This window comes from Homo sapiens, chromosome 4, assembly GCF_000001405.40.
Source record: "Homo sapiens chromosome 4, GRCh38.p14 Primary Assembly".
Classification (NCBI taxonomy): Eukaryota; Metazoa; Chordata; class Mammalia; order Primates; family Hominidae; genus Homo; species Homo sapiens.
In genome coordinates this window covers 83,514,911-83,803,268 of record NC_000004.12, presented here as the reverse complement: position 1 = coordinate 83,803,268, position 288,358 = coordinate 83,514,911, and the positions used below count along the sequence as shown (strand labels likewise).

The window sequence follows — 288,358 nt, the reverse complement described above, 5'->3', positions numbered from 1 at the left end:
TGTGCAAGATGCTTGTACTTGCTGTCCACAGGTTGCTCTCGTGGAGTCCACTTTGAGAAGGGCAATGGTGAGGTGTGCAGAGTGTTTGTGATGCTCACAGACCAGTTGGGAGGGGTCTTCAGGCCAGGTATCCCAAGCAGCTCATGGGCAGGCTTCCTAATGGAGTCCACAAAGCAGTTAGTAGAGTCTGTAACCTCTCTTTTCTATTCCTGGCCTCTCTCAACCACTCAGCTGTGCCAACTACCTCAGAATTCTAGGTGTGATGGAAAGAAATAGGCCTCCTGTGCCAGATTCCACACAACTGAGGGAACCAGGCACTCACTTACTACACTCTCACTTTCCCCCATGGGAGAAAACATGGTTCGAGGGGTTATCTCTTGGCACTGAGCAGTGCTGCCTGGGGGAGGACCAACATGGGTAAAATGAAATTTTCTTACCCTCTTTGATGTGCCTATTCTTAAATTTTTTGCTCTAACAAAGTGCTGGAACTCATCCACTAGGTTCCTGGAGTCCCATCAAGGTACTGTTGTCTATGAGTAGTTCTCAAAATCAATGCTTCTGTAACGGGTTGGGAGGGATGATAATAGAAAGCTGCTATTCTGCCATCTTACTGTTCCTATGATTTCTTTATGGTCCATTTAATGTAGATCCTGGCCCTACTTGCTAAATTTATTCCCCCAATATTTTCTTGTTTGTGTTACTATTGTGAAGAAAATATTTTTCTCATTTCTCCTTTTTGGTTTTAATTTTTGGCATAGAGAAAAGCTATTGATTTTTGTAATTCTATTTTATATCAAATCAACTTATGAAACTATCTTATTAATTCAAGAAGGCAATTTTCCTAGAGTTTCTTAGATTTTCTGGGTTACAATTATATTAACAAAAAGATTAATTCAATCTATTTTTATTGTTTACATAAACTATTTCATTATTTTTCTCTTACCACATTACCTTTACCCTCCAGGATTATATTGTGTAAGAGTAATAGCCAATTTCTCTGTATAGCTGCTAATTTTAATTGAAGTGGTTTTAGTGTTTAGAATAACAGTTTCTTTTTAAAAGTAAATAGTCTTTGTTATATTTAGGTAGTTTCCTAGTATTCTTATTTTAATCAGTGTCTTTATTAAGAATCAGTACTTAATTGCATCAAATTTTTGTCACTATAAGATTTTCTCTTATTTTATGGATTAATGTAATATATATTGGATTTTTCTCATACTGAACCATTCTTGCACTCTAGAAATTAACACAAAATTCTTATTTACATTTTATTTAGAAGTTTATCTTCTAGATTTTTACAGAAGATTAGTCTACAATCATCTTTCATATTCTTTATATCAGATTTTGGTATTTTAAAAAATGGCTTTATAAAGAATACATTTCATTGGGCTTATCAATATTTTCTATAGCTTCGAGTAAGTTAAATAACACAGGTCTTATCTATTCATTAGAGTCAGATATAACTCAGCCAGAACCCATCTTGTTCTGGCACTTTTTTCAATGATAGATCTTTACCCTTCTACATTGATCAGACAATTAGAGTGTTCCACTTCTTGTTGAATCAGTTTTTGTGATTTGCATTTTGTTAGGAAGTATCTACACTTTTTGGACCTATTGTCATAGAATTGAGTGTAGTACTCTCTTATAACATTTTCAAATGCTTCTGTATATCTATTCATGCCACCTCTGTTGTTCATGACATTGTAAATGCCCACTTACCCTCTTTTATCCCTAAACATTCTGAAAAATGTTTATCAGTTTCATTGGCCTTTTCAGAACAATCAGGTTTTTGAATTTGTTTCTTTTTTCTTGGTTTTTGTGCATTTGTTTTGTTTTTTGGTTCATCTTTTATCTTCTCCCCACTTACTTTGGTTTTTACTTTATGTTGCAAGTACAAAGTTACTTTGTTTTTCATTCTCTATTAATAAAATTAATTAAGTCTATGAATTTCTTCTGAGAACAGCTTTTCAGTGTTGCTAAGTTTTTATCAAAAACAAGTCCCTGTTTTCTAGACAACTGTGAGTCACATATGTCAAATTATAGACAAACTTAAGATTGAAAATTAAGATGTAATTGTGAATGTGCATAGCAAAGACATAGAATCAACCTCGATGCCCATTGACAATGGGTTAAAGAAATTGTGATACATATATATGATGGAATACTATAAAGCCATAAAAAAAGAATAAAATTATGTCCTTTGCAGCCACATAGATGCAGCTGAAGGCCATTATCCTAAGCAAATTAACACAAAAACAGAAAAACAAATACCACATATTCTCACTTATACGTAGGAGCTAAACATTGGGTACACACAAACAGAGATGGGAACAGTAGACACTACAGACTCCAAAAATGGGGAAAAAAGGGATGGGGCAGAGGTTGAAAAAATATCTATTGTGTGCTATGTTCACTATTTGGGTGATGGGTTCAATAGAAGCCCAAACCTTAGCACCACAAACTATATCCATGTAACAAACCTGCACATGTACCTCCTGAATCTAAAATCAAATCAAAATAAAATTAAAAGAAGAAAAAAATATAAGTTGAGATATTTAAAGTAATGTGCAGGTGAAGGATAAGTACACTTTATGAGTGGAGGTTATATATGCAATGAGAGCCAAGGTCATAAACAATTGTCATAATGACTGTCTATCTAAAACCCTTCCATACTGGGTCACAAATATATAGTCCTATTGATACTACCAATACAGGGCAGGTTCTCCAATTGGTCTATTGGAACACAAAATAAAACCTTTTTAGCATAAACAAGAAGATATTGGTTAAAACTGTATTCAGTAGACAGAAATATGGCTAAATGATCAAGACACCATCTTAGCTCAAACTGCCATAAAAAATTGTCATGGGCCAGGCACTGTGGTTCCTGCCTGTAATCCCAGCACTTTGGGAGGCCAAGGTGGGAGAAGCACTTGAATCCAGGAGTTCAAGACCAGCTTGACCAATATAATGAGGCCCTGACTCTACCAAAAAAATAATTAGCCGGGCGAGGTGGCACATGCCTGTAGTCCCAGCAACTTGGAAGACTGAGGCAGGAGGATTACTTAAGCCTGCCCTGGGAGGTCAAGACTTCAATAAGCCATAATCGTTCCACTGCACTCCAGCCTGGGTGACAGATTGAGACCCTGTCTCAAAAAAACAAACAAACAAACAAACAAAGTCACTGATTGTGTGGCTTAAACAACAAGAATTTATTTCTCACAGTTCTGGAGTCTGGAAGTCCAAGATCAAGGGGCTAGCAGGCTCAGGTTATGGGTTATGCTCACAGATCCTTGGGTCGCAGACAGCCACCCTCTGTGTCCTTATATGGCCTTCCCTCAGTGTGTGCAGACGGAAACAGAGAAAAGAGCAATATCTCTGGCGTCTCTTCTTGTAAAGGCACTAATCTCATCATGTGGGCCCCACACCCATGACTTCATCTACACCTACGTACCTTCCAAAGGCCCCATCTTCAAACACTATCACATCAGGCATTAGAACTTCAACATATATAGTTCAGAGAATGAGGGGCACAGTCAATCCATAGGAGGCACCAAATTATTCTGTAATTTGCACCAAATTACAGGAGGCACCTGTATATATGGAGGCACCAAATGCTACAGAATGGGATGGCTTAAACAACAAGAAGCCTTGTTGGCTTTCTCATTCTTTGCTTTCACTAAATTTTATCAATTATATTCATCAAAAGATGAAATTCAGAGATACCCATGTTGGTTGAAGTGCAAAATAAACCCTAGTGTGATATTCCTGAATGTTGAGGACCATCACATGGTTAATCAGAGATAAACTGTCTTTCAGCTCCTTTTTCAATTCAGTTCATATTACCACCTACAGGTTTTTATTAAGTCTTCCTGGCAGCTTAGAACAGAAGTGTGGAGAAAAATTGTGTTTTGTGTAGTCTGCCCCCACAAGCTTTAGACTTACAAAAATTCTCTTCACAGCAGGGAAGTATAAAAGCCTTTTCAGAGGTATGTTTGTGCTGCCCTTCCCAAAAAGAAAAAGATGGTGGTGCCTCTCCTGACTCCATGAGAGGAAAGGCGCCTCCTTTGTCTCTGATCAGAGCATTTAAGCCTGAAGGGCTGGCCACAGAATTCTATGCATCTTTTAGAACTTTGATGTTAAACTGAATTCATACAAAAAAAAAAAGTCTCCATCAGTCTAGGGTTGCTGGTAACATAGAAGAATACTGATTAAGGGTGATATATCCAGAGTTCTCCTGGTTCAACTCCTCCTACTTACTGGAAGGCTCTATTCCAATCTTTCTAAATCTTAATTACCTTCTGTGCTGCTAAAGACTCTGGTCAAATTAAAAAAAAAAAATGACAGATTTTCCTAAAACCAAGTCTGAAGCATTAGTAGGTGATAGTGTTTACCGTATATAAACATTGTCTTTTGACATTTTGAATTTCTAATTGAAGCTTTCGCTCTGCTTGTCTAGTGGTGGCTGAAGCAGGAGGGTTTGCAGTGATGCTCCAATCTGGTCTTGGTGCCATCACAGGTGCTAGATGACCTGTCACATTGAGTTTTACTTTAAATATTCTGGATTTTGCAATCATGTAGTGAATCATCCAGGTAAACTTAAACTTACACTTAAACCAGGCTGCTCAGATTCAAATCCTGACTCTCCTTATTTATTCAGCAAGTTAACCTCACTGTGTGTCAGTTTGCTCAGCTGTAAAATGGGGATAAAATAGAACCCACTTCATAGGGTTGCTCTGACCTAGCTGGTCTGACATAGCACCTAGAACAGAGCCTACCTAGCTCATACTAAACACTGAGTAGGCATTAGCTATCATTATTTCATCATGCTAAGCAAACCAAATGTCTCCTTTAATAGTACAACACATCTAAATTCTAGTGATGCCTAGATTTCTTAAAAAAGAAATTGTAGAATTCAGTACATTTATTAAATCCTGTATCCATCCTCCTAACATATTTTGACAACTTATGTACATTTAAAATTTTTTCAATTAAAACCCAATTTACACAGTTAATTTATGTATTTGATATCTGATTTTCTGCTGGCAAGTATTGTTAAAAAATAATTACAGTTGTTTTTATGCACCACTTGGCTTAGGCATTATGTATATGTATGTATTTCTAAAGCGTAATAAAATAAAATTGCCTGTAATCTGCCCTCCAACTCTAAGGTCTGATTAACCCCTTTTAAAAGTTTTCATGTCAAATCTTACAGAAATTTTCTGTGTTTGTACAGATATAGTTATACACACTATATATATAGATAGATACATATATGTATATATTTATAATAGAGGAACATGCTGTACATATTAGTTTGCAACTTGCTCTTTTCTTTTAATGATATATAGTGGATCTCATTTTGTGTCAAGGTACATAAATCCATCTCATTTTTAAAAACTCTCTTTTCTAATATATCATAGACACTTCTCCATGTCAATATCAATAAGTTTACTTTATCCTTTTAACAGATATATTCAATTTCACTGGATGAGCTATGATTATATACTAATGGACATTTTGGTTATTTAAAATTTTTTTCATTTGAAAGTAATAGTGCAATAAATGCACTTACAGTTGTGTCTTTGCACACTTCCATTATTTCCTTAGGAATTGCTAGGTTTTGAGCATACATGATTTTTAGTATCAGATTTTTACTATAATTTTTGTGTATATTTCATATAACACAAACAAAATATTTACCTAGGCATGTAGTTAGCCATCTCTTCTCTAAAAAGAAATGAATTCCTTCTTCCTTTGCACACTGACATGCATTTTCCTGGAAAGAAAAAAAAATGCTGCCTTTCCTTGTCTCATTTTCAGTTAAGACTGAAAGATTTGAGCAAGGCAACAGAAACTCTTTCTTTTGAAGATTAAAAACTACATGATATGGCCAGGCACGGTGGCTCATGCCTGTAATCCCAGGACTTTGGGAGGCCGAGGCAGGCGGATCACCTGGGGTTGGGAGTTCAAGACCAGCCTGGCCAACATGGTGAAACCCCATCTCCACTAAAAATACAAAAATTAGCCAGGAGCAGTGGCGGGCACCGGTAATCCCAGCTACTCGGGAGGCTGAGGCAGGAGAATCACTTGAACCCAGGAACCGGAGGTTGCAGTGAGCCAAGATCACACCACTGCACTCCAGCCTGGGCAACAGAGTGAGACCCATCTCAAAAAAATAAAATAAATAAAATTATATGTGTGTGTGTGTGTGTGTGTGTATCCCAACAGCCAGTACCTGCTGACTTCAAACCACCAGAAATGTGTGTGTATATATCTATATACACACACACACACATACACACACATATATATAACTACATGATAAAGTACATCAACTCGTGTATGCAAGGGTGGCAATGAAAATAGTAGTTTTGGCTGAGAAGGAATAGTTATTGATGAGCTACAGGGAGAGGGGCAATTTTGTCTTATTGCTCACCTTGTCGTGAAGACAGCCAAGTTGTGAGGTTAAATTGAAGTTGGTAAATACACAATTATTCAGCTTGTGTCTTGGTAATAAATGTGTCTCTAGGCAGTGAACCTGCCAGTCCTCAGAGTACCACTTTGCTGATTAAGGAGATAAAAAGAGGATGTTGTGGAAAGGGTCATTTCAAGAGTAATGAATCCTTATTCTGTCACTGTACTTTGCCGACAGGGAGAAGAAGTTTAACAGAGATGAGGCATCCTGGAATATCCAGGTGGCAACATGGAGTAGAGATGATGACTACTTCTAGGCCATGAAAAACCAGCAGGATCCATGATGGCTGAGAAATGACAATATTGGTGAATTAAGTACATCTCAGGGAGAAGCCCTATTAAATTAGCCTAATACCTTATTGCATGATCAATAACAATGTATTTATTTTGTACTGTGGCCTTGAGTGACTTTTCATTAGGAATTTAAATGACCTTAGAAAGCCACTGAGTATAAATTTAGAATACTTTTAGGAGATATTAGCCTGGTCTCAGAGCAAAAGATGAGTGAAAATGCAGCTCATTATTTAAGTCAGAAAGAGAATGTCAAAAAACATTTCGCTGTGGCATTGAGGGAGGTAGTGCAAGTGATGTATGCAACCAAATGAGATTGCTTTGTTTTTTGGTTTTCTGGGCACAGAATAAAATAGATCAAGAAAGTGTTTGCAGTTCCGATAGATATTAACCCAGATAACTGTTGAGATTGAGAAGGTTGTGAGATTGGCAATGACAGATGTTGCTTCAAAGTAAATGCGTCAGTGAATTGCAGGATTCTGTCAATGCTCCCCCATGCACTCTCAGGTTTCTTTACCATTTCCATGCTCACAGATATTAGGCGGATTTTCACTCCCAAAAGCCAGTACCTGCTGCCCTCAAACCACCAGAAATATTTTAGGGGACCCTGAGTGTACATTCTGACAGTACCCCTGAACCAATGGCAGATGTGTAAACCAGGATTTCTCAACCTCGGCACTATTGACACTTGGGGACAGATAGTTATTTATTGGGGAAGGAGGAGACTATCCAGTGTGTTGTAGGATTTGTAGAATTTTCAGCAGCGTCCTTGACTTCTCCCGCTGGGGTATCACACTTCCCCTAGTGTGACAACCAAAAACGTTTCCACATATCATCAAATGTTCCCTGGAGGGTGAATCCTGCCAGGTTGAGAACCATGGCTGTAGACATATGAATACTGCAGCCCCGTTGTCCCTAACTGGACCATTCTGAGTTATGACCAACGTTGGCTTCACAGGGCTCCTGAGGGATTCCTTCTGTAGAACTTGGCTTGCTACTCTCGCTTAACCTCCTTCCTTTCTGCTCAGTTCCCAGTCCCCTGAATAGTTCTCCCTGGGACCATTTCCCAGTAGTCACACAAATCCTCATCTCAGTATCTGCTCCTGAGGATGCCAACCTCAATAGTAAGGCAGACTCTGTAACAACTGAGATGCTAGCTAAATGGTCACAGAGTTAGATGACACTATTCTGAATACCTTTGCTGACCCTTTTACTGTTCTCCACCTTCTACCTTTACTTGAAGTAAAGGGGAAAAAAAGTGTCAGTTCCTACTTGGTGTACTTAATAAAAGGGGGATGGTGGTAAATACTTGTAATTCTGAAATTCTGACACATTTTTTCTGGGCATTGACATCCTGATGCGCTTGCTTTCCCTCTTTCTCTCTGTCTCTGTCTCTGTGTCTCTCTCTCTCTCTCTCTCTCTCTCTCTCTCTCTCTCTCTCTCTCTCTCTCTCTAATTTACAAGCATGGGAGCAAGCTCCCTTTTGTTTTCATCATTTCATTCCTTCAAAGCAACAAGGGGAGCTTTCTCTGGCCTCTGTTGTCTCCCAGCTACCATCTTGAACTTTACTCTCCAGTCATTCACCAGCCTGATCTTCACCCCACCTTCCTTGGAGTGCTACGGGCATTCTCTGGTCTTTTCCTCTTAGCTTACCTACTTTTACTCTCAATGCCTTATCTAATATTCATTAACTCTCTATGTAACATGTCTTAAAACCTTTACTTGTTATCATTTCTATTACTTGTTCCAATAAGGATAAGAGAAAGAAAATATAGGAAGCCTGAGAAAGTCTGAATCATCTTAGGTAGTTTGAGGTATCAAATTTATTCACACATCTTTTAGGAGGAGAAAATGAATCAGAAGCTAAACCAGGCCAATGTCAATCTGAGACTGTCCTAAAGGAGGAAGCAGCAGTGCGAGCATACCTTTCCTCCAGCTGCAGCTTTTCCCTAAATCCCTGTTTACTACTCAAGACTTTACAGTGATATCTTGAACACCACTAATCTGGTGCCTTTGATTTTACAAGTGGCCTTGGGACACATCTCAAAATGAAGACAAAAATGATCCCTTTCTGATGACCCTGCTAAGCCAATGAATAAAATCAATAAAAACGCAATTAATTTGGATTCATTTGGACTGAAGAATCAGAAGACAAAATAAGGAAGCATATTTGCCAGGGTATGTGATGTAGCTTTTGGCCAGAAATCCTGCTTCCGAAAGCATCCACCTCAGATCTAGCGGCAGTGATAAACTCCCTGTGTCTTATACATCCATAAATCCTTGTACCAACCAAGATTTCAATGGTCTCTTCTCTTCAACCCACATATAAAGCACTCCAGACACTAATTTAGAATATTAGTTAATCTCAGAAAATTTTATTGAGACTCAGCAGATATTATTTCACAACCTGTATAACTTAAAAAACAAAAACAAAAACCCGGACTATCCACTTCAAAGAGATTCCTCTTAGTGTGACCTTTTCCAAAGAAAATGTAATAAATTGCCCACTTTCCAAAATAATGATGCATTAGGAGGAGCTAACTTAGACTAGAAAAAACATCACAACTACATATGGCCAAATATAAATGGGAATTTGTAAAGTATTTTTTGAAGATAGATAAAATATATGAACATTGATTTTTAAAGGCAAGTGTATATTATATTGTAAAACTATCAATGGTGTTTTAAAAGGACTACAACGCAACTTAATATTCTACAGTGGAAGTACTAGCAACTAGATGTTGACATTAAAGGGGATTGCATGACTGTAAGAAGAGAGCATTGAGGGAGCTGATGGATGCAGTGACAGGTGGAGCTGATGAAACAGAAGGAAAGATATGGAGCCCAAGAAAGAAGAAATTAAGAAGGGAGAGGGCAATACAAGCATGGAGATGCTTCATCGGAGGTACATGGGAGAGGAATAAAGCCCACAAGAATATCCTAAGTCCAATAAAATGGGCAAGAGAAGAACATACCCCCTCTGCTTTCACAGAGAAAGCAGAAGCCATGTCAAAGGCATGAGAAAGGAACAAAGGTCGAACGAAAGGTGAGTGTGGAGAAGGACCTAAGTGACCAAAGAAGGGCTGTACTTGGAAGCATGATTTAGCTTTTGAGCCATCCAGGAAACCTTATGAAATTTGCTCTCTCAATTCCCAAAGGGATTGGATCTCTCTAAGCATGTTGAACCCAGTGATCACAGAGATAGACATAGTACCCCCAAGAGAAGCCAGAGAATGAGGAAGATCCTGGGACATAACTCCTGTTATGGATGGAATGTTTGTGTCCCCCTATAGTTCATATATTAAAACCCCACCCCCTAATATGATGATACTAGAAGTAGGGTCTTTGGGAAGTAGTTAGGATTAAATGAGATCATGAGGAAAGAGCCTTCATGAAGGGGATTAGTGTCCTCATAAGAGTCCTGAGAGAGCTTGCTCCTTCTCTCCACCATGTGAGGACACGGTGAAAAGACTGCTGTCTATGAGCCAGGAAGCAGGCCCTCACCACACACTGAATCTTCCAGAGCCTTGATCTTGGACTTCCCAACCTCCTGAACTATGAAGAAGTCCATGTTTGTTGCTTAAGTCACCAGTTTATGGTATTTTGGTCTAGCAACCTGAGAGACTAAGACTGTACTGTACTGTACTGTAAAAAAGGCTATTAGAAACATAACCTGTGTTTTATTGTTAGGGTGGAAGTCAAATGGGACCCTAGATATGAGAGACCACGATAACCCCAGCAAGAATTCGTTGTGATGCACAAATACTGAACAGACTTCATTGACTTAGGAAATAAGCATTTACTGAGCTCATCTCTGTTCCAGTCCCTGAGCTGGATCTGGGTCACAGAGGTGGGGGAACAGGGCCCCAGTCCTAGAAACTGAGCTCATAATTCCCAACATTGTAGATGGCAGTGAGCATTCCTGGATAGAGCAGCTTGTTTCATGGTAAGTGGCCTAGATGAAGAGATTACTTTGTATTTATTATTAGAAATTAAATGGATCAAGCTTAAGATAAATCTCAAAAATACTTAGGTCCTCAGATTTGTAGTAACCTAAATGGGGTATAAATTCATATTTTGTGAATAACAGTTCTCAAGATTTCATGTTTTTATATAAGTTCTAATATTAAATATGCATAATTAGAAAAGTACTGTGCATTTTTATTCCAAACTATATCTGAATCCAGTTTATTTCTGGTGGCAGAATCAAGCACTGTTCCCTTATGAAAGGTAACTACACCACATGAGTTCCTCAATACGCCAGAAGGAAAACTCAGATAAACTAAACAAAAAATTCAGAAAACTGCAGTGAACGGATTTCACAGTTTAATGTATAGAATGGATCCAGAACCATTATCACATGATCCTGAATTATTATGTGAGGAAAATAATTAATCATTTTAGCCCCTTATGTATCACCATCCTTTTCTACAGTACAGTCATCTCCCCAAAAGTGACTATAAAACCATACTGTGTCACTCCATATTTATTCTTCCTCATTTACTTCCATATCACATTCCTTCAGTTTACAAATAGAAAAATTATTTTCTGAAAGTCTTTGCACTGCCAGCTCCAGCTGAAAACCGGAAAACACACACACACACACACACACACACACACACACACACACAAAATATACTTCCTGTCTTTCATATTATCTGCAGCTAGAGGACTGAAAACATCAGTTTGCATTTTTGCTACAGATGCTTAAAGAAAGCTTTTTCTTCCACAGATTTCCTGGCTCAAACTCGCTGATAAAACCAAAACTGTATTTTATCAGGAGGATCAAGATGCAGGGAGAAGTGCCCTGTTTTCTTCTGTCATTCATTCAACATGTATTTATTAGGTACAGTATAAAGAGCTGTGCTGGGTACATTAAAGTACAGCAATGAATGACACACAAGCCTTAATGTTCCAATGAGAGGAAAAGGCAAGAAAACAGATTATGAATGAAAGGGACAGGAAAGGATCTACTGCCATAGGAACACAAGGGAGCAACGTCTGCTTTGGTATAAGGGCGGTCTTCACATAGGAAATGATGTCTAGGTTGCTGTTTGAAGGACAAGAAAGAATTATTCAGACACCTAGTGAAAGTATGTGAAGAGCACGGGTGGAGAGAGAATGAAATAGGAAATGAATGAAAGGTATAGGAACAAGGGCCACAACTCAAAAGTTCTTGGAATACAGGTTAACGACTTCTGACCTTGATTGAAGGCAATGAGGGGATGTGTTTGATAGATGAAAAAAAAAAAAAAAAAACCACATACTCTATTCTACTATGTTTGTGTGGTTGCCAATAACAGTGACTTTAAAGCAAATTACCTTTTCCTAAGCTGCACATGGCCAATGTATCTGGGATCCATTCTCTTTTTCTTGTTTTTCTTTCTCCTATTCTTCCTGAAGAGGGCATGAAGCATGACGCCACAATGATAGATGAATGAGCAAACAAGGAGTTCTTAAGAAACGCTTTCTGGTAGTGTTAATTAGGAACATAAACTATTATAATGCTTCTTTCATGATACCAATATAAAATTTCACGTCAAAAATCATTACATCCGTGTATGTATATAATATTGAAGGAAAGATGGACACGTGGGAATATGTGAGAAGAGTGAATAATAATTCAAGAAGCAAAATCCCAGAATGTACTGAGAATTTTCAAGTATGTCATAGAAGACAAAGAGGCTGTTTTAGTTTTGGAAGGCATAGATATGATTTTTAGCATCAATGTAATAATATTGACTGATGACAAACAGAAAGCAGAGTTACTCAATTTTTATTTTGCTTTTATCTTCTATGTCAAGGAGAATAATTGATTGGGAAAAGTAGAGCAAATATTGGAATGAGAGAATTGAAGGCCATGACAAATGGCGAGAACAACAGACAGCCTTGTTCTAAATGTGCTCAAGTTTCTGTCAGCCATTATTAGAGGCCTCTGAGAAACTGTGTGGAAAATAGGCACAGTGCTGGATGGTGAGGAAAGTATGATATCTCAACTTTCAAAAAGGGAAGGGCAGCAGGTGCCCCAAACCATACATCAGGAGTTAACAACTCTGCCTGTGTGTCTCTGGCCCCACCCCGCTCTATGGAATCATGAGCTCCAAGGCTGAAATGCAAGCATCTAGATTTCTTAAAACTTTTCACGGGTAATTCTGATGCAAAGCCAGAGCTGAAACTCTGCTGTAAATCTATAAGCTTGAAGTCAACTTCAGCCAAATTTTAGAACTTATTATTGTTTGTTGGAGACATCAGTTTGTGAGCACATAAAGAGGAAACATGATTGTTAAGAGTCAACATGAGTTTATGAATAGCAACCCATTCCAGACAAATTTCATTTTAATTTTAATTGTGAGGAGTTTGTATATTAGCATCTTCCAAACCTCTTACACAGAACACTAGTTCTATCAGACATTAATAGCTATTGTGAGAACAAAGTATACCATGTTAAATAACTTTGGGAGTTTCTGACTTTAACAAAATTAAACTGATTTATTTGTTAGGTATTCTTGGATTCTTTAATAAGATAATACGTATTGGCCTCTTGGATGGATTTAATATGGAGTTTTTCCCAGATGCTTTTTTTTTTTTTTTTTGAGACAGAGTCTGGCTCTTTACCCAGGCTGCAGTGCAGTGGCATGATCTTGACTCACTGCAACCTCTGCCTCCCAGATTCAAGCAATTCTCATGCCTCAGCCACCCAGATAGCTGGTATTACAGGCATGTGCCACCAGGCCTGGCTAATTTTTGTATTTTTAGTGGAGACGGGGTTTCACCATGTCGGCCAGGCTGGTCTCAAACTCCTGACCTCAAGTTATCTGCCCTGCTCAGCCTCCCAAATTGCTGGGATTACACAGCACCTGGCCTACCCAGCCTCTTTCCTAGGACCAGTGTCTTTTGGAACATCTACTACAAAAAAGATTATTTTGGTTAAACCAATGCATTTGACAAAGCATTTCATGCAATTTTTGCAAGAAATATAGATAAATATTGGCTATTAGTTGTATATATAGTTTATATTTTGTAGAATGACAGTACTATTTATGTAGGGTTGTATATATCATGCATATCAAGTTTTCAAAGTTTCAGAGTTGGAATATAGAGAGAAAAAGTAGGATGTTGAATGACAGGGTTATGATTTGAAATCACTGCATCTAAACAGAATGAGCAACATATAATTAGATGAAATCCAATAGTGAAAAACTATTGTACAAATCTCAGCCCATGAGAAAAAGAATCAGTTGTATTGACTATAAACTCAATATAAGTTAACAAAAAATGTAAACAAAGCATTAGTATACATTAAGAAAAACTGTTCATTAAAATAAGTTTATATTTTAAACTTATTTTAATGCTGATTATTACCAAAATCAGACCAGAAGTAATGTGTTTAACATTGCCACCCTTGAAAGTAGACATCATTTACCAAGAATTCACCTAGAGAGGAGCACACCAGAATGACTGGAATCTCAAATGCAGTAAACATGAAGAAGAGTTGCAAGAATGAAGATAAAAAAGAAAAGAGTGGGTATTGCGAGTTCATGATAACTATGTTTAAATAAAAAGAGAAATTGATCCATTTGCCATTGGACATTTTTAATACTGATGAGTAGTTAATAAGTAGTATTTGCACTCAGCACAAGAAGAAATGGATAACGGTTAACCTGTCCAAAAATTTAGTAAGTTTCTTCTCCACTAAAAGTGTTTAAGCAGGGGCTGGTATACCACTTACCAAAAATGTTAGAAAATGTTGCACTATATTTTCTCAGTTTTCTCATCTGCAACAAGAAGAATTTGAACTATAAAATTATTTCCTTTCAGTAATATAATTTTGGTCCTATCAATGTTAATGAGGAATTTCTTTATCTGTGATCTGAACATCACAGTTTGCTATTTCCTTCATTCACAAGCCCTTATAAAATGCTTACTATACACCAGGTACTGTGATAATCACTGGGCATCATGAAAGAATAAGACATGCCTCCTGATCATGTAATTATAATCGAATCATTTTAAAAGAGTGATGAGAACTCAAAAGAAAGAGGGGTTTTTAATCGATCATTTCATTGAAGACTCGATTATTGTAAATAGGTTAGAACGGCTTTTTAAAGAAGGCATTTGCACCAGACCTTTTATTAATCAATGTATGTTACTTGCTTTCTAAAACTTGACATAAAGTTGTTTTCTTACATCAATTAAGACTTAATACTTCATAAGCCTTGACACTTTAATTTCTACTATTTTTTGGCTAATATCTTTCATCTCTCTCTCCCTTTCTCTTCATGTTTACCTATTTGCCTTTGACAAACCTATTAAATTTGCCTTTTTTCCACTCCCCTTTCCTATCACTAGCTTCACTAGATATTTGCCTGGATTCTTTTAACAGGCTCCTCACCACTTTTTCCCATTCCCAAGACAATACTTCCTTCCACTCCCCAGCTCCCACCCCCATGTCTCATCATAAATGGCCATCATGAATATCATGCCAGACTCATCCTTTTAAAGTTCTTCTATTCCCCTTTCAAGTCAATTGTGATTAATCTCTCTTTTCTAACAGATCAAATAAATCCCCCTTCTTGGGTTTCACGTTTGATTATATTAGGTTACTCTTTATTTTTCACTCTCCCTCAATACCTATCTTCCAAGTCAGCTCTTTGCTGTCTCTTTCATGAACAATATTCACTCCAATTCACAAAATTTTGTTCCTATTCTCCTTACCTGGAATAGTTTATTCTCCATCCTTCCCCAGTTCTTCCTCACAAGATTCTAGCCGCATTTTAAAATATAGCTTAAATACTACCTCCTTCTCTAGACTCTCATGATGTGAAGTAGTTCACTAGTGAAATCTCACTTGATAGTTTCATATATATTAGTTATATCTTCCCTGAGTTATAAACTTCTTGAGAACAAGAGTACTTTCTGTAACCCCAGGAGAGTCTTATGCCCATAACAAGCATGAATAAATACTTCTTGGCTAATCGTTTTTATTTTGAGAACAACCACCACCAAATGAAAAAAAAAATCTATCACATCTCATGCTTGACTAAAGAATGGACTAGTGGAGTAATTGTACAGGGTAACATCCTATAAGATGTATTGAATTATCACTGGGGTATCAGAGACATTTGTGGAGATATGACAAAGAGGAAATAATGAACTTAGTACAACTCTTCTCGGGAAGAATATTTTATGTCCTTGGAAGAAATGCTGATTAAACCCTCCACAGGGCATCCTTGTCCTTGGGACATGAGACGGGCCTACACTTCCTTCCAAGGTCTCAAAGTCAAGTGACCAGCCAGGCTACAGCAGTTAGAGAAGCCACCAGCAGTCCCCTCTGTCTTTCCACATATGCTCAGGGCTCAGCTTCTCTCTAAAGAAATGTTAAAAATTATTTTACAACTATCAGTTCCCAGGCACATGAACGTTTTAGCCTTCTCTGGGCATTCAAATGTCACCATCTTTTATTAATCAACTCCACAGAGAACTTGAAGTGAGGTTACCTCTTGCCTACCCTCAAACCTATCCCCATGTACAACTTATACAATGTGCTTTTGCATACAATTCATTGAAAAGAGTCCCCAAATATTTCTAGAAACTATGGTAGAGAGAAGAGAGGAGTTGTTGGCAGAGGATCCAGGCTGATGATGTGAACTCAAATCTAGTCTACTTGCACTGCCCTGGAGCATCTTAATTTTCTCGTCTGCCAAATGGGGTGTTTGTTAGCTCCAGAATGTGTATGGAAGGCCTTTGCAAACCTAAAGCACTTATTAATCTGTTTACAGGCAAAGTCAACAAGCATGGGCACTCTGTGGGTGGCCCTTTAGCTCTCGCTAAAAATTCCTTGTCAAAGGGACTGCTTTTGCTCTCTAGAAACTGAGTTATGATTGGATAATTTCTCTCCAATAAAGTACATTTTATGTGTTAATCACATTAGGTTGTTATAACCATTGTCTATTTTCAACTGTAATACCTCTAACTAAGAAATAATGGTGGTAGATTGACCAGTAGATAACCCTTCTTCATTATGAGTAACATCAGAGAGTATATCTTTCACACATTTTTGCTTTATTCAACAATTTTTTGGTATGAGTGACCTTATTCTTTTAATGTTAGGCAGAATTAATTAAAGACACCGTTATTTAATGCTGCAACACGTTTTGCTTAAAAAAATGTATCACTCACCAGTTCATGTTTCATGAATACAATTATCTCTTTTTTGCAGTTGTCATTGTTCCATATTCTTTCTTTATGAGCCACTATTTTTTAAATATAAATTTTAACCTACTGTATAAATGTGAACAGCTGTTGGGCTTGTAGTCCAGAAAGGACTATTCACATCTTCCAGCCAAATTGCAAGTGTCGTGACTGGAAAAGCTATTACTTTTGAGCTCATTATAGTGAAAAGAAAGAAGGTTTTACTCTTAGCAGATGTAAGTTTTGTAGATAAGCCAGGGTTTCATGGCTGGTTGAAATTGTGCAACAACAAACAATTTCAGTTCTATGACCCTCAGAATATTCCATCAACACATGCTGTTGTGGGCTTTTCTACTTCCATTTAGAGGTTTTTTAGTAGAAAAGTTAAGATTATAAATTTTGAAGTCAGGCAGAAGTGAATTCAAATCCTGCCTTCACTTAATTACCTGCTGCGTGACTTTGGACATGTCTGTTAAAGGTCCCACGTTTCGGTTTTCCCACCTGTAAAATGGGAATAATAATTAGCCCATAGACCCTGTTTTGATAAAAAGATTACCAGAATGCCTGGCACATAGTAACTACTCAATAAATGTCCAATTATAGTGTTACTATTTTTAGCTTTTTGTAGGTACCTTCCCTAACTTCCAGTTTTCTTTCTGTAAATGATATGTTTCCATATGGCTCTATATGGGCTATGTTTAAAGCCCATGACAAACATTCCTTTTGGCACCATGTCCATCCTTGGACATCTCTTCTGGAAATCTAGTGTTGGGCCACAGTCAGCTGGAGCAAATGCCATGGTATTTGGGGGGTTTAAAAAAGGACAATACTCAAAAGAAATTAGGAAAAGCTCTGCTAGGTATTCAGTCAAAAAGACAGCAGACCCAACCTATGTAGACCTTTCTCCTTATCTCTCAAAGAGTGATTTTATAATCTCTTAACAGTCTTCATTCATTTGTCCATATTGTAGGATGTGTCCAGTTTAGACATTTTGTTATTTATCTTGTCCAGTAATGTGAAGTGAAGATGAACACAGGCAAAGATTTAAACAATAAAAATAAGAATGCTTGGGTCTACCTGAATATTTTTCCAGAATGTCTGAAACAAATCAAGATATAATATGAGCACCACAGAAAACCTAAAATCACTCTCCAAATGGATGCTGAGGTTGGGTTTGCAAGCTTCCCTCACATGTGTTTCCTACTAACATTGCTAGTTACAAGGTGTGGGTTGTTAGGATAATGGAGGCAAAGACTGAAAGTGCGATATGGAGAAAAGCATGGTCTATGTAAACCCTATCAGAATTTCCTCCTCAGAGCTGGGTTTGAGATGTGAATTGCCTGCTTCATGGTACCAATGGCATCAAGAGGCCTATAAAGTGTCCTAATATATCAGTCAGCCTTGTCTCAGTCATTTCTAGATTATTTTCTTACCCTAAGGAGAGTACAGTCAACAAAATGGACCTCAGAAACAGTAACAATTTCCACTGACAACTGGAGAGAGGGCTGAGGGAGGAAAATGGAACACGGGTGTTTATCGTTCACCCTGTGAACAGAGCCACAGACTGTATTTTTTAAGAAGACACATCAAAAGAAGCTCCGTTGGCTGGACTTTGACTCATTCCTTGATTTGGTTTGTTCCTATACCACACTTTGGCACTCAACTTCTTTCCTGGCTCTCCTTCTTCTTGGACTTCTCTACATCTCCTTTTGTGATTCTGCTCCTCAGCATCGTCACTGTCCTCCAAAGCCCAACATCTTCTTGTCACTGACTTTCAAAGATCTCATCTACCCTCACTACTTCAGACCTCACTCTCTCTAAAGCTTCTTTATATGTCCACATCTGCCCAGTGAGCAAGTCCACTTGGATATATTCCCTAAGCATGTAACTTTGGGTAGTAAAATTAAACATATTAAACATATCCATGTCTTTTCAAACCTGACTCCTCCTACTTCTCTATTCCTGTTCTTCTAAAAATCCTTTTCAAAATCTGGGCATCTCTTGTTTCCTATCCTTTCTTCCTCAATCTCTCAAAATTCCTGGAAGCACCATGAATTACCAGTTATTATTTTGTAATAATTATTTAACTTCTCTCTCCCTTATTTTTATCACCATTATTCTTGTCCAGACCTATGTCCATTCATGGTATGTGAAGCAGTTAGTTGTTTTTCACATACTTTCTGTGGCTCTGTTTTATTTGCCTCCAATCCCTCACAAACTATCCAATCTTTCCAGCTATCGATGTGTAATTTCACTGCTAAAAGTGCCATACAAATAAACCTTTGAAATATTCCATACACCTGACTCCATTCTTTAAGATTCAGTAGAGACTAGGTGGCCTTGGACTATGGCTTTCAACATTTTTTTACCAGCAGAATTTCATTTTGCTCTTTCATGGATGGCTCCTGCCCAAAGCACTGAAATAGAAAGGTCTAAGTGTATCAAAAAGAAAATTGCATGAAAACTTTAAATTGGAGGAGTCAAGTGACAGCTGTAGTCTTATCAAATTCAGCATCTGAATTTATTTGTTGCACTTCACTGAGAACAAAAATGCTGATTCACACTGATCAGAAGCTGCAAAAGGCATACATTTTATATTAGCTCTCTGTTGTAGTTTGTATATTTGTCCCTTCCAAATCTCATGTTGAAATGTGACCCCAATGTTGGAGGTGGGAACAAATGGGAGGTGTTTGGGTCATGGGGGCAGATCCCTTATGAATGCATGGTGCCCTCCTTGCAGTAATGAAGGAGTTCTCACTCCATTAGCTGCCACAAGATCTGATTGTTAAAAAGAGCGTGGCACCTCCCCTGTCTCTCTCTTTCTCCTTGTCTCACCATGTGACATGCCTACTCCCCTTTGGCCCTCTGCCATGAGTAAAAGCTTCTTAAGGCCTCATCAGGAGCCAAGCAGATACTGGTGCCATGCTAGTATGGCCTGCAGAGCCATGAGTCAAATAAACCTCTTTTCCTTATAGATTACCCAGCCTCAGCTATTCCTTTATAGCAATGCAAAGTAGACTACCACACTATCTTAGCAAGTTCATATCACTTTCAGAATACAGACAAAATAACAGCAGAAGTTATATCCTAGGCCTGAACTAAATTAGTAAATTGGTGTCACAAGAGAGAATATAGAAGTGATATTTATTGTGTTATAAGGTGGCAAATACCAAATTTGGGTGTGTACTTTATGTTACAGGTTTTTGTAATGATTCAAATAGATTTTAAAATAAAATTCCATTCAGAATGTCTGAAGTGCTTGTACCCAAGAGTTTTATTAAACAGTGTTTGAAAACCATTCCTTTAGAGAACACTATTTTCTAACCTATTGTTCTTTTTTATCTCTAGCTAAGCAGGACCTTTCCCAACCATCTCCAATGTACCTTTTCAATCTTATCTCCACGAGTCCTCTGTCCACGCCCACATGCCTAAACAAAGGGCCATGCCCTGCTTCTCCTCCCTCCATGCCTCAGAAAACATCAATTCCCACTAACTCCAAAACGTCTTCCCTAACCACTCCAGTCCGCGGTAATCTCTACCTCATCTAAATTCCTGCAGCGTTAGTCAATCACAACCCTCAGACAAATAACTCTATGTGCCTATCACTGGGCTACACAAATGTTAGGTAGCCAAGAAAGGAGGAAGGGAGGAAAAGAGTAAGGGAAACTTCTCTGTGAATCATTGAGAAGAAGAGGGTAGAGGATGAAGTCACAGTAAATGTGTTGACATGAGGGATGTTTTAGTGTAAGAATAATTGGGATTGGAAGAAGAGGGATGAACATGTGGCTGAGCTGCTAGGTTAGATTCCCCCATTCTAGCCCCCCATTTGGGACCTAACGACTCTATAAATGTGTCATTTATTATTAAAATTCTGATATACTAAAAAGTTACTGATCTATTAAAAAGTGAAAGAATGATTGTTTCATATTAATCCATAAATTGCTTTACTCCACCAAAGGATACTGAAATATTTTACTGAAAACACTACTGATTTATCTTAGTTTTTGTATAATAATTTCACATTTAATTTAAATGCAGATGTTAAGCTTTTTCATTGTCATATAGTATTATTTTGTCTGGACACAGAGCAGTAAGGATACTGCTTAGAAATGCCTTCTTTTTTTTTTTTTTTTGAGACGGAGTCTCACCCTGTCACCCAGGCTGGAGTGCAATGGTGCAATCTCGGCTCACTGCAACCTCCGCCTCCCAGGTTCAAGTGATTCAAGTGATTCTTCTGCCTCAGCTGAGTAGCTGGGATTACAGGCATGCACACCATCATGCCCGGCTAATTTTTGTATTTTTAGTAGAGACAGGGTTTCACCATGTTGTTCAGGCTGCTCTCAACTCCTGACATCGTGATCCGCCTGCCTCGGCCTTCCAAAGTGCTGGGATTACAGGCTAATAATGCCTTCTATGTGCTTTTCATATAATAATTCAAACAAATTGACATAGCAATCCTATAAGACAGATATTCTTAGGCCCATTGTACAGACTTAATTGAGGCTTAAGGACATCTAGTCACTTGTTCTAGATCATATAATAAATTATGGCAAAGTCAGCATTCAAAACCATGGGAACCTTGCAACTTCTGCATTGGAATCAGCTTGAGTATTTACTAAACTGCAGATTACTGAGCCCCGCTATGGATTTACAAAAGAACCTCTGGGGAGTGAGTGTAGGAGTCTGTGTTTCTTAGCACTCCAGATCCTGTGGAGACACTTTAATGTTTAATAACCCCTCATTTAACTGACAATGAGTTCTAAAACATTGCCATGTTTAGAGGATGGTGGAAATGGATATAACCATTACTGGTTCCTTAACTTGAGGAAGTCAAGGAATTTTGAGGCAAGGTGTTTAGGCAACTACAACACAGAGGCTGAGTAGTAAAGTATGCTGAGTTGCTTGAGTTTTGTAATTAGATTATAGGTACAACCATCCAACTCTAAGTTTCCAGTAGAAAGTTGCTGCTTTCTCAACTGTAAAATAAGGAAATTGCCTTGGATAATCTCTAAGTTTCCTCCCACACATTACTTGATTTCATGATTCCTAGTTTCTTATGCTGATTTCCAGCTTCTACTTTGCTAAATATCCAGGACAATGGAAGGAAAAGGACTACATATTGATGATCTTTTCTTATGTTATTCAACTTATTTAACAGCCTCCCTTAAATGCTTCACTAGGAACAAAACAGCCTCTCTTGCCTCCTTCAGTATTTACCAAATAGAGAAGAAATGGAAAATGAGAAAAAAAGAAGATTAAAGAAGAAAAAATGACTAGCAAACAGAGGTTTTACCATCTGCTATATTTCATTTTGGTGCATTTATATTTCTGCTGCTAAGCTCAGAAGTCTTTGGGGAATGTGTATATTTTGGACAAATTTTATAATAAAGACTGTAAATAAATCCTAAATGCTGCTAGACCTGGAAGTAGATCATTAAACTTTTATAGAATCGACATAAGCTTGGGATCTGACAAATCTCATTTTAAATGCTGAATATAGCAGCTTCCCAGCAAAGCACAAAGCTGATAGTATACATTTAATCTCTATTAAGGTCTTGCAAACAATACATTTTTAAATAATATTTAAATTCATTGTCACCTTTTTTTGCAAACAAATTACCAGAATTTAAGGTATAGGATTTCAAATTTTGACATGATGCATAAATACAAAGAATATACAAATAACAGGATTCTCTGAATACAGCCAACGTAATAACAAAACTGAATTCCCAAGAGACACCTAGTGTTTTATTTGTGCAAACACCAGCAATCTAACTGGATGGCCAGATTGACACCTGCCACACCCCTTCTCTTTCTCCCTTGGGCAAGGAATGTTCATTCTTTTCCTAAAAGATCATCTCTTCCAATAAGTGTGCTCTTCTTTCTTTGTGTCCTGCCCTCAGTGACACCTCATCCTGTGAAAAATGACTTACAGGTTTTTCATCTTTTGAAACCATTATCACTGACCAGCAGTCCCTGTAGACAGAAGATGGATTGGATTATGAATCCCAACCCTGCTGCAAAACCTATTACTAAAGGAGCCCACCTCACACTCTGCTTCCTTTTCCCACCCCAACTGCTAAGCTCTCGGGCTGGTTAGACAAAAGCTTTGGAACTTGCGTAGCGTACCACAGTCTACTTAGTGTGCAAGACTAAGCCACACTTCCAAGTTCTGCCCCAACCATTCTGCTTGGGAAATTGCCAGAGATGCTTCTTGCACTAACCAGGCCTCTTTGCTATGGAGCTGGGTGTACCAAAATCAAGCATCTGTTGGGTTGATTTGGGTGGTCTTGTCCAGAAACACAAAGGTCTGGAGTCAGAAGTGAAGCAGTTAAAGCAGCCGAGGCATGTTTACTAAGCCATTTGAAGTTGATAGCCCACACGGCCTGGCTTTTTTCTCTATCTTCGTAAACCGCAGTGAATTGATGGAATGACCCGGACTTGATCTTCAGGGCAATATGTCTGATGGCACCGCTGGATTGATAAATTGATTCAAAACTATTACCATGGTGAAAAAGCAATAAGGTCATAAAAATTGCATCAGCTGGCTAAGTAAATCCTGGCATTTCATGACAAGTAATGCAGAAGAATCGCAAGAGGATCTGGGCATGAGGCTGAATGAGTGAGGGAGAAATGACTTTGAAGAGCTCATCATCTCCGATCTATTCTTCCTGCCAGCGATTCATGCCTTCGCATAGTGCCACTTCATTATGGGGAAATAACTGTACACTTCTAGCATATTCCTGGCCTCCCTGGCGGCCCCTGGAGGACCCTTAGCTGGTTAATACCTCATCACGGGCTTCATTGAACACTTTAATCTGCACTTGTGTGATCAATAGAATCCTGGTGTAAATTAAAAGGACAATTTCATGTAATCAAGCCTGTTAATGCTCATTTTGAAAACCATTATTTGTGGAAGGCATTTAGAAGAAAATTACAAAGTGACAGGCTGATGCACTCTGAGATGATTTGAAAGCAGGCCTTTTTTGTGTGACTGTATACCTGCCTTGGGAGCAGGACAGGAGTGAGCATTAGTGAATGCATGGGGGGAAGGGAGGGGAAATGGAGCCAGGAAAGAAGAGAGGAGCATTCCAGCAGGAATATGTGTATGCCCTGCCTGCTTGCTTGCCTTCATGCAGGGAAGAAGAAAATGAAATTTTCCAGTGTTCTATTTCTGTGGCAAATTCAATTACTGTGGGGACTTGTTCAAAGCGGTGTAACTTCCAAGAGGCAGAAATTGAAAACCTTGCAGCTAATGAAATGGCAAATGACTAGGAAGTTCAGACGGGGGCCGTCAGTCAGATCAAACACCTGAAGAAAAATAGCAGCTATCCCCAATGCCTTCTTCAAGCCACTCTCTCATCTTCAGGAGAGAAGAGACCTCTTTCCCCCAACATTTTATCAAGCTGGAATAATATGTTAACAGTCACAAGCTTCCAAAGGCCCCTGTACTACAACACAGCGATGGTGCATGAAGCATGAAATGCAAAATAAAACCCACATGTTGTTTCTCTCCAATTCTGGGATGCATTTTGCATATGACTATGTAATATTTAATTAGATGATTTGCCCTCAAATGTATTTTTTAAGTCTTTGGTAGCTTTTAAAGACTTTCAAAGTCTTTTAATAGCTATATGCACTCACAGACATAATATATGGCAGTATATGACTTGGAAAGATTTTTAAGAATGCTAAAATGGAGCCTCCACTCCTAAAGATTCTTTCCTATTGGTCTCAAGTGGAATCTAGACTTTATACTTTTGAGAAACTCTCCAGGTGATTCTAATTCCCAAGTACTTTATGAGAAGTACTGGACTGTCCCGTGAGCATAAATGCACTAAGTTTTGCCATGGGTACCAGTAACCATACATTCAATAGTTTTTTTTTACATTATTGAAACTTGCATGCCAGTGATATGACCCAGGTAGCATTACATCCCAGCAATACCAGAGATATGAAATTACAAGACCCAAGAAAAAGTGGCTTGTAGGCATGACAAACTGAAATCTAATTGAAATCACTTACCCAGAGCCGGCCATTGCTGGGGCATCACTCATCCAGGCTCAAGAGTATGAAAATTCAATGTCTGTTCTATTCCTTCCTCCATGCTCATCAGAACATTCCAAAAAGGAAAACCATTTCCATTTGTCATGTGACAAGCATTTCCAGTCAACTCTTATTAAGCTGATATTGGCTTATTCAAAATAAGATGCACTTCAGACGACCATTCTCTGGGCAACTAAATTTCCTATAGCTCTTTATTAAAATTGTCAGATAATCTGAGCATAGTTTATTCAAAATATGCTTGCTTTTATTTGATTTTATCAATACTTGCATGTCAAATAAGCATTTTAATGCATTGAGCTATAAATAATGTTTCCCCTTCTCTCTCCAAAAATGACAAAATGCCATCCTCCCTTCCCTTGTTCTGATACACTGGGGCTGACTTGGTTCTTTCTGATTCCTTTTCAGGATGCTCCTCCACCCCTATCTTCACCCAGTCACTTTAAATCATGCTTAATTTGATCTCTTAGAGCTGGGTCAGGCTTAACATTTTCTTGCAAGAGCTAACTACATCCATGTGAATTTGATTTCTCTATGATTTATATTCAACCATTATTTGGGGCCTTAATATTATTTCAGATATATCCAGTATTTTTAATGACTTCTAAAAACATGAATAATTGAATGTGAGGTTTTTCTTCTTTGAACTTTTTGTAAGTTAGATTCTGAAACTCTGACTTCATGAAATGTTCAATAAGACCTCAATATTCAGAGGAAGAGTATCTTCAAGTGCTTTGTTTATCTCCTAAACCTCAGGTGACACTCACTATGGCAGAGTGACTGGGTCTACTCCCTTTTAGATCTAATGACTTACGTAGGTAAGATGGCAGTAACTAAGCAGGAAAGTTGAATTTCTATCCTGAGGTCTACCTCACTTTCAAAATATCAGAATTTGCAAAAAGTTTCAAAGTGGATAATAAAGAGAATGAAGAAAACTAAATCCATCAATGAAATACATAAGGCGGCTACTACATAAACCCCTTATTAAAGTGTCTGTCCAGGCTCAAGAGGCTCAACTAAGGTTTAAGATGTTTGGCGTTCAGGGGAAAAGAAAGTTGGGTCTTTTAGAAACCAGTAGTCGTGAATAAAGTTAAAACTTCACTTCTACGGCCGGGCACGGTGGCTCACGCCTATAATCCCAGCACTTTGGGAGGCCGAGGCGGGAGGATCACAAGGTCAGGAGATCGAGAACATCTTGGCCAACATGGTGAAACCCCGTCTCTACTAAAAATACAAAAATTAGCTGGGCATGGTGGCAGGTGCCTTTACTCCCAGCTACTTGGGAGGATGAGGCAGGAGAATCGCTTGAACCCAGGAGGTGGAGGTTGCAGTGAGCCGAGATCGCGCCACTCATTGCATTCCATCCTGGCGACAGAGAGAGACTCCATCTCAAAAACAAACAAACAAAACTTCACTGCTAGAAAGTGACAGGCTGACTAACACTTCTTTCAAAAACTAACTTAGTTTTTAAACTAAAAACTAAGTTATTGATTTAAAACTAGTTTTAAAATTTAGTTTTTTGGCAGATTTAGCACACACACAAAAGAAAAACCTTAAGCTAAATAAGTGTTAGCTAGGAAAGAGGAATTGAGATGACTGAGGATCTAAAACCATGTTTCTCAACAGGTTTTTTAGAGCTGAAAAGAGAAGCTCTGAGGACCCAGGCACATGAATACCTCACAGGTTTTCTCTTTTAAAGTTAGCCACAAGGAAAAGGATGTGCTGGGAATTTTTGGTGCTGAAAACAATTGGATGGGTCTTAAGTATGTAAAACGAAAAGAAATTGTAGGAGTCCGGAACTCCTCCTCCGGATCTAAAGAGAGAGGAGAACTATAGATAATGTTGTTTCAAAGAAAATTAGTTGTGCGAGAAAGAGATATTAAATGTTTCATTCCAAAAGCCTACATTAAAGAGTAGTGTCTCTAACACCGCCACCAGACAGTCTCATATGCTGTTTCCTCTTCCTGTAACAATCTTTGGCCACTACTCCCACTGCCACTCATCTCCAGCGTCTCCTTCACGGCTCTTCTCAAACATAAAACTTCCTCCAGGAAACTGTCCTTTACAATCCCCTTCACGGGTTCAGGAAGCTCACACGGCACCCCGTGCCTGGCTAGCATTACACTCATTCCACTGACTCCAATCCCAGTTGATTTGCCTCCTCATAGATGATAAATAGTGAGCGCTTGGACTGGCTCTGATTTACACCCCGTGGAGCCCAACACAGTGCCTGACACAAGGCAGGGCCTCTCCAAATTTTTGTTGAATGAATGAAGTCTTCCAGAAGTCAGAATATGTACACAGGTCCAAGGTCTATACACCTACTTCCTAAGAGTTCTATGAGAGCATATTAAAGATTTAATGACAGCCAGAGGCAGTGGTGTGCACCTGTGGTCTCAGCTATTCAGAAGGTCAAGGCAGGAGGATTGCTTGAAGCGGGGAGTTTGAGGCTGTAATGCACTAAGACTGTATGTCTGTGAGTAGTCACTGCCCTCTAGCCTGGGCAAAATAATCAGACGATCCCATCTGTAATTTTTTTTAAAAAAGAGGATTTATTGACAGAAGACATTACTCCACTTAGATGTTTATATTCAATTTACTCTGTCTCAATTATTAATTATATATTATTTGTATATATTACTTGTATATGATACTTGTATATATTATTTGTATATGATAGGTCAAAAAAGGCTATTATGTAATTAAAGCATCTGTTTTTCATTTTAAAAACATCCATAAGCCAGGCACAGTGGTTCACACCTATAATCCTAGCACTTTGGGAGGCCGAGGCAAGTGGATCCCTTGAGCCCAGGTGTTTGAGACCAGCCTGGACAACATAAAGAAACCCATCTCTACCAAAAAAAAAAAAAAAAAAACAAAAAAACAAAAAAACTTAGCCAGACATGCTGGCGTGCACCTATAGTCCCAGCCGCTCAGGAGGCTGAGGTGGGAGGATTGCTTGAGCCCAGGCAGTTGAGGCTGCATTAAGCCATGATCACCCCTACACTCCAGCCCTGCACAACACAGTGAGACCCCATTTCAAAAAAAAAAACAAAAAACTATGAGAAATTGAAATATGTGCCAGTGTTTACTCAATTTTTACACTGGAAAGCCTAAAAATTAGAACTCTCCTCTCAAGCACAAGGTCTCACCATTCATGGTCACAGTTACCCAAATTACCCAGAAGAAAATAATATCTTCCAGAGAATAAGCCTGGATGGGTCAACCCAAAACCACAAACTGATTCGAACTGATAGTTTTTTCCCCATCTTCTTACAAGAGTCTTATTTAGGCATCAGATGCTTTAATATAGAAAATAATCAAGGTCCCATTTAGGTTTTTAAAATGTTTTGCTACAGTGAGATTAAAATAATGCCTCACACATATGGTTATGTCTTAATGCCAGGAGAGTTATTCTATACATTCCTGTTTACTCACAGAAGATTCATCAACATACATACTTTAAATACTTTGACAGCATAAAACTTAGAGAAAAGGGCTTTAGGAAATGATTTTTTTTAATTTTAAAATTAAAAATTAATACACTGTGAAAAGCCCCAACTTACAAGCACATTTTTTCCAAAGATACATTTTTATGTCAACAGTTAGAAATTCAGAATATATTTACCATAGGATATAGGAGTTAGGCCAAATTTATTAACTAATCTTATGCCTAAGATGCTATAGAAATTTTCCTGCCATACAAAACATGTTTCTATTATAATATGTGTTCAGAACTTCATGACATTCTTGATTGGTTGATTCAACAGTTACTCACAACCCCTTTGTGTCTTTCCACCATCTACCACAGACAGTGAAAAAACTAAATACTTGCTTTCCCTGCCTTCCTTTCAGCTAGAATATAGAATTTGTTAGGCTCTCCAGTGTAAAAATTGAGTGAACGTTACATGCCACCATGTGACATGGTTCCAGTCAATAACAGGTAAGCACAAGTCTAGTGGATCTTCTGAGAACTTTACTTCCTTATAACAGGAAGATGCACAGGAGGAAAGCTTCCTCACTGCCACTTCTCCCTTCTTGTTTTGGATTCAGACACGATACCTGAAGCTATGATAACCTTCTTGTGACCAGGAGACAACAAGCAGAAGGCCAAAAATACCCAAGAATGGCAGAGCAGAAGGATGGAAGGAGCTGGGCTTCATTATAACATTGGAGAGTAGCCAGACCAACAACTCCAGCAACCAAATAACTCTGTCTTCTTTTTAAGTGTGTTATTAAATGACTGCATCACAAAAATCAGTGTCAGGTTTTCTGTTATCTGTTACATGCAGCCAAAAGCATTCCTAAGTGAGACAAATGCCAACGTGAAACTCTAGAAATACATGGCTCCTACTGTAGTTGAATTGTGAGTTGCTCATTTCCTTCTGTCTGCTGGACAGTGGCTGTCAGGATTTCTGTTTTCAGAGCCTCCTCTCCATTTGTACCTTCAAATACAGTGGAGTGACAAGGGGAAAGGCAGGCCAAAAGCAGGAAATATTCACATGGGTCCCAAAGGAACTGAAATTAAAAATTTCAAGTACTGGAGATTTCTGCCAGTATAAAATACGTGGGGACCCACACCACCCCAGAGACTCACACATGAGACCCAGAGTAAGTTTTAAGACTACTTCATTTTTTTTCTCACTTTGCAAAAAGTGATTCTCTCAACTCTCTATCCTAATTGTGTTTCTCACCTTTCTTAACCTAATACAAAACTAAATCCAGCCTGTTTTCTTGCCTTCTGGCCCTGAAGCAAGTGCACAGGTATTTTGAAGTTTACTGAGAAATATATCCTGCAGATACTGCAAGGAAGCAGATGGGGGAAAATGTTTCTCATTTAGTATAAAATAGTACAACCTCTCTGGAAAGCAATTAAGCAATATGTATCAAATTTCTTACAAATATAAATATTATATGGCTAGAAACCTTATCAAGGTTGTCACTCAGAATGCTGTGCACCCTTTTAAAATGTTCAATAAACTTTGTAAAAATGTTAGTAATGTAAAACATTCAATAACATAAAAAAAACTTCTTTGCAGCAATCATATTAACAAAAAGTTGGAAACAAAGTTCTAATAATACATGTCCAGTAGTAATCATATTCAAGGCAGCACAGGATGTTCACTCTCTTACTATGAGGCCAACTCTAAGATGGCTCCCAACGATGCCTGGCATTCACCTGCTTGGGTAATTGCCTCCCTTTGAGTGTGGGCTGGATTTAGTAAATAGATTATGACAGAGGTGATGGGCTGTCACTTCCCAGATTAGGTTACAAAAAGTCTTTGCCTTCTGTCTCGGGTGCTCTTTCTCACTGTCTCTCACTGGTTCATTTACTCTGAGAGAAGCCAGCTGCCATGCTGTGAGCTGTCCTGTGGAGAGGCTCAAATGGCAAAGAAGCGAAGTCTCCAACCAATGACAAGTGAGGGCCAGAGGCCTGCCAACAGCCATGAGGATGAGCTCATATGGATCTTCCTGAAGTAGAGCCTTGATAAGACTGCAGCCCTGGTGGATACCTCAAGATTCTAGGGCCAAGATCCTGAGCCAGAGGCACCCAGCTAAGCCCATCCAGGTTCCTGAACCACAGAAACTATGAGATAACAAGTGCTTGTCCTTGTAAGTCACTACATTTTATAATGATTAGTTACACAGCAATAGATAACAATTACACTTGTCATGTATAATAGGGGGACATTTGAAGCAACTTAAATGTCCAGCAGTGGACAAATACTTAAATTACAGTGCATCAGTTCAATGAATATAAGGCAGCCATTAAAAATCATGTTTTGAAGATTTTTTGATGACAAAGAAATGATAATCACACAAATGAGGAAAAAGTTGAAGTACCTGATATCAATATTACCTTAATACCAGGAAATGTTTTCTTCTTTCCTTTTTTAATATTTTTGAAATCTTCTAAAACTAGATGTGTTATAATAAGAGAAAGTATCTTCCTTCATTTTCGTTACTTACACTTTTCCAAAAAAAGATGAAGATCTTTATAGAGAGAAATGGTGAACTTCTGTAAGCATCAGAAAAAAATAGGAGCTGGGACTGATGGTGTGGGTGAGGAACATGAGAGCCCTTTGGGGAAATAAGATGGAATTGTGGCTGACGACCCTACTACCAAGTCCACCTCTCAATCTGTGGGAATCTGTTGTGAGGAAGGAAATGGAAGAAGAAATCACTACCTAATTTCTTCTTCTTCTCTGTTTCTTAATCTCACTACCCCCAGGCTGTACCTTGCACACTGGAGTTGGATCACAGAGGGATAGAGAGCAAGGGTCTAAATGTAAATGGGATCAGCCACAAATTCTCAGATAAAATAGGTAGAGAGGAAAGCCAAGGGATATCAAAGGGCTCCCCAAGTGATTCTAATGCACAGCCAAGGTTGAGAACCACTACCTTAGCCACCCATCGCTTGCTCTTATGTGGCTATAATGAAAGGCTGAGACAAGAACATAGGTCTTTCGGGATAATCCGCCCATGTATACTGCTGATCCTGCAAGTAAACAGAGGGGGGAAAAATTCTTCCCTCTTATTGTAAAATGGTATGACCTTTCTAGAAACCAATTAGGCCACATGGATCAAAATCCTTAAAAATATTAATATCATGCTGTTAAAAATCTGGCTGGGCTTTGGTCTAATGGTGCTCTCACCTCAGTGAACTGAGTGATATGGCATATCCTCTAAATTTAAAAAAAAAAAAAGAAAAAGGCTGAATTTGTAAAATTTCCTAGCTTCATCCCAAAACACAATGCCACCTGATGTCACTTTTTAGCATTGTGCTTTTCTTCTGCCTCATTCAAAATCCTGATACATGTTGAGAGACTTAGGCCCTTTTTTTGTTTCTCTCATTATTTTCCTTTGGTTTGTTTTGCTGTGTTCCCTTAGCAGTATTTTAACCTTGACTAGACGGCTGCTAAGGGGCTGCCTGGAGTGACACCCAGTGGTGATAATGAGGCCTGACGGCAGCTCCTGGCTTCCCAAGGGCAGCTAACTCAAACAGCCTTTCCCATGAATGTCTCCCTCAAAATTCTCTTTCAGAACTTTTTTCCACATTTCCTATAAGTGATGTTTTTATTCCCCAAAGGTACCCATTTTTAGGAATCTAAGCCATTTTTTCTGTTAAAGGATGTTTATTAAGTAGCTGTTGATCAATCATCTATTCTATAGAAGCTTCTAGAAAAAAACTATTGTTAGCAAATGGTCAAGAGTGTTCTTTAAATAAAATAACAGGGTGGGAAGCTTCTTTGACATGAAACAGCCTTATCAAATGCCTTCTATGCTGATACCCTGTCAACGGAAACCAGTCATTGCAGAAGCTCCTTTACTTAGAAACTTTTACAGAGAGGAGCGTAACTACACGCCAAGGTGAACAATGTGCCAGCTGTTCCCACCACCAACAGCAGTGGCGACAGTCACTTGGTACTTCTGAACATCTTTAGGAACCTAACCTATTAATAAACAAATGAATTAACAGGATCCTAGAGAAAGAGTTCAAGCAAACCATGACAAAAAGCAAGTAGTCAAAGTTTCTATCTCTCAAAGTCCCCGGTAGTATTTTACAAAGGTCTTTCCCTCATTTCCAAACGTCCTTCCAGTGATCTTCACTGGCCCCCTCCTTACATGTGAAATCCACATTCAGCTTTCCAAATACTATCTCCATAGTGCCTCAACACATTCTGTTTTTTCTGGCCGGTGAGATAAATAAGTAATTTCAAATTGACCAAAAGAATTTAAGTCATTGAGTATTGTCAGAAATCAGGAGGTAGAGTTGTCATAAATGAGAAAGCCCATGATCTTGAGGGGTAAATATGTGTAGCTTTCTGTAAGGCAAAATCATTTTAAAAAACAGAAATGATATTATTTGAAACTCCTGTATTAAGACCATTCCAACATGGAGTTGTGAGATCAAGTTTTGCCAGTCACTTGGTTATATACTTTAGCCATTTTTGTAATGCCACAAGGTCAGATCAAGGCTTAATGTTGTCTTTTCTAATTAGAGTTCTTAATATAAATGGAGTAGGAACACCCCTCCAGCCCCACGAAAAGAATCAGTAGAGAAATCAGCTTGCTATTGCCAGAACACAACATTAATTAAGACTAAACACCCACCTGAGAACAGAACACCCCCGGAAGTCAGCACACTCAAAGGGTGAGTGGCAGAAGCACTGGAGTCACCGTTGGATTTGAATCCCCATCCACCACCTACTAGGCAGCTGATCTTGAACTAGATATTTAATCCTCCCAATCCTCAACTCACATCCACAAAATGTGGATAATATTAGTTCCCACCTGATCCCATCTGGTTGTTGGGAGGACTAAGTGAGGTAATGTATGTAAACTGCCTAGTAATGCACTTCACGTGTAGTAACTGCTACTAATGTTAGCCACTAGAATTAAAAGAAAATCTAAGCTACTTAAATCTTTAAAGAAATGGATATGGAGCAAATGTCAACATTTTCCACTTAAGAATAACATTTTTTTCTAGGTTTGGGGAAATCTCCCTCTAATTTTATAGCAGAATGAGAATGAGGGAAAAAACTGCATATGATCACAAAACAAAATAAATTATTTTCTCTCCAACTTAAAGAAAGAGCTACAGCCAGAAATGTGGTAGTTTTGACCTCCTCCTGAAAATATGTTCTATGGAGCAAGCTGTAAGATGTGTATCCGAACAGAGAATGTCCCACTCATCAATGTCTACATCAGGACCTCTTATCAATGAGAACCGAAAGTCACAAGATTCCATTAGCCCGGAGCTATCAAGGTATTGATGAGGCTGTGGGAAGACTTGTCCTTTATTGTAAGCTGCCTAGACACGCTTTCCTGATGGGGAAAGGGGCCTGTGGTGTCCTCTGCATGCTTAAGTATCTTTAGAAATACACAGAAGGGGGAAGGATACCATTAAAGCAGTTTTATCTTAGCCAAGGACTGCATCACATGTCTGAGATCAATATGACTCACAAGACATATAGGTGGTTGATAGAGAGTAAGTTATCTTTAGTAAATTAAGGTAAGAGGTGATGTGATTGGGGGTGGGGAGGAGGCACACTCTCTTTTGAAAGATTAAGCTAGAAACTTCCGCACGTAATTTGACACATCTCGGGAAAAAAAAAAAAATGTTTCCTGCAACCGAATCTAAAATAGGTTCCATTCCCTAGAGTTTCATTTGTGGTGTAGCCCAGCTGAATAGATGAGGGCTGCCACCTCTAAGTCTAATCTTAAAGACATTTTTTAAAAAACAAACTATCTCCTAATAGATACTTATAAGCTGTACATCACTGGCTTCAAATGCCAACACGTTGGTTATTACTCTAGCATCATTTTCCAAAGTATATAATGAAGTTACTTTATTTTACTATAAACCTGATCAAAAGTAGGTAGGAAAATCATATATATTAATATACAGTATCGCACAGTAATATATAGTATATAGTTATAAGATAAAATTATTGAATATATAATTATAAGTAACAATTTTAAATATAAATGTAAACCATATGTAATTTAAAAGACTATTTAAGGGAACTGTGATTTGAATATGTTGGAAAGCAAGAAATATATCTATAACTCAATCATCCTTTCAATTATCTTGTCTTATGAATTTGCATTTGTGTTTTCTTAAAGAATACTTTTATTTTAATAGCTATAAATGCACATGCCTACATATAGATATGCAAAGTAATTACATTATGGATGCTTGAAATATAAGTAACTGGAAGAAAATTCTGAATTCTTGTAAGGTATGGGATGAAAAGCTCTGTGGAGAGAAACAAAAAGTGAATGATGAAAAAAGTGTCTTTTCCGAAGCAAGAAGTGCCTGATGGCGCAAATCCAGGTATTGCTATGGGATCCTACGCCTCCAGATTAACCTTAAACCTGTCCTTTAGCATTCCATAAACATGAACTACCCAAACTACCCAGACATCGCTAGTCCTGTATGTCCATTTCACTGCTTTCTGTTTACACACAAGGAGGAAAGCAGAGAAGCAAGTCAGACAAAGGTGATGGTCTTCAGGATGCCAAATAATTCTGTGATATTTACTATATTCAAAGAGCTGGGATAATGACTCGTAATGCATCTACTACAGCTGTTACTATGATACAGCAAACAAATGTTTTAAAGAGTTACTGTGATAGAGTTATCTTCAAGATTTGTTCCCAAAAAGTGGATAAAAGAAGAGTTGGGAATTTGGATGAAGAACAGAGCAGGAAAAATTCCCATAGGATTTTGTTTGAACCTCTGTGATTCCAGCTTAGCACATCTGTCTGAATGAAGAATTGATTTACATGGATATTTTATCTTTAGTACTGAACTGGAAGTACCTTGAGGACAAGGGACCATGTTTCACTTATTTTTGAACCTTCACACTGTCCACCTATGTGGGTTCTATCTTACATACATATTCAATACTAAGATTTTTTCAAATGTCTCCTCTTCTGAGAGACCTTTCCAGACACCCCAAACTAAAATCGCCCACCTCCAAGTAAGAAGGGGTATTGTCATTTTCACTGCTCAATCCTCTTAGCCTAAAACAGTAAACAGTCAACAGTAAGTGCTTATTGGATGAATAAATGAAATATCTTGTAAAATAATGCTAAAATGAAATCTGAAAATAATCCAAAAAAGAGGGCTATTGGGAGAAAGAGTGAGCAAATCCAACCCAGAAATTTTCATACAGGGCTATCAAAATCACACCTAAAAAGAGGTTCATAATCTTCCAGTGGAGATGACTTTGACTACTTTAATTTAGAGGTATGTGGCCAGGGTCTAAGCCCTCTTTGTCATTGATATACTTGACTGGCAGGCATGGATCTTCCCTGTCACAATATCTGAGAGGCTAAGTAATGACTGGCGCCACTTGAGTGGAAAATTCTGCACACTGTCAATACAATGGGAGTCAGAAGCACATTGTTACTCATCCTAATCAGAATAATTGTACACAGGGATGGCCCAGAAAAGAAAAGGAAATGAATGCCTGTCTGTAGGCAACAATGCAACTTCATTTAACCTTAGCAGACCAGGCAGCTGATATCATTTCTCCCTGGCACTCGCTGAGATTCTAGTGTCAAAACAGCTTCTCATTTGCAATGTATGACAGTTTCCTTACATCTAAAAAGACACTGCCACAAGTCAATAGACTATAAATTGCACTTGGAAATAGGATCATCTTAACTAAAGCCTGCCTGCTTTCCCCAGGAGGCCAATGGCTGCTCCCCCTCCTTTTAATAATTTGTATGTTTAGGTGTTCGGTCAATTTACTCTACACTTGTAATGTCTTATAGCCAAGAGCATCAATCAGATTCGGTGTGACAAAAATATCCTGCTACAATATTACAGGTTATTAAAGGGATGATGGGAACGGGCTGCATGCATTTACTGGGGCCCTTTTTTCTCATTTCAGAAAAGCTGTCATGGACCTAAACTGGTAATTCATCTTCCCTCCACTATCAACAGGTGGCTGCTAAAAGTGGACTTTGATGAGCTACTTTCATACATCTCTTTTATCTTTCCAAGCACCTCCATCCAAATTTCCTGCTTTTCCACTCTTTCTTCTTACCCTGAAAATAGCATGATTTTCGGTAGAAAGATCTATGTGGAAATATAGTATGTATCATTTTTGGCAAGGTGCTTGGGACACTAATGATATTTCATGGGGGATTTGCTGAAGTTACACAAGTTTCTATTATTCTCCTTCAGTAGAGGCCATACTGCCATTCATACATTCAGGTGGCTCCTATTTCAGGCCTAAAGTTTGAACCACATGCAAAAATTATTCATAAATGAAAACCAAATGTTTTAATACACATCTCTCTAACAAAGTAGTTGTTTGATTGCTACCCTTTTCATCAGACAAATTAAAAATAGTAACTTGGGTTGGCAGCACTTTGTTTTTCTAAGTTTTGAGGCTAAATGGCAATGGGAACAAAGATGTCACAAAACAAAATATGGCACTATTACATCAATACACCAATAATTATTAATATATCAATAATCTCTTATTTCCCAGTTCATTTACTAGTCTTCAACAAAGCATTTAGGCTTCTGACAGAAAGGTTTGATTTCCTCCACTGCTACATTTAATTCAAAATCTTAAATTTCTAGTAAGCCTCTGAACAAATTTACAACAGCCTATCAAGAAGGGAGTTAAAGATTTCTTTTACTGTTGTAAATGCTCAAAATAGCGGTTTTGGACAAAGCTGTCAAGTCTAGCTCTAAGGTGGCACCAGGCTCATACTGCAGGCTAGATGTGAAACTTGACATTACTGACAGACAGATGGTCTTGAAAGACTGATCCTGAGACATAAAGTATGGTGCTTTGAAGGCAACTAACATCACAAAATGAATTTACAGGTCTGTGTGTGTGTTTGTGTGTGTGTGTGTGTGCGCCTGCGTGTGTGTGTGTGTATTTAATGTCAGGGAAAATATTTCTTACTCTTTTTCTTACTTGTCACTCCAGTGGAAAAAAGATGTAAGCCACCGTGTGGTCAGAGATAAACAATTACAGTTATGTTTTTTAAAAAATAATTGTTAGAAAAATAAATGATTTAATTTTAAAAATCCCTAAAATAAATGCACAATGTATGATACTGTACTATCTATTGGGACCTTTTCCTCGTGGTGTGGGCCTGCCTGTCATGGTGTGTGTGTGTGTGTGTGTGTGTGTGTGTGTGCTATTACTGTATATTAAAAATTAATTTCAGGGATAAACATAAGAGTATGAATCTTAACTAGCTAAATTTTCTTTTAAAATAACAAAAGTATTTCAGTAGAAATTACAAAGGAGTATGTACCAGCTATTGCTTCTCTGATATTTTTCACAGCAAAAGGATTATGTGGTACAATTTCTCTAAGACGAGCAGTCCCATATGTACCCAAGGAATTCTCCAACACACTCTCAATACATAGGGTTAGAGAGCTTCCTCCCAGGAGGACTTCATGCAAAGATCGGCAAAACATAGCAAGGTCCTCTACCTTGACTCCTTCTACCTCTCCTCACCTCTCTTAAATGTCTTGTTGTCATTGTTATAAATACTCAGATACCAAATGCAATCAAAATATCAATACAGAAGTGACCTCATTCATTTTTAACTAATGACAAAAACAAATTATATTCATGTTCTTGAGCTATAATTACTTTAGTGACCTACTCCAATTTACTTAATTTTGCAAATACAAAGTGACACACCTAACACAATATTTGATCAAGACATGAATACAGGCTTAAGCAGGAAATGTAACTTTACTAAAGTCTTTGTCAGAAATCCGAATCATTATCTAAAGAAGCAGATTCTTTGGATACACTATTCTACTACCTTCATTGAGAAGGGGAGCCTTCTTTTTTTCCTTGGCAGATCCACCTAAAAATATGAACATCAAAAATCTTACTTTACATTCAACAACTGGTACACACACCCCTTTGTGATTTTTCTTTCTTTTTGTGAATTCTGTTAAACCTAATTTCCTCTGATTGGGTACGGGCAAAAGTCCCACACCTTACTCAAAGGATCATGAGGTAAGATGGCTTTCTACTGACTACATTTGTCATTTTAAAAGAAAATTAACATATTTACTTAATTAGTATTTATATTATATATATTCTAGAAATTATTTTTAACATGTAATGACAGCACACACACACACACACACACACACACACCAGCATGTGTGTTCACACACACACACACTATATTTTAAAAAATTCAAAGATATCTCTCATTAACTGTTATTAAGGAATGTCAAATAGGTTTGTCCTAGAAAACACCCAGTTTCTATATCATTTTTCTCACAATCTCAAATACTTGAACATAGCTAAGCACCATTATTTGCTTGCTTCTCTTGATCTGTTGTATTTGAATTTTAAACATTCTAATTTAGTTTCATAATTAGTTTCCTTATTATTGACAATTTTTACTTGAAACTAATAAGGACCAATGCCTTTTACCTAAGAGCTTACGAAGAAATTTTTGAGGGGAAAAATCAAAAATAGCACTTCTAGCTCTGGTTCCTGGCTCAAGGGGTAGGATCCACCAGATGGAACGGAGAACAGCACGGTCCTCCCACCCATTTGCTGATGAGCAGCCAGGCAGCAGTGTTCTGCGCAACTGAAGGGAGAAGCGGTCCTTGAGTCCGCTCCTTCTCACAGAGGCTACTATGAAGTGGGAATGCCCCCAATTGAATGTGCATGACATACATGAAGTAGGAGTTTGGAGTCTGGAATATCATGTTGAGATATAGGTTCTTATCCAGGGTGGGGGTCCTGTCTTGCTCACCTGTTTACAAGATTTACCCATTTATTTTTCTGTACAACAGGGTTTTGACAAATGACCTTCACCTGGAGTTAGGCAAGCTAAGGGGTTTGAGGGTATCTTTCACAAAACCACCCTCACGTCTGACACCAACTGCAAGTTCAGGGGTTTTCAAAACCACCCTCAGTTTTGATAATTTGCTGGAAGGGCTTACAGAATTCACTAAATGCTATTATGCTTATGATTATTTTTATGACAGGGGAAGGATACAAATTAAAATCAGCCAAAGGAAGAGACACATAGGGCAGAGCCTGGGAGAGTTTCAAACTCAAAGTTTTCATTGTCCTCTAGATGTATTACCCTCTAAGCACTGATGTTTAACAATACTCACAGAGTATTACCAATCAGGGGTGTTGGCCTGAGCTTTGGTGCTCAAAGTTTTTTGGGGGGTTTCATTACATAGGCATGATTGATTGATTGATTGATGGTCCACATGATTAAACCCAGCCTCCAGATCAACTGATGCAAGTGACCCAAAGCTTCCACCCTAAGTCATATGGTTGGTCTTTCCGAAATGGCCAGTACCTACTCTAAGACTATAAGGTGTAGCCCAACCCACTCTAAGATCCAGTGTGGCAGGCCACAACTCTAAACAAAGATATTCCTATCAGATATGACATTGATACTCTCCCAGAAGCCAAGGGTAAAGACTCTGTCCCTCTTTGGTGAAGGCCAAATTCTCCTCACTTTAAATCTAACATTTTTAGCTAATGCCCTCCTGTATGAGGCAATTTAAAGAGGACTCATTAGCTGATGGATTGATGAGTGGCCTGGTATCTGTCCAAAAGGAACTTAGAGTCTATGAGGGAGAGAAAAGCAACCAATTACAATGGGTGTGGTCTTGTGGGTGAAATAATACGGGCAAGCACAGGATGCAGTATGTTTCACCTATTATGGCCACATAAGAAATTACCTAAATCTCAGTAGTGGAAAGCCATCGTTTACTATGTGTGGATCAGGAACCGAAAGACATCTTGTGTCTGCTCCATGATGTCTAGGACCTCAACTAGAAAACTTGAAGGCTGGGGCCTAAAATACTCTGAAGACTCCCTTGTTCACGGATGCAACTGGCAGTTGATGCTGGCTGTCATCTAGGGGCCTCAGAACATCTCCACATGGACATCTCCATGTGGTCTTCAACATAAATTGCTTTGAGTTTTCTTAGAGCATAGTGGCCAAGTTCCAAAGATGGACACCCTGAGAGAGAGAGGGAGGACAAGTGAGCACCAGGTGGAAGCTGTGCAATCTTCTGGAATCTAGCTTTGGAGCCACATACGTCACTCCCCCTCCATTCTGTTAACCAAGACAGTTTCAAAGTCCCATTCCATTTCTGCCTCAAGGAGCAGGAAATAGACTCCATATCTTGATAAAAGCAGCAAAATTCTAAAGAGAATGTGGCCACTGCTGTGGCCATTTCTGAGCAACACAATCTGCTACACTGTGCAAACACATAGAAATGACATGTAACCTGCACTGGGAGGTGGTCTCAAGGAAGAAAACAAAGTGTGAATCATGACCGACAAAGTAAAAATTGCTTGATACTCAGTAAACAAGTGTAAGAAACAGAAACACAACATACAGCCATTTTGAAATCTCGAAAGACCACACACGCCCGTAAAGGATGAAACAGGTTAGATAGCAGGGATGAAAGGTGGTCTCCAACTTCTGCCCAGATCTTGGTAGATCTTGAGCTGCTCTGGTTTGTTCACTCTTAGCAAAGGGCAGTGTCTTTCTTTTCCACATTATCACACCTTGCCAGGAGTCCAGGACCCAGTGCTCCATCCTGACGATTTATAGATACCCATTAATGGAGGGCAGAAAGTGGGCAGTAGAGGGTGGGCCACAGAGTGCACTAGGTGAGGCTGAGCAATGTCCTGGGGCACAGCTCAGCCTGCTGCAGATGCTGGCCATGCTAATGTTTATCTGCACTGCTGGGCCATGAGGACAGCTCACAAGACAGTGACCCCATGGAAGCCAGAGGGGGGTCTTTATGTGCGCACCCTGCACCTTTTCATCTGGTACCTTCCTTCTTACCCTCTCCAGCTGAGAAATCTTGATCTTGTTTGAGGGTAGGATAAACAAAATAAAGCATGTATTCTATGCCCTACCTTATTATTGTCCTACTAATGGTATTTGAATTTAAAAATCAATATTTAGCACTTTTGTTTTCTGGCTTCATTCTCTCTAACCCAGCACTGTCCAAAAGCAATACAAAATGAGGCACAGACGTCATTTCAAATGTTCTAATAGCCACATTCGAAAGGTAAGAAGAAATAGATAGAACCAGTTTGAATAATATAATTTGTGTCTAAAATATTTCATTTTAAACATGTAATCAACATAAAAATCATTAATGAGATATTTTACATCACTTTTATACTAAAAAAATCTGGTGTGTATTTTACACTTACAACACATCTCGATTTAGATGTTAAATACTTGATCAATATTTAGATTACATAAAATGTGGAGTCAAAAAGTAGATTCATATATCAAAGATTGTTCAAGATACACCCAAAAGTCTTCCAGTAATTGAATCCAGGATCAATTTTTAAATTTTAATTTAAATAAAATGAAATTAAGCATTTAATTATTTAGTCACACCAGTCACATATGACTAATTGAACAGCACAGTTTTAGATGCACACGCTGGGAAAGACCTCCAGAGAATAAGGTGGAAGGAACTTTAAAGACTGCCTGGAGGGGTTAAGCGATGCACAGAACAGCTCATCGTTTAAAATATGTTCCATATATATATATATTTGTTCTAGGCACAAGGATACTGTACAAAATTAGTGGCTATTCGGCACCAAGTTTAAAATTCTAACATTACCAGAAATCAAATGGCCAAAAAGCAACAGGCCAAATAGAATCACCTCTTATTAAAGAAAAGGATTCCTGGAAATCCCAGCCTGGGGTCAGCACTGCAGTGCGGGGCTGGTTCTGGTGAGGTCAGGGGCTGTTCCAACCAGGATAGATGGGAACTGCCCTCCCACCACCGCCCCCTGCATAAGGGCTAACTGGCATTTCTCTTGTGCTCTTGAGCTGGGTTCCTGCCTCTCCTGATCTAAGATGTGATTAAATTGAATTGCTTTCTAAATCTGTTATGTAATTTGTATGTAATGCCCTTACTATTGGGTTTGAATACAATTGCAGTAAGATACACTAATTGATTTGTTTAATTTTATTTTCCATCCTTTGAATTGAAGCCTTTGGGACTCAATATGTAAAGTAATATGCAAATTGGGACTTTGATGCAAGAAGACTTGGCAGTTTTTTTAAACAGGATTCAAGCATTACTTGGAATCATTTAAGAGAGTAATTTCAAACAAAGCAACCTCTACTTGTCCTTCTATGTGATTAAACTTTAGTGTGCACAAACATATATATACAAAACACACTAAAAGATCACTGACTGTTAATTGATTATATAGATCAAAGAACAATCATACTTCCCCCATGATTTTTCTATCTCTAACCCTAATATAAAATAGAATAAGGTTTTATAGGTTTGCGTAACTTTCCATAGAATGAATGAAGCAGAGAATAGTTGCAAAAGAGAAATCAGTCTATTAACAACTAGTGAGCAACTACTTTGGACTGATAACAATAACTAGTGTTTACTATGTACTTACCAAACAGGCACAGTGGTCAGAATTTTATCTAGATTACTTTCCTTCTAGGGATTCAGTTAGGGACTTTCAGAGATACGTAGATGATAAAATGCACTCCCTGTGTTCTAGAAGCTTAAAATTTAAGTGCCAAATGTTGGTATCAATCAAAAATGTTTTAGGAGTTGAAAGAAGAGACATCATTTGAACCCAAATAAGTTTGGTTTCCTATTTTCCTTATTGCCAAACTCTGTTACTGTGGATGCTACAAGCATGATTCTGATTCTAAGAGAAAAATAGCTTTAATACACAGCTAAGTTGATATTAAAGCAACTGGTCTTGGCCCTCCACTTCCTCCTTCCAAATAAATGCCATTTCTCTGGGTTCAGAAGAAATCACAAATTTCAAGCCCTGAATGTAATCTCTCAAGGGTTGTCACTGTTTCTAAAGCATGGCTCACGCAATAACAGCACTGGCAATTTCATCGCTCATCGCAGTTAATATATTTCAGTATGATCGAACCATAGTTTACAGGAAATTGCTAAACTATTAATGTCATGGATGAGGAAATCAGTACATGAGATAGCCAACTCCTAAAAATCTGAGAAAATGAGAAGTTGAGGGAATGGAGCTTGTTCAGTTGCTGAGATAACATTAACAGTGTGAGTGCCGTGGCTAAGATTTCAGCTTGGAGAGGATGGGTAAAGGCAGACCCATGGCCTCAAAGGGCAAGAAGAAGCTTCCTTAAGTCTAGATGTCACTGGTGGAGTGAGGCAAGCTTTTTCTTGGACATATGTGAGCTCTCACGGGACATGAGCAGTTTTAGAATTTGGGGGGTGGGGTTTAAGAGTTTTAGAAGTAAAGACATCCGTATCAGTCTGCTCAGGCTGCCATAATAAAACACCAGACTGCGTGGCTTGAACAACAGAAATGCGTTTTCTCATAGTTCTGAAGGCTGGAAAGTCCAAGATCAATGTCCAGTAGGGTTCAGTTTCTTGTGAGTGCTCTATCCCTGGCTTGCAAATGACCACCTTCTTACTATGTCCTCACATACATCCTCTCTCTGTTTTCTTCTTCTCATAAGGATACCAGCTCTATCAGATTAGGGCCCCGTGCTTTTGATCTTACTTAATGTTAATTACCTCCTAAAAGCACTATATTCAAATACAGTGACATTGAGGGTTAGGACTTAAACATCTAAGTTGGAGGGGGGCATGGGACACAAATTAGTCCATAGCAATGTCCAAAGAGCAAGAAGTCTAACCTCTTTGTCTTTCAGATGAAGAAACTAAAGTCACTCTTCTTATATACTCTTTTTCAGCAAGAATTAAGGGCTAAAATAATTCAACAGGTGCTAGGTGCCCACATTCTAAAATAAGGGGCTAAACTACGTAAGTTGGATGTGCTGAGAGACTGGAAACCATGCTAACATCATATGGTTACCACTTTCAAGCTACACAAGAGGAGACAAAGAATTCACATAGGTGTTAAGGATGTTGGAGAGAGGGGATTTTAATGCAGATGTTGGGGAGAGAGGATATTGAAGAGAAAATATTGTTCCTGAGCAGCATGGTGTCTCTCTCCCACTTCAAAGGGGGAGAATAATGGGCACTTTCTCTCCAATGAGATGCAACAAAAACTTGGCAAGTGACCCCAGGAATTTGACAGACAGAGACACTGGTGCCTGACTCTCAAGAGTGTAAGTCTAAAACTGAAAGATTATGGCTAGATTAGATTGCAACAGAGTAAGGAGAAAGGACTCTACGGGGAGATGGCTGAGCTTTATATCAAAGACAACCACCCCACAGAGTAAATTGACCTCAACAGAAGTTCAAGAGGCTGCAGTCAGAGGTCCCCAGTGCAGGACCTCTAATGAACTCACCAAAGGGTCCCATGAGAACAAGTGCCAGTTACTGTCTATCTGCTGCATAAAGAGCTCACTGGTGTCAGATTCTAGAGTAACCACTCTATGTGCTCTTTATCCCTTGTCCATGTACTTCCCACACCCTCCCCTCCTGAGCCTGACCCATCAGGGATCAGAAGCAGCAACTGGCAGAATGGGGGAGGAGTGAATTTCAGAAAATGCAGTGAGCACTTTTTGGACTTATCACAAAATGTTTTGTTTTAAGGTGGTCTTTATCAAGCTGAGCACAGATGCATGAGTAACCCCATCAAGATCAGCCTCAAATGCTATATCTCATTGCTAACTACCATGCACGTACAAATATACCTCAAAGTTGTTTACCTATAATGATACCTAAAACTTTGAATAAAACTTCAAGTAAGTTAAATGAATTTTATGTGTGGAATGCTAACTGTACTTGAAAATAAATATGTTCCTGATACCTTGTTGACAAAACACCCAGGGATAGAGAAAATGTTGGTGAGCTAGAAATCAGAGAGACCTAACTTCTAGGGCCAGCTCCACAACTAACTTTTTCTAGGGCCTTGAGTAAGTCTCTCTGGGCCTCATTTTCCCCATCATTAAGAGCAAGATGTTGGACTCAATGAGCTCTATGGTTTTACGATTTTTTTTAATTCTTCTCTAAATCTTTCAGTATCTCACAAACAAAGGCATTTATTTGAAATTTTAAAATCCTAGAAATGATACCTCAATTTAACAGTTGAATAATTAGGGACCCAGAGAAATTCAGAAAGTTTTCCATTGTCACGCAATGAAAGAGTAGCAGTGCCAGAACAAGAAGCCAGTTCTTTGGAATCCAAGGTCAAGAGTATTTCCAAACACCATGCTGCCTTTCTACACAAGATGGCATGATTTCTCAAAGACTCTTACAGCTATTAACAAACATCATCCACAGCTACTTCTGGCTGCCCAAAGCCATCTGTATTACTGTGATAGATTGTAAAACTGTCACAAGTTCATCTCTTTCCTGTATCTAGGACCCCTGCCATACAACCACGAGTGCCTCCCATTCTGACTCTGGGCTCAGCCAACAGACTCCCCTTGGGCAATGGGACATTAGCAAATGTGATCCAAGCAGAAACTTGATAAGCACTTGTGTGGTAGGGCCTGTCCTCTTTCTGGCTGTCCTTAGAACTCTGAGTCACCATGTGAATGAGCCCAGACTAGCCTGCAAGATAATGAGGGACATGTGACCCAGTCATCCCTGGCACCCCACCCACCACCAGTCAACCCCAGAAGCAGAGCAGCATAGCGACCAGCAGTTGACTACAGATGCATGAGTGTGTCCAGTTAGGATCAGCAGAAGAACCATCTGAGCCCTACCCAAATTGCTGAACAATAGACTCCTGAGTTAAAGAAATGGCTTTGGTTTTAAGCTATTAAGCTTTGGATTGATTTATAACACAACACAACAAAGTATATAAATATACATATGTATAATCTATATATATACACACACACACACATACATACATGTTCCACATATATATATGATATAACTCCCCAAGCGAACTCTCAAAGGGATTTCTGCATGAAGCTGACAGCTACAACTAATTAGTGCAACGAGAGGATAAAGTTATTTTAAAGTTTCAAAGAACCCAGCAGTCAATAGCAACATGTTCTGTGTCCAGGTGATTAGTTTACAAATCTAAGCAGGTCCTTGACAGTTTAATATTTCTCTGAAAATCTTTAGGGCCAGGTTTCACAACAGCACTTGGTTGAATATTCATTCATATGCACTGTTTTCCCATTTTCTTAAAATGCCAGTAGTTCCAGGATTTACTATACTTTTATCAGATTCATATCTCAAGACTAAACTTGAATTCTACCAAGTCATCAATGAGATATTATGAGAAAAAAACAAATGAAGTACATGCTAATTCTTCTCAAAAGCTAGGTTTATAACTGAGTATTTCAGTGAAAAACTCACTTGGCTTCTAAATTTATCTATACTGCTTTGACCGAGCCACTGAGAAATTACTTCTGATATATAGGCTTGTGGGAAATATTTTGTGTGTTCATTTGAAAATATCTAAAAAGGAATAAAAATTTCAAGAGCAGATTGACTTAACTAATTTATGATCTCCTAATTTAGCAAAAATGCTAAAGCAAAAGCAATTCTATGAATTACAGTAGCATGTTTATGCTGTGTTCTGATACTGTAGATTTTATCTTTTTTTCAACTGAACTTTGAACATGCTCTAACACCTCTGCTGTGAAGAGATGAACTGAGAAACAAGCAGAATATTAAACATCCACTTATATGCTTCCCCAGGGAGTCTTCTGCTAATATTACACATTGCAACAACATTGCTTGAATGGTTTAGTAATGGCAGCAAAACAGAGTGAATGCTACATATAATGACCGGTTATTTATACTCTGCCTAACTTCTAGATAGCTTTAGAAGCCTTACAGAGATACACTTAAACCACTAGTAATACAAAAAAAAAAGAAAATGAAATGGGACAAACTGCCTTTGGATATGCAAAAGAATCGGAATGATGTGTTTTAATTCCACGAGAACTAAACTGTGGATAGTTGTCCTGTGAGTCTAAATTTATAAACATCTACATCCTATTTTTGTTCCAGGGCTTAAAATATATCCATGAGTATGTCAAACCATTATTTCAGGTGAAAAGAAAGTCCTGACTTTAAAAGTAGTAATCAGTGTATCCAACCCAAGACCTGGTGCATCTTGGCATTCCCAGTTCTCCATGAAGAACTTCCTTCTAAACCTTAGTGCCTGAGAAAGTTAGAACTGAAAGAAAAGGATGGGAGAAAAGGGAGAAACATAGAGATGGTAGAATAGCAATGATTACCCATTTTCTCATTTGCAAACTTTATCTGGGAGGGTAAAGATACTCTTTGATGACTTCTTGACCTTCCACTCGCCCACCTCTGAGGTCAAATATCTATCAGCAAACTGTCGATCAGGTCAAATATCTTGTAGTAAAAATACATATTTACATGGAGTTTTTATGGAAACACAAACTTGATAAAATATATCCAATGAAAGGAAAATTCTCAGACTGGAATACATCCTTCTATTCCTGGAAGCTGCCCCAACCCACACCTACCTAAATCCTTTACATATCTAATTTTAACATATCTAGACTCAGATATGTTGTATTCTTTGGTCGGTTTGTATAATGACTCAAAAATGTTGTGATTTATATTCTCTCTGCTATCTTCTAAGGAAGGTAGATTTCCAAAAGATATCTGGGGTATCTTTTTTCTGTTGAATGGAGGGATGGGTGAAGGCATGTAAGTTTGGATGAGTTGGGGCATAGATATGTTACTCTGAGTAAGAAAGATCCAGGGGTTGGGGACCAGAACTGGGAAATGTACAGACTATGGGAAAAGTGAAGAGGTAACAGGAAGACCAACACGAAGGGCCACACTGAGACTTAGAAAGAGAAGACCAAGGAGGGGGTTTGCAGTACAAAGCTGATTGTCGTGCACTGTATTTTCACCCCTCACTCCCTTCTATATATCCTCAAGGAAATCAGCGTCACTCATCAATGCCTGATGGAGTCCATTTTCATCTTGAAGAATGCAAAGAAATACTGCATCTTACTTGGAAGGTAGTAAGTATGGGAGTGGGAGGCACAAAAACAAAGATGAATGTGAAGGCAGACATCATCTGGGGTATGTATGACACAAAAATAAATTATCCACTTTTTCATTTATTTTTTAAAATTATCAGGTACCTAATGCCTTCCAGAAAATTCATGCATAGGTTATATCAGGAATCTTCTGGTTGCAAGTGATAGAAACTAATGATTCAGAAAAAAAGAGACCCTCTCTTTTTCAGTTTCTGTACATCAAATCTCAAGAGTCTCTAATTGGCCACGGTTATTCGCACATCCCTGAACAAATTACTGTGTCCAGGAATGTGGAATACTCTGACTGATCCAACATACAATTGCCTCTAGAAATTAATAAAAGTTAATGAAATGAAGAATCAATGACTTTATTTTGTTTTACAGTCAGTTTCCATTTTTACCTCTTTAACTATATTATAAGCACTTTAAGGACAGAAATTAAACATTATTAGTCTTTGAACCCTCAGCACCTAGTATAATACATGAACTAATACAGGCACTAAATAAATGTTTGATAATTGAATTAATGAATATTCTGGACCATTTGCTCTTCCTCTTTCTCCAATGCTCATTAGTCCCATCCCATCTTCAATAGTCCCCTCCCCAGCCTACACCTTCTTCCACTTCCCTGAGAATAAAAGATTAATTGTAAGTAATCAACCTTTTCATTTGTAACATCTCAGAAGTTGGTGATTGGTTGAACACATTTTATGAAAAACTAGTAGAATGTTCAATTTTAGGTAAATTCATAATTTAAGCACAAATTTAAGTACCTAAATCACATGAAAGTTATACTTAGCTTGGAAACATTTACAAATTTCAAGTTTATTTCAAGCCCTTAAGAACTTACTGCTGCAAAATATGCTGTAACTGTAGGTTATGATCTCAGCAGAAAGCCTGATTGACTTATGCCTTATTAGTCTAACTGTCCCTATTCATCATTCCATGTTTAAGTAATGCGAAGTTTCATCAACGTTGCCAAAAGACAATGTTAATTGTAAAAACGGGAGGAAAAAACAAGTTGCAATGACATTGACATATTTTTAATATAAGACATCCCATCAAAAAGTTTGTTGTTCTCATCTGAATAATTTATTAAGATTGTGTATGTGTGTTTTCGTGTGTGTGTGTATATATATTTATTTACTTGTACTGTGTGTATGTATTTCCATTATAACAAAAGGATTGAAAACAACAGTATCTTTAATAAAACAGAAGTATATTTTTTTTCTCACAAAACAGTTCAGCTAGAAGATCCAGGGCTGATACGATTGCCACAAGAATCAGAGACCCAGCTCCTTTTATCTACAGCCCCTGAGGACTTCATGCTCACATTCCAGCCAGGAGGAGGCAGAAATACTTCCTTGGGCAAATTTTACTTCTTTCTTTTAAGGGCACAGTATGGATATTGCACCCATCACTGCTACTCTTATTACATTAGAACTTAGTTGCTTGGTCACAACTAGCCACAAAGAAGGCTGGGATACGACCTTTAGGTAGGTAGCCATGTGCTCAGGTAGATATCTTTTAGCATATGTATTTTACTAGAAAGGGAGAACGGCCATTGGGGGATAACCACAATCTCTGGTAGTGTGTTTTGTTGTTGTTGTTGTTGCTGTTCCTTTATAATAAAATGAGATTTTTGTTCCAACTATCTATCCAATAAAGACTCAAACATCTATAAAATCTCTGTAGTCAATTCACCAAAATCTGTTTTAGTCAGGGTTCTCCAGAGAAACAGAACAAATAGGAGAGAGAAAGACAGAGAGAGAGAGATTGAAAAAGAAAGAGAGAGATTGAGAGAGAGAGAGATAGAGAGAGAGAGAGAGAGAGAGATGAGCAGGGAGTTATTAGGGGAATTGGCTCACTCAATTCTGGAGGCTGAGAAGTCCCGTGACAGGCCATCTGCAAGCTGAAGAGCCAAGGAAGCTGGTAGCATGGCTCAGTCCAGGTCCAAAGGCCTCGGAACCAAGGAAGTCAATGGTGTACCCCTGTCTGAAGCAGAAAGCCCAAAAGCCCAGGGGGCCACTGGTGTGAGTCCCAGAACCCAAAAGCCAGAGAACCTGGAGTTCTGATGTCCAATGGCCAGAGAAGAGAGACAGCAAGAATGCACCCTTCCTTCACCTTTTTGTTCTATCCAGACCCCCAGCCAATTGGATGGTGCCGGTGCACATTGAGGGCAGATCTTCCCCTGCCAATCCACCAACTCAGATACCAATCTCCTCCAGAAACACCCTCACAGATATACCTGGGGCAACCCAATTATTCTAATCAAATGCCAAACCACCAGGGTTTCCTTTTCACAAAAGAGGGACAGCCTCAGTACTGACTGAAGCATTGAGAATAAATAATGCAATGATTAGGAATAAATAATGCTTTACCAGCAATCTGGGTATCCTTTAATTCAGTCAAATTGACAACCAAAATTGACTATCAGAAGTCCACCCCTTGTCAACTTGGTACCATACTCACCTCTTTAAACCACACTTAATCTCCGAATAAAGACAATAACAAGGCTATAGTTCCTCCTAGCATGATACAATTATCCTGTGTACAACCAAAAATACACTAATCCCTTTTCCAGAAGAGGAAATAAAGTCCTTAAATGATGTTTACTCCTCTTCTGATATCCCACAATGTAAATATTATGATATAAAATTAATAATACTTAAATACTCATATAAACTCAATACATTTTACATTATATGAGAAAGGAATTAGGAAGGAAGAAAAAGATATTTTCTTTGTATATACATTTATATATGTATATATACACATACATACATATTTATTATATATATACACTCATGCACATACATGTATATGAATACATACAAAAATATTATTAACAAAATAGAGAGAAAGTACTCATGGCAATTACAGACTGCATGTCTGTAACTACTAATCATGTGGTTGTAGCTGGTATTTATAACCACCTTCTTCTATTACCCAATCTATATTCCCTTTCTCTTCAGCAAGCACCTCAGCTAATTATGGTTCTTTACCTGGCAGGGTGACACAAACCTTCATTCCTGAAGGATCTGAGTCATTCCTAGTCCTGCCCAAATATGGTTGTTGTAATTTCCCATTGATCTTAATCACAAGGCCTGGCAATACTAAGAGACTCTCTGAGAGACATCCTGTATTCCCGACATACTCTTCCTTACTTCCATTGTGGAGTAGCAGTCCACATCAATCACCCCAGACAACACCTTTACTCTCCTCTCAGCCTGCTGAGTCAGAGGCATGAGGACCCCAGAGTGGCCAGGTGGCAGTCTTAACTTCCAGCTCCATGCAATCTTTGCTGTGTCTCCTGGTGGGAGTAGTTTTCCCTCTGGGACAAAGACTGCCAGACCACCAGAGCATAAAGTTGTAAGAACCAGAAGCAAAAATTTTGCCAGTGGGTCATTAGGGGTAATGGTGAGTAATGTCATTCCCATTTCCTCTTAATCCCTAGACCCATTGCTTCTGGCTATGCGAGAAACAGTAACAATATTGGGCACTAATTCAGAGCATGTACAGCCTTCTGGAGAACATGGTCCAGGCCCTGAAAAGACTTGTCACCTAGCTGGCACTGTAACAGACTGATGGGGAAGACGGTAAGACCAGTGAATTCCAAGAGCAAGGGCCCATTGCTGCACTTCTTTGGCTGTGAGTAGGCTGTGTGTGCTATCACCCTCAGGACACTGAATGAAAAAGATCAAACAGCAATGCCCATAAGTTAACATAAGATGAGATGAGACGCAGGGATGTTTTATTGGCACTGTACAGGAAGTGTCATGGCAGCACAATGGGGTTTTATTTTTCAACTTGAGCTTGAAAGACAGAATGACTCTGTCAAAAGCAATGCTAAATAAATGCTCTTCCCAACATCACCGCTGTCAGCAAAACATAATGGCAGAGAGAACAAACTCCCAAAGAAAACCCAGAAGCACCAGGATCAGATGAGAGAGAGATAAATATGACATCTTTTCCTGGGGTTGACAAGGAAAGTAGGGGGAAACCACTGTCCAGATTATAGTTTGGGAGGAGTAAAGCTTTCTGGAGAAATAAATTTGTAACTATTTAGTATTAAAAGACCATGTTTTGAGTATGTGCATAAGAAAATATTTATTATAAAATTTCTTGATGTCAGAAGCAGACTTTTTTTTTTTTTTTTTTTTTGACAGAGTCTTGCTCTGTCACCCAGTCTGGAGCACAGTGGCATGAATATGGCTACCTTCTGGGATCAAGCGACCCTCCAGCCTCAACCCTGACACACCTGGCTAATTTTTGTTTTTTTCTTTAATAGAGACAGAGTCTCACCATGTTTCCCAGGCTGGTCTTGAACTCCTGGGCTCAAGTGATCCACCCACCTTGGCCTCCCTCAGTGCTGGGAATACAAGCATTAGCCACCATGCCCAGCCCAGAAGCAGACTTTTTTTTTTTTTTCACCCAGGCTGGAGTGCAGTGGCACTATCTCAGTTCACTGCAACCTCTGCCTCCTAGGTTCAAGCGATTCTCTTGCTTCAGCCTCCCGAGTAGCTGGGCACCTGCCACTTTGCCCAGCTAATTTTTTATTTTTAGTAGAGACAGGGTTTCACCATGTTGGCCAGGCTGGCCTTGAACTCCTGACCTCAGGTGGTCCACCCACCTCGGCCTCCCAAGGATGCTGGAATTATGGGCATGAGCCATCGTGCTCAGCCAGAAACAGACATCTTAAAATAGCAGTGAAGTGAAAGAATGCATGGGACCCACAGAGGACCACATTCTCTGCCACAAGTTGGCCAGGCCTTGGAAAAAAGTAATCCAGTATGGCCTCGCTAACAGCTGTCATCAGTCCTGTAGCAAAAAAGACTGTAGATCATCATCAGGTACCACTCTCTGCATATTCTTTGTAAATTGTTATACATAAATATATTTAATTATCTGTAGTTTTCATTGCAGAGATAGTTTAGTCATTCTAAACAGGCTATTTTGCCTTCTTCATAAAGCCACAAGGTAAAGAGCCCCTCTCTCCAGACTTCTACTTTAGGAAATACTACCGCAAGCACCCAAAGATGAGTGTATAAGGATGTTTATTGCATCCGTACACAACAGAAATGCACATGGTCATTAAAAAGAAGAAAGCAAATAAATGTAGAGAATAGTCTAATTTATTCTCCTAAATGCTCATAAATGCATATAACCTTTCTGAAAAAATTAGAGGGAGTGGGGCAGGGACTTAACACCTTCACCTTCTTACATTCTGAACTATTTTGAGTTTTTATTATAAATAAACATTAGTTTTTAAAACTAGCTAATAAAAACAATTCCTTCAGGGCACTGGCATATAAATATCTGAAATGACAAGACGTCCTTCCCCCAGGCCATGATTCTAGAACAGGCATTACCAGGTCAGCAGTATCTCCCAGAGAATATTGCCTTCACAGGATATATTGCTGTCTGATTCTAACAAATGTTACATTGGCAGCTAGAAATCCCTGGACTTGAGGATGTGGCCTCAATCTCACCAATCATCCTTAATGTAAGCATCTTTTTATTTTCTCCATTATGAAAAGGGACCCTGAGGTATCTCTTATGCTCCCAGCAGCCAAATCCAAAGCTCCTGGCTGCAGAAAGTCATGGAAAATGCTATGAGAAGCACATGTGGGGAAATGATTGAACCCTTGAATTCAGAATTGTAGAGGTTCATCCTTCTGGCATGAACTCTGAAATCTGAAAGTTCTGAGCTCTTTTCCTGTCTCTACCACATCTTAGGTATGTAGCCCTGCACAATTTATTGATTTTGTCTCTGCTTTGTCACCTGTAAGTCACCATACTATAGCCTAACTCATTTAGACCTTGTGAGAATTAGGTCAGTGAATGCATGGAAAGCTTTTCACAAGTACCTGAGCAAAGTCCTGTGATTTCTGTAAGCCCCAGCCAACTATCTAGGTGCAGGTTTTCCTACAAGATAATCAAGCCACGCGCCTGGTTTATGTTAGCCAATGTCTATTAATGCTAACAGTCTACAATATATTAAGTTTTCTATGGAAGTCAGAATGAAGAGAAAACATAAATGAGACTGTCATCATAGAACCTGAGTCAACAATTCAACTCAATATTTACTCAGAGTCTACTATTACAAAGCACAGTGACTGGCTGAAGATTTTTAAACATACACCATATTCTACCATTCAGGAGCTCATAAACTTATGGTAAAGCTAAGTCAAAAGTGAATATTCTTTAATTCACAACCAAACAGCATGCTTATGAAAGAATAGAGAAGGGAAAGCAATTTCAACTGAGGGAACATGAAGAGATTTTATGGAGGAGTTATGATTTGAACTAAGTTTTGCAGAATGGCAGCTTTGAAGGAAAGAACATCCAAAGGAAATAGAACAGTGTGTGTAAAGATGTGGAGAATGCGGAATGCAGAGTCTATTTGGGAATAAGTTTACTAGGGCTGCCACAACAAACTATCACAGACCATGTGGCTTAAATAAGAGAAATTTATTTCTCACAGTTCTGGAGGCTGGAAGTCCAAGATCAAGGTGTTGGCAGGTGTAGTTTATTCTGAGGCTTCTCTGCTTGGTTTGCAGATGGCCACCTTCTCACTGTGTCCCCACATGGTCTTCAGTCTGTGCACAAACACCTCTGGTGTCTCTTTGTGTGTCCAAATTTCCTCTTCTTATGAAGACACCAGTCAGATTGGATTGGGGCTTACTCTAAAGACTTCATTTTAACTTAATTATCTCTGTAAATACCTTATCTTCAAATATAGCCACATTCCGAGTTACTGAGAGTTAGAACTGCAATGTATAAATTTTAGGGAAATACAGCTCAGCCCATAACGCTGTGACCTCTGGCCCTCCAGAATTCATGTCCTTCTCACATGCAAAATACACTCACTTCCATCCCAACAACCCCAAAATCTTATCATATTCCAGCATCAACTATTATGTCCCAAATCTTATCTAAATATCATCTAAATCAAGTTTGAGTGAGACTCAAGTTTGATTCATCCTGAGGCAAATGTTTTGTCCACCTGTGCACTTGTGAAACTAGACAGGTTATCTGCTTCCAAAACACAATAGTGGGACAGGCATAGCATAGACATTCTCATTTCAAAATGAAAAAATCAGAAAGAAGGGGTCATAAGTCCCAAGGAAATCTGAAACCTAGCAAGGCAAATTCCATTAGACTTTAAGCCTCCTTAATAGTCCTCTTTGGCTCTGTATTCTGTCCTCTGGCCCACAGAGATGACAGTCCCAACTTCCAGGCTCACCGGTTCAGCAGTGTCACCTCTGCAGCCCTGGTATCTCTTCACTGGCCCAAATTTTCTCTTCTTATGAGGATACCAGTCAGATTGGATTAGGGACCACCCTAAAGATTTCATTTTTAACTGAACTCCTTTAAGTCCTAATCTCCAACTACAGTCACATTTTGAGATGCTGGGGGTCAGGACTGCAATATGGAAAATTGGGAGGGATACAATTCAGCCTATAACAAAAACAAGTAATGTGATGGAAGTAAATAATGCATGAGAAAGCACATGGGAAGCAGGAGATAAAATAACAGGTAAAATAATGCAAACATTGAGTTCTTATTATAAACCAGGCACTATTCTAAGAGCTTGTTTACACAAGTCACTTAAGCCTCACAATGGCCCTACAAAGTAGGTATTATTATTATTCCTATTTTCCAGAAATGAAACTGAGGCACAGAAAGAAGAATGGAACCAGGAGCTCCCATTCCAAGATTAATGCTCTTAATTTCTACACCGTATTATCTGAGGGAAAGCAGAAAGTGGACATGTTATGGAGCACTCTCAAGGCCAATCTTAGAAGGCTGGGCTTAATTCTGTAAGAAATGGAAAGCCAATGGTAATGAGCAAGGGAGTATAACAATCTTTTTTTCTTTTTTCTTCTTTTTTCCGTTTCCTTTCTTTTCTTCTTTCTCTTTCTTTCTCCCTTTCTTTCTTTCTTTTTCTTTCTGAGAACACCAAAAGCAATTTGTAGAATGGACTGAAATGGAAATAAACCAGGGCATCATTATGTTATCTAAGGAAGATTATAGAAACTTTGATTTCTAGTATTGGATGTAGGTCACCTCATAGAAAAAACAAAGTAATTTTTGTAATACATGAACAAAGTCCAATGATTTTAAGAGGACAAGTTTATTACCATCATTACAGGTTCATGATGGGTTCTAAATAATCCACCTAGTTGTTCTGGTTCTTTTTCTTTCCCTTATATTAATAGCAAAATAACAGTAGTAAGAACTCATTTCTTCTTAATAATAGTATTAGCTATTTAGCCATGGTAATGTTTAGTGTGTGTTTAGTTGGCTTTTATTGTTGCTGTTTCCTGAATTGTATCATTTCCTTCCCACATCAACTCTGTGAGGTGATTTTTGCACACGTGGAAACTGAAGTATAAAGAGGATTGATACCTTAGTGAAAAGCATGGTGGCCATAAAATAGACATTATCATATTAAGGTCTAACTACCTATAGAGTCTGAGCTCTTGAACACATGGCAGAATTTTTAACAATTTTATTGGGGTATGATTGGCATATAATAAACCATACATATTTAAAATGCATAATTTGTCAAGTTTTGACATAAATATATACCTGTGGAACCATCACCAAATCAAAATACTGAACATATTCCTAGGACTTTTACTAATTTTATCATATAATATACACCCTTTTTACTGGCTTCTTTTACTCAGCATTAAGACCTTTGAAATTCCATCCATGTTGTTGCACTTCCATTCATTTTATTATAAGAAATATTCCACAATTTCTTTATCCATTCACACATTGATGGACATTTGGGTTATTTCCAGTTTGAGGCTACTACAGAAAAAGCTGACATAATCTTGGTACAAGTTTTTGTGTGGACATTCATTCCATTCCTCTTAGGTAAATGCCTAAAAATAGAATGGCTGGGTCATATGGTAACTTTACGTTTTTAAGAAATTGCCAGACTCTTTCCCAAAATGGTTGTATCACTTTATATTGCCAGTAGGGAATAAGAGTTTCTCCACCTTCTTGTCAACATTTCAAATGGTCAGTCTTTAAGTTTAGATATTTCAATAGGCCTGTAGAGGTATTTCACTGGGGTTTTAATTTGCATTCTCCTAATGACTAATAATGTTGAGCATCTTTTCTTATTTGCCATTCATGTCTTTTTCGGTGAAGTGTCTGTTCAAATATATTACCCACTTTTTAAATGGGTTTATTATTACTATTATGAGAGTTTTGACAGTTCTTTGTATATTCTGAATATAAGTATTTATCAGATATTCAACTTGCAAATACTTTCTCCTAGTTTGTAGTGCCTTTTCATTCTCTTAACAATATTTTATGAAGAGCAGAGGTTCTTAATTTTGATTAAGTCCAATTTATCCATTTTTTCTTTTATGGATCATGTTCTGGTGTTGTTTTTTATGGATTATTTGCCTAAATCATGCTCACAATGATTTTCTTCCATTATTCTTCTATAAGATTTATAGTTTTAGGTTTTACAACTGTCTGTCATTCATTTTTAGTTTATTTCTTCCTAGTTCATGGTATATATCCAAGTCCATTGTTTCGTACATGGAGATCCAATTGTTCCAGCAACATTCGTTGTAAAGGCTATCTTTCCTCCATGAAATTGACTTTGCCATTTAGAAAAAATTTGCCATATATGTGTGGGTCAATTTCTGGACTCTATTATGTTCTGTTAATCCATATGCCTATCTTGACACTAATATCATACTGTCTTGATTAATATAATTATATAATAGGACTTCAAGTGAGAAAGGGTAAATTCTCCAACTTTGTTCTTATTTGATATTGTTTTGGCAAGTCCATATCCTTTATATTTTCATATGGATTTTAGAATCAATTTTTAAATTTATACAATTTAATTAATTTGTTGACAGTACTGAGTCTTCCAATTTATAAACAGATATATCTTTCAACTTATTTAAGTCTAGGTATTTTATTTTATTTGCGACTATTGTAAATGGTATTACTTTTTTTCAGAATGGTCACTTTTGGCATATAGATATGCTACTGACTTTCATAGGTTGATTTTGTAGCCTGTGACTTTACTGAAATTGTTTATCAGTTCTAATAGTTTTTTGGTTAAGTCTTTAGGTTTTTCCAAATATAAGATCATGTCATTTGCAAACAAGGGTAATTTGACTTCTTCCTCTCGAATTTGGATGCCCTTTATTTCTTTCTCTTGTCTGATTGTTCTAGTTGGGATTTCCAGTATTATATTGAATAACAGTGGTGATGGTGGGCATCCTTGTCATGTTCCAGATCTTAAAGGAAAGCCTTTCTGATTTTCCCCATTTAATATGATACTAGCTGTGGGTCTATCATATAAGGTTTGTATTATGTTGAGATATGTTCCTGCTATACCCAGTTGTTTGAGGGTTTTTATCATGAATGGATGTTGAATTTTATAAAATGCTTTTTCAGCATCAAATGAAATGATCATGTGGTTTTTGTCCTTCCTTTGGTTGACATGATAGATCACATTGATTGATTTGCGTATGTTGAACTATCTTTGCATCCCTGGGATAAATCCTACTTGGTTATAATGAATGATCTTTTTAATATATTGTTGAGTTCAGTTTGCAAGTATTTTGTTGAGGATATTTATATCAATACTCATCAAAGATATCGGCCTGTAGTTTTCTTTTTTTCATGTGTCTTTGTCTACTTTCGTTATCAGAGTGATACTGGCCTCATAGAATGAGTTTGGAGGTATTCCCTCTCCTCCTCTATTTTTTAGAATAGTTTGAGTAGGTTTGGTATTAATTCTTCTTTAAATGTTTGGTAGAATTCAACAGTGAGTCCATCAGGTCCTGGGCTTTTGCTTAGTGGGAGACCTTTTATTACAGCTTTGATCTCATTATTTGTTATTGGTCTGTTCAGGTTTTGGATTTCTTCATGGCTCAATCTTGGTAGGTTGTATGTATCTATCTATTTCCTCTAGATTTTCCAATTTATGGTTATATGGTTGCTCATAGCCAATAATGATTTTCTGAAGTTCTGCAGTATCAGTTGTAATGTTCCTTTTTCATCTCGGATTTTATTTATTTGGGTCTTCTCCATTTTTCTTTGTCAATTTTGTTTATCTTTTCAAAAAAAACCAACTGTTCGTTTCATTGATCTTTTGTATTTTTTCATTTCAAATTCATTTATTTCTGCTCTGATCTTTATTATTTCTTTTCTTCTACTAATTTTGCATTCGCTTTGCTCTTGCTTTTCTAATTCCTTCAGATGAATCATTAAGTTATTTATTTAAAGTTTTTCTTCTTTTTTGATGTAGGCACTTATAGCTATAAATTTCTCTTAGTACTACTTTCACTGTATCCCATAGGTTTTGGTATGTTGTGTTTCCATTATCATTTGTTTCAAGAAATTTTTCAATTTTCTTCTTAATTTCTTCTTTGACCCACTGGTCATTCGGGAGCATATTGTTTAATTTCAACGTGTTCATATAGTTTCCAAAATTCCTCTAGTTGGTTTCCAGTATTCAATTGTGGTCAGACCTCAAGCTATGAAACTGCTACAAGAAAACATTGGGCAAACTCTCTAGGACACAGGTCTGGGTGAAAAATTCTTGAATAATATCCCACGAGTGCAGATAACCAAAGCAAAAATGCAGAAATGGGATTACATCAAGTTAAAAAGCTTCTGCAAGCAAAGGATACAATCAACAAAGGAAGAGACAAACCACAGAATTGGAGAAAATATTGCAAACTACCTATTTGATAAAGGATTAATAACCAGAATTTATAAGGAGCTCAAAAATTCTACAGGAAAATATCTAATAATCTGATTTAAAATGGGCAAAAGATCTGAATAGACATTTCTCAAAAGGAGACATACAAATGACAAGTAGACATCTGAAAAGATGCTCAACATCATTGATCATCAGAGAAATGCATATCAAAACTACAATGAGATATCATCTCACCCGGTTACAATGGCTTTTACCCAAAAGACAGCAATAAGAACTGCTGGAAAGGATGTAGAGAAAAGGGAACTATTGTACACTGTTGGTAGGAATGTAAACTAGTACAAACCCTATAGAGAACAGTTTGGAGGTTCCTCAGGAAAACTAAAAATATGATCCAGCAATCTCACTGCTGGATATATACCCAAAAGAAAGGAAATCAGCATATCAAAGAGATATCTGCGCTCCCACTTTTATTGCAGCACTGTTCACAATAGCCAAGATTTGGAAGCAACCTAAGTGTCCATCAACAGATGAGTGGATAAAGAAAATGTGGTTCTTGTACACAATGAAGTACTATTCAGCCATAAAAAAAAAATGAGATCCTGTCATCTGCAACATCATGAATGAAACTGGAGGTCATTATGTTAAGTGAAATAAGCCAGGCACAGAAAGGCAAACTGCATGTTCTCACTTATGTGTGGGATTTAAAAATCAAAATAATTTAACACATGGAGATAGAGAGTAGAAGGATGGTTACCAGAGGCTGGGAACGATATGGGGAGGTGTAAGGGAAATGAGGATGGTTAATAGACACAAAACAAAAGTTAGAAAGAGTGAATAATACATAGCATTTGGTAGCACAACAGAGTGACTATAGTCAAAATAATTTAATTGTACAGTTTAAAATAACTAAAAGACAGTGAGCCGAGATCATGCCACTGCAGCCTAGGCAACAGAAAGAGACCCTGTCTCGAAATTATTAATTAAGAGAGTATAATTAGATTGTTTGTAATACAAAAGATAAATGCTTGAGGGACTGGATACCCCATTTTCCATGATGTGATCATCACACATTGCATGCCTGCATCAAAATATTGTCTATACTCCATAATGATATACACGTACTATATACTCATAAAAAGTAAGAATGGATTTTGGATTTTATCTAATGCTTTTACTGCATCTTTTGAGATGATCACATGAGAGCATCTACTTAGTCTGTTAATATGATAAATTTCACTAAATTCCATCACTTGATTTTCAAATGTTATACCCGCCTTGCTTTCCAGAGACAAACTCCACTTGATCATGATGCATTATCATTTTTACATATTACAGCATTCAATTTGCTATTTTTAAAATTAGAGATGGGGTCCCACTATGTTGTCCAAACTGGAGTGCAGTGGCTATTCACAGTGCTATCAGTTTCCCTCTAAGTACTGCTTCAGCAGCATCTCAAAAATTTTGATATATTGTGTTTTTATTTTCATTCAGTTCAAAGCATTTTCTAATTTCCTTCTTTATTTATTCTTTGAAATATGGGTTATTTAGAAATGTGTTATTTTGTTTCCAAATTCTTAGAAATTTTCCAGATATTTTTCTGTTATTGATTTCTAATTTATTTCTATCATGGTTAGAGAAGGTACTTTACATGACTTGAAGCCTCTTAAATTTATTGAGATTCATTTAGTAGTCCAGACATAGAATATCTTGGTAAATGTTCCTTGTGCTTTGAAAAAGAATGTGTATCCTGCTGTTGTTGGGAAAAGCTCCCTATAAATATCACTTGGGTCAGGTTGGTTGGTAGCGTTATTCAAGTCTTCTATAACCTAACTGATTTTCCATTTGTTCTATTAACCATTAAGAGATAGAAAATCTCTGACTATAATTGAAATGTTGAAATCGCTCACTCTAATTATGGATTTGTATTTTTTTCTTACAGTTCTTTCTGTTTTTGTTTTGTTTTTTTCATGTAGGTTGAAGTAGTGTTATTTGGGTCACAAATATTTCAGATTGCTATGTTCTCATGTTGAGTACATGAGGCCAGGAGGGGAAAACTAGACATATACTATTAAGTTTCTTTTATTCTATGTTCTGTGGTATAATATCACATGAAGGTAAACTATGATAAGCTAAAGATGTACACTACAAACTCTAAAACAACCAATAAAATACGACAACAAAAACATAGTTAACATTAAAGAAAGAAGAGAGAATTCATTTAGTAGTCTAGACATAGAATATCTTGTTGGTAAATATTCCTTGTGCTTTTAAAAAGAATTTGTATCCTGCTGTTGTTGAGAAAAGTTCCCTATAAATATCACTTGGGTCAGGTTGGTTGTAACACCTTTAATAAATGAAATTATTGCAGTATATTATAGTATAGTATAGTATAGTATAGTATAGTATAGTATAGTATTTAAAGGAGATAAAAATTATATATATAAAGGTAATGCCTTTAACAAATAAAATTATATTATTTATCCTTGGGAAAACTCCTTGCTATAAAATCCATTTTCTTTGATACCAAGGGCCATTTCAGTTTGTTTGTTTGTTTTTAATTAGTGCTAACATGGTGTGTCTTTTCTATCCTTTTACTTTTTGTGCCTTTACATTTAAAGTTGAGGTCGGGGGACTGGAGGCAGTATACAGTTAGGTCTTTCTTTTATATCAAATCTGATAATCTTCCTTTTAATTACATTGTTTAGACCATTTGCATTTACTATGGTGATTGACATGCTGATGTTTAAATCTGCAGTCTTACTATTTGTTTTGTATTTGTCCCATCTCCTTTTTGTTTCCTCTTTTCTGCTTTCTTTGGAATTATTTGTCTAATTTTTGTTATTCTATTCTCTCTTCTCTGTTTAATGTTAACTTTGTTTTTGCTGTTTTATTTTATTGGTTGCTTCAGAGTTTGTAGTATACATCTTTAGCTTATCATAGTTTACCTTCGTGTGATATTATATCAGAGAATATAGAATAAAAGAAACTTACAATAGTATATAGTTTTCCCCTCCTGTCCTTTGTGCTATTATCAAAAATTTTATACATAGGTTTTAAACTCCAAAATACATAGTTATTATTTGTAATTTAAACAGTTGTTTGTGATTTAAAGAAATTTAAATAATAAGAGAAAAAAATATTTACCTATGCAGTTACCAGCTCTGGACCTTTTATATAGATCTCAATTTCCACCTTGTATCATTATGTTCTGCTTGAAAGTCTTTCTTTCAATGGTTTGGGCTTTTGTTTGGTTTGGTTTGCTTTGGTAGTACAGGTCTTTTTATGATTAATCCTTTCAGTTTTTTTAATATATGAAAGCATATTTATTTCATCTTTATTTTCAAATACATGCAATCCTTACGCTGCCCAGTTCAAATATAAATAGATTTCAGTTACCACTGTTTAGCTAAAAAATTACCACTCTTTAGTAAAAACAGTCCGCCAATAACATGGTTTAAATTTCAGCTATCATGGTATATGAACTATGAGTAACTGCATAAAATACAAATTTTGCTACTAGCTCCTCAGACCACTAATGAGTAAATGACAGTCAGCAAAGCATGTAGTTGTGACGCCTCCTTGTTTCCTAGTGATAAACTCATGTAATGTTGCATAAAAATGAATACTTCCCCATCTCTACTAAAAACACAAAGATTAGTCAGGTGTGGAGGCATGCACCTGTAACCCCAGCTACTTGGGAGGCTGAGACAGGAGAATCACTTGAACCCAGGAGGAAGAGGTTGCAGTGAGCTGAGATTGTGCCACCGCACTCCAGCCTGGGCAATAGAGCAAAAATCCATCTCAAAAAAAACAAAAAAGAATACTCAAGAAAGGGAATTGGCAAAAATAATAATAATAATAAATAAAAAATAATGCAGGTACCACAAAGAAACCAAAAGTAATAATGTTGGAATGATGGAAATGCAAACAACATGAATAGAGTTAGCAAAGAACTAGCTGACTGCGGAAATGTTGACATTGCCACTGTTTGAAGGACTCTAGATATGCAGCAAAGTGAGCTTAGTGAAGGTGAACGTATTGACAAATGAGTAAAGTGATTTTCATAAAAAAAGAAAGATGTCCAGGGGAAGTGATACCAAAAATTTCACATCAAAGGAACTCTTAAAGATATTTCAAACACTGAAGGAGAAATGGATAAAATATTAGAAGTTAATCTGAACTAGAAGAAGTATGGCAATTTACCAAGGTATAGAAAAGATGTTCATTTCATGTAGTAAGTTACATAAAAAGAAGGCAAGCACTGTTAAAACTACTCTTGGTAAATTTTTTACAAAGAAATAAACATTAATTTTCAATGTGTTTAACGTTTCTGATTACAGTGACCCAATTAGATGTTAGTTTTACTATTTTTTTATACATTTATAAGTGACATTAAGAAAGTTTTTAGTATTTTGGTAAGAATTCTTAACAGTCAACTGGGCACAATGGTTCACTCCTGTAATCTCAGCACTTTGGAAGCCGAGTCAAGCAGACTGCTTGACCTCAGGAGTTTGAGGCCAGCCTGGGCAACATGGTGAAATCCCATCTCTACAAAAAATACAAAAAACTAGCCAGGTGTGGTAGTGCGTGCTTGTGGTCCCAGCTACTCAGGAGGCTGAGGTGGGAGGTTCACTTGAACCTTGGAGGTCAAGACTGCAGTGAGCCAAGATCGGATCACTGCACTCCAGCCTAGGCAACAGAGTGGGACTCTATGTCCAATGTCTTGAGAACTATGGTTTCATATATTTTATACAATATTCCAGTTGTTTCAGTTAGGAAAATAAATTCAGTCTCCAACTTAGCCAGAAGTAGAAGTCAAAGTATCTAAAACTTGTATCCGGATTTTTCAAACTATACCTCAGTTCTTCACTTGTTTTAGAAACAAATTCCTCCGTCTTCATTATTCATTTTCTAGTATATCTTTTTTGTGATTTAAATAAAACTTAAAGGACTATTTGTATGTAATATGTCCTAAGACCAAAAATAAAAAACCCAACTATAAAAGAAACTAATAGAACACTAAAAGGAATGATACACACAAAAGACCAAATGGAAACATTAAATGTGCTGCTTTAGATATCCTACCTTCATTACCAGCATGTACCAGCAGTTTATCATTTGATGAAATGTTGGAGGGAAATTTACAAACCAATAAACATTTTAAATTTGCTTCCCAAACTTTTACAAATGACACATGCCAGATTCAAATATGTGCACATTTCTGCCACATAATACTATATGAGGCAGTTACTATAAGCCTGACACTTGGGTGGGCACGAGTTACTATGGGCCCAGACTTCTAGAAACTTACAGCACCTGAACCAGAATAAGGAAACAATGAATCCATTTTTAATGACTAAACAAATGCATGAATAAATGAATAAATCTATCAAGATTGAAAGACCAAGCTGTGCTCAAGGTGATGAGGGGTCCTAAGAGAAGGCACTTAACTCAACACAGGAGAAATGATGTCAAAAAGATAAAAAGAACTCATAGAGACAGGAGGTAGAATAATGGTTGCCAGGGGCTAGGGAAATGGGGCAATGGAGAGTTATTGTTTAATAGATACAGAGTTTCAATTTTACAAGATGAAAGGGTTCTGTGGATGCATGGTGGCATCGGTAACACAGCAATGCCATAGAACTACACACATAAAAATAGTTAAGATGGTAGATTTTATGCTATGTATATTTTACCACAATTAAAATTTCTACATAAATAGATAAATAAAAAGTTTCCCTGAGAAGATATCATCAGAGCTGAGAGTATTTTTTTAATATGCAGAATTAACAAGACCTTACAAAGTTTTTAACAACAAAAAATCACTTTTTAAATAATAATATAACTTGCTTATTCTAAGCTTCTGGTTAATAAAATATTTTTTAATGGAGGGAATTTTGACTGTGATGGTGGTCATGGTGGTAGTGGTGGTGGTGTTAATCTTGAAAATTATAACAAGTGATACTTCTTTGCATATCAGGTGTATCTTGAAAAGTTGCATGTAAATAGAATTTTATAAAATAAAATTTCAAATGTGCAAGGAAAACTGTTTGGAGATATCCCACTCTGTATCTCTAACATATTTCTCATAAATCCCAATGTTTTCATATCTGCTTTAATTAAAGAGTTACTCCTTACCTATTGCCATTATTACTACTGACATCCTTGTAGAATGTTTCTTATTATCATCTGTTTATTGGTAGAGATAAAATGAATAGGCATTCTGCAAATAGGATATATATCTGTTTTAAGTTGAAATTGTTCTTGAATTATAAAAGATGGGGTATATGATTTAAAAAACTGGCCCTTCTAATAGATTCAAATATAACACTGTAAATTTAATTTCATGTAAACACCCTTGTCCCGTGTATTTACAGGAACAAATAAGATTGACCTGCCTCTGAATCTAGCTGTAGGTAATTAGTAATTATTCTCAGTCTAAAATATGGTCATAGAAATCTAAACAATTTAGAAAGGTACATATTATGATTTTTTAATGAACCAAACCAAACTTTATGTTCCTTCTATTTCTGTTCTCTCATTTTTTATTCTTCAGCCCCTGATTCCCCATCATCTTATGTTTCCTAGGTTTCTCATTCTTCTCTTTGAATTGCGTTTGTTCCTGACTGTTTTGCAAGGACAGCCTACATCACTACAGTCTTACCATCAGTGACACTGAGGAATTCACTGCATAATTTATTGTGAAGAAATCCAGATATCAGGGAAGAAAAAAAGAAAGACGGGAAGAAAGGAGGGAGAGGCCAGGCGCGGTGGCTCACGCCTGTAATCCCAGCACTTTGGGAGGCCGAGGCGGGTGGATCACAAGGTCAGGAGTTCAAGACCAGCCTGGCCAAGATGGTGAAACCCTGTCTCTACTGAAAATAAAAAATTAGCCGGGCGTGGTGGCAGGCGCCTGTAGTCCCAGCTGCTCGGGAGGCTGAGGCAGGAGAATTCCTTGAACCTGGGAGGCGGAGGTTGCAGTGAGCCGAGATCGTGCCACTGCACTCTAGCCTGGGCGACAAAGTGAGACTCCATCTCAAAAAAAAAAAAAAAAAAAGAAAGGGAGGAGAGAAGGAGGAAAAAAAATAGAGAAAGGAAGGTAAGAAGGGAAGGAGGGAAAAGGGGAAAGACAGACACAAAAGGAGAAATAGAAGAAGGAAAGAAGAGACAAAGTGCCAGCTGCCTCAGCCTTGAGCCTCTGGATAATTCAACAACTGCTCAGAAATTAGCTATAGAGAAATGAACAGGAAAAAGTTAATGCACTACTTTTCACCTACATAGCAATATAAAATCATGGAAAGAACTTAAGATTTGAGTAATCCAAACTGGATTTCAATTACTATTTTGCCACTTAACGCTGATTAATGTGAGTCATATAACTTCTCTGAGCCATTTCCTCCCCAATAAAGTGGAGAGAATAATACCTAACCTTGCTATTATTGTGAGAATTAAATAGAAAATTGTATTTAAGCTTCCTGGTTCTTAATAACGTTAGTTCCCTTCATCCTTGACTTTTTTAAAAACTAAAATCTGACATTGATAAAGTTTAATTAACATTTCAACATTTTCCAATTAATGTTTGCGTTTGCTATTAAGCCAGAATATATGAACCTTATTTTGGTTATGTGTACACAAATAGACATTTCAGTTTTGTTAGACACCATCAGTATACAAGCTTCACATGTCAGGAGTGTCTGTTCCTGATTTATAATTTAAATTTTATACCAGAAAAAGAGCATGTGTTAGTCATTGGCTTAACAGTAAATTAGCCTATTAACATTGTGATTAAACTTTATTTGAAGAGTCATGAGCAACTACTCTCTTTATCTAAACATCCACAAATTATATTTTTGGAAAAGCAAGAAATGTGAGTTTACATGTTAAAGCAATACTCATATATTGAAAACAATACGCATATACACAATGTGGACTCTAAGTGACGCCTATACCCTCAAAATATGAATTGATTGCTTACTATGTGCCTGTAGCACACAGTAACTTGAACGTATAGCAGTGCATAGATGTGATGCCCTTCCTAATCCATCATAAGGGTCACAGCTGATACTCCTGTAAAAAAAAGACTGGTTAACAAGAGAAAAGCATAAAAGATTGATCAAAATTTCACATGACACAGGAGCCTTCAGAAATAAAGACCCAAAGATAAAGGGAAAACTATTAATTTTTATGCTTAAGTTGAATGAAGAATGGACAGCCATGTAGAAACGTGATTGGACAGAAAGGGTATGTTTTAATGGTAATAGATTGAGTAAGGAAACCAGCAAGGCCTGTCTGTTCGGATTCTTCCTGGCCTCTCTGTGTGGTATTCCTCCTCCTGAGAACAGGGCAGAACCCCTTCCAGAATGCTATCAGATAAGAGTAGATCAGAAAATGTCTTTATGGTCACCTCCTAGATCTAGACAGAAAAGCGGGGGAAGATTAAAGTAGTAATTCTAGTTTTTATGGCTGGCTTTGGGGAAGAGGGGTTCTATTTTCTAGGACCTGCCTTGGGAAAGAGGAATTCTAGTTTCTAACACCTGCCTTATGGGAAAAAGGGGAGCAAGAGAAGGAAGAGCAGCAGAAGGTCAGAAAGATCTCACTACTGAGCCTTCCACTACCCTTTAGTTCAAAGTACTCAGTATGCCAAAGCCCCATTCCTTGGGGTATCATTTTCTGAGCCCCAGCATATACATGTGAGATACTCAGGGGGAAAATGAGTTAATTACAATGCAGTGGCTCAGAGTTTGGGCTTAAATACCATCACCCTGCTGAAACCAAGAATGAAGGGTGTGGGGGAGAGCCAGTTATGGGGAGATGCCCAGAAAAAGTACGATAAACAAGGGTAAGGTTTGGTATCCAAATTTAAATCTGTGCCTTCTGCATTGATAAGAGTATCTAATTATTTAGTCACCCTTCTCTTCCTGGTACAGAGAGGGAGACACCCTTACAGATGAAGATTTATAAAGCTATAAATTTCCCTTTCAAAAAGGTAACTTCTACTCTGGTTTTCAGAGATTCTTCTGTGGCTGCTGTTTCTCAAAGTGGCCAGCTCATAAATAATCCTTATTTTGAGGTGGCATATTCTGTTCTCCTACAGTCACATATGGGGGTAGCATGTCCTGAGCCCGATCACTGGTCTGGGTATATAAAGACACTGAATGCCAGCTCCAAACAGATAAAGGCCAGGCACAGTGGCTCATGCCTGTAATCCTAGCACATTGGGAGGCCGAGGCGGGTGGATCATGAGGGCAGGAGTTCGAGACCAGCCTGGCCAATATGGTGAAACCCTGTCTCTACTAAAAATACAAAAATTATCTGGGCATGGTGGCACATGCCTGTAGTCCCAGCTACTCAATAGGCTGAGGCAGGAGAATTGCTTGAACCCCGGAGGCGGAGGTTGCTGTGAGCCAAGATCGCACCACTGCACTCTAGCATGGGTGACAGAGCAAGACTCCATCTCAAAAAAAAAATTTTTTTCTAAATAGTTAGCATAAAGCCAGTAGATTTCTAAAAATTACCACAGGCAAAGAGTTAAAAGTAAATTACTGACCTGGTCCAATCCAGGTCTAAGCAGGCATCCCAATGTCTGGTACGCCTGTTTACATTTTGGCTTAATCATTGTCTGTAATTGAGGACTCTTAGTAGGCAATATTCAGCAATTTACTCAGGGGGGAAAATGTTTCTTCTTGATGGTAAGTATGATGTCACCACAAAATATAAAACTGGAATTAGCCAGATAGTACATATTAATCTATAATAGTTTTACATTTGTACAGGAAAACTGCCCTGTAAAATTAAATTTTTAATTATACATTTTTAATTTTAATTTTAACTAAATTTTAAAATGAAACTACAGTATGCCACACCCCTCTTAGTTTTCAGAGTTATTTAAATGTGACATAGATGTATTAGTGACAATCCTAGCACAAAGCATATGGAAAGCTCAAAACATTTGACTTACAGCTTTTGAGGCAATGGAGATAATTAAAGGAACCCACAAAGGATGGTGAAGCCTCCAGAGATTAATAACCATGGGACTCCAGAACCTCCCGCAAGTCTGAAAGGCAAGAAGAGGAAAGTGTTACTAGAGTGTGGAGAAACCTGGAACCCTGAAACAAGAGGCAGCTGATAACAATTACATACATGCTAAAGACCAGTCCCAACCAGAGACTCCCTCCCTGATATAATCAGAAGGATTAAATTGTATTAATGTTACTATAAGTAATAATAACAGCTAATACTAACACTAATCAAGATATTACTATGTGGCATCCACTGTTGTAAGCATCTGTCATGCATGTTCTCATCCATTCTTCAGCCATGAGGGGCATATTACTTGTGTCCCCAATTTGCAGAGAATAAATAATGTGCCCAAACAGCTTGTAAAAGACTAAGTCCAAATTTAAACCCAGGCAGTCTGACTGAGGAGGCTATACTCTTAACCACAAAAAGGTCTGTGTAATTAGAATTGCATTCAAATGCAATCTTTACAGTGAATCAGAAATCAGGGCATTTGCTCCAGACTCCACTCTCCAATTCAGTTGGTTTACTTTAGGCAGAGAGATTTCTTTAATTATGTAAAATCTATTTGAGGAACTGTTTTTTGATTCATCCCATGGGAGGAAAAACATAATGTCATCACCTCTTGAAACTGTCAAATGTTTTTATCTTTTCAAAGCTGTTTGTTTTTCTGTGCTTATTTTCAGGGTTTTTATGCAGTCAGACTGGAAGTTGCCGGCTGCATCTGGTACCCAGCTAAGTCTTTCCATCCATGTTGTCCTGCCTGCATCCGGGCCTTACATTAACTCTGAAGGGGACAGAATACTGTCTCGGAAAGGACTTTCAGTGTAGGAGGAGGGGCTACTTATCTTAGAAAATGCTTTCATTCACTTCTAACTTTCACCACCCCCACCCCAACTCTCATCCCCCATACCATTCTGGTTTTTAAGCAGGAAAATTTGTATATTCTTCTAACGTATTTAGTAAAAGAGATTATAATACAGTGCTTTGGTAAATTCATCATCAAATACACTTTGTCAAAATATTGGCTTGGTGCAAAAGTAATTGTGGTCTTTGTCATTACTTTTAATGGCAAAGACCCCAGTTACTTTTGCACCAACCTAACATGTAGCTTATACTAGTCAGAGTTCTCCAGAGAGACAGAACCAATAGGAGGGAATGTATTAGGGGAATTGGTTCATGCAATTATGAAAGCTGAGAAGTCCCATGACAGGCCGCCTACAAGCTGGACAACCAAGGAAGTGAGTAACATGACTCAGTCCAAGTCCAAAGGCCTAAGAATCAGGGTGGGGCCAAGGAAGCCAACTCAACAACTATCTGTTTAAGGCCAAAGGCCTGAGAACCTGGCGGGGGCTGGTGGTGCAATTCCCAGAGTTGAGGGGCCAGAAAATCTGGAGTTCTGATGTCCAACGACAGAAGGAAAAGGGTGTCCCAGCTTCAATAGAGAGAGAAGTCTCCTCTGCTCTGCCTTTTTATTCTATCTGGGCCCTCAGTCAATTGGATGATGCCTGCACACAATAGGTAAGGTCAGATCTTCCTTTCTTTGTCCATTGATTCAAATGCCAATCTCTCTCTCTTTTTTTTTTTTAACTTTTATTTTAGGTTTGGGGGTACATGTGAAGGTTTGTTACATAGGTAAACTCATGTCTTGGGGGTTTGTTGTACAGATTATTTCCTCACCTTTTTCTGCTCCTCTCCCTCCTCTCACCCTCCCTCCTCAAGTAGACCGCAGTGTCTGTTTTTTCCTTCTTTGTGTTCATAAATTCTCAATTCTTAGCTCCCACTTATAAGTGAGAACATGTGGTATTTGGTTTTCAGTTCCTGTGTTAGTTTGCTGAAGATAATAACCTCCAGCTACGTCCATGTTCCCGCAAAAGACATGATCTTGTTCTTTTTTATGGCTGCATAGTATTCCATGGTGTATATGTACCACATTTTCTTTATCCAGTCTGTCATTGATGGACATTTGGGTTGATTCTGTCTTTGCTATTGTAAATAGTGCTGCAGTGAACATGCATGTGCATGTGTCTTTATAATAGAGTGATTTATATTCCTCTGGATATATACCCAGTAATGGGATTGCTGGGCTGAATGGTAGTTCTATTTTTAACTCTTTGAGGAATCATATATTGCTTTCCACAATGATTGGAATAATTTACACTCCCACCAACAGTGTATAAGTGTTCCCTTTTCCCTACAACCTCACCAGCATCTGTTATTTTTTGACTTTTTAATAATGGCCATGCTGACTGGTGTGAGAAGGTATCTCATTGTATCTGCATTTCTCTAACAATTAGTGATATTGAGCTTTTTGTATATGCTTTTTGGCCACATGTATGTCTTCTTTTGAAAAGTGTCTGTTCATGTCCTTTGCTCACTTTTTAATGGGGTTGTTTTTTTCTTTTGTAAGTTTAAGTTTCTTATAGATGCTGGATATTATACCATTGTCAGATGCATAGTTTGCAAATATTTTCTCCCATTCTGTAGGTCATCTGTTTACTCTGTTGATAGTTTATTTTGCTGTGCAGAAGCTCTTAAGTTTAATTAGATCCCACTTGTCAATTTTTGCTTTCGTTGCAATTGCTTTTGGTGTCTTTGTCGTGAAATCTTTGCCTGTTCCTATATCCAGGATGGTATTGCCTAGGTTGTCTTCCAGGGTTCTTATAGTTTTGGGTCTTACATTTACGTCTTTAACTTATCTTGAGTTGATTTTTGTATATGGTGTAAGGAAGGGGTACAGCTTCAGTCCTCTGCATATGGCTAGCCAGCTATTCCAGCACAATTTATTGAATAAAGAGTCTTTTCCCCACTGCTTGTTTTTGTCAGTTTTGTCGAAGATCAGGTTGTAGATGTGAAGCCTTATTTCTGGGCTCTATATTGTTCCATTGGTCTATATGACTGTTTTTGTACCAGTACCATGCTGTTTTGGTTACTGTAGCCCTGTAGTATAGTTTGAAGTGGGTAACGTGATCCTTTCAGCTTTGTTCTTTATGTTTAAGATTGCCTTGGCTAGTAGGGCTCTTTCTTGGTTCCATATAGATTTTAAAATATTTTTTCTAGTTCTGTGAAGAATGTCATTGGTAGTTTGATAGGAACAGCATTGAATCTGTAAATTGCTTTGGGCAGTATGGCCATTTTAATGACATTGAGATCCTATCCATGAGCATGGGATGTTTTTCCTCAAATGCCACTCTCTTCCAGAAACACCCTCATAGACAAACCCAGGAATAATGCTTTACCAGGTATCTGGGTATCCTTTAATCCAGGCAAGTTGACATCTACAGTGAACCATCATACAGCCCAATACCATTTTTTTACTTTTTATGGATAGATTATTTCATGTAGAGAAGTGCACGAATCAAAAGTATGCAGCTCAATTAATTATTAAAAATAATACCCCTATGTAGCCACTACCCAGGAAATTGAAGATTAGCAGAATTTCAGAAGCCCTCTTTTGCCCTCCTCTAATCATTGCCTACCCACTCTCTGAAAACAACCACTGCCCTAACTTCTAACTCTGTGGATGAAGTTTACCTGTGTTGAGACTTTATATAAATGAAGTCATACAATATGTACTCTTTTATGTCTGGGATTCTCTTATATCTGATTCACTCATTTTACCACATATAGCCAATGTTTATTTATTTTCATTGCAATATAGTATTCCATTGTATGAATATACCACAATTTATATAAATATTCTACTGTTGATAGATATTTGGAAATTATAAAACAGAACTAACAAAGGGCTTGTATATGAAATATATAGAGATATGCTACAATAACAAAAACTACCAATAAACCAATATAACAAAAGAGACCCTGTGGTAATAATAAAAAAAGGAGGATACCCAAATAGTCAAATAACATTAAAAGGTGCTCAATCCCCTTATTCATCCAGGAAACGTAAATTTAAGCCATGATGAAATACCACTACATATCCACCAGAATGACTAAAATGAAAGGACTGATGACAATATTAGGTGTTGATGAAGATAAGAAACAACACAGTCCTATATACCTTTGTGTATAATTGGTACAATCACTTAGGAAAACAGTCTGGCTTCATCAACTAAAGTTGAATATATTCCATTTCTAACTATAAATTCATTTAGATTTTAAATGCATTTTTAAAATATGGGCTTAGAGAAACAGTCTAGGTAGTGATTTTTGTAAAACTACCTCTGAGATCTTCCAAGTAGTTACTTATATTACGTTAATTCTAAAAAATACTGTCCAGTTCAATCTGATTGTGCTCTTCCCAGATTAGACCTTATCTAGAATGTTACATCCAAATATGTTATTTTTTACAGGTAGTTGGATCTGGGGGAAAAACCAAATATGTTATTTTCCAGTATACATTGGTAATTTGGAGATGAAGGTGGAGATTCTGCAAACTCTCTCAGTTAGTGATTAAATAAGGCATTAAGCACTAAATACCCACTATGAGCCAGAGATGGTGCTAGACGCTAGAAAGAGGTTGGAGAACAAAACAACTAACACAAAACATTTAAATATTTCAAAGTCTATCACATTTCTACATTATTTTCACTCTACTCACTCTCCCTAGGTAACATCATGTACTCTCAGTCTTCTCCTGTGAGTCTGAAACTGCCTTTGGAAAGATGATGACAGTGAGGGAAGTCTAGCATGGCTGACTCCATCTTGCCTCTAGCCTCACAGGCTGGCTGTCCTTGCTCATTCCTGGGCATAGGCCAAGTTAACCATGGAAGGAATTTATAGTTTAACTTTGAAGCAAGGATTATAATACTCCCTCCCTAAAATGAACTCCTCCTTGCTAAGGGACCCAAACCACCTTTGTAAGACTAATGAAAAGCCACAAGATTAGGATCATAGGAGAAACCTGAATTCTGCTAAATCGTAGGTGTAGCTAAATGGTAACCAGCCATTGTCCCCTAGCCTGTCTTTCTATAATCCTTTGCTGCTCAGGAGTCATGTGGTCAGAGGTCACAAGATTTAGGACTTCCTCAATTGCTCCTACAGATAATGTCACTATTGGGCTGGGCACCATGGCTCACACCTGTGATCCTAGTACTTTGGGAGGGCAAGGCAGGTAGATTGCTTGAGCTCAGGAGCTCAAGACCAGCCTGAGCAACATGGAGAAACCCTGTCTCTACAGAAAAAATACAAAAAAAAAAAAAAATAGCAAGGTGTGGTGGTATGAGCCTGTGGTCCCAGCTAGTCGTGAGGCTGAGGTGAGAGGGTCACTTTAGCCTGGGAGGGCAGAGGTTGCAGTGAGCCAAGATCACACCACAGCACTCCAGCCTGGATGACAGAGCAAGACCCCCATATCAAAATAAAATAAAAAGATAACATCACGATTTTGGCACCTAAGATTGATCTTTTATGAAGTCTTTCAGACTTCTGCATTCTGGCAACCAATCAACTCCACCCAAACCCAGGATTCATGACTCAACCAGTCCTGTGGCCCCCTCCCAGAGGCAGACTCAGTACACAGAGACTGTTTTTCACACCTCTATGATTTCATCCCCAACCAACCAGCAACACCCATTCCCTAGCCGTCTGCCCACCAAAGTATCCATTAAAACTCTAGCTTCTGAGTTCTTGGGGAGACTTATTGGAGTAATAATTCCAGCCCTTCTGCTTGGCTAGGTCTTCATTAACTATCTCTACTAGTCCATGCAGCAGGCAGTAAGAACCTATTGGGCAATTACAAGTCTTTTCCTGTGATCTCTAGGCTTACAATTCCTGAGTCTTAATATTCAACCCAAATCTCTACCCTTAGCACCAGACTTTTACCTCAACCTGCTAACTGGATGTCCATTTGCTCCAGCTGCTCGTATCTAAATCTAACTCATCTTCCCCCAAACCTTCTACCTCTGTTAGCAGTTACAGCATCCATGAAGTCTCTGAAGCTGAAAATTAGACAGTCATCTCTGAATTCTTTTTATCTATCTCTCACCCTTAACATCTATTTAATTGCTAAATCCTGCTGATTTTACTTCCACCTTACCTCCATCCTCTTTCATTAGCACCTGCCTAGATTGCAAAAGCAGCCTCCCAGCCATGCCTCTGAACTTCCAGTCAACACACCTTTTGGCAGTGCCCACCTGTCCTACCTTACAGGCAATGGGATCTAGTTGATTTCCCTCGTCAAACCATTCAATGGTTCTTCATCACCTTTAGTACAGAGCATAACCTACAGTCATCTCAGTTTATATTGTAAAAGCAGAGACTATTCAGAAACTGGTAACAGTAGCTGCTTTCTGAAGGGGAACCTGTTGACTGGGGGAATGGGAAGAGACACTTAGTTTTCACCATGTACCCTCTTTATTTTTTGTAACTTGGTACCATAGCCAGGTCTTGCCTATTCAAAAAACATTTTTTAACATATGCCATAAGATTCTGCATATTGGCAATAAAAGGGCTACAAATTTGGTTCTGAGCATCCTGATAGCCAAAGAAACAAGAGAAACAAAATTAAAGTCATATGTTCATTAAGATCAAATCAAACCAACTCCTGAGAACAAGCCCAGCTTTTCCTGGTTCTAAAATATTTTTTTAAAGAAGCTTTCCTCTGGGTTCTTATGAATAGAGCATGTGTAGGGGAAATCTTCAACACCATTCCCAAATAATTTCAACAGTGACTTTCAGGCTGCTGACCCTTACAACATTCCTCCAATAACCCAAAAGCATAACTGAAAAAGTTTGGTACAGCCGTTCTCCCAGGAGCCAGTCATCTAATTGTGATGGTTTCAGATGCTCCATTCAAACTGGATCTCGTAATATGGTCAGCACAAAAAGAAATGAATATTTTCCTCTAGTAATATATATGAAAGAACTCTGCGCAAATAAGAGTTGCTAACAGTGAAACAGTCTGATTCTGAGGTAATTAGACCATCTTCACTATCAGGGATATTGCAGAAGAGATTGCTGCCTTGGATAGAAGTTTGGAAAAAATAACTTCTAAGATCGTTTCAAATATTAAGATTCTACAAGGTGGTGCATCTAAGCATCCTGAAATTGCCTTTTAAAGTTTCAGCACATCTCTATGTGTTAGGTGCTATTATTTAAATACATTTAAGATCTGTTGTCTGCTTTGCTCATAGGGCTTCCTTGTAACTGGGAAATTCCCTGAATAGAAGGAGAGGCACTATCAGCATGTGATTTAAAGGAAGTTTAAAGAGCTAAATTTGTAGCTTGTGAGGCATTTAAGAAGACCCATGAGCTCAGATTCTCAGTTCCACATCTACCGGCTACCTTCCATGCTCAACAAGGCTAAATAATTCTACCCAAAACAAGCAGTACTACTCCATTTCTTGCCCTAGATTTTCTTACATCAGACAAGGAGAAAGTATCTCAGCCTGCGTCTACACAAAGCTACAGTAAATATCGGAGGGCCAGACCCCTTTCTAAGCATGTGTGTGCGCATGCACCACACACTTCCAAATTGAAAAGTTCTATCGTATAAGAGGAAAAAAGGAGGGAGAAAGAAGTAAAGAAGGGAAGGGGGTTGGGAAGGAAGTAAGAAGGAAAGAGGGAAGAGAGAGAGGGAGTAAGGAGGGAAGGGGGAAAGAGGGGAAGGGAGGAAGGGAGGGAGGGGGAAGGGGGGAAGAGGAGAAGGGGGGAAGGAAGGAAGGAAGGAAGGAAGGAAGGAAGGAAGGAAGGAAGGAAGGAAGGAAGGAAGGAAGGAAGGAAGGAAAAGCAAGACGGGAACTCCCCAGGCCCAGTTTGCAGGGGAGGTGGGAAGAGGAGAGGAATGTCCTTGCCACCCAGGGCCCAGCCCAGTGCTCACTTTGCCAAGACTCGCTGTACCTCTGTCATCACATTCTCTTGGCGCCTAAAAGGTAAGTACCATCTTCTTAGCCTGTGGCTGAAGGGAAGCAGAGAGGGAGAAAGGTTGCGAAGCGTCTAGCTGGGAGTATATGCAAACTAAATCAAATGTATTGTTCAAAATTTACAGTGGGTCATCTCTTCTTTTTTCTTATTTCTTTTCAATATCGAATGAAGGGCTGACCAGCAAGGTCAAACTCCCCTTATTAATGAGGCATTCCTGGGGCTCTGTCTCATTAGGGCACTCAGAACTGTGCATTTACTGCAATTTGCAGCACTTAATAGAGAAAGGTCAGAGTGGGTCACGTTCAATTTCCACTTGGCAGAGGGAGGAAAAATGGAAGCAATTCATTTGCACAAATTTGAATAATTCTTCTCAGTCTCCTTTTCTTTATCTACGTATGGATAATTCCTGCATCTTACCTCACTCACAATCATTTCAGAACTGCCAACTGCCGGATTTCTATGAAGGCTGTAATGTTGCTGACAGATTCTATGAATCCAGGTGTCAAAATAAAGCCTCTGGCTTCTTCCCCCACCCCCTTCTCACAACAGGGAATAGGAGCTGCCTCTAGTGAGCTCTTAAACTTATCATAAATGTATCAAGATTGCTGTGGGCCATGAAACAGCTGTAGACAATTAATCTTTCCACAATTCTTCGGCATAAGAATTGCTTTCCCCGCAAAGTAACATCTGCCGTGCTGAGGTGATTATTCACGGCCGATGGGCGCCACCATAGTTTTATGCATAGAGCCATCAGTGGCAATGAAGCAAAATTTATAGTTTTCCCTGGTTCAGTAAAAATAACATTTCAGCTGCATTAAAACATCATCCATCAGCATTGTCCCAGAGCCCAGAGCCCCATCTCATCCAAAGAAATTAAAAAGTATTCATTTTAATGCTAACTTCTGAAGCTTGCAATGACACCACTGCCTTTTGCGGGTAGGAGGTAATATCACGGAGGAAGACGGAAGGAAAAGGTTATGTAGCAGAGTGAAGTTGAGTATTAAATGTGCTACTAGATAGTAATGATGTCCCAATTACTGGACTGCTGGTTCTTATTTATTCATAGCCCCTGAATGGTTAATCAAAAATCCTTGAATCAGATTGAACAACTAAAAAAGGAAAGTTATTTCACACAAGCAATATAATTCCCTGGCTTCAAGGGAAGGTATCAAATGGATACCAAAGCAATAGATGCCTCTTCCAATGCAGTGGGCATTTTGTTTGTTTAACAGTTGAAACATGAATCTGGTGGAATAAGATTTACCTTGACGGGAAAAAAGGGCGTTTGCTTTTGAACCTCCCTCAGGATTATGTCAAGCTCAGGGCTTGCTCTCAAAAGCGAAAGAGCCTCCCAGTACTTTGAAGCTCTGTTTATAAAGTGGCCAGTTTTAGAACTGGGTGTATGGATATTTGAAAACCACAAAATAGAGGCAGAGAAAGAGGAAGTCCGTGGAGTTTCTTGGCCCACACAGGCCTTCATACACAGTGCAGGTCTCGAAACACACCAATTTGCAAATAAAACATAAATATTATGTTATATTCACACTCACACATGCTGCGTTCCACTGAGCCACCCTTACAATACTCATGTTTTTAAAATTTCAAATAATGAGTCCACCAAGTCAACCTGGACTTGGGGTGGTATGCTCCACGTCCTGTGCTATATGCTAGGAATACACAGACGTGTAAAAGAGAGGTCCTGCCTGTGGGCAGCCACAGTCCAAAAAGAAAGCATATAAACAAATAATTAAAATACAGGTGGTAAGTGGCATAATGAAAGAATAAACAAAGTGCTATGGTTGTATAGAAAATGCTATTGCTCAGCTGAGAAGAGTAAAAGAAAAATGTCAATTCAATGCAGTTCAGAAAATTAGAGGGTATCTGAATACTTACTATTACAGGCATCAGTAAATATCATCTGGCAATTGTGTCATCATACCTAAAAACACTACTATTCAAAGTCATAAGCAAATTCACTTAGAAAGTCACTGAGAAAAGCTAAGAATGAACTGGAAGGTGAGACTTTGCCTCTGGTGCTATAGCACTGATATTTCACTGGTGTTGCCTCCTACAGAGGCTTTATAAGGTGCAATGCTCTATAAAGGATCTCTCAAAATCGATGTTTGTCCTTGGCGTGTTTTCATCCAAAAGTGAAAGCTAATCATTTTTTACTCATTGGAGATTCTCTTAATTTCACAGTCAATGAAACACAGATTTCACTGCAAGCCAAAAGTTGAATTTTGCAAAGGTCAAAGGGAAAATTCAAGTTGCTGTGTCAGTGAGTCTCAAACCACAGGCTGAGATGTGCTGATCTGTCACAGCAGAATAACCTCAACACGGGACTGACTCCTTGCCTGACAGGGAGCATTGGGGGAACACAGATCCTCAGGACAGGTCCACAAAGAGGCAGGTCCACATTGCAGCAAGGTCCTCCAGTCGGTTAAAATTGATCTTTCTTTTTTTTTTCCAATTTAAAAATACTAATGTCTTTCGAAATTGCTTAGAGGTTGTGTGAATTTAGTGAACAAACACTTTTAAATACCTTCAATAAGCTTATACTTAGTCAAGTTTAAGGTTGAAAGAGAGAAAAAGAGTCGTTCAATATATTTTTAAAGTTGTATATATAAATAAATTTATATATTTTTAATATAACATATAAATATGTCGATTTATATATATAACTTTAAAATTATGTTAAATAGCTGTATATATTATATACAACTATATATATACAATTCTAGGCCAGACGCAGTAGCTCATGCCTGTAATCCCAATACTTTGGGAAGCACAGCCCAGGATTGCTTGAGCCTAGGAGTTCGAGACTAGCCTAGGCAACATAGTGAGACTTTGTCTCTAAAAAAAAACTAGCAAAATACCCAGGTGTGGTGGCTCACACCTGTTGCCTCAGCTACTTGGGAGACTGAAACAGGAAAATCGCTTGAGCCTGGGAGGTTGAGGTTGCAGTGAGCTGAGATTGCACCACTGCACTCCAGCCTGGATGACAGAGTAAGACCCTGTCTCAAAAACATAAATAAATAAACAATCCTATAGATCTCTGAATAACTATGTTGAATTCTCATCACATGAGCTTTCAATGATGTGTGTCTCTCCAGCCCTTGCTGTATGTATGTCAATAGAAATTCTATGAAGGGAAATGGCTCTGGAGGAATACCAGATTCTCAACCAAAAGGTGACAATACAATAAAAAATTATTTCAGTGAAAAAGAAAAGTTAGCTGTATAAGGGTGTACACTAATAAACAGATTTAAAACTTTACGTACAATAAATGAAAAGAGGATATAATCTGGAAGAAATTTTTCTCAGTGCATAAAGCTGTAGGAATATTGTTTTGAAAGATAAAATCTGGAATGGATTGAAGATTGAGAAAAATTCTATAGAGAAAATATGCCTCTTTTTTTAAGCTGTATTTATTGTCACAAAAACAAAATATCAAGGCCAACTCATTGTGACAGATATGAGGAGTCAGAACTAGTCAATGCCTGTTTTGTTTCAGCCTTCTCTATCCACAGCATGACTTTCACTCCTGAGAGGAGAGCGCTGATGTGGTTGAAGAGGAAGTAGAGCCCCGGGAAGGTGGAAGATAGTCAGGACCCAGCAAGCAGTTTGAAATAAATTCAAGTTTCGGGACCCAAAATAATAACTTTCCAGAGTATTAAAAAGACCACAATTATCATCCCACAATTACTGTCAAAATCCCAAGAAATTAAGGGAAAGGGAAAGGTTCCCCAAAACTAGATGAGAGCAAACATCTATATTTCCAAAAGAAATAAAGCGGACCCAAGGAACATTTTATGTTGAATCCCAGGATAATTCTAGATGTCTTGTGAGCACTGGAAAATAAAAGTGGGGTTCACTTGGATAACCCAGACTAACAAACAGGAGGGCCAGAGATTTACTCCATCTTGATTTCATCAGAGCATTTAATAAAATGGCTGGGATCTTTGTATTCAAGATGGAGAAATGGGGCTGAGGGAGTGAGAATGTGCAGAATTTATAGCTGGTTGAACAGTGTTAATTAAGTAACAGAGGGAACCCAGGGGAAGTTGGTATGCTGGAGTGCAGGTCCAAGAATCTGTGTGTTCAATTTTACTTTCTTGAAAGAAGACATCTCTCATACTGTAGTTGGCCCAGGGTGAGAGGAGAAGCTAACATTGCCAAAGGCTGCCAGCCTTACAATTTTTAAATAAGTTGGGAGCTGGCTGATGAGCCAGAAATAATAAGATAAAGTGTAATAAAAATAAATGTAAAGCCCAACATCCTCATTCAATAAATTGGAGCTCACAAACCAACCTCAAGCTTAACTGTGACCTAGAAAAAGAAGTCCCATTAAATGCAGGAGCAGCACAAGCATCATTTAAAGTTCAACAAATAAGATTCTACACTTAGTCCTAGCCAATTTAAAAAAAACAAATAAAATAAATAAAAACAACCAGTAAAGATAAAAGATTGATATCCAGGCAATATGACTAGATACTCAGAAAGTACAAGAGAATCAAACAATTAGAAAACTATCTTTGAAAGCAAATAAGGCCAGAAGTAGTGGCACATGCCTATAATCCCAACACTTTGGGAGGCGGAAGCAGGTGGACCACTTGAGGTTAGAGTTCAAGACCAGCCTGGCCAACATGGTGACACCCTGTCTCCACAAAAAATACAAAAATTAGCCGGGCGTGGTGGCATGCACCTGTAATCCCAGCTCCTCCGGAGGCTGAGGCAGGAGAATCTCTTGAACCTGGGAGGCGGAGGTTGCAGTGAGCTGAGATTGCGCCACTGTACTCCAGCCTGGGTGACAAAATAAGACTCCGTCTCAGAAAAAAAAAAGCTACTAAAAGTAGTAATCCAAGATGAAGTTACAAAAATTGAATGCTTTTCTATATTTCTAGAAAAGCCATTTCAAAAATGTTTTAAAATCTCATGTAGAATTGTGAAAATAAATAAAAAATAAAATATCTAGAAATAACTGAAAATAAATGGCAGGATCTATATAAAATATGTGGAAAAATTTTACCAAGAGATTGTTTTTAAAGGTTTGAATAAGTAAAGAGATATAAGACATTCCTGAATATTAATGAAATCTAATTCAAATCTCGACCAATTTATTTTAACTTAAAAAGTATTCTAAATTAATCTAGAAGAATAAAGAAAGGCAAAAGGCCCATTTTAAACATAGGCACCATGAAGGAGTACTAGTATCATCAAATATTAAAACAAGTTGCAAATTTATAATAAATAAACTGGTAGGGTATTGACTTGAGAATTGTTAGATCAATTAAAAACAATGAAGTTGTGATATATAATGCCAACTACACCATCATTCAGGAACAAAGGACAGCTTTTTAATTGACAAATTCTGTCAATTGTTTCAAAAAAATGTTTAAATGATACTTTGCCCATAAAAAAATTTCAGAAGGACTCAATAATTAAGTAAGTTAAATTTAAGAAGTTAGAGGAAATCTAGGCATTTCTGATTTCTGAATTAGGAAAGATGTTCTAGGAATGAAAGAAATAGAAGAAAGCATAACAAAAAAGATAGTTAAAATTGAAAATAATTAAAATATGTTTTATGTCTTTGTAACATAACATTAGAAAGAATCTGTATTTAAAAAGAGAAGTAAAAAAGCAAACGAAACTGACAAAGATATTTGGAGTAAATATTATAGATATAATGTTCTTCAAAACTAAAGAGTTCACAATAAATTAATAAGAAATTCAAGACCAAAGTAAATAAGCAAATAATACTAACAGATAATTTACAAAAGAATAAATAAAATTATGTAACAAATACTTGAAATTACTAATACTAAAAATTTATAATCATGGCCAGGCACAGTGGCTCACAGCTGTAATCCCAGCACTTTGGGAGGCTGAGGAAGGCAGACCACCTAAGTCAGGAGCTCGAGATCAGCTTGGCCAACATGGCGAAACCCCTTCTGTACTAAACATACAAAAAATTAGCCAGGTGTGGTGATGTGCGCCTGTAATCCCAGCTACTCAGGAGGCTGGGGCAGAAGAATCGTTTGAACCCAGGAGGTGAAGGCTGCAGTGAGCTGAGATCGCACCACTGTACTGCAGCCTGGGTGACAGAACGAGACTCTGTCTCAAAAAAAAATTTACAATCATAATACATTGTTTTTGCCTGCTGACTTAATAATTATTTTTTCAAAAAAATCTAATATTTGTGGAAGTACAGTGAAATGGATACTTTCACATACAACTGGTAAAAGTAGAAATTAGTGCAGCATTTCTGGGGAGAAATTTGGCAATATGAATGAAGAGACTGAAATATATTCTTACTCTTTAATCCAGTAATTCCACTTTAGAAATAAATCCTAAGGAAATACTCCAAAATACAATGGATTAATTTTAAAGGCTTAAGCCATGAAAATAGTTATCTCATAATTGTGAACACACTAGATAAATATTTAATAAAAGAATATCAGTACACAATGGAATATGTTTTTACATATTACAGTAAGATTCTAAATACATAGATGTGTTGTGGACTGAATTCACATATTAAAGTCCTAAATCCCAGCACCTCAGAATGTGACTATATTTGGAGATAGAACCTGTAAAGAGTTATGTAATTAAGTAATGAGACCATTAGGGTGGGCCCTAACTCAATCTGACTCATGTCTTTATAAGAAGAGAAGATTAGGCTCCACAAAAAAGAAACCAGGCCCATGTATGCATAGAGGAATGACCATGTGAAGAGGCAGCACTTGCACACCAAGGAGAGTGGCTTCAGAAGAAACCAATCCCGCAGGCACCTAGATCTTGGACTTTCAGCCTCCAAAACTGTGAGAAAACACATTTCTGTTGTTTAAGCCACTCAGTCTTTGGTATTTTGTTATGGCAGCCCTAGCAAACTAACACAACATGTTATAATGTTAGAAGGAAAAACAAGGATATGTATTTATAAATACAGTCGACCTGTGAACAGTGTGGGACTTAGAGGCGCCAATCCCTGTTCAGTCAAAAATCCATGTATAACTTTTGAGTCACCAAAACTTAACTACTAATACACTACTATTGACTGGAAGCCTTACTGATAACATACACAGACGATTAGCACATATTTTGTATGTTATGTGTATTAAATACCGTATTCTTACAATAAAGTAAGATAGAGGAAAGAAAATATTAAGAACATCATAAGGAAGAGAAAATATATTTACTATTTATTGATTGGACGTAGGTCCTCATAAGGTCTTCCTCCTTATTTTCTTCACATTGAATAGGCTGACGAGAGGTTGGTCTTGCTGTCTCAGGGGTGGTAGAAGCAGGAGAGTTAGAGGAGGTGGAAGGAGAGGCAGGAGAGGCAGGCACACTCGATGTAACTTTCACTGAAAAAAAGTCACGGATAAGTGAACCCACACAGTTCAAACACATATTTTCCAAGGGTTAACTGTACATTAGGATCTCAACTATGATTAATGTTTTTTCTTAAAGAGAAGACTGAAAGGAAATATACACCATAATTACAATAGTTGTTGCCTCTGAATGGTAGAGTTGTGGGTCAATATTTTTATTCTTTTTATACTTTCACTAATATTCAAATGCTCTACAGTGAACCTATATTGCTTCTAAAATCAAGAAAAAGAATACTTCTGGTCGGGCATGGGGCTCATGCCTGTAATCCCAGCACTTTGGGAGGCCAAGGTGGGTGGTTGAGCACGAGAGTTCGAGATCAGCCTGGGCAACATAGTCAGGCACTCTTTCTACAAAAAATTTAAAAATTAGCTGGGCATGGTGGTACACACCTGTGGTCCCAGTTACTCAGGAGGCTGAAGTGGGAGGATTGTTTGAGACTGGGTGGTTGAGGCTGCAGTGAGCCATGAGCACACTACTGCACTCCAGCCTAGTAGAGAGAGCAAGAGTCTGTCTCAAAAAACAAACAAACAAAAGAATACTTTTTAATGTAAGTTAATTATAAATAAATATAGAAAGACTCTGTCCCAATAGAAAAATTCTGCACAAAAGACATAAGGATTAATAAACTTGAGGATATTATGCTAAGTGAAATGAGCCAGTCACAAAAATATAAATACTTTAAGACACCACTCACTCCTCAGAACAGAAAGTAAAATGGTGGGTGCCAGGAGCTGGGAGGTAGTGGAAATGGGAAGCTATTGCTCCATAGGCATAGAGTTTCAGTTTTGCAAGATGAAAAGATTCTAGAGATTTGTTGCACAACAATGTGAATATACAAAACACTGCTGAAATGTACACTTAAAAATGGTTAAAATGGTAAGTCTTATGTATTTTTGCCATAATTAAAAATTTTAATAAACAAATAAATGACATAAAGATTAGAGTTGACTACAGCTCTATGAGTCAACACTTTGACCTTCTTGTGAAAATACTTTTCTTATATTTTTATATTTTTATGAAAGGAGTAAGTGTACATGATTACAACATCAAATAGAACATAAGTGCTTATTATTACGTTTTCTATCCTACGCCATTCTACTCTTCATTCTCTTTGTTATTGTAGAGTTTATATCTTTTAAATTATTTATTTTAAGGAAATCTATAGGGGAGAAAATAAGTGTGAAATCTGACATCTTGAACAGTTTAATTCTATCTTAAGTTGTACTCACAATGAGGTATCCAAACAAGAATATACCACTCTTAAGAGAACGGCTTTTAATGCTAGACCAGATTTTAAACTCTAGTTCTTACATTCTGATAGATGTGTGATGTAAACTCCTTGACCTAAGTTTTCCTGTGTGGGAGAAAGAAATTATAATCCTCTGGGTTACTGTACAGATTAAATGAAAGAAACTGATATACAGTAATCCCTCAATAAAGGTTGTCCATTATTATAGTCTTTGAAGTTATTATTGCAGAGTGGATAACCTCCTCAATGTGGTACTTCTTTCTGGGTGCTACATATTAAAGAAAATATTGACAGCTAGAAATAGCACCTAGGATGGCAAGAAGGTCAAAATCATATGAAGAACCTGGGAATATTTGCCTAAAAAGAGGACACCTGGTGCATGTGAAAGCCAAATTAAAATTCTGGAAATGAGATCATTATAAAGACCTAGACCCAGTGAGTGAAAATTATAGAGAAATAAATCATGGTTCTCTTTTAGGCAGAACTGACTAACAGCTGAAGCAGTCCAAATATCTGACACTAAAATTACCATATTTAGAAATTTTGAAGTACAGTATATCAGAGTTCTCCGGAGAAACAGAACCTATAGAATGTATATATACATAGAAAAAGATTTTCTTTAAGGAATTAACTCATGAGATTGTGCAGGCTGACAAGTCCCAAGTTCTGCAGAGTGAATCAGCAAGCTTGGGGACCCAGGAGAGCTGATGCTGTAGTTTCAGTCCAAAGACCTGCAAGCTTGAGCCCAGGAAGAGCTGGTATTTCAGTTCAGGCCCAAAGGCAAGAAAACACCAGTGTCCCAGTTCAAAAGCAGTCAGGCAGGAGGAAATCTCTCTTATTTCTGAGAGGATCAACCTTTTTGTTCTATTCTGGCCTTCAACTGATTGGATGATGCTCACCCACATTATGGGGGGCAATCTACTCAGTCCACCAATTTAAATGTTAATCTCATCCCAAAGCACCCTCACAGAAACACTCAGAATAATGCTAGACCAATATATCTGGGCACCCAGTGGCCCAGTAAAATTGACACATAAAATTTAACCATCACAGGGGAATTTCAAAATGTGGTGAAAATTTGGGCTGATAACCTATACAATATTTTTGCCAATGAAACTAAGGAAACTAAATCCAACAAAATATTCAGGATTATTTCCTAATTCCCAAATTACCTGTTTCCAGAAAAATTGAAGCTAGCAATTAGTTTTGGGGTGTTTATACATAAAGTCATGATATCTGTGATGATTCAAAAACTAATAGAAGAGCACAGACAGAGAGAACTAAAAAATATTGGTGAATTTTTAAAATTAATGAATTAAAATTAGCTTTTCTGCTTGCTGCTTTTCTGGATACATATCTATACTTATTAAAACAAAAACATAGCAGCAACTATGAACTGTTCAGAACTACCCTTTAGAAATAGGTAGCTAATAGGTATAGGTAGGTAGGTAGATAGATAGATAGATAGATAGATAGATAGATAGATAGATAGATCGATCTCACAAAATACACCAGATTACAGTCTTAAAATCTAAGTTCCAGTTCCTGCTCTTCCTATAACAGCATGACTTGGAGCAAATCACTTATCTCTTGAGACCTTCTTTTGCTTCGTCCCTTTCAAAATACCTTTTAAAAAGCTAAAACCATGACTATAATACAAATATAGAATGAACACATGTCAAAGATTTATTTAACTCACTAATGAGGGAGCCAACAGGATGGTAAAGCTATTTAAAAGGGTAGTAGAAGAAGCAGAAAGAAAGTGCTGGAATAAGAGTACTAAATTAGATGCCAAAATGGAATAAGATACACAACTAGTTAGAGTCTTACAAAACAATAAAAACTTTGGGGTTAACTTTTTTACCAGAAATTATGTGTGTGCCTACCAGGCAAAATTCTTATTCTACCAGCTACGAATTATTTGCATCTCCATCAATTTTCTACAAGTGAACATCTACCCTTCCAGAGTTGTAAAAATACCCTAATCAACAGTAAATAGTAAGTGAAAGAAAGATACCTACCCTAGAAAAATTATATAATGCTGTTAGACACTGTGACATCAAGAGGACATGTCATTTATTTGCCTATCTCCAAGTTTTGAAATTTTTTTACATTTGAATATCAAGAATAATAATTTCTATCTACCAGTTTGTTATGAGCCTTAAGTGAAAAAAGGTACATGGAAGTGCTTTTTTCTGAAAAGCACCACCCAAATATAAAATACTGGCATTATTACCAGTGGCTTTCTCATTGAGTCAGCCTCTGCTAAACACTTTTATTTACCCCCTACCTTTTCTTCTCTTTCTGTTTTCCCAAACGCATCCACTATCCACAAGCCAGGATTATCTTACTCTTCTTTCTTCCTCCCCACCTCCTATACCTTATAAACCACCAAACCTTGTCTATTGATCTCCTAATATTTCCCATCTGTTTAGTTATTTCCTATCTAACTTTCAAGCCTTCAATACCACATCTTCAGAATTTCTTTTCTAATCTCCACTAGGCAGATGCCCATCCACCTATCTGATCCCATAACAGCTTGCACTTCCTCAGTTCTAGCACATTACACTACATAATAAAGCATTTTAATGTCTTTATTATTTTTTAAAGGAAATTTTTACCATCTTTTTCAATATTTTTATTCCAGTGCTTGACACATTGTAGAAGATCAATAAATGTTTAATTAAGTGTATAAATGGAAAGAAAATAAACCATTCACCAGAATAAGTTGTGCATATATTTTTTAAAAAGAAAACATTATTATAAAAGGAAAGTGAAATCATAGTTCAGGAAGGGAGGGTGGGGAAGTAAGTAAAGGGAGATAATATACAAAACTTGAGAGTTGCAAGGATCTTAGATGTCATGTTCATTCCGTCACTCATTTTACACATGAGGAATCCAAAAAGTTAAAGCAATTTGCCCCATACCACACAAGTCATGACAAAGCTAGGATATCAACTTTGGTTCCATGACTCCCTGGTACAATACCAGTATGCAATGAACATCTTCAGGAGAGGAAATGGGAACAAAATGTCTTCTTTACTCTTAGCAAGGATGCAGACACTTAGTCACTTATTCACCCTTCGAGTTTCAAGGTAATACATAGGAGCAAGAGGGACAATATTCTGATTCATTGCTCCCTGGGCACATACCCATTCACCCTGCACCTGAGTAATAATGTCTCCCTATGAGACTGTGCAGTCATTCTCCTAGGTGTCCTTGAATATTCTCAACAGTCTTGTGGGAAATTGAGGGTTAGGGGTTGCTTTTTTATAGAAAATGCAAAGTGGCTAATTTCCTTCTCTCCTCCCCCACCCATCCATTTCAAACTCATCCATCAGATCTCAGAAGAGTACAATACATGAAATAACAAGAATAAAAGCCTTTATATTAAATTCCTTGTGGGTGAACTTTGCAGATAAAGCAGAACAATCTGATCTTAGCAAGTTAAATGGTTTGCAAATCACAGTGTGCTGCACCCTTCAGATGTATCCTTATGTAAAATAAATCACCTAGTATTATCATAACAGTATTTGGGGAAATTTGCAAGTGCAGTGGAGTGAGAGGGGTTTGCTTCAGAAAAATCTGCATATATATTTACATCTGTATGAATTTTTTACCAGAGGTCTACAGCTGTTTGGGAAGAGGCAACTAATTTTTCATTTACCTAAACCATAATAGCTTGATAGGAATATTGGGACAAGGGGAAAAGAATCTAGAATGTAAAGGAAGGGAAAGGAAGAGTAAAGGATGCCACCATTGAGTCCCTTGGTATATAGAACCAGAGACAAGGACAGTAAGGAGAGGGCTTGTCACGGCTAGATCTATGCCACTACCTTCTGCAAATCATAGTAACTTTCATACAAAGATCACAGAACCAGAAAAGGCTACAAGATACTCTGGTTGATAGTGGTTTGTTGATTACAGACTCTATATATTATATAGTGTATAGATTTACACACATGACATGATTGTATGTATGTAAATATATACGTGCATTTGTATATACAAATAAATGTATATAAGGAATGTACTTGCTAAACAAACAAACAAACAAAAAATGTTAGCAGCTTGCTGTTAGTAGACCATCTACTTCCACATTATGCCTTAATACTACTATATTTTTTCCTATTACGAGTACATATTTGAAAACAACTTGCCGGGACCAGAATTTAAACTTACATTTAAGAGATGAACACAAAGTAAATTATAAAACGTTTGAATGACAACTTAAACTAGCGATGGTGTTTGCATGTGTGTGCATGCACGTACACATATACACACACCCCTCATTTTATTTCCCTCTTACTCACCTGCTTTAGCCAGTAAATAAAGGCTGCACTTACCAAAAATATTATCTGCTCAGCAGCAATCTCACTACTCCATCTAGACTTAGGTACATCAGACTCCCAAACATAAAAAAGTAATACTGAGGGAGAAGTTTTTTCAATTATAAAGTCAACTGAAAAAACTTTGAGAGACTTTTTTGTGATATCATTGTAATAAATATGTCTATCATTTAGTAAATGTCTCCTTCTGTGCTGGGAACTATGCTTTACACAAACAAACAAAATAAACCCATGAAAACTCAGGCATAAGCTTTACTAAAGAAAAGTCAGTTATATCATTGTTTATAAAGACAATGTGTATACTGCAGACTTTAAAATACAAATGATCACACATGAAAAATTCCCCCAATGGTGATAAGACAAGTTGATTTATTTCCTTAGGCATGTAACTGAAATGTGCAGCACATTACAAGTTGTAAATCATTTAATATACCAAGTTCAGATCGTTCTACTCTTATTGCAAAGTTTAATCATAATAGTATATATTTTTAAAAATTATTCACCAGATTTTTTTATGCCATAACCTCTTAAACTCTAGTGGAAAGAGTAAGATATTTTTCAAAAAATGGGTGAAAATTTAAGTTAATTGAGATGGCAATATCCTTTTTAGACAAAGCATAAATCAAGATTAATAATATTCATTCTATAAGACAAGGAGACTTATTTCATAGGAATAAAATACTGAATATATAATAAAGATATAATAGTAAATCTTTATGTGCCAAATAGTACCTTTTTATATCAAACAAAAAATGTTTTATAAATAGAATCCTAAAACCCAATAAATAAATATATATACACACCCATATATATCTCTGTGTATGTGTGTGTGTAAGAACTCAACATAGCATTGTTACTTTTGACAGATTAAGTTGCAAAAAAAATAGGGATACAGGGTTCTGAATAATCTAAGTACCAACATTAATATAATAGATACACATACAGAACTTCATAACTTATAGAAAAACTTCTTATTTATAAGTGTCTGTGTAATGTTTTCCAAGACCATAAATTACCAAAAAAATTTAAGTAAAATATTTGGAGCCCATTCTTTGACAATAATGCAATAAAAATATTGGTCAGTGATAAATTTTTAAATAAAACAAAAAATTGGAAATTGTATTTTCCTAAATTATTAAGTCAAAGAATATATTAATAATATATATAATTGTAGTCCCTTTACAAAGAATCATAGTAAGAAGGTGTGACAAACACACTTTAGGGTAACCTGCAATGAGGTTCCCTTGTGTCACCCCCTACCCTTGAGTACAGGCAGAACCTGTGACCTGCTTCTAACCAACAGAATATGGCAAAGGTGAGAAAACATCACTTCCATGATTATGTCACGTTATGTGGAAATGGTGAAAGGATTTTGCAGATATAATTAAGGTCCCTAATCAGTTGACTTTGAGTTAATTATAAGGAGGAATATTCTGAGTGGCTCTAGCCTAATCAGGTGAGCCATTTAAAAGCAGGAAAGCCCTAAAGACCAACAGTAAAAGGCATTTCAGTAAACTGTCACAGGGTCAGAAAGTAATATTTTACTTTAAATCATAAACATTTTTGAGGTTGACATTCTTAAGCATAGATTAGAGAGCTTTTTAGTTGAGGTCATGTATCAGTCAGGGTTTGAACCAGTATTAGTGATACAGAATAAGAGATTCGTTATAAGGGCTATTATTCAACTGTGGGAGAAGATGAGGATATAAAGATTCAGAAAGGGATGGATAGAGGATCATAGAAAACTCACTAACCAGGGGCTGGGAGTGGTGGCTCACGCCTATATTCCCAGCACTTCAGGAGGCCGAGGCAGGCAGATCACTTGAGCACAAGAGTTCGAGAGCAAACTGGCCAACATGGCAAAATACCATCTCTACTAAAAATACAAAAATTAGCCAGATGTGATGATGCACATCTGTAATCCCAGCTACTCATGAGACCGAGACATGAGAGTCCCTTGAACCCAGGAGGCAGAGGTTTCAGTGAAACCAGATCATGCCACTACACTCCAGCCTGGGCTAGACTCTGTCTCAAAAAAGAAATAAAGAAAACTCACTAACCAGGGACCATGGAGGGGAAATGGTAAAGAGACTTATGGAGGGGCATAGGTTCTGTAGCTGGTGCTGAGTCTGAAGTTACTGCTAAGTCAGCTTGGTAGGCAGTCAAGAAGGAGAGCGAGACACAAATTAGGGGAAAACAAGGACAAATTGAAAGGTGCACCTGACTCTCACTGAATGTAATCCTAATAATGAAGGTGACTATGGAAGACGCTGGTGCTTTCCACCATGGAGTTGCACACATGCCTGGCCTAAGATTCAGAGAAGCTGAAGTTGTTGATCCAGCCAGTGCCGGAAAAGCTGTGGACTCATCTGCTGCCCCGCACCGAGAAAGTGAGCCAACAGATCAGCCATCTGTACATAACTTTGCAACAGCAGATCAGCGACAATGTTTATGACCTTCAAAGTGCAGTGGCTGCTGTCGGCTTCAGCCTGCCAGCTCTCACCCATGTAACTCGCCTGGTTAACCCTAATCCAAAACTATAGAGGGAAGGAAATTCTGTAAAACAGATCTCCAACTCAGCTAAATTGACACAGTGCCAAATCAGTCCTATGAATTCATGGTGATCTATTTTTTCCTATCTCAGCTTTTTCCTTTCTATGATATTCTTCTGCTAATTATGAACCACATCAATGAGCCACTATTGACAAAATGGAAAGATTATTCTCTATACTGGCAATGTATCTTTCTATGCAGATAAAATCAATGATTTGGATTTCCAACTCCAAAATCAGATGAAAAAAAATGTTTTTATGATTCTGCCACATTTTAGCCCAAAGTTGTTTCTCTAATAAAAAGATTAGCTATGCTAATTTTCACAACCTTAAAAAATTCTACTAAGAGCAAATGTCCTTCATTTTCCACAGCAAAAAGGGAGAAAGTAAGCAATTAGGTTTAGAGCAATGGAGAAGACTATTTAAATTTTTATCTTTGCCCTTGTAATTTAAAAAACTGCCTTCCTTTATATACAGTTATTTACTGCAACTTTATTAATGTAAAAGATATTATTTTATCTTAAATGTTGAGGTCTATTAAACATAGAAGACTCAAAAATAGATGACAGCTTCTTTTTTCAAGCACATTAAACCCTTATCTCAATTTGATTTTTCAAAATTGTAAGGCACAAATTATCCAGCACGTAACACTCTTGAGTCTCTTTTCTGGCCTGTAAAGTCAACAGTTATGGTGCTAAAGTTTAACCAATCCTATAAAACATTACTCAAAAAGTGACCTGGTGTTATGCCTGAAGTGCATCTCCTGCATTAAAAAGTACTTTCAATGCAGCCAGAACAGTGTTATTGAAAGAGAGAGAACTAATAGATACCTGGACGTGGATGGGGGAAAAGGAGAGGGGAAAGAAAGTCAAATGGGAGAGAAGGCCACAAAAATCCCATTTTCAAGCAGTTCCCTAAGGAGATGTGCTTGCATAGATGAATGCACAGGTTGAATAACAAAGGTCTTTTATGTTATTTCAAGCCAAAGACTCCAAAGAATTTCAGCGTGAAACCAGGCGCGTCTTTCCTTTTGGTAGAAACTAGAGATTCCAACACAGAAAAGCAGGAGGGGTTGCCTGATCAGAGGTCACTAACACAAGCGACTGTCTTGGAAATCTCAGCACTGTTCCTGACAATTATTTTTTTAATATAAATAAATCTTTTGGTAGTCATTACACATGCCAGGAATATAATCTCTTTACTTCTAAAATCACACGCATGTATACACACACTCACACACACACACTATATGTGTACATAATATGCTTGTTCATTTGAATAAATATACATGTGTAAGAACTTAAGATTTGTTACATTTTGAAAATGCAAGTATAGAAATGTAAAATTAATTCAACCAGTACCATTTTGTTGGGGAAATATCCACAATAAAATATAAAACTACCCCAATTTCCCATATCTCCAATTCTGCCTCCAAGAGGTAATCCCAGTTAATGTTACGTTTATCCTTCCCGACATTTTGTTTGCTTTTACAAATATATGCAACCAGTACATCTTCTTCTGCCCCTGGATGAAAACTAAAGTGGACCCCATGACTATTCTAGTCTCTCTTAGGTGACAGTCAATCCTACGGTTACTTCGAGTCTCTAACAAAGGCTATGTCTAAGCAAGATAATAATAACAATGAAAAACTGTATTCTCAATGTGAAGATCAAGTTTCTCTCCTGTGGATATGTGGATGCTGCTCATACTTGCAGTAGACAGGACAGCTGTATTTGAGGAAGAGCATGTGATTGATTTCTTCTCTGTTTCACCACTTAGCATTTCTACTCATTCTTCTTAACTATACTTTTTGTTTCCTCAAGGGCTATTGTATCAGTAAAAGGGAGAAAGACATTTCTTAATTACTTATTGTTGGAAGCTGGCCTTGAGTTTCTGGGCCTTCAGGAATCAAAAGCTGATTCACTATGGGACACTTCCTTAGCTCTCCCTTCAGCCTATATTGTTGTGGCTCTCTTCACCTGGAGTTTTCTTAATATTGGTAATTTCATCTTCTCCCTGCTGGTCGGGGACTTCCTTCTCAGCCCCAGAATCCAGTGTTACCTGCCACTTCTCTCTGCTGCTCTTGGATAGGGTCTAAGAAAAATCTCTCTCTCTGTCTCTCTTGCTCTCTTTGAGTGTGTGTGTGTGTGTGTGTGTGTGTGTGTTTTTCTCTCTCTCATGCATGGCCCACATTCAGTTCATGGGAAACACACACAAAGCTTCTTCCCACCAACTCCAGACTGAGGGCAGCCAAAGACTCCTTTGGCTCTGTTGACAGCTATCTTCTACCCTCTCCATTTCTCAGATGGAAATCAAACACCAGTCCATGTCCCCCAGATGCAGGACACATGTATCATGCTTGCCAAGTGGCCCCATTGAAACCCTCTCACCAGGTTCAAGGGGAGGGGCAAGACCCTATAACTCTTCCTCTGGGGAAAAGGAAGTGGAAGCTTTTCCACAGTGCATTAACAGTCCTTCCCAATTACCCTCATAAATCTACTTTCAATCTCCCCTTTCCTGAATATTTTATATCCTCAAGCTATGAGGGGTTTTAAGAATCTTAAGATGATTCTTAAGATTCTTAAAACTCATCCATCTGATTTTCAGCTTATGTTTGTAAGTCATGTGGAATGATCTGTCTCACCAGTCCCTTTAATGTCTGATATCTATCAACTTAGAGTCTTGGTTGAAATATTTATTTTAACATCATCTTATACATATACATGGGCATGTATGTACATACATGAATGTGTGCATATATCATACATATACATAAGATTATTTGGTAAATTTATACCCCAATTTTACAGAATGTTTAGGTAATGGGCATTCTGGTTCATCTGAAAATTATTTTCATTTTGGACACAACTGTTAAACTATAAGAGGTTATAATTATTTGAATTATTTTATTCAAATAAAGTGACTTTTATATATGCTTTTGATTGGTTTTTTAGGGTCAGTGTAAATTGGGAAATTTATGTTAATTCAGAGCAGAAATTAACCAAGTTCAAGTTAATACAGGTTTTGCTCTACTGTATGCTTCCTCTTCTTAAAACTCTTCCTCTCTCCTTTTTCTGGAGATGTCAAATGCCTCTTCTTTGTTATAAAAAGGCAGCAACATCCACACATTAGGAACTGATCTGCTCTGAGGAAAGGATTTCCCCAACACTGGATTTCCCTGAAATGCTAATACAAGAGAAAAAATATTTTCCCAACTTTTAAGACTCCTTATCTGTTGCTCTTTCATCATGAAAGATACCGATAGTTATTTCTAAATAAATAAATAAATTCTGAGTTTTTCACCTTCTTCACATGTGCTCACTCATTGTTCCTAATGCGAAGGACTAGCAACTTCCCTCCTATCACCCCAGGAGCAGAAGGGATAGTAAGTAGCCTACATAATATTCTGCTCAAGAATGTTTTAAGGCATCCTAAAGGAAACATTCTCCAACAGAGTCTGTTTTGTTATGTGTTCAATAACCATATGTTCATTTCTATGTGGATAATGTGCAGCATAACAGATACCTGCAATGATTCAAAGAGAAGGCAATTATTGACTCAAGGGGGTTTTACTGATTAGACTCTGAATGGCTTAAACATGACCAGAACTCCAATTGGGCATTATTAAAAGTTTGCTTCGATTCTTGGGTATTTGTTCTTTTATGCATAACAGGTTTCTAAAATACACATATCACCTTCCATGTTCAATGGGATGCTATGATTAATTATGATCCAAAACACAATGTCATTTTACATTTTGGAAAAAAAAACTTACTAAACTTTCTCCCAATTGAATACTTTTGACATGCAACATCATAACTTTAATTCAAAATAAATCTTCTGAGACACGTACAGGGCAGTAAACATGAATCTGCTGAATGGATAAATGAAAAAATGAGCAAAGCAAACTTGCAATGCAGATGGATAAAGAGAACCTGAAAAGTAAAATGGGAAAATATATCCCTGGGCAATTCCTTTGTCCCAGAGAGAGAAAAAAAAAGCCAACAATGAAAATCTCACCAATTGTTACTGAAAATTCTAGCTTATTTGGTTCTCACAAAAACCTGTGTAGTAGATGGTGTAAGGGATCATTAATCACAAATAAAACCACTGAGGTTTAGAGAGCTTACGTTTCCCCAAGGTCATACAATTGCTAAGACTAATTCATTCAATGTGTATTTATGTGCTGTGCCCCCAGAATTAAAATAATGCAATATAACAAAGAATGACTAGATAATGACTATATATTGAGTGATCAGTGAAGGTCTTTCTAGAGTGGTGACATTTAAGCTGAAATCTCAAATAGAAGTCAGCCAAGCAAAATCAATGGAAAGAGAACACTAGGCAAAGGCCACAAATGCAGAGGCCCTGAAGTAAGACAGAATTGGGTAAGTTCAAGAACCAAAAGGAGGTTAATGAGATGGAGATTTCAGTAAGGAGTTCTATGGCAGCCAGCGTCCAAGATGGTCCCCAGTGGTCCCCATCTCTGGTAATCTTACCCTTGTGTAGTCCTCTCCCACATTGTACCAGACAGTTGGTCTGTAATATCAGCATAATACAGCAGAAATGATGGTATTTCACTCCTGAGATGAGGTTATAAATAATTGCAGCTTCCATCTTGAGCACATTCTTTCTCTCTCTCTCTCTCTCTCTGTATCAAATCACTCACTCTGGAGAAAGCCAGCTGTCAGCTCATGAGGTCACTCAGGCAGCCTGTGGAGAGCCCCATGTTGCAAGGACCTAAGCCCTACGAACTTGTGAGTAAACTCGGAAGCATCTCCAGTTGAGCCCACCATGACTGCAATCCTGGAGGACCTCTAGACTGCAATCTCATGTAAGGCCCTAAACTAAAACCATGCAGTTAATCTGTTCCTGGATTCCTGACCCACAGAAACAGTGAGATAATAAATACTTGTTATTTTAAGCTGCTAATTTAGAGTAATTTGCAAAGCAACAATAGATAACTAATACTGTAGTGTGACAAGTGTGTGACAAGTCCCCGACAAGTTTACTTAAGATTATATGTCCACTGCTTCAACCTTGCAGGCTGGGCACCATGAGCCAAGGCCATGGTGCCCAGCTGAGGAACAGGTGTCCCTGAGAACCCAAACATTCTGGGACATCACAAAAAAGCATACCAGAGAAAACAGTCTCATCATGTACACAAAGTAGGCAAAGAGCCAAAAAATTAGCTTAAAGTTATCTTAAATTAGCTTAGAAATTGGAGGTGGTGCAGATCTCCTGCTGTCCTGCGACCACCCAGGAATGCCCTGTACGTTAGTCCTAATAAACTCATCTACTCGCCATGCTGGACATGTCCAACTCATTCTTTGATCTCTCGGCTCCTTTCCAGCTTGTGGGGCATATTACAGGCCTAGGTTTTTCTTGTAACAAATACAAATTCTAAATTACTGATCTTTTCACGAGTCTGTGTTATTAAAAGAACCTTATTAGAAATTCTTTTGTATTGTAAGTCATTGGCCCTTCATTTGACTACTATAAGACTGGATTTTCATTATATTGACTAATTTGGTCACTGTAACCAAACACTTACAGGGCCTGGAACAAGAGTATAAATAAAAAACTACATACTACATGTCTGAATATTTAAAAGTTCCAAATCAAGATAGCTAACTATTAAATAAAATATGCCCTATCCCTCTACCATGACAAACATATCTTCATAAGCTCCTAGAAAACCAGCTTCCCAAATGTAAAATTTTGTGACTTTTAGGAGATTAGCATATGATTATACTGGGCCTCAGCCCCCAAGCTATGTAACATAATGAAATGTTCAGAGAGGAAAACTGGTTCTCTGTGGCAGAGATTGTTCAGTTTTTGGTCTTCAGTCTTCGGCATAGAAACCATGACATTTTTTAATATGTAAAAAATAGCCCAGCATTTCAAATTTTCTAATTATTTATAGTCTGCATATTCTGGATAAATGTAGCAAAATTATCTTTATTGAATTATTACCTTCTTTATATTTACATAAAGCTGCACACAGACTTTTTTCTGTTTTAGCATAAAGCAAAACTAGAGTACTGATTTAAATGTGTTTGTAAGAAATAACCAGGGTATCTATCCCTTTGGCCTTATTCACAGAAAAGGCAAACATTTAATACCATTGACACATCTTTGTAATTTGAGCTGCTAAAGGATGTAATTCTCCCATTAAAACTCACTGGAAAGTCAAACCAATTCACAGAAAACATATCAACTCACCATGAAGTTACAGGGAATGTTTGCATATTTTTAAGAAACTTAATTCATGTACTTGATCTAGCCTTCTGAGAAATCTAGTCATGTAATCTCAAATAACTCACTGGAAACCAACTTGGCAGAACCCTCAATTAAGTGAGACATTTCCCAATAGTAAACTTTCAAGACAAATAAGAAAAAATAATCATAGGGTTATAAGGTATAACAAGAATTTATGATAAAAATAATTTCCTTTACACTGCTAATAACTTCTCACATAGCATAGCCCTCCCAAGTGCACCATGTTTTGAAAGATTTTGTGTTCCAAGTTGTAATTATTAAATATTATTTATTTAGGTAATGACTGTAACTGTCATTCTGAGGTTCTGATTTACCAGGTAACAAAATTATGGTCAAAAGCAAAGAATTCAATATTTTAGTTAATCTGGACAACTTCAACAAAGGGTAATATATTTCTGTTACTTTTTTTTTTTTTTTTTGAGACAGAGTCTCACTCTGTCGCCCAGGCTGGAGTTCAGTGGCATGATCTCAGCTCACTGCAAACTCTGCCCCCCGGTTCAAGTGATTCTTGTACCTCAGCCTCCCGAGTAGCTGGGATTACAGGTGCCTGCCACCACACCCAACTAATTTTTGTATTTTTAGTAGAGACGAGGTTTCCATGTTGGCCAGGCTGGTCTGGAACTCCTGGCCTCATATGATCTGCCCACCCCGGCCTCCCAAAGTGCTGGGATTACAGGTATGAGCCACCACACCAAGCTCATTTTTTATAATAGTAAAAATAATTCACTGATACCCATTGTTATATTTTGAACCCACTAAAGTTCAGAAATCTTAGTCTAGAAACCAGTGTTTTGATATTTACTCTTCCAATTTATAATTATATATTGAAAAATATATATTGAAAATGTTCAAATATAATATAATCTCTGAATCATCAAAGATTAAAATTGTTAGCCACAAAAAAATATTTTTGTAAAGCTCCTTGGTAGTCAAGGAATATAAAGGCAAAAAGTTTTCCCTCCCTGAGCTCAGAGGACACTGAAAGTTACGAGCTGTTTATTCGCTCATGTAATCTACAAATAAATGAAGAACACCATTTGTGCACCAGGCTTTGTTAAGTACTTGGAAATTAAAGACAGATCCCTGCCTTCCAAATATTCACTAACCTATTGATATGGTTTGGCTGTGTCCCCACCCAAATCTCATCTTTAATTGTAGTTCTTATAATTCCCACTTGCTGTGGGAGGGACCTGGTGGGAGATAATTGAATCATGGGGGTGGTTTCCCCTATACTGTTCTCATGGTAGTAAATAAGTCTCACAAGAGCTCATTATTTTATAGGGGGTTTCCCCTTTCACTTGGCTCTCATTCTCTCTTTGCCTGCCACCATGAGAGACATGACTTTGTTCTTCCCTCACCTTCTGCCATGACTGTGAGGCCTCCCCAGCCACGGGGAACTGTGAGTCCATTAAACCTCTTTGTCTTTATAAAGTACCTAGTCTAGGTATGTCTTTATGAGTGGTGTGAAAATGAACTAATACACCTATAAAGGGGGAAAACTTATTAAATAAACATGTGCTACAAAAGGCATTGATCTAGAGAAGAATACAGGCATGAGAAAGGAAGTAATCAGCAATACCTGGAGTTTCAGGGAATTCTTTATAAGAAAGGTAACATAAACTAAGCCAAGAAAAATGAGATTGTATTAGAGACATATGAACTTGGAATAGGATATTCATGATAGGAAAATGAATAATGAAGAAATTAGAAGACTATTACCACTTGGCATATGTGGAGAACTGTAAGCAGGATATAAGTAGTACAATAGAATTGAAGATTAGAATAGGAGAAATGGTACAGCAAGAGTTATGAGTAGGAAAATTTACCAAGTAAGATATATGTATTAAAAACATTTGATAAAAGGTAGAATATTATCAATGGTATCATAGACTTACTCCACTAGACAGAAGAAATCCAGTATAGAATTTTTTATAAGTAAGTGGAATAATTACTATGCTATATTTTCTAAGTAAATAAAAGCTCTTGATACCAAATCTAAACAAAGATATAATAGTACAAAAAGAAAACTATAGAACAAGATCCCTCATGAACATAGACCAAAGAAAATCTCAAAAAAAAAAGTAAATTGAACCCGACAATATGTAAAAAGAATAATATACAAAAATCATTTAGAGTTTACCACAGGAATGCAAGGATGGTTCAATATTTGAAAATTCATCAATATAATCAACCATATTAACAGTCTAAAAAAAAAGAAAACTAAAGCATTTGACAAAACTCAATATCCATTTATAATAAAAATTATCAGAAAATGACAATATAGAAATGAATATCCTCAACCTGAAAAGGGGTATATACCACAAAAACCTACAGCTAATTTTGTATTTAATGGTGAGAGAATGAATGCTTTTCCCTAAGACTGGGAACAAAGCAAGGCTGTCCAAACTCATCACTTCTATTCAGCATTATACTGAAAGTTCTAGCTAGTGCAACAATTCAAGAAGAAGAAATATTAATAAAAGTCAAATATATTTAAATGGGAGAAATAAAAATGTCTCTATTTATAACATCATGATTTTCTGTGTGGAAAATTCTAAGGAAAGTAGAAAAAAAACCCTGCAAACTCTTGCAACTAAAGAGTTAATGACTATAAAGTTATAGCATACAAGGTCAACAAACAAAATTTAATCATATTTTTATATATTAGCAATTTACAATTAGAAAATAAAATCAATTCTATTTATAATAGATTCACAAAATTAAATACTTAGGTGTAAATCTAACAAAGCACATACAGGATTTAAGCTCTGGATTTTAAGCAAAAGAAACTCCTTTAGATATTTGGAAAAAGGAGCAAATGACTTATAAAGGAAATAAAATTATATTTTCATCAGACATTTCAACATCAAACTTTATTCTAAAAAGCAGTGGAGGCCGGGCATGGTGGCTAACACCTGTAATCCTAGTATTTTGGGAGGCTGAGGCGAACAGATTGCTTGAGCCCAGGAGTTTGAGACCAGCCTGGCAAAAAAACCCATCTTTACAAAAAAAATACAAAATAAATATCTGGGCATAGTGGCACATGCCTGTAGTCCTAACTACTCGGAGGTGGGAGGATTACCTGAACCTGGGGAAGTCAAGAGGTCAAGTCTGCAGTGATACATGATCATGCCACTGCACTCCAGCCTGGGTGACAGCTGGGTGACAGAGTGAGGTCCTATCTCAAAAAAAAAAAAAAAGGAAAATAAGAGTGAAGTCACATATTTAAAATACTTTTTTTTTTTTGAGACAGTATCTCCCTCGGTCACCCAGGCTGGAAAACAATGGTACAATTATGGCTCACTGCAGCCTTGAACTCCTGGGGTCAAGTGATCCTTCTCCCTCAGCTTCCCGAGTAGCTGGGACTACAGGCATGCAAAATCACACCTGGCTAATTTTATTTTATTTATTTATTTTTGGTAGATAGAGATAGGGGTCTCCCTATGTTGTCCAGGCTGAGCCCAAGTGATCCTCCTGCCTCAGCCTCCCAAAGTGCTAGGAGTACAGGCATGAGCCACCATGCCCAGGCTTTATGATACTTTCTATTAGAGTTCTCCAGAGAAACAGGACCAGTAGGGTGTGTATAGAGAGAGATTTATTTTAAAGAAAAGGCCCACATGATTACAGAGGCTGGCAAGTCTAAAATCTGCAGAGTGGGCTGGCAGGCTGGAGACCCAGGAAAGAATAAATGTTGCAATTCAAGGCCAAAAGCTGTCTGCTGCAGCCACTTGCTCAAGGGAGGTGAGTCTATTGTCCTAATCCAGAACTGTAACTGGGTAAGACCCACCTCACATTATGGAGGGCAATTTGCTTTACTTAAAGTTCACCAATTTAAATACTAATGTCAGCAAAAACACCCTCCCAGAAACATGAAACAGACAAAATGTTAACAATATGAAGAGCTCAGAGAACAGTATGCCCATGAGTTCTTCCTGGGGAATTACTGGATAATGAACTTCAGAAAACCAAAATAACTAGAAAAACATTAACATAATGATTGGTGAAACTAAACACCCGTGACTTCTAATATCACAAAAGGAAAGACAACCTGACATTATGTGCTGCATGATGAAGGAACATTACACCACCTTTAGTATTACCAAAGGAATTAAACTTAAGTATTATCAAGCCTCTGGATTAAGATGACCATTTGAAGAAAATATAGCGGACAAAGGAAAACTGAACTGCCCCTTAAGCATGCAATCAGCAGAAGGAAGATACTGGGAAATTCTGTAGGTCACAGGACTCATGTTCTTCAACAGAATAATTTTAAGGTAAAAAGAAGAGGTGAAAACATGCTATAGATGAAATTAATTTAACTTTATAGCAAAATGTTTAAATGCAAGATAAAACTGTGGTATTCAGGGAAGCACACTTGGATAATAAAACTATAAGAAAATGCAATGAACGATTACAATAAAAATTAAGATAGTGATTACTTTTGCAGGTAAGGAGGCAGTTGTAATTAGGGTGCTTCTAAGCAAGTTCACAGTATGACTTTTGAGGGCCTCAGGTACTTTTGCCTTGTGGGCTCCTACCAACACAAAAAAAACTTTTTAAAATTACATTTTAAGATTGTGTTAGCATAAAGATAAATGTATTCATATGTTAACATGAATATATTAATGTTGTATATCAAAACTTTTTTCTAAAAAAAATTAAGACATCTTCATAGGTCTCTAAATAAATCAAAACATTTTTAAAGAAATTAAAATATTTCTGTGGCTACTAAAAGTATTGTGGGCCCTAGGCTCTTTGCCTACTAAGCCTAAAGGATGTATCAGCCCTGCTTCTGAGCTGACTAACAATGTTCTGTTTCTTGACATAGGTGATAGGTACAGGGATATTTGCCTTATTCATTAAGCTGATTTAAGTCTAAGTGTGTGAGAGAGAAAGTGTGTGTGTGTGTGTGTGTGTGTGTGTAAAATAGACTAACACTGGTGGGCTTCCACTTCTGGTGATAGCAGATGAGGTAATTAGAAACAAATCCCTTCCTGCTTGAAGGCATTGGGGAACTAAAAAATAAAATTGTAGGAATTACTAAGCCAGGATTAGGAAGGGTCAGAGACTCTAAGAAATGATTCAGGCACTTTGGCTTGTTTTTAATCCTGGGAACATTTACTAACTTTGGAAGGTGAAGTTGAGAGGCTTAAAGACTGAGCAATCTTTCGGGATTGAGGGACTGACAGAGTCCAAGATGTGCCAAGGGATAGAAAAGCTTTGGTAAAGCCACCTTTCTTTGGATTAGTACCCTGAATAACTACCCCTTTGCAGAAGGGATAATCCAGAAGAAGAATGATCTTTAAAAAGATTGTAATCTAAATTTCAATTATTGAGATAATTCCTGTTGCCTGGTAGAAGCAAATGTAGAGCCTCTATGTAAAAAGACCTTATCATTCTAAACCTCAAAATTATTTTCCCCAACAATTTTGCAAATACAATTTTCTGCATGCAGTCAAAAATAACCAGGCAAATTATGAGATAAGACAACATAAACAGAAACAGCAGAAACAATAGACAGTAGAACAAAACCTACAGTGGCTCGAGAAAGAGTAGTCACTACACAGCAACTGTAATATAATTATGAAAACTATATTCAAGAAGATAAAAGAAACTATATAGACTGTAGGTAAAGAACTGGGAACTATAAAAAATAACTACATGGAAATTCTAAAACTAAGACAAATTATAATAACCAAAAATAAGATCTTAACAAATGGATTTAAAAGCAGAGTACATTACATTAAAAAAAGAATGAACAGGAAAAAATCAGAAGAAAATAAGAACTAAAGTATGAAGATATGAAAAGATTTTTAAATGTGATAGAGAGAATAAGACATACAGAGAACACTGAAAAGTTTGAATATGCATGGAGTCACAGAAAGGAGAAAGATAATGTAAAAAAGCAATAGCTGAAGAAAATATGATAGAACTATTTAAAACTGATGGAAAACATAAAGCTATGGATTCAAGAAGGCCTATAAAAGCCAAGGATAAAAAGAAAATTACAGAGCCATAATATTACTGAAGGATGACTTCTCAATAGAAACAATGAGGGCCAGAAATATTAGAATGGTATTTTTAAACTTGCAAAAGGAAGTAACTTACAGTCTAGAATTCTACACACTGCAAAAATGTCTTTCAAAAGTGAGAGTAAAATAAAGACATTTTCAGACAAACAGAACTGAATTTGTCACCAGCAGACCCACTCTAAGTGGAATTGTAAAGGTTTGTCACTACATTTTTTTTCATAATTTTATGTAAATTTATTGAAGAGAAATGATGCTTGCTAAATTAAAATCTGATCAGTTGAGTGTATGTCGGTATCACTCTTTTAGCAAACTAATAACTGCATAAACATTTCTTGCATGTGTTAAAACTTCGGGCTCCTACAGATCAACTTTTTGATGATTATAGAATAGCACAATTATTTTATATTCTTACAATTACTGCTTACATAATGCAGAATAATACCTACTTTAGTAAAAATCTATTCATCTCATCATGTTCTTGTTCCTAAAAGTAAGGAACTAAGGTTTCATTTAGGGTGGCTCAGTTGGTCTGTTTTGGAAAGGGAAAAGGTAAGGTTAGGTAGTTTATGTTGCTATATATTGATTCACAATCCTGGGACCTTCTGTTCGAAGATACAAAAAATACATACATCCTAATAATTGCATTCTTACACTAACTTTTGGGGCTAGAATTATCATTTTACTTGCCAATGACCTACATAGTAGCCTAAACCAAAAATCATATAGGATATTGTTATGTTTTCCCAATTTAAGTATAAAAATATTTATATGTTCCACTTGTTCCTTTTCACGGTTTCCACCATGCTCTATTGGCTTACACCTGGCATTTTGTGTGACAGAGGTTTCAACTTTAGAAATGCCAAAAAACAAAATGTGGGTACAAGAAGGAAAAGATGACAGAGTTGGTTTTTTTCTTTTTTTTTTTTTTTTGAGATGAATTCTCACTCTGTAGCCAGGCCAGAGTGCAGTGGTGTGATCTCAGCTCACTGCAGCCTCCCTCTCCCAGGTTCAAGTGATTCTCCTGCCTCAGCCTCCCGAGTAGCTGGGACTACAGGTGTGCGTCACCATGACCAGCTAATTTTTGTATTTTTAGTAGAGACAGGATTTCACCATGTTGGCCAGGATAGTCTCGATCTCTGGACCTTGTAATCCACCTGCCTCAAACTCCCAAAGTGTTGGGATTACAGGTGTAAGCCACCGCTCCTGGCCAGATATTTTAATTTATCAAGATTTACGTAAAACAAGGAAAAACGACTGTTACTTTAACATTTGTCACTAAAGTGCTTCTTAGGAAGAAAATTTGTCTTTAAGTAAGAAATATTTTTAAAACCTATTACATATAAAGATAAGACCTTGAGATTAAGGATTGGCTAGGGAAATGAGACAAGCACCTCTGTAGGCAAATATAGGTGAATGGGAGGGCTCTAGAAAAGAGAGAGAAGAGGGAAGGAGAAAGGGAAACAAGGAAGGCTGGGTAAACTGGCAGGTGGCTGGAGCCTACATAAGAAGCCAATTAACCAAGATAGCTGAAGGATTTTAAAGAACAGGATATTTAATACTTAATGGTATGCTGTTTATGCCTCTGAGTTAGGAAACCCCTCCACTATTGTAAAGCGTCTACTAAATTCTGCTATAAACAAAAGTTTCCTGTGAGTTTTTTGGGAAGAAAGCTAGGAAAGGGGGCCAAGTTCTGTATCTGTAATTTGTTAAATATAAAAAAAAAATACAAGATAAAATGTTCATTAAATTGAAAGTTCAGGGAAAACAGGAACTTAGAGTTAAAAGTGAGTGTTAAAATGTAGATTTACAAGAATTTGCGAAATTTTGACCAACTGCTGAGATTCTCAAAGAATACTAGGAAGCCTTTCCTTAAAAATCTCATATACAAGGTGACTTCAGTTGATATCTGGATCATGTCTTTTTTTACTATTTAAAAATTTACATTATTCCTACCACCAAAAGCACTGGAAAGAATACTTGAGAAACACAGGCTTAATTGAAGATGACAATGGCATCCTACTGCTAGAAATTATCAAGATAGAGTATTTTCATTAAGCAAATCAAAATCCAGAAAAGATAATAAACATCTTCCAGGTCCCAACATTACCTCCTTGATTCCGCTTTGACTTCAATTCCTAATGCTATGTTGGGCACTTAGTAGGAGCCCAAGAAACTATTGTTAAACTAAATCTATGGACAAAGGACTTGGTTTTATTAAGGTCTTTTCCTTAATACGGAATATTGCTACATTAGAGTTTCCATTAGACCGCTGGTATTCATGCAAGTGGACACATATAAGGACTTTCAAACTTGTTAGAGCATAAAAATACCATTTTAGAAATTACTTATCCTGGAATAATATTTCTTAGAGAATTATCACTGGAAGGTTGAAAAAAAGATCTGATATTTTATCTGAATAAAGGTACTCACTAAAGCAGAGTTTGAATGCTTTCGAATACTTTCATATGTGCATAAAAAAGAATTCCAGAAATGGTAGAGAATATACCTTCTTCTCACTGAACGTAACAAATGTAAATCATTTGTTTGAAACAGAAAAAAATGTTGAGTAGGTCATTGTGTAACAACAAAAAATACTAAGAAATATTTTAGAAAGGAAAAAATAACAGAAAAAAAAAGCTTCAATCTCTGCTAGAGTGATCAAATTTGCATATAAAGCTGTGTTCTCCAAATACCTGTTCATTGAAACATTTCTGTTATGAAAGAGACAAATGAAAAAAAAAAAACTAATTAAAAGTTTATTTCACAAAGCAATTTCCTTATGTTGCACAATATATATATGTAGCAGAATATATGTGTGTGTGTTTATATATATATATGTATATATATATAATCACAGCTCTATAAAGAGAAAAGATCACATTAGTTTGAAGGCCTTTGTTAAATTGAGCATCTTTGCAGAAAAGGGCAAATTTATATTTGGAAGTGGGGAGAGAATCAGTATTCCAGGAAGGAGGAAATGAAAAACAGAGATGGAAGAAAGAGGAAAGATGGGCAAATAATAAGAGGTCACATGCTCTGCAGTGATGCCCTATCTTGTAACGTCTCCTTAAATATTTAGTAAATGCACCCAGCATTTACTAAATGCTGGTTCACACCTGTAATGCCAGTGGTTCACACCTGTAATGCCAGCACTTTGGGAGGCCAAGGTGGGAGATCACCTGAGGCCAGGAGTTTGAGACCAGCCTGGGCAGGATGGCAAGACTCCTTCTCTACAAAAACATTAAAAACAGCCAAGTATGGTGGCATGCATCTGTGGTCCCAGCTACTCAAGAAGCTGAGGCAGGAGGATCACCAAGCCCAGGAGGTCAAGACTGCAGTGAGCTGTGATCCCACCATCGCACTCCAGCCTGGGTAACAGAGCGACACTGTCTCAAAAATCCATCTATATATTTATTTATACATATATATTTATATATTACATACAAAACATATATTTATATATATATATATAATATATATTTATATATAAATAATATAATATGTTATATATAATATAATATATATATTTAAATAATATATATTATATATAAATATAATATATTACATATAATATATATTTATTATATATAATATATATTTATAATTTACATACACATTATATGTAATATATACCACATAGACAGTTACTATGAAGTAAATTATAAATATATTTATGTGTATACATATATTTATAAAATATAAAATAAAATAAATATAAAATATGTAAATATATATTTTATATACTTATGAAAATATATATAATATATAAGCTGGGATTAAATAAAATATTTATATTTAATATATATTTATATTTACAGATGGTATTAAATATAAATATGAAAAATATATATTATATAACTATATAAAAACAGTTATATAAATATATAAAACATATATTTATATAAATATGTTAAAATACGAATACATTTATATTAAAATAAAATTATATTAAAATTAAATATAAATATTAAATATTAAACACTGATTATATTAAAATTAAATATAAACATATTAAATATATATATTTCATCCTAGGTATATATCTATTTTTGTGTATTATATATTTTATACATAAATATATATTTATATTTATGATTTACATATAATGTACAATTATAATATATAATTTACATATAATATACTACATATTATATGTAATATAATATACTACATATTATATGTAATATAATATACTACATATTATATGTAATATAATATACTACATATTATATGTAATATAATATACTACATATTATATGTAATATAATATACTACATATTATATGTAATATAATATACTACATATTATATGTAATATAATATACTACATATTATATGTAATATAATATACTACATATTATATGTAATATAATATACTACATATTATATGTAATATAATATACTACATATTATATGTAATATAATATACTATACATAGTGATGTACCATAGTATATATACAGTATATAATATGTAATTATATATTAATTATTTATATAATTATAATATAAATATACATATTTATATGTATATAATATAATATTACATGTTATATATTACATATTATATTTATATGTAAATTATATATTGCATTATAGTTATAAATCATATGATTATAAATATATATTTAGTAAATGCTGATAAAACTTATTAAATTTCTATTAAGTGACACTTTATGACGAGTGGAAGGGAGGACCACTTAAATGGGTAAATTTTATGTTTAGGATGTGACAGTATTGTTTACGAAAAGCCTTTTTTTTTAATTCTCATAAAACACATGTCAATGACTTCTTCAACTTATGAATGAGGGAACCAGCAGGAGGAGAAGCTGGTTCCAGGAGCATTCAAGGAATTGGGCACCTCTAGGCATGGAAAAGATAATGTTAGAATAAGATTGTTAGATAAAAAACAAAATAGTTAATATCCTAGAGGGTAATAAAAGCATAACCTTAGGATATATGACATTTGCATTTTCACTAGAAAAATAATCAAACACTAACATAAATTTCACAGGGTTCTTAGTCATAGCAAATCATAAGTTTAAAAAGGTACATTCCTTTTTGAAGGGTTCACAAAACTGGCCTGCAGGCTAGCCACCTACTTTCATAAATAAAGCTTTATTGGAACATAGTCACACTCATTTCCTATGGCCGCTCTCACACTACAACAGCAGAGTTGAGTCATTGTGACAGAGACTATATGGCCTGTAAGGCAAAAGTGTTTACTATCTGACACTTGTAGATAAAGTTTGTCAACCCCTGACCTTGATAATTAAATAGATCCCTGAGAGGACCTGTAAACAATACTCCAATAGGAAATTAAAAGGACATACTGCCCACTCTTTGCCTTGTTTTCAATTCTTGAACAATTTTTCTTAAAAAGGTTAATAGGAGTGGAACATAACTTTTTTTGTTTGTTTGTTTGTTTGTTTTGAGACGGAGTTTCACTGTCACCCAGGCTGGAGTGCAGTGAAACCATCTTAGCTCACTGCAACCCCTGCCTCCCGGGTTCAAGCGATTCTCCTGCCTCAGCCCCCTGAGTAGCTGAGATTACAGGCTCGTGCAACCATACCCAGCTAATTTTTGTATTTTTTTTAGTAGAGATGGGGTTTCGCCATGTTGGCCAGGCAGGTCTTGAACTCCTTACCTCAGGTGATCTGCCCGCCTCGGCCTCCCAAAGTGCTGGGATTACAGGCACCCTGCCAAGTATAACTTTGTGATGCAAGATCCAAACCATAAGAATATAAACCTTAGAAATTACCCAAAAGCAGGAAAAAGCTTTGAACTTTCACAGACACTGGAATTGACTGAGCCATAATCCAATTATATTTGCAAGGGAAAAGATTGCTACAAATGTCATCTGGGCTCTATAGTAACTGTCTAGTACAGGCAGTATAGAGTCTATCAAATCTACACTTTTTCTTCTCTTTATAAAGCACAGTGATAATTGTTCACAGTAATAATCCCGGGCTGCAACACCATCCTGAAATCCAGCAGCATTTCATGAAAAGTAATCTAATCTTAGCATAGTTTCAGTAACAGCGAGTGTTCTCTTGGTCTGAATCTTACAGTAAAAATGACATGTAATTCATGTCCTGTGGCAGTGGTTTTCAATTTGCACTCTGTAAAGGAAGGTGGAAATGAAGTGGGGGAATCAACAATTGAAATTCCCAGTCCCTCCTCTCTTATTTTAATCCCAGGAGCTGCCTTTTACTAATTTAAGAAACCTAGTTTACACTTCAAACTAAGGTCTTTGTGAAGAGAATAAATTTTTCTTTTTTTAAAAAAAGCTGCCTAAAAATGCTGCTCAGTTGTCAAGAATATTCAATGAGAAGAGAGAAAATATGGAAACCCTATAACCACTGAAAGGATGCCATTAAAAGTACTTTAAAAAGCCATTAAAAGTACTATGAATTTTATTCTCATAAATTGAACTAATTGGAAGCAATAGACCAATGCTTCAAAAGCCACTGCTGTGGTCTAAATGTGTATGCGCCCCCATAATTTATACGTTGGAACTTAATCCCCAATGTGATATGCTAAGAGGTGAGACCTTTAGGAAGTATTTAGGTCAGGAGGGTGGTGCCCTTGTGAATGGAATTGGTACCCTATAAGAAGTTTGAGGGACCCTATTTGCCCCTTCCATCATGTGAAGATGCAGCAAGAAGGCACCATCTCTGAGTCAGAGAACAAGCCCTCACCAGACACCAAATCCGGTGGCATCTTAATCTTAAATTTTCCAGCCCCCAGAACTGCAAGAAATAAATTTCTGTTGAAAAACTGATGAATTTGACATTATCAGAATTTAAAACATTTGCTTTCTTAAAGTCCATGTGAAGAGGATGAAAAGATAAGTTACAGAGTGGAAAAAAATATTTGCAAGCCATGTAGCCACGTGTATTATATATTTTAAAATATATGAAAGAATTTACAAGAATAAACAGTTAAAAATAAATGGTAAAAAATTCAAACAATCCAATTAGAAAATGAGCAAAGAAGCCAGGTGTGGTGGCTCACGCCTGTAATCCCAGCACTTTGGGAGGCTGAGGTGGGTGGATCACTTGAGGTCAGGAGTTTGAGACCAGCCTGGCCAACATGGTGAAATCCTATCTCCATTAAAAATACAAAAAAAATCAACAGGCATGGTGGCGTGCCTGTGATCCCAGCTGCTCTGGAGGCTGAGGCAGGAGAATCACTTTAACCCGGGAGGCGGAGGTTGCAGTGAGCTGAGATCACGCCACTGCACTCCAGCCTGGGTGACAGAGTGAGACTCCATCTCAGAAAAAACAAAAAGAAAGAAAAGAAAAAGAAAGTGGCAAAAGACAGGAAGGTACATTCCAGAGAAGAGGATATACAGAGACAAATAAACACATAAAAAGATGTTTAGCAATCAGGAAGATGCAAATTAAAACCACGATGACATATCACTAAGTATTTCTCAGAATGGCTAAAATTAAAAACACTGAAAACACCAAATGCTGACAAGGTTGCAGAGAAACTGGATCACTCACACATTAATGAAGGGAATATAAAATGACACAGTCACAGTTTCACAGTTTCTTTAAAAGAAAAAAAAAAAGACAAAGCCAAGCATGTAATTACTATATGACCCAACAATTTCAGTCTTTAGCATTTATCCCATAGAAAAGAAAACGTTCACGCAAAACCCTGTACACAAATGTTCATAGAAGCTTTATTTATTATAGCCAAAAACTGGAAACCACCCATATGTCCTTCAACAGGCGAATGGTTAAACAAACCGAGGTATTCTACATATGTACCATGGAATATAGTACTCAGCAATAAAAAGGAACAGGCAATTTATATAGGCAGCAACTTGAATGAATCTCCAGGGAATTACACTGAAGGAAAAAAAAAAGATTCCTAAAATGTGACATACTGTATGATTTCATTCTCATAATACCTGTGAAATAACATAATTACAAGACATAGAACAGATTAGCGGCTGCCAGAGATTAGGGATTAGAGTTTGACCATAAAGGAGTAGCAGAAAGGCCCTTTACGGTAATGGTACAACTAAGTATCTTGATAATGATGGTGGCTACATGAAGCTATAGCTGTGATAACATTGAACACATTACACACACACACACACACACACACACACACACACACACACACACAAATGAGTGCATGTAGAACTGGAGAAATCAGAATAATCTCTGCAGATTTTTCCAATGTCACTTTACTTGTTCTGATATTGTACTACAGTTATGTAAGACATTCACATTGGGAGTTGCTGAGTAAAAAGTGCACATGGCCTTCTTGTACATTTCTTTGCAACTTACTATGGATCTAAAGTTATTTCACAATAAAAAGTTTAAAAAAAACAAACTGCCCAAAGATGAGGCTCAGTTTTCTAGAATATAGTAATTTAGCAAATACTCAAAATGTACCTCTTCTGGAAAGATAGAGATTTAATGTCATACAACTTATGAGACAGCTCTACTTACTATTTATCACTTACATCTACCATTTTCCTTATAGTTTTTTTAACTCCAGGATCAAATCTACATGTGCGTCTCAAAGTATTATTTTATATAGGATTGAGGCATTTTACATAATAAGTTTGTAATCTCTGCCTTCAGCCACTGCCTGCACTGAAAGTCAGGAGAATGCAGTGATTACAAGTGGGACTGTGGCCCTGCCACCCAGGGTGCAAATCTGGGCTATGCCACTTACTACCTGTGTGACATGGAGAAAGCCACTTCACTTCTGCTTCAACTCCTCAACTGTAAAATTGGTATAATAATAGTGTCTATCTCAAACTACTATTATACCAATGATTTAATGATCAAATGAGTTAATGCAAATACAGAGCATTGAAGAGTGCCTGGTACACTGCAAGTATTCAACAAAAGTTGGTACTGTTACTTACATTTTTGTTAACATTACTATAATGGGAATTTACTTTCTCTCAATAGTCCTTATTGGATGACAAGTGCAAAATAATGGGTCACCAGGAATCAAAGCCATAAATAAAACCACACATGATTCTCACACTGAAAATCCCTCACCTTCATATGGTATTTCTCTGTATGAGTCTACTGAGAAACATACAGTGTCTCAGGTAAGCAATCACTGTCAAGATTCCCTACCGAATCAGAAGTGGGAAACACCAGAAAAATCCTAGCAAAGAATAGGGCACTCAACTTCTGGACACTGATTGAATCTAAATCTCTTGATTTATGGGTGTTTGCCATGACCTATTTTTATGAAAGGATGGTTGCAACCTGGAATGGATATTTCCCTTCTGAAAAAAGTTAACAGTACCTTCTTCTCCCACCTTGTCACTTGATTAGTCACCATTATATGTTCCCAGTCAAAGCAATCAGGTGAACATAGCTAGTATAATTCCTGCAGCAGCTGGGATAGGACAAGAGAGTACCATAGGGTAAAACATTGGAGTATTATTAGAGAAAAAGTCTGCATCTCTTCCTCTTTAATTAATCCATGTATTAATTCATTCACAAGTCTTTTAAAAGTTCCTCTATGTGTCAGGCACTCTTCTGGGAGCTGGGAACACAGCAAAGAATAAGTAATGAGACAAGATCCCCATGCTCATGGAGCTCACAGCCTAGTGGGGAAGGCAGATAACACAGAATTACACTGCTATGTGGTGCCTTCCAGGAGAGGGGAAATACAGGCTGCTAAGTAGGCATGTAGGAGCGGCACCTTACCTAGGTCAGCGGCACAAGAGCGTGCTTCCAAAAGCAGTGAGATCTATGCTCACACCTGAGGGTAGAAGTTAGGGTGTTCGCTACAAGGTGAATTTTTTTTTTTTAATTAGAGAGGCTCCTGCTTTAAAAAACATAATAAAAATAAAAACATGCTGAAACACGAATAGGAAGGAACCAATAGAGAGAGTCAGGTTAAAAACTCAGAAGAAGCCAGATGAGGTGGCTCATGCCTGTAATCCCAGCACTTTGGGAGGCCAAGGGGGAAGGATTGCTTGAGCCCAGGAGTTTGAGACCAGCCTGAGCAACATGGTGAAACCTCATCTCTATGAAAAATACAAAAAATTAGCCATGTATGGTGGTGCACACCTGTAGTCCCAGTTACTCAGGAGGCTGAGGCAGGAGGATCACTTGAGCCCAGGAGGCAGAGGTTGCAGTAAGCCAAGATCCCGCCAGTGCACTCCAGCTTAGGCAACAGAGCAAGAGTCTGTCTCCAAAAAAAAAAAATCTCAGAAGAGAATCGGGGAAAACCAACAGACTAAGTTTCCCAAAAGAGAGGGAGGGGTCAGAGAAAAAGTAGAGATTAGCCTCAGAAGAGAGAGGAGGGAGGTTTTAAAGGGTCTGGGTGAGGGGTGAAAGACGGCAGCCTGCAGGAGTATCAAGGATTTCCCAGCAGCACCAGAGACACAGTTTGGGGCTGTAGACCACGAATAACTGAAAAAAAAGCTTTCCTTTTCCGCACTCCCCTGAAAAGCAAGGGGAGCTTGGACACTGTTTGCCTCTGTAATAAGGTATTCTTTAAAAACACCTTCCAGGCTAGGCGCAGTGGCTCACACCTGTAATCCCAACACTTTGGGAGGCTGAGGCCAGCAGATCGTCTGAGGTCAGGAGTTCGAGACCAGCCTGGCTAACATGGTGAAACCCCGTCTCTACTAAAAACACAAAAATTAGCTGGACATGGTGGCAGGCGTCTGTAATCCCAGCTACTCAGGAGGTTGAGGCGGGAGAATCACTTGAATCCAGGAGGCGGAGGTTGCAGTGAGCCAAGATTGTGCCATTGCACTCCAGGCTCGGTGACAAGAGTGAAACTCTGTCTCAAAAAAAAAAAAAAAAAAAAAAAACACCTTCCAGGGCTTCTGTACCAATGCATAAATAATGAGGAATTCAGAAAAAAAAAAAAAACCTGACACTTCTGAGAAATTTTGTTTTAAAGAAAAAGCCACTAATATATCATCTGACCTAAATATTTTAAAGGGAACTATAAAATGTGATGACTACAAGGCAGCTCATTTCCTGGTTGAGAACCAGAGAGAGGCTCCCCTTGCCCTGGGCCACACAACTCATCAGGGCAGTGGCTGAATACAAACCCTGGCTGCTCACTTCCAGCCTGGGATGCTCTCTATTTCACCATACGTTTAATTTTCTTCCATTAGATACTTCAAGAGATCATCTCACTTCCATTTTTTTTTCAAACTTGAATCACTGTTCTACTACACAACGTCAAAGCAACATTATGAGAAGTGCAAATCTAGTCAATCAGCCAGTTGCCTCACCCAGCCTAAGCAAGGTGCCGACCTGACTGTGGATTTTGGTGTCATGCAGACCCAGCCTAAGTGCAAGCCATCAGTGGCTCAGACACAGTCCCTATAAATTAAAGCACATATGTCATTTGTCTCCTCAAACTCCTGAGTGTCAGTATCACTGGATGAAGAAGGTGTGAGAAGGAGGAAAGGAAAAGTTCTCAAACTAGATCAAGAAAGAAGTCTGGAAAGGATAGACACTCCAGCTCCACCGAGGGGCTTTCTTCCCAAACCTGGAGAGGAAACATCTCGTTACTGAAATGTCCAAGTTCTCAGGCAACGATTCCAGCTCATCCTCTTCCTCTTCCTGTTTATTTCAGTCTTTCCAGGACAGATCAACAGGGAGAGGACAGGGCCAAGAGGTGCTCCTCCGTCTTACACCCTGAAGACAAGGCTTCATGAATAAAATCATCAACTTCCTGCCTAGTTTCTGGGCAAAGGGAATAGGACAGGGCTAGCACTAGCAATAAATAAATAAATAAGTGGAAAATAAGATTTTGCCCTTGCTCTTCACATATGTTTCCATTTCCTCACTGTGTCAGCACCCCACTTTGGGCACCCTCCAAGCACTTTCCTGTAACATTCTCATCTTATTTTTTCCTCTCCTGTTTCTCACATATGTTATGGACTGAATGTTTGTGTCCCTCCAAAATTCTATGTTGAAATCCTGATTTCCAAGGGATGGCATTATGAGGTGGGGCCTTTGAAAGGTGCATAGGTCATAAGGGTGGAGACTTTGTGAATGGAATTAGTGCCCTGTAAGAAGAGACACAATGAAGAATCATGGTGTGTAGTGTGAAATTTGAAACATAAAAAAAAGAAGAGACACAAGAGAGTTTACATCTTCTCTGTGTTCTCTGCCATGTGAAGATATGAGAAGATGGCCATCTGCAAGCCAGGAGGAGGGCCCTCACCAGACACTGGATCTGCCTGCACCTTGATCTTAAGACTTCCCAGCCTCCAGAACCATGAGAAATAAATGTTTGTTGTTTAAGCCACCCAGTCTATGGCATTCTGTTCTTGCAGTCTGAACTGATTAACAATATCCAAATCAAAGCCCTGCCTCTCAATGGACATGAATAGACAATTCTCAAAAGAAGATATACAAATGACCAACAAACACAAGAAAAAATGCTCAACAACACTAATTATCAGGGAAATGCAAATCAAAACCACAATGCGATACCACCTTACTCCTGCAAGAATAGCCGTAATTTAAAAATAAAAAAATAACAGATGTTGGCGTGGATGTGGTGAAAATGGAACACTTTTACACGGCTGGTGGTTCTCCACTATGGAGAACAGTATGGAGATTCCTTAAAGAACTAAAAGTAGAACTACTGCTTGATCCAGCACCCCACTCCTGGGTATCTACCCAAAGGAAGTCATTATATGAAAAAGACACTTACACACACATGTTCACAGAAGCACAATATGTAAATACAAAATTATGGAACCAGCCTAAATGCCGTCAATCAACAAGTGTATAAAGGAAATGTGGTGTGTGTGTGTGTGTGTGTGTGTGTGTGTGTGTGTTTAATGGAAAACTACTAAGCTATAAAAAGGAACAAAAGAATGGCATTTGCAGGAACCTGGATGGAGTTGGAGACCATTATTCTAAGTGAAGCAACTCAGGAATGGAAAACCAAACATTGTATGTTCTCACGTATAAGCAGGAGCTAAGCTATGAGGACGCAAAGGCATAAGAATGATACAATAGACTGAGTACTCAGGGGGAAGGGTGGGAGGGGCTGAGGGATAAAAGACTGCACATGGAGTACACTGTACACTGCTCAGGTGATGGGTGCACCAAAATCTCAGAAATCACCACTGAAGAATTTTTCCATGCAACCAAACATCACCTGTTCCCCCAAAACTATTGAAACAAAAAATAAATATTTAAAAGTGTATATGAGCAACATCATACCAATCAAAAAAAAAAAAAAAGCTCTGCCTCTCCATGTATTACATCCAAGCCAAGCAGTAAGTGAAAGCAGTATGATCACACTCTTTTACATGTGTTGTTACCTTATTTGGGATGCAGTTTTGCACACTGGTTGTGCTTACACTTTCAGAGTTAGGCCTGGTCCAAGTCCTGGCTGTATACTTGCTACCTTTGTGACCACAGGCAAGTGACTCAATTTCCTCACTAGTAAATGGGAGATATAAGGATATCTGCCTCATATGAGTGTTATGAGAACTAAAGGAGATAATTTGTGTAAGTGCTTGAAAGAGTGTCTGGCTCATGAGAAATGCCCAGTAAATGGTACTAGTATTATTTCTGATTCTTACCATATGCCTGTACCACAGACAGGGTTTTAAAGCACCATTTTTTTAACTTTTACTTTAGCTTCAGGGGTACATGTGAAGGTTTGTTACACAGGTAAACTCATGTCATGGGGCTTTGTTGTACAAATTATTTCATCGCCCAGTTATTAAGCCCAGTACCAAATAGTTATCCTTTCTGCTCCTCTCCCTCCTCCCATCCTCCACCCTCAAGTAGACCCCAGGGACTGCTGTTTCCTTCTTTATGTTTGTAAGTTATTATCAGTTTAGCTCCCTCTTAGAAGTGAGAATATGCAGTATTTTAAACCACTGTTTTATATAGCAGTGGTGTAATTTGCCCAAGGTCACAAAAGGAGACCTTGTATCCTATTATTTCTATCCAAACCCTCTATTGATACCCCTTTAATCCTCCTCCAGCATTTAAAAATAGCAAAATGACAGTAACAGTGATGATAATAGCTAACACTATGCTAAATGAGAAAATTGAGGCACAGAGGGGTAAGTATTTAGCCAAATCACCCAGCTAATAAGTGGCATAGTCAAAAACTAAACCTATACCCAGAAATGATGGAGTGTGCCTGTAGTCCCAGCTACTCAGGAAGCTGAACAGGGAGGATCGCTTGAGCCCAGGAGGCTGCAGTGAGCTATGATAATTCCACTGCACTCCAGCCTGGGAAACAGAGTGATAACTCCACTCTAAAAAAGAAAAAAAAAACCTGATTAATCTGGGACCACAGTCCAGGCTCTTAATTATCACTCTGTAAAAGCAATACTCTTTCATCCACTCATTGCTATACACAATCCTTAGACCTATTATTTTCCAGACATTGTTGTAGGTTTGGAAACAATAGGATGTAGAAAATAGTCTTTGGCATCCAGTAGTACACAATCTAGTGAAGACAAATCACTGTACTATCTGACAAATGCTGTTTTAGTGGCAAGAAGAAGGTGCCTGCAAACCACGAGCAACTAACAGTGCCTGGCCCAATCAACGAAAGCTTCATGCAGGAGGTACCCTCTGAAGAAAGCCTTGTCTCAAGGTCAAGGAGAGAGAGGGATACTCCAGGCAAAAAGAACATCATGTGTAAAACTTTGGAATTCAAATATGTGCAGATGTATTGGGGCCAATGAGAAGTTCAGTGTGGATAGATTATATAAGGTACATAAAGGACAATAGGAGAAAAAGCTGGAGAAATGGGCAGAAATTACAATGAAGAGGACCTTCTACGCCAAACCAAGAAGTACAAATTTTATCCTACAGGTGAGGGAGAGGAAAAACAAGTTTTAGAGCCTGTTTTAGCCTTCCACCAAGTTCAGGTACTATGATTTGATCATTTTAAGGACAATAACCCTGGAAGATGATAGACTGGGATAGGGACACATTGTTGTCAGGAAAGACAATTTAAAAAATTGTTATAAGAAAGACATTTCTAAATCATTAGAATAACCAGGAAAAGTGGTTTGTATATCTGGTTTCTTAGGCCCCACCCAAGACCAAGTGAGTCAAAATCAACAACGTAGACTTGAGGAATCTGTGTATGTGTTTGTAAGTGTGTAGGCAGAATGCTAGCAGTGTGTGTGTGTGTGTGTGTGTGTGTGTGTGTGTGTGTGTGTTTATGTTACTCTCAAGCTGATTCTGAAGACGAGCGCCTAGTTTGGGAACCAATGTTCTTAAAAGAGATCCAACCCTGTCTCTACTAAAAATACAAAAAATTAGCCGGGCGTGGTGGCAGGCGCCTGTAGTCCCAGCTACTCGGGAGGGTGAGGCAGGAGAATGGCGTGAACCCGGGAGGCGGAGCTTGCAGTGAACGGAGATCGCTCCACTGCACGCCAGCCTGGGCAACAGAGCGAGACTCTGTCTCAAAAAAAAAAAAAAAAAAAAAAGAGATCCAGTGGGTGTCAGAACCCAGATAGTAGCAGGGAGAATAAAGACTGGAAAAGACACAATTCTGAATTAAAATCATTAGGATTTGGCAGAGTATACTTGATGCAGTATCCTCTCATGTGAGTCCCAAGAAATAAAAAGGGGTTGCCATTGGGACCCAAAGTAAGACAAGAAGGAGCAGACAATCAACATGTTATCCCTAAATTCTAGTGGCATATATTAAACTCTAATGGCACATAATAAAGATTTACATTTATATATCAGAAAAAATATTGCTCTGCCCTAGCTAACACTACCTCACTCACTTCTCTGTCCTTCCTCTCCCTTCTCCACTGAAATTCCAAATGAACATCCCTAATAAAACCTAAATCTTGTCACTGAAATATCACTACCACTGTTAGAACTTTTTTTTCAAGTCCGTCAATTTAAAAACTTTGGATTGTAAGAAATGTATTGTCCCCAGTAAATTAGCTACTTACTATTCCCTGACCTATTTTTCCTATCACAGTCTCATTTGATTATTCGAGAGAACAAGTCTATTTTCCTTCTTTGGCAAGCAGACGAGGAAGGTGGGATGGAAGTTATATTAAGAAAAAAGTAAGTGCACTATAGTGCATACTTGAAAGCCTTTCTGCGATAAAAGGACGGAACTTAGCCCAGGAAAGTCACCGTGTCAAGCTTAAATGCTTTCTCTACCGATGTGCTTTAGGGGAAAAAAAACACATAACCTGGAAAGCTGGACAGGCAATTATATTACTGACAGAGAGTTTTATGAGACAATATCAGAGGGGAAGTACAATGAGTGTCAAACCACAGACTGCACAGAAAAGGGGGGAAAATGGGATCGTAGAAACAGGAACAAATAAAGTTGGCAATGGAGAGGGCATTAGTTTAATTGCTTCACCTTTCCTTGCTACAGCATTTGTAATTGGAGCAAAATGTCCCCTCTGTTCTCCTCAAGGCACCTGGAGCTCACCAAGAGGACAGGGATGCTGGAGATGACGGCAGGCAGGAGAGAGAGGCGAACCCCAAGGGAAGTCAGGACTAGACAGCAACGGGTCACCTCGAGTGTATAACCCCTCAAATGATGTATTTCAGCCTTCCTCTGAGCCCAAAATGGCAGGTGGCAAAGCTTTGACCCCAAAAGAAAACAATTTGCAATGTTTGCGCTGGTAGGAGAATTCATGGAAGAATGGTTCCTTTTTCTTCATGCTTTGTAAGCACCAGTAGAGGTCACTGGGAATAGACACAGGGGAAAAGAAAGTTTGTGTTTAGTGGGCAGCTCAGTCCAATGGAGCCTTGGGGACTTGGAGGCTGCGAATTCTAATTCTGGCTCTGCTCCTGATTTCCTGTGGGATCTTGAAAGAATCCACTTAATATCTTAGAGCTACAATTTCCTTCTCAGGAGAGGTGGGCCTTAATCTTATCAATAATTGATTATGAAGCATCGATTTCATTCACTCCCTAGACCAGCATTATCACATGCAGTTGTTCCCAATGGTAGTAAATTAAAATGTTTGTAAGTACAATTATTAATAAACCAGAAAAATCTAAAGTATTAACAGGGGGTAGATACATGTTTTACTTAAATCTATCCTTAAAAGAGTGACTTTTTTTTCCAAAATAATAAAGTAGCAAGGGAAATGAAATGTCAAAGCTTTTTGAAAAACCATCAAGTGTTGTTCAAATGCAGGGCTTTATCACTGATATTAATAAATTTTAAAAATGTGATGTGTTAAATCCTGAAGGTGCATGCTACTCCCGTCCTCCCACTGTGACTTTCATTTATTCCATCTGTATTTTTCAAGTACCTTTCTTGTGCCTGGCATTAACCAGACACTAGGAATACAAAAGTGAGCTGTAGCCAGACATAAAATGGCAAATAATGTATGATTCCACTTACAGTAAGTATCTAGAATAGGCAAATTCATAGTGACAAAGTAGAACAGAGGCTACTAGGGACTGAGGGGAGGGAAAATGGGGAGTTGTTCTTTAATGGTTACAAAGCTCTGTTTCAGGTGATAAAGAATTGTGGAACTAGATAGTGGTGATGGTTACACAACATTGTATACGTACTTAAGGCCACTAAATTGTACACTTAAAATGGTTAAAATGATAAATTTTATGTCATGTATATTTTATCACAATGTTTTCAAAAATGAGTTGAAACAAAAATAAGTGAAATGAGCATGTTTTTTCTTCCTCCTGCCAAACAGGACCCTGTCTCCCAGTGAAATAAAAATTTAAAAAAAAAAAAAACAAAAAACAAAAACTCTGCTGATATGGATCCTGTTGCTTTCTGCTCCCCAGGAAGCTTCTTCAAGGTTCTTTATCATCTCGCATTCTGACACTAAGAATGTATTCGATTCATGGTTATTTCCACAATATTGAGTATTATCAAACTTTCATTATCTTGGATGTTCACTGAAACTCTCTTCCCACAGCTGAGTAAATATTCTTCCAACAGGAAGCCTAACAGATGAATTGTCTTGGCTCTGAAATGTATTTTCACGTCAGAACTCAGACAAGTGTGACAATTTCTTCCTCTAAGCTCCTCTTTTGAATAGTTTAGCATGGCTGAAGGCTTTACCACCTTCCCTCACCTTCAGGATATTCTTTTCCAAACACAACTTGCCATTACTAAAGACCATCTCCTCCCAGGAGAGAGAGCAATGCCCTGGCCTAGAAAGGGGAGGCAGTTTCAGTTGGAGAATCAAGCAATACACTCAAGAAAGCTGAATTCTGCTTTCAGTTCTGTTCCCAGTTTAATCATAAGATCAAAGCATACCCTTCCAATTCTTCTCTAGGTAAAAGGAGAGATTATAACACCTCCTAAAAAAAACTCACTATAATTTAATAACCCAATTTCTAAGAAAACACATTATGAAAAAGACTTAAGCAGAGCAAAATTATTTGGGTCTTTAAGGAATTAAATCATTTTGGTTGGGATCCAAGACCAACCCAATTTATATTAAATTAAAGTTATTACTGTTATAGTCAAGTTGTTGAGTGTAGGATTCATTTGGCATAGTATTCACTGATGTGTTTGTTGTACTACTATAAGAATGTAATTAGGCTTATTTATATATGTCAGCCTTGTCACTCACCTTAAATTTCATCTTCAGTTGCTCACCAAGTTGACTAATTTGCCATTCTTTAAATTCATGCCTCATTCTAAATGAGGTTTTCCAACCTCATCTCTAGTGACATCTTGAACTAGATGATTCAGGTAATTTATTGTTATGAGAGCCCGTCTTGTGCATTGCAGGACGTTTAGCAGCATCTCTGCTCACTACACCCCTCTCCAAATGTTATAATAAACAAAAATGTCTTTTTTTTTTTTTTTTTGAGAAAGAGTCTTGCTTTGTCACCCAGGCTGGAGTGCAGTGGCATGATCTCGGTTCACTGCAACCTTCGCCTCCCAGGTTCAAGTGATTCTCTTGCCTAAGCCCCTGGAGTAGCTGGGATCATAGGTGCGTGCCACCATGCCTGGCTAATTTTTGTATTTTTAGTACAGACCGTGTTTCCCCACGTTAACCAGGCTGGTCTCGAACTCCTGACCTCAAGTGATCCACCTGCCTCAGCCTCCCAAACTGCTGGGATTACAGGCACGAGCCACCGCACCCAGCCAAAAATGTCTTTAGACATTGCCAAATGTCCCCAGGGAAGAAAATTCCACTCCCTCTCCCACCCAGTACGGTTAAGAACCACCTCCACAGACTTTGTTTCTAGTGGTGTATTATAACTAACATTGAATAACTACTCCTGTCAACAGCATCATCCATCCCTTCAGAACTCCTACATGGCCACAGTTTGTCTCACCTCCGTCTTTCAGAATGCCTCCTTTGCTCTGAGGAGTAGGGTAATTCTTGTCCAAAAATATCTTCTACTGCATAGCCCTAGTGTGAGAGTCTGAAAAGTATCTGAAAGATAGTCGGTCTCTTAAAAGCTTCATCATTACTGAAAATCGCAAGCTGGAAATGCTTAAATAAGTTTTGAGGTAGGGCTTGTAGATGAGATTCAGATAAAAATCAAAACTGATTAGAAACAGTCACCACAACTCAAAAGGAATCTTACTAAAATCCTTTTAGAAAACTCAGAAACAGAAAAACAAAAAGTTGTGTAATCTTTTCAGAAACACCCACTCACTTCACATTGTTTTAATTCAAACTCAGTGAGAACTAAAGAGCAGAGAAATATTCCCTGTGTGTCAGATCCTATATTGTAACTCTCTTGAACTTTTCTAGCAAAAAAAATGGATTCTTTTCATAAACCGTTCCAGACTCTATGTGGCAAATGTGTCTAATTCAGTGTGATTGGAAACATTTTCCACAAACTTTCTCCCTGACCCTAAGATCAGCTTCATAAATCTCAGATGGTCCTTGAGAGACTACAATGTGATTTGAAATATTGGAAAACTTGAGATTTCAGGAAACTGATGTAAACTGTTTGATGTTTACCCCTCACTTTCAAATTTCCCAGACTCTCTAATGAGCCTTTTGGGGTGTTTCTTCCAATCGATTGCCAAGGTAAACATGGGTACATTTGAGAAAGAAAAGGAGGAAAAATATTTCCACAATTCTGAGTACTTTCTACCTCTACAACTGGATTGGTCCTGCAAAGGAGGAAAAAATCCTTTTTCTTGGATAGTAAGATAAATCTCCTACTTTTAAATACCATAAGCATGACCTGAGGAAGTACAACTTTTAAGTATTAACAATTTCATAAATTCCTTTATTCAGTCAATAAGTATCCTTTGTGTTTTCCAAGGTAAGAGCCAGGCAGACAAAAGTCCAGGAACTAAAATTTCAATTCTTTGGTCTCAACTACCTATCAAAAGGCATTAGTGAACAGGAGCTGAAACTGTGTGCTTAAGCCCAGATATGTATTGTTAAGTGTGACATGCTCAATTTATCATTAGTTATGAAGTGAAAACGGATGAATACACATTCAATTTAGTTCAGCTGCTTTCTTCATTTATCACACTCTTTCATCATCCATCATCTTCCCCCACCCTTTTGATTTGAACAAATAACACACTTTCATAAGTTTAATCTAATTAATCATGATTGTAAGGTAATGTTCTCTTAATGAACCATACATCTGATTTTATAAAGTTTGTTGCAATTTTAATAAAATGTGTTCCAGATAGAATCTACAAATGTTCTCTTTGAAGCCCAACCACCTAATCATTCCTCCTCCTAATTCATGTTTCTCAACTCGGCGTGGAGGTACGTGCACACACACACAAACACAAACACAGCCTTCTTTTAGGGTTGATGAAGATATACAATACTGAGAGTCATTGGAGCATACTGGTCTTCTATAGAACAACTGTTTCAGTACATTGCAGAGTGTTCAGCATTTTATGAGGTAAGATAGGAAGTTAAGAAAGTAGAAGAATGGAGAAAAGAGTAATGAAGGATGGAAAGGATTGGTCTTGCATTATTATTATGAATGTGAAGTCAGACGTAGATGGTAACTACAAAGTTTAGGACAGAAATATAAAGAAGAAATTGTCATTTGTGAGTAGTAAATTATGCTACAAATCCCAAAATCTTCTCTTTCTAATAAAATTCAAAAGAGAAGCTCATAGGAGAGATGACAGCCTAAAAACTGCTGCCATCACATGTCATTCCCTATATTGGAGGAGAGGGAATTAGAGGTTCCTTAATCTGAACCAGTGTGAGCTTTGGTTTAGGGGACAGAGGATCAGAGAATACTTAAAAACGGAAGAAACATGAGACCCCTTTTGTTAAAACCCCTCACTTTAACAACAAGAAGACTGAAGTCCTCAGAGGCTGAGGAACTTGCCCAAGGTCACAGAGGTAGGCAGTAGTAAAATCAAAGAAAGAACGCAAGGCTACCGACTGGCATTCTAGCACTGTTTCCCAGCTGATCTTGCCTTCCCCTCCACAGCACAGAACCCTCACAAGCCTGTGCCCTGTTTGATACCACTTTCATTTTGTATGAAAAAAAAAAATTGGCATGTTTTAGAAAGAAAAATAGGATCTCTTTAGTGCCTAGACCATAATATTAATATAAAGTAGCAATCTTCTAGCATTTTATAAGTCAAGTGTCACACTGACACTATCCTTACACTGACACTGCTCCTTACAGTCTTTCTCATGGGTACCTGGTGTGCTTCTCCTTTGCAATCTCATTAGTGACACTGGTACCATTTGCCCTAGCTCTTTCTTTGTTTCTGTGTTCTCAGCCCGAGATTTTTCTTAAATGCCCTTTCTTCATGTGGCGGCAAGACGATGGCCAAACTGAAGAATCAATTAACATAGACATAAAGAACAGGGCCTGGATTCGTCATTCCCTTGCTTTATGGTGTAAGGGCTGAAACCATCCGAGAGTCCTGACATCCACCTTGGCAAAATGCTTCTCTGGCCTAACACTGATTACAATTTTATTCATTGTCTACTTTGGAGCAGATCTCATTAGAGATCAATGCGTAACAAATGATCACACACTCACAAACAAAAACGCACAACCAAGTTGATTCATTTTTAAATGAAAAAAAATTGCTGATACCAGTCCTCTCATACACTGCTGGCAGAAATGTAAACTGGCAGCAATCAGGCAGAGCAGAGGGGCAATTTAGCCGTATCCATCAAAATCTTTACATTTTTGCAGACCCTTTGATAGAAAAATTCCAATTCCAGTCATTTGTTCTAAGTAAATGATCAATGTATCACAGTTAGAAAGTTTGGAACATCACTAAACAAAATGTTATTGGCTATTTTAAACAATATTGTAGGCTGGGCGTGGTGGCTCACACCTGTAATCCCAGCACTTTGGGAGGCAAGGCTGGCGGATCACCTGATGTCAGGAGTTTGAGACCAGCCTGGCCAACACGGCGAAACCCTGTCTCTACTAAAAACACAAAAATTAACCGGGCGTGGTGGTAGGCAGCTGTAATCCCAACTACTCGGGAGGCTGAGGCAGGAGAAGCGCTTGAACCCAGGAGGCAGAGGTTTCAGTGAGCTAAGATCACGCCACTGCAATCCAGCCTGGATGACAAAGCAAGATATTCATAATACATTAGGTTAAAGAGGCAGGTTAGAAAACAGTCTTGAAATATCATCGCTTTTTTTTTTTTGAGACAGGGTCTCACTCTCTCGCCCAGCCTACAACAGTGGCGCGATCTCGGCTCACTACAACCTCCACATCCCAGGCTCAAGTGATTCTCCTGCCTCAGCTTCCTGAGTAAGTGGGATTACAGGTGTGTGCCACTTTATCTCATTTTTTTTAATGAGAATATACTGCTCATTAAAATTATATTCTCATTAATGAGAATATAATGAGTATATTTTTTATGAATATACTGCTTTAATGAATAGATTGGATAAATATACACTAAAATCTTAGCATTAACTATCTTCATGTGGAAGAATTATGAACATTTTAATTCATTAACTGTGTAAGTTAATTTATCACTACTTCTGAAAGCAAGGCTTGGCCTATTTTATTTACTGTTATATTTCCAATGTGTTGTATGTACCTAGAGAGTAAATAGTAACAGCTCAGTAGATATCTTTTAAATGAATAGTTGAATGAAAGTGATTTTTATTTGCTTTATGCTCATTTATACTTTCTAAACTTTCTACAGTGATTATGTACTTCTTTGCAATCAGAAAAGAAACAATAAGGAGATCTGTATTGTTGTTGTTCCCAGTGCCTGTTGTTACTTCATTCAGAAGTCTGAAATTTGATATGCTTTCCTAAGAAATAGTCCCAACTAATGTCCTACGGAAACTAGCGAAAACTCCATTCATCTAAGAAAGCAGTGGAAATAGATAAGAAACTTACACATTGCAAGTCAGATATCTGCACTGGTAAGAATGCTTTAAGGTGTCTTTCTTTCAGTCAATAGTTAATTGAACAGCTACTGTGTACCAGGCATTTTAAAGTTCCTTGGGATGGGGGGAGGATATGAATACAGTGAGCATAGAGTGAAAAGGAACCTCCTTGCCTCCAAGAAAATTACAAATTTTACTGGAAAAACAGATCACATAAGCATGTAATTTCGTATAAAACAGAATGAAATGCGATACAACAGAGCTATAAGTTAAATGCTGTGAAAGCAGGGAGAGGAGGGATTAAATGCAACTGGGGTGGGGGCAGGTCAGAGGAGGCTTCAAAGAGGGGCTGATACCCTTAAAAGATCCATAGTTGAATTTTGATAGATGGAGAAGCGGGAGGTCTTTTCTACATTTAACCTTGAATTAGAATAAAACTAATTCCCAATAGCCTGGCATTTAATCACTGCAGAATCAAAAGGCCAGGCAGACTCACTAAAACATTCAGGGACAGACTTTTTTCTAACCTAGAGGGCATGCAGCAGCAACAACAAATTACAAACTTTGCCCTGGAGTTGGATGCTTGTCCAGGGCTCACCTGCCCAGCCTGCAGAGGAGCAGTGACAGTTTCTGGGCATTCAATTTATTTTTCTCCAAAGCATTCATCACCACCTGACTAGCATATCATTAGGTGTTTGTTTATTGTCCATCTCTCCTCACTAGAATGAAAGCTTCAAAAAGGCAGGGGTTTTTGTCTGTTTTGTTCACCACTCTATCCCCAGCACCTGGAGCAGTGCCTAGAGTATTGCAGGCATTCATTAAATATTTGTTAAATAAATGAATACCTTGTGGTAATAGGGTGGCACATGAAAGGTATAATGCACTCTGGAGAAACATCATCACCACCGTCTCTACCAGACCCGGCTAAAGGGCCAAGCCCCTGAATCCAAGATGCATGCCCCCTGTCATGCTGGCAGATTCAGGGCACTTCATAGGATGAAACTTTCAGAAGCTCCAAAGATCATTACCCTAGAAAAGATGGTACAAGGTCTGGTTCAAATCCCTCAGAAAACCCATCAAATACATTTCATTTCCTCATTCATTCCTCCAGACTTCATTTGACAAACATTTGCTGATTCTTGTCCTATTTAAAGTATTGCTATATAATAAAGAATTTGTCCCAGATTCCTGGAAGAGAGCTTAGGGTTTCCTAAGTGGTAGAAGAGTCTGTGTCCTTGGACCACCCCTGAGTTTATGCTAAGGAGATGACTCAAGATAGGTACTGATCATGCCAGAAAGACTAACCATGTGACTAGAAGTTGGGGCTTTGAGCCGGGTCCTATCAGCCCAATCTCTGGGAATTAGAGACTGAGTCCAACCACAGGACCAATAATTAAATCAATGAAACTCCAATTAAAAACTCTGGAAACTGAAGCATGGGTGAGCTTCCTGGTTGGTAAACACATCAATCTGCTGGGAGAGTGATCTGTCCTGATTCCACATGGAAGCTCTTTGTCCAGGAGCCTTCTAGACCTGGCCTTGTGTGTATCCTTCATAATAAAACCATAATTATAAGTACAATGCTATCCTGAGTTCTATGAGTTGTTCTAGTGAATTATTACACCTGAAAGGGTCATGGGATCCCCCAAATTTGGAGCCAGTTGATCAAAAGCACAAATGACCAAAGGACCCCAAAATTTGCAGCTGCCATCTAAAGTGAAGGCAGTCTTATCGGGTACTGTGCCCTCAACCTGTGAAATCTGCACTGACTCTGGGCAGTTAGCATCAGAATTGCATTGCAGTGTTGCAAGTTTTGGGCTCAGTTTCACATCTATAAAATGGAGGCACTATCTACCATGTAGGGTTATAGTGAAAATTAAGTTAAACATTACTTTTGCACAACAATCAAAACACAGCCCAGAAATTGATGTTGTTATGCTGAACAATGATATATATAGTATTATGGATTATGAGCTGGGAGAACAATTCTAACATTAATCTCCTAGATGAAATCTTAGGCAGTTACTTATAGTTCAGGAGTCGCAGCTTTCTTATCTGTAAAGTGGGCATGACAACCCATGCCCACACGCCTTAGAAGGTTGTTGTAAAGGAAATGAAAGCTTTTTGAAAAGTGTGCTAATTATCAGCATAGGTTGCTATTATAATACATCCCAAGGAACTACTGAACTAAAGTCTATTATAAAAAAATAGTTATTACATGTCTTATCCACTCATAAAGCCTTTCCTATTCCCTGGTCAAAATTAATAACATGTATTAGAGGTCAAAAGATAAAACTGAAATTGCATTTTTTGAGAACTTAGCAAAAAGGAGCTTGGACAATTTGAGAAAAAAATGAGTGAGTCCTAGAGCACTTGTCTCCTTTGCTAGAATATTTAGATAGAGTTTTCAAGAAAAACTAGAAAATGGGATTAATAACAAGGATATGCTAAATAATCAAAAATTTACTCCTAATCCTATATAATTACATAATGCATCACTGTTTAGTTTCACACTAAGTATACTCTTCTTAGTCTTCCAACAATGCTACAAAGCTTTTAAAATATGATGCTGTAGATTCAAAAATGCTAATAGACTGGGCACAGTAGCTCACACCTGTAATCCCAGCACTTTGGGAGGCCAAGGCAGGCGGGTCATGAGGTCAGGAGTTTGAGACCAGCCTGCCCAACATGGTGAAACCCCGTCTCTACTAAAAATGCAAAAATTAGCTGGGTGTGGTGGTGGGCACTTGTAATTCCAGATACTCGGGAGGCTGAGGCAGGAGAATTGTTTGAACCTGGGAGGCAGGGGTTGCAGTGAGCCGAGATCGCACCGTTGCACTCCAGCCTGGGAGACAGCACGAGACTCTGCCTCAAAAAAAAAAAAAAGGCTAATAATTTGCCCAAGGTAGCAGAGCTAGCAAGCACCACCTGCAAACAGCTTCATCATGGACAAAAACAGCTTATATTTGCTTAGTGCTTACTGTGGGTCAGATACCACTCTATATATTTAACTTGCTTAATTCATCTAATCTTCCCCCAAACCCTAGAAGCTAATACTGTTGCCTAATTTAAGAAACCTGAAGAAGAGAAACTTTGGAAACTTCTTTAAGTCACACAGGTACACAATAAATAATAAAACTAGGACTCAAACCCAGAGAAACATACTCCTTACCTGCGACTAACTCCAACAGTAAAATGATTATAATCATATCTACCTTCAGGGTTATTGTGAGGATTTTAAAAGAAGGTGTATGCAAAAGTGCTGAATTCCATGTCTGGCACATGACAGATCCTAAGAAATGTTTGTTGGATCTGCTCTTGAAGAGCCAGATCTGATTCCTCGCCAGGTTGTTTTTCTGGCACTATGCCACACTGCATCTTAGGGGGTACATGAGGTTCTAAGCTTCTAAGAAATATTTACTAAAATGGTAGAAAAATCACTAAATTAAAATGTAATCAGAACCTCTGATAAAACCTTAGGCCAAAATCAGCTAAAAGTATAGTGCTTGAGAGGTATGTGGTGTAGTGCATAGCCACAAACATGAGTGAAAGTCAACCTCTTGAGGCAAAATGATGTTACCTAGTTGTGGTCCTATCACTCCAGGATATCTGGTCACCTCAGGGTTAAGGCAGCTTTATAATCTCCCTTCTCAATAAAATATTCCAAAGTAAAGTAATATAGACTTCCTATGGATTTAATAATAAAGGAAAAAAATATATTCAAGAATCAAAATTTATTTGCAAGTGTATCCCCTACGACAATGCCTAGAATATAGAAGATACTCAATGTATTAGTCAGGGCTCTCTTAGAGGGACAGAACTAATATAATATATATATGAAGGGGAGTTTATTAAGTATAAAATTACACGATCACAAGGTCCCACAATAGGCTGTCTGTAGCCTAAGGAGCAAGGAGAGCCAGTGCGAGTCCCAAAACTGAAGAATTTGGAGTCTGATGATAGAGGGTAGGAAGCATGCAGCACTGGAGAAAGACGTAGGCTGAGAGGCTAGGCCTGTCTCATCCCTTCACGTTTTTCTGCCTACTTTATATTCACTGGTGTCTGATTAGATGGTGCCCATCCGATAAAGGGTGGGTCTGCCTTCCCCAGCCCACTGACTCAAACGTTGATCTCCTTTGGCAACACCCTTACAGACACACCCAGGATCAATATTGCATCCTTCAATCCAATCAAGTTGACGCTCAGTATTAACCATCACACTCAGTCTAGGTTGAGCTGAATGAATGAATGATACAGACAAAATTACCATCCTTTATAACTCTCTACTAATATTCCTCCTTATATGAAAAATGGCTGGGTTTTTTTAAAGGGTAGACTAATTTTTTAAAACTTCTTAATTCTTTGATATTAAGAAATGTAGCATTTAAATGAGTTGCAACACATGGTCATCAGTACAAAATAACTATAAACATATTAGTAGTTCCAATATCTAAGAAAAATATATTATCTTTATTTTTGGTCCACGTGCTGATTTTCTCAGCAAGAGGTCCGGTTACAAAAATTGGGGAGTTTTATATAGTACTATGCCTAAGTATTCAAAAGTATTCAAAGTATTTTTGAGTCTGTAATAAGTCTGCAGTTTTATTTACTCCCACTAGTCTAGTCTAGACATTGTCACTATATAAGTCAGCATCACTTTTGTTTTGAAATCTGGAAATATGAACATAACCAATTTTGACAATGGTTATTTCTGGACAGTGGAATTTGTGATTATCTAACCCTTTTATTTTGTATTTTTTTGTTTTTCTGGAATTTTATGATAAGCATGTTTTTTTTGAGACAGAGTCTCTCTCGCTTTGTCGCCCAGGCTAGAGTGCAGTGGTGCAATCTCCACTCATTGCAACCTCCACCTCCCAGGTTAAAACTATTCTCCTGCTTCAGCCTCCCGAGTAGCTGGGATTACAGGCATGTGCCACCATGCCTGGCTAATTTTTGTATTTTTTTAGTAGAGACAGGGTTTCACTATGTTGGCCAGGCTGGTCTCGAACTCCTGGCCACAAATGATCCACCTGCCTTGGCCTCCCAAAGTGCTGGGATTACAGGCATGAGCCACCACACCCGGCCTTCATTTGTATAAAAACAATAAATTCATTATTTTTAGTATCTCCCTAACAGGGCTACCATTTATTCAATCACTCAAAAATTATTCCCTAAGCATCTACTATATGTGAGGATTTTGTTAGACACTCTATATCTAACAAAGATGAATAAAACAAGGCCCCAGTTCTTAAGGGGCTTGCAGGGTAGTGGAAAGAAGGCAGAGCTGTTAAGACAATAAGATTACTAATGTGTTATAGATACCCAAGAGCAAAATGTACAGAGCTCAGTGGGGAAGAGGGTACAGAAGAAGGAAGATCAATCTATCTGGCAGAAGAGGATGAGAAAAGCTTCCTGGAAGATGTGACCCTTCACACAGAACAAAGGCTACACCTATGTATCCTCTGCAAGCTCCAATTTTTATAAATTCATCCATTCTGTAAATAGGCTATATTTCATCTGAAGAGCCTATAGAATAACTTTGGCCTGTAAATCAGTTAAGATTCCAAATCCATGTGATTCCAAATTGAAGAAAGGACTCAGGAACCACCAATTGGCTTATGATGATATCCTAGGTTCTACACCATCACCCAAAGAAGCTGGTGGGAAGCAGATGTGAGGAGGCATAGTTAGTGAAAAATTGTTAGGAGAAAATGAAGAAACTTTGTATTTCATTCTCCTCAAATAAATCAATTACCAAAAGAAAAGTCTCAGTCAAAAACTGAAGATGGCTAAGATTTTAGTCTACCAAGTGATAAAGAACTGTGCAATGAACAACACACAAGTCATGTGTGAAAGCAAAGAGAACTCAGCCCAACCGAGACAGCAACTGAAGTTTCATCTTCGCTGTTTACAGTTACTCTGTTTATCATTTTTACTCTTGTAAAAGAGCTAATGTATGCTGGGCTTAATACCTAGGTGATGGGTTGATAGGTGCAGCAAACCACCATGGCACACCTTTACTTATGTAACAAAACTGCACATCCCACACATGTACCCTGGAACTTTAAAAAATAAAATAAAATAAAATAAAGCATTTTCAACCCTAGAAAAAGAATTTGCAAACTTTTTCAGTGCTACATAAAAAATAGGAAATAAAACTCAGGCCCATCCCCAGCATGAGTGCTTCTCTTCAGTCATCGTCTCACAGCCAACTACAGACTGATGTGGCAATGGGAAAAAGAGAGAAAGGGAAAAATCTAAACCCTCAGGCTTCTCCCTTCCTACCTCTGCCCAACCCTGGAGTCCCAGGTGGCAGCCCAGTCCTGCTCCTTTCCCACACCACTCCCCAGAACCACCGCCTAGTCCCACTTGGAAGAAAAAGTGCTTAGAAGACTGAGTCTAAGTTTTCCTCTGAGTTATAAACGAATCTTCAGTTTTTTGCATATATCTGAAAACTCATTGTTAGCTCCCATCTCTGCCACCTTTTCTTACCAGAAATGAGTTGCAAAAGAACTGATAAGAGTCGTGGTCATAAGTAGGGAAGAGGTCGCTAGGATTAAAAATCCTTATAAAATTGAAATCACTCTGGTAGATGCTATGAGTAGGCATTCAACATCCATTCCACCCGCCTCTTTGTGTGTCTTCCTTTACTGCAAAGCCAGAAAAGCTAAAAAGCACAGTTTTTACAAACACTTGGACTTCTAGATGTGGTTTTGGTTTGACCCATTCAATGAACTGGTGCAATATCTGGAAGGTGGAAGTGAGTGGAAGTCATGTTACTGCTTTCTTCTGCCATTTCTACCCTTTCTGAGGATAAACCCATTATGGAGATTCAACAAAATTGCCTCCTGATGTGATAACTTGGTCCAAAATTTCTCATCACCAAAAATGCAGGCTGGTGTTTTCATGAGATTAATGTAGTGACTGGAGCAAGCCCACCCAGCTAGCCAGCTGGGAAGCTCTGAGTTTCTAGCTGCACACCTAAAGTTTGTTGTGTCCCTGCTCAGCTTGTGGTCAACAGTGGCGATTGTTTCTCCAGCTTTAACCCCAATGATACTCCCCAGACAGTGGCAGTATTTCCAGAAAGGCTCATCTTTGTCAGCCCTATCCAGAGAGTCTGGGATGGGGAGACTATCAGTGATGCATCCCAACTTCTCAAGGTAGGCTTACCTAGCTTGCCCTGCCTGGCCTTACCCCTTCCCACCTAGCCCCATCTTCCCCAAGAGAAAATGGGAACTTCAGCCCACTTCCATTCATAAACAGAGCAGACTGGGTGATAGCTGCCAGTCACTTTATATCCACACTTGCACTGTTGTGGGCCGCACCATCATGGGTTTTATTGGATTTGATTATTTCATGGCTGCATTAGCAGAAGACCCTGTCACTTAGCTTTGCAGGACTTAAGAAAGAAACAGTGCATGGGCGTCCATTCTGCCAGTGTGAATCATAGCAGTCACAAAGCAGTTCTGGTACAAGAGATGGCAGTAGTGACAATCCAGTCATAGGGCATCACCGGTTCGTTATACCACCAGGAGATCCCAGCCCTCCCTGAACCACTTTTACCTGCTCTTCTCTGTCCTCCTTTGCATTCCCACTACTTCATCCTCTTTATGGGGATTCGTGCCCCAGGCAAGCAGTTAGGCAAACCCCTTTTTCAACTATCCCTCAAAATGGGAACATCCATCCAGAAAGTGGTTCCTTGTTTCATTTCTATTCCTTCAATAAAAAGAAATAGATTTCTGGACACATTTTCCCCAAATAATCATCACAATTTACGGTCACTAGTTACTCTTGGTTTTAACTTCAGTAAGGTACATTGCTTCACATATACTAGGTTGAAATATATTAAGTTGCCATTTTGTAGGATAAAAATGGTCAGACATTGGCAATTTCATATAGTTCAACCTAATACATGAACAGATTTTTGTGAGCTGGGCTATGGACTATATATAACATTGACTACGAATCTCCAAATAATGGCTTACAAATGAATTTTTGACAAATATTTCTATGCTGACTTGTAAGATGCTTTAGAGGAGCAGTAGTGTATTATTCATCTTTGTATCCCTTACAACACTTACCATAAAGCCTTACACATCGAGCCACTCAATAAACATCTACCGAATGAAAGGAGAGTCTGATACAGATAGAAACTATATTTATATATATTGTTTATATGTATAAATATATACATATATTATATATAATTTATTTATTTCTATACCTTGTTCCTCAAAAGATATATGGCCTCAATTTAAAGAATAGAACTATTCTAATAGGGACAAATTATATCCAACAACTATAAACAATAATTTCAAAAAAATTTAAAAGGGAGAGATTGACATGAGACTAAACCATTTAGAAACACTCGAATCACAATCAGTTAAAAATTCCAAGCTTCCCTATCTGCACAGGATGGCCTATTGAATACCCATGCTTGCTTAAGTATTCCAAACTTCGGGGTGATCACTCCAGGCTGAAATTCCCTTGTCTATTTCTCTAAGATTGGGGCCAATCTGAAGCAACTCCCAGATCTGAGAAATAGAAGACAAAGGTGGAAGCTATCATTCACCCAGACTGAATTAACTCACAGTGAACTTATAAAATGTTGGAAGATGTGTGGATGGATTCAAGAACACATGGATAGATGCATGGATGGGTAAATGCATAGGGAGAGAGACTAATGGATGGGCAGTATGCTCATGTGAGAAGGAAGATGAAGAAAGAAATAATGCATGTCTCTTGTTCTCTACATATACATAGAGATTGGTTGTCTTCAATCTGCACAGTTCCTTTAATAATAATAATAATAATAATAATGAGTATTTTGTGTGGTATCCATCTGCCTGGCTAAAGTACTTATTTTAAAGCATCCTTGCCTTGGCAAAGTCCAATTCTGCTGAGCACACTCTCCTGCTAAGAAACAGGCTGAACCCTGATGATTACTAAATAAGAACATAATTAATTATTTCTTCAACTGAATAGTCCTGAATTCTACCACAAATCAATCAGTTCTTCTAGCCTAAGAAGCTCTGACTCTATTTTAGCTCAATGAAAACAAAATCAATGAAGGCCAATTATAGCCCATCTCGTTAGAGTATGCAAATGGTGTGCCATACAAATGCACAGCAATTGCTTCCAGCACAGCAGAGGATCCTAGGAGAGCCAACCGCGGGCTGCTCCTGGCCCCTAGCTGCTCAGGCCACACGGTACAGCCATACCTGGGGTCTTCCAGTGGAAGGGCAAGGGTAGGCTTCCTTCCTTCATTTCTTTAAAAAATATGTGTTTGGAGGCTCCTAGGCAGAAGGCATCACAGTGGGTCATCAACGTGCTGGGGAAAGTCTAAGGACAGATATCTGATGTTCAAAGATATTGGTCTATATTCCAGTGTAACAATGTTCTAGAGCTGAAAGCTGATTTGCTTATAATTTGTAAGCCTGCAGCCTGAGACGTGACACCCAAAAGTTTCTCAGCAAGGATAACATATATGTCACAAAGGGCCACGCAGGCCTTAGGGAGAGACACAGAGGGTTCATACGCAAGTGAGGCAGCGTCATTCGTCTGGAGTAATATCCAAGGTTCATTGCCTCATGCCAAGGAAATTAAGGACACAGACACATGTGGAGTGAGGCTAAGAGTGGAGGTTTAATGGGCAAAAGAAAGAGAAAAGAGAATAGCTCGCTCTCCTGCAGAGACGGGCACCTGAGTGGGTCCTCTGGTCCGGTGGTAAAGAGCACGGGGATTTATAGACTGGCTTGAGGAGGCAGTGTCTGTTTTACATAGGGCCCAAAGATTGGTTGGACCAGGTGTGACATTTACATAGCACTGGAAGAAGCTGGCCACCCCCATCCCCCGCTAATCTTTTATTATGCAAATCGATTTTTTTACATGGCCGCGCCATGTTGTCAGCTCCTTAGGGTATATGGGATTGATAAAAGGGAAGATGGAGCCTCCATATTGAACATGCCTGGTCCCCAGGTAGCCTTTTCCTATTAGCACAGCTGCTGGCATTCACCCGTGCAAGCTTCCAGCTTGCTTATCTACGTTTGCAACCCAATTTTACAAGTTGCTTTTTGTTAGAAAAGAAATTATTTGGGGGCTGCTTTTCATTAAAAGGGAAACGTTACTGAGGACTTCCTTACCCTCACTATCTGCCTAAATAATTTCTTTTTAACTCCTATATCACAAGGAACATTGAGGGGATCCAAAATAAAGCTCACTTGCACACACGCCCCCAGGATTTCCCAATACCCACCACAACCTTGCCACAGGGTTCTTTGGGGCCACATCATTCCAACTCTAGAGAACCCCTATTAAAATGCAAAGGCATCAGATGGGAAGGGTAGGTCACTAAGCTACTATTTCCCAAACTTCAGGTATTTGCACACCGCAGCCCCATTTTTCTCTATATGGGAGTACTGCTGATAGGTGCAGGAGCAGATAAGGGGGAGGGTCCCCAGAGAATCTCCCACCGCCTGCGCACTGGGAGAACAGGGTGGTGCCACAGGAAGTTCTTACCGTGTGGTCGGGGAGGAGCCTGGCCTCTTCAGCTCATGTGTGTGACCTGGAATCAATCTGTGACGTTGGGGGCCTGTTAGCAGGACTCCCTCTCACTTTGCTGGGAGTCTTTTCTTCTTCTTCTTTTCCTTTTTTTGCCCAATAAATTCTGTTCCCCTCACCCTTCAATGAGTCTGTGTTCCTAATCCTTCGTGGTCCTGTGACAGGAACCCAGTTTCAGCTGAACTAAGGAGCAAAGTTCTGCAACACTACCTGTAGTATTTTTATCATATTTCATTGAATCCAAAACGCTCTGATGTTGACCTTTCTTGATTTAACCACAAGTATCAACTAAAGATTCTACACCACTCTAAGCACTTTGCCTGACCTAGTTCATGGACATTGTAAGTTGCATGCTGTGTCATGATTTCAGAAAGGTTAAAATAATAGTGGAGCACAATGTGAACCTTTAAAAACAGTGAAATTCAGCAATATTTTCTCCTTAAATCAACTCTTTTTTTCCTTAATAAATTTCTTTATAAAACTTTTTTTAAATCACCGTCCTAGAAACCAGTATCACTAGCATAAATAAAAGGAAACTGTGTAAATAAATGCAATGAGAACAAAGAAATAAATTTAAATTCTAGCTAATATAATTAATCAAAGTGTACATTTTTATTTATGCCTCTTCTAGTGTGTATATTATACCTAAATACAAAAAGCAGTCTAAGAAATTATTCTAGCCCCCAAGGCTTTGAGCCTGAAGGCTACACTTGCTTTATTTAAAAGGGAGATGAGCAATTTTCAAGGGTTAAAAACACACTAGCACCAAAATGAAACTTTATCCTTGACTGAATCAGAAAGACTTGAGAAGAAATTGAAAACGAAATAATTTTCACTCTACGTGATTCAATGTTATGTAATGTCACGTCCATATGCCACCACCTAAAATGTTCTCCCCCATACCACTAGTCCCACAGTGCCACTCAGTACCTAAGAGACACTGGAAAACCACCATTAACCCGTTTCAAATAAGTTTACAGAATTCATAAACTGTCATTTTGGAGTGCCAAGTAAAGGACCCTAGGCAATGGGTGAGAGGAAAGGTAAGTTCTGAGAGGTCTGTGAGGAAGGGGAGCCCAAGCATAGAGGGACATCACAGAGAAAGCAGCCTGGGGGAAAACACCAAAGAGAGCCAGCAGGAGGGCCCTGAACTGCCAGGAAGAGGCCACCTAAGTGACCTGTGCATCCGGGAAGGAGATGTCCTGGGGTGGGTCTGCAGGAAAAGGAGACAATTGAAGGCTAATTAGGGAGAATAGAAAACAAATCTTGCCAACTGAGCAATTCTGACATCACACCAGAATTCCCATTGAAATGGGCACCTGTTTATCACAACTCTTAACATTGCCCTTCCACCGAGTTAAGATACAGAGGGTTCTATGACAACACAGGCAAATAGTGTATACATAGGGATCCTGAGTTATTATGCTAAGGATTTGAGAGAAAACTAGCACTCAGTTCTGGTATTTAATCACTATTAGTTTAGGGTTTGGGGATATTTTTTGTTGTTGTTTTTGGTCTAATTCTCTTAGTTCCAATATATACCAACTCCCTCCTATATGAAGAACAATTAGCCAGAATGGTTTTCACAATAATCTTTCTTATACACTAGCTGCCTCTTTTCCAAAAAGGAGCAAGCCCACTTCCTTTAACCTAAAGATATGGCTACTTAGACAGAGATCACTTAAAAGGCAAATTCTAGGCGTTCTGAGTCAGTACGAGCAGGAAGTTGGTACTCTTAACTAAGATAACATAAAAATGGAGAATTTAACTTTTTATCACAGCCATTGGAATTCCTCACTTACTTTTTGTTTCATTCATCATTTTGTGATTCTCCTTTAATATACAGGGACCAAAATTGGTAATTATATTCTAAATAATGGTTGGCAATGCCAAGTATTCAAGAACATATCCTTGCCCTTTTCATGTCATACTCCTGTTAATCCATCTCTCAATAATGTTCCCTTTTTTAAATAACAGCCTTACTAACTGCTGACTCATATTCAATTTATGGTCCACAATACTTTAGCCAATTCTTTTCGTACCCTTGAATGCAAATCATCAGGGCCTGCACATTTACAGATCTCACTTATTTAAATTATCTCCCTCCAAGTCTTCGTTTTCCCTTTTCATTTTCCTAAAGTATGCATTACCCATTTCCAGAGCCCATTCACTTGATCATGCAGAAAGGTTTTTAAAAAAGACATTGAATGCCCTGTGGCCTTTTGATGTCATCAGTGAGTCTCTTTCTTTCCTATCTAATCAAAGGACAACACTCCATTCTAGTCTTTTCTTGCTCCTGATAGAGTAGAAAAAAAAGAAATACTCTATTTCACCTTTGGAAGTTGCATCTCATTTCCTGCTTTAGTAATTCTGACCTTACTTCTATAAACCTTTCTACAGGTATTTGTCCTTGAAGCTTCAGCTTTTTCTAGAATTTTTTTCTATTTCAGAAGCTTATGTAGTTCTTTGACAAATCAATTGGATTTTTTCTGTCTTCTCAACTTTTTTAGACATGTATGTGAACCTATTCTTCCTTTGTAACCTTGACAAAGTTCTGATGATGTACTTTAAGAAATCTAATCTCCTGCTAAGTAATTAGTTTAAAAGGAGATGAAAGGAAGGAGCCCAAGTGAGCAGAAATTTTGCTAACAAAACATATCATTATAACATAAAACGTGAACCCTAATGTAAACTATGGTCTTCAGGTGATAATGATGTGTCAGTGTAGGTTCATCAGTGGTAAGAAATGTACCACTTTGTTGGCAGACACAGGAAGCAGGAAACGCTATGCAGGTGTGGGTACAGGGGATACATAGGAAATCTCTGTAACTTCCTCTCATTTGGCTGTGACCTAAAACTGCTCTAAAAAATAAAGTCTATTACAGAAAGGAAAAAGAGAAATGCCATGTTGCTTTTTAACAACTTGCCACTGGGATTTTTTTTTAACACTGAAGAATATACAGTTACTTTTACTTGGAATATTTTCTTCCTTTAAATCCTCAATACTTCCTTTTTCTAGAATATCTCAGAGAAAGTTATTCCAACATTATCTCCATCTAGCCAATGCAGAATTTGTTCTCGCCACCCTTTTTCCTGCTTTTAAACTAAATTCCTCTACTTACCTGAGTCCATGTCTTCCTATAATGTCCACAACATAGCAGGAATGAAAATCAGATTGTCACTATTTTTAATGTAAATCCAAATTTTATTGAGTATAGTTCCACAACCACTTTTCAACACCCCCACAGCCAGTGCTCTAGTGCAGATGATCAGATAACTCCAACAGCCCTCAACTGTTTGTTTATTTATTTATTTATTTTTGGGACAGAGTCTCGCTCTGTCACCCAGGATGGAGTGCAAGTGATATAATCTCTGCTCACTGTAACTTCTGTCTCCTGAGTTCAAGCGATTCTCCTGCCTCAGTCTCCCAAGTAACTGGGATTACAGGCACCCACCACCACACCCAGCTAATTTTTGTATTTTTAGTAGATAAAGGGTTTTGCCATGTTGGCCAGGCTTGTCTTGAACGCCTCACCTCAGGTGATCCACACCCCTCGGCCTCCCAAAGTGCTGGGATTACGGGCATGAGCCACCGCACCCGGCCAAGCCCCCAATTGTTGACTTGCTTCCACTTTACTTCACCTGCAGTGTGTTTTCCATACAGTAGCAGAGAGATCCTTTCAACATATAAATTAGATCATGTTGAGCCCCTGCTATTAGTACTCTCTTGGCTTTTCATCACACAGGTACCTCCAAAAAAATCCAAATTCCTTATCATGGCCTATCTGCCCCCCCATCCCCCGCCCCCCAGCCATGCCCCTTCCTGCTCTTGCTTATTAAGTGGTGATTAGGGCCATGTTCATCTTGGTACCAGCACCATTGCACTTGCTCCCCATTCCTGGAACACTCTCTTTCACATTGTTATCGGCTTAAATATCATCCCTTACTACCTTGTGCTGCTTTATTTTTCTTCATTCCAATGACCAAACCTGACATCATATTTATTATATATGTATGTATTTATTGAATACATCTCCCTACTAGAATGTAAGTCCTGTGAGGACTTACAGGGATTTTGCCTGTTTTGTTCTCTGCTTATTTCCAGCCACTGAAACAGTTCCTGGGATGCAGGTGCTCAAAAATAATTTTGGAATGGGTAAGTGATGAAATAATTGCTGGTCTTTTTTACCTAGTAATCTATCACATTCCTTTAGGCACACAAATTACACAATGATGTAACAATTACTTGATGAGAACAGAATGCTTGGAACTCACGTCTTTGCTCCTCAGAAGTCTCATACAAAAGAAAAGTATTTGACTTTATAATTATAATGCAGTCTGGAAATTCCTATCATGAAATACTATTCTGGGTCATTCGTTGCAGGCTCACTGGGAAAAATAATTTGCAGTTTATAATTTGCGGAGGAAAGTTTTGCTTTGCCTACTGCTCTTTGTAAAGGTCAGAAAAGATAGCATTGATGAGGGTTCCGGAGAGGTGAGAAATGCTAAGGAAATAGTCATTCTGGGTTGAATGACGAGATCTAGGAATGCATGAGAAGTGTGCTAAGTGCTTGAAGAGAAGCCTAGAGTAAGAAAGCTCCTGGGAGAATATGTTCTTTCTGCCGCGGCCACAGCAGCAGGGAAAGAGAAAACCAAGTTATAATCACCACGTGAATCTCATTTAAAATCAGATCTGGTCTGGAATAAAACCCTCAGGAGGAAAATAATTAACTATGATATCCAGGAACTGTTTTCATAAGCATTCTTACTTTTAAAATGTTAAATCAAAATGCTTTTCTTCCAAATGAGAAAACTCCTGTTACATTTCCCATTGTTTCATCACAATTAAAAATGAACATGTGATCCATTTAGCAATTATGCATTCATGCATTTCATCATTCATTTAAAAAATAGTCAAACATTTATTGCACACTTGCTATGTCTATGGTGCTAGAAAAACAGCATTAATTGTGGCAGGGGGTTGGGGGCAAGAAGTGGTTGAAAGATGTCGTCCCTGACCTCACAGAAATTGCAGGCCATTGTATTGGTCAAATAGGCTTCAAACATGACTGCTGTCTGCTGCTCTTGTCAAAAAGAGAGTTGGTTATGATCCAAGCATCCAGCAGCAACCAAAGAGTCTAAGGAAAAACAATTCGGGCACTTATTTGACCATGGCCACAAGAAAAGTGATGATTCTCTAAGTGTATTACAAAATAAACAGCTCCATTAAATTCAATGTTATTAAATATGCTTGTATGTGAGAGAGAATATGAGTTGTTATTTATTTCTTAATGGGGTTTTAATGGGTATGGGTTTTACAAACAGTTTTAAAGGACTGGGACTACATTTTCCAATGATATTCTAACATTTAAGTTAAGTTGCCTTCGCTCTCTAAGCATACTTGGTACTAGCAACGGGCTGGACTTTATACTAAAGTCCTAATAATTCAGGTTCTGTGTTATGGTTAACTGAAATTAGTCAGAGGATCAAGATAAGGTGAATGTTGTGTAGTTTCTGATTACAAACACTTCTATTCTATTCTTCCACTTACATACAACAACACGCAGAATAGAAAAGAAGAACTGACACCATCCCAATCTTTTAATTTTCCACTGGGTAAACTATAGTAGTAGAAATCGTAGACGGGTTTGCTCAACATCCACTCCAACATGTCTGGCATGTCTTTCTGCACTGCAGAAGCTAGAAAAATACAAACCACATTTTTCCTAACTTACCTGAAGACGCACTTGAGCAAGACCCCAATTCAAGCTAGTGTAAGTGGGAAGGGAGATACTTATCTTGCTGGCACAGCTTTAGCAGGCAAATCATGGCTCCAGAGTCCATCATGTTGGAGCCAGTTTCCTGATCCCTAGACTTCAGCCTGGGTGGTATGTTTCTGAGCCAGCAGTGGAAGCAGTGATTTCCTGATTCCAGATGCACAGCTAAGGTAACATAACCCTGTACCCAACAATAGGCCCCATGACCTCCTGATTCTCCAACTTCCTGGTTGCGTCCAGTTTGAGTTCCTTTGCCAGGCCGGGTTTGAATTGTCCTTCTGTTAGTAGCTGGGGGAGGGCCAGCCTGGGACCTGCTCCTCCAGTCCATCCACCCTCATTCCATGATTTAATCTTCTTCTGCATGAAATAACTGAAGTGGTTTCTCCTGCATGCCACTGAATGCTGACTGACAGGACCTCTGAGCACAATTCTACCCCAGGGTTAACTGTCAAAACCAGGCTGCCTCTGCCTTCTCCATGTCTATAGAAAACCTTTCCTGAGTCTTATCTAAACAAGACATTGTGTGGCATTTTAAGGTTTTTTATTTTATGCTACTTTAATGACTCCTTAAAAAGAACATAAAATTCCTTTTATGTCTCTTTGTCCTCTCTTCTCCTCCATTTTTGGTCAGCCTCCATTTCCTGGGTCATGGTGAGCTCCTTGAAGTAGATCTGTTAATGCAGGGGTAATAAAAACAAGACGTGCCTGGAAAATATTGGAAGGGGACAGAGTAGGGCAGGATGGAAGTGAGAAATTCCATTTTTACTTTGGTACAAATTATTTTGTTGAAAAATTGTGCCTGAAAAAACATCAAAATCTAGGATTCCATACTTACTTTTAAGACAGAACGTTAGAGATAATGTAGTCAAGCCTTCCAAAGTTGACTAAAAGAATGAGATATTTAGTTCTTCTTTGCAATTTTTAAGCCAACTATCACCCTCCAGCATGTAGAGAGAAATAATAATAATAATAATAGCTTCTATTTATTGGGAGTTAATGCTACGCAAGACTATATGATAGATCAAAACTTATGCCACCCCTCCGTCATCATTTACTTTCTATAGATGAAAAAACCAAGGCCAGGAGAGAATAAGTAAATTGCCCAGGGTGTTAACTCTAAAAACAATCCTTCTGGTACATTCATTTAATCCTTCATTACATTTCTCTTTGAGTGCTTCGAAGGGACTCTGCTTCCCCAGGAGCCAGGTAGGGGGCTAGAGTAGGAGATGTAGCTGTGAATAGATCAGACACAGTTCTACAGCATGCCCACTTCAGCAGAGGACAGCTGGTCATGCCCACTGCCATTGCTTGGGAAACCTTACGTGACCAGCTCTCAAGGCATCAGGGACCATCTCTTTTAAAGAACACTTTGCTTTGATTCTAACCTTTTCCCTTTTGCTTTTCATGCCTGAGTTTGCAACCTAGCACTGCTACTTATTGGCGATGTAGCCATGGGAGAGCGATTTCAACTCCCTGTATCCCAGTTTCCTCATCTTGAGAGTGAGCGTAATAAAATGACCCATGTCATAGGGGTTATGGTAGGATTTGGGTGGCACAGCACCATCCATTACAAAGGGACTTGACCTTCAAATATATAATTGTAAGTAAAGCATTTAGAAGAGTGCTGGCACATAGTACCACTCAATAAATGTTGCTTATGGTTGTGATTATTCTTACTGTTATTATGACTGTAGCACCATACAACCTTAGAAGTACACAGAGTACTTACTATTTACCACAGTATGAGAAAAAGGAACACTCTTCTCAGAATGGGAGAACCAAAAAAAAAAAAACAAGTCATTTTAGTCTGACTTGGTTTAAGTTTGGTAGCACGGCCCTGTAACGAACAGTGGGTCCTGTGACCTCCTGATTCTCCAACTGCTGGAGAAGGCATGTTCCTCCTAACAACTTACTCAAGCTTCATTTGAGGATTCGGCTCATAAAGCCTGTTGCTACTTCACTTAAGCTTTAAACCAAGGTAGTCCCTTATGCCCAGATGTGTGGGTTACTATAGTTTGCTTTGAAAATCCACACTGACATCTATTTCCCCAAGTCAGCAGTACTTCAGTACATTCTACTAGTCTCTCAAAAGATAAGTAGTCCTTTTGTAATAGACAGTGCTGTACGACCCAAATCCCAGCTTCAGGGCTGGAGAAGTCATTCCCACTGCTGCTGGGCACCCTGCCCTCCAACAACCCTCAGCTCTCAGCCCTTTGGGAACCACCCTCAGCTGGCTAAAGACAACCATCACAGCCAAGATCTTGCCCACTTTCCAGGGTCATTGAATGCAGATTGACCCTGGGAAGTGGCCAAGACCTTGGTTGAGATGGTTGTCTTTAGCCAGCTGAGGGCTGTTCCCAATCTGCATTCAATGACTGGTGGATATAGGAGTATAAAACTCCAGCCTCCAAGCCCAAGTGGGGACAACTCCAAAGGGCTGGGCCAGCTGCAAAGCTCCTGGGAGTTCAGCCACATCACAGCTCAACTTCTTCTTCTGCCCAATCCTTCCCCTGTAGGCGTTCATCCCAAAAGCATTAACTTTGGCGTTTGTAGACAAAGACTTAGCCTTTTGGGATTGACGCCTACTGGGAAAGGATTGGGCAGAAGGAGAAGTTGAGCTGTGATGTGGCTGACTACTTCCCAAAGAATCCAACCCACGACATTTATTCTGTGGATGTGAACTGCAAGTTTGCTACATGTCAAAACTGCTCTCCTCAAAACTACCAACCACAATTCAACTGTACCCACATCTCAACTGTAAATATTGAGCAGTTCCCCAGCTCCTGGGCTTTCCCTTCAGTAGAATGGTCCATAGGGAGTTCTATTGGAATAGCGACTTTGTCAGCTTTTTTCTAGCTCTTTGTTTTATTTTGTTCACCCATCTGTGCGTTTGAGGTAGAATATGTTCAAGGCATGTTCCTCCTAACAACTTACTTGAGCTTCATTTGAGGATTAGGCTCATGAGGCTGGTTCCTACCTCACTTAAGGGGAGTCCTCGCCCATGAGGCTCCCTAGCACCTTATGCAAATAGACTTCTGTCACGCCCCTTGAACCCCAGCTGTAAACACAGCTGACGTTCACATGGCTTGTCCAGGACACTTGATTTACTATTAACTGCTTAATGTTGTTTTCTGGGAGGAGGCAAGCATAAATATTTGCCTTCTTTTTTTTTTTTTTTTTTTTTTGAGACGGAGCCTCGCTCTGTCCCCCAGGCTGGAGTGCAGTGGCGCGATCTCGGCGCTCACTGCAAGCTCCGCCTCCAGGATTCACGCCATTCTCCTGCCTCAGCCTCCCAAGTAGCTGGGACTACAGGCGCCCGCCACCAGGCCCGGCTAATTTTTTGTATTTTTAGTAGAGACGGGGTTTCACTCTGTTAGCCAGGATGGTCTCGATCTCCTGACTTCGTGATCTGCCCGCCTCGGCTTCCCAAAGTGCTGGGATTACAGGTGTGAGCCACTGCCCCCAGCCAGTATTTGCCTTCTAACAGAGAAGAGTCAAACTCAGCCCAGTTAGAAGTTGTCATTTTAAAAAGACTGAACAAGGCGGGGCACGGTGGCTCAACGCCTGTAATCCCAGCACTTAGGGAGGCCACAGCGGGTGGATCACAAGGTCAGGAGTTCGAGACTAGCCTGGCCAACATAGTGAAACCCCGTCTCTACTAAAAATACAAAAATTAGATGGGCATGGCGGCACACGCCTGTAGTCCCAGCTACGTGGGAAGCTGAGGCAGGAGAATCGCTTCAACACGGGAGGCGGAGGTTATGGTGAGCCGGAATCGTGCCACTGCACTCCAGCCTGGGCGACAGAGTGAGATTCCATCTCAAAAAATAAATGAATAAATAATAAAAATAAAAAGACTGAACGATTGCTAGTTTTCTTTGAAACCAAAAGAATTGTCTTAGAAAGCAGAATTCATCCCTATGAGGGTGAACTCAGGACATTTACTGTCTGACTGGTGTATAATTTCCAGCTTCTTAATAAGGAGGACATGACATAAATTTGCTTTGCAGCCCAGGGCAGGTACTTCCAATGTGTCTTTCTTCTCCTTGAGCACAGACTTTGCCTTAGTGGTATCTGCTTCATGCTCTCATCACTACCAGAGCCCTTGAGGAGGATTAATCCCCAATACCAGGATGACTTTACCTAGTGGAGAAAAGTCAGTGGAACGGCTGCCGAAGAGGAGAGAGCAAAACAAATCGGGTGGTGTGGGTTTGTGAACAAGGGTGATTCTGTTTCAGCTGCTCCCATTGTCGGTCACTCTTTCACGTGTCCCGACGGCTATCCATGGCTCTCATCCCAAGTGCAGTGAGCAGGCCTCCCACTTTCCATCCCGGTTCTCAGCCCAGAAGAGCAGATGGCACAGGGTGCGCCTATGCCCACGAAGGAGAGGAAAAACTACATCCCAGGGGAAACCCAGGCCCCCCTCTCAGAAAAATAATAAGCCTGTTACTTCTGAAGAAATCCTGGATCAGCCTTTTTAAACATAGGTCAAATTTTAATCCTAAGAGATTTATCAAATGGATATTTTATGCCTTAAATCTATGCATCCACTAGAAAATGGCTCTTATAATTACAGTACATATCAATAAAAGAATGATTTTAGTTCAGGGGAAAAAATGATTGCATAAACTGACAAGAGAAAGAACTCACACATGTTAATCCATCACAGCAATTGAATGAAATGCCTATCCTATTGTTGATAATGATAATATGCATAGCTACTATGTATTGGACACCTGTACCAGGAATTATGCTAAATTGTTTTACATTATCTCATTTAATCCTGATGACTAAACTATAGTGAAGGAATTGTGCCCTGGATTACAGATAAGAAAATGGGATTTTAGAGGGAGGAAGTAAACTGCCCCAGATTACACAATAGAGAGTAGTGGGAAAAGGATTCCGATCAGGACTGCCTGGCTCTGCCCTTAACCTCTACTTACTGGCCATTGCCAGCTTTTCACACCTTTGTGACAAAAACCAGGATAGAGGTTCCGCACTGAGCCATTCTCTCTCCTTCTGTTAGTAACAACATCAGGGCCTGCCTGTCCTGAAACTAAACCAAGGGACTCCACGGTTTGGTTCCTGAGGCTTCCTGTCTAAAGGTATGCACAGGCTGGGCACGGTGGCTCACGCCTGTAATCCCAGCACTTTGGAAAGCCAAGGCAGACAGATCACCTGAGATCAGGAGTTCGAGCCGAGCCTGGCCAACATGGTGAAACCCCGTCTCTACTAAAAATATCAAAAAATTAGCCAAGCATGTCGGTGCACACCTATAGTCCCAGCTACTTGGGAGGCTGAGGCATGAGAATTGCTTGAACATGGAAGGCGGAGGTTGCAGTAAGCTGAGACTGCACCACTGCACAGCCTGGGTGACAGAGCAAGACTCCATCTCATAAATAAATAAATAAATAAATAAATAAATAAATAAATAAATAAATAAAAAAAATACATGCACTCTACCACCCTGGCTTCTCTTCACTGTGGTCAAACTCATAGTTCTCTTTCCTCGCATTCAAAGGTACTTGAACCTGGACCCATTCTCAGATGTTACAGACGTTGTTTCCTCAAGCTACTACACAGTCTTGGTACTGAAGACAAATATATTAGAGATGTCAACTTGTTTCCAGCTTCAAAGTTTTCAATAAAGCACAATAAAGCTTTCGATAAAGCCCAAGATTCATCTTGAATGCAGTGGACAAACTACTTCTGACTAAGGGCTTACTCACATATTTTTGTCTTCTTAGATACACAAGAAACACTGAGCTATTTGCATGGCATTACTGAGCTTTAGATATTTTTGTATTAATTTTTTTGAGACAGTCTCACTCTGTCATCAGGCACTCTGTCATGCCAGAACTAAACTGTGGCACGATCTTGGCTCACTGCAGACTCAAACTCCCAGACTCAAGTGATCCTCCCACCTTAGCCTCGAAGTAGGCGGGACCACAGGCATGGCCACCATGCCCAGCTAAAAGGGTATTTTATTTTTAATTCAAAATGAAATGCCAGAGAGCAGCTTACTCATTTGGAAGGGACCGTCCCTTCCTTTGATTCTCCCAGCCTATGTAAGGGCTCCAATAGCTCTTAGCTTGGGTCACCTTGACCTGCAGCTATCTGAGGACTTGATTCACCAGTTAGTCCAAGCAGAAAACTCTCTGAGAAGAGATTTCTTTTGCTGATCTTCCGTTCTTAGGGCCCTTTATGTCCTCAAAAAAACCGTTGTTGAGTTTAATTTTACCTTTAATTCACACCGAAACAAAGTCAAAAGAAAACCCATCTTATAGAGTGACCCACTCATCCTGGTTTGCCAGGGACTTTCCCAGGTTGGGCACTGAAAGTTTTATGTCCTGGGAGCATCCTCAGTTTGGGGCAAACCAGGAAACTGGTCCTCTCTGGCATATGTATACCAACTTAAAAGTCAGCCACCTACCCAGGAAAAAAACAAAAAATATCTTACATAAACATTTGGCCTTTTCCAAAAACCAAAATGGAACCTAATATGGCAGATTTGGAGACACTCCAAGCTACACAATGAACTTAAAAAGAAAACAAGATTTTACCCCTAAATATATTTCTTTTCTACGCTCTTTTAAAGAACTTTATAATTACATCACAACTATCAAAACATACAAGAGGAGGGGTCAGATGATGGCAGGGAGAGGCCAGATCCTCAGTGTGTGCTTCAGCTCTCAGAACTCCAAGTTAATGTGAACTAAATTGTACCTGTGTCATTTCAGCAGCATACTGTTGCACATGGTTTTTGGTTTTAAGTCAATGTTTCTTAAGGGCCAAAGGGTTAAGGAGAGGTCGCAGGCACAATTGGAGAACCTAAAAACCAGATATCATTCTTGAGAGACTATAATAGCCTGGTGATCAGTTCAAGAAAATCACAGTCATTCAAGATGATGTCTTACATGCACTGGCTTCTCTGTAAAATGAATTTACCTTTTCATTATTATTTACTGAGTGAGCCAGTATTTCATTTGTATGGATTTTATCCAGCAACTGGGGGGGAAGAAAACACAGAAAATCTAATAAAAAAATGAAGCTGCTGTACAATATTTGGAGTCTGTATCCTGCCTTTGTAGGTCATGTTTCTGTTTTTATGATGTTCATTTTAGAAAATGAAAAATATGTATACATACAGAGATATGCATTTTATGTATTTCAATTGACAGCAGATTTGACCTGACAAGTGTGGAGACATACTTATGAGGAATGACAGCAACCAAATAGTGGCAAAAATAAAACCACAACCTCACAAGCAGGTTGGCCTCATAGGTTTATCATTTCAGTAATAATGTGGAATCTTTTCTGCCCGGCACAGACGTTTCAGCTCCACCATCTCGGGATGGGTGGTAGAATACAACACAGTTAGATTTGGCACTGGGTGCCATTCCCCATGGAGAAAGTTGAACTTCTAGAAAGCATGTTCATTAGCAAGTATCCTCCTCTTAAAAGGGACCTTCACTAAACCTTCAACCTTCCATTTCTCATCATCTGTTGTTAACTCCTGGGAGGCAGGAAGCTTCACAATCAAGCATATTGTTTATAGTATCACTGCATTGTGCTGCACGGTACCATCCAGGCCAGAGTTCACTCAAAAGCCTTTAGAAATTAAAATATCTTGTGCAATAATTTTCCAACTGGACCCTGGTATATGATCACATGACAGATAGCAGACCCTGAAGAAAATCAAAATATTTTACCCCCAAATATATACATATAGAGAGAGAGAGAGAGAGAGAGAAAATATATATATCATATATATTTCTCAAAAACATGTATGTCATATATATTCCTCAAAAATATATGTCATATATATTCCTCAAAAACATATATGTCATATATATTCCTCAAAAACATATATGTCATATATATTCCTCAAAAACATATATGTCATATATATTCCTCAAAAACATATATGTCATATATATTCCTCAAAAACATATATGTCATATATATTCCTCAAAAACATATATGTCATATATATTCCTCAAAAACATATATGTCATATATATTCCTCAAAAACATATATGTCATATATATTCCTCAAAAACATATATGTCATATATATTCCTCAAAAACATATATGTCATATATATTCCTCAAAAACATATATGTCATATATATTCCTCAAAAACATATATGTCATATATATTCCTCAAAAATATATGTCTTATATATTCCTCAAAAATATATATATCATATATATTCCTCAAAAATATATATATCATATATATTCCTCAAAAATATATATATCATATATATTTCTCAAAAATATATATATCATATACATTTCTCAAAAATATATATATCATATACATTTCTCAAAAATATATATATCATATATATTTCTCAAAAATATATATATCATATATATTTCTCAAAAATATATATATCATATATATTTCTCAAAAATATATATATCATATATTTCTCAAAAATATATATATCATATATATTTCTCAAAAATATATATCATATATATTTCTCAAAAATATATATTATATATTTCTCAAAAATATATTTATTATATATATTTCTCAAAAATATATATAATACATATTTCTCAAAAATATATATAATATACATTTCTCAAAAAATATATATTATATATTTCTCAAAAATATATATATTATATATATTTCTCAAAAATATATATATTATGTATATTTCTCAAAAATATATATATTATGTATATTTCTCAAAAATATATATATTATATATATTTCTCAAAAATATATATATTATATATTTCTCAAAAATATATATATTATATATATTTCTCAAAAATATATATATAGAGAGAGAGACAGAGTCTCACTCTGTCATCCAGGCTGGAGTGCAATAGCATGATCTCAGCTCACTACAACCGCTGCCTCCCGGGTTCAAGCAATTCTCCTGCCTCAGTGATCCCAAGTAGCTGGGATCACAGATGCGTGCCACCGCGCCCGGCTAATTTTTTGTATTTTTAGTAGAGAAGGGATTTCACCATGTTGGCAGGCTGGTCTTGAACTCCTGACCTCAAGTGATCTGCCCATCTCGGCCTCCCAAAGTTCTGGGATTACAGGCGTGAGACACCGCGCCCAGCCCCGAAACATATTTATTGACATATTTTGAAATACCCCTGCAAAGCCATCTTTTGTAGGAGAAGTTTGCATCTGTAGAGAATCTCCATCAATGCAGCCAGACCTTCCTTTTCCAGGCCTTCTAGGCTCAGCTGACTTCAAGTCTTTAGACAAAGCTGAAGTTTTTCAACCACGTGTCAATCGGAAAAGTCTTTGAATCCACCTGTGGCCTGTAAGCACCACCCCCTATTCAAGATTTCCCACCTTTTTGGGCCAAACCAATACGTACCTCCCATGTATTGATTTTATGTCTTTGCCCGTAACTCCTGGTCTCCCTAAAATGTATAAAACCAAACTGTAACTCAACCACCTCAGGCACACTTTCTCAGGACCTCTTGATACAGTTCCCCAGGCCACGGTCACTCATATTGGCTCAGAATATACCTCTTTAAGTGTTTTACAGAGTCTTTCATGAACAGGAATATTCATTCCCATTCTATCTCTGATTGTTAATACTTGACCACATTTTGTTTCCCCAACTCTTCGGCTGTTTTGACAGTGGTAGAAAGATCACCTGTCAAGCATTGCTTACAGTATCCAAATACAGGAAGTGGCATTCCCTTTTCATCAGTGAAGCATCTGGGTGTCTCTACCCAGATCCAGAGCCATAGGAGCAGCTCCAAACCTTCTGGGTCCCCCAGGAGAGAGTCCACAGTCACTCATCCAGTGCTCAGAGCCTGCCAGAGTAGAGGTATCAGCTGGGTCATCCATCACCAGGATAGGAGGTGCAACAGGCGTCAGCTTGTTTCTACACGGGCTATTACAACATCTCTAGGCCCCATATCCATTGCAGATTGCCCCTAATTTGAGAACTCAAGGTAAATCTTAAATCTTTGCTTGAGCTGAAAACCAAAATTCAAGCTAAAATTAACAGTAAAACCTGCAGTAATTCTGAATAATGATGGTCTCTGTAACAATACAGCACCAGAAATTAAATACTAAAAACCTATTTGAAACAACAGCTCTGTGGCCCACTTTGATGGACACAAAATAACGCTTTTGTTGTTTGTATGAAGTAACATTAAAGAGGAAAAGGGGAATACAAAATGGCATTGTTAGGACAATGTAATCGATTGGTTATCATGATGCAGAATATTTATATGTACATTAGTAAAGATAGAAGATTATTTTGAGTAATAAAGTGGTTTAATAATTATTTTTGGTAAATCTGTTTACATTTGGAAAGAAATTTGAATGGAAGAGAGAGATGTGCAGAAAGAGTTAATATAACTTTAAATGGAACTGGTTTTAAACAAGTGACTCTGTGCTGCTGTCCCACAAAATGCTCCCTTAGAAACCTCTGGCATCCCTCAGGGTCAAACGTGCATAACTTAGTGACCATTTCATCCTCTGAATCCGTAGGTGCCACCCTAGTCACACATTACACTATCACCTTTAACTTTGTCATTCTTCACTCTGCCTAGACCAGAGCAGACTTTTAGAGAATCAAAAGTACAGCCCCACTGGAAATGAGTAAAACCCTACCCCCCAAATAAATGTTTGGTCAGATGGTGTTATCCATCAGAGCTGAAGGGACATGAGGCTAGTGAAGAGAAGATTCTGGGCTTTATGTTAATGCTGACCTTCTCTGGAGCAACGTGGTCTCTTTAGCTTCCACACATGTCTAATCACTAGGGAGTTGTCTAGCTACACGAATTTTTCACATTTGTCAGCTAAATCAGCGCTCCAAATGCACAATGCAGCACTTAGAAACATTATGTGAATTTATTAAATTCTCTGGAGGACTTTGGGTCCATAAAGCAGTAAATTGATTACAGAGAACTGAGGCCATAATATTTTCATCAGCAGCAAAAGCTGCTGTGCTCCCATATTGTGCATGGCATATGAAGAGAAGCTGTTCCTCACTTCACTTGAGCTGGCAGGCTGAGAATCACACAGGAAACAAGGGGAAGGCTCTGGAATGCATCAAAATGATGCGTCATTTAATCAGTTTCTTTCAGAACGCCAGCTTTCAGGTACGCCTCTTATAAGAAAACTAAGGAAAAATATAAATAGCCTCTTCCTGCTTTGGATTTGCCTATGAATGCTTTCAGAATTAGCCCTCATGATCATAGCTGTTCATTGACTTTACCATGAAAGAGCGTATTGACATTATTATCAAAATAAGGGGCATTAGTAGCAGGTCAGGAGGAAACGATGGGTCTGTGTTGATGACATGGCTTGGATACTAAACATGCTTACATGTGGTTTGATGATCACATAACTGATGACCAATATCCCCTCCAAAGAAGGAAGGGAGAATCCTAACACTTTCTAGGATGCCCACCATGCCAGGAATTATTATAGGTGCTTTTCCATAGATTATCCTATTTCAAACTTTGCAACAATCTTAAGAGCTAGGAATGATAATTCCTGTTTTTAAGGGAGAAAGCCAAGGCTTAGTAAATTGCCCAAAATCACACGGCTGAAAAATTAGGTTGGAATCCAGACCAGGACTGTGTGTTTCCAAAGACACCCTTGTTCTTTGACCCCATTTCAAAATCTTTGATGTTCGTGTCTTCTAAAAGATTTCACTCCCCAGAAAGTAATTGGATAGCTTTCTGCTGCTGCATGGGAAAACTTTTGTCGTCTCAAATGTTTCTGGAGGGAGAGGAAGGGGTAAATCTCGGGGCAGTCGTGTTAGTGTCCTGGCACTAGAGCTGTCATTTTAGAACCTGCGAGAAGACTAGAATATTCTAGGCTAGTCCTAGAATATTATTTTGGCCATTTCACTGTGTCTTTGAGCCTTCTTCGGGCATCCTGGAAAAGGGAGTGATTATGACATTTAGGTATGATGAATGATAATCCTTTTTAAATCTATTAACTGGATTTTGATAAACATCTAAAATGACCGTAGTTCTTCCCTCTGCATTGAAAGGAGTGATGCAAGAGGAATAACCAGTGTGTTGGCAATTCTTACTTCTTGGTTGCCTCCAGACTAAACAAGGTCTTCGTATAGAGGAGCAGAGACCTTGCTACAGGAAGACCATGGAGGCAGGGAACAACCACTCCTCTCCTTGCACCACAGCTCTTGGACTGAGTTCTTTGGCTGTGATGGAAAAGAAGCAGTGTCTCTATAAGGCCTAAAAACCCCTGGCTAAAGGCTAATCTCAAAGGGAGGGCTCTGTCTTACTAAAATTTGTGGATTCCCAGTGCTTGGCAGACTGCCTGGTACACAGTAGACCCCCAGTAAGTGTTTATTAGATTCAATTGAAATATTAAGACAGCTCAGCAGTTTGTCAAGTTATAAATGCAGGAGTATGAGAATTACTTTGTGAGCTGTTTTTAAATATAGTAATTTGTGAGCATAATTGTATTTCATATGTGGTAATTCACAAAGTTAAGCCCAGCACTTCCCAGTTCATCTTAAAGCTATCTATTCAAGCAACTCTTGACTCTATAACAAAAACTATCCACTATCCATTATATCTGAATTTTTCTCAGCATATGTGCCCATCCAGAATAGTATTTCAAAACTGGAATTATCCAGGCCACACTGGAGCATATAATCAACTTGGAATTAGCCATTTTTTTCTTTTTTATTATTTCTTCCCCATATTGGCTGCAGTTGTATGAATTACAGATTTTATCTCCCTCAGACTTTTTTGCTTATGGAGTGGGGTGACTGATTTTGGTGCTTTCTCTTTTATTGCCTGTCTGACGTTAAAAATCCTATCAACCGTTCGGAAACTAATCTAATTCATTTCGAGAATAATGTTGTGAACTCTATTTACAGAATCCAAAGCCATAAAGCTTCTAATGCTACGTGAAACAGCACCCCCTACTGGCAATGTTGTCACATTACATCATCATATCCTCAGCACTGAAATCCATCTCTCTCCTGTTGAGAAACTTTGACAAGTAACTTCACAAACAGAACCTATTTAAAATACTTCAAATAGAACAAATCTCTTACTCTGTTTTACCTTCATGGAAACTATTCCTTGATAACAATTTTTGCTAAGAAAGGAAAATATGTGATCTCCCTTTTTCTAGGACCATAAAGTTGTAAAAGGCAAGTTTATTTCAAACTTAACATCAGGTGGGTCCAAACCATGCACTTCATGTCTCTGTGTTTCAGCAGTACAATTCTTTGTATAGCAAATGTACTTTCTTACAAAACACCAAAACTAGCTTTAAAAATAATTGCATATGATTTTTTCACTGTGACCATTTATTCATTCCCGACCACAGCATTCATTCAACAAGTAATTTTTTTTTTTTTTTGAGATGGAGTCTCACTCTGTTGCCCAGGCTGGAGTGCAGTGGTGTGATCTCAGCTCACTGCAACCTCTGCCTCCTGGCTTCAAGCGATTATCTTGCCTCAGCCTCCCAAGTAGATGGGATTACAGACACGTGCCACCACGCCCGACTAAAATATATATATATATATTTTGTATTTTTTGTGGAGACAGGGTTTCACCATGTTGGCCAGGCTGATCTTGAACTCCTGACCTCAAGTGATTTGCCTGCCTCTGCCTCCCAAATTGCTGGGGTTAGAGGCGTGAGCCTCTGCACCCGGCTACATTTAACAAATATTTACTGATCATCTAGGCTTGAGAATACCACAGTGAATAGCATGCATCTGGTCCCTGCCCACATAGAGCTTACAGCTGAGGTGACAGAATAAACCCATCCAATGCTGGATTTGACTAAGGAAACATCTGTGGAATCACAGAGCAAGGGTACTAGCATAGCCAACGGGAATTCAGAGAACCTTATCGCTGGCACTGTGAGTGCCCCAACCATTCCCCAGGACACACTGAAAGTTACTTGGCGCTTCAGTAGATTGTTCTCATCTTATTCTTGGTTTCCCGCATCAAACACCTGCATTTCTCTGGCCGAGGACTTCTGCTAGCGACAAAATGGGCAAGCTAAAAGTACCAGGGAATTAAGCAACCCTCAGCCAGTGAGGGACAGGAGTTGGTGGATAGACACCCTAGCTCCCTTGCCCTTCAATAGATAATTCTGAAGTGTATTCCACTCAGGCTCTTAGAAAGTCCCTGGCCAGGCACAGTGGCTCACACCTGTAATCCCAGCACTTTGGGAGGCCGAGGCGGGCGGATCATGAGGTCAGGAGTTTGAGACCAGTCTGGCCAACACAGTGAACCCTGTCTCTACTAAAAATACAAAAATTAGCAGGGTGTGGTGGTGTGTGCCTGTAATCCCAGCTACTCAAGAGGATGAGACAGGAGAATCACGTGAACCAGGAGGCAGAGGTTGCAGTGAGCTGAGATTGCGCCACTGCACTCCAGCCCAGGTGACAGTGCGAGATTCAGGACAGAAAGGAAGAAGAAAAGAAAAGAAAAGAAAAGAAAAGAGAGAGAAGGAAGGAAGGAAGGAAGGAAGGAAGGAAGGAAGGAAGGAAGGAAGGAAAGGGAAGGAAAGGAAGGAAAGGAAGGAAAGGAAAGGAAGGAAGTCCCCAGTAGAATGTGCACAATTCATTGTTAACAGGACTGCTGGGATTTCAACAGGCTTGGTAAATGACATTCATCTTTCTCACAAATGTTGTGAGGCAATTAAGAAATCCGACCAAAGAATAAGGCAGCTAGGAGAATAGATATCACATTGTTAATATTGAAAAATGAGGCTACGTCTCTAGGCAAGTAGATCACATTGCACTCAAGAATTAAACTGCTGGTCTTTTTAAATTTTTATTTATTTTTTTGAGACCTGGTTATAAGACTGGCTAATTTTTGTATTTTTCGTAGAGATGGAGTTTCACCATGTTGCCGAGGCTGGTCTCAAAATCCTGAGCTCAAGCAATCCATCTCCCTCAGCTTCCCAAAGTGCTTAGATTACAGGCGTGGGCCACCGCACCCAGCCACTGCTTATCTTTTGAATCCCAAGCACCACTGGACTGGGCAAGCCTCTGAAAAACAGGGCCTGCCTGGTGCATTTATGACAAGGATGATCAGAGTGGAATGCAAGCTTCCAGAAGACAGGCTCCTCCCAAGAGAAAAAGGGAAGAGGCTGAGCCATTTGGTCAGTTATTCCTTCCACATTCACCAGTCAGATAAGTGACGTATCTTCCAGAAAGGAGCAAGGAAGGGGCATAAAAACACCAAGGAAGGGACCTAGAGAAGACACTATGTCTGAGCCTAAGAGGAACACACATCATCCAGAAATCCTAGACTAGTGGAGCTCCCTCCACAAGAATAAAACCTCAACAGTGGGAAAAAGGGTCCCCACCACCACACACTCCATCCCATGTCAAAACTTTAAGAGAGTTTTGCTAGTCCAGTGATTCCCTCATACCACCATTCAACATAGTAAATAAAAACAACATCTTTTGTAATTTCCATACTGTCAACACTCTTTCTGAGTGACACTGGTCCCCAATTAAGACAGCAGTAATCAATTATATGAACAAACAATAATCAATTATATGAACAATAATCAAGTCTCTATAGCATTAATAAATGGATTTTAGCCATGTAGTGCCTACTTTTAAAAGGCACTTAAGAAAGGCTTCACTTTTTTCTAATTATTCTTTCAACATGTATATAGCCCTTACTATATGCTAATACGGTGACATATTTATTTAACACTCACAATGACCTTACAAGTTGAGTACTAGTACAAGTTGAGTACCACTACTTAAATGAGAAAACTAAGAAAGCTAAGACTCTTGCTGAAGGTCACAGAGCTAATAAGAGTGAAGCCAGGAGTAAACATTGGTGACTTTTCTTTTTTTTTTTGAGACAGAGTTTCGCTCTTATTGCCCAGGCTAAAGTGCAATGGCGCAATCTCGACTTACCACAACCTCCGCCTCCCAGGTTCAAGCGATTCTCCTGCCTCAGCCTCCCGAGTAGCTGAGATTACAGGCGCACCACCACCATGCCCAGCTAATTTTGTATTTTCAGTAGAGACGAGGTTTCTCCATGTTGGTCAGGCTGGTCTCAAACTCCCGACCTCAGGTGATCTGCTCGCCTCAGCCTCCCAAAGTGCTGGGATTACAGGTGTGAACCGCTGTGCCCGGCCCACCTTGGTGACACTTATGTCAAAACTCATGCTCTGAAGTACTGTCCAATCCTTCCCTCTAATCATTAAGCTAGATGTTTGTCTTAGGAGGTCATTCAATGTGTTTTAAATTAGAAATGCCAGTAGGACAACCAGTTAGTGAATAAAGCAAATGGACTCAAATATTCTGCTTCATGAGTAATTGGCCCTCAAATGCACAAACCAAAATTTGCTAGAACAAAAGTCCACATAAACTAGGAAAAGGAAGAAAACGGTTCCATCATTTTTGACAAACTGTTGCCAAGTATCTTCCAACTTAAAATTGGTCCTAATAATAACTCTAACTCTTTGAGGTTCTATTTATCCCTGTTCTCTGTATCAGTGAGATTCTCTTATTTCTATGGTTTCAATTTTCATAAATACCACCTGTAAAATACATACAATTCTGTAAAAATGGTACAAATAGAACATACATGCAATTAATACTGCAATTACAGCCCCTTACTGCTTAGTTATTTGCTCATGTCTTTAAGTTCAGAGAAATGAGGGATGTACTCCTAGCACCTAAAATGATACCTGACAAATATTAGGGGCTCATATAAACACTTACTCAAAATACTGATTTAAATGAATAAATAGCTTTCAAGTGTTTAACTCAATAAAATAAGACACTTACAGGATTTGTCTCTTTTGGAAATCTTAAAAGGTATGTTAAGTGAATCCAAAATAGATTAAATAACTGGCTTTGTGGTCAAGTTTTTTTCTTAATGGAAATAGATTATTGGACCTGGAGTAGACACTACCTCTGAACCTAAGAGGAACACACATCATCCAGAAATCCTAGACGTGGTGTTGAACACATCAATTCAATGTGTCTTTAATTCCTCTTGGGAAGAAGATGAGTTTGTACTGTGTCTACTCAGGAAAGTTACAGCATTTAGGCACTTTGGGAATTGCATGCATGGGGAGAAGGGTATGGATGTGTTCTGGTATCTCAGTAGCAGAATGCGATAGGTTGCGGTTGCTCTTTTTAGTTTGCTCATTTGCCCAGCAAGCCTTCCCACTCCCTTCCTAAGGTAACATATTCTGTCTCTTCTTCTCCACCCCCCAACCACTGAGGATGATCACCCAACTCAAGCTGGCTGTTCATGGTGTCTCATTCCCCAGAATACATGATTGGTACAAGGCTTGGCATGAGACCCAATCAGGCCAGGGTCCTTCCTTGAGATTCTTCTGCTTGTAGCTAGCTGAGTCATAATGTGGAAAATTATTCAAAATCTGGATTTCTGATAACAACCTTCCTTGAAGCAAGATGGAATAAAACCAAAGGCCCTGGTTCCTACAGCAATTCCTTCTTCTGTGAGAAAACCCCTTCTTGCCGAAGCCAGTTTGAAATAGGTTTCTGTCACCTGATGCTGAAAAAGACCTGACTAATATACTAGGTCTTTGCCATAGTAGGATAATGTAACCTCCCTTTGTGACATTGGTTCTATGGAGAAATGTATTCAAGTCTCAACAGCCCGAAAGCCGTCATGAACTTTGTAAGCAGTCTCCAGCAAGTTGAGGATGAGTTGAATTCAATGCATTCATAATGCTGACCACAAGATGGCGCCTAAGACATTCTTTCAAAGGCCACTCATGCCCTACGTAAAGAATCCTAGATTCTATTAGGTTGCAAAATCCTTCCATTCTAGATTATTCCATAAGCACTCTGGTAGTTACAATGTAGCCTTCAGAGTATCATGCACATAATGGTCTTCAGTGAATGGTCAAATCACCAAAACACTGAACAAATATGAAAAGATGATGTCTGGTCTTTTCTTACAGGATAACAAATCAACCAGCAACATGTTCAGGAAATTTAGTCAAATAAAAATGCTCTATGACAGCTGAGATCAGCAAACCCCTATTATGTATTCATTAAATTAACCTGATTATCTTCCCTGTCTTCAAGGGCAAACAGAACTTAACACTATTTTTAAGTTTTTTCCCTACTGACAACTTAAGGTCACAAGTTCATGTCCCTGTCTCTCAACCAGGTTTAATGTCCATCAACTGGCCCAAGAAGTCTCCTCAAAGCTTGCCTTCAGTTTCCAGATACAACCTACAACACATAAAGTAAAAACCAAAATACGTTACATCTTACAGATTCTTTGAATTACGTTTTAAGGTGAGCTCATGAAAATGGAAGGAAAAGGCCTCTCGGGTAAAGTACAAGGCTCCTACTACCATAATAAGTTTTGTGAACTTTCTTTACGAAGAAAAGTTTTTCCCTCTTGTCTCTCCTTTGGTAGTAAAACACCATCACATGTTACATTCTATTCAAAGCCAGCAATTTTCCTTTTGAGCACTTGGCACACATTTTGTAATTATATGTTTCTACTTAATTGCTTTTTTTTCTCTCCTCCACAGTTATCTATCTCCATGAGGGAGGAACTATATTTTGTACTACTATGTACTTAGCACCAACAACAAAAACCAGCACTCAATAAATATTTATGTAGGCACCCAATAAAGTTATTGAATGAATAAACAAATGAGTGTCAAAAGTATGTCAATACAGAGAATTACTATAAAACAAGTGCAACTATTTATCAAGATCCAATCCATGTCTTGATAAATAATGGAAGGTACAGAAAACAGTCTCACATGCCAACACTTTTGGGTTGGTAGAAAAGCCTTAGTCAGTCTATTAGTCTGTTCTTGCATTGCTATAAAGAAATACCTGACAGTGGGTAATTTATAAAGAAAAGAGGTTTCACTTGCTCATGGCTCTGCAGGCTGTATAGGAAGCAAGACTGGGGAGGTCTCAGGAAACTTACAATCATGGCAAAAGGCAGAGGGGAAGCAGCATGTCTTACATGGCCAGATGAGGAGGAAGACACTGGGAGGTGCTACACACTTTTCAACAACAAGATCTCATAAGAACTCATTCCCTATCATGAGAACAGCACCCAGGGGAAATCCACCCCCATGTTTCACTCACTTCCCACCAGGCCCCACCCTCCAACACTGGGGATTACAATTCAACATGAGATTTGGGTGGGGACACAGACCCAAACCATATTGGTCAGAGAGCCCAGGATCACTGGTATCCAACTCATCTCCAGCACATCCTCTCCTCTAACTAATACAGAGGCTGACTACAAACTTCTGGATCTATTTCTGTCCCCACCAGAGTTCTTCCTAAACTCTTGGCCATACATAGATGAAATCTACCCCGGTCTCCAACCCTAAACAGGGTTCTTGTCCAGTCAACATATTTCTAGCCACCCTCTCATTTGTCTTTTTCTCTCCTTGTTCTATTCACTGTTTCCTGGTCATCTCTGTCAGATTTTCCTATTTTTATTAACTATTCAGCCAAGTTCCAGCTTGTCTTCTGTCTAAAAAGTCCTTTTTTCCCACAGATTACTATATGTGCAGAAATATCTGCATAGAAGATGGAAACTGCCCACAACAAAGGGGATATTGAACAACGCTTTACTGCCTCTATACCTGTTAGGGTTATTTAACTTTAAGGAACAAAAATTAACTCTGGGTGATTTAAACTAGAAAGTAACAGAAGTAATTCATAGAATCAAAATTTTTAAAAAGGCTAAAAGTGGTGACTCACACCTGTAATCCCAGCACTTTTGGAGGCGTAGGTGGGTGGATTGCTTGAGCTCAGGAGTTCAAAACCAGCTTGGGTAACATAGCAAGAGCCTATCTCTACAAAAACAAAAACAAAAAATTAGCTGGGCATGGTGGTGCACACCTGTGGTCCCAGCTACTTGGGAGGCTGAGGCAGGATGATGGCTTGAGCCCAGGAGGTCTGGGGTGCAGTGAGTGGAGATAGCACCACTACACTCCAGCCTGGGCAACACAGCGAGACCCTGTTTCAAAAAAAAAAGAAAGAAAGAAAATGAAAGGAAAGGAAAGGGGAAAAAAGGCATAGAAGCAGGCTTCAGGAAGGATAGAAATGGCTGCTTTGAGGATCTGGGTAGCAGGAAATAATGAACAGGTTCTCTCTTCAAGATGCCTTCCACAAAGGCAATGAGTTCAGTCCATGTTCAGTCCTTATGGACAATTCACTCCAGATGCCAGTTTCAGAGAGAGTATCTGATTGGCCTAGAGTAGATCACTGGACCAACCCTTGACTGGAGGTGGGGCACCTAGATTGACAGGCATCATGTACAGTGCAGATAGAAAGACGCCATGGGGCAGAATTGCTATCCCACCCTGCACTGTCTGCCTTCACATTAAGTGAGCGGGGCATAAATTTTACCTTGTTTAATCCACCGCCATTTCAGATCTCTGCCCCTTGCAGACGAAGCCTAACAGTGCACCCACCTGAACCTTACTTATGGTTAGAACACAAGTAAGGATAGAAGCCAGCTGTGTCGAAGGGAAAGTAATCCCTCCTCATGGAAATCAGGAGAGGAAAAGAGGCATTCTTCTCTAATTAGTAATAATTTCTGCCTGATCTGGCATAGGTATTGAATAATACCTACTTCATTCATTCTCTAGGGCCTAAGGACCATGGAATTCAAAGGATCTATTGTCTCCCGCGTCCGTGTGAAGAGTCCGCCAAACAGGCTTTGTGTGAGCAACAAGGCTGTTTATTCCACCTGGATGCAGGCGGGCTGAGTCCGAAAAGAGACTCAGCAAAGAGTGGTGGGATTATCATTAGTTCTTACAGGTTTTGGGATAGGCGGTGGAGTTAGGAGCAATGTTTTGCAGGCAGGGGGTGGATCTCACAAAGTACATTCTCAAGGGTGGGGAGAATTAACAAAGAACATTTTTAGGGGTGGGGGAAATTACAAAGAACCTTCTTAAGGGTGGGGGAGATTACAAAGTACATTGATCAGTTAGGGTGGGGCAGAAACAAATCACAATGGTGGAATGTCATCAGTTAAGGCTATTTTCACTTCTTTTGTGGATCTTCAGTTACTTCAGGCCATCTGGATGTATACGTGCAGGTCATAGGGGATATGATGGCTTAGCCTGGGCTCAGAGGCCTGATATCCATGAACTTAAATGGGGGAAAAAAGTTACATCTTTATTTTCACTAACCTCTTAACTGAAATTTAAAATGTGTTTCAATTAAGCATTTACGGCCGGGCACAGTGTCTCATGCCTGTAATCCCAACACTTTGAGAGGCCAAGGCAGGGGCGGATCACCTGAGATGTGGAGTTCGAGACCAGCCTGGCCAACATCGTGAAACCAGCTAACAAAAAATTAGCTGGGCGTGGTGGCAGGCGCCTGTAATCCCAACCACTCAGGAGGCTGAGGCGGGAGAATCGCTTGAACCTGGGAGGCGGAGGTTGCGGTGAGCCGTCACGCCACTGCACTCCAGCCTGGGTGAGAAGAGCGAAACTCCGTCTCAAAAAAAAAAAAAAAAAAAAAGGAATTTAGGCAACAGCCAGGACGGGGTGTTTACAACTAATTGATTACAACCAGTCACAGATTTCTTTGTTTCTTCTCCACTCCCACTGCTTCCCTTAACTAGCCTTTATTTCTTTTTCTGCTTTTTTTAGATGGAGTCTCGCTGTCTCACCCAGGCAATCTTGGCTCACTGCAACCTCCACCTCCCAGGTTCAAGCAGTTCTCCTGCCTCAGCTTCCCGAGTAGCTAGGATTACAGGCGTGAGCCACCACACCCAGCTAATTTTTTGTATTTTTAGTAGAGACAGGTTTCACCACACTGGCCAGGTTGGTCTCAAACTCCTGGCCTCAAACGATCTGCCCACTTCAGCCCCGAAAAGTGCTGGGATTACAGGCGTGAGCCACCACGCCCAGCCGACTAGACTTTAAAAAACAAAACCAAAACAAAGAATTTAGGCAATGAACCAAGTATTATAGTACTGGCCAGAACCTGTTGCTTACTCAACCAAATAATATCGTAGTTTTTTTTTGTAATACTTCATAGTTGCTGCAGATATCATAAAATATATACAGTCGTCATTATTTTCAAATTACAGTAGTTCTTCTACCTATGGAGGTTAACATGTTACTAAGAAGCACACGTGTTACAAATTTTCTCTTTTAAAATAACTGTATTTCAATATAATTGGTTTCTTTAGTGATTCTATTTATTTTATGTCACGCATGGAAAAATATTTCTCTGAGCTTTACTGGACTAGTCTACAAACACGTGGCACAACAAAGGTTTCACTATGTTGTTCAGGCTGCTAATTTTTTATTGTGTAGAGACAAGGTCTCCCTACATTGCCCAGGGTGGTCTGGAACTCCTGGGCTCAAGTGATCCACCCACCTTGGCCTCCCAATGTATTTCAATCCCTGTTCTACAAATAACCCCACAAAAAAGGAGCAAAGGACATGAACAGGCACTTCTCAAAAGAAGACATCCATGCAGCCAGCAATCATACGAAAAAAAAAATTCTCATTATCACTAATCACCATCTCACTAAACCACAGTGAAATAGTTTCTCACACCAGTCAATATGGCTATTATTAAAAAGTCAAATAATAACAGATGCTGGCAAGGCTGCAAAGAATAAAGAATGCTCATACTCTGTTGGTGAGAATATAAATTCGTTCAGCCACTGTGGAAAGCAGTTTGGAGATTTTCAAATAATTTAGAACTACCATTCAACCCAGCAATCCCATTACTGGGTATGTGCCCAAAAGAAAATAAATCATTCTACCAAAAAAAAGACACAGGCACTCACTCATATGTTTATTGCAGCACTACTCACATTAGCAGAGACATGGAATCAACCTAGGTGTCAATCAATGATGGATTGGATAAAGGAAATGTGGTACATGTACACCATGGAATACTTTGCAGCAACACAGATGCAGCTGGAGCCATTATCCTAAGTGACACAAGAACAGAAAACCAAATACCAGCAGGGAGTGGTGGCTCACGCCTGTAATCCCAGCAGTTTGAGAGGCTGAAGTGGGCAGATCATTTGAGGCCGGGAGTTCAAGATCAGCCTGGATACCATGACAAAACCCTGTCTCTACAAAAAAACACACACACACACACACAAAGTAGCCAGGCGTGGTTGTGTGCACCTATAGTCCTAGCTACTCAGGAGGCTGAGGTGGGAGGATTGCTTGAACCTGGGAGGTCAAGGCTGCAGTGAGCCATGATTGCACCACTGCACTCTCCAGCCTGGGTGGCAGAGTGAGGCCCTGTCTCAGAAAACCACACACACACACACACACACACACACACACACACACACACACAAACCACATGTTCTCACTTATAAGTGGAAGCTATACATGGGGTACTCGTGGACATAAAGATGAGAACAATAGACACCAGAGACTACTGGGCAGGGGAAGAATGGGGGAAGTAGGGGGGAGGGGATGGGTTTTAAAAACTACCTACTGGATACTGTGCTCACTATCTGTATGAATGACGGGATCATTTGCACCCCAAACCTCAGCATCACACAATATATCCATGTAACAAACCTGCCCATGTGCCTCCATATCTAAAATAAAAATTGAAAATATTAAAAACCCTTTAAGGAATAAAATACATTGTTATTAACTATTTTTTTAAAAAAAGAATTTCTACTTTTTTTTTTTTTTTTTTTTTTTTGAGACAAGCCCTCATTCTGTTGCCCTGATTGGAGTGCAGTGGCACTGTCACAGCTCAGGCTCACTGCAGCCTCTATCTTCCAAGCCCAAGGGATCCTCCCATCTCAGCCTCCAGAGTAGCTGGGACTACAAGCACCTGCCACCATGCCTGGTTACTTTCTGGTTTTTGGGTGTTTTTGTTTTTGTTTTTGTTTTTGTAGAGACAGGGTTTCACCATGTTTCCCAGGCTGGTAATTTTTTATTTTGTAGAGATGAGGTCTCCCTATGTTGCCCAGGCTGGTCTGGAACTCCTGGGCTCAAGCAATCTATCCTTCATGGCCACCCAATGTATTTCAATATATTTGGTTTCCTTTGTGATCTTATCTATTTTATGTTATGCATTGAAAAATATTTTTTCTGAGCCTGAGCCTCTGCACTCGGCCAAGAATCCCTGTTCTAAGGGAAGTCAATACAAGACTTTTAGCTAAATGACATGATCATATTTGTCTTTCATAAAGAGAACTCTGGAAACCTTCATAGAAATACCTAGAGTTGGGGGAAATTAACATGTCATACAAGGCTCTCTGCAGGCTGGCCTCCACATCCCTGTCCTGCCTCTTGTCCTGCCTTTCTCTCACTTGTATCTGACCTTCTGGACATCTGGGCTTCTCACTGTCTGCCATATGTTTCATGCTCTTGACCTCTCTGGGACTCTGAGCATGTTCCCTCTCCTCTGAATGATTTCCTCCCTCTTTCCTACAGCATGAGCTTCTTTAAAACCCAGCACACATCATCCTCTCTTTGGGGCTGCTTACTCCCTCTGTCATATTCCCATAGCCACAGCACCTTGAACGTAATCCAGAATAATACACAACACACGGAATCCCTTGTCATTCTAAGTACCTGTCTCCCAGCTAAGCTGTTGCTTCTACTGTCCTGGGGTCTGTCGGAATCATAGGCCAGCCCTCCTTGATCCATCTCCTCTCATGCTGGTTTTGTTGCTGACACAATTCATCCCCTCTTTCTTTGATTACCAAGACTCAGTTGCCACTGCATGCAGACATATCTTATCCCTGTCCCCTTTTGCTTCAGTCACCAAGCCCTAACGAGACAGCCTGGGTCCTCCTCATTCTGACTGCAAGGCACACCCACCCCAAGTTCTCTAGTCAGGGTCCCGGTCAATTTTATGCCCCTGTGGGGAACTCTTCTGTGCAGCTTCATGTGCAGGTGGGTGGATGGGCAGGGGGACATGCTGGCTACACCTGCCACACTACCACTTATGCCCTTCTTCAGCTGCACCATATTGGCAAGTGGGCTAGGATAGAAGGGCTTCTTGTCCTTCTGCCATGTTTATGCTCATTTCATAAATGAGTAAGTGGGACTTACAGAGGCCAGTTTACTGGCGCAAAGTCATGAAGCTACTAAATGGAAAGCCAGTTTTCAGCCTAATGGTATTTAAGGCCAGAGCCCAAGCTCCTAACATGGACCTACTATGTGTCAGACACCATGCCGTGGGCTGGGAATACAAGGAAAAATAAGATACAATAGCTGGTCCTGTGTTGCTGGGTCTGCTAATGATACAAACTACTATTTGTCTGCTGCTGCTGCCTGCAGTGATATTTCTGTGAGGTGAGAAACAATGATTTATCCTTTGAAATCTACTTGATAACTACTTACTCATCAGCAATGTTGTTTACTGCAAAGATCACAGGACTTAAGGTCTAAAGCTTCTGGTTCTAGCCTTCTCTGCTACCTATTAGTAATCAGTTCAGTATGGGCCTCCATTTCCAATCTGAAAAAGAATAAAATATGTGCACTGATAAGCTCACAGGGATATTGTGAATTTCAAGGACTTGAAAACGTAAGGCCAGGCTCAGCGGCTCACACCTGTAATCCCTTTTGCATCTCCACAAAAAATACAAAAATTAGCCAGGCATGATGGCACATGCCTGTAGTCTCAGCTTCTCGGGAGGCTGAGGTAGGAGGATCACTTGAGCCAGGGAAGTTGAAGCTGCAGTGAGCCACGATTGCACCACTGCATTCCAGCCTGGGTGACAGTAAGACCCTGTCTCAAAAAAAAAAAAAAGAAGAAGAAGAAGAAGAAGAAGAAAAAACAGACTTGAAAGCCTTCAATATAAGGTTGAGGATTATTGTTAATACCAATCTGAAGTCACATTGCATATTCTCCCACTAAGATTTTCAAACCTTTTCATAAATAGTTACAATCAGTTCATAATAATTTTTAAAAGTAAAGGGCAGTAGTGGTTCCTAGCAGGAAGGGGATGACAGCAGAAGCAAGGAACTGAGCAGATGAATACAATGCCATTGTTATTATTCTGGCTCTTGAGTTGATCAGTGGTTCCACAGGTGTCCAATTTATTAGTATGTTTGTTAACTTATATCTGTGTTATAAGTATTCTTTTTCATATATTAAATATTGAATAATAAGTGTTTGGATTTTTTATTTTAAAAGTAAGGCTTTATTGGGGGAAAAAAGCTGCAAAGCAAGAGATTAGAAATATGGAAACAATCTGCAGGGGAATTCTTGTGTTTGGGATTCTTGTATGAAGGGAACTTAAAACCACACAGATTTTATGGGTGGAGGGGAATGAAAGCAACACACTCTATCTATTAATTTTTAAAACTCAGATCCTACCAAATTTCAGCCTTAGAACAGAGTTTCACACCACTTTACACTGAAAAATCTATCCCTCTTTGAATTGTAGGAAATCATTTATTTCTTTTTCCAAAAAAGAACTCTCAGCTAGTCTAGAGAGATAACACATTTGTTGTAGCCATAAATTTATTTGGAAGAACAACTGGGCTTTACACAGGCCATCTGGAGAAGACAAATGTTTCATGGAAGCATGTGGGAAATTTCACTGACAACATATGTAGCTAAATGAACTGTCTTTGGCATCGCCGAAAGGAGAAAATTCCATTACACACAAGGAAGGTATTTCAACAATCACCTCAAAGTAAATATACATTAATCTACTAATTTAACTAAAACATATGTAAGGTGAAGCTATGCTTCTCTTCCATGTACTGACAGCTAAACATACAGCCTCTGCAGAGGAGGCATTTGGTTCAACTCCACAGGGACACCTTTGAAATCACTGTATTCATCTGCACATGTTTAAAGAAATGTGTCTTCCTGAAACTCCCCCTTCCTCTGCACACCTTCCACTCCCCTGAACCCTTGTGTGATGTCATGGAAATGTGGAAGAATATTAGGTAGGGAATCAAGAGAGATAGTCCTACCCCTGTCACTAATTTAGAGACCTCAAACCAGCCACATAGCCATTTCATATAGTTTTATCACCTATAAAATGAAGGAATAATTACTTCTCTAGTTACATCACAGGGGTTTTGTGAAGACACTATTAACACCTCATATTAGGATAATAGTTTACAATTTGATATGTGTTTTAAACAGATTGTTTCATTTATGTCACAACTTTATCCCCATTTGATAGATAAGAAAATTAATGCTACATAAGGGAAACAGTAATTGCTACAATAAACAAAACAGTCAGCACTTAACACAATAGGGTTATTTCCTGCTCATGTAACTGTGTACTGAGGGTGTTCCTGGTCAGGGTGCAGTTTTCCTCCACGAAGTAATTGAGCCCTGGCTCCTTCTGTCTTGTGGCCCCACCAGATCCTACAGCCTTGGAGTCTCCTGCCTCAAGCTGGCAGACAGGCAGAGAGGTTGGAGAAAGCACACCTACTTTTTAACAACCTCATGCTGGAAGTGACCCAAATGACTTTCACTTACATCTCACTGGTGAGAACAGTCAATGCCTCCACCCAGATGTGAGGGGTATTGCGAAATGTAGGCTATCGCTGGGTGGCTGCTTCCCAGTGATAAAGCTGTTCTGTGGAAGAGGAAGCATAACTTTATGGTGAACAGTTAATCACCTCTGCCATGACAAAGCAGTTATGCTATTAACTCAAGGCCGCACAACTAGTAGATAGTCTATTAGCTATCTATTTCTGCATAGCAAATTACCATGAACTAAGTAACTTAAAATAACACACAGTCTGAGCCAGGAGTCTGGACACGGTTTAGCTGGGTTCTCTGCTTCAGAGTCTCACAACGCTGTAGTCAAGGTGTTGGCCTGGGCTAAGTTCTCATCTGAAGGCTTGCCTGGAGAAGAATCCATTTTCCCACTCAAATGGTTCTTGGCAACATTAAGTTCCTTGCAGTTATAAGATTCATGACAGCTTTCTTCTTCAAAATCAGTAACGGAGATGGTAGAGGGGGTGAGGGAGCAAGAGGCTCTGGAGTGATATATAATATAATGAAATTTTAAGGGCAGCATCTCTTCACCTTTGCTATAGTCTACTGATTAGAAGTAATTCACAGGTCTGCCTACAAGCAAGAGAAGAGGATTATATAAAAACATAAACACCAGGAGAGGAATCATGGGGGCCACCTTAAAGTTTGCCCATCACAATAAAAAACTCAAACCCAGACTTTCTGACTACAAATCCAATGTCCTTTCCATTTAATCGTTTGTCCATCTTTGGACTCCACAGTTCTAATCTGTAAAATGAAGATAATATTTGCATATAACATACCCAGTTATTATGAGGAACAAATAAAATAGTGGATGTGAATTCACTCTATAAGCTGTAAACTACTCTGTAAATTTAATAGTTTTTTATTTTTATTTTATCCCCTTGCCTATGATGTTTCCCTACTCTTCCTGACCATCTAAATCCTATTCTTCCTTCAAGGACCATCTCAATGCTACCTCCTCCATGAAGCATGTGTATCATTCGGGATGAGGTTCAAATGATGGCTCAAATAATTTTGAAGCCAAAGCTGATAATACAAATCCACAAAATCACTGAGGATCAAGACATCTTCCAGATCTCTAACCTAGAGTGTGGTCTCTATTCTGAAGGCCCAAGATGGCTACTAGAGCTCCAACCATCACATTTCCAAACCAGACAGCTAAAAAGAAAAAATATTTTTTATAGATACTTCCCAAAAGTCCTACTTAAGACTTGGATTCAAGTCCTTTTGACAAGAACTAAGTCCCATTCCTATACCTGGTTGCAACAGAGCCTGAAAAATACAGTTTCTAGTTGGGTATGCTAATATCTTGAATAAATGTAGGGTTCTGTTACTAAGACAGAGGAAGAGAATGAATTTGGAGAGAGTAAATAGTCTCAGCCATAAGACGTTTTTTATTTATTTATTTATTTATTTTTGAGACAGAGTCTTGCTCTGTCACCCAGGCTGCAGTACAACGGTACAATCTCAGCTCACTACAACCTCCGCCTCCCAGGTTCAAACCATTCTCCTGCCTCAACCTCCTGAGTAGCTGGAACTACACGTGCACACCACCATGCCCAGCTAATTTTTGTATTTCTGGTAGAGTCGGAGTTTTACCATGTTGGCCAGGCTGGTCTCAAACTCCTGACCTCATGTGATCCACCCGCTCCGGCCTCCCAAAGTGCTAGGATCACAGGCATGAGCCACGGCACCAGGCCTCATAAGATGTTTTAGAAATATCAAGTATACACATCTACCTAGAGGACATGGGATAAATAGGAATATCAATGATTTGGAAATACATTTGTAGAGAGCCTAGAATTGCAAGCTAAGGAATTAGATTTCACTTGGTATCTAATAAGGAAAAGTAACATGGTGAAAGGGGTGAGTTAGGAAGCTGAATGTAACTGCGGCTTCAGGCTTAGGAATATTAGTTCTAAGACTGTTATGATCTAGCAAGAGATGAAAAGATCTGAATGTTACCTGAATAGGGATGACAGGGAAGAATGAAATTAGAGAGCTATTTTAAAGAAAAAAATCCAATTATATATAGATGGCAGGAGAGAGGACAAAGAAGCCAAGTTGGTGGAGAGAAAATGAGACAGGAAAACCTAAGGAGGTACCAGGTCAATAGAATAGGAGGAGCAAGGAGAACTCTGTGGCTGACTGCTAGAATTAAGGAAGGAAAATGATAGGCCTGGTAGCAAATTTGAGAGCCATAGCAGTGAAATATTTATAAGAGAAATCACTTAAGTGGCTCCATCTCCCACTACTTAGGCAAACCTTGGCTGGGCAAAACGCTCAGGCTCTGTGGAACTCAATTCTCCTCATTTGAAAATGGGAATAACGATCCCTACCTTGCAAGATGAGAGTTCCTGGTACGCAGAGTAAACAATGGCCATTACACCTAATTTTGCAACTGGAAGGGGGAATAGAGGCATACCTGGCACTTCACGGCATGCCCAGCTTTGTGGCCTAAACACATCCACCTGCTAAAGCAGCAAGTAGATGAAGTTCCTTTCTCTTCCAGAAAATTACATGAATCTACTAGCTTTAATATAATAAAAAGCCCAATCGTGGGGGATAAGCAAAAACTAACAAAAAGTTTCCTTATTTGAAGTCAGTGCTCTCGAAATGTCATCCACCTTTACCAGCCATCTGCCAATCTGAGACATGTGCATGCACCAGCCCGGGGCTGCATCCCACCCTACCCACCACTCCTCTTGAGGAACAGCAGTAGCCAGCCTCAGGAGCCAGCCTAACTCACCAGTTATGCCCCTGACCTGGCCCCATACCTCAAGAGGCTAGGGACAGCTAGTCCAAGACTAGAGAAAGGTCTGCAGATAACAGATCCTGCCCCAAGACCACACCAGCAGACAATCTGAGGTTGCCCCAGACAAGCCACCATACAGATAGGCAAGGCACCCAACGTGGAAAAACAACATTCATTCCTGCCCAGATAGCAGGTTGTTGGGAAAGGCTCTGCTTCAGTGAGCACTGATTAAATGAATGAATGAATATCCCTCAAGCTTGCATTAAGAAAGATGGGCTACAGAACAGATTTATCTGTGAAATATTTTGAACTGCTGCCAGCAGATCCACTCTCTTAATTTCATCCATAAATATAATGTGACAATAGCAGAACAAGATCCTCAGAATTGGAATTTATCAGAAAGTGTAGAGAAAGAAATTTAAACATGTAACCATGTAGCAATGCTTTGCAATTTCCCATTACAGAGAAAAGCTGCTAAGAGGACATTGTTTTACTTTGTTAGTAGAAGTTGAACTTCTGGCCTAAGACTTAGGTTTTATGAAAACCTAAGTTTTCATAAACTTAAAACTTTCCTAAAAATTTCAGTTTTTAGGAAAACTGAATTTTCCTTTAATGATGTAACCAATTACATGATAAGGCCACTTTAGAAGGAAATAATATCAGTACTAGGAAAGAAAATGCTTCTTGTTCCAAAGTAAATCTGTTAAGAATTCACAGATCTACTTGGAAATGCTACACTTAAAAAAAAAAAAAAGTCTAATTTGGATGTCACCTCAGTGATGATTATGCCTTTGTTAATTCAGCGACTTGTGCTGCCCAGATACATGACTTTGATCCCAAACTACCTCCACACAGTGTTTAAAAATAGCAAACCCAGATGAACTGAGCATAGGTAACCCGAGCCAGACATGCGCTAGAGCCACACTATAAATAGAAGGAAAGACAACCCAGAGAAAACAAGGTCAAAGAAACAACCAAAATGCTTTTTAAATACGGACTGATTCTCTTTCGCAGAGACAATGAGAAAATGGGTTACTTCCTAGATTGTTTTATTGAAGGCTGACATGGTTTACGCAAGCTCCTGAATTCTAAGAGCAGTGTTTCTGTGAAACAGTATCGCCTCCAAACAGCGGTGTATGTTCACGGAAGAAATGCACTGCTGGAATTTTCACCTGCTCGCCTCCCCCTAAAAGAGGGACTGCAGCATTGCGGAATCTCTAACTACCAGTATCTATAAATCCCTTCATAATTCTGTTAGAGTTAATTTTCCCTTTTATGTTCAGATTTGAGAGTGGTGTGTTCTATGCCAGAATTAACCACTCTGCAACATTAAACAAATGTGTGTGTTAGCATTGAATATGGGGATTTCTTTTGGGCTATAGGGAGTAGAATCGGGTTTAAATTAGCAATAAGAGATATTGACAGCCTCAAATGCTCTGTTTTTCTCTATCTCACTCATAAATTGGGAAGGAGGACTTCTGGAAAGTCTTCCTCCAGTTCCTGTAAGTTTGCAATACTCTCCCTGGCTGTCTTTCCTGGCACTCACCAAAGAAAGTGTGCTATACAGCTCCTGGAAGAACCCATGCACTTCTGAGGCCTCTATTGTCTGGGCAGCACCCAACAGTGGCTTCTCTGCCTCAGACATGAGTGTAGCAGCAGGTGGGAAACTTCCAAAGGCTTCTGTGCACAATTGCCTATCTCAGCTAGTGTCCAGTTTAATTAAGTTAATATTTAATTTAGCCTAATAGACATTAGATTCAATAAGCATTCAACAAAGTCTGTTGTGAATATTTTATATTTAAATCATTAAAATTAGGTCCTACAATAGAGAGGAGAAGAATCTCTTAAAGTAACATATTTCTTGCTCTAAGGCTGTGTTTTAATGTTTGCTTCGCAGAGCCTCAGGGTTTGCATTAGAGACTATAAATAGAAGCAGAAGGATGAGGTCAGGAGTTCGAGACCAGCCTGGCCAACACGGTGAAATCCCATCTTTACTAAAAATACAAAATTAGCCAGGTATGGTGGCGGGCGCCTCTAATCCCAGCTACTCGGGAGGCTGAGGCAGGAGAATTGCTTAAACCTGGGAGGTTGCAGTGAGCAGAGATCATGCCACTGCACTCTTGCCTGGGCGACAGACCAAGATCCATCTCAAAAAAAGGAAAGAAAAGAGAAAAAAAAGAAACAGAAGGAGACCAAGGGAATTGGGCTCTGAGTCTTTGGAACTTCATCACTGATTCAATCAAAGCATTATGTAAGATTTCACTGAGGAAAAACTTCTCTAGATAAAAAAAGAAAATGTATGTGTGTGTGTGTGTACACACATGCAGACATAACACATATGTATGTATAGATATGCACACATATGTACTATACATATATGCTTATAAAACTCTTCATTTTAGGACTATTTCATTTGCAACTCACTATAGCTGTAAATTGAATTAACTAATTGCAAACCCAGTTTGCTCTAGCTGAAGTATGTGGAAAAGATTGGATTAACTATTATATCTGGAAAGTCAAAGGGTTTTCTGGCCTCAAGCATTGATGAATGAAGGGTATCAAGCTATATCAACAGGATGGATCTCTCTCTTTTTTCTCCACTTTCCTCTGTGCTGTCTTCATTCTCAGAAGGTACTTTCCTTGTGGCAGCAAAGATGACTCCCATGATCTCTGGATCTGCATAGTTCTTACTATTTGCAATCTAAGAACCTATCTCTTTGCGTCCTTATTGCTCTTTCAGAAGGTCTCTGCTTGACGCTCTTAGATAATGTGTCCACCCTTGAGTCAAAAGAAGTTCTCTAACCAGCCAGTGTGGGGGCATGTGCCGACCTCCATGGAAGGAGAAGATGCTTGCCCAGTAATATAACATATCAACAAAAGAAAAGAATACATGGAAGATAAAAGGTAACACCCCTTACATCACTGAAATAAGGTAGGACAACTTTGTTTCATGGTAATATCAGACCTCCATTTTCAAAATGAAATTTGACGGCATAGCCCAAAACATACTAACATTCTTTGTTTATTAAAGCCAAAATGAAATTCACTCAGTGTATTAGTTCTGCTCTCACACTGCTATGAAGAAATACCCAAGACTGGGTAATTTATAAAGGAAAGAGCTTTAATTGACTTACAGTTGTGCAGGCCTGGGGAAGCTTCAGGAAACTTATAATCATGGTGTAAGGGGAAGCATGGTGGCAGCTCCACAGGGTGGCAACAAGGAGAAGTACAGAGCAAAGTAGGGGGGAAGCCCTAATAAAATCATCAGATCTCGGCCAGGCTTGGTGGCTCATGCCTGTAATCCCAGCACTTTGGGAGGCTGGGGTCAGGAGTTGGAGAACACCCTGGCCAAAATGGTGAAACGCTGTCTCTACTAAAAATACAAAATTAGCCAGGTGTGGTGGCACACACCTGTAATCCCAGCTACTTGGGAGGCTGAGGCAGGAGAACCGCTTGAGCCCAGGAGCAGAGGTTGCAGTGAGATGAGATCACACCATTGCACTCCAGCCTGTGCAACAAGAGCAAAACTCTGTCTCAAAAAAAGATAATAAAATAAAATAAAAAATAAAACCATCAGATCTCATAAGAACTCACTAAACACGAGAACAGCATAGGGGTAACCATCCCCATGATTCAATTACCTCCCACTGTGTCCTTCCCATGACACATGGGGATTGTGTGAACTACAGTTCAGGATGAGATTTGGGTGGGGACACAGCCAGACCATATTATTCTATACCTGGCCCTCCCAAATCTTATGTCCTCACATTTCAAAACACAATCATGCCTTTCCAACAGTCCCTGAAAGTTTGAACTCATTCCAGCATTAACTCAAGAGTCTTAGTCCAAAGTCTCATCTGAGACAAGGCAAGTCCCTTCCACCTATGAGCCTGTAAAATTAAAAGCAAGTTAGTTACTTCCTAGATACAATGGGGGTACAGGCATTGGGTAAATACACCCATTCCAAATGGGAGACATTGGCCAAAACAAAGGGACTACAGACCCCATGCAAGTCCAAAATCCAACAAGGCAGTAATTAAATCTTAAAGCTTTAAAATAATCTCCGTTGACTCCATGTCTCACATCCAGGTCATGCTGATGCAAGAGATGGGTTCCCACAGCCTTGGGCAGCTCTGCCTCTGTGGCTTTGTAGGGTACAGCCCCCATCCTGGCTGCTTTCACAGGCTGTTTTTGAGTGCCTGTGCCTTTTCCAGGTGCAAGCTGTCAGTGGATCTACCATTCTGACTTCTGGAGGATGTGGACCTCTCCTCACAGCTCCACAAGGCAGTGCCCCAATGGGGACTTTGTGTGGGGGCTCCAAACTCACATTTCCCCTCCACACTGCCCTAGCAGAGGGCTCCACCCCTGCAGCAAACACCCCTGCAGCAAACTCCAGCCTGGACATCCAGGCATTTCCATACATCCTCTGAAATCGAGGCAGAGGTTCCCAAATCTCAACTCTTGACTTCTGCATACCCACAGGCCCAACACCACATGGAAGCTGCCAAGGACTGGGGCTTGCACCCTCTGAAGCCACAGCCTGAGATCTACCTTGATCCTTTTTAGCCACAGTTGGAGAGGCTGGACACAAGGCACCAAGTCCCTAGGTTGCACACCACAGAGGAGCCCTGGGCCCACCACATGAAATCATTTTCTCCTCCTAGATCTCTAGGCCTGTGATGGGAGGGGCTGCCAGGAAGGACTCTGACATGCCCTGGAGACATTTTCCCCATTGTCTTGGTGATAAACATTCAGCTCCTTGTTACTTATGCAAATTTCTGCAGTAGGCTTGAATTTATCCCCAGAAAATGGTTTTTTTCCTTCTATTGTATTGTCAGGCTGCAAATTTTCCAAACTTTTATGTTCTTGAACACTTTGCTGCTCAGAAATTTCTTCCACCAGATACACTAAATCATCTCTCTTAAGTTCAAAGTTCCACAGAACTCTAAGGCAGGGGCAAAACATGCCAGTCTGCCAGTCTCTTTGCTAAAGTATAACCAGAGTCACCTGTGCTCCAGCTCCCAAAACTTTCCTCATCTCCGTCTGAGATGACCTCAGCCCAGACTTTATTGTCCATATCACTATCAGCATTTTGGTTAAAGCCATTCAACAAGTTTCTAGGAAGTTCCAAACTTTCCCACATCTTCCTGTCTTCTGAGCCCTCCAAAATGTTCCAGCCTCTGCCTGTTACCCAGTTCCAGAGTTGCTTTTACATTTTCAGGTATCTTTATAGCAGCACCCCACTCCTGGTACCAAGTTACTGTATTAATTCCATTCTCATGCTTCTATGAAGAAATACCCAAGACTGGGTAATTTACAAAGGAAAAATATTTAATTGACTTACAGTCAATTACAGGGCTTGGGAGATTTCAGGAAACTTACAATCATGGCAAAGGGGAAGCAAACATGTTCTTCTTCACATGGCAGCAGCAAGGAGAAGTGCAGAGTAAAGGCGGATGGGAAAACCCCTTATAAAATTATCAGATCTCATGAGAACTCACTCATTAGCAAAAGAACAGCATGGAGGTAAATGCCCCCATGATTCAATTACCTCCCACTGGGTCTCTCCAACAACACATGGGCATTATAGGCACTACAGTTCAAGATGAGATTTGGGTAGGGACATAGCCAAACTATATCATTCAGGAAAGTGAACTGGTTATTAAAAGAGACTATGTCTTAAATATGCATGCTTATCTATGTGTAATTTAAAGAAACATGTACAATTGAAAGTAAAGGTTGAATAAAAGATATACTCTAACCACAAATCAAAAACAAAAATAAAAGCCATGCATGGTGCCTCCTACCTGCAATCTCAGCACTTTGGGAGGCTGAGGCAGGCATGGTGGCTCCCACCTGCAATCTCAGCACTTTGGGAGGCTGAGGCAGACAGATCACTTGAGCCCAGGAGTTCAAGACCAGCCTGGGCAACAGAGTGAGACCCCATCTCTACCAAAAATACAAAAATTAGCCAGGCATAGCAGCACATGCCTGTGGTCCCAATTACTCTGGAGGCTGAGGCAGGAGGATTACCTGAGCCCAAGAAGTTAAGGCTGCAAGTGAGCCAAGATAGTGCCAGTGCCCACTCCAGCCTGGGCAACAGCCAGTGGCATGATCTCTTTTTCCCCTTCCTTGAATACTTCAGTCCTAAAGCCATAGGTGGGCAGAGCAAGGTGGGCCTCCACACTGGTGATGGGAAGCACTGGTGGCCCAGAGCAGGGTCTGTGCATGGTGGAGCCTGTGCATGGTGAGACCATCCTCAGAGGAAGGCTGCCCAATGCAGGGCATTGGAACCCAAACAGGTGAGGTGACAGAGCCTGCATTAAGTGAGGAGGATATCTTCATTGGGACGGGACAGCCTGGTGTGGGGAGTCAAGCCTAGAGTGGTAATGGGAGGATCCACAGGAAGGAGTGGCCTCTCCTGTGCAGGGTAAGAAAGGCATTCATGGAAGGGAGTGGTCCTCCATAAAGTAGACACTAAGTGAGGTGAGGAAGGCATCTATATGGGGAGAGTGCAAAGCCATTGAGACTGGTTACAAATAAGTAAATATATCAAAGATAGGGAACAAGGCTCCTCACTGTTTGAGAGGGGACTTACAAATATAAAGAGGGAGAAAATTAAAATGAACCTGTAATATTGGATTGGAAATGGACAGTATGGGGGAAAACCACTCCCATGATTAGATTATCTCCCACCGGGTCCCTCCCACCACACATGGAAATTATGGGAGCTAGAATTCAAGATGAGATTTGGGTGGGGACACAGCAAAACCATATCAGATACTTGTGTAGTTTCAAAGTATCTCCCTCCAAATGACTCATTCACTAATGAAGGAGAAAAGAGTAAGTTTACCACGGAAAAGCCAGGCAGACACCACCTATTATGTGCTAAATTGTGTACCCAAAAAATTTGTATGTTGAGGTCCTAACTCCCAGTACCTCAAACTGTCACTGTTTGGAGATAGGGCCTTTAAGATGGTGATTAAGGTAGAATGAGGTCATATGCATGGGTCCTAATCCAATATGACTGGTGTTCTTGTAAAAAAAAGGAGATTAGGACACAGAAAACACACAGACTGGGGGACAACCATATGAGGACACAGCAAGAAGATGAAGTGAAAGGGAAAACCCTTTTTAAAACCATAAGATCTCATGAGACTTACTACCAATCCAATCACCTCCCACCAGGCCCCACCTCCAACACTGAGGATTACAACTGAATATGAGATTTGGGGTAGGGGACACAGCTCCAAACCATATCACCACCTTAATCAAGCACCCAGAGTACTGTGCTTCAGTCATGGGGCAAATCAAAAGTATGCACCTCCTAATAGGACACAATGAAAAGGGCACTGAGCATCAATCACTTCTTGTTTTTCCTGTCAAAGATGCATAACCTGAAACTAACCATGAGAAAACATCAGAAACATCAAATTAAAGGAGCTACTAAAAAAATGCCTGGCCTGTAATTCTCAAAATTGTTAAGGGCATGTAAGTCAAGGAAGAATTGAGGAATGATCACAAATTTGCCTGTTCTTTGGCAAATATTGATCAAGCTTATAGTGTGGTGGGGGTGTGTAAAACTAACAAATAATGTTCAAAAATAAGTACTAATGGGAAAAAAGCAGGATGGGAGATAGGGAGTGGCAGGAGCTACTCTATTAGGTGGGATGGCCAGGGAACTCCTGTGAGGAGGGGATATTTGGGCAGACAAATGAAGAAAAAGGAGCTTTGCAAATATCTAGGAGATCATTCCAAGCTGAAGTAGCAAGTGCCAAGGCCCTGAGCACAAAAATTCATAGTGGTTTCAAAAAAAGAACAAAAGGGCCAGAGTACTGCAGGAGTTTGAGCCAGGGAAAGCATGATAGAAATCAGGCTAGAAGACTGATCAGTGGTCAGATTGTTTCAAGGCTTCGAATACTGGGGTAAGGAATTTAATCTTTATCCTCTGTGTAATGGGAAGCCACTGAAGAGTTCTGATAGTGGGAGCAAAATGAGTCAATTTATGAGTTGAAATTATCACACTAGCTTCTATTTACCAAATAGACTATTTGGGGAACAAGAGAAGAGGCAGGGAGATCCATTAGAAGAGTTACTATAGCCCTGTAAGAAATGATGATGGCTTGGGCTAGGGAAGTGATGCTGGGGAAGTGGTAAATGGCTCCAAAATAAGAACATGGGGCATTTCGGAGTCAAAAAGGTCTGCGATTATAAACAACCCTCTCCTATTTGGTTTGGTTTTGTTTTGTTTTCTCAAGGGTATGGGAATTGGGAAGGACAGTATATGCACAGAACAAGGAATCACCTGCACGTTTCCTGACTTCACTGGAGAGCACTTAGTCATTCCTCAAGGCACACTCATGTCCTCCCTTCTACACACCCTTCCACCCAACATTTATCACCTCTCTACACTCCCACAGCACTTTGTTCCTGGGCTGGAAAACAGGGCCTCGCCACTTCCTCTTGTGGTTAGTGGTGTTTGTCTCTACTTCCAGATTTTTCTAAGCTCCTGAATGGCAAGTTCCTGCCTTGGGCAGCAAAGAACCTCAAGACTAACAGAGCCTGAATTATAGTATGTATTTTATAAAATATGTGTAAATGCCTAAAGAGGATAACTGTTAAACAGAAGCAGTTTCCAAAGAGAGCTTTTGGACCAAGGAATTTACTAGGTGAAGCTATGGTATTTCATTCATCATTCCATTGTTAACCAAAAATCTGGAGAACTGACTGGATAGAACAGGATTTCCAAAGTCATTTCTCTGCCTATCCTAAAAAAAATTCGGTTCTGCAGGAACAGTTTCAGAACCTGCCTTACAAATAACCAGCACTGAAAATTCCTTCCAGTTAGGACGTTTGACAGGTTCACTTGTGCTTAATTTAGCAACAGACATCAGGGCTGCCTGTATCAAAGAATGATTGCAATGAAAAACAGGCTTTGAACCAAGGTCAACCCCACAGGTGACTCAGCACATGAGCACTGTCACGTGTGCATTCCATAGATGTCAGCTCCACTCCCGGCTCCTAGTCACAGAGCTTGATTCCATTGACACTATACTTTAGTTGTAAAGGAAGTATACTTTTCTGTAAACTCTTTCAGAAGAGTGCTTAGGCATTTACTATCCCAAACTTACATGAAAAATGTTCAAAGGCACTCTAAATCCCCTATGATGTTTTCGTCCAAACATGTTTCTTGATTTTGTTTTTATTTTCCACCTGCTTCAGTGGATTTCCATAGCCCAGAGTTTTTGCCTTTGTCATTGTTGTGTCCTCAGACCTAGAACAGCATACGAATTGTAAGCACCAAATATAGGTGTTTTCCTTTATAAAGCTAGAGAAACAATGATTTGAAAACTTGCCCAACTCTAACCTGTGATCCCTAATTGACTTGTGTAATCAGCAAGGATATATCTTAACTAAGCCAAGACATACAATTGTCAAAGATTCTCAAAAAAGTTTAAATTCACCTATTTGTATAAGAAATATATATATTTCACCTTGAGAGGAGACTAACTGGTTCTGCTCTTTGAGCTATCCACTCCCTGATCACAGCTTTAGAGGGCAAACGGATTTGAAATGTTTTAGGTCACCAAGATAGAGTATACATTTTTTATTCTCAGAGTTTTCCAAGACATCTTTTCCGGACACAGAGCCAAGAGGCCAGCAAGTAGCCAGAATTACTATATGCGTCTCACAACAGCAGGGAGTGCTCATAGCAGGAATTTATGACCATGGAGGGCCATCAAAAGCCTTGATGGGATCCTCAGCCTAGGCTGTAACACGTGCAGCCTGAAAACTCACCACCCACCCACAATGCCAAGAACACCAATGACCTGGTGGCTTCTTTCAGCTGACTTCCTGCTGTCGGGTTTTTGTATTCTCCACCAACACCAAAATCTTCCAGTTTTCCCTGTGTTAGTCCAGATCTCCTATAAATCACTTTATCTTACAAAACCTTTCAGCATTTAATTTGCAAATGAACAGTAATGATTCTAAAGGAGAGGCTTTTCTCCTTATATTTAAATAATGGCTTTAACCTAGAGTAAAACACTCAGAGAAACTTCTTTTTAAATTTAAAGTTGTCTCCTTCTAGAACTTTTATTTTTTGCAACAAGAACTCACTCTCTTCCTATATGATAAAAGAAAATGATTTTGAATGCTTCTGTAACTAGCAAGAAAGTTAGGACTACTCAAGTCAGAGACTAAAGGAAGATCGATTCCCAGAGGAAAAAGCAGAGCAGAGAGCCCAGCAGTTGTCATTTACTTTGCAGGCATTGGCTGAACCAGGCAAACTCTAGCATTGGTTTCTAGAGCCTTAAGGGCCTAAGGGACAAAAAACAAAATTGAAGTCCTGCCCAAGATGGAAAGTCTAACTACAGTCTTCCTTTGAAGGTGAAATATCAAAGGACTATAACCTCTGTGTAACAGTAAAGTAGAAAGGGCCAGGTGCAGTGGCTCATGCCTGCAATCCCAGCACTTTGGGAGGCCGAGGCGGGCGGATCACCTGAGGTCAAGAGTTCGAGACCAGCCGGACCACATGGAGAAACCCCATCTCTACCCAAAAAAAATACAAAATTAGCCAGGCATGGTGGCGCACACCTGTAATCACAGCTACTCTGGAGGCTGAGGCAGGAGAATCGCTTGAACCCGGGAGGCAGAGGTTCCGGTAAGCCGAGATCACGCCATTGCACTCCAGCCTGGGCAACAAGAGCGAAACTCCATCTCAAAAAAAAAAAAAAAGAAAAGAAAAAAAAAAGAAATAATCCATCCTCCAATCTCAAATGTAAGCAAGGCAAATTGCTTGTGTCAAACCTTACTGATAAGTGAAAGGGAAAAATAACTTTCCCCTAAAGATTTAAAACTACTTGGCAATTAAAAAGAATGAATTACTTATAAATACAATGTGGATTTATCTAAAAATAGTACACAGATCATTCAAAACCACAATGGCTCACCTTTGGATTTACAGACTGAATTCTCACTATTTCCATAGCCCGATAACCTCAAGCCAACAATATAGTTTAAAGTAGTACCAGATTGATAGTGCCCTAGAGCTGGGGTGGGCAACCATATCAGATGAAGAAGCAGATAGTAAACATTTTAGGCTTTGTGGGCCATGCAGGTCACTATAGCAACTACTCAACTTTGCTTTTGTCATGCAAAAGCAGCTATAGGCAATATATAAACAAATGCTGTCTTGCAATAAAATTGTATTTACAAAAACAGACAGAGGGCAGGATTTGGCCTACAAGCTTTGGTTTGCTGATCCCTGCTCTCCAGGTCTAAGAGAGGATAAAATTCCAAAGATGATAATTATTAAAATTCTCTAAACACACAAAGACTCTATGAACAAGAAGCAGCAGAAAAGATAGACCCAGACCCTCAAAAGATATAAGATTTTGGAGTTGTTGGGAAAAACATAAAATCAATAAGCATAAGGTACTTCAAAACTATGTGAGAGTAATCACATTTGAAAAAGAATTAGATATAACTCTTACAAATGAGAAATAAGGCTGGGCGCAGTGGCTCATGCCTGTAATCCTAACACTTTGGGAGGCTGAAGCAGGCAGATCACCTGAGGTCAGGAGTTCGAGACCAGTCTGGTCAATATGGTGAAACCCTGTCTCTACTGAAAATACAAAAAAAAATAGCTGGGAGTGGTGGTGCATGCCTGTAATCCCAGCTACTCAGGAGGCTGAGGCAGGAGAATCGCTTGAACCCAGGAGGCAGAGATTGCAGTGAGCCAAGATTGTGCCACTGCACTCCAGCCTGGATGACAGACGGAGACTCAGTCTCATAAAAAAAACAAAGGGAAATAAAGGACATCAACAAAATGGTTAACTAGAGTTGCCTGGCACATATCCCTCCCAACAAAAAACAACCAAAACAACAAATAACAACTAACATTCAACTGTAGTGTCTGAGGGACAGCACTGGAGTGCAGAAAGGGACTGGTGAAATCCCTGTGGAGCACAGAAGCCCAGGATGTCAGCAAAAAGAGGGGAGCAAGGCACCCTGCCCCTGCCACCCCATCTCTCCCATTGAGATTGGCTCAGATCCAGGAGGGACTTCTCCATATGGGAAAAAGGTAAGCAGAAGGCCCCCACATGCCTGAACTGCCACTGCAGATTCCTGTAGTACTTACTATAGAAGAATCCCACAGTCCTCAAAAGCCCTTAGCCCAGTTTGCGGAGCTGCTTGGAATTAACATAGCTGCGTTACTCCAGAGTAGGAACACAAGGTGTGCACTCCCCACCCCAATCAACCCCAGTGAGCCAAGCTACTGCAGGACTGTGCCATCTTGAAACTGGAACCACTGCTAGAGTCCACCCTGCTCTGGGGTCCAGCAGCCACTGCATGTCTCCAGCCTTGAGTCTCTGCCATTATTTTACCAAGTCCACACAGGTGGCTGCAATACCACAACGCTGTCTGCTTGGAGCATGGGGCCAGGAACAGCCATGACTTCAGCATTGCACAGCAGGAAAGCCAACCCTTGGCTGGCTGAACTAAATAGTCCAATGGACCTTCCCCCAGAAAGTCCCCCTTCTTGGCACTCACTACCAAAGAAACAGCCTGACAAACCTGCCCCTGAGACAAGCCACCGAACTACTGCACATCCATGTCCCAGCTGGAGAAGCAACAAGGTGAACCCACCTCCAGCAGAAACATTCCTGGTGGACCCACTCCCAGGTCCACCAAGCATCTGTATCCCTGCACCCATGGCCAGCGAAACTGCATGGAAAATTCACCCCCAGCAAGCCAGTCACCAAACCAACCAACCCACTGCACACTTATGCCTCTGGCCAGAGAAAAAGCTCAATGGTCCCATCCCCGCAAAGATGCACCACTGCCACCATAGATTCTCACAGCCTAGGCCACTGAGGTACTCACAAAGATCATTAATGTGGATTATAGCCAAAGAATCTTAACAGGTTAACAGACTACACTACTGTGTCCACCCAGAACCAAGGCCAACTCAACTTACCCATTGACACCATATGACTCACCTACAGGAATGACTCTCCCTACCAAAGGTACTCCATAAAATTGGAAGAGGCAATTGTTTCAGCAGATACACAGGTATCAACATAGAGATACAAGAAAATGAAAATGCAAGGAAACATGACACTTCCAAAAGAACATAATAATTCTCCAATACCAGCTCCCCCACCAAAAACAATTTACAAGATGCCAAAAAAGAAATTCAAAATAATGAGTTTAAGAAAACTTGGTGAGATGCAAGAGGATACATATAGACAATTCAACAAAATCAGGAAAACACTTCGTGATCTGAATAGGAAATTTAACAAAGAGATAGATAGAATAAAAGAAACAAACAGAAATCTTGGAGCTTAAGAACTCAATGAATGAAATAAGAAATACAACCGAGACCTTCAACAAAAGACCAGAGCAAGCAGAAGAATTTCTAAACTTGAAGACAGGTCTTTTGATATGACCCAGGCAGACAACAACAAAAACAAAAGAATAAAACAGAATGAAGAAAGACTACAGGATTTACAGGGCATCATAAAGCAAAATAAAAATTCACATTATGAGAATTTCAAAAGGAGAAGTGTGTAAGTCCATTTCGCGTTGCTGTAAATAAATACCTGCGGCTGGGTCTTTTATAAAGAAAAGGGGTTTATTGCTGTACAAGAAGCATGATACCTGCATCTACTTTTGGTGACAACCTCAAGAAGCTTTTACTAATGGTGGAAGGCAAAGGGTGCCAGCATGTCACATGGTGAGAGAGGGAGCAAAAAAGCAATGGGAGGAGTGCCATGCCTTAAACAACCAGCTCTTGTATGAACTAATAGAGTAAGAACTCATCCATTACCATGGGAAGGGGACCAAGCCATCATTCATTACCATGGGAAGGGGACGAAGCCATTCATGAGGGATCACCCCCACTAACCAGACAACTTCCAATAGGCGCCACCTCCAACATTAGTGGGGATGGGTCACATTTCAACATAAAATTTGGGGAAGACAAATATCCAAACTATAGCAAGAAGAGATGGGAAAATACATAGAAAACCTATTTCATAAATTAATAGCTGAAAACTTCCAAGGTCTTGGGAGGGATAGAGACATCCAGATCCAAGGAACTCAGAGATTCCCAAATAGATTCAACCCAAAAAGGTCCTCTGCAAGGTGCATATAGTCAAACTGTCAAAAGTCAAAGACAAAGAGAATTCTAAAAACAACAAGAGAAAAATATCAAGTCACATACAAGGGAATTTCCATTAGACTAATAGCATAGTTATTGGCAGAAACCTTACAGGGCAAAGAGAATGAGGCAACATAGTTAAAGTGCATTAAGAAAAAAAAAAAACTGCCAGCCAAGAATACTATACCCAGGAAAGCTATCCTTGAAAAATGAAGTCCACAAACCCTTTCCCAGAAAAGCAAAAACTGAGAGAATTCATCAACACTAGGCTTGCCTTAAAGTAAATGCTTAAGGGAGTTCTACATCTGGCAGCAAAAGAACAATAACTAGCATCATGAAAACACATGAAAGAACATGAAAGCATAAAACTCACTGATACACCAGACATACAAAGGAGAAAGAGAAATAAATCAAATCTTATCACCACATAAAACCACTAAACTTCAAAGATAAATGATAAGAGAGAAAGAAAAGAACAGGGGCTATACAAAGCAATTAGAAAATGATTGACAAGATGACAGGAATAAAGTCCTCACCTGTCAATAATAATCTTGAACTTAAACAGATTAAATCCCCTAATCAAAAGATATACACTGGCTGAATGGATTTTTTTAAATGACCCAACCATATACTGTCTACAAGAAACTCACTTCACCTGTAAAATACACATAAATCAAAAGTGAAGGGATAGAAAAAGATATTCTACACAGAAACCAAAAGTGGGCAGGAATAGCTATAGTTATATCTGATAAAATAGGCATTAGGTAAAAAAACTATTTTAAAAAAAGGGACAAAGGGCCAGCCATGGTGGCTCATGCCTGTAATCCCAGCACTTTGGGAGGCTGAGGCAGGTGGATCATGAGGTCAGGAGATCAAGACCATCCTGGTCAACATGGTGAAACCCCGTCTCTACTAAAAATACAAAAATTAACTGGGCATGGTGGCGCGTGCCTGTAATCCCAGCTACTCAGGAAGCTGAGGCAGGAGAATCGCTTGAATCTGGGAGTCAAAGGTTGCAATCAGCCAAGCGCACCGCTGCACACCAGCCTGGCAACAGAGCGAGACTCCGTCTAAAAAAAAAAAAAGAAGGTTATTATTTACTGATAAATGGATAAATTTTGCAACAGGATATAACAATTATAAATGTATATGTACCCAACCCTAGAGTACCCAGATATATAAAGCAAATATTATTAGATCTAAAAGGAGAGATAGGCTCCAATAAAATAGTAGTTGGGGACTTCAAGACCCCACTCTCAGCGTTGAAGAGATCATCTAGGCAGAAAATCAACAAAGAAACATCCAATTTAAACATACTACAACCAAAAGACTTAACAGACATTAAGAACATTTCATTCAACAGCTGTAAAATACATATTCTTCTCATCAGCACATGGAACATTCTCTATGACTGACCATGCATTAGGCCACAAAAAAAGTCTCAACAGATTTTTAAAAACCAAAATCTCATCTAGTATCTGTTCTGACCGCAATGGAATAAAACTAAAAATCAACAACAAGAGGAACTTTAGAAGCTGTACAAATACATGGAAATGAAACAACATGCACCTGAATGACCAATGAGTGAATGATGAAATTAAGGAGAAAATTTAAAAATTTATTTAAACAAATAAAAGTGGAAACACAACACCCAAAACCTATAGGATACAGCAAAAGCAGTATTAAGAGGGAAGTTTACATCAGTAAACACATACATCAAAAAAAGTAGAAAGATTTCAAATAAATAACAATGCACCCCAAGGAACTAGAAAAGCAAGAACAAACCAAACCCAAAATTAGTAGAAGAAAATAATAATATCAGAGCAAATATAAATGAAATTAAGACCAAAAAAATGCAAAAAAAAAAGATGAAACAAAAAGCTGCTTTTTTGAAACAATAAACAAAATTTGAAAAGGAATAGCTAGACTAAGAAAAAAGAGAAAAAACCCAAATATATAAAATCAGAAGTGAAAAAAAAGACATTACAACTGATAGCACAGAAATACAAAGGATCATTAGAAACTATTATGAACAACTCTACTTCCTAATTTCTGTTAGAAAAACCTAACAGAAATGGATAAATTTCTGGACACATACCACCTACCAAGACTGAACCAAGAAGAAATGAAAAACCTGAACAGAATAATTACAAGTAACCAGACTGAACCAGTAATAAAACATCTCCCAATAAAGAAAAGACCAGGCACAAATGACTTCACTCCTGAATCCTACAAAATTATTTAAAAAGAACTAATTTCACTGCTTCTCAAACTATTCCAAAAAGTTAAAATGGAGAGAATTCTTCCAAAATCATTGTATGAGGCCAGCATTGCTCTGATAATACAACCGGACAAAGTCACAATAAAAAATAGAAAAGTATAGGCCAAAATATCTGATTAACAAAGATCCAAAAATCCTCAACAAATACTAGCAAACCAAATTCAACAGCACATAAAAAATATACACCATGATCAAGTTGGATTTATCCCAGGAATGCAAAGATGGCTCAATATATGCAAATTCATAAATGTGATACATCACATCAACAGAATGAAAAACAAAAACCATATGATTCTTGAACAAAAAGAACAAAGCTGTAGGCATCACACTACCTGACTTCAAAATATGCTACAAAACTATATTAACCAAAACAGCTTGATATTGGCATAAAAAGAAAAATAGACCAATGAAACAGAATAGACAATGCAGAAATAAATCCATGTATTTAAAGCCAACTGATTTTTTACAAAGGTGCCAAAAACATTCAATGAGAAAAAGGACAGTATCTTCAATAAATGGTACTGGAAAAACTAGATATCCATGTGCAGAAAAATGAGACTAGATCCTTAGTATAAAAATCAATTCAACACAGATTAAAGACTTAAATGAAAAACCCAAAACAATGAAACTACTAGAAGAAAATAGAGGGAATGTTTCAGGACATTGGTCTTCTTTAAAAACCCAAAACTATGAAACTACTAGAAGAAAATAGGAGAAATGCTTCAGGACATTGTTCTGAGCAAAAAATTTATGAATTAGACCTTAAAAGCACAGGAAACAAAAGCAAAAATAAACAAATGGAATCATATATAACTAAAATGCTTCTGCACAGCACAGAAAACAATAAATGGATTAAAGAGACAACCTGCAGAATGGGAAAAGATTTTTGCAGACTAATCATCTGACAAGGGAATTTTTTTTTTTTTTTTTGAGCAGGGTGTCACTGTCACCCAGGCTAGAGTGCAGTGATCATAGCTCACTGCAGCTTCAAACTTCTGAGCTCAAGTGATCCTTCTGCTTCAGCCTTACAAATAGTTAGAACTACAGATATGCACCACCATACCCAGCTGATATAAAAAAAAAATTGTAGAGACGGGGTCTCACTGTGTTGCCCAGGCTGATCTCAAATTCCTGGCCTCAAGCTATTCTCTCACCTCCACCTCTCAAAATGCTGGGATTACAGGTGTCAGCCACTGCACCTAGCCACTGACAAGAGATTAATATCCAGAACATACAACAAACTAAAAAAACTCAATAGCAAAATAATAATAATAATAATCTGATTTTAAAGTGGGCAAATGATCTGAATAGACATCTCAAAAGAAGACATGCAAATGATCAAGTTTACAAAAAATGTTCAACATCATTAATCTTCAAGGAAATGCAAATCAAACCCACAATGAGATAGCATCTCACCCCAGTTAGAATGGCTATTATCAAAAAGACAAAAAATAGCAAATGCTGGCAAAGGTCCAGAGAAAGGGGGACTCATACACTGTTGGTGAAGATGTAAATTAGGACAGCTATTATAGGAAACAGTATGGATGTTCCTCAAAAACTAAAAATAGAACCACCATATGACACAGCAATCCCAGTACTGAGTATTTTTCCATAGGAAAGAAAATCAGAATGTCAAAGAGATATCTGCATTGCCATGTTTATTACAGCACTATTCACAGTAGCCAAGATATGGAATAAACCTGTGTCTATCAACAGATGGATGGATAAAGTAAATGTGGTGTATATACACAATGGAATACTATTCTGCCATAAAAAGAATGAAATCCTGTCACTCACAGCAACATGGCTAAGGCTGGAGGACATTAATGGTTAGTGAAATTAGCCAAGCACAGAAAGATAAATACCACATGTTCTCACTCATATGTCGACGCTAAAAAAGCTGATCTCATAGGAGTAGAAAGTAGAATAGTGATTACTAAAGGCTGAGAAGTGTAGGAGGGAGGGGGGTATAGGTAGAGATTGGTTCACAGATACAAAATTATAGACAGACAAGTGGAATAAATTCTAGTGTTCTATATAGCATTGTAGGTGGCTAGAGTTAACAATTTATTGTATATATTTCTTTTCTTTCTTTCTTTTTTTTTTTTTTTTTTTTGAGACAGTCTCACTCTGTCACCGAGGCTGGAGTGCAGTGGTGCAATCTTGGCTCACTGCAACCTCCACCTCCTGGGTTCAAGTGATTCTCCTGCCTCAGCCTCCCAAGTAGCTGAAATTACAGGTGTACGGCATCATGCCCAGCTAATTTTTGTATTTTTAGTAGAGCCGGCGTTTCACCATGTTGGCCAGGCTGGTCTCGAACTCCTGATCTCCGGTGATCCGCCCACCTCAGCCTCCCAAAGTGCTACGATTACAGGCATGAGCCACCATGCTCAGCTTATTGTATATTTTCAAATCGCTGGAAGACAGGATTTTGATTGTTTCCAATATAAAGAAACTGCAAATGTTTAAGGTGATGGATTTGCTAATTATCTTGATTTGATCACTACACGTTGTACACGTTGTACACATGTATAAAAATACCACACTGTACCTCATAAATATGTACAATTATCTATCAATTAATAATAATTTAAAAATAGATATGCTAAGGCTGATGTTGCAAATATCAACAGGGTCTAATTAAAACTTTCAGAAATTATGTGCCATTAGTTCATTATATAAAGCTTCCAAAGTTTTTACAAGCCACAAATTAACTTAAATATTACTTAATGTTTTACATTTAATATGAATAGCCTGATGATATATTTTGCAATTTCTTGATTTTCCTTACATTTTGGGCACAGCCACTATACATGAGGAAAGAAAACAACAAAACCAAAGGAAAGCCCTTTCCCTAGACTGCCCAATTTTGAAAAATAGGGCTGCAGTACAGTGCTGCGGATGACTGAAACTATTTTATTTGGGAACAAGTGCTGATTCTGAAGGAAAACACACAGGATTGAGAAGTTACAATCTATCACCTATAAAAAGGGATATGAATATGAACTGAGCTAATAAAGACATATGGCAAGTAGAAGACGTTATGAGCCAATCACCAATGCTTGCTTACAGCAGTAGTAATAATAATAAATATTTACTGAGCATTAAAAAAGGAATGTGTAATAAAAAAATAGAATTGGCCATGTACAGTGGCTCACACCTGTAATCCCAGCACTTTGGGAGGCCAAGGCAGGTGGATCACCTGAGGTCAGGGATTTGAGACCAGCTTGGCCAACATGGCAAAACCTCGTCTCTACTAAAAATACAAAAATTAGCCGGGCATGGTGGCGCATGTCTGTAATCCCAGCTACTCGGGAGGCTGAGGCAGGAGAATCACTTGAACCTGAGAGGCAGAGGTTGCAGTGAGCCGAGATTGCACCACTGCACTCCAGCCTGGACACCAGAGTGAGAGTCCGTCTCAAAAAATAAAGAAAATGTTTTGTTTTATGACTCTGTATCCCATTAATCCCATTATCTTAACCATTTTTTTTTAAATCATAGCTAGTATCAATCCACTAGAAACAGCTGTTAAAAAACAAAAGCAAACACACAGCTTTTGTGAAGATACTTATTAGGGCCCCTAGCAGTATCAATCCCAGATCCCAGCCTTGCCCCCTACACCTGCCACAACACCCTTCCCCACTTCCCTCCACCCCACCTCCACCCCCAGCCTATCCTCCTATCATAACCTACCCTTTTCTATCATGAAGCAGTTTAGGTTAATAGTGCCACATTGAAGGAAAAAAAAAAAAGCCTGAAAGCAGCTTTGGCCAAGAGGCAGTCCCCATGACTACAATACATTATTTGTACTCACAAGAAACCAACAACCCTTATCATGTAGGTTAAAATACCAACATGGCACATGTATACGTATGTAACAAACCTGCACGTTGTGCACATGTACCCTAGAGCTTCAAGTATAATAAAAAAAAATCAACAGAATGTGCAAACTGCAACATATGCACTGAGATCATGCAAAGCACCAAGACAAAGATGACTATGCCTTGGAAAGTCTGTTGACGCAGGAAAACTTCCCCTGAGACTGTTCTTTGCCCCAGAGTGGCATCTGAAACTATTTCCCCTGCGCTCCGGGTATATTTACCGTTTCACACATGGCTGCTCATCCAGTCCCAGAATGTGGCATATTTTAGAAACCCTTGGCATTCCTAGAACCTGCTGTCTATAAATATGACTGCAGGACAAATAATTGAAATAAAAATAGGGCAACCTCGAGGCTCAATTAATGAATGTATGCAAGAGTTCGATGAAAGGTCTTACTTATCTGATGAGATTTTTCTACCAAATCCTGCCTTCCCTTCATATTGCCTTACAATTAGGGAAGACTCAGGAATACTAAACTCTGGACACAATATCTCTAAAGTGGGTATGGAATAATATTAGTGAAAGCAAACATAAAAGGAGCTCTAAGGAGCATACACTAAATCTGAGCAATATCAGCTTTCCAAAAACATGGTTTCAACAACATGGCAATTCCTCAAGCAACCTGAAACCTAGTTGTGTAAATCAGTCTTGTAGAAGACAAAAGTTCAGATTGAGACACTATTAGGTTATCTAGTGAATACATGATAGCACTGTTATTTTTACAGTGCTTTTGGAAAGATACACTTGTCTGAGAATTGGGCTAATGAAATAGATTTGTTAATTCAAGCCATAATTAACATAGAATTTACAAAAAAAAAAAGGCACTCCTTTCTCTGAGGAAAAAAATTAAGACAAAATGTCACCCAACATACATATTTGGATTTGCTAATTTTCAGTCAAGACCACTCCTAATAGAGTTTGTGGGGCAAAATTTCACCAAACAACAAAGGGAAAGTGGGGAGAGTGAGAACAGAGAGGTGGATGGCCATGAGAGTAACCTATTTGCAAGTTTTCTTTTGGGATGAAATCCAACTAGCTAGATAGATAAGAAGAGTATATACTGATAGTGCTATGCCAGGCCTACCTAGATAGTTAGATATAATTGCCTTAATTCACCTGCAAAATAACTGTAGTCTGTGACATTGCTCAAGGTGGAGTTCACAGGGCCAGAGTCCAAATGACTAGACTGAAAAAAAGATTTAAGCGGCGGGAGGGGAGGGGGAGAATCAGTGGCTCATGTTCTTGTTTCCCATTTGTTCCAGTCCAATAAAATCTAACTATGTCACTGAAATGAAAAACAAACAACCCTTGTTTGTAATAGGAAAGAATTTAACTTACTCAAAACCAGAAAAGGGGGGAAGGGAAGGGGGAATAATGCAACACACATTTAGAAATATAGAATTTATTTATATTCATAAGACAGTTTCACATTCTGTACATGGTTACCAGAACAGATACAATACTCTCAGTAGTTTACAACGGCATTATATTGCTGTCAAACATTGCTTATGCTGTGTGAGTTGGGGAAAACTTATTTCCCCCTCTAAAAAAAATTAAGGCTCAGTTTCCAAAAGATAATTATATCAGTCATTTTTCTGTTTAAGAGACTGGGAAAATTCGGGAATAAAAAGCACAAAGGGGTGGAGGGTGAGGGGTAGCTCCACACACTCTCATTCATTCATACTGAAGTTACTCAATGTGATTTTTTTTTTTTAAGGCTCCTTCTATCTGAAAATGTGTTTGGTTACAAAAACAAACAAATCAGTAGATGGGAGGGGTACTAGGTACAGATCTACAGCATTCAAACAAGGAAAACTAAGCTCTTTGTTACCAGTTGCTGGTTAAAATGTGGTCTACGAGCTGCCTACATATAAATGCGCACACACATTAACTTTGACTCACTTTTCTTTGGCGAAGCTTACTGAATAGTATTTCTCTTCCAACACACTAATGACACTAATTTACATTTCCTTTTGACTTTCAGAGCAGGTGGCCACAAAGTTGTCCCTTTTCCTAAATACAATCCTCCATTTTTCCTTTCAACCTTGCAGTAGACCATAACCATAATGGTCATCTTGCACTGATGTGTAATCTCACCATTTAAGTGACTGAAGAAAGTGGCAAGGCTAATTACAGAAAAAGAGTTTGGGCATTTTTGGAGAATTACCCTATCGATGAGTTCCAAACACACTTTTCAAGCACTTTTTTCTATACAAATATTTCATTCAGTCCACAGTGATGCCATCATTTTACAAAAGCAGAATCTGTTTTAACTCAGTAAACCACCTTACAATCCATGGGGCTAATGTTACAACAACAACAAAAGCCAAAAAGGGCACCTGTAGGTTCTGCCTCTGGCATAAAGAGGTAGAGACAATCATTCTGTAGAAAAGATTAACAATAATAAAAACAAAACAATAAAACAAAACAAAACAAAAAAAGCCATTCCATTTCTAAGGGCTAGTTCTAGATCTAAAGGCTGTCATCCGTCCTCTTAGCTGAGAGATCCATTGCCCACAATCATCTTGCTGTAATTTTTCTGCTGCTCTTCCTTAAAGATGTCCTTCACCTTTGCTCTCTTTAGTCCTCCATCCCTGCAAACAGAAAGACAAATACATAAAAGATACTTTACAGCGGTGATTTAAAAGAGTTAACTTAATAATTACATGCTGCATGATACCATGACGCTTAGGCAGCTGGGATGAAATAAGGGAAAGAACACTGGATTTGGAAACAGGAAGACCCAGGTTTCAGTTTCTGCCCTACCACTTGCCAAATACACATTACTTTGAGGAAGGAACAATCTCTCTGATGTTTGGTTAAAATAAGTAACAATATCCCCAACTCAGTTTCTTTAGAAGTTAAGGGGTGGTGTATTAAATATTTGGATTGGCCAGGCACAGTGGCTCACATCTGTAATCCCAGCACTTTGGGAGGCCAAGGTGGGTGGATCACCTGAGATCAGGAGTTCGAGACCAGCCTGGCCAACATAGTGAAACCCTGTCTCTACTAAAAATACAAAATTAGCTGGGCATGGTGGTGTATGCCTATAATCCCAGCTACTTGGAAGGCTGAGGCAGGAGAATCGCTTGAACCCGGGAGGTGGAGGTTGCAGTGAGCCGAGATCACGCCATTGCACTCCAGCCTGGGCAACAAGAGCAAAACTTCGTCTCAAAAACAAACAAACAAACAAACAAAAACTGGATTGAAACAAGGATTATTAAAACTAGGATTATTTCTCTATATTATTCCTTAAGGAAAACAAAATACTGGTTTTTCGTCTACCTATGTCTTACTAGAAAACCACAGGAAAATTTAAAATATACACAGAAGAAATGGTAAGGGTACTGTATATGTGTGGGTAAATTTCTTAAAGATAAATGATTATTCAAAAAAGATAAATCATTGTTCAAATATAACCCTATCTATGTTTAACAAGTTATATTTTCTTTTTTTTTTTTTTTTTTTTTTGAGACAGAGTTTTGCTCTTGTTGTCCAGGCTGGAGTGCAATGGCACAATCTTGGCTCACCGCAACCTCCACTTCCCGAGTTCAAGTGATTCTCCTGTCTCAGCCTCCTGAGTAGCTGGGATTACAGGCATGCACCAACAGGCCCGGCTAATTTTGTATTTTTAATAGAGACAGGGTTTTTCCATGTTTGCCAGGCTGGTCTCGAACTCCCAACCCCAGGTGATCTGCCTGCCTCAGCCTCCCAAAGTGCTGGGATTACAGGCGTGAGCCACCGTGCCCGGTCTAACAAGTTGTATTTTCATTCAAAGCACTATATTTCCAGCATTTATAATCATTTATATTCCAAAACAGATTCCGAATAAAATAACAAAATCATAAGTTGCATTCAACCAGAAGTGCCTATGTAAGCAGCATTCCTTCATTCAGAGCCTGTAAATCTTTGAACTCTCTCCAGGGTGCCTGCCTGGGTATAAGAACTCTGCATGCTTTTCCTTCTTTGGACTACACATAAAGAAACAACAAACTGGAGTTGCTGGGAGTAGTTTGGACTATCATAGGTCACTATCTGGCTCCTAATCTAAAGTTTTAGATTTTAACTGCTAGGAGAGCATGGGCTGAGAACTTGCTTACTTTATACTCTGACTGTTTAATTTTAACCCAGTTAAGCATGCATGTTTACCAAATGCTTTCTGATGATGGTGAATGATCGTAGGTTAGCCAGTGAACTCAATGCCATGTGGACAGAACTTGACCTCCACAGAGACACCGGCTTGAGACAAATGCAATGTTCTGGCTTCTAGACTCAAATCTAAGACACAGCAATAAGTCCTCAACTTAAAAACAGACTGTGATCCACAAATCATCCAGTGGGTCAGTTGTGGGAGGTTTTCATGAAACAAGATTATAAATTGTTGTTAGGTCCACAGAATTGTCCACATAAGCCTCTTTTATCCAAATGAGCTTCTTCTATTAACAGCACTTACCTGAATTCTGAATAGTGAGAACTAAGGAAACTAAAGAAATAAGAAAGGCCTTTCTCCTTTCACAAGATCCAAGCCCAAAACAGGCAAAAATGTAAGTCTTGAGCAATCTGACATCATTTTGTACAATTCTCCTTCCCAAGCACCCAGTAAACCTCATGCTGCTCTAAGCACTTAAACTGTGATTTGCCACCCCTTAGAGACTTCAAAATTTTATCCAATTCCCCTTTGCAATGGCAGCAGGTCTTAGTTCTTAAGAGAGGGAGCAGCCATATATAAAAGCCAGTTTAAGATCATAAAATTATATTTTCACTCAATCTATGAAAAAACAATCTAGATATGTTAATTCATAACCAATAGGTACATGACAAATAAATCTAGAAAGGCAATGAGGCCACTTTCTTTTTTTTAAGAGGCTAGGTAATTAAAAGTAATTTTATTATACAATTGCATATGGCCTGAAAAAAGGACACTGGACAATTCTGAGGATCATTTTTGATGGATTTAGTTCAGCCACTCTGATGGAGAGTCTGTACTTGGCTGACTCCCCTAGGTTGTTCTTGTCTCTCAAGGCTTTCTTCCCTTCCTGTGTCTGAGACTACAGACACTGACTTCAGGATAGAAGCAGGAGGGCTGAGTGTCAGGTAAGATAAAGAGTGAGTAAAGAGTTTTAAATAAGGAAAAGGAACCCAGTTGCACGTATGACCATGGGTTATAGGACATCTGTGGACCAAGGTCGTTTTATATAGTTTTGTGATGCTATGATTCTGTCATTTAGTTTAACATATTCCAATGTAGACAGTGTAATACAAATGTTTAGTCTTAACCTATGCCTTAGGACTAGTCAGTTTCATACTCCAGGATGTATGGAACTCAAGTCATACACCTTGTTAGTCAAGAACTCTTACTCCAGGGTGGTCAGCTAGCATTTAATCAGAAGGCCGCCTTTCAGAGATGCCACTAATGGCTTCAGCTATCTTTATCTTTATTGCCCATCGATTTCTCAAGCTTTGTTAATTAGCATAACAAATTTTATTTATTTGTTTATTTATTTATTTGAGACAGGGTCTCGCTCTGTCACCCAGGCTGCTGTGCAGTGGCACGATCTCAGCTAACTGCAGCCTCGACCTCCTAGGTTCAAGGATTCTCAGGCCTCAGCCTCCCGAGTAGCTGGGACTACAGGTGTGCGCCATGGCGCCCAGCTAATTTTTGTATTCTTTTTGTAGAGACAGGGTTTCGCCATGTTGCCCAGGCTGGTCTCGAACTCTTAAACTCAGGTGATCTACCTGCCTCAGCCTCCCAAAGTGCTGGGATTACAGGCATGAGCCACTGCACCAGGTCCTTGCATAACAAATTTTAGAAATGAGTTTTCACTGTAGAAATTAGTGGTTTGTTAATTTGCATAATGGATATCAGAAACTGGTTTACCTGGATGCAATTAGTTGTATTCACGCTATGTGAATGGATAAATATTTTAGTGTTATTCCCCACCCTTGCATAATGGAGTACAGTAAGTCCTCCCTGAACATTGTTGATAGGTTCTTAGAAACTGCAACTTTAAACAAAATGATGCATAAAAAACTCAATATTTTTTCTCATCAACATTATAAAGAAACAACATTGAACAAAATGATGTTATTTATTCAAGAACCTACTATAAAGTCATTTTGCTTAAGGTCACAGCCTACAAGAACCTATCAATGATGTGAAGTGAATGCTTACTGTGTAATATCTAGCCAGCCCTTCTTCGAGAGGCAGACACCTTAAACCATCCTCTGCTGGTTCAGGAGGGTCCCTGGTTTCCTGGCTGACAGCCTAACTCAGTTGGCCAAATCCTGCTCCTAGAAACATTGCTACAATTGTCTGAAATAAACTTTTCTTGCAAAGTGTTTTTGAAACACCAAAAAAGACAGCAGGGAGTTTATTAACTGTATAGGACTTGAGGTATAGACTGTTTTGTGACAGCCTGCTAATTTAACATCCTGTATGTAAATAAGAATCCAATCTCCCGGCCAGGATCGGTGGCTCACGTCTGTAATCCTAGCACTCTAGGAGGCTGAGGTGGATCACCTGAGGTCAGGAGTTGGAGGGCAGCCTGGCCAACATAGTGAAACTCCATCTCTACTAAAAATACAAAAAAAATTAGCTGGGGATGGTGGTGCATGCCTGCAGTCCCAGCTACTCAGGAGGCTGAGGCAGGAGAATTGCTTAAACCCAGGAGGTGGAAGTTGCAGTGACCCAGATTGCACCACTGCACTCCAGCCTGGGTGACAGAGAGGACTCCATCTCAAATAATAATAATAATAATTCAATCCCCCATTATAATGTAGGTATAGTTAACCTTCACTGAGATAGACTGAATGTTTTTGTCTCCCCCAAAATTCATATGTTAAAGCCCTAACTACCAATATGGTGCTATTTGGAGATGGATCCTTTGGGAGGTAATTAGGGTTAGATGAGGTCATGAGGGTGGAGCACTCATGGGATTAGTGCCCTTATAAAAAGAAACACTAGAGAACTTGCACTCTCTCTTCATGCCTGCACAAAGAAGGGATCATGTAAGCACACAGGAGAATGCAGCTATCTGCAACACAAGAGGAGAGCCCTTATCAAAAACTGACCATGCTGCACCCTGATCTCAAACTTCCAGCCTTTAGAACTGTGGGAAAATAACAGTTCTAAAACTGTTGTTTAAGCCACCCAGTCTGTGGTACAGTAACTCCCCCCTTATCCAAGGTTTTGCTTTCCATGGTTTCAGTTACCCACAGTCAACCATGGTCTGAAAATATTAAGATATTTTGAGAAAGAGAGAGACCACATTCACATAACTTTTATTAGTCAGTGTATTATTATAATTGTTCTATTTTATCAGTTGTTATTGTTGTTAATCTCTATTACTAATTTATAAATTAAGCTTTATCATAGCTATGTACATATAGAAAAAAACATAGTCTATATAGGATTTGTACTATCCATGGTATTAGGAATTTACTAGGGCACTTGGAACATATCCCCCATTATCCAGAGGGGACCACTGTATTTTGTCTGGCAGCCCAAGCAGACTAATACATTCACCTATATTCAATCTTCCTCAAACAAACAAAAACTAAAGCCATAGTGATCCATAACTAAAATATTTCACTTATTTCCCTTCTTTCAAGTTGTTCAGTTTTCTTACAATATAGTTATAGCTAGAGTTAAATATGAATGAGCCTGTAAGTAGCCCCTTGCCTCCCAATGCCCACCCCACTCACAAATCCATTCCCGCTTTCTTCATAAGAAAAAGAACCCTAAATGTGAGATAGGCATATAGCCACCCAGAACAAAGACTACATTCCCCAGCTTCCTTTGCAGCTAGGTGTTATCACATGACTTGAGTACTAGCCAATGGATACAAGCATAAGTGGGATATACAACTCTCAGCTTGTGCTCTTAGAGATGGGTGTGTCCTTTTTAAAATTCCTTCCTCATAGCCATTTGCTGTACACACTGAGTAGAGTTGGAACAGCCATCTTAGACCATAAGAGAAGCACAAATTGAGGAGAGTAAAGCAACACAGATTGAGCTGTTACCAGCCTTCACTGGTTATGTTTAAGTGAGAAATAAACTTCTATCTTACTTAAGCCATTGTTATATATAAACCACTATTACTTTCAGCTAAACCTATAACTGACTAGAATGATAAATGACATTATTACCAGTGATTTTTTTAATTAAAAAAAAGAAAAGGCCAGGAACAGTAGCTCATGACTGTAATCCCAGCACTTTGAAAGGCTTAGGCAGGAGTTCAAGTCCAGGAGTTTGAGACCAGCCTCAGCAACACAAGGACACCCCATCTCTACAAAAAATTTTAAAATAGCTGGGCATAGTGGCAAGCACTTGTAGTCCCAGCTACTCAGAAGGCTGAGATGGGAGGATCCCTTGAGCCCAGGCGGTCAAGGCTACAGTGAACTATGATCAGGCTACAGTGAACTATGATCATGCTACTGCACTCCAGCCTGGGTAAAAGAGTGAGGCATTCTCTAAAAAAAAAAAAAAAAAAAAAAAAAAAAAAAAAAAAGTGATAGTACTTCTGAAAGTTCTCTTACCAGGGAAGTTCAGTCAGGCCTCCTTGTATAGCAATAGCAGACTTAACCCTGTTAGCAAACTGGACTGCATCTTCTCCTTCCTGGTTTAAAAAAAAAAAAAATTGCAAGAATATCTTAGTTATCGAGTTTTTAATACCATCTCATAATCATTTGTATTTGTTTTAAAATATAAGATTCATATTTCAGCTCAAATGCTTTCTATTCTTAATCAATCATAGCAAATATCATTTGTTCTATAAAGAAAATGCAGTGTTGTATTGTTTAATTTTTTACCATGTGCATATATTTATTACGCTCTTTATTAGTCTTACCCAAGATAATATCTGTAGGTTCAATAAACCAACAGCAATTATAAAACCATCGTGGAAAATAATCTCTCAATATAAAATGGTCTGATTTAAAGTGAGCTAAATACATCATTAAAAAAATGACCCATTTGCTGAGAAAGCAGAAAAGCATGACATGGAGAAGGGAGACACCCAGATTTTCAGGTGAAGATCTCCTTGCCTCTACCTGATTAGATAAAGTGTTAGCTAAGGAATACCTCTCTGGTCATGGGGGGCATGTACCACACGTCACAGACGATGGCCCAGCTGGTCATCATTCGAAGCAGGTAGCTCACCATGTTGTATTTACTACTGTTCCAAAATGCATCACCGAACTGAGGGTTATACTGAGAAAAAAGAAAATACATCTCAGTTATGAAATAAGGGTGGTTTCTCATCCGTGCCCAATGTTTTAAAGGTGGTAGGCCAAACAGCTTTATCAGACTCTAAGAAAAAAAAAGTTATTTCACTTGATGGAATTTATCAAAAAAAAAGTAAACTGGGCCAGCTAATACATCTGACTAGAGATGACTGCTTTTCTAAATAGAACCAAAGAGCACACCAACAAGAGTTATTTACATGACTATTAAATATCTGTCTCCACACTTAACTAGAAGGCTGATGAAAGCAGGAACAGAATCTGTTTCACTTAACACTATGAGCAAATACAACACCTGGCACAGAGTCACCCAGTATACATCTATCTACATATAGAGAGCGAGCACATGAGAAAGCAGGGGAGGCAAAGTGCAGAGGACTGGTGCATCCGAAAACTGGTGTTCCTCGTTCTTGCAAATTTTAAGTTTGAAATGCTACCAAAATAAAATTACCAATCCAATATCTTTATAATAATTATTATTCTTATTATGGTATCTGTTTTACCTTAATTGCAACTGGATGTATGGTTCCTCCAATTTCAAAGCTCCCCTTTTTAAACATCATGACTGAAGTATTGTTGATGCAAGTTCCTGCAAGGGGGTGAGGGTAGGAGCGTGAATATTTTTAAAGGCAGTCATTTTAAAAATAAATTTTAAAAGAAATTATTTTGATATAAAATAATTTAAAATATCAAAATTACAGGCATCGTACTACCATATCACAAACGAACCCCTGCCAAGGTAGTAATCCTATAGTTCTGACTAAGCAGGTTTAACAACAAGCTTTTACTTTTCTACTGAACACTCTATGGGCCTATGGGAACAACTTCTCAACAGGTGAAATTTCAATACATGCAACCCTTAAAGTCACGGACAATTCTGCTCTCAGTTCACTACCCAGAAATGACTTTTGAATTAAAAAGGTAACATGACTTCTATCAAGTCTCAAAAGAAAGCAAGGAATTAATAACTCAGAGAGTGCCATCCCATTCCTCTAAGGGCAGAGATCTGGGCTAAGGTTGCCAATTCTATGGCAATTCTATTCCTCACACACTTTTGATGGTTTGTTGTTATCAACTATAGCTCGGGAGGCAGGCCCATTCTTACCTTCAGGAAAAATTAGTATGGGTAGTTTCTTCTTATCAGCAATATGTTCTTTTAGTCTATGGAAAAAAAAAGGATCAAAATTCTGCCTTTATAAAGAGAGAGGTGGATGTCCTTTTTGATATTCCTTGCACTTTACTGGCACAATTGTGAAGCAATAAGGAGAAAATAATTGAGATACAGGTAAAAGAAATAAATTTGAGTTGTTTCCTTTCCAAAAAAGTTTAAGAAGATCTGCACCATTATAATTTCTCTAATTTCAAAGTAAGTCTTTTTTCTTTTTTTTGGTGGGTGGGGGATGGGGTCTCACTCTTTCATCCAGGCTGGAGTGCAGTGGCATGATCTCGGCTCACTGCAGCCTCCACACCCTGAGCTCAAGCAAACCTCCCTCCTCAGCCTCCCAAGTAGCTGGAACCACAGATATGCACCACTACACCCTGCTAAGTTTTTGTATTTTTTGTACTGATGGCATTTCACCATGTTGCCCAGGTTGGTCTCGAACTCCTGAGCTCAAGCGATCCACCCGCCTCAACCTCCCCAAGTGCTGGGATTACAGGCATGAGCCAATGTGCCTGGACCAAAGTAAGTGATTTTCAGTGTCTTCGCCTATTCTTAAAAGAGAATATTAGACAGTCATTTGACTCTAGAGTCATGGACTCTAGAGCCTCTGTGTCATGAGCTTTGTGCTCTTCTCCATGTACTTAGGTTTCCTCATCTGAAAAATGGGAATATTGGGTTGCTGGACCTACCTGCATTATGGCCATTAAGTACAAGACAATCCTTAAATGATTCAGGTTGAACTTTCCATTTGCACACCATGAAGCTGAGAAAGACTGACATTCTTCCAGGCTTATGTCCTGTCCTCCCTGCAACCAACCCTATATTTCCAACTCTTCTCTCCAGAGCTGGTAAGGGCTGAGGTAGCCAGACTGCAGCTGCCAGAGTGTCCCACTGCCAAATGATCTCAAGATAGGGAATCGTTTTTCTAACTTGAAGCAGATTCATCAAGTACTTTTCATTATATTAAGAGTAATGGACCACCTTTGTGTTTATAGAAGCGATAACCAATGTGCCTTCCAGTTAAAGGCCTCGGGCCAAAAGCTGTTTCCTAACGAAGGTTTCTGGTAGCTCATCTCTACCCTAAACCCCAGAGGTTCCTTCTCCCATTCCTCTGTCTCTAGCTGGATCTTCTTTTTTTTTTTTAAGACAAGGTCTCCCCCTGTTGCCTAGGCTGGAGGGCAGTAGTGTAATCTCAGCTCACTGCAGCCTCAACCTCATGGTCTCAAGCGATCCTTCCTCCCAAGTAGCTGGGACCACAGGCATATGCCACCACATTTGGCTAATTTTATTTATTTTTTGTAGAGATGAGGTCTCACTATACTGCCCAGGCTGGTCTTGAACTCCTGGGTTCAAGCCATTCTCCTACCTTGGCCTCCCAAAGTGCTAGGATTACAGACGTCAGCCACCATGCCCAGCTTCTAGCTGGATTTAAGTGATAACAATCATTCAGCAAACACTTAATCAATCATATATTTAGCAAGTAGTTATCAAATATTTAACCTTCAAGGTGGTTTTTTTTTCTTTTTTATATATTTTTTATTGAGGTAAAGTATACATATCTAATTTATTTTTTTAATTGCTTATACTCAAGTGAGATCATATCTAATTTAAAGGTGGTAATTTTTATCTTTGAAAATTCAGTGACTGGACTATATCTAAGTCACAGCAATATAAATACATTGGCCTTCCAATCCCATCATATATCCTACCATGACTACAGAATTACATTTTTTAAAAATCTGGCTAAGACAGGTGATTTGCCAGAAAAATCCAACAGCAAACAGGGCTCTGTTTCAGTTTTGAGACTCAGTGCTGCTCGGCCCTCTTTGGTAGCAAGGCCAAGATTGGTCAGCTTTTATGCTACTCCAGTGAATGCTGAGTAATTTCACTGCTTACCTCTTAGTAACCAGGTGTCGATCCTTCATTTCTGAGCGTTCAAACCAGACATGAGGACAAGCCTTGACCATAGCTCTCTGAATAATTCCCATCAAGCCGCCATGAACCTGGCCAACCTAGAAGTAGCATAAGAAAAGGAAAAAACGTAAAAGGCACCGTTGTGCAAAGAAAGTTTTTTAAGTACCAACAAATTTCTATTCTCCACTCAAAAATATGATTGGCCTTCTACTGACTGAAGTTCTTAGTCTGATCAAATAGTCTGAAAGGCCAAATGTAAGCAAAAAGGTATTCTTTAGTAGCACCTTTGAATTTTAAGTTACGTTGCTGTGCTAGCAATCCTCTAACTTCAAAAAGTAGAGGTTTTTCAACTTGGTCAACATTAGAGAAATGTAAATTAAAACTACACTGAAATACCTTTTCAAACCCATCACACTGACAAAGATTTAAAAGCTTGACAATACACTCTGACATAAGTCTATGGATAACTTTCAAACATTGCTTGGTGGAAGGGAGCAGATTACAACACAAATGGAAAGAAATTTGGCAACATCTACAAAATTGCATACACACTCATCTTTCATTTCAATAATTCCTCTCCTAGAAATTAACCCTGAAGATATACTTCCAACAAATTGAAAATATATATGCACAAGGCTATTAACTACAGCATTACTTGTTATGGCAAAATATTAGAAACTACCTAAATGTCCAAATATAAGAAATTAGATAAATAGATAATGGTACATACAAATAATGGAGTATTATGCAGCTGGGAACAGAGCAAGGTTGATCTCTATGACTGATAAAGAGTAATTTCCAGGAGATATTGTTAAATGAAAAAGACAAAAGAACAAATACAGTATGCTACCTTTTGTATAAGACTAAAGGGGAAATAATATGCATACATGTGTTTATCTCTACAAAAAGAAATACAGAAAGGATAACCAAAGTCAATGAACCTACAAGAGTAGGAAGGAATGGGATGGAATGAACATGGAAGGTAGTGGCACTTCAATGAGTATACCTTTTCGGCTTAGTTTTGACATTTGGAAGCATATTGATACCCTACATATTCAAAAAAAATTAAATCAGTAAGGAGCGAATGACAGACTAAAGCAAACTGAAGCCAGTGAACCCAATTGGATTTTAAATGAGTAAAAGAACAGCATTGAAGGAAGGGGGAAACATCCAAGAAACTTGCAAAGACAGTATCTGACTACATACCCTCCATCTTGGATGGCATTGTAAGAACTGCAAAACATCCTGAACTCTTTTTACTACCTTTTTTTTTGTAGTAGTGAAGCAATTCTGAAATAATTTTAGATGTATCATAGAATTGAGAAAATGAGTAAACATATTGATATTGTTGGGAAACAGGATTTTCATTATGAAAATGGGAGATACAAATATTAATTGAAGGAAAGCAAGAAAGAACCTTAAGAGTTGGATGTATTCAGATTTCCAATGTAAATATTAGAAATAAATAGTAAATATAGGCCAGATGTGGTGGTTCACACCTGTATTCCCAGCACTTTGGGAGGCTGAGGTGGGAGGATTACTTGAGGTCAGGAGTTCAAGCCCAGCCTGGCCAACATGGTGAAACCCCATCTCTACTACAAACTACAAAAATTAGCTGGGTGTGGTGATGGTCACCTGTAATCCCAGCTACTTGGGAGGCTGAGGCAGGAGAATCACTTGAACCTGGGAGGCAGAGGTTGCAGTGAGCCGAGATCATACCACTGCACTCCAGCCTGGACAACACAGGAGGACTATGTTTAAAAAAAAAAAAAAAAAGTCCTGGCTCGGTGGCTCACACCTGTAATCCCAGGACTTTGGGAGGCCAAGGTGGGTGGATCACCTGAGGTCAGGAGTTTGAGACCAGCCTGGCCAACATGGCAAAACCCCGTCTCTACTAAAAATACAAAAATTAACTGGGCATGGTGGTGGGCACCTGTAATCCCAGCTACTAGGGAGGCTAAGGCAGGAGAATCACTTGAACCTGGGAGGCGGAGGTTGCAGTGAGCCGAGATCACACCACTGCACTCCAGCCTGGGCAACAGAGTGAGGTGCTGTCTCAAAAAAAAAGAAATGTTAAATATAAATATATTAAAAATACAAACATTTTACCCACATTTTTATAGGGAGAGACAGAACAAGAGAGCTTTTCCCAGTACCTGAGAAAGCAAATGACAAAGCAAATGAGGCACAATCTTACCAACAGGTAAATGTGGATAAAGGGCATAAGGGTGCTCTAATGTGATTTTCTTATTATTATAACTTTTCTGTAAGCTTGAAAACATTTCTAAATTTAAAAAAGTAGAGGTCTTTGTCTAGAGGGAAAAACAAGACTAGAAAAGTCACTGAGTGAGGTAATGGATATGTTAATTAGCTTGATTTAGCCATTCTACAATGTATACATCTATCAAAACATCTGTTGTATACTACAAATATATATAATTTTTATTTGTCAATTAAACAGTAGATTTCTTTTAATAAAAGGAGAGTCACTGAGAAGAGATCTTTGATGTTCTTTCAATACAGAGTTTATGTTTAGTCAAAAGAGGCCAATTATGATGTCTGGAGGCTAATGGCATGGTATCATCCCACATCTGCCTTACGCCACCTCCAATTTAAATTCAGTCAACTTTAGTTTTCTACACTCAACCCACTGGACAGTTTACAGTTACTATGCTTTTCTAAATTTTGGCTAATATATTGTAATTGCGGTTATACATGATCTAAAAGTAAAGAAAATGCCAACAAAGTTCTGAGGTCCTTGGTTACAAATGGGTTATACTCAACTCTTTGTTGACCAGAATACAGGAGGAATATGATTTCTGAAACACAAAACCATGACCAAGGAGTGTTATGGTTTGCAACAGTTTTGGGAGGTGGGGCATAACGAGAGATACTGAGGCCATGAGGGTGCTCTCCTCATGGATGGATTAAAGCCCTTATAAAATGGCTCTGGGAGTAGGTTTGCTTTCTTGGGCTTTTGGCCCTTCTGCCTTATACCATGTGATGACTCAGCAAGAAGACCATGGACAGATGCTGGCACCTTGATATTGGACTTCCCAGCCTCCAGAACTGTTAGTCAATAAATTTCTGTTCATTATAAGTTACAGTCTGTGGTATTCTGTTGTAGCAGCACAAAATCAACTTAGGCAGATTGGTTGCCTAAGCCTCTGCTTCCTCATCTATAATAAAATCTCAGACCTAACCTGATTGGATTACAGGGAAGGTCAAATATAATGCATGAAAGTGTCCACATAAATACAAGGATTATTACATACACTCAGAACTGTGCTGCGGGGTCTAGGGTGTTAACATGAGGGTCCTTGGATGGTCTTTAGGGAGACCCATAAACATCTTGAAATTATACATAAAATTGTTGTTTGTATGATGCAGATATGGTTAGTTTTTTTCTTTAAAAAGGTACATAACTATCAACTAATTCCTAACCTAAGAAAAGATTAAGAACTACCAATTCTCATAAGTCTTTTCATAAAGGTGGCTAACGCTTTCTTAGATTCAGAAAGAGCTCCATTATTTAGAGAAATTTAATAACGTGTTAAAATGTAGTATCCAAGAGTTATATATCTGGCCATGTATTTTAGACAGATTAAACACATGGCAATAAGCAGAAATTTTTGCAAAGGCCTTCAAAATCCCCTTAATGATTGTGTAACCCATGCAGAGTCAAATACTTGCACATGTGCCAATACTCTCCACCTTCCTACTTGCAGCGACATTTAATCAAAAATGGCTCCCTTCAAATGCCTTCCCAGAAAAACACACCAAACCATGGCTGTCAATCCCTGGAACTGGTAAGTGAAATAAAACCCATCTACTCTCCCTGAAGCCCAACCCACCACCATGAAAATTTGAAAAGGCGATCCCCTAGGACCCTTGTCCAGGCATTCTATGCCAAACACCAACTGAAGGCATATTTAACTACCATGCAGCTTCAATTATCCTGCAGAATTTACCTGACACAGAAAGGAGATGCAAGAAATCTTGACAAATTTGCAAGGGCAACAGAAAACACAGATTTGAAAAAAAAAAAAAAAAAAAAGAATATGATTCCTATATTCATCCCCAAGAAAGGCTGTTTTGAGATGTACAGTTTTACTGTAGGCTTTGTAGTTTGTTCTTGGGTTTGTTTCATTTTCTTTTCTTTTGGGGCTATGGGCAAGGACTGAGAAAGACAACCTGATATAAATATTTGCCTTTCTTGCTAGATCCTCATTAAAGAGCCAGATTTCTTTTAATTGCATATAAGTCCCTGAAGGAAGAAAGAAGTAATTGGCTGGCTAGGGGATATGTGCAACTGTAAAAAGAAAGAATTTAATGTTGCAAATATTATTAAACACTGGCAGGGATTTTACAAGGAAAATGGAATCAACTTTACAAGGTCCTATTAAGCTCAAGAATGTCTGCATTTCAGTAAGTTAATTTTTTACCATCTTAAATATCATGGCTATTTTCCTTCCTTTTCTTGCACTACATATTCCTCATGTAAATACATTACATAACTTATATAGCTACAATAGTATAACGCAGTCAAATTTCTAACATAAAACCAACTTGCTAATTTATGCCAAAATAAAAAGTTTGATCAATCCATAAAACATGCAACTACTTGAAATATCAATGAGCTGCTCTTACCATAGCATAACATCCATCCGTTGTCAAGATTAAAACATCAATGGGGGAAGTATGGTTGGCAACACAAATGCCTCCCTTCTGGGGTCTGTACTGCCTGCAATTACAAACAATGGAAAATTCGAAGTCTTCTAAAATAGCCACAGCATGTAAATACTCATCTTACTTTTTTAAGTGTGTGTGTGTGTATATATGTAATTTTTTTTTTCGCGTCTCACTCTGTTGCCCAGGCTGGAGTGCATTGGTGCAATCTTGGCTCATGGCAACCTCCACCTCCAGGGGTTCAAGCAATTCTCCTGCCTCAGCCTCCCAAGTAGCTGGAATTACAGGTATGTGCCATCAGGCCCAGCTAATTTTTATATTTTTAGCAGAGATGAGGTTTCTCCATGTTGGCCAGGCTGGTCTCAAACTCCTGACCTCAAGTGATCTGCCCCACTCGGCTTCCCAAAGTGCTGGGATCACAGGCATAAGCCACCGTGCCTGGTCTTTTTTAAGTATATTTTTAAAAATTAAGTTTGGAGGTACACGGGCCCATCTTTAAAAGGTGATCTCTAGGTAGTGTGATGAGAGTGTGGTAGGGGGCCCATGATTTTTCCATTGATAATACACAGCTTTCACTTATTTAATCTGAAGTATTTTCACATTATTCTGATCTTCATATACATCACTTTTAGTGGTTTCATGGTAATCCACGGAGAAAATTCACCATAATTTCCTCCCTCCTATCCTCCTAGAGCAGAGGTTGGCAAACTTTTCTTATCAAGGGCCAGACAGCAAATACTTTAAGCTTTGCAAGCCAGACAATGCTTGTCACAATTACTTGACTCTGCTGTTGTGACACAAAAGCAGCCACGGCTGTGAATGAGCACGGCTGTGTTCCAATAAAATGTTATTTACAGAAAACAGCTGGTGGGCCAGATTTGGCCTATAGGCTCCCAGTTCAGTTTGTTGATCTCTACCCTAGAGTGAAACCAGTATTTGACACCAATAAAGCAAAGTAGTTTTCTTTGGGCCTATACAGAGAAGAAAGAACCAAATACACAATTATTTAGCATATTTTCTTCAAAATGAGAAGCAATTCTATAAGAAGTTAGGAACTCCTCTTTATGTAATAAGTGTGCCTTTTCTACAGGTGTTTCTTCTGACTGCACACCTGCCAGAGTGTTTTCTTTCACTCTTCACTTTAAAACTCATAGTCCAATTGCAACATCATATAATTTAAAATGTTTAAAGGGTCTTTTATGTTGGTACCACATGGTAAAGCCAAATGGCAAAATGTTTCCCTTCTACAAATGAGAAAGAAAGACCAAATCAGTAAAAAAGAGAAGCTTGGCCTAGAACTTTTAAAATGATGTTAAATCTAAAAAAAATTAAGATAATAGAAAAGTAGTTCAAATGCAATCAAAATCACTTTCACTTAGCTAATTCCTTTCCTTTGCTGCCTTCATTCTCTACAATTCTGGGAGAGAAAAGCAGAATTTTGTTTTAAGGCTCAATTATGGAATTTTAGAAGTAGCAGGACTAAGAATAGAGACCACATTTCCAGACTCCACGTCTAGTCCTATTTCCACCACAGTACAGACCTGTCAACTTCATTGTTTTTAAAATCAGAGAGACATGGCTCAAAACCTGATTCCATTGTTTATTCACTGTGACCCTAAACAACAAATCCCAAAGCTTACATTTCTTCCCCTATAAAATGGGTTAACAGTGCCTATCTCATAGGGATGAGCTACAAGAAACACAGGGTCTGGCCTGCACACCATAAATGCCCAATTATTGAGCACAACTACGTGTTTATTATTATATTCTTTCTGCAAACACTGCTATTTAGTGTTTTTGTGCATCATGCCTGTGCCACACTGAGAAGTAGAGATGAACACATTGGAAGCACTCTGACTCCACCCACTTCTTCCCAACCACTTCCAATGCTTCCTTGTCAATCTCATGCTGAATTGACCTAGAAAAAGACAGGCACATTGGAGCAGATACTCACTTGTTATGATAATGAATGGTACCAGAGAGGGCTCGCACACAGATCCGGCAGCAAGTCAGATGGACCAGTTCACTCAGCCAGTTTTTGAGGCTGAAGGAAATAGAAACATTTTATTGTGCCATTCTGGGCACTCTTAAGAAACAATATAATAAAGGTTTTAATGTGCTTTTTCACAACAGCATACCACATTCTATTCTGGTGAACAGGTACAGTTCAATTCTTATAGTCTTATAGTCAATTGTTATAGTCTCATTGGCACATTTAGTATTAGATCACAAAAGTCTACCAAAAAAACTGGACATAACTCTAATGAAAAGTGGCTCAAAACCACTAGGCTATTATGACAAATTCCTGAACGAGATAAAGTGAAGCTTCTTTGGTCTTGGTCTTATGAGCTTGCCAATATATAAGACTCTCTTAGGTAACTCAGTTCATTTTCTTTCTTCAATTCTCCTTTGAAAAAACAACTTCTTTCAATTAATATGGAAGTATGATTTAAAAAAATCAAAGACTATGAAGATGAAGTGAGCAGGATTCTAATAAATGAGTAGAGAACATAAATTTAATGCAATGCAGCCTGGTGTGGTAGCTCACACCTGTAATCCCAGCACTTTGGGAGGCCAAGGAAAGCAAATCACAAGGTCAGGAGTTCGAGACCCCCCTGGCCTACATGGTGAAACCCCGTCTCTACTAAAAATACAAAGAATTAGCTGGGCATGGTGGTGGGTGACTGTAATCCCAGCTACTCAGGAGGCTGAGGCAGGAGAATCTCTTGAACCCAGGAGGCGGAGGTTGCAGTGAGCCAAGATCACACCATTGCACTCCAGCCCAGGTGACAGTACGAGACTCCGTCTCAAAAATAATAATAATAATAATGCAATACATAGGAATCAAACAAATATTCTCTTTGTGGACACAGCTAAGAAAAAAGACAGTCCTATATATGGCTGGATGGAAGGAAACATTTCACCTGCTGTCTGGCAGCTGCCCAACCAGTGTAGTTCCTATAACCAGCAAACTGATCCCAATGAAAGCCAAGGTAACCCTGAAAAAGAAAAGAGAGGGCCATATAAGATTTTGACACATAGCATGGAAGTAACCAAAAAGTTCCTAAATAATAAAATTGTAAATAAGTTGTAGAGTATCCACATGATGAAATATGATGCAGCCACTAAAATAACTGGGTAAATCTATATAGATCTAACACGGAAGAATGTTCCACGACACACTTTAAGAGGCAAAAAGCAAAGTAAGTTTCAGAATAAAGTACAGAATATGATGCCATCTGCAAAACAACAACAAACACATGTGTAACAAGTCTGTATATGCATAGAGAAGGCCTGGAAATTTTCACAAAACTATCAAGTTAAATCTATATAATCACCAAAGGGTTAAGAGGGCTAGTGAAGGGAATAGATTTAAAGGTGCTTTCATAATAAGAACACCAAAATATACCACCATGTAGACATCTTTTAATGCAAATCTAACTGTTGTCCTTTTGCATGGTTCAAGATAACTCAGAAGTTAGCAAACAAGGTGACTGACAGTACCTCTAACCTCCATATAGACATTGCCTTCTTTTTGAAAAGTGCTTTTAATATACATTCCAATGACTTCAAAAGGAAAGTAGTAATTTCTAGAAATGTAAATAGAATTATTCAAAAAGGAAAGTTAAGACAAAATCTTTCAAAATAAATAGGATTTAGTTAATAGAGAAGAAAAATCAATAGTTTAATCACATTTTACTAATAAGATTCTTTAAATCATCTTACTTTGTCAAATGGAGAAAGCAGAAACTTTAGATTATCTCATTACTCTCTCAAATCAAACCAGAGGCCTATTTATGTCTTCCTGTTCCCAGAAGAGCACACACGTGTTGCTGAATGCGTGAGGTATTCAATAAGCAGACTGAAGGGGACCACCCCTGCAGTATCAGAAGGACCCTGTGTGTCTGGGGAAGCTACAGTGGTTGCCTAAGGTTAAGGGTCAGGAACAGTAACCCTCTCCAGGGTGAAGCTCATTTACTGCTGACACGTAGCTATCTTTACTTTCTGATCAGATATTTGGAGCATAAAATCGTTTGTCTTAACCAATCCCAGGTTTCACATTAGATGATGATGAAGCAACACCTAACACTATACACCACGCAATATTCTAAGTACCTTTTATATTTAACACATTTAATCATCCCCAAGACTCTATGAGGCAATAATATTATCATTATCCCCATTCTACACATGAAAAAATTGGAGCATAGAAAGGCTAACTAACTCACCCAAAGTTACACAGAAAATAAGCAACCGAGCCAGGATTTGAACCCAGGGCTCCAGAATTCATTTTCATAAGCATTATGTTATTCTGTCTTTCAGGAGATTATGATTTAACATAGCAGTTTAGCATTATTTAAAACAAGAGAAATAAGCAGTGTCTCACGGCTACAATCCCAGCAGTTTGGGAGGCCCAGGCGAGTGGATCACTTGAGGTGGGGAGTTCGAGACCAGCCTGGCCAACATGGTGAAACCCTGTCTCTATTAAAAATACAAAAATTAGGAAGGCATGGTGACACATCCCTGTAACGAGAACCGCTTGAACCCAGGAGGCAGGGGTTGGTTGCAGTGAGCCAAGATTGTGCCACTACACTTCAGCCTGGGCAACAAAGTGAGACTGTCTCAAAAAAAAAAAAAGAAACAGCGTAAAAGGCAGCAATCTTAACCCATTTGGAGAAACACTCCATCAATAACACATCTGAACATGCAGCCCAATGTGTTTAAGAATAATGTGCATATTCTGTACTGATATAATGTACATTATAAAACATCTGGAAACGTAAAAAAAAGTATAAATATTTTTATTTAAAAATACAGTATTTTGAAATTATATTAATGTTGCAATTTGTCCTCACTCAAAATAGGATAATAAAGTAATACATTAATATATATTATTAATTTTATAATTATAACTATCAATTTTATAATTATAACTTAATAACATGATATATTACTATAACTAATAAATATAATTAATACTATTACAATTTTGAGCAAGAAGAAAGCTTTTTGAACATGCTTTCCTATAAATACCTTGATAAATAAGGTGTTAAATTTTGTTAAAGACTTGACATAGCAATTTGAAGGTCAGGTTCTTTTTTCTTGTCAGTTACTGATGCAATAACTAAATTATTGTTTAATCTCATCATCAATTATGCAAAACTTTTAAAATAATGTTTTGCCATCTTGCCCCAATGAGAATCACTTGTTCCCATCCATTAAATCAGAAGGAGTTTCATTTTAACATGTTTAACAATTGGGTTCAAAACTACTGAAACTTTTTATTTGCTAGATTAACAGGCCAGAACATTATGTATCCCAGTTTAAGTGAGGCAATGTTAGAGTTCTCATAGATGACATAAGTTTTCAGCCACAGTCTGTTTTTTAAGAGCTTTATTGACATACAATTCACATGCCATACAATTCAACCCATTAAAATGTGTAATTCAGTTCAGGCACTGGCTCACGCCTGTAATCCCAGCACTTTGGGAAGCCAAGGCAGGCGGATCACTTCAGGTCAGGAGTTTGAGACCAGCCTGGCCAACATGGTGAAACCCCATCTCTATTAAAAATACAAAAATTAGCCAGGCATGGAGGCACATGCCTGTAATTCCAGCTACTCGAGAGGCTGAGGCATAAGAATCGCTTGAACTCAGCGGGCAGAGGTTGCAGTGACCCAAGATTGTGTCTAAGTGATGGAGTGAGACTCTATCTCATCATAAAAATAAATAAATAAAATAAAGTATGCAATTCAGTAGTTTCTGTCATATTCACAGAGTTGTGCAACCATCACCACATTGTATCTTAATACAATCTGGTTTTTGAAAAGCTCATTTTGTAGTAGGTGCTTCTTTTAAAAAGCATTTACAAAGCAGTTCTTCCACACTGAAGAGTATCCACTAAGAGTAGGAGTCTGAACTCTGCATTTTCTTTTTGTTCTTGGATGCTTATATCACTGCACTTGATCTTAGCCCAAAGGCCAAGAAGTAATAAATGTTTACATTGCTTTATTATCTTAAATCATAGTTTCTTTGCAAAAATATTTTAAGTCACTTATCTATTTTGTGAGCATTTGTTTAGTAGATAAGGGAATCATAACAGCATTTTCTGGGCCCCCACAGCATGGTGAAAGCTAACCAACAACAAACAAGGGCATCTCAAGCACTGTGCTGTAGAATTCCTCATTCTTCCTTCAGGTTACCTTGGATACGAACCAATCCATATATTAAACTTGACTAAAGCTTCATGTGTTTTTGTTGTTGTTGTTGTTGTTTATTTTTTTTGAAATGGAGCCTCACCTCACTCTGTCACCCAGGCTGGAATACAGTGTCTCACTGCAACCTCCGCCTCCCGGGTTCAAGTGATTTCTCCTGCTTCAGCCTCCCAAGTAGCTGGGACTACAGGCATGTGCCACCACACCTGGCTAATTTTTGTATTTTTAGTAGAGATGGAGTTTAACCATGTTGGCCAGGCTGACATAGAACTCCTGACCTCACCTCGGCCTCCCAAAGGGCTGGGATTACAGGCAAGAGTCACTATGCCCGGCCCAGCTTCATTTTTTTTTTTTTTTTTTTTTTTTTTTTTTCAGACAAGAGTCTCGCTCTGTCACCCAGGCTGGAGTGTAGTAGCGTGATCCTGGTTCACTGCAACCTCTGCCTCCTGGGTTCAAGTAATTCTCTGCCTCAGCCTCCCAAGTAGCTGGGACTACAAGTGCGTATCACCACACCTGGCTAATTTTTGTATTTTTGGTAGAGATGGGGTTTCACCATGTTGTCCAGGCCAGTCGAACTCCTGGCCTCAAGTGATCTGCCCACCTCAGCCTCCCAAAGTGCTAGTATTACAGGTGTGAGCCACCATGCCCCTGGGCTTTTTCTTTTTAAGAATGAAAACAGAATAAATGGAAGCTCTAGTTATAAAGCGAACAGAAGCTTTTTTTCTTTCTTTCTTTCTTTTTTTTTTGGATACGCAGTCTCGCTCTGTTGCCAGGCTAGAGTGCAGTGGCACGATCACAGCTCACTGCAACCTCTGCCTCCCAGGTTCAAGCGATTCTCCTGTCTCAGCCTCCCGAGTAGCTGAGACTAGGTGTGCTCCACCACGCCCAGTTAATTTTTGTATTTTTAGTAGAGATGAGGTTTCACCATGTTGGCCAGGATGGTCTCGATCTCTTGATCTTGTGATCCGCCCACCTCGGCCTCCCAAAGTGCTGGGATTACAGGCGTGAGCCACTGCACCCAGCCAGAACAGAAGCTTTTAGTAAATAAGAGCTCTAATATTTCCTTCCTGCATGCCAATGGATAGTCTTGTACACTCCCAGAGTACACGAACCCTGTTTTGGGGGCACTAGTTTAAGGTTCAAGCAAAATTATATGTGAAACCTTGAATTTCGCTTCATTATCACAGCTGAAATGATTCCCAAAAGACATACTATGCCCCAATGTCTGAACTAGCAATATGGGCAAAAAAAAACAACAACAACAACCCAGAAATAATTTCTTAGAAATCTGCATTTCCCTGTAGTTAAGCAATACTTTCCCTGGTAATAAATCTGAATGAGGCAAGCATAGGCCACCCTGGGGGTGGTAAAAAGATTTCAATTCATGTGCCAAGTTTAGTTGGCAGGTAGCCACTGCCTGGAAAGCTCTGCTGAGAGGATGCCAAGGCCATGTCCAGGGAAATGAAGCAAGATGATCAACAATAATGTTGTGGCTGGTATACGTGCCTACTACTGCTACCACCACGCTAATCAGATCTCAGCCACTTACAGCTTCATCCCACCACGCAGTGCCTTCTACTCATGTTCCACATCGTGCTTTCCATAAACTAGGCTTGACACTGCCTCCTCACCAGGTGGCACTCAAGCTCAGAAGCAGAAGGGGACCCAGGTGGGGACACTTTAATAAGAGCAGTCCGTGATCACAATGAATTGGATGGAACAAACACACTTCGAAATGGCTCTCTCCCACGTGTAACCACACTCAAGAATTTTTTCTCTCTTATGCAGTTATGAAGTGCTATGGACTGGCAAAGAAAGGCAGTGGGTTCTGGTCAGCTCTTACAGTTTGGCTGATGCTCTAGTGAATATGAAACTGTTGATGATCTCTCTTCTTCTTCTTCCTCTTCCTCTTCTTCTTCTTCACTTCCCTTTTCTCTCCATCCTCAAGTTAGCTCAGACTCTAATAGCAAAGTGGATCCAGATTCTAAGATATACATTGGATTCTGAATATACAACTTCATTTGGGGAAAAATTGTGAAAGGAAAATGGATACGTAATACATTCCTTTAGAGGTCATGTTTGGTGGCATTTCCTACGTGGGAATGGGTGGAATAAGCACCACAGAACACTTACGTGGCCATTATGTACATGATTCAAAAAGAAAGCTGAGTCAAGCGTATCATCAAATTACCAGGCATATGACTTACCTCAGAGGCAGTAGGACACAATAGCGCACTATGACGCCCAGCACCCACACCATAGTGAGCCGCAGACTGATGTACTGGAAATTTACATTGGTTCTTGTGAGGAGATTCCATGACACTAGCTCCTCTGAGGAAAACCTCTGGGTCACTTCATCTTCTACAATGGCTTCCAATCCCTTCTTGGAGAAATAAAACACGTCAGACAGCTCAAAGTCCCTTCCTCGTAGACCAGAGAGCCCTTTTTCCATGGGTGACTCATCTCTTTGGATAATACCTTAAAAGAAAGCATCAGGACATGAGAAAATGCCATACGACAGAAGAATTGACCAAAAGGGCAACTTTAACTGTGTAGAAGTTAAATATGCCAAACAAGTAAATAAGTTTAATGGGTGACATCAGCCATCTTCAGAAGTAAGAGACAAACAATTGCAGTGGGAAAAGAGGTGAAATCACTGTGTCTGCATGAAATGGCCTCTACCTCATGATCTTTGTTAATTATAAAGAGGGGTTTTTGGTCCTCCATAATCCTCTTGTTTGGAATTCTTCCCTGCATACCATTAGACAAAGAACTCACACACACACACACACAAAATTCTCCCCAAGTATAACTCTAGATTGTGTAAAAACAAAGACTTCTGTTCTCCCTGACAAAAACCATAAAATCAAAAAGCAAGCAAAATGGCAAAAGATTCACCATAAATGGCAAAAAGTTGATTTTTTTTTTTTTTTTTTTTTTTTTTGAGACGGAGTCTTGCTCCGTCACCCAGGCTGGAGTGCAGTGGCGTGATCTCAGCTTACTGCAAGCTCCGCCTCCCGGGTTCATGCCAATCTCCTGCCTCAGCCTCCCAAGCAGCTGGGACTACAGGCACCCGCCACCACAGTCGGCTAATTTTTTGTATTTTTAATAGAGACAGGGTTTCACCATGTTAGCCAGGATGGTCTCAATCTCCTGACCTCGTGATCTGCCTGCCTCTGCCTCCCAAAGTGCTGGGATTACAGGCGTGAGCCACCACGCCCGGCCGATTTTTTAATATATGAAAATTATTTAATAAGAAAAACACAGCCTCCTGCATAAAAGTAAGCAAAGTTCACAGAAACAACATGAATATTAATAGTTAATATCATACAACTTTTCACTAGTGAAAAAGGAAATGTGAATTAGACAAAGGCCTATTTACAGTATCAAATCAGCAGCATTTTATTCAATGACTTGAAATGACACAGGTACTCTCATATTCAACTTGTACAAGTACGGAAGTAGTAGCAACTTTGTCAAAGTTGGTTTGGCAATGAAAAGACTGAAGATAGTTTTGCTGATGATCAATAACTCCAATTCTAGGAATCTGTCATCAGAAAATAATTAGAAATGTAGGCAAATGTAGGCAAGGGTGTTCACTGTAGCATTCTTCATTACAATTAATCCAAACAATGATATAAAATGCACCCATTAACAAATACTATAATGTTAATCAAGAAAAGACGGAATCTAAAACTATAGTTTCACTCTATGAAATACATATACATAGAAAAAATGTAAAAATGAAAACATTAAGTAGCTATTTCTAGACAATAGGATTAGGTTTTCCTCTCTGTGCTGTTACTGTATTTTCCATCAAGAAAATAATTAAATGATTTTTTAAAGCAGCATAAATTTTTATGAATTGAAAAATGACTACTGTCATTCAATTCTAACTATTAAATACAAAAAATGAGAAAGTCTTCAAAGAATAAAGAGTAGCTATATACACAGTCATATGATCATTCATTGGTTCCTTTGGGGTGTATCACAAAAGGTTACTTCTGACATTAGACTACAAAGAAAAATATTTTCTTTTGAGATAGTAATTAAGATGTTAAATTCCCTGAAAGAAGATCTTTTTTGATCACCTCATTTTCCAGTTTACTAGGAAATCAATGAGGAAAATGGACAGTGCTGTATTACCTATCCCGGAAAGAGTTATACGTGTATTAGTAGAAAGAGCTGTAATAGTTCAGTTTTCGGAAGGACTAATACTACACTAGAGGAGAAAGGAAAGAGGACCTGGAGTCAAAAGCCAAGTCCTGTTTAGGACAACCACCAGCTCCATGACTGATGTCTTTTATAAACTGAGAGAATGGAAACAATTTAGTTTTCTTACAGGGCTAATGTTTTATGATTTTAGGTGTGGGATATATGGGGATTTTGGAGTTTTTGTCCTACATGCAAAGTTTATACCTAGTCACCTTAAGAATTAAAGCAATAGGGGCTTGGCATGGGGGCTTATGCCTGTAATTCCAACACTTTGGGAGGTCAAGGTGAGCGGATCACTTGAGCCCAAGAGTTTGAGACCTACCTGGGCAACATGGTGAAACCTGTCTCCACAAAAAATACAAAAATTAGCTGGACATGGTGGCATGTGCCTGTAGTCCCAGCTACTTGGGAGGCTGAGGCAGGGGGATCACTTGAGCCCAGAAGATGGAGGCTGCAGTGAGCCATGATCATGCCATTGCACTCCAGCCTGGGTGACAAAATGAGATGGAAAGGGAAGAGGAGGGGAGGGGAGGGGAGGGGAGGGGAACAGAGGGGAGGGGCGGGAAGGGAAGGGAAAGGGAGAAAAGAGGGAGAGAAGGAAGGAAGGAAGGAAGGGGAGAGAGAGAAAGAAATAAAAATTAAGAAAGGAAAGAAAGAGAAAGAGAGAAAGAGAGAGAGGGAGGGAGGGAGAAAGAAAGGAAGGAAGGAAGGAAGGAAGGAAGGAAGGAAGGAAGGAAGGAAGGGAAGAAAGAAAGAAAGAAAGAAAGAAAGAAAGAAAGAAAGAAAGAAAGAAAGAAAGAAAGAAAGGGAAAGAAGGAAGGAAGGAAGGAAGGAAGGAAAGAAAGAAAGAAAGAAAGAAAGAAAGAAAGAAAGAAAAGAAAAGAAAAGAAAGAAAGAAAGAAAAGAAAAAAGAAAAAAGAAAAGAAAGAGGGAGGGAGGGAAGGGAGGGAAGGAAGGAAGGAAGGAAAAAAGTAAGTTCTTGAATGATTATTAGGTTCTCTTTTTCAGAAGTCAAGTCTAAGTGGTTTAACCTTTTTTCACCATCTCCAAAAGAGGTTTAATTAGTATTAGAGGATGAACCATGATAGTGTGCCTACTGAATTACCCTTTTGCTCTACAGGCACTGCAATACCACTCAAAGCCCATTACTCAATCTAAGTACTGGCCAGTATTTAGCAGTGCAACAGTTTCATTACAGCAGGAGGGAAGAATACCTTCTTCAGCAAATTTCTGAATGAAATACACTGGGGACAATAGACAGCCTTCCTAAAAATAACCTTTTTCAGAGGGGCCAGAGATAAGAATGCAAGTTCAATTGCCCCATATTATTTGACTGAGCCAAGAGAGAAGAGATCTGCAAACAACGCCAGCCCTCCAGCCCCTACACACTTGTTGTGCAATGTTTTCTCTGCCTTCTTACCTAGTTTATTCTGTGTAACTTAAATAAAATATAACTCAATTTTATATTTTAGTTAAGCATCTTTCAAAAGTATGTAGGTAACTGCAATTTATCTAGCCGACAAAGGATTAATTTCCCAAAGGATTAATTTCCAGAATATATTAAGACATACAAAAAATTAATTTAAAAATGTCAAAGAACTCTGTTTTAAAAATGGCTAAGAATATAGCAAGCAATTCATAAAAGAGTAGCCTTATTGATGAAACATTTGAAAACATGTTCTGCTTCACTATAATGAAAGAAATGCAAACTCAAACCACAGTGAGGCCAGGTATGGTGGCTCACACCTGTAATCCCAGCACTTTGGGAGGCCGAGGTGGGCAGTTCACTTGAGGTCAGGAGTTTGAGACCAGCCTGGCCAACATGGTGAAACCCCGTCTCTACTAAAAATACAAAAAATTAGCCAGGCGTGGCGGCACACGCCTGTAATCCCGGCTACTGGGGAGGCTGAGGCAGTAGAATCACTTGAATCCGGGAGGTGAGGGTTGCAGTGAGCTGAGATTGCACCACTACACTACTCCAGCCTGGGCAACAGAACGAGACCCTGTCTCAAAAAAAAAAAAAAAAAAAAAAAAAAGCCACAATGACATACTCCTTCATACCCATAAGCCTGATAAAGATGTTTAATCTGATAATGTGAAGTACTGGTAAAGATGTGCAAATTCAAACACATTCAGAGCCTATGACCTAGCAATTCCACTTCCCAGGTATAACTTAGGAAGATCTTTTTAAAAAATAATTTCAAACATACAGCGAAGTTGCAACAATAGGTCACTTCACCCAGATTCACTAATTGCCAACATCTTGCCACATTTGCTTTATTGTTCTATCTTTATATGTATATAAAAAAATTTTCCTGAGCCACTTAGAATATGTAGTAAACATCATACCCATTACCCCCAAATACTTCAGCATATGTTTCCTTAGGACACAGAGATTCACTTATTTAACCAAATTGTAATTATCAAAATCAAGGAGGTTGACATTAATGCAATATGAGAATCTAATCTACAGACTTTATTCAAATTCTGACAGTTGTCTCACTAACATGCTTTACAGCAATTTTTTTTTTCTGGTCCAGGATTGCACCTTACATTTACATGTCAAGTCATTTTAGTCTCTTTAAATGTGGAAAGGTTCCTCAGCCTTCCTTTGTCTTTCAAGATACTGACATTTCTTAAAAGTATGAGCTATTTATTTCATAGAGTAGCTCTTAATTTGGATTTGCCTAACGTTTCTTCATGATTAGATGCAGATTGTATACTTTGGGAAGTAATAATACAATGTAAGGAATGTGGTATTCTCAGTGCATCTCATCAGGAGACAGTTGTCATGACTGGTGATGTGTGGCTTTGATCACTTGGCTGAAAGTGGTGCTTCCAGGTTTCTCCATGTAACATTAGTATTTTTTCTCTTTATGATTAATAAGTAAGTACTTATTATGTACAAGCATCTATAAAGGGGAGATACTTTGAGACTACGTAAATAACCTGCTCCCCATGGATATTTAGGATATCAAACTTTGTATATTCAAATTTTCACCCGTGGTATTACCATCTATTGATGACTCTGGCCTTAATGAGTAAGTACTATGTGTCTTTTAAAATGATATTTTCTCACTCCATTGGGCATAGTGGTTCACATCTGTAATCCCAGTACTTTGGGAGGCAGAGGCAGGCGGATCACTTGAGGTCAGGAGTTCGAGACCAGCCTGGCCAACATGCGAAATCCCATCTCTAATAAAAATTTAAAAAATTAGCTGGGCATGGTGCCACACACCTGTAATTCCAGCTACTTGGGAGGCTGAGGCATGAGAATCGCTTGAATCGGGGAAGCAGAGGTTACAATGAGCCAAGATCACACCACTGCACTCCAGCCTGGGTGACAGAGTGGGACTCTGTCTCAAAAGTAAATAAATAAATAAATAAATAAATAAATAAATAAATAAATAAAATGATATTTTCTCACTCCTTCAATCCTTCCACATTTATTATTTGGCATTCCACCTTAACGAGCTTTTTCTCTTATTCTCCAGAGAGATTCTTATAAAACTGTGCACAAGGAGACATATACAAGAACACTTTGCCACATTGTTTGCATTAGCAAAATAGTGGAAACAATCTAAAGTCCATTAAGGAGAGACTAGATAAGAGACTTGATAGATATATACAGTGAATATATATGAGTTAAAATAAATTAGCTAGAACATGTACTAATTTAGATAATTCTGAAACATCAGAATGAGCAAAAGTCAGAATGAACACAAAACGATATGTGGAACACAACATTTTTATCATTTGAATAATGCAAAACAATAAATACTATGTATGAAGGATATATACATATGTAAGGGAAGTATGAAAATACGCATCAAGATAAGCATGAAAGTCAGAGTAGTAGTTCCAAGGAGTAGCAGGGTAAGGGATCAGGAAAGGATACCTAGGAGAATTCCATTGTTTCTGTAATGTTGTATTTATTAAATGAGGTGGCAAGTACACATGTGATATAACCAAAAAATAAAGTGCTACATGGAACTGACAGTTGTCCCTAAGATGAAAATCTGTACTGTAAAAGAGCAGGTACCAGACTATGAGTGCTCTAATATTAGGCACACAATATCTGAAAATGGGTACTATTATAAAATTAGGTGTCAGCCGGGTGCAGTGGCTCATGCCTGTAATCCCAGCACTGTGGGAGGCCGAGGCGGGTGGATCACGAGGTCAGGAGATCGAGACCATCCTGGCTAACACAGTGAAACCCCGTCTCTACTAAAAATACAAAAAAAATTAGCCAGGCGTGGTGGTGGGCACCTGTAGTCCCAGCTGCTGGGGAGGCTGTGGCAGGAGAATGGTGTGAACTCGGGAGGTGGAGCTTGCAGTGAGCCAAGATCGCACCACTGCACTCCAGCCTGGGCGACAGAGCAAGCCTCCCTCTCAAAAAAAATAAATAAATAAAATAAAATTAGGTGTCAAAAGGAGCATGACTGAAAACATAATGTTACTTTCTCCTGAGATATGTTGACTATTGAGGGTCTGAGTTACAGATCCAATTTACCTAAATATAAGCTCTGACAGGAAAAAATATTCAATTCAATCAACATATAGGGAACACTCACTATGCGTTAGGCCTCAAATTACAGATTAGAAAGGAAGAGAGGAAATACTTGTTTTGGCATCAAGAAATGTCCGTTGGCCGGGCGCGGTGGCTCACGCCTGTAATCCCAGCACTTTGGGAGGCCGAGGCGGGCGGATCACGAGGTCAGGAGATCGAGACCATCCTGGCTAACACGGTGAAACCCCACCTCTACTAAAAATACAAAAAATTAGACTGGCGAGGTGGCGGGCGCCTGTAGTCCCAGCTACTTGGGAGGCTGAGGCAGGAGAATGGCGTGAACCCCAGGGGGCGGAGCCTGCAGTGAGCCGAGATCGCGCCACTGCACTCCGGCCTGGGCGATAGCGAGACTCCGTCTCAAAAAAAAAAAAACAAAAAAAAAAAAAAGAAAGAAATGTTCGGGAGTAGACCAAAAGTCTTCAAAATACATAGAAATAAACACATATCAGATTAGCTGACACAGATTCAATTATTACATTAGTTTTGTTATCATTAAAGCAATCTCATTATTTTTAATAAGTTAATCCTGATCCTTCAAAGCAGCCCACAGTTCTTAAATTGGTAAAACTCTAATTCTAAAAAAAAAAAAAAAAAAAAAAAAAAAAAAAAAAAAAAAAAAAAAAAAAAAAATTCATTTTACTTTACAAGTCAGCTTTAAAAGGGTAAAGCCATAAACGTTTGAACTTTGTTCTTACACCAAATGCTTTCACCAAGCCAACACAGTCCATGCTTGGATGAAGATAAAATTACAACTGTCTATCTCACACAAGCGATTAATTGCACAAGCTGCCCTGTGCCCCTGTGCCTTTAGCAAGTCACTTGTACATAAATAATACCAGATACGAAAGGCCTGTGGAAATGAAGGCAGAAGTTGAAACCATCTCAAACATAATTAACTCTAAATTAGCTGAGTGAACTCTTAGAATAACAGTCCATTTATAAATCACACTAGTTTTTCTGTCCTCCAGTTGTAAAGCAAACTTCCTAAGCAAGCAGTTAAGAAAATCAGGGTCTACTGCAGACCAAAGAAGATACAGTAGCTTATATACAGAAGTAGACCCTTAATCTACCAATGGCCTGTGTTCCAAACACAGCAGCAAAACCTTCAGCATTCAAAACACTTTCTCATGGAAGCCTTGATTGAAGTGGTCTGTGTGAGCAAGAACCCCACCCAGTCATAAGCCTAACTCACTTAAAAACAGGTGATCACAGATTAGTAATAGCATGAAATAGAAAGTCTCTCTTAACACTGTTTCTATAGGAAATGTTTTAATTAAATCTAGTTTGGAATTGACAAAAATATAGTCCTAAATCCCATAGAGACTGGAAGGGGGCCTTGGGGGAATGTTCTGGGGTACTGGTAATGTTCAATTTATTGACCTAGATGAGAGGTATACAAGCAAGTTCATTTTAGAAAATGCATGAAGTTGTATACTTATTTCACACTCCTGTCTATGTATGCTATTATTTTAAAATTGGGCAGGGAGGAGTTTACCTGTTCCAGCACCAATTATTGGTGGTAGTGTCCTTTTCCTGGCATGAGAAGCTCCTCTGAGGGGCTCAGATCCTTGGCAAAGAAGCCAGGCCTAGATCCTTCCCTACCATCTCCAACTTCCTTCCTGACCCATAAATGTGATTAGTGTGATTAAAGAAGAGACCACGATAAGGTAGTATAATGACCAACTGTATGTATACATTGGGGAATGAGATGGACCAGTATTACTGGGATTAAAGAACAGAAATATTCAATGTCAAGGAAGAGGCCTGGCCCATGCTCAAGCAATCACCTAGATGTAAAGACTAAAAAGATCATTAAGGCCAGGTGCAGTGGCTCATGCCTGTAATCCTAGCACTTTGGGAGGCTGAGGTGGGCAGATCACCTGAGGTGAGGCACTTGGACCCAGCCTGGCCAATATAGTGAAACCCCATCTCTACTAAAAATACAAAAATTAGCCAGGCATAGTGGCAAGCACCTGTAGTCCCAGCTACTCAGGAGGCTGAGGTAGGGAATCACTTGAACACAGGAAGAGGAGGTTGCAGTGAACCAAACCAAGATCACGCCACTGCACTCCAGCCTGGGTGACAGAGTGAAACTCCATCTCAAAATAAATAAATAAATAAAATAAAATAAAAGATCATTATACCATCTTAACAAGCTAGTACCAAGGACAGATCCCAGGAATATACAACTGATCTCCATCTTGTCCTTCTACAGTTCATTAATCACTAGATATGTTAATATGTTAATTACTGCATCAACAACATAGTCACCTAACTGCACAGATTTCCAGTCCACGTTTTGCCACCTTTTCTCACAATAACGTAGCTGTAACACTGCAAGGCTAACCTCTAGATATACCAAATCCAAACCATTCCCTAAGCCATTAGTTAAGTTAAGATTTCCAGGACGTAAGTTAGGCCACTTGGCTAAGCTCATTTCACAGCGACTCCTTTGTGATCCTGATTATCACTGCTTCCCTTCCCAAACATTTTTAAATTTTTATATTGTTATTAATTTAGTTAAGCGTAATAATGGCATTAGGGTTATATTTTTCAAAAAGTCTATTTTTTGAGGTGTGTCCTGAAGTATGTAAAAGGATATGATATCTGGAATTAACTTTAAAATACTTTCATAAAAGGATATACATGAAGATGAGACTATGGTATTTCTAATTACTTATTGGTGTTCTCTACCTTTCTACATTGCTCATATATTGCTTCTGTAATTAATTTTTTTAATTGAAAAATACTTACACAAAGGAAAACCTGAAAAAAAAGAATAGATGTAGCAAATTCTTGATAACTGTTGAATTTGGGTGATGGGTATAAGGTGACTAATTGTACTATTCTTTCTACTTTTAAAAAATTAATACTATGCTTAAAAATGCACTTAAGAAATTTGTTGGAGATATCAGCTTAGCTGAGGATCAATTTCCTCATCTAAATTTTAATAAACCATTTGCTCATTCATTCAGTTAGTCAATATATAAAGAGTGACAGGCACCAGACAAGATACTAAGTTATAAGGGAAAGGGAGAGAAAAGGGTTGAGCTAACTCAGTGGTTCTCAAGCTTGGCTGCATTCCATAATTCTCTGTGGAATCTTTTAAAAAACAGACACCAGGGCCCACTCCCAGATATATTAAACTAAAATGTCAGCTACATTTTAAAATATATATATGAAGCCAAGCGCAGTGGCTCACATCTGTAATCCCAGCACTTTGGGAGGACAACGGGGGTGGATTACCTGAGGTCAGGAGTCTGAGACCAGCCTGGCCAACATAGTGAAACCCCCGTCTCTACAAAAAACACAAAAATTAGTCAGTGTGATGGCAGGCACCTGTACTCACAGCTACTTGGGAGGCTGACACAGGAGAATTGCTTGAACCCGGGAGGCAGAGATTGCAGTGAGCCGAGATGGCACCACTGCACTCCAGCCTGGATAAAAGAGGGAGACTCCATCTCAAACAACAACAACAAAACTATATATGTGTATATACACATATATATATATGCGTGTATATATATATATGTGTGTGTATATATATGTGTGTGTGTATATATATATATACACATATATATATGAGTGGGGGAAAACTATAAGGAAATACATTAAAATATTAGGCTTTTTCTGATTAATAAGTATTTCATATGGCTGATTTTTAACTTATTTATACTTCTGCAATGTCTAATTTTTCAACAAAGTATATATACTTTGTTGAAAAATACTTACATTGAGAAAAATACTTAAGATGTTATTTTTAAAACTATAATGAGATACTACTACATACCCACAAAAATGGCTAAAATTTTAAAAGGCCAAAAATACCAAGTGCTGGAGATGCTAGGGACCAACTGGAACTCTCAAACTTTGCTGCTGAGAGTGCACAAACATTTTAGAATACCATGTAGCAGTTTCTAATAAAGTTCAACAAATACTTGCTTACCCTATGGCACAGACAGTCATAAGAATGTCTGTACAATGTTTATAGCAGCTTTATTCCTAATGGCTAAAAACTGGAACTAACCCAATTATCAATCGACATTATAATAAATAAACAAACTATTGGTATTATATAAAGGAATACTCCATAGCAATTATTTTTAAAAATCCACTGATTCATGCAACATGGAGAAATCTCACAACTATTATACAGAGTGGGAACAAAAACAGACACAAAGAATATATAATGTATGATTTCATTTATGTAAATGTCAAAAACAGTAAAAACAGACGATGACAGAAATCAGAAGAGAGAGTACCACTGGGACTGAGAGATGAAGGGCAGATACTGAGCAGGGGCTTAAGAGAACTTTGAGATCATAAATGTGTTCTTTAGCTCGATTGGGGTAATCACATGAGCCTACAAATATGTAAAAAATCATGTATCTGAACACTGAATATGTGCATTGTAACAGATGCAAATTATACCTCAATTTTTTTTTAATCAGAAAAAAAAGATTACCTTTAAGAGTTCTCCCAAGCTGGGCACAGTGGCTCACGCCTGTAATCCCAACACTTTGGGAGGCCAAGGCGGGTGGATCACCTGAGATCAGGAGTTCGAGACCACCCTGGCCAACATAGTAAAACCCTGTCTCCACTAAAAATATGAAAATTAGCCAGGCATGGTGGTGCACATCTGTAGTGCCGGCTACTCAGGAGGCTGAGGCAGGAGAATCACTTGAACCCAGGAGGCGGAGGTTGCAGTGAGCCGAGATCGTGCCGCTGCACTCCAGCCTGAGTGACTGAGCAAGACTCCGTCTCAAAAAAAAAAAAAAAAAAAGAGTTCTCCCAAATTTCTAGCTATAGTTTCAATTAAAGGCTCTAGCCAATCCTATCTTCCCATGTATATTTTAAAATCTTCCTTCCTAAACTAAAAGGCAGCTGACATTGACTGAGTGTCTCCTGATGCCAGGCTGTATATAAAACCCTTGACACCTACACTTTTGTAGTCTTCGCAATCCTATGAGGTATTCTGTATTATCTCCAACTTATACATGAGGAAATTAAAGTGCAGAGGGGTTGAGTAACTTGCCTGGGGCCAGAGAGAAGAAGGAACTGAGACAGGATTTGCAACCAAGTCGGTGACTCCAAAACCAAGTGCTTCCTCATATGTTATTGCCTCAAGTTTCACATCGCTCTAACCAATACCTGCCCACTGACGAATCCCAAATATGTAAGATATTTCTCGTCAATACAACACCACCCCCAGTTCTTCCTTGCTAAACAGAAAGCCCTGAGTAGCAGCTCTTCCTAGCATTTCTCCTACCTTTGAGGGAAGAAAGATAACTTTAATTGATACAAGAAAATCTATATATGGCCCCTATCTAACATTAATCTAGACATGCACTTACAATTCACTTACACGTGATCATTCTTCCCAGAAAGTTGTGACACAATTCACCCTTTTTTTTTTAACTGAGGCAGGAATCTTTTACAGCTTGGAACCCACTTAAATTCCTCTCATTTAGAATCTCTGGGCCATCCTACAATAAGCCAAACAAACAAACAAACAAAACCATGCCCTGGGCAGTGGTGCACCAAGTGGTCCCCAGTGCTGTAGTTCAGCCAGGTCCACGTTGTCCAAGGAGACCGTTCTGCCCTCTGCTAAGACTCTGTAACATCAGTGCACAGGCATCCTGCCAGTATCCTTACTCTTCAAGGCCTCTACACGGCAGAAGCAGCTTCCCTACACATCTCACAGATGACATAGTCAAGGTTTAGAAAGGATAATCCCCCTTGATTTGTTGTTGGTGTTATTGTTCTTAGATATATTCTCACACCTTCTACCATTTTTACATCTTTATTAACCTGGACCGTCAGCCAGGCAAGGTTTATAGAAAATGGTCTCTCTTTTTTGGTCCAAAGAGCCAAGCAGCCCTGCTATATTCTTCTCAGTCATCACTCCAGGTTTCAGTTCAAGGTCTTTGAGCAAAAGACAGATTGACCATGAAGCCAGTAAGGTTAAACTTCAGGGTCCAAACTTGCATAGGCTCCTTCCAAGGTCCTGTACTTACTTTTGCATGGATCACTTTGTATTCCTTATTAAAGAAGGCCTCTAAATTGCATAAGCTTTAAGCCCCCACAAGACCTGGACTTGCCCCTACCTCTGAATAACATTATCATTTTGTTGATACAAACAACAGATCTATGTTAAACCATTCACCTTACAAATGAAGCTGATTTAGGAGAAATACTTAAGATGAGAGAACCAACTGATTACCAGTAAGCATTAGAACACTGGGAGGTCACAGACACACATAACATCTTTCCACTTAATTTCACATATTATGAATAGTATTTTATCTATTTAATGGTTACATTAGCAATGTACTAGTAAGAGAGGTTGCTCCTTGTTAGGCAGTTTTGTGGTTATTTTAAGGTTTTAAGTTTCTCAGTTATTGGAAGTGGGGGAATTGAAGAGGATGACAAATGAAAAATGTGAATACAGGCCGGGCGTGGTGGCTCATACCTGTAATCCCAGCACTTTGGAGGCTGAGGTGGGTGGATCACCTGTCAGGAGATCGAGCCTATCCTGGTTAACATGGTGAAACCCCGTCTCTAGTAAAAATACAAAAAGTTGGCCGGGTGTGGTGGCGGGTGCCTGTAGTCCCAGCTACCCCGGACGCTGAAGCAGAAGAATGGCGTGAATCTGGGAGGCGGAGCTTGCAATGAGCCTAGATCGCGCCACAGCACTCCAGCCTGGGCAACAGAGCGAGACTCCGTCTCAAAAAAAAAAAAAAAGTGAATACAAATGAAAAGTTAAAAAACACTACATAAAAGTTTCACAGGTTTCCTGGTAGCAATAACCCTGCCTTAGAAGAAATAGATTATGATATACCATACAATAGGTCCATAAAATGAAAAGGGGAAGAAGTCATCACAACTATGATGACCTTTAATATACATGAAATGTGCTCAAAATAAATGCATCTCCTTTGGTTTTCCTAAGCGCTACTCAATCATGATGACTCAATCACAATTGCCTATTTTAAAAAAAAGCATTCGAGTTATGAAACTACTCACGCTCCCCCTAGTAACATGGCCTGGGTTGGCACATTTAAAGATACAAGTTACAATCAATTTTTTTTTAATGTGAAACAGGGTAAAGTTTACTTTAAGCACCTGCACACCCCACTACTTAATCCAATTAAGAAAAATAAAATAAGGGCAGGAGAGAAAGCCCACATATAATACAAAATAAAAATGTGCAAAGAAAAAAACAGAAAATCATAAAAATCATAAGAAAGAATTCTACACAAAGTCTTCTGCAAATAACTTTAATGAAAATCTGGGTAAACAGATAATTTTCTATTTAAAAAAAAAGTTGCTCAAAGCTTTACTGACACCAAGAGATGAACATGCTAAAGAGAACCATTTGCACAGATGAAATAATGTTGCAGGCAGCAAAAAAATACCTACATATGCACCCCTAACCAACCAATAAGCACCAGACCCAGGCTTTTTTTGTTGTTGTTGTTTTCAAATAGAGACAGGATTTTGCCATGTTGCCCAGGCTGGTCTTGAACTCCCGAGCTCAATGATCCACCCGCCTCAGCCTCCCAAAGTGCTAGGATTACAGGCATAAGCCACCACTCCTGGCCCAGACCTTTTTTTAAGGAATTCTACCAAACATTTAAACTGACAAGGGAAGGAGAAATAAAGGAAGATAGGTAAGTAATACACTAATCACAAGTATAAGAATCAACTGTAAAAATCCTAACTTCAATTTTGGCAGACAACTTCCAGCATCATATTATGACCAGGTAATGTTTATTCCATAAATGCAAAGACAATTCAAATATTTTTAAAGTTATTAATAAAATTCACTACAATGGGTCTAAGAGGGGTAATCTATCTTCACCATCAGACATGCCTTAAAAGCATGAAAATTCAACATTCACTCTTAATTTAAAGTAACAAAACAAGAATCAGCAACTATTTAACATGAGATGGAAAAATAGATCAAAGTTGACATGATCTTTATTGGGAAGACCCTAAAGGCACTGAAGACCATCCACATAGAAATGCCAACTTGCCAACTAGCACCACTACTGTTTAGCACTGCAGGGAGTATCAGCCAGCACAACCAGACAAGAGAAAAAAAATGAAGTACAAACTAGGAAAGAAATAAAATGCAAACCAAAGTTGAATAAGAAATGGCAAGCCTATCAATATCTGAAGATAAAATAATTATATATCTGAACAAAAGGAAATTCCTGAAAAACCATATACAGTATGAGAATTCTTAATTTTATATTCTTCTACCTTACTAAAGTAGAAAATTTTCCTATACATGAACAACAATTATTTAGAAAATATAATGGAAGAACACACCTTATTTATAATAGCAACTAAAATATAAAACTAAGAGGAAATGTGCAATACCTATCTGAGGAAAATTTTAGAACATCTCTTAAGGATACAAAAGAAAACCTAACAAATGGGGAAAAAAAAAAAAGAAAAGCTAAACAAATGGGGGAAAAAAAAAGAAAATCTAAACAAATGGAAAGATATAATGTCCTCAGAAAGTAAGACCCAACATAGATAATGTCAAACCTTCCTCAATAAATTTACAAACTTAATACAACTCCAATAAAAATGGGTTGTTGTATTTCCTTGTATCATAGAAAGCTGAATCTCAAGATCATATGGAAAAATAAGTAAACAAGAATAAATAGGAGGCCGGGCGTAGTGGCTCACACCTGTAATCCCAGCACTTTGGGAGGCTGAGACGGGTGGATCACTTAAGGTCACGACTTCCAGATCAGCCTGGCCAACCTGGTGAAACCCTGTCTCTATTAAAAATAATAATAATAATAATAATAATAATAAATTAATTAATTTTTTAAAAAAAAGAATAAATAGGAAAAGCAATAAGAACAACTATTTCTACCAGACACTAAAACAACTATTGGCCAGGTTTGGTGGCTCACGCCTATAATCCCAGTACTTTGGGAGGCCCAGGCAGGTGGGTCACCTGAGGTCAGGAGTTCCAGACCAGCCTGGTCAACATGGTGAAATGCCGTCTCTACAAAAATACAAAAATGTGGGAAAGAGAGTTTCTGGGATGCCAGATGAGTTGGTCTCCCATGTGTGAGACAGCCATGGGGAGCCATGGGTGGCCTCTGAGGAGAAAAGTCTCCTTATTGCCTTCATGTCTTTATGCCCTGAGAGCATAACAGCTCGGCGGCATTCCACAGGTTGCTCGGGGAAATAACACTCCCTTGAAGCAGTGGAGTATAATCAAACATCTTGGTTTCTCCTGAAACCCACTCCCACCCATGTCAGTTAAAGATCTTAGGTAGTTTAGACACACGCCTTTGCTCGAGGAAACTCACAGAGTTCTCCTTCACTGATGAATCCTTTTCTTCATCCCTTCCTACCCCTCCCATTTGCCCTAAGAACAAAGCGCTTGTAAACCAACAAATTGGGTGGAGGCCGAGAGCTCGGGGCATGAGCAAGCCTCCGACGCTCCGGTCCCCTGGACCCGCCTTTTAAACTCTTATTTTGTCTCTTTCTAATTCCTTTGTCTCCGCCGGACTCGGGGTACCCACCGGGTGGTGTGGGGCTGGTTTCCCCAACACAAAAATTAGCCTGGCATGATGGCAGGTGCCTGTAATCCCAGCTACTAGGGAGGCTGAGGCAGAATTGCTTGAGCCCTAGAGGCGGAGGTTGTGGTGAGCCGAGAGCGCACCACTGCACTCCACCCTGGGTGACAGAGCGAGATTCTGTCTCAAAAAAACAAACAAAAAAAAATCAATAATTAAGATAATATGATAACAGTGCATGAGAAGACAAGTACACAAATGAAATAAAATAGCTCAGAAACAGATCCAAATGTATAAACTGGAGGCTGGGCGTGGTGGCTCACACCTGTAACCCCAGCAATTTGGGAGGCTGAGATGGGAGGATCACTTGAGGTCAGGAGTTCGAGACCAGCCCGGTCAACATGGTGAAACCCCATCTCTACTAAAAATACAAAAATTAGCCAGGCATAGTGGTGGGCACCTGTAATCCCAGCTACTTGGGAGGCTGAGGCAGGAGAATCACTTGAACCCAGGAGGCAGAGGTTGCAGTGAGTTGAGATTGCGCCACTGTGCTCCAGCCTGGGCAACACAGCAAGACTCCATCTCAAAAAAATAAAATAAATAAATAAATAAATACATATAATGGAATTCTGGAAATTATTGAAGATGCGTCTCAAATCAGTTGGTTAAAGATTTTTTTCACAGAGTGTTGCGACAACTAGATAGACATCTGGAAAGACACACAAGAATAAATGAATCAAAGATTTTAACATAAAAAATAAAACCATAAAAGTAATCAAAGAAAACTTTGGAGAATTCCCTTAAAACTTGGCAGAGGAAAAAAAATGTTTCTACTAAATCCAGAAGTTAGAAAAAGAAAATATTGATAAATTAGACTATATATAAATGAAAAATGTCTGCACAGTAAGAAGTATGATAAGCAGAGGTAAAAATACAAATTGCAAACTGAAACAAATATTTGTCTCTCACCACAGACAAAAGCTAATCCTTTTTTTTTCTTTTTTTGTGACAGAGTCTTGCTCTGTTGCCCAGGCTAGAGTTCGGTGGTGTGATCGCAGCTCACTGTAGCCACAACCACCTGAGCTCCTGTGATCCACCCACCTCAGCTTGCCAAGTAGCCGGGACCGCAGGTATGCACCACCACACCTGGCTAATTTTTTGAGTTTTTGTAGAGAGAAGGTCTTGCTATGTTGTCCAGGCTGGTCTTGAACTCCTGGGGTCTAGCTATCCTCCCGCCTCAGCCTCCCAAACTGCTAGGATTATGGGCATGAACTACTACACCCACCATTAATCATTTTAATACATGAGAAGGTCCTAGAAAACAAACAGGATAGCCTGACAGAATAATGGTCAAAAAACATGAGTAGATAGTTCCCAGAAAAATTAATGCAACTGACCCTTAAACATGAAAACATGTTCAAATGTTTTATCAGAGAAATACTAATTAGAACCAAACCGCATTTCCACTTCTTGTCTATTGGTTTGGCACAAATCCAAAAGTTAGACATATATTTACAACATTGGTGAAGCTGTGGGGAGACAGGCACTTGCATACACTCCTAGTGGGAACTCATAGCCCCACTAGCCTCCATAATAGAGGCCATTATGGAGGGCAGTTTGACACTATCAATCCAAATCACACATGTTCTCTGACAGAGCAATCCTATTGCTAAGAATTCATGTTACAGATATATTTACTTCAGCATCATTTTTTAAGCAGCAAAGGTTGGGAACCACAGGTAAATTGAACTATTTGCATTCATATAATGAAACTTCTTACAACTCTTAAAAAAGAAGAAACTTTCTAAGTAATAATAGAGAAAGGTTTATGGGATATATTATAAGTGAAGAACACAAGGCTCAGAATACTGTTTATAGGACATCATGTTTGGTGTTAGCAAGTCAAGAAAATAATAAACACTTGGCCGGGTACAGTGGCTCATGCCTGTAATCCTAACACTTTGGGAGGCCAAGGCGGGTGGGTCACCTGAAGTCAGGAGTTCGAGACCAGCCTGGCCAACATAGCAAAACCCATCTCTACTAAAAACACAAAAATTAGCTGGGTGTGGTGGTGCATGCCTGCAATCCCAACTATTCAGGAGCCTAAGGCAGGAGAATCGCTTGGACCTGGGAGGAGGAGGCTGCAGTGATCTGAGATCGCACCATTGCATTCCAGCCTGGGAGACAGAGTGAGACTCCATCTCAAAAAAAAAAAAAAAAAAAAAGAAGAAAGAAAAAATAAAATAATAAAGACTTGCATTAGAATAACATATTTGTAATGTAATAGCATAAAGAAACAATGGAGAGATACATAAGAAACTAACTTGGGATAGAGGTAGTCAGTAACAGGAGTGGAAGCTACATTTATTAAAGCATATGTTTTTAAATTGCTATAATTTTTGACCCATGTGAGTTTATTACTTATGCAAAAAATTAAAACGTTTTTAAAACGATGAGTAAAACCCAAATTTAAAGTGTTTACACAATAACTTGCACACACATATCCTTTGCGTGTTTGTCCACCAGCACTAGCCCTCCCAGAAAAACATCAGTATGATGGTTCAGCATGTCCTCAGAATTGTAAAGATAAAACAAAGTAAAACTAGATTATGGTGCTTTCCACATAACTAATGTTACCCTTTCATTCCAAATCTTACATAAAATACTTAATTTCTGTGCTAGCTTTAGAAGTCCCTAATAATCTCCCACCTCATGTGTATAAATTCACAGAAAAGCACAGCTTACAGATAACACATTCAATGTTTTTGTTTCTGAAGAGGAGTTGGTAGACAACTTCTATTATTCTTGGGAGAAAAATATAGCCCACAAGAGTAGCAGTGGACAGAAGAATGAGGAGAGAATATATATATATAGTTAGAAGTCTCTATCTATCTATCTATCTATCTATATCTCTTTCTATCTCTCTCTGTTTCCATTTTCTCTGCTCTTATTCTCTTACCTGGTTGATCTTTGTCTTGTTCATTCATCTCTTCCTGCCCTTTTTCTATGAATTTTTCTCCAGCCCTTGTAAATGTCTTTCATTTTCTGTGAGTTCATTAAATCTACTATTTCATCTTTCACCCTCTGCAAATAATTCCCAACTATGCATCTATAGTCCTGACTTCTTCGCCAGGCTCACATTATTATATGGCTGCTAGGAAACTCCACCAATCCCACTGCTCTGGTTCAAGCCCCCATTATCTTCCAGAATGGCCTCCTGTCTACTACGCCTCCTTTCTCCACTTCTCCCACACACATCCTGTCTAATGCCACTCATAAAACTGCCAGATTCATCTTTTCAAAACTTTGAGATCTCCTCCTCTAAGGAATGAATTTCCTAGCCTGGCATTCACTTAAAGCCTTTTAGGATTTGACGTAAACCTGCATATTCAGTCTCAAGTCCATCCATGCCCAACTCATCTTCATGCATTCTAGCTGCAGCCAAACTATATTTTATATATATATATTATATATATATTATATATATATATAATATATATATATTATATATATATATATATATAATATATAAAATAACTAGAAATCAGTTATTGGGTGCCTAATATCTCCTAGGCTCTCCTAACCTCCTGCCTTTGCTTACAATTTCTTCTACCAGATGCCCCTTTTCCTGAAATCATTCTGAGTTTTCACATCAGTAGAACTGTTTCCTTGTTTCTTATTTTCCTTAAGCTCATGACTCCATTCATCACATAAGGCGTTGTCTTAAATGATCACAAGCAAAGATCAAAAAATGACCAATTATATCAAACTTACGAAATATCATTTCCAAATTTCTAAAATTAAATCAGGCTTGTACTAAAGAACATGATAGATGCTTGTCCTATGGAGATAAGGATGGAATGGCAAGGCAATTCTCTCTCTCTTTTTTTTTTTTTTACCAAAAAAGGGGGGAAAAAGGATATTAGTTTTGTTATCTTCCTCAATTACAAAATGCCTGTTTTTTACTCTCTGTCACACAAACCCTGATAAACATGCTTCTTTATCGATTAGCACAGTTGGGCTTATACTTTTTGTACAGTATGCCAGTGGAACATCAGATGCTGAACACTAGCACATGCTGTGATTTTGCAATCCCTGCCCACATCACACACTTGATATCATTTGTGGGAGGTCATGTGGGTTGGCCTACACACTGGCAAGTAAACTCATTGATTTGGACAATGAGTCACTGACAATGAGGATGTTATTTTATTTTAGCAGGTTTGTGCCAACGTCATTGCAGAGGCAAGAAGAAGAAGGGATATGAATGATACACTGACAGATACCAACTTAATAAATAAAAAGCTTGCCAATCTTGAAAAAAAAGGAACATGGACTTAACACCTTGCAAAGATTTTAAGTATTTTACATATTCTACCAAGCATGTTATATAGCCAAAGCCTGTAATCTCTTTCTGGCATTAATCTGCTTTTTAAAAAAATTCTGTTTTGTTTTTGTTTTATTAAAATCATGGCCTCTGGAATTCATTATCAGTTTCTCTCCACTTAAACCAAGAGAGTACTGCTGGTTGCAAAAGGATGTTAGAAATCATCCCCCATTGTGCTGTTTTCTCTAATAATTTGAAGAAGGGTGTTATTTGCTATGTGTATACACTGTCTCCAAAATACATTAACTCCTTGTAAAGGCCTGACGCCAGTTGTATTAGTCTGTTCTCACATTGTTATAAAGAAATACCTGAGATTGGGTAATTTATAAGAAAAGAGGTTTAATTGTCTCACGGGTCTGCAGGTTGTACAGGAAGCATGGCAGCATCTGCTTCTGGGGAGGCCTGGGGAAACTTACAATCATGGCAGAAGGCAAAAGTGGGGACAGGCACACCACATGGCCAGAGCAGGAGCAAGAGAGAGAGACGGAGGGGAGGTACCACACGCTTAAATAACTACATCTTAGGAGAACTCATTCACTGTCATGAGGACAGTACCATGGGGATGGTGCTGAACCATTCATAAGAACCTACCCCTGTGATCTAACCACCTCCCTGCAGGCCCCACCTCCAACACTGGGGATTATATTTCAACATGCGATTTGAGCAGGAGGACACATCCAAACTGTATCACCAGTATTCCTCCAAGTTGCTGTCCTCTGCATAGAGTGCTTTTTCCCAGATACTTAAAGGTAAAGGGGCCAAAGTATCCCACCCACAAAATCTGTCCTCAGTATCCCCTGCATCCTCATGCTTCAGAGTCACTCTTATTTCTCAGGTGAAATGAGCAGGTACGTATGACTGTGATGTCACTTAAATACAAAAAAATACAAAAAAAAAATTCAAACAAAAATAAATAAGAAATGAGCAGGTACGGCTGCCTGGGCACCACACCAGAGAAGCTCAGAGGCAAGGTCCACCCACCCCAGGGAGAAACGCTGAGGATCAAACTGGTGAAGAGCAGGCCACATTGCACTTTCCTCTTGCTCTTGTTCACAAGCTGTTCCTCAGAAATCACAGGAGATGTAAAGGTCTACTGGTTTGCTCCCTGAGGGACCTTCTGGAAACTTCATGGGCCTCTAGGCAATCAAAGCTCTTCTTTCACCAGCCCAATCTTTGGAGGAAACAGAGCTTTGAGGAAGAGAAGCAGGAAAACCAGGCACCTGGTCTAGAAAAGTCAGTGAAGGGGGTCCACAGTGGAGCTTCCACCATACTATTCTGAGGCTGCTTCACAAAGACCAAAGCTCCTGCCTAAAGGTTTTGCCTGCTCCCCAGGCATCCAGACATCACTGGCTTTTTCCTACTCCAACCCAAGAAAAGGATTCTGTCTAATCACAAGTCCAATTGGCTGTCTCTCTTGTCTGACCAAAATCCTGTTCTCGCCAAACAGAAGCACTGCTATCTACTTCCATCTCCCCAGCCTACTGTGTACAAAGCATGCCTTGCCACCTGCCCCCCTCATCTTTTTGTTCATGTGAGAATGCATGGGTCCCAGGAGCTTCGGTGAGAGGACAGAGAAAAATGGGAAATTCCATTACCAAAACATTTTAGAGAAAGAAGAAAAGGCAAAGGAGAATGGAACGATTGTTGCTACTTGCTGGCAGATTAAAAGAACTGATGAAGAACTTTCCTGCTTTCTCCGGGTGCACTGGCTCACGCTTGCGATCCCACACTTTGGGGGGCCGAGGCAAGCAGATTGCCTGAGCTCAGGAGTTCAAGACCAGCCAGGGCAACACAGTGAAACCCCATCTCTACTAAAATACAAAAAATTAGCCAGGCGTGGCAGCATGCGCCTGTAATCCCAGCTACTCGGGAGGCTGAGGCAGGAGAATCGCTTGAACCTGGGAAGCAGGGGTTGCAGTGAGCAGAGACTGGGTCACTGCACTCTAGCCTGGGTGACAGAGCAAGACTCTAACTCCAAAAAACAAAAAAAAAATCTTTCCTGCTTTCTCTGCTTATATACTAAGTAATCCACATGAGATAGTCCCATGATTATAAACACTGCCTAAAGAAGGATTTAAAAATAAACAGACATTTAAAATTTTTATAGAGAACTTTTTACAATCAAGATGACCAGGCACTGTTAAGAAAATGAAAAGAGCTTTGTTATATAACTTATACCTCTCCCAAAATTCTAAACTATTTATCCTACTTGGAAAATATCTCATATAATCTACCTGCTAGTCTGGTCCAGTTTTCTAATCATTTTTTGCTAACAAGAAGTGTTTTCTTATATACAATATAATTCTTTTATTTCCATTTAAGCCAATCTTTTTGTTCCATCTCTTAAGAATTTGAGAAAATGTGGGTTTGCTTCCTCTTTCCAACTTAGTTAACCAACTTAATATGAGTCATCCCTTGGTTTTTCTCTAAATTCAGTAATCAGCCTTCACAGATCTCACTTAACAGATTCACAGATCTCTTAACCATTTTTCAGGCTTCAGAATTTCCTCTTTGCCACCCTTAATATGAACAGTTAACCTGGGTTTATCTACGCTTTTACATCAAATCCAAACTGCTTTGTTTTTAGGGCCTCCAGAACCCAATCTTGCTTTCCCACAACCTTATTTCTATGTTTTGTCCCTTCTATAAACTAAATATACTCCCATTGCTAATTAAGCTATTCCCTCATCCCTCCAGTTTAGACAGTCTTCTCACTTTATTTAATCCCAATCCATCTCCACATGGCCGCTTCAACACCAGTATATCCACCAAAAAACATTTGCCAATGTCCCCCATCCAGAATGATCTCCTTTCATATTGCAGGCAGAAACCAGGGTGAGTGGTTCAGTCATGGCTGTGTGGTTGAATGTGCTGGTTCTGTTAGCACTGCAGCATCTTTTTAGGTTCTGTTTTGCCTTGTTTTTCACTGGTTGTCTAAACCTCTGCCTCTGTCATTCTGTGGCACACCTTTATCACGTAACCCAGCCCAGTTTTTTTAATCCCATTTTAGAGCATCAGCTATGGGTAAACAATCTTGAAAGCAGTCCCACTCTCTGATGGTTCATTCATCAAAACTGTCAAGATGACTTTCTTTTTTTTTTTTAAGACAGAGGCTTGCTGTGTCGCCTAGGCTGGAGTGCAGTGGTATGATCTTGGCTCACTGCAACCTCCGCCTCCCCAATTCAAGTGATTCTCCTACCTCAGTCTCCCTAGTAGCTGAGATTACAGGCATGCACCACCATGCCCGGCTAATTTTGTGTATTTTTAGTAGAGATGGGATTTCACCATGTTGGCCAGGCTGGTCTCGAACTCCTGACCTCAGGTGATTCACCTGCCTCGGCCTCCCAAAGTGCTGGGATCACAGGCATGAGCCACCACACCCAGTCAAGATGACTTTAAATTCTATTCCGGTTTCCTACATTGTTTAAAACTCTGAGTCTCCAATCAACTTCATTGCCCTTTACATTATGTCAAATTCATCAATACTACCTCAAACAATAAAATCAAATGCATGCCAAAACCCAGCTACTCAACATGTTCCCCAACTCTCAGTTAGTGACCCTCTCTGGTACACAGCGTGAGAACCCCTATCTATCCTCCAGATCAGAGGTAGTGCAAAGGCCAACTCCAAAACAATGAGACATGAGTAGCTGTCTGCTGGATTGCATGAAAGAGTTCTGAGGACATATCATGGTTTAGGGCATCTTGTCCAACCCATGGCCTGTGGGCTGCATATAAATGTGTGTTGGGCCACATTCAACATTAAAACATTATGAAATTTTTTTGCAATTTTTTTTTAAGCTCATCAGCTATTGTTAGTGTTAGTGTATTTTATGTGTGGCCCAAGACAATGCTTCTTCCAATGTGGCCTAGGGAAGCCAAAAGACTGGATACCCCTAAGTTAGAGTCAAACTTCATCAACTAGTGATGTCTGCCAGGATGATGGCAAGGGAACAGACAGAATGGATTTGCTGACCCTGTTATTTGGGATTAGAATAGAATCAAAAGCTTTACTAAAATAAAGGTAACTTCAATACTCCGATTGCTACATGGTTTGCACATTTGTAATAGAATAATTTGTACCCCTCCCCTTTTTTATAACTGAGTAATTTTCTGCTAGCATCTCTCAGTTACCAAAACCAAGTTAAATGTACTGCCATAGACTAAATCTTTGCATCTGCCAAGACTAGTGTGTTGAAACCTAATCCCCAATGTCAGAGTATTTGGAGGTGGGACCTCTGGGAGGTAATTAGATCATGAGGGTGGAGCCCTCATGAATGGGACTATTGCCCTTATAAGAAAGGTCCTAAAAAGATCCCTCACTCCTGTCATCATGTGAGGTTACAGCAAAAGGACAGCCCTGTACAAACCAGGAAGCTGGGCCTTGATCTTGGGCTTTCCAGCCTCCGGAACTGTGAAAAATCAGTGTTTGTTGTTTATAAGCCACCCACTCTATGGTATTTTGTTATAGCAGCCTGAGTGGACTAAGACAAATACTAGGCTAGAAGCAATAGATTTACTTTTTTTTTTTTTTGAGAACCGTAGATGAGAAAATCTAGTTCTTTTTTCATCATTGCATATTCCAGTAGTTCTCCAAAAACTTACAAAATAATCAATGCTGATTATAAAATAGGAAAATTTTAACCCCAAATATAAATATTAGCCACATAATTAACTGTGAGTTTTGATGCATAAATGGGGATGGGGTGGAGCTGAGGACACTAATCAATTGTCAGTTAGCACTGAAAAAAAAATAGCGTTGAGAATAACAGGCAGAGTTCCCTTTTTTGTTTGTTTCTTTTTCTTTTTTTTTTTTCTTGAGACTGAGTCTCACTGTGTCACCCAGGCTGGAGTGCAGTGGTGCAATCTCAACTCACTGCAACCTCCACCTCCTGGATTGAAGTGATTCTCATACCTAAGCCTCCCAAGTAGCTGGGATTACAGCTGTGCACCACCATATCCGGCTATTTTTTTGTATTTTAGTCAAGACAGGGTTCCACCATGTTGGCCAGAATGGTCTTAACAGAGTTTCATTTTAACGACTAACATTTTAACAACCCACTCTTGACCTACATCTTGGCTGGCAGCCCACATTAACTCTGTTGATTTGGATACAGCTAACTTGATTAAACAAGAAATCCCACAGCACAGAAGCATTCATAAAACTCCACTGTCAAATGAACCATTAATTCACTTAAAATGTCAGCCTTGTGGTTTGGCATTTATGTATGGTATCTTTGATTGTAATGCTAAATATTCTTAATAGATTTGTTTCTTCAAAAATTTCATTGATAAGGACAAACTGTTAGGAGCTTCCTGGTAAGTGACTATATAATAAGAAAAAAACAAACTGACTTTTCTTCTACTATACTCTCACCAAAACACAGAACACTCCTGTGACCCCAGATGTGTGGGTTTTTCTCCCACACCAAACAATTCTTCGACACCAGCTAGATGTCCCATAATTCAATTAAATTTTGACACTATCTACCTGGAGTTAGAGTCAAATTCCACAAATGAAGGGCTCAGTTCTACAAGACCGCCTCCACTTCAGGTGCCAATTGCAAGTCCAAGCCTTTGGTACTTCTGATCTACCAGCTATAAATTGAGCGTTCCCATAGTCCCTTCCTCAGGTTCAGTCATTTGCTAGAATGGCTCACAGAACTCAGGGAAACACTTTACTTACTAGTGCTGATGTATTACAAAGGATATTTTAAAGCACACAAATGAACAGCCAGATGAATACTGCACTGACGACAAGGTTCAGAAGGGTCCCTAGCACAGAAGCCTCTGTTCCCATGAAGCTGGGGTGCACCTCCCACCAGGCACCTGGATGTGTTCAACAATCTGAAAGTTCTCTAAACCCTGTATTTTTTAGTTTTTATGGAAGCTTCATGACATCAGCTTCCATAAAATGATTAAATGATCGATTTAATCATTGCCCTTTGGGGAGCAATATGGAGGGGAGCTGAAAGTTCCAACCCTGTAATCACATGTTTGGCTCCCCTGGCAATCAGCCACCATCCTGAGGCTATCTATCCAGGAGCTCCCAGCCACCAGTCATCTCATCAGCATACACAAAGACACTATCACTTATCACTGCAGAGATGCCAAAGGTTTTAGGACCTATGTGACAGGAAAGGGAGAGGGAGCAGAAGTCTAATACATATTTCTTATTATGTCACAGTGACAAAGCCAACTCTCAGAAGAGGAGGCCAGGCGCAGTGGCTCACACCTGTAATCCCAGCACTTTGGGAGGCCAAGGCAGGTGGATCACCTGAGGTCAGGAGTTTGAGAACAACCTGGCCAACATGGCAAAACCCAGTCTCTACTAAAAATATAAAAATTAGCCGGGCATGGTGGCGTACACCTATAGTCCTGGCTACTCAGGAGGCTGAGGCTGGAGAATCACTTGAACCCGGGAGGCAAAGGTTGCAGTGATCCGAGATCACGCCACTGAACTCCAGCCTAGGTGACACAGCAAGACTCCATCTCAAAAAAAAAAAAAAAAAAAAGAGGGAGCTTCCATTCCATTCCATGTGTAGAAGAGGAGTCACCTTAAACATCAAGAGGAGAATCAGAAAGTATGGACCAGAGGAGCTAGTAAGGAAGGCATAGTAAGACAGTAGTAGAAAGTGGTAACAGGGGCTTTTGAGTAGAACAGACAAACTGGGATTCTTTTCAAGCTGCCTTTGACCAGCCATGCAATGTAGAGCAAGTAAAATCATGATTAACAAGACCCCCTCATATATAATAAATAATATGGAACAGTGGGGCCAATGTTTAAAAAATGGTGGTGATTATGATTATTATTATTGACAGGTTCTTGCCTAAAAGATAGAAACAAAATAAAGAAGCTTTGGAGTTTTGATTGGGATTTTTCTCTGGGGGATAAAGAGACCAGGAGATATGCAGAGGGTGGGGAGCCTGGTTTGGGGAATACTTCTAAAATGACAAGCTGTATTTTCAATGTGGTAGATACTGGCTAAGAGGTCTGCTCCTATCAACTGTGAAGAGAACTTCCCTAAATAAATAAGGCAGCCAGCCTTTAATCTGAGCACTCTGGGAGGCCAAGGCAAGAGCATCACTTGAGCCCAAGAGTTCGAGACATGGCTGGACAACATAATGAGACCCCGCCTCTACAAAAAGGAAAAAATTAGCCAGGCTTGGTAGTGCATACCTGTAGTCTCCCAGCTATTTAGGAGGATGAGGTGTGAGGACAGCTTGAGCCTGGGAGGTCAAGGCTACAGTGAGCAGTGATCCTTACCACTGCACTCTAGCCTAGGCAACAGAGGGAGACCCTGTCTCCCTAAATAAATAAATAAAAGGCTATGTATTATTGAGTTGACTATAAGGGACTATTGTCTGATCCTATTATCTTCTCCCTCTCAAATAATTTATTTTATTTATTTTTTTATTTTATTTATTTATTTATTTTTTGAGACAGGGTCTCACTCTGTCGTCCAGGCTGGAGTGCAGTGGTGCGATCTCAGCTCTCTGCACCCTTGACCTCCCGGGCTCAAGAGATCTTCCCACCTCAGACTCCTGAGTCGCCATGTCTGACTATTTTTTGTAGTTTTTGTAGAGACAGGGTTTCACCATGTTGCCCAGGCTGGTCTTGAACCCCTGGGCTCAAGCAGTCCACCTGCCTCAGCCTCCCAAAGTGCTGGGATTACAGGCATGAGCCACCGTGCCCGGCCTCAAATAATCTTTGAATCTCAGTTCTCACTCAACTTTTTCAAACCTCCACAACTCTGAGATGCAGGTACCCTCTTCCAAGCTGCTGAGGGGTTTTGGACTAATGCAGCTAAATCACCAACCAGACCTTCAGCAGTCAGTGCTAGAGACAGAAAATTTTAAAACTGCTTAGTTACATTTTTTTTAACTAGTTTCACTGAAAATAGAGGTAAGGCATAGGAATACTATCCACGTTGTTACTACTATTCGAAAAGAAAAACAATCTAAAAAATAATTCAAGACATTTTATGAATGTCCTAGCTAGTTTCCTTAGATGGGAGCCTTCCTTTCTGTGATTCAAGGCTTAATTCCCTCTCTTCACACCCATCACTTCGCAATGCAGTTACAAGACCATAACTCTGATCTGACCTTTTACCTTCTCATTTCCTGCCAGAACCACTTCATCCTGCTCATTCATCAGTGGTCAAAGTTAAATGCTAAGTCATTTACTTTCAGAGGTTTAGAGCACTGCCTTAGTCACTTCAGGCTGCTATAACAGAGTGCCATAGCCTGGGTAGCTTACAAAAAACAGAAATTTATTTTCCCACAGGTCTGGAGGCTAGAAGTCCAAGATCAGGGGGCCAGTGGGGTCAGGTTCTGGTGAGGGCTCTCTTTCCGATTTCCAGATGGCTATCTTCTCACTGTGTCCTCACATGATGGAAGGGGCTAGACAACTCCCTGGGGCCCGTATTTATAAGGGCACTAATCCCACTCATTATGGCTCTACCTTCATGACTTAATTACCTCCCAAAGGCCCCACCTCCTAATACCATCACTTTGGGTGTTAGGATCAACATATCAACATATCAATTTGGGAAGGGGGGGACATAGACATTCAGTCCATAAAGCACAGTTATATGCCAGTCTCTAATCCACTTTAAGTAAAGCTCCCTCCAAAATAGACCAGTATATTCTCGTTAGATTATGAGGCAAAGTTTGAAGGAAGATTTCTTTGTCTGCTTTCTACCTTTCCTTAAGGAACCTGCCTCCTCTTCCACCATCTGCTAATCCTGCTGCTCATCTAAGCACCCCCACCTATGCCTTACTTTGTCATTCCATTCTTCCCAAATCAACCACCAAAAACTGTAGCATCAAATTCTGCTCCTTCAAGGGCCTATTTGTTAGAAAACTAAAATCATGCTAACGATAGTGGGGACCAATACACTAATGCATTCTTCTCTAGGAGCAGTGATTCACAAATGAGCAGGGGTGGGGTGAGGGAAGGAGAGAGAAGTGCCCCCAGGGGACAACTGGCAATGTCTGCACACATTGTTGGTTGTCACGAATGGGAGTGTGCTACTGTCTGTCATCTACTGGGTAGAGGCCAGAGATGCTGCTGAACATCTCACATTGTACAGGACTGTTGCCCACGACAAAGAATTACCCAATCCAAAGTATCAGTAGTGCTGAGGTTGAGAAAGCCAGCTCTAAGAGGTAATGTATTTTTATTAAAAACTCCTTTGTTCCATAGGTTTCAGTTTAAATTCCAGGCACTGGTCAGGCTGAATGGAGCTGTGTTTTGGAGCAGATAACCATCAAATCACATCCCAAGAAGGTACCTATCTTCCATTCATATATAACTAGTTCTAACTGTCAGAATAAACATTAGCTGAATGACTACTGATGTTTTATTTGGTTGGGGTTTTCTCTTTTTTATGTTTACAATATAAATGTAACCCCCCAAAGATGAGTTTAACAAGAAAAAAAATACTCATTGTCATATTTGCTTCAGATAGATAGATAGATAGATAGATAGATAGATAGATTTTTTTTTTTTTTTTTTTTTCCGAGATGGAGTCTCACTCTGTCTCCCAGGCTGGAGTGCAGTGGTGCAATCTCGGCTCACTACAACCTCTGCCTCCCAGGTTCAAGCGATTCTCCTGCCTCAGCCTCCTGAGTAGCTGAGACTATAGGGGCGCACCACCACGCCCAGTTAATTTTCGTATTTTTAGTAGAGACCGGGTTTCACCATGTTGGCCAGGATGGTCTCGATTTCTTGACCTCGTGATCCGCCCGCCTCAGCCTCCCAAAGTGCTGGGATTACAGGCATGAGCCACTGCGCCCAGCCCAGGTATATTTTAAAGAAAAAAAATTATAAATACAGTTAAAGCCCCTCCTCACCACCTCTTGCTCTCCCTCCTGAAGATAACCTGTCCCAGCCAGGCGCAATATACTGCCCTATAGTATATATAATTTCCATGCATATATTATATATTCACATAAATGTATAGTATCTATTTGTGATTCTAAATTTTAAATAAATGTTATTATACTATATATTTTCTTTTCTCTCAATATGGTTTGAAATTCATCTCCTTTTTCTTTCCATGTAAGTCCAGTTAATTCAGTTTAACTGCTGTACAGTATAAATAAATCAGCTTACATATTAACTTTCCTCCTGATGGATTGTCTCCACATTTTCACTGGTTGTAAACACTTGTAACAAGTCACCTAATACATATATGCTGAGGCTCTGGGTACATTTGATATTTTAGGAGATATAGAATTGTTGGGTTGTCGTGTAATTTTCTGGTCTTTAACTTTCCTAAGTATTGCCAAATTGCTCTCCAAAGTGATTGAACTAAATTTTTATAATATTGTACGTAAAAGAAATACAGATGACTAACCTAACAATCAAACTTTTGCCTTCTACAGAGCTATGTTAAGATGTAAAGATTAAAATGCACAGTACTCTAGTGAGTTTTATCAGAATCAGTTGCTATTAAGTAATTTTTGTTCCAAGAAATAAAACTGCACCCCTGCCCCCACAAAAAACTTTCATATTTCCAACTTAAAGCACTGCAAAAAATTAAAAAATAAATGTTTTTGTGAACCATGACTGAAATTCATTTCAAACAAATCAATTATAAAGACATTTTGAGACTGTTAGGGAAATCTAAATATGGACAATATATTAGATGATATTAAGAAATTATTGTTTGCTAAAGGGATAATAGCATTGTGGTTATTTGAAAAAGTCCTTTATGCATTAAAAGACATGAGATTTTGTATCTAAATTTTAAAACTTTACCAAAAAAATGAGAGCGTTGATAAATGAATCAAGCATGGCAAAATCTCGACAAATGTTGAATCTCGTGATATGGGGCTCATTTACTATTTTCTCTACTTTTGTGTATGTCTGAAAATTGTCATCATCATCATCATCATCATCATCAGACACAATATTCACAAATAGGGATAGACTAATGCAATCAGGGGGACATTTGGCCATGCTAAAGAAAAACTCAGCTGGGTGTGGGGGCTCATGGCTGTAATCCCAGCACTTTGGGAGACGGATGCAGATGGATTGCTTGAGCCCAGGAGTTCAAGACCAGCCTGGGCAACATGGTGAAACCTAGCTGTATATTTTTTCAATTCTTTAAAATATATTTGAAAAAAAAGAAAAAGAAAAACTCAGCTGGGCATGGTGGCTCACACCTGCAATCCTAGCACCTAGGGGGCCGAGGCAGGAGAATCACTTAAGACCATCCTGAGGAGTTCAAGACCATCCTGGGCAACATAGTGAGACCTCATCTCTATTTAAAAATTAAAAAATGGGCTAGGCGTGGTGGCTCACACCTGTAATCCCAACACTTTGGGAGGCTGAGGCAGGTGGATCATTTGAGGTCAGGAGTTTGAGACCAGCCTGGCCAACATGGTGAAACCCCATCTCTACTAAAAATACAAAAATTAGCCAGGTTTGGTGGTGCATGCCTGTAATCCCAGATACTTAGGAGACTGAGGTGGGAGAATCTCTTGAACCCAGGAGGCAGAGGTTTCAGTGAGCCGAAATCACACCACTGCACTCCAGCCTGGGCAACAGAGCCAGACTCCATCTCAATAATAATAACAATAATAATAATAATAAATATATACAAAAATTAGCCAGGCGTGGTGGCACACCCTGTAATTCCAGCTACTCAGGAGGCTGAGGCAGGAGAATTGCTGGAACCCGGGAGGCAGAGGTTGCAGTGAGCCAAGATTGCCCCACTGCACTCTAGCCTGGGTGATAGAGTGAGACCCTGTCTTAAAAAAATAATAATAATATATATTATGTATTAATCATATATATTTCACATACTAATACATAATATTTCATATATATATACATACACACACACACACACACACACACGCAAAATAAAAAAGAAAGCCCCAACCTATAATCCTTCCAACCCCATAACTGAATTATGTTGCTCTCTACAAGTAGCTAGACAAGTTCCTGTATTTTAGCAATAAGATAACCCCATTAGATGCATTACACTTCATATTCTTGAGGGCAACACATACTGGTTTGTATTCACAGAGTTTACACCATAAAATCAAGTTAGCTAATTTAAACTATCAAAAATGGCCTGTCCAAAACAAAATAAGTATATAAAAATATTCCTCAATTTTCTTTTTTTTTTTTTTCAGATGGGTCTCACTATTTTGCCCTGGCTACACTCAAACTCCAGGTCCTCCCCCTTCAGCCTCTCAAGTATCTGGGAGTACAGGCATGCATGATCCCACCTGACTTGATATTTCTCAAACTTCTGTCACAAAATATGATCCCATATTTTCTGTGAATGTATAAGATTTTATTAATGTTCATATAATCAATGTATACAGGATTTCAAGTAGTCAATTGCCTCACAGAAAAAAATTCCCAAAGTAAAATTAGAGGGCCATGTTAGGCAACCTGAATTCTCTCCAAATAGGTATAGCAACCGAAATTTCACCTTAGTACCTTCTCCTTTTTGAGTGTTTAGGTGGGCAAAGGGGCAGAGACTTGGGGGCATGAGATACAAGGCAGAGAGAAATTTAGCACAGGGGCTAAATCAACAGCAGGCCATGAGACCACAGTCTTTGTGTGTGGTGCCGCTGGAGCAGGGCATGGGGTAAGACTTGCAGTGGTTGCATGCACTTTGTGGCCAACAATGCTGAGTCACGCCAGCATCAGCCTCTAAGGGAACAATGCCAAAATGACAAGCCACCGCCTTTATGTATTTGTGGTGTTTATGACTCACTCCCAGGTAAATGCAGGCCTTTATTCATGCTTGGTGACTTTTCATGGTAATCATTTAAAATGTCCTAGTGTCATAATGCAATTAGAGTACAATTCATCTTGAGTCACTAAAATTACATAATTACTAATATTAATCACAATTACTACCAAAGCTATGAGCCGATTCAAACTCCAACCTAACAGCATCATAATCCCTGGAAATCAGATGCCCAAAGAGTAAGGCTGGTGCCTCTTAAAAGTCAAACGATCCTTTGTATATTTAAAACAGGCTAAAATAAAAGTTGCTAGGATCTCAGTCAGACCAAGTCCCAGGGTCCAAGGAGATGCATTTGTCCTATGGCTGGAGCAACCAAAGCACAGCTGATAAAAAGAAGCAAACGAGCCATTATTCCTGTATTTTCTTGTCCTAGCCTTCTATGCTGTGGCTCTAGCACTTCTGCTTTCAGGGGACAAAACTAGGGTAGAAGGGTAACTATAACCTCCACTGAAGTTTAATGCTCAGAATAACAGAGTTACTTGAAGTGGGGAAAAAGATTTACCTTTTTCTTTGTGTTAACAATGAGGAAAAGTCCTTAAGCTTAGAAGAGTAAGATATGGCCCGGCACTATGGCTTATGGCTGTAATCCCAGCACTTTGGGAGGCTGAGGCAGGAGGATTGCTTGAGGCCAGGAATTTGGCACAATACAGCCAGACCCCATCTCAAAAAAAAAAAAAAAAAGGGAAGAAGAAGAGGAAGGTGAAAGTGCAATAACAGAGCTTCTTAACGAGATTTACCCATAATCATATCTGAAGTTCAACAAATTAAATAGCTTTTAAATAAAAGACACAGCAGAATATGGCTAAAGACAGAAGATAATTATTTAACCACAAAGATAATAATTTGCCTAGGCTCAGCTTTCAGTTGGCTTATTCAATAAAAGCACAGAAGAAATACAATGCAAGAGGGATTTAACTGGGAAGGGAGACTTGAAATGCATTTCAAAAAAAAAAATGTGTTTCACTAAATGAAAGAGCAGCAGAGGCCAGGCGCAGTAGCTCACGCCTGTAATCCCAGCACTTTGGGAGGCCGAGGTGGGCAGATCACAAGGTCAGGAGATCGAGACCATCCTGGCTAACACGGTGAAACCCCGTCTCTACTAAAAATACAAAAAATTAGCTGGGCGTGGTGGCGGGCACCTGTAGTCCCAGCTACTCGGGAGGCTGAGGCAGGAGAATGGCGTGAATCTGGGAGGCGGAGCTTGCAGTGAGCCGAGATCCCGCCACTGCACTCCAGCCTGGGTGACAGAGCAAGACTCCATCTCAAAAAAAAAAAAAAAAAAAAAAAAGAGCAGTAGAAGGAAGTTTTTCAGTGCAGAAAATAAGCATAACTCTCCCTCTCAGCTCCTCAAAATCTATTTTCAGGACTATATCATTCAGACACACCTCAAAATTGTACCCACACTCCTGGGGTCCTTGGCCTGCCTGTGACCCTTGCCTAAACTTTGGTACAGAGACATGGTGCTCTCAAGGCCAAAAACTGCACCAGCCAAGCACACAAGTACTCAATGTTTCATCATCACCCTCTATCAGTCTGTCTAGGATTGTGACACTACTTCTCAGATGACTCCAAATACTAGTATGTATCAACAGGGCACACACCCCTTACTTAATACCCCTGGTACTAAGTACCCCTGGATACCCAAGCACGAAATCAGGAGGGGAGCAAAGTTGCATACCATGCACAGCTGTGGGATTAGCAGAGACGAAAGCAGTACATATCAGAGCCGAAATTAGATCTCACACTGTCCTTTGCTTATGCACCTATTTCAGTATTTATCACAGTGGTCTGTCCAATGCCTATCTCCCCACAGGGACTATGTCTTAATCAACTTTGGATCCTTTGTCAGCCCTACATGTTGCAGTTGTTCAATAACTGTGAGAGTCAATTTCCAATTTAACAGGCTACAAGGAAGGGTAGACACTCTGAATGAAATATGACAAATTTTGCGGGTATCAGCATTACTCTAAAATACTATGATTTCTATTTTCTCCTCCTGTTCACTTCCATTCTTTCCTGGAGACACCATAGAAAAGACAAAGATCAAAAACAGAAAAAGCAGATATTTGACAAAGATTATAATAAAAATAGTAATCCAACAAGTATAAATATTCAAAAAGTTCTCATTTCTGTATAGGCAAAAAAAAAAAAAAAACTAAATCCACGCTACTAGACCCTCTCATCTACTGATTTTTTAATCCCATCACCTGCCAAATTGAAATACTTTGTGTCCTTTAAAACTCATGGCTGGGCCGGGTGCAATGGCTGATGCCTGTAATCCCAGCACTTTGGGAGGCCGAGGTGGGAGGATCGCTTGAGGTCAGTAGTTTGAGACCAGCCTGGCCAACATGGTGAAACCCCTTCTCTACTAAAAATACAAAAATTAGCCAGGCATGGTGGCGCACGCCTGTAGTCCCAGCTACTCAGGAGGCTGAGACAGGAAAATCACTTGAACCTGGGAGGCAGAGGTTACAGTGAGCCGACATCTCGCCACCGCACTCCAGCCTGGGGGACAGAGGGAGACTTTGTCTCAAAAGCAGAAAATTTAATTAATTTAATTTAATTTAAATAAGAAAATTAAATTAAATTAAAATTCATGGCCCAAAACATGTACCACAATCACCCCAATCTATTAAGGCCCACTGATTTTCTCTCAAGATCAACAGCTCAGAGTCTCACCAAGCACAACAGAAAACCAGCAACAAAGTTTGTTCTTTCCTTAAATCATAAGGACATACATTTTTTAATGAACCAGAATAATTTTTTTAAATGATAGAGCTGCTATATTTCAGAGAAGGTATCTGGCAATTAAAAAAAGGATAAAATATAGCCAGAAATATCCGGACTTGGTAAAAATGTGATTGGTGATAATATTTGGGTGTTTAAGTATACACCATGAAGCTCTACTAGTTGCTTCAATCATTTGAAAATCATAATCCAATTATACAAAAATACTCCAATGTTTTCAAATATTTTGTTATTTCCAAAACTCACTATAGAATACAATTTCTACAATTCCTTTTAGAAAAGCTTCCAGAAGATAAATTCCTTCCAGTAAAGTATTTGATAGTTTGACTTTTTTTTTTTTTTAAATGAGGTCTCACTGTATTGCCCAGGCCAGAGTGCAGTGGCATGATCACAGCTCACTACAGCCTCAACTTCCAGGGTTCAAGTGATCCTCCCACCTCAGGACCCCACTCTGAGTAGCTGGGACTACAGGTGCGCACCACCACACTCAGCTAATTTTTGTATTTTTTGTAGAGACAGGGTTTCGCCATGTTGCCCAGGCTGGTCTTGAACTCCTGAGCCCAAGCGATCTGCCGGCCTCAGCCTCCCACAGTGCTGGGATTATAGGCGTGAGCCACTGCACCTGGTCAAGCATGTTTCTTTATTGCAGGACTTTTCTGAGCCTTTATTAGTAGGCACTAATACTCTCCAAAGGCAAGTATAGTATGTGATGATTCCTAAACTTATTTCACGAGAAAATTATTTTTTATTTCATGTATTACCAATTAGCCTTCAGCAGAAAAGAGTACTTTGAGGAACATACTTTGAGAATCACAAGTTGGTTAACGAAACCTCAATAATAGGTTTTAACTCCCAGGAACTCCCATTAGCCTTTTTCTTTCTTTTTTTTTTTCTTTTGGCCATCGACTACATCTTTAAAACCACGGACAGCCATCTTCAAATACATGCCCTTAGAAAGGAAAACAATACCTATAAGAACATATAGATGAGCTAACACATATTACCACCTTTACAATAAAAAGTCCATGAAAACTCTGGCAGCTGCAATTTTACACTGACAGAATTATGAAAGATCCAAACCCTATAGAACACACTGCTCTCTGCATATTTCAAGTTCAAATTGGGTAGGTTTACATCCACCCAATTTAAATATGGTAACAATCATAATGAAAAGGAAAACTCACCAACAGAAGCAGAGTTTTTAAGAATCGACTCCTTTGGGGTTCCTTTTTCAATTCGTATTGTGGCCCACTGTTCAAAAACAAGAAATATTAATTTAAACTGTCCCACAGACACAACATAAAACACTTCAACCATGATTATACAGAAGTGAAATTACACATCAAGCTCTGGCAGTGTCTGAACTAAAGAGCTAACCCCAGGGAATCTCTGATATAGCAATATTCCAAGTCCCAAGTATACTTTTATATCACTTACTGATAATACCCTAATAAAATGTGGAAAGGACAATATTTACCCTTTCTCAACTGCCTCACATGCATTGGTGACCTGATAAATTACTCCTTGAAAAGGCTGTGAAGCATGGGGGGCATGAGTACAGGTCACGGCATCAAGAATGTCTGGGTTTGAAATTACTTATTCCCTATAGGCCTCCGTTTCCTCATTGTAAAACAAGGATAATAGATCCTATCCCATAGGGTTGCTGTCACATTAAACAAGATGACACATGTAAGGGCCTAAACGTAGGGCGTAAAGTGTAACAATTATTTTCACAACAAATTAGACATTCAGGGGTAGGACACGCTCAAAGATGCATCAGAAATAAGCTTGCAGAAAGAGGCAGCACAGACTTGGAAAGCTGGAAAGGACTCGATGAAATCATTAACTAAGGCACGATTGGCTCATGCCTGTAATCCCAGCACTTTGGGAGGCCGAGGAGGGTGGATCACTTGAGGTCAGGAGTTCAAGACTAGCCTGGCCAACATGGCGAAACCCCATCTCTACTAAAAATACAAAAATTAGCCAGGCATGGTGACGCATGCCTGTAATCCTAGCTACTCTGGAGGCTGAAACAGAATTGCTTGAACCAGGGAGGAAGAAGGTGCAGTGAGCAGAGATCGGGCACCTGCACTCCAGTCTAGGCAACAGAGTGAGACTCTCTCAAAAAAACAAAAAAACAAAAAAAAAGAATGAAAAAGAAATCATGAACTACGGAAAATGATCTGTCCACATGGTTACTTATGAAGATGCATAGGAAAATGTTACAATTATGAAGATCTACAGATTTGAGGGAATTTAAGAACTGGAAAACAACTCTCACTTTGTTTTGAATATACCTAGGAGTATAAAGAAACGTACCCAGATGTGATTTTTTTATTTTTTTCTTTATACATTTTTTACACATTTCCCAAATTATTCACTATTAACATCATAGTTCAAAAACTGCTAGTGAACTTTTCAAGTCTCTCATTCTAGAGAATCCCAAGGGCTTTTATACTAAAAAGTACTGTAATAATTATTATTGAACATAAGCACCCTTGAAGGGGCAGAGACAAAATTTTTTTTTTTTGAGACAGGGGCTTGCTGCTGCCTTGACCTCCCAGGCTGAAGCAATCCTCCCACCTCAGCCTCCTGACTAGCTGGGACCACAGGCCCGCATCATCATTCCCAGCTAATTTTTGTATTTTTTGTAAAAACCGGGTTTCACCTTGTCGACCAGACTGTACTCAAACTCCTGAGCTCAGCAATCTACTGGCTTCAGCCTCCCAAAGTGCTGGGATTACAGGCGTGAGCTAACATTTTATATTTTATTTTATTTTACTTTTTGAGAAGGAGTTTTCGCTCTTGTTACCCAGGCTGGAGTCCAATGGCATGATCTCGGCTCACTGCAATCTCCACCTCCAGGGTTCAAGCGATTCTCCTGCCTCAGCCTCCCAAGTAGCTGGGACAACAGGCACCCACCACCAGGCCCAGCCAATTTTTGTATTTTTAGTAGAGATGGGGTTTCACTATGTTGTCCAGTGTGGTCTCGAACTGCTGACCTCAGGTGAGCCATCTGCCTCGGCCTCCCAAAGTGCTGGGATTATAGGTGTGACCCACTGCACCCAGCCCAGAGACAGATTTATTAATATGCCAAGTCAAAAACCTCAGTTATTGCTAAGCTCAAAAGAGTCTGTTGACTAGAGAGGTTAAAATTTTTTTCAAATAAATAAGAACATAACTGATAGAGAATAAATAACCTAAAACGTACATCAAGGTCAGGGAGTAACGCATGATATCTGACTACGTCAGGACCCCTTCAAAACAACCCACAGAGCCAAACAAGAACATGCCATTTGCACTTAGAGAACAGCCTATAAATAGAGGCCAATCTCCCAACTTCCAGTGACAAGTGACTAAATCATAAGACTCGGTCTTAATCTGATTGCATCCTGTTATCTTTTGCGGATTTAGTGCAGGAGTTCTCAAACTCTGGACTAATACCACTCAGCTTTTCTCAACTGAGGTAACTGTTTCCATAGTTTTTTACTTAAAGCTTTAGTGCCTATTATCATTTGTAAGTAAACCAGATATGATTAAAATAAAATTTTGTAAACAATCATTGTTAATCTCAGACTCACTTTTTTTCACTGTGGGCAAGTGATTTTATATTTTATACAAATAGTAGTTATCTTAGACTAGAACCATTATTCCATGCTCATATGATGGAAAATGCTGGTATTCCGTGCCTGTTATGGGCTGAATTATGTCCCTCCGAAATTCATATGTTGAAGCTCTAACCCCCAGTACCTCAGAATGTGACTATATTTAGATAGGGTCTTTAAAGAGTGACTAAGTTAAAAAGAAGCCCTTAGGGTGGGCCCTAATCCAATCTGACTGATGTCCTTGTAAGAAGAGGAAACTTGGACATGCAAATAGACACAAGGATGTGAGCACAGAGAGAAAGGGCCACGTGAGGATACTACTACACCTTCTTGCTGGAAGGCGGCCACATCCAAGCCTAGGAGAGAGGCCTCAGAATGAGGCTAAACCTGCTGACATCTAGATCTTGAACCTCTAGCTACAAGAACTGAGAAAATAAATTTCTGTTGTTTAGGCCACCAGTCTGTGGTACTTTGTTATGGCAGCTCCAGCAAACTAATACAGTGATATTCCTCAAATAGCATGATCTGCTCAAAAGCACTCCATGTTTTGGCACCAGACAAGTTTCAGAATGCATTCCATCTCCTGAAATGATAGCTCTAAAGGTCTACCCTGCATAACACAATTACTGTGTTAAGATAAGCAAATTTTAGGCCAGACACTGTGGCTCATGCCTATAATCACAATACTTTGGGAGGCCAAGGCAGGAAAATCCCTTGAGTCCAGGAGTTCGAACCAATCTGGGCATCAGGGTGAAACCTTGTCTCTACAAAAAAAAAAAAAAAAAAAAGGTTTTAAATTAGTTGGGCATGGTGGTACACGTCTGTGGGCCCAGCCACTCAGGAGGATTGCTTGAGCTCAGGAGGTCGAGGCTACAGTGAGCTGTCATCATGACACTGCACTCCAGGCTAGGTGACAGGGAGACCCTGCCTCAAAAAAAAAAAAGATATGCAAAGTTTAAGTTTAAGGTTGAAAAAGCAGACATTTAGTGCCTAAGGGAATTTGCACTAGAAAACCCTTTTCTTCTACAGGTTGATGCCCGGTGAAAGTAAAAACATGCCTGTGCCTTGCAGCTAGATAGATATAGATTTGAATTGCAATTCTGCCACTTCCTGGCTGTAATCATCTCAGACATCAGACAAGAGACTTTAACGTCTTGGGGCATCCATTTCATCATCTCTAAAACAGGGACAAAGCCAGGCATGGTGGTTCATGCCTGTAATCCCAGCACTTTAGGAAGCCAAGGCGGGCAGATCGCTTGAGGACAAGAGTCGGAGACCAGCCTGACCAACATAGTGAAACCCCATCTCTATTGAAAATACAAAAATTAGCCAGGCATGGTGGCTCCTGCCTGTAATCCCAGCTACTTAGGAGGCTGAGGCAGGAGAATCACTTGAATCCGGGAGGGGGAGGTTGCAGTGAGCCAAGATTGTGCCACTGCACTCCATCCAGCCTGGGTGACAGAGCGAGGCTCTGTCTCACAAAAAGAAATAAAATAAAATAAAAATAAAACAGGGACAATACCAAGGGTGGCCATAAAGGCCAAAAGAGATAATGTAGCTGCTGCCTACCACACAGTAGGCCACAAAGTAGCCTCCTCTTCCCTATATTCCATATTTTAGGCCTCTGCAATGGCCAGTTTTTTCCAGACTGTCCAGTGCTTCTCCCCATAAATAGCTATTTCTCTTTTACCATGCCAGCTTCTCTAGCCAATCAGATCCACCCAAATACAAAGACAGAATATCTCTTTCAGATGTTCTGAATCTCTTACAGGGGTATCTCAGAACATATCTGTCTCAAGGCATCACAAAAGAGGCAGCTCTGTCAGCGAAATGGTCCTAAAGTACAAAAGTGGCTTCTAACAACCCACATTCTCTGCCCCCCAAGGAAAGTTGAAAGATACTTATCAACCAAGTTCTCTTTCCACCTAATTTCCAAATCCTCTTGGAGGGAAAAAGGTAGCTGTCCAAAATTCACCAAAAAGAAATGGCTTTAAGTCTGATTTCTTTTTTTTTTTTTTTTTTTTTTAGATGGAGTCTTGCTCTGTCACCCAGGCTAGAGCGCAGTGGCGTGATCTTGGCTCACTGTAGCCTCTGCCTCCCGGGTTCAAGTGATTCTCAGCCTCAGCCTCCTGAGCAGCTGGGATTACAGGTGCACACCACCATGCTTGGCTAATTTTTGTATTTTTAGTAGAGATGGGGTTTTACCATGTTGGCTAGGCCGGTCTCAAATTCCTAATCTCAAGTGATCCACCTGCCTCGGCTTCCCAAAGTGCTGGGATTACAGGCGTGAGCCACCGCACCTGGCCAAGTTTTACTCTTCATAATTTGTATTCCTAAAACAATTTTCTCGACTATAAAGCTGTAATATTAACATACGTATCCAACAAATTATCATATATCCCTTGAAAATCACTGGCTTGGAGAATCACTAAACTTATTCCAAGCTAAGTATTCAAGGCTTATCCTCAAGTATCTTGCCATATCAGTGACTTACGCATACATCTAGAGATACCCAGCAATGCAGAAGAAAATAGAAGTAGGTGCTCAATAAATGATAATTACTTGAACCAGTGGGTTAAGAAGGAGTCAGAGAAGAGCATAAAGTTCAGTGAGTTAACAAGTAACAATTACCAAAATCAGCAATTTAGAGGGTACCCTACACACATTTCAACTTCTAGAATTTGAGTTTATTGTCATGAGAAAGTCACCCATTGACAGTAAAACTTGTCAAAGTAAACATATAATAGACAAAACTAAATGATCTTTTTAAATGGTACATAAATTATAAGCAAAGAAACTTGAGAAATATCCAATTATGATCAGAGCCCAAAGAATATTCTTGGGAATGAAATGTAAAGAAAAATACAACTAAATCAATTAAGAATTTACCAAGGAGTGATACAAGGGCTAGGCCTTGAATGCAATCTACAGAAAGGCAGGGTATTTGGCCAGCACTGAAGATGTTCTAATGCTAAACATCAGCATAATCCCTTAAGGAATTATTCCTATAGTTGAGAAAAGCAATCCACCGTATTAACCCCAGTCTAACAGAAATGTCTTTGAAACATCTAACACTGTTCTAGTTGAAGGATAGAGGATCCTGGGTTACTGTTCTCCTGCACCTAAAGCAGAAATCACTATGGGATCACAGCTCTCTTTCCTGATGAGCTCAGATGCTCCCAAACATAGGAGTTCCAGGCAGCCGCAACCAACAAATCAGAGCTGGCTCACACAATGAATCTGTATTCAAATTCCACATATATCAAGCATCTCTTTGACCTAATAACTTAGTCTCAGCAGACAGGGTGGGTTCCTGATGTGTCACCTACCTGGTTTCCAAGTTATCTGGTTTCTCCCACCAGAATTAGAAAACTGGCATTCTTGTCAGTTTGATTGACAAGGAGTTCAGCTCTGGAGTTATCCAGAAGGACAAAAATTAAAATCTCTGGCCTGTCAAACTGAAAGTCAGATCCTGGACTGGAGATCATCCTATCAGGTATAATAATTTGCCAGGCTGACAGCAACTAGCTGGCCTCCGTCCTTAGCTGACCTTGAGTTACTAAAGAAAAACAGACAGAAGTGAGCCCCTGGAAGCCAGTGGGTGTGATTTACCTTTACACCATTCTTACACAGGGTATAAATTCCAAAAGACATTGCTGTATGAGAGAGCAGTTCAATCATTTCAGAGTTCAGAGAAAGAGGGAACACCAGCTGAAGAGGATCATCTGCTATGGGAGAGGATTCTGAAGATCTCACATTAGGAAGCAGTCAAGAAATTCACAGCATAATGTGACCAAGCTCAGAATGTAAAGTCAATAAGAAGAGTTCAAAACTGAGAAATAGCTCCCAAGTAGAAACAGTAGAACTTTAAAAACATGAGCACTGAGGATGAAGAATCACATACAACTTCAAAGTCTAGGCAAAGAAATAGCCACAAACAAGAGTCTAGGGCAATACAGGAGGCTAGCAAGTACAAGACAATGTCCAGTGGGTTAGAGATGTATACCTGGGAGCCACCCAATTAGCTGAGAAAGAAGAGCAGATAAAGCCACGTCCTAAGGGCAGAGAGAAAACAGGTCACAAAAATGGGAACCAAACTTATTAGAAGGCACTGTGGAATGCCAGAATCTCAGTAATCATATTATTCTTTTAATAGCAACAAGCATTCATACAGTAGGTGCAGGCAGCCTTCTAAGGTGCTTGATACCTTTTAACTCATTTGAACAACCCTATGGAAATAGGAGTTATTGTTACTCCTATTTTATAGATACAGAAAATGAGGCACAAGAGTAGATGACCTCCCTAAGGTCACATTTTGAGAAACAGAGCTACAATTTTGGTACCAAATCTAAGCAAACCTGTATCCAGGGTCCCTAATCCTAACCACTAGGCTGCAGGGCCTCTTCTCAGTTGAGATGCCTGTTTCTGGCCAGGCGTGGGGCTCACACCTTTAATCCCAGCACTTTGGGAGGTGACGGCAGGAAGATTGCTTGAGGCCAGGAGTTCAAGACCAGCCTAGCCAAGATAGCAAGACCCTGTCTCTTATGTTAAATATACACACACACACACACACACACACACACACACACATATTATACATATAATTAAATTTTTTTTTAAAAAAAGACTCCTGCTTCTAACACTTAATTCAAAGAAACCACTGATCTCTGACTCTCAGTTTCCCTCTCTGTAAAAGGGGGTTGGCACTTGCCCTCCCTACCCTACCCAGCCTTTTGACACTTAATAAAACCCTAAGAGTAAGCTGCAGTTGTTCTCTACCAGGCCTACTTCCATCTAACATTTTTCTTTGCAGGATTTGGAAACAGGAGGGTAGGGAGACCTGAGGTCAAAGAATATATACCTTTTCAATGGCATTTCAAGTGCTGTTGGTTAGATAAAATTTCCATGACTCCACTAAAATAAAATAAGATTTCTTTCTGCCATCCAGCAATTGGTCTCTTATCTTGGGCATAAAGAAGAACATGATGCCTTTCTGAACTGGATGCCTTAGTACACAAAAGGACCTCTGAAACCTGGGGCTGTAAAAACAAGCGGGTGAAGCGGAAACTGCACTGCATAATGGATATAAGCAAATCCTCTGATACAAAAAGTTGGTCGCATTGTTGTTATTCTAATCAGTAAAATAATAACGATGCTCAGGGAGTGGAATGATTTTTTCGCCTTCGACCAGAGAAACAACAGAGTGGTCCAGTGGTTCCAGCCTAGATCCCTCCAGCTCCGCGAAAGAAGCCGAGATGCTGACTTTCGCACTGCTGCGGGCAAGGAACAGAAATGCACGCACGCATGCACACGCGCGCACACACACCCCTGACTCGCGACCACTGACCTTGAGAACTGGACCCCCGGGTTCTCAGCCCGCAGCGGTGTGGGGCTGGCTGCATCCCTCCCGGCACTCACCTCTAAAGTTTTCACTAGGATCTTCATGTAGATCTCGGAGATGCCCAGAGACACTCCGAAGACCGAAGGTAAAAGGATGAAGCCGAGAACCAGCGTCAGCCAGGTGGAAAGGATCTTCCCGGCCAGCTCTGCGCCCTCCATGACTCGGCGCACCCACTCAGGAGAGGTCCGCAGTGGAGGGCCGAGCGCCACAGCAGTCCCTGTCCCCAGGCAGTCCCGCGGGAGCTCCAGGAGCAGAGCGCCGAGCCCGGCACTCACCTCTGCGAAGGGAAGAGAGGAAGGAAAAAAACTTTCAGAATTACGGCAATATCCTTCCTTCCTCCCTGGGCTCCTCCTCGCCCCTGCCAGTTAACTCTTTCTCCGCTGGCTGCCCAGGTCTGGGCTGAAGCCACCGCGGCGTGCGGAGACCTGGGTAGCGCGAGCCAGTGGTCGGAGCTGCGGGTAAGCGGAGGCACACCGCGGCGCGGGCAGAGCGCGCGAGCGCAGCCAGGAACCCGCCCCGCCCGGTGCCTGATTTCCTCTGGGTGGCGATTGCGACAACTCAGCAGATGACTCACGGAGGCCCTCCCCGAGCCAGGTTCCCTGCGGGAGCACCGCACTTTGGCACACCGGTCGCCGGCGGAGCTGGCACCGGGCCGCGGGCTGTGCTGGAAGCTGGCTGCGCTCGGGCGCCCAGCGCCCTATTTCTGCGCGCTGCCCTCGCCCCACCTCCTCCGTCACCCAACGGGGGAGCTCCCTGGCAGTACTTAGCCCAGGAGTGCCGCAGCCTCCTGGGCGGTCTCCGTTCTTCCCCGCGCCCCGCCTCCCCCAGCACTCAGCAAAGGTCCTTTCAGGAGGAGAGTTTTCATCTGAAAAATGTCAATATTTTCTTCACCCGCAGAATGAACTGCTGACGTATCTGGGACGCTTGAGGTCTTGTTTGTGTGGGTGTAAAACGAACTCTTGGAAAGGGCTTCCAAGGACAGGAAAACGCAGAGCGCACCACGCAGCCGTGTACGCCGCTTCTGGCTTCCACACCTCCTTCCCCACATGGCCTACAGCTGTGGGGCTCAATCTTGCTTATCCCGAGAGTAGGAAGCTCTCTCCACGCGTTGCCTAGCCCACTGAGCCGCCATCTCCCTGGCACAGAAACCCTGCGGCTAAGTATCTGTCACTCCCTTTCTGGGGGAAGATTCCAACCACACCTTCCCCTACCATTCAGCCAATACTATCCGCGCTTAGGCGTAGCAGAAATGCCAGGCCGGCGCAAGCCTTCATTCACCAAGCTGACAGGTGTCTCCTGGGTGTTCAGGCTCCGCGCTTCTACCGCGCCAGCCCTTATCAGAGCAACGAAGGGCAAAACCCTGTATGTTATTTACTACATTGCTGTTCTCTTAGAGACCAGAACTATTTTTAAGAATGAGCAGAAGGGATTTTGAGAAGGGATTTTCCAGATTGCCGCTGAATTCGACCAAAATCTCTTACAGGTACTTTTCAGGTGTTGTTTCAAGCTGGAAAAAAACTGAGAGGGCCAGCAAACTGAATTGAAACAGCGCTGATAGCAAATATTGCAGAGAAAATGGTCCCTGCCCAGGGTGTGGAGGAAGTGGGGAGCCAACGAAGTGACAAGCCCCTCTGTAAAGAATGTAGATGTCTGCCTTAAGTACTTACTGCCAGGTAGCTGTCACAAGCCCCCTCCCACACTAAGAACGGAAAAAATTATAACTTGATGATTAAAACCAGGTTATGGACCGGGCGCGGTGGCTCACGCCTGTAATCCCAGCACTCTGGGAGGCGAGGCGGGCAGATCATCTGAGGTTAGGAGTTCAACACCAGCCTGGCCAACATGGCGAAACCCCCGTCTCTACTAAAAATACAAAAAAATTAGCCCCGCGTGGTGTCGCACGCCTGTAGTCCCAGCTACTCAGGAGGCTGAGGCAGGAGAATCACTTGAACCCGGGAGGAGGAGGTTGCAGTGAGCCGAGATCGTGCCACTGCACTGCAGCCTGGGAGACAGAGTGAGACTCAGTCTAAAAAAAAAAAAAAAGGGTTATGAATGAAGAAGTGTTAGGAGCTTGGTTTCTCAAAATTAAACCTCTGTAAGGTTGGCTAGTTTAGAAAAACACGGAAAACGCAACTACCGAAAGCTGCCCAAAGTCCTTGCTTTCAAACACTATATATATTGAGTGCAAAACTTCAAATATTATATTGGCATATTTAACACCATATGTTCAGGCAAAACTCTTATTTTCCTTTTATTTCCTCAAACCAAGATAACTAAGGAAGGCTAAATCCTTGTACCAAAGTTTACCCCACAAGGGAGATAATACACACAACTTTGCGTGTGCTGAGTGCACACACTCTCCAGTGATTTTTGGTGCTCATGAACAAACTCCACAAAATGGTTTTGGTTTGGTTTTGTTTTAACTGTTACGGAAGAATTATTCGTCCACAGCTGTATGGTGCAATGGTAATAAAATGGAATTTGGAGTCTTCGATTGAGAGCAGCACGAACACATATAAGTTTGAGCAAGTGCTTCTGTGCTTCACCTTTCTCATCAGGAAGATGGGTTCTTCTCAGGGTTGAAAGTGATTGTGAGCATGAAACTGCATGGTAAATGACAAAGCTCTATGCAGAGATCAGCAGGCAGCCTGGTGCAAGGGCAAAAACTCTTCATCTTTTTCTTGCCTAAAAGGCAGGAGAGCCAACACAGGCTCCCCAGGGTAACAAAGGCTCATCTTTGCAGTGATGGAGGAGGGTGAGGGAAGAGAAGAAATGTAGGGTGATCCTGACCCTGTCTCAAGTCGGGGAAAGTTGGTCCCGACTTGCCGCTCTCCTTGTCTCTCTTTCACTCTCCTCACCTCTCCTCCCTCCTCCATTCCTTGAGACTTAAACCTAGGTAGGAACCTACTTTCTCCGTCCCTGAAGTCAAGACCCCCTTTACTTACTGTATTTGTTTCCTAGGGATGCCTTCACAAATCACCACAAATTTAAGGACTTAACACAACAGAAATTGATTCTCTCAGTTCTGGAGACCAGAAGTGTGAAATCAAGGTGTCTGTCTGTAAGGTCACACTCCCTCCAAAAACTGTAGAGGAGAATCTTCCAGCTTCTGGTGGATCCCAGCATTCTTTGGTTTGTGGCAGCACACACATCTCTGCCTCAGTCTTCACATGACCTTCCTGTCTCTTCTTCCCATCTTTTCTTTTACAAAGACACATTATTCTGGATTTAGGGCCCACCCTCATCCAGGATGATCTAATCTTGAGATTCTTCCCTGAATTAAACTTAATCTGCAAAGACCCTTTTTCCAAATAAGGTCATATCCATAGTTAGGGGTGTTAGGACTTGGACATACCTTTTGGGGAAGGTGCAATTCAACCCGTTATAATTACCATCTCTGTAAAATGAGGATAATAACACCTACCTGCAGAGGTTGTTATTGGGATTGGAGAGTATGTATTAAATGGTAGTTGATAGTCAATGCTTAGTAATGAATTTATCCATAATCCTGTTTTTTTACCTATTAATCCAGGCATGTATATATATACATGCCTCCCCAAAAGATATGTCCAAGTCCTAACACCCGTAACTATGAATATATATACACACCTGTATATATATACACTTACACACCTGTGTGTATATGTACACATATATATACATACATATGTGTATATATGTGTATATATATGCATATATATACACATATGTATATATATGTGTGTATATATATATACACACAAACAGCTGATCTCTACATATATATGTATGTACAGGTGTGTATGTATATATATATACAGGAGTGTGTGTATATATACACATATACATATATACATATATAATACACACATATTATATATATTATATGTACACACGTATACTATATATACAGTATATACATACAGTATATATACATACATTGTATATATACTGTATGTATAGTATGTATGTATATATACACATATATAGTGTATATATAAGTGTGTATATACATATAGTATACTGTATATATATACATACTGTATATATGCAAAGCTCTATGCAGAGATCAGCAGGCAGCCTGGTGCAAGGGCAAAAACTCTCCATCTTTTTCTTGCCTTAATCTGCAAAGACCCTTTTTCCAAATAAGGTCATATCCATAGCGGGGAGATCACCTGCCTCGGCCTCCCAAAGTGCTAGGATTATAGGCTACGTGTATGTGTGTGTGTGTATACATATATATATATATATATATTTTTTTTTTTTTTCATGACAGCCTCAGGAGGTCCTGACGACATGTACCCTACTGCACTCCAGCCTGGGCAACAGAAGAAGACCCTGTATAAAAAGCAAAAAAAAAACCCATTGAGGTCCAGCTAAGTGTATGGATATCAAAGCAAAAATAATTGATTCCAAACAGCTGCCCTTACCTGTTAACTCATTGTGTTATTCAAGTCTTCTTCAAGCCTCTGCTTTTACAGCAATTGTGGCCAATGTGAACAGAATTTAGGCTAAAAAACTTTGAGCAGTTGTCAATATTGTCATGAATAGAAGCCTATGGCAAATAATACGTCATAGCTGAAGCCAAACAAAGACTATTCGTTCAATTTAAAAGGTATGGTAGAACTCAGAAGTCTGGGGGTGAAGCAGACTTTTGAAGTACTTTATTCAACAGACAAGTTGCATTGCTTATCTCCAGTATCTTTATAAAATCTTTCTTTTCTCTGGTTTTATTTCACACATTTCTTGAGCTTTCATTATATCCTGCCTTGGTTTGTGTATTAGATGAATTTTCCCACTGTGAACTCATTGCTTGATATCAGAAGCTACAGCATTCATCATACCTTTCTGCCTGTTATTCTACCCCTTTTCCACCTGCACAGAATTTCACTTCTTGACACACCCTTGTTTAAAGCCAGCAGCAACTTCTGTAAAAGAAAAACTTCAGCCAAATTAAATTTAAAGGAGTTTAATTGAGCAATGAACAATTCACGAATCGGGCAGCTCCCAGAATCACAGCAGATTCACAGAGACTCCAGGGGTGCCTCATGGTCAGAAACAATTTATAGACAAAAAAAGTAAAGTGATGTACAGGAACAGAACAGCTAGATTGGTTACAGGTTGGTGTTTGCCTTATTTGAACACAGTTTGAACACTCAGCAGTCTATGAGTGGTTAAAGTATGACTCCTGGGATTGGCCAACACTCAGCTATTGTTACAGGCACATACTCTTTTTTTTTTTTTTTTTTTTTTTTTTTAGAGACGGTGTCTTGCTCTGTTGCCCAGGGTGGAGTGCAGTGGCATGATCTCAGCTCACTGCAACCTCCGCCTCCCAGGTTCCAATGATTCTCCTGCCTCAGCCTCCCAGGTAGCTGGGATTACAGGCAGGCGCCACCACGCCCAGCTAATTTTTGTACTTTTGATAGAGACGGGGTTTCACCATGTTGGTCAGGCTGGTCTCAAACTCCTGACCTCAGGTGATCTGCCTGCCTTAGCCTCCCAAAGTGCTGGGGTTACAGGTGTGAGCCACCACGCTGGCCAGGTGCATACTCTTAAGTTAGGTTTTTCGATCTTGTCTGCCTATTAAGTTAGGTTGCAGTTCATCCACAAGGACTCAAATATAGAAGCACAGAGTCCTTCTCAGACCATATTTAGTTACTTTAACGCTCTCTAATAGCCAGAAGTTAAAGCTGAAATACTGAACATCTTAGGTTAGATCTGGAAGCATTCCACAGTCTGCATCCAACCCAATTTTCATCACATGCCAAAAAAAATCTTTCCCACCTTCTGTTTTATGCAGGGTTTCTTCTTCTCTGGGTCTTTGGTCACATCCCAGTGCTTCCCCCAGCGCACATACACACACACCTGTCTCCTGTTCTCATCCACATCCCTCACTTCACAGGTCAGGGATCCATCATGGAGATCCTACCAGTTGCTGAGTATGTCTATTCCAATTTTGCATTCCAGGACTGGGAAAATAACCACAGGATGGGTTCAAAGATTCACTGGGCCCAATATAAGATGGACCTGAGATAAAACTCCATTGATCACCTGCCCTACATAAGCTCCTAGTTTTACTTGTGAACCAGGATGACATGCTCCCACTTCCTTCACGTCATTCCCACACAATTCTCTAGATTTCTTTCAGCATACTTTGCAAAAAAATATGCAGTTCTTTGGCCAGGCACAGTGGCTCACCCCTGTAATCCCAGCACTTTGGGAGGCCGAGGTGGGTGGATCACCTGAGGTCAGGAGTTCGAGACCAGCCTGACCAACAGGAGTAACCCCGTCTCTACTAAAATACAAAAATTAGCCGGGCGTGGTGGCACATGCCTGTAGTCCCAGCTACTTGGGAGGCTGAGGCAGAGAATCACTTAAACCCAGAAGGCAGAGGTTGCAATGAGCCGAGATCACACCACTGCACTCCAGCCTGGGCAACAGAGCGAGAAACTGTCTCAAAAAAAAAAAAAAAAGCAGTTCTTTTGGAGTACAGTATACTTTCTCCTAGGACATATTTTGGAGTATAGTATACCTCACCTTTCATGACCTGCTAGGACTGGAGTCTAGTTCTAGTCTAGAACCAGACAGGAGTGATGGAGGCAGGTCCTGAGGAGAATGAGCAAGGCAAATGCCTCAGGGAAGGCCATGACACATTCTTCAGGCAAAGGAGGGCTAACTTCTTCAGGCAGTGGTGGAAAGCAGCTACAACTGGCAAAGGAGATGCATCAGAACTTAGGGATTCTGTAGCCTCAGCTTCATCAAGATCTGCCTTGTTCCCATACCAAATTCCAGGATCCTGTTCCTTCTCAGTCAAGGACTCACTTTTGTATTTAATTCAGCCCTTGGCAGATGGAGACTCGGGGGTTGGTTTTCAGAAATCTTTGCCATGTGGCTACAGGAGATGAGGGTTTATTTCAGGACAGACATAGAAGCGTTCAGGTTTTTTATGTGGAGTATGACCTGAGAATTTGAAGGCTTGAGCTCATCCTTTTCTTTTCCTACTACTCAGTGAAGTTAGGAACAATCAGCCAATCTTATTATATTCCGTAGTTTGACTAAAAGCAAATACTTGGACACCCAGAACCTTGCCTCCAGTAGATATTTTATTAGAAGTATCCAGTGGCCATGCCTTGCATATCTCTTACCATATCATAATGTGGACTACCAGTGCCCTCTTTACCACTGAAAATAGAGGCATTGGTGCCTTCAAAACTAACCAGATTAGAAAACCAACTCCAAAAACTCATTCTTATGATTCTGTTTCTCTATAACCACTTCCACTACCAAAATTTCTATCAGTCAAAATCTTTTTTTTTTTTTTTTTTTTTTTTTGAGATGGAATCTCACTTTGTCACCTAGGCTGGTATGCAGTGGCACGATGCCCACTCACTGCAACCTCCACCTCCCAGATTCAAACTATTCTCATGCCTCAGCCTCCCAAGTAGTTAGGATTACAGGCGCGTGCCACCACTCCCGGCTAATTTTTGTATTTTTAGTAGAGACGGGGTTTCACCATGTTGGCCAAGCTGGTCTCGAACTCCTGACTTCAAGTGATCCACCTGCCTCAGCCTCCCAAGTAGTTAGGATTACAGGCGCGTGCCACCACTGCCGGCTAATTTTTGTATTTTTAGTAGAGACGGGGTTTCACCATGTTGGCCAAGCTGGTCTCGAACTCCTGACTTCAAGTGATCCACCTGCCTCGGCCTCCCAAAGTGCTGGAATTACAGGTGTGAGCCACCATGCCTGGCCTCTATCAGTCAAAATCTTAATCAGAACAGAAGGAAATATGTATTAAGAGATTTACTGTAAACAATCATTTATGCAATTGTGGGGACAGGCAAGGCAAGTCTGAAATACACAGGGCAGGCTATCAGATGGAGCTGACTGAAATTCTAAGGCACAAGAAGCTATCAGTAAAATATCAATATCAATAAAATAACTTCACAGTAACACCTAGATTGTAACTAGAGGACTATAGCCCCTGAATAACTGGAGACTATATCCTGGCCAGTTCGATGCATCAAAAATATAATAAATCCCATGTATGAGAGAATGAGGCTAAAAAAGGAAAATAACATCTCAGTATTAAAAAAAAAAAAAGATAGTTTTGACCTCATGGACCCTCTGAAAGATTTTTGTTTTCCAGACAGGGTCTCACTTTGTCACCCAGGCTGGAGCACAGTAGCATGACCACAGCTCACTACAGCCTTAACCTACTGGTCTCAAACGATCCTCCCACTTCAGCCTCCAGAGTAGCTGGACTACAGATGCACACCACCATACCCAGCTAAATTTTTAATTTTTCTGTACAAATGGAGTTTCTTTATTCCCAGGCTGGTATTGAACTTCCAGGCTCAAGCAATCCTGCTGCCTCAACTTCCCAAAATGTTGGGATTACAGGGATGAGCCACAGTGCCCAGTCCCCCTGAAAGGTGGCGAAGCCTTCCAGGAGTAGCTGGGCTACACTTGGAAAAATGCTGGATTACATGAAAGTAAGTATCCAACAAAAAATAATGCCACTTGGAGGTACATTATTTACAGTGGAATTGCCTAATACCCTGTGCCCTATTTAACATATGTGAATTAAATTATATGACTAAAATAATGTAAATAACAAAAATTAAAATAGTGGTCATTCCACTCGGAGACCTTTTTGAAATGGGGAATATAAATGTGCTTTTCCTTCTAGAACTCTCAGTTCCTGGGGGAAGGTCTCTCAAAATGTGAACATTTTCTCCATGGAGTGCAATCCTAGTGTTTAAAGCTATAGTTTATATTTTCAAACTGCTCAGCCCTAAAAGCCACATAAGTACTTCATTTGTGCTCAGTCCAAGAAGTAATGAATCTATTCCAATAATGGAAGCATAACTGCCCAACAGATTCTTCTTGCCCACTGCCCAAATAAAGCCAATTTATTAAGACAAGAGAATTGCAATAGAGAGTTTAGGCCAGGTGCGGTGGCTCACACCTGTAATCCCTGCACTTTGGAAGGTCAAGGTGGGCGGATCACCTGAGATCAGGAGTTTGAGAGCAGCCTGGCCAACATGGTGAAACACAATCTCTACTAAAAATACAAAATTTAGCCAGGCATAGTGGCAGGCACCTGTAATTCCAGCTACTCAGGAGGATGAGGTAGGAGAATCGCTTGAACCTTTGTTATCCCAGCTATCGTCTTTGTTTCAAAGTTAAATGATAAGCTAAATTCCTCCTGTAGTTAGCTTGGCCTACACCCAGGAATGGACAAGGGCAGCTTGGAGGTTAAAGGCAAGAAGGAGTCAGTTAGGTCAGATTTCTTTCACTGTCATAATTTTTCTATGTCAGATTTTTTTTTACTGTCATAATTTTTGCAAAAGGCAGTTTCAGAAGGAAAACTAACATGGTGAGAGGTCGTCTAAAATGGTCACCATGATGGCGAATTTCTAGGGAACTTTTCAAGGATAATATTGATTGATACATCCAACTTTTTCTTAGGCTTTTCTTAGGCTTAAAGCCTAATCCTTGGATCTACTGTTAAAAACTTTAGACAAATTAAACAGAGTTTAATTGAGCAAAGAATGATTCATGAGTCAGACAGCCCACCTTCCAAAACCAGAAATAGATTCAGAGCAACCCTGGCACTACTGTCTGGTCAGCGAAGATTTATAGACAGAAAAAAGAGTGACACACAGAAAATGCAAGTGAGGTACAGAAAGAGCTGGATTGGTTACAGCTCAGTGTTTGTCTTGCTTAAATAGCTGGCCACCTGTGAATGATTGAAGTATGGCTGCTGTCTTGAGAGTTGGCTTCTTGCTCTTGCTACAAGAGTAGGTTATAGTCTGTTTACACATCCATTTACACATCCAGTTTGCTATGTACAGATAAACCTTTAGGCCAAACTTAAAATATGTAAGGAGGTAGCTTTAGGCTAAACTTTATCTATTTGTTTGTTTATTTATTTAAAGAGAAACTCGCTCTGTTGCCCAGGCTTGAGTGCAGTTGCGCCGTCTCAGCTCACTGCAAGCTCCACCTCGAGGGTTCAAACGACTCTCCTGCCTCAGCCTCCCAAGTAGCTGGGATTACAGGCATACGCCACTACATCTGGTTAATTTTTGTATTTTTAGTAGAGACTGGGTTTCACCATGTTGGCCAGGCTGGTCTTGAACTCCTGACCTCAGGTGATCTGCCTGCCTTGCCCTCCCAAAGTGCTGGGACTTAATCTAGTCTTATTGGAACCACTGTCATAGTATCTGATACCTGAACCTACTATATCAAGTCTTCAAAGTAGTAGTGAGAGCTAGAGGTGAGAATTTTCATCCCAGGGCAAACGATGTTGTCATTACACACTTGCTGAATTGAATGGAGGGTCTCACAGGGGCAAGTATGAAGCTTGAAGGAGTGGGTACACAGGTGAAGAGAAACCTCTGAAGAGAAAGCCCAGGCTCTCCTCTTCCCAACTCATTTATATACTGGTTATATGTAAATCAGCAGTCACAAGCCAGAGAACCACAGGCCAGATGCCCTTTACAAAGGTCTCATAAAATGTTCTCTAAAAACTTTGAGTTGGCTGGGCAGTGTTTCCCACCTGCAATCCCAGCACTTTGAGAGGCTGAGGTGGGAAGATTGCTTGAGCCCAGGAGTTTGGACCAGCCTGGGCAACACAGTGAGACCCCATCTCTACAAAAACTAAATTTTAAAAATTAGCCAGGCCAAGTGTTATACACTTGTAGTCCCCACTACTCAGGAGGCTGGGGTGAGAGGATTGCTTGAGCCTGGGAGATAGAGGGTGCAGTTGAAAAATTGCCATTGCAAAATTATGACAGTAAGAGAAATCTGACATAGTTGACTCCATCTTGCTTCTAACCTCCAAGCTATCCTTGCTTATTCTTGGGTGCACACCAAGCTAACTTTGGGAGAAATTTGTAGTTTAAATGATAGTAACCCTTCCCAAAACTAAACTGCCTTTCTAAAACTAAAGAAAGTCCAGCAGGTTAGAAGGATGACAGGGGCCCGAATTCTGCTAAAATGTGGGCTTAAACAATTACCAGCCATTATTCTGGAGGTCACAAGACTCGCAACTTCTCCAATTCACTATTTCAGAACCTAAGATTGGCCTTTTGGGACATCTCTTTAGACTTTTGCATTTCTGAGAACTAGATGGCTCCACCCAGACCCTCAACTCTTAGTTCAACTGGTCCTGTAGCCCCTACCCAGAAGCAGACTCAGTGTGCAAGGACCATTGTCCACAGCCCTATGATTGCTTCTCCAACCAATCAGCAGCACCCATTCCCTTAGCCCACTGTGCACCAAACTATCCCTGAAAGACCCTAGCCTCTGAATTGTCAGGGAGATTGATTTGAGTAATAACTCCATCTCCCTATGTGGTGTGGCCAGCCTTATGTCAATTAAACTCTTTCCTTACTACAATGTCATGGTCACAGTGAATTGATTTTGTCTGTGCAGCCCACAGGAAGAACCTGTTAGGTGATTACACAGTAAGCCATGATCATGTCACCACACACCAGCCTGGGCAACAGAGCAACACCCTGTTTCAATAAATAAATGGCCAGGCTCAGTGATTCATGCCTATAATCCCAGCACTTTGGGAAGCCAAGGCAGGTGGATCACTTGAGGTCAGGAGTTCGAGACCAGACTGACCAACATGGTGAAACCCCATCTCTACTAAAAATACAAAAATTAGCCAGGCGTGGTGGTGGGTGCCTGTAATGCCAGCTACTTGGTAGGCTGAGGCAGGATAATCACTTGAACCCGGAAGGCAGAGGCTGCAGTGAGCTGAGATCACACCACTGCACTCCAGCTTGGGCGACAGAGGGAGACTTCGTCTCAAAAAAGTAAATAAATACATTTTAAAAATTTGAATTGATTGCCCACATATTAAAATATTGACACTAAAATTAAAATGCCTATATTATTCTAAAATCAGGTGTTAGAGAGGGAAAAAAATTACTTCCCTCCACCCTTCTCGGTTCTCGTATATCTCTTTTGGCTGGGCTATAAATTAAATTGACATAAAGCAGATTAACAGGAGAAAAAACATACTGAATTACATATATATGTACAAGAGTCCCACAAAATATGGAACTTGAAAAGGGGCTGGGTGATTGAAGCTTTCAAAGCACTCTGAGCTACTGAAGGGAATACGGGCTTGGAGCTTTTGGGGTGTGGTAAAGACAAGTTATGAGAGGGTGAGGGGAGGAAATGCATGGTAGATAAAAGCTGTCTTGTTTTGGGGGGTTTTGTTTGTTTGTTTGTTTTTGTTTTTGAGATGGAGTCTCGCTCTGTCGCCCAGGCTGGAGTTCAGTGGCACGATCTCAGCTCACTGCAACCTCTGCCTTCTGGGTTCAAGCAATTCTCCCACCTCAGCCTCCCAAGTAACTGGGACTATAGGCGTGCACCACCACACCTGGCTAATTTTTGTATTTTTAGTAGAGACAGGGTTTCACTGCGTTGGCCAGGCTAGTCTTGAACTCCTGACATCAGGTGATCTGGCTGCCTCAGCCTCCCAAAATGCTGGGATTACAAGCATGAGCAAACACACCCGGCCGAAAGCTATCTTGTTATGCAGATGAAGTCTCTCAGGTAATAAAAGTAATCTGAAGTAGCCCTCTTCCTGATACAGATACTTTTACTAATGTAGATTTCCTTTATAGATCTAAATTTCTTTTATAAAATGAGTTTTTCAGAGCTTCCTGATAGATACTTTTACTAATGTAGATTTCGTTTATAGATCTAAATTTCTTTTATAAAACAAGAGCTTTTCAGAGCTACTCCTGTGTCTGCAGTTCCTTAGAATAACCAGCTTGAAATATGCCAAAGAAGTATATTTTGAGGTGTCATAGTCTGGTCTCCTATAGTCATGTTTTGGGGTGGTGGGTCCTGAGCCCCAACACAGGCAACCCTGAGCTCACATGTCTGCAGAACGTAACCTCTTCAGTGTGTCCCCTCTCCATCTCTTCCACGGTCTTTTGTCATCACCCTGGCATTGACATATCTCTTATATCAAGCAGTGGCTCACACCTGTAATCCCAGCACTTTGGGAGGCTGAGGTGGGTGGATCACCTGAGGTCAGGGGTTCAAGACCTGCCTGGCCAACACAATGAAACCCAATCTCTACTAAAAATAGAAAAATCAGCCAGATGTGGTGCACCTGTAACCCCAGCTACTAAGGAGGCTGAGGCAAGAGAATTGCTTGAACCCGGGAAGCAGAGGTTGCAGTGAGCTGAGATCACAGCACTGCACTTCAACCTGGGTGACAGAGTGAGACTCTGTCTCAAAAAAAAAAAAAAAGAAGAAGAAGAAAATGACATGTACTTTGTACCTAAGTACTTATCAAAATGTGTCTTAACCCCAGCTTACTTTCTGCTTTTCATCACCTGTCCAGCCTCTTTCAGTAGGCATTTGAATTTAACTGTTGATAAACTTCAGTTAGTGCCAGTTAATCAGAACCTCTTCCCCTGGGACTTCTAATACCCCAACACTACAAAGCTTTAGATTTTCAGTATTCGTAAGGAAAGGTGTGATACCTTTCCTCACTCATCACCAGGGTCACAGCCAACAGCCCTATAACAAAAGACAGGTTAACAAGAGAAAAGAACGACAAATTTATTTAATCAAAGTTTAACACGACATAGGCGCCTTCAGAAATGAAGACCTCAAGCCCCAAGGAAAACTGTCTATTTTTATGCTTCACTTCGATGAAGAATGGACAGGTATGTAGAACTGTGATTGGACAAAAGGCTATAGCCTAATGGTAATAGACTGAGGGCAGACACCCAGCAAGGCCTGTCCATTCAGATTCTTCTTGGCCTCTCTGTGTAGCATTCTTTCCTCCCAGGTAAGGCAGGACTGTTACAGGAAAGGAGTCCAGATCCAGACCCCAAGAGAGGGTTCCTGGATCTCATGCAAGAAAGAATTCAGGATGAGTCCGTAAAGTGAAAGCAAGTTATTAGGAAAGTAAAGGAATAAAAGAATGGCAACTCCATAGACACAGCAACCCTGAGAGCTTCTGGTTGCCCATTTTTATGGTTATTTCTTGATGATATGCTAAACAAGGAGTGGATTATTCATGCCTCCCCTTTTCAGACCATATAGGGTAACTTCCTGATGTTGCCATGTCATTTGTAAATTGTCACGGTGCTGGTGGGAGTGTAGCAGTGAGAATGACCAGAGCTCACTATTGTTGCCATCCTGGTTTTGGTGTCTTTTAGCCGGCTTCTTTACTGCAACCTGTTTTATCAGCAAGGTCTTCACGACCTTGTGCTGACCTTCTGTCTCATCCTGTGACTTAGAATGCCTAACCATCTGGGAATGCAGTCCATAAATAAGTCTCAGCCTCATTTTACCTAGCCCCTATTCAAGATGGAGTTGCTCTGGTTCAAATGCCTCTCACAGAATCCCTCTGGAATAATGGTGTTCAAGGAAGAAAGGCAAAGAAATAGAGAGTGAATGTTCTAGGTTTTATGGCTTGCTTTGGGGCAGAGAGGTTCTAGTGTCTATGACCCACCTTGGAAAAGAGGAATTGCTTCCGGGGAGAAAGACAGGCAGAGTGGGGAGACAGGAGAATTGGGGAAAGTCAGAAAGACCTTGCTTCTGGCTGAGCATGGTGGCTCACGCCTGTAATCCCAGCACTTTGGGAGGCCGAGGCAGGCTGATCACCTGAGGTTGAGAGTTCAAGACCAGCCTGGCCAACATGGAGAAACCCTCTCTCTACTAAAAACACAAAAATTAGCCAGGTGTAGTGGCAGGCCCCTGTAATCCCAGCTACTCAGAAGACTGAGGCGGGAGAATCACCTGAACCCAGGAGGCAGAGGTTGCAGTGAGCTGAGATCGCACCACTGCACTCTAGTGTGGGCGACGAGAGCAAAACTCCATCTCAAAAAAAAAAAAAAAGAAAAAAAGAAAGTCCTTGCTTCTGAGGCCTTCCAATATCCTTTAGTTCAATGCACTCAAAATGCCAGAGCTGGGCACAGTGGCTCATGCCTGTAATCCCAACACTTTGGGAGGCCAAGATGGAAGGATTGCTTGAGACCAGGAGTTCCAGACTAGCCTGGGACTAGTGAGACCCCATCTCTACAAAAATTTAAAAATTAGCTGGGCATGGTGGCACATGCCTATAGTACCAGCTACTCGGACGTCTGGGATGGGAGGATCCCTTGGGCCCAAGAGTTCAAGGCTGCAGTCAGCCATGATTGCACCACCACATTCCAGCCTGGGCAACAGATCGAGACCCTATCTCTAAAAAGGAAAGAGGGCCAGGCAAGGTCGCTTATGCCTATAATCCCAGCACTTTGCAGCCCTTTGGGAGGCCGAGGTGGGTGGATCACTTGAGGTCAGGAGTTCGAGACCAGCCTGGCCAACATGGTGAAATCCCATCTCTACTAAAAATACAAAAATTAGCCGGGCGTGGTGGAGAGCGCCTGTAATCCCAGTTACTTGGGAGGTTGAGGCACGAGAATTGCTGAACCTGGAAGACAGAGGTTGCAATGAGCCAGGAGCATGCCACTGCACTCCAGCCTGGGCAATAGAGTGAGACTCAGTCAAAAAAAAAAGAAAGAGAGAGAGAGAAAGAGAGAGAAAGAGAAAGAGATAAAGAAAGAAAGAGAGAGAGTGAGTTGTATGTGTGGGACAGAAGAGAGAGAGAAAGAAAGAAAGAAAGAAAGAAAGAAAGAAAGAAAGAAAGAAAGAAAGAAAGAAAAAAAGAAAAGAAAAGAAAAGAAAAGAGAAAAGAAAAGAAAAGATAAGACAAGACATTACTCAGCATGCTGGCCAGGCGCAGTGGCTCATGTCTGTAAGCCCAGCACCTTGGGAGGCCGAAGAGGGTGGATCACCTGAGGTCAGGAGTTTGAGATCAGCCTGGCCAACATGGTGAAATCCTGTCTCTACTAGAAATACAAAAATTATCCGGGCGTGGTGGTGGGCACCTGTAATCCCAGTTCTTTGGGAGGTTGAGGCAGAGAATCTCTTGAACCCAGGAGGCAGAGGTGACAGTGAGCCGAGATCATGCCATTTCACTTCAGCTGGGACAACAGAGCGAGACTCTGTCTCAAAACAACAACAAAAAAAAACCATTACTCAGCATGCCCTTAGTTTGGGGTATTGTGTTCTGAGCCCCAGTAGCCGATTCCCATGAAGAAGTAAGTTTTTCCTTTTCTTTCCTTCCTTCCTTTCTTTTCTTTTCTTCTTTCTTTCCTTCTTTCCTTCTTTCTTTTAAGGAAAGATTAGAGAAGGAATTTGAGGGCCAAGTACCCTGTGTTGCCAGGATAATACTAGGACCAAAAACTCCACCATAGACTTTGACACCTCTGGGAAGTGAAGAAAGGTGATGAAGGAGAATAAAATGGAAAGATGATAAAAATGTTGTTAAAAGTTTCCACTAAAAAAAAATACTCACTCAGGGAGAGGCTTCTTCCTCAGGAAGTTTTAGCTACATTATCCCCAATAATATCCACCCAGAATATTTCTCTGATTTTAGAATTATTATTATTATTATAACCATGAAAACCTTTAACAGGCTTTTTAAATTTGGCTTTATATTAGAATTTTCTGGATGATAGCAACATTTTATCTAGATGCTGATACAATATCTAGCCTTCTAACCCTACCTGAGTGGGTAAGGCTCTCACCTCTTTAGAGAGAGTATTGCAACCACATCTACACACACACGTGCACACATACACATAGGCATATACATAATGTCCTGATGATTTGGTGACATCGAGCATGATTTATAAATCTCTAATGGTATAATCACACACCACCAAGAGACATTCGTGATTAGAAAAGTCATAGAGATTGACTTTTCTGTCTTTGGTCCTTAAAGTATTATTAACAGTTCAGGGAAAATAAAAATCTTTAAATCTTTTATTTATTTTTTTTTTTTAGACAAGGTCTCGCCCCATCGCCCAGGCTGGAGTGCAGTGGTGCGATCACGGCTCATGGTAGCCTCAACCTCCCAGGCCCAAGCAATCCTCCCATATCAGCCTCCCAAGTAGCTGGAACTACAGGCACGTGCCACCATGCCTGGCTAATTTTAAAAAAATTTCTGTAAAGACAGAGTTTCACTATGTTGCCCACACTGATCTCAAACTCCTGAACTCAAGCAATACTCCCAAAGTGCTGGGATTACAGGCATGAGCCACCATGCCTGGCCTAAAAAACTTAAAAATTAGATAAAAAAAAAAAACAAAATGCAGCTGTGAATTAACTATTTAGACAGGCTGCCCAAACTAGAAACTTATCAGTTTCTTAAATGTTATTAAGAGGCATACCCTCCCTTTACTAAAGCAGGATAAAAATAAGTAGATTGATAAAGAGAACAAATTTTTCCCAGAATTAGTCTTGAACTCTTTTATTCTACAAGTTCACAAGCTAAAAGTCTGTTCAAATCAAGAGTTGTCTTTAATTAATGGACTGCTGTCACCACCCTGTAATATAAAGTGCTAAAGTTTATTTCTGCACTTTGAGCAGAGAGCAACTAGCTGATGGCAACAATTAAAAAGAAAATAATTTGCTGACTAATTACTAGCTTCAATGTACCCTGGCCTCTGTTAAAAATAAAATCTCTTCAACTACGGTGATGGCTGTTATAACACATTTCTATTATTCATAATGCCTCAACCATTACTCTTTTTTTTTTCTGAGACGGAGTCTTGCTCTGTCCCCCAGGCTGGAGTACAGTGGCTCGATCTCAGCTCACTGCAACCTCTGCCTCCCGGGTTGAAGCAATTCTGCCTCAGCCTCCCAAGTAGCTGGGATTACAGGCACATGCCACCATGCCTGGATAATTTTTGTATTTTTAGTAGAGACAGGGTTTCACTATGTTGGCCAGGCTGGTCTCGAACTCCTGACCTCATGATCCACCTCCCAAAGTGCTGGGATTACAGGTGTGAGCCACCACGCCCAGCCACCATTACTCTTATTTATCCCCTCCTGGTGTCTTCTTCCTAGAGTTCTGAAGGAAAAACACTCCCCATCAAACCAGAGTTTGAAACAGGTAATGGTGTCAAGGACCCTAATTTCCTAGCATGATTCCTATGCTTCACTTATTTCCACTATTCTTATTGTTATTTTAACAAAAACTTTTTTGTTTTACTTATATTTAAATCTATCAGATATTGTTTTCACTAGAAGACTGATAACATTTGGGGCAAGATCTCAATATAAATGCAATGCATGAGTAAATAATCCTATGAAAAGAATTCTCATTGGTTCTCAAAATGGGGTCCCTGGAACTCATGAGGGGCACAGACACACTCTCAAAGGCCTGTAAGCCACCTGTGAAAAATTTTTGTTTTGGTTTTCATTAATAGGATGACCTACAATTAGCACATGCCTCATGAGTAACCATTTAGAGTTGTATATTGCCAAATTTGCACTTACAACATGGCTGACACCTATTCTTTAAATCCAATATTTCTTTTTTAAAAAAAGATTTTTACAGCCTGGCCAACATGGTAAAACCCTGTCTATAATAAAAATACAAAAATTAGCCAGGCGTGGTGGCGCGTGCCTGTAATCTCAGCTGCTCAGGAGGCTGAGGCAGGAGAATCGCCTGAACCTGGGAGGTGGAGGTTGCAGTGAGCCGAGATTGCACCACTGCACTCCATCCTGGGCAAAAGTGTGAAACTCCATCTCAAAAAAAAAAAAAAAAAAAGATTTTTAGAGACAGGGTCTCACTCTGTTGAGTGAGTGGTGTGATCATAACTCAATGCAGCCTTGAACCCCTGGGCTTAAGTGATCCTCCCATCTCTGCCTCCCAAAGCACTGAGATTAATTACATGGATGAGCCACTGTGCCTAGCCTAATATTTATTAAGTTAGAGTTTATAAACAACAACTCTGGGATCTGAGAATTCTCCTGTTTGAGCATCCTAGGAGAATGGTGATATGGTTCTGAATCTGATGAACTTGAAGCTAGAGGAAGTGTTTTTTGAAACCAGGAAAACCTAGCTTATGAGATTATTATAAAAGACCTTAAAAAGCAGGTGATTCACTTACCTACATGTGTCAAACGAATCAAGGAAAATATCTCTTTTCTTACTACGGACTGAAGTCTCAGCCTCTTAAATTTTCCTGTTGATCTGCCTTTTTGTGGTGATAGATGTCAACTTGACTGGATTAAAGAATACCTAGAGAACTGATAAAGCATTACATCTGAATGTATCTGTGAGGATGTTCTTAGATGAGCAGTTGTATACCAATTCATGGGCTATAGCCAGTGGTTTGGCTGGATGGTCAGGGACATGAAAGGAACATGATTAGAGAACTGGTGACAAAGCAATTTGGGAAGGAGTTACTGGCTAGACCTCTCTGAGTGGGCAAAAGACATGAAGATATTTGTGTCCCATGTGAATGCTCACCAAAGGGTCACTTCAGCACAGGAAAACTTTGGTAATCAAGTGGCTAGAATGACCTGTTCTGTGGATACCAATTGGCTTCTTACCCTAGTCACCCCTGTCAATGGCCAATGGGCTCACGAACAAAGTGGCCACGGTGGGAGGGATGAACAATATGGATTGGGCTCAGCATCATGGACTTTCACCCACCAAGATGGGCCTGGCTACAGCCACTGCTGAGTGTCCAATATGCCAGCAGCAGAGACCAGCACTGAGCCCCTGATATGGCATCATTCCCCAGAGTAGTCAACCAGTTACATGGGACACTTCCATCATGGAAGGGGCAGCATTTTATCTTTACTGGAATAGACGCTCTGGATATGGATGTGCCTTCTCTGCACACAGTGCTTCTGCCAAAACTACCATCCATGTACTTACAGAATGCATTATCAGGCTGGGCGCAGTGGCTCACACCTATAATCCCAGCACTTCGGGAGGCCGAGGTGGGCAGATCACTTGAGGTTAAGGGTTTGAGACCAGCCTGGCAAACATGATGAAACCCCATCTCTACTAAAAATACAAAAATTAGCCAAGAGTGGTGGTGTGCACCTGTAATCCCAGCTACTCGGGAGGCTGAGGCAGGAGAATCGCTTGAACCCAGGTGGCAGAGGTTGCAGTAAGCCAAGATTGCTCTACTGCACTCCAGTCTGGGTGACAAGAGTGAAACTCCATCTCAAAAACAAAAACAAAAATACAGAATGCCTTATCCACTATCATAGTATTCCACACAGCAGTGCTTCTGACCAAGGAACTCACTCCACAGCCAAAGAAGTGAATCAGCGGGCTCTTGTTCCTGGAATTCACTGGTCTTATCATCTTCCCTAATATCCTGAGGCATATGGCTTGACAGAATGATGGAATGGCCTTTCAAAGTCAGTTACGGTGCCAGCTAGGTGACAATACTTTGAAAGGCTGGGGCAAGGTTCTCCAGAAGGCTGTATGTGCTCTGAATCAGCATTCAATATATGGTACTATTAATCCCATTGCCAGGATTTATGAGTCCATGAATCAATGAATCAAGGGGGATATGGGAATGGCGCCAGTCACCATCACCCCTAGTGACCAACTAGCAAAATCCTTGCTTCCTGTTTGTGCAACTTTGTGCTCTGCTGGCCTAGAGGTCTCAGTTCCAGAGGGATGAATGTTGCTACCAAGATTCACAACAATGACTTCATTGAACTGAAAGTTAAGACTGCTACCCAGCCACTTTGGTTTCCTCATGCTTCTGAGTCAGTAGGCTAAGAAGGGAGTTACAGTGTTGACTGGGATGACTGATCCAGACTACTAAGGGGAAATTGGACTATTATTCCACAATGGTGGTAAGGAAGCATGTGTCTGGAATATAGGAGATCCCTTAGGGCATCTACTAGTATTACCTTACCCTGTGATTAAGGTCAATGGGAAATTACAACAACCCAATCCAGGCAGGATTATGACTGGCCAAGACCCTTCAGAAATAAAGGTTTGGGTCACCCTGCCAGGTAAGGAACCACAACCAAGTGAGGTGCTTGCTGAAGGCAAAAGGAATACAGAATGTGTACTGGAAGACGGTGGTTATAAATACCAACTATAACCACATGACCAGTTACAGAACTGAGGACTATAATTGTCATGATTATTTCCTCACTATTTTGTTAAAAATATTTTTATAGGCATTGTGGTTTATACCTGTAATCCCAGCACTTTGGGAGGCCGAGGCAAGAGGATGGCTTGAGCCCAGGAGTTCAAGACTAACCTGGGCAACATAGTGAGACTTTATCTCTACAAATGATTTAAAAATTAGCTGGGTGTGGTGGTGCATGTGTGTAGTCCCAACTACTCAGGAGGCTGAGGTGGGAGGACTGATTGAGCCCAGGAGATCGAGGCTGCAGTGAGCTGTGATTTTGCCACTGCACTCCAGCCTGGGCAACAAAGTGAGATCCTATCTCAAAATAAAAAATAAATAACTTTAAAAAAAGAATATGTTTTTGTGTATATACACATATTAAGCAAATGACCTGTTTTTGTTCCTCTCTTATTCTTTTATCATATAACATAAAGTACATTGACTTTGTGTCAGTATTTAAGTATTGCTAATTTTACTTCATAGTATTTAAGTTATAGGATATCAGGAAAAGAGTAAACATCACCCAGGGACTTTATTTCCTTTTCTAGGGAAGAGATACACGCACTTTTGTTTGTACACAAGATAGTTTTATCATGTTAATCAGAATTATTACCTTGTTATTGTCTTTACTTGGAAATTAAGTATGTTTTAAGGAGATACATGTGGGTGCCAAGCTGACAAGGGGTGAACTTTTTTGTTTTTTAATTTTTGAGACGGAGTCTCGCTCTGTCGCCCAGCCTGGAGTACAATGGTGCAATCTAGGCTCACTGCCATCTCTGCCTCCAAGGTTCAAGCGATTCTCCTGCCTCAGCCTTCTGAGTAGCTGGGATTACAGGCATGCGCCACCACACCATGCGAATTTTGTGTTTTTAGTAGAGATGAAGTTTCACCATTT

General features: G+C 39.3%; 1 protein-coding gene and 1 long non-coding RNA gene across 8 annotated transcripts, besides 12 other annotated features; one reads left to right on the top strand and one right to left on the bottom strand.

The window, feature by feature from the left end:
* Window positions 1-136: 136 nt before the first annotated feature.
* On the top strand, window positions 137-6,833 carry LOC105377315 (uncharacterized). 2 transcript variants are annotated; one of them, XR_938946.3, is made up of 3 exons: window positions 137-176; window positions 481-520; window positions 6,653-6,833. It is a non-coding gene; the product is annotated as an uncharacterized LOC105377315 (long non-coding RNA). The 2 variants fall into 2 exon arrangements; XR_007058455.1 differs by having other exon boundaries at window positions 161-520.
* Window positions 21,391-22,109: an enhancer, noted in NCBI's record as "OCT4-NANOG hESC enhancer chr4:84702313-84703031 (GRCh37/hg19 assembly coordinates)". NCBI's record gives its function as "activates a minimal SCP1, AML or CMV promoter by ChIP-STARR-seq in primed H9 embryonic stem cells {active_cell/tissue: H9 hESC(primed)}" and the evidence as "EXISTENCE:reporter gene assay evidence [ECO:0000049][PMID:30033119]".
* Window positions 23,157-24,411: an enhancer, noted in NCBI's record as "VISTA enhancer hs712". NCBI's record gives its function as "enhancer in: midbrain (mesencephalon)[8/8]" and the evidence as "EXISTENCE:transgenic organism evidence [ECO:0001131][PMID:17130149]".
* Window positions 163,073-163,122: an enhancer, noted in NCBI's record as "active region_21689". NCBI's record gives its function as "activates an Ori minimal core promoter by ATAC-STARR-seq in GM12878 lymphoblastoid cells {active_cell/tissue: GM12878}" and the evidence as "EXISTENCE:reporter gene assay evidence [ECO:0000049][PMID:35858748]".
* Window positions 166,064-166,565: an enhancer, noted in NCBI's record as "H3K27ac hESC enhancer chr4:84557857-84558358 (GRCh37/hg19 assembly coordinates)". NCBI's record gives its function as "activates a minimal SCP1, AML or CMV promoter by ChIP-STARR-seq in naive H9 embryonic stem cells {active_cell/tissue: H9 hESC(naive)}" and the evidence as "EXISTENCE:reporter gene assay evidence [ECO:0000049][PMID:30033119]".
* Window positions 172,654-173,377: a transcriptional cis regulatory region, noted in NCBI's record as "candidate enhancer chr4.2103 targeted for multiplex CRISPR interference". NCBI's record gives its function as "positively regulates GPAT3 gene expression in K562 cells {active_cell/tissue: K562}" and the evidence as "EXISTENCE:mutant phenotype evidence [ECO:0000015][PMID:30612741]".
* Window positions 172,759-173,053: an enhancer, noted in NCBI's record as "tiled region #4612; K562 Activating DNase matched - State 5:Enh". NCBI's record gives its function as "activates a minimal TATA promoter and a strong SV40 promoter by Sharpr-MPRA in K562 cells {active_cell/tissue: K562}" and the evidence as "EXISTENCE:reporter gene assay evidence [ECO:0000049][PMID:27701403]".
* Window positions 183,967-185,166: an enhancer, noted in NCBI's record as "CDK7 strongly-dependent group 2 enhancer chr4:84539256-84540455 (GRCh37/hg19 assembly coordinates)". NCBI's record gives its function as "activates an origin of replication core promoter dependent on BRD2, BRD4, P300/CBP, MED14 and CDK7 cofactors, with strong dependence on CDK7, by STARR-seq in HCT116 cells {active_cell/tissue: HCT116}" and the evidence as "EXISTENCE:reporter gene assay evidence [ECO:0000049][PMID:35650434]".
* Window positions 184,499-184,793: an enhancer, noted in NCBI's record as "tiled region #10444; HepG2 Activating DNase matched - State 5:Enh, and K562 Activating non-DNase unmatched - State 6:EnhF". NCBI's record gives its function as "activates a minimal TATA promoter and a strong SV40 promoter by Sharpr-MPRA in HepG2 cells, with weak activation in K562 cells {active_cell/tissue: HepG2 | K562}" and the evidence as "EXISTENCE:reporter gene assay evidence [ECO:0000049][PMID:27701403]".
* On the bottom strand, window positions 197,394-267,682 carry GPAT3 (glycerol-3-phosphate acyltransferase 3). 6 transcript variants are annotated; one of them, XM_017008780.2, is made up of 13 exons: window positions 267,380-267,682; window positions 266,506-266,765; window positions 258,667-258,733; window positions 221,437-221,707; window positions 215,940-216,014; window positions 214,970-215,059; window positions 212,977-213,070; window positions 208,309-208,424; window positions 206,356-206,411; window positions 205,754-205,839; window positions 205,090-205,218; window positions 204,546-204,625; window positions 197,394-198,601 (listed from the first exon to the last, which is right to left on the bottom strand). In XM_017008780.2, exons 1-13 carry the CDS (start codon window positions 267,534-267,536, stop codon window positions 198,502-198,504), a joined length of 1,581 nt encoding a protein of 526 aa, XP_016864269.1. In that variant the 5' UTR covers window positions 267,537-267,682; the 3' UTR covers window positions 197,394-198,501. The 6 variants fall into 6 exon arrangements, with proteins under 6 accessions (XP_016864269.1, NP_001243351.1, NP_001243350.1 ...); NM_001256422.1 differs by lacking the exon at window positions 267,380-267,682 and adding an exon at window positions 267,252-267,355; NM_001256421.1 differs by lacking the exon at window positions 267,380-267,682 and adding an exon at window positions 267,063-267,162.
* Window positions 220,439-220,733: a silencer, noted in NCBI's record as "tiled region #7334; HepG2 Repressive non-DNase unmatched - State 24:Quies". NCBI's record gives its function as "represses a minimal TATA promoter and a strong SV40 promoter by Sharpr-MPRA in HepG2 cells {active_cell/tissue: HepG2}" and the evidence as "EXISTENCE:reporter gene assay evidence [ECO:0000049][PMID:27701403]".
* Window positions 250,076-250,205: a silencer, noted in NCBI's record as "silent region_15543". NCBI's record gives its function as "represses an Ori minimal core promoter by ATAC-STARR-seq in GM12878 lymphoblastoid cells {active_cell/tissue: GM12878}" and the evidence as "EXISTENCE:reporter gene assay evidence [ECO:0000049][PMID:35858748]".
* Window positions 254,146-255,345: an enhancer, noted in NCBI's record as "P300/CBP strongly-dependent group 1 enhancer chr4:84469077-84470276 (GRCh37/hg19 assembly coordinates)". NCBI's record gives its function as "activates an origin of replication core promoter dependent on BRD2, BRD4, P300/CBP, MED14 and CDK7 cofactors, with strong dependence on P300/CBP, by STARR-seq in HCT116 cells {active_cell/tissue: HCT116}" and the evidence as "EXISTENCE:reporter gene assay evidence [ECO:0000049][PMID:35650434]".
* Window positions 254,479-254,773: an enhancer, noted in NCBI's record as "tiled region #4722; HepG2 Activating DNase unmatched - State 5:Enh, and K562 Activating DNase matched - State 5:Enh". NCBI's record gives its function as "activates a minimal TATA promoter and a strong SV40 promoter by Sharpr-MPRA in HepG2 and K562 cells {active_cell/tissue: HepG2 | K562}" and the evidence as "EXISTENCE:reporter gene assay evidence [ECO:0000049][PMID:27701403]".
* Window positions 267,683-288,358: the final 20,676 nt, after the last annotated feature.

Excerpts from the sequence above, each read along its gene's own strand:
- GPAT3 (XM_017008780.2), bottom strand. The coding sequence starts at position 267,536 with ATGTGGGGAAGGAGGTGTGGAAGCCAGAAGCGGCGTACACGGCTGCGT. Across the intron at positions 258,734-266,505 it reads TCCTAGTGAAAACTTTAGAG|TGGGCCACAATACGAATTGA; the intron begins GTGAGTGCCGGG and ends GTTTTTGAACAG. Across the intron at positions 215,060-215,939 it reads GGGCAGCTGCCAGACAGCAG|CCTCAAAAACTGGCTGAGTG; the intron begins GTGAAATGTTTC and ends TATTTCCTTCAG.